Below are 278,336 nucleotides of genomic sequence, written 5' to 3'. Positions count from 1 at the left end.
TCAGCCAAAATCCATCTTGTTCCATCTTCTCCCACCACTGGCCACTGGACTTCCTCTCACTAACATGTTTGGTAGTGTGTGGAAACGCCAAGCGGATGCTTCACATTTACACATCCGCTGAAATATCTGTCTAATTGTTCCATCTGTGCTCTTATTCATGACGGTGCAGAGACCCTACAAGCAATGTGGACAAGGCGCATTCCGCAAGACAGCGCCATCTAGGCAGTAGCGGACCTGTGCTGCCCATATAGGCATAGTTCACCCTGATCATTTTTAATTTACTGTAATTTTCTGTTTTAGAAGCCTACTCTTACTGTACACATAATTAGGCTATGCACTGTTGCAAAATTATTAATTTTTGTAAAAACACGCTATTTAAAGAGGACAAGTACAAGAGGACATGTTGTACATTAGAGTGTCTAGTTTGAGAAACAGACACCTCACAAGTCCTCAACTGGCAGCTTCATTAAATAGTACCCGCAATACACCAGCCTCAATGTCAACAGTGAAGAGGCGACTCCGGGATACTGGCCTTCTTTTGCCCACGTTAATCTTTTATTTTTATAGGCCAGTCTGAGATATGGCTTTTTCTTTGGAACTCTGCCTAGAAATCCAGCATCCTGGAGTCGCCTCTTCACCGTTGATGTTGAGACTGGTGTTTTGTGAGTACTATTTAATGAAGCTGCCAGTTGAGGACTTGTGAGGCATCTGTTTCTCAAACTAGGCACTCTAATGTACTTGTCCTCTTGCTCAGTTGTGCACCGGGCATCCCACTCTTTCTATTCTGGTTCGAGACAGTTTGCACTGTTCTGTGAAGGGAGCAGTACACAGTGTTGTACGAGATCAGTTTCTTGGCAATTTCTCGCATGGAATAGCCTTCATTTCTCAGAACAATAATAGACTGACGAGTTTCGGAAGAAAGACCTTTATTTCTGTCCATTTTGAGCCTGTAATCGAACCCACAAATGCTGATGCTTCATATATTCAACTAGTCTAAGGAAGGCCAGTTTTATTGCTTCTTTAATCAGACCAACATTTTTCAGCTGTGTTAGCATAATTGCAAAATAGTTTTCTAATGATCAACTAGCCTTTTAAAATGATACACTTGGATTAGCTAACAAAACGTACCATTGGAACATAGGAGTGATGGTTGCTGAAAATGGGCCTCTGTACTAGAGGTCGACCGATTTTCCAACGACGATATCGATTATTAGAGGACCAAAAAAAGCCGATACCGATTAATTCAGACAATTTTTTTGTTGTTGTTGTTTTGTTTGTTTGTTGTTTTTTTGTAATAATGACAATTTCAACAATACTGAATGAACACTTATTTTAACTTAATATAATACATCAAAATCTATTTGGCCTCAAATAAATAATGAAACATGTTCAATTTGGTTTAAATAATGCAAAAACGAAGTGTTGGAGAAGAAAGTAAAAGTTCAATATGTGCTGGTGGTTCCTTTTAACATGAATCATCAATATTCCCAGGTAAGAAGTTTTAGGTTGCAGTTATTATAGGAATATTTCTCTCTATACCATTTGTATTTTATATACCTTTGACTATTGGATGTTCTTATAGACACTTTAGTATTGCCAGTGGAACAGTATAGCTTCCGTCCCTCTCATCGCCCCTACCTGGGCTCGAACAAGGTACACATCAACAACTGCCACCCTCGAAGCAGCGTTACCCATGCAGAGCAAGGGGAACAACTACTCCAAGTCTCCCGTTAACTAGCTTGCCATTTCACATCGGTTACACCAGCCTAATCTCGGGAGTTGATAGGCTTGAAGTCATAAATGGCTCAATGCTTGAAGCATTGCGAAGAGCTGCTGGCATAACGCACAAAAGTGCTGTTTGAATGAATGCGTACGAGCCTGCCTGGTGCCTACCATCGCTCAGTCAGACTGCTCTATCAAATCATAGACTTAATTATAACATAATAACACACAGAAATATGAGCCTTAGGTCATTAATATGGTAGAATCCGTAAACTATCATCTTAAAAACAAAACGTTTATTCTTTCAGTGAAATGCAGAACCGTTCCGTATTTTATCTAACGGGTGGCATCCATAAGTCTAAATATTTCTGTTACATTGCACAACCTTCAATGTTATGTCATAATGACGTAAAATTCTGGCAAATTAGTTCGCAGCGAGCCAGGCGGCCCAAACTGTTGCATATACCCTGACTCTGCGTGCAATGAACGCAAGAGAAGTGACACAATTTCACCTGGTTAATATTGCCTGCTAACCTGGATTTCTTTTAGCTAAATATGCAGGTTTAAAAATATATACTTCTGTGTATTGATTTTAAGAAAGGCATTGATGTTTAATGGTTAGGTACAGTCGTGCAATGATTGTGCTTTTTTTCGCAAATGTGCTTTTGTTAAATCATCCCCCGTTTGGCGAAGTTGGCTGTCTTTGTTAGGAAGAAATAGTCTTCACACAGTTCGCAACGAGCCAGGTGGCCCAAAATGCTGCATATACCCCGACTCTGTTGCAAGAGAAGTGACACCTTTTCCCTAGTTAAAATAAATTCATGTTAGCAGGCAATATTAACTAAATATGCAGGTTTAAAAATATATACTTGTGTATTGATTTTAAGAAAGACATTGATGTTTATGGTTAGGTACACGTTGGAGCAACGCCAGTCCTTTTTCACGAATGCGCACAGCATAGATTATATACGCAGGACACGCTAGATAAACTAGTAATATCATCAACCATGTGTAGTTAATTAGTGATTATGATTGAGTGATTTATTGTTTTTTACAAGATAAGTTTAATGCTAGCTAGCAACTTACCTTGGCTTCTTACTGCATTCGCATAACAGGCAGGCTCCTCGTGGAGTGCAATGTAAAGCAGGTGGTTAGAGCGTTGGGCTAGTTAACTGTAAGTTTGCAAGATTGAATCCCCGAGCTGACAAGGTAAAAATCTGTCGTTCTGCCCCTGAACAAGGCAGTTAACCCACCGTTCCTAGGCCGTCATTGAAAATAAGAATGTGTTCTTAAACTTGCCAAGTTAAATTTAAGGTGTAAAAAAAAAAAAAAAAAACAATCGGCCAAATCAGTGTCCAGAAATACAGATTGTTATAAAAACTTGAAATCGGCCCTAATTAATCGGTCGACCTCTACTCTGTACGCCTGTGTAGATATTCCATTAAAAAGCAGCCGTTTCCAGCTACAATAGTCATTTACAACATTAACAATGTCTACACTGTATTTCTGATCAATTTGATGTTCTTTTAATGGACAAAACATGTGCTTTTCTTTCAAAAACAAGGACATATCTAAGTGACCGCAAACTTTTAAACAGTAGTGTATATCACAAAAGGGAATTAGAGAATACAAGTATTCACATGCTTCCTTCTTTTTATGTCTTTATAGAATGTTTATTCATGTAATGTGCACAATATTTCTAATCACATTTGAGACTGTACAAAATATGCTATATGTATCAGAAGAGCTTTGTCAATATTAATATTTGCTCCAAATCCTATGTATAGCAGCCTCATTTAAGTTACGAGGCTGAAGAAATTTGGCTTGTCACCCAAAACCCTGACAAACTTTTACAGATGCACAATCGAGAGCATCCTATTGGGCTATATCACAGCCTGGTACGGCAACTGCACCGCCCTCAACCGCAAGAATCTCCAGAGGGTGGTGCGGTCAGCAGAACGCATCACCGGGGGCAAACTACCTGCCCTCAATGACACTTACAGCACCGATGTCACAGGAAAGCCAAAAAGATAATCAAGCCACATCAGTAGCATCTAAAGCCATGACATAATTTTCTGGAATTCTCCAAGCTGTTTAAAGGCAGTCAACTTAGCGTACGTAAACTTCTGACCCACTGGAATTGTGATACAGTGAACTATAAGTGAAATAATTTGTCTGTAAACAATTGTTGGAAAAATATTACTTGTGTCATGCACAAAGTAGATGTCCTAACCGACTTGCCAAAACTATAGTTTGTTAACAAGAAATTTGTAGTGTTTGAAAAACGAGTTTTAATGACTCCAACATAAGTGTCTGTAAACGTCCGACCTCAACTGTATCTTACATTACACATATCACATGTATATACTGTATTTTATACCATCTATTGCACCTTGCCTTTGCCGCTCGGCCATTGCTCATCCATATACTTAAATGTACATATTCTCTTTCACCCCTTTAGATTTGTGTGTATTAGGTAGTTGTTGGAGAATTGTTAGATTACTTGTTAGAAATTACTGCACTGTCAGAATTAGAAGCACAAGCATTTCCCTACACTCGCATTAACATCTGCTAACCGTGTGTAAGTGACCAATACAATTTGATTTGATTTGAATGCATGCAATGGAGGGCAGTAGTGAGTGGAGATTTGCATGCCCAGGGGGTGGGGGCAGGGTTGCGTTAGTTGCGTTCCGGCTGTGGCACTCACTGAGTGGGGAAGGGCCCGTGGTGTGACCCACAGGTCACCCAGTGCTGCTGAGTCCACACAGGATCCCCTTTGTTCTCCAGTCTGCAGTGCTTGGGATGTCACAGCCCCTAATCCTGCCCCTGCCCCACTCGCTCCCCAGGCCAGCATTGTTCACTTACTCCAACTGAGTTCACACGTACGCACGCACGCACGCACGCACACACACACACACTCCCACAGTCGTGGTGTGATCATAACAACATACATATCCTGAGGATGCATTTATTGTAGCTGTGGATTTTAACAAAGCTAATCTGAAAACAAGGCTCCCTAAATTTTATCAGCATACTGAATGTGCGACACAGCTGGCAGCATTCTGGATCATTGCTACTCTAACTTCCGTGATGAATATAAAGCCCTCCCCCGCCCTCCTTTTGGCAAATCTGACCACGACACCATTTTGTTGCTCCCAGCCTATGGACAGAAACTAAAACAGGAAATGCCCGTGCTCAGGTTTGTTCAACGCTGGTCCGTCCAATCTGATTCCACGCTTCAAGATTGCTTCGATCACATGGACTGTGATATGTTCCGGGTAGCCTCAGACAACAACACTAATGTATACACTGATTCGGTGAGTGAGTTTATTAGCAAGTGCATCAGTGATGTTGTACCCACTGTGACTATTAAAACCTTCCCCAACCAGAAACCGTGGATTGATGCAGCATTCGCGCAAAACTGAAAGCACGAACCACTGCTTTCAATCATGGCAAGGCGACCAGAAACATGACTGAATACAAACAATGTAGCTATTGCCTCTGCAAGGCAACCAAACAAGCTAAGCGTCAGTATAGAGACAAAGGAGAGTTCAACGGCTCAGAAGAGAGTAATAGGATACGGCATGTGTCAAAATTGATTGATTGCTGACCTTATGACCTGATGACCTGTACAGAATATGTGCCCCCGCCCCGCCCCCCCTGTTCGTGTGGTCATGTGTTAGAGGGTGTTTGAACTTTTGGGGCCCATGCCCCCCTCCACCCCCCCAGTTTTATCTCCCTTATGGTTGTTATCTATGAAGCAGGAATGTCTGGGGCTATAGATAGCGCTGGGGCCTCAGCATTATAAATGTCCAGAACAAGGCTTGCGAAACCCAGAACCGTAAACCCTATTTTTTAAACATGGATTTTGCGATCAGTGGCAAAGCTGTGATGACTGTAGCCTCGGAGGCAGGACCGCGTCTGAAACATCGAGAAAGGGCAAAGTATACAGCCGCAATATACGATGCACCAAAAAAGCGGTTTTTAAACGTGTATAGAACCCAGATACCGCCCGCAACGGCGCTGAAAGATGAAGTGTTGATGTCTAACGGACAGCATTGGGGGCATCTGTTTGATTACTTGGCCTGTAGCAGTGAAACTCTATACGTTAGCCGAAGGAGAAGAATATACCGACCAGAAATTAGGCGTGACTTATGATGTTGAAGACTGGACGGTTTTTCGACAGGTTTTGTGTCCCGAACTGAGCCGTATCACCAAGGGTTACAGCTTGTTCACAGGCTACGAGACCCGTTGGGAAGGTACCCCTGACACCTCAGGAAGAGTATTTCACAGAGTTAAATTACAACGTATAAATGGACGGCCTTGCGGGTGCGTGGAATTTTACTCAGCACCGAGAAATCCGCAAACCAAAACATCAGGGCTGGCGGTTTGGTCGGGAATTTTAGGTTGCGAATGCTTATACCCTTTAAAAGCTGGCCTTTAATGGAATTGAAAATGTTGGAGTTGTTGGACGCTCTGTTTGTACAGAGCCAAAAGCGCCAGAGCATTGTACGGATAAAGAAGTGCATAATATATACGAATCCTGAGGATTACGACTCAAAGCAACCCCAAGAAGATACAACGTCAGAGAGGCAGCCCCCAAAGAAAGCGAGGTAAGCTGTGTTGTTAACCCCGCCCAGATACCCCGAGGGTTGGTTCAAGAATAAAAAGGCTGGTTCTTAAAACCTACAGTTCTTAACCTACGCATTGACCATGGATATTCCTAACGCATACCCGAACTCCGAAACGGCCTGGGCTCCCGACACTAAGGATTGTATGCCTCGCAGCCCTCCATTCTACTCCCCCTGGCAAGACCTCGACACCCCTACCTGTACACAACCTGAGGACGTGTTTGATGGGGTGGTCAGTACTATTTTTGTTGACACAATCAAGGCCTCAGTAGCCACGCTTTTAGACGTGGTGATTGGAGAATATATACGAGAAAAATGCATCAGTTGTGAGATTAATCACCCCAGCCAGCAGGCACCCCTGCCTATACGATCCCCCAAGATACTACTTCTTCAACAATTTTGAGGCGCTGGTGAAAAGACTTTGGTCCTGCAGGTTTATACCATCGCTGGTCAGAGCCCTGGAGGCTATGGGCCTTGTGCCGTCTATCCCCAGAGTTTACGGGTAACAGAGGCATTCCTACACAACTGAAGGAGGCAATCCACATACACCAGAAACTCAAAGAAATCCGACACACCCTGGTGGGGATAACAAATACAGGGAGGCTGTGGTGTCGGATGTGTGGCTTTCTGGCTCAATAAACCCCAAGAGCCCGAGTGACATTTTTGTTATTTAGATGTAGAGCAATGGGTAACTATATGTATACGATGTTAGATAGAATAAATACATTTTTTATTTTGAGAGAACTTACAAGTGTTATGCATCAAATTATTGAAAATAAAGTGAACAATGTCTCGTTCTACAAAACCCCAATTCTGGGACTAATGTAGAGCGTGTTTTGAAAATGGACCAAATCATGAATCATGTACATGAATCATGCCATGCTGGCGAGGTTCTACAATGGACACAAATGGTAACCCGGCTTGGTGGTGATTCTGAAGAACTAGAAACAACCTTGTCTAAGATTTTACTTTATTTGTTTGAAACACCATTTAATTGTACCATGTATCATATTTGTTGTTTATATACTTTTATAGCTGATGTGTGTGTTGTAAAAATTCAGCGAAACAAACCTGTTAATCTAAACCAAATATACAGGTTTTACATGATTCGATCATTGAGAAAGGGGGGCATGTATCCTGCAACGAATTAGGGATTGTCTGTATACGTAATACCTAATGTTTTCATGAAAATAAAAATCCCAAAAATGAAAATGAAATGTTGTTGTTATTTGAAAGTGGCTCATTAACATTATTGTACCTCAGAGAGGCAAGAAGGATGGCAGAGCAGATTTGGAAAAACATTTATTATAATCCCTCTAACCCGGGTCTTATGGTGGTAAGGAGCGTTTACAGAGCTTTTCACAGGTCACAGGTTAAGCGATGCTAAAGTCACTGAGTGGCTATCCGAACAAGATGCCCACACTCTACATAAACCCGTGAAAAACATTTTCCTAGAAATAGAGTTTTTCTACACACCCATTGTCCCAATTTCAGGCGGATCTATGTGACATGGAGGCCCTTGCAGATAAAAATGAAGGAAACTCATGCTAACGGTCATAGATATTTTCTCTAAAATAGCTTTTGTCCGGGTCTTAAAGAATAAGAGCGGCGCTGAGGTGACCAGGGCATTTGCCTCTATCTTGAAGGAAGGAGGCGCCCCCAAGAAAGTGCAGACCGATGGCGGAAAATAATTTTTTAATAAGACCTTTCAGAAACTAATGAAAAAGCACAATATAGTACATTTTGCCCGGTCTACATATTAAAAGATTATGACGGGGAACTTATAACGGGATCTTTTTATGAGCAGGAATTACAGAAGGTAACGGTTGGTAAAGACAAGGTGTTTCACGTAGAGGAGATTCTTGATCAAAAGAGAGAGAAAGGTCAAAAATGGGTGCTGGTCCGCTGGAAAAACTGGCCGCTAAAATTCAACAGCTGGGTATTAGAGAAGGATGTAGTGGAGGCATCAGGGGTTAATTTAAACCCCCATGCATGATAAAATACATCCTCATTCGGGTGTACACCGGAGGGCATAATGGAACACAGCGGCTTCTACCTGACTCTCCCCAGTAATGCGTCAGCACACATATATCGTAATAATCAGAGTTCTAATTATACAACCAATTTTCCAAAGCCTATAGAGTTATCAGAGGCCTGGGAAGTAGGTCTCAGCGAGATTACATACCCCCATAGCTGGTATAATATCAAAGATAAGGACCGTGATTTTTATTGCAAAAAGTTATCGGAACCGGCAAAACTTATTAAGGTTAAAAAAGGGTTCTAATAGAACAGTCGACAGAATCGTCTCCGAGTTGAATGAACGCCTATCGCAGAACAGTATGGAAATATTCCTGATGTACAACCCTATACATAAACTGGTACAAATCTCAGGAGATGCTTCCGGGGGGATAAAGACCGGTGGTAATTTAGCATACATGTTGGGGATGGGTCCCAATAAATGGACGTATGTGAAAGATAAATTATTCCCATTCCCCGCGGATATACATGCAGGATTTTACAACATGTTTGTGTATACCGACATCATATCCTATCAAAGGGTCGGAGACAGCTGTGTGCCACTCCTGAGAACGGTTCATATAGACGGAAAGGATGGGGACATAGTCACTGTCACCTACGCCAAGCCACACTACGTACCTGTAAGCAAGAGATATATTGAAAACATTCTTGTTGAGCTTAAAACGGATCAGAACGAAAACATTGAATTTACTTATGGTAAAACAATTGTAAAAATCCACTTTAGACCCACCAAAACCTCTCTACATTTATAATATTAGCATCATATATTTTATATACATAATACATCTAAATTAAAATTATGGAACACCGACATCTCGACCCTAACCGGTATGTCTCATACTATGTTGATCAAGTGGGTAATGGGTTACCCGGCTATTATGGTTCCCCCACCATGTATGGTTCGGGGATAGGAGGTATATTTCGTAACCTCTTTAGGATGGTTTTACCGTTTATGAAGAGAGGCTTCAGCATAGCCAAACCGCATTGAAAATCAGCAGCAAAAAATATAGTAAGTGAGGTTGTAGCCAATGCTATGACCAGAAGGGTGTTACCAGATGTCGAGAGTCAAGAAGGCTCAGGGTTGATGATGTTGTCTCAAAGACCGAAAAAGAGACCGCCGGGTATAAGGCGAAGGCTTGCGCTTAAAAAACGGAGGTTAACTGTTAAAAGAAACTCAGTTAGTCAAAGACGGGGTAAAGTGAGGAGGTCTGGACCAAAAACGGTAAAAAGAATACTCTGAAGTATTTTCTAAAAGAACAAGCACCATGGCTCTTTTACACCGCATGTCCTCTGAAGCTATAAAGACAGAGCTCGATCTTTTCACGGCCCCCTTAACCCAACATTCAGTAGAGAGGTCCAGTTATGTGGCGATAGCCCCACTCTCTGCCATTACAGAGAACGGCCCCATAGAGTTTTTCATACCAGGCAACGGTGACAACTATCTGGACCTCAACAACACCTTGGTGCATTTGCGTCTAAAAGTGACCAAAAGAGATGGTACTGATATTGCAAACGATGCCAAAGTGAGTCTCATTAATTACCCAGTGGCCACCATCTTCTCCCAAGTGGATGTGACTTTGGGGGAACGGCTAATCAGTCAAAGCAGTGCCACATACCCCTACCGTGCCATCATGGAATGCTTACTCAACTACTCTGAAGACACTCTCAAGACCCAATTCAGCGCAGGGCTTTTTAGCAAGGATACTGCAGGAGGCTCTATGGAATCGACAGACCCATCCACCGGTGCAAATAAAGGACTGGAGGCACGGGCTCGCTACTGTGCAGAATCTCGAGAGTTTCATCTGCTAGGCCCTATACACTCTGACATTTTCTTTCAAGAACGTTTACTCTTAAATGCGGTTGATTTAAGACTAAAATGAACCAGGGCCAAGGATGAGTTTTGCCTAATGTCTGCAACGGACGGAGACTTTAGTTTAAAAGTGTTGGAGGCCACGCTTTTTATTTAAAAAAGTGTCTGTATCTCCGGCAGTTCGTCTGGGTCACTCACAGGCTTTGCTGAAAGGAAATGCCCTTTACCCTCTCCAAAGAATTACCATGAAAACCTTTAGCATACCTGTGGGCAGCAGAATCTGCAGTCAAGAAAACCTATTTCTAGGCCCTTTACTGCGATACGTGGTTATAGGTTTGGTTGATCACGCCTCCAATACGGGCAGCTTAAATAAAAACCCATTTAATTTTCAACACTTCAATGCAGAGTATGTAGCTCTGTGTCAGGACGGACGTCAGGTCCCTGCTAAGGCTTTCCAACCGCAATTTAATAACAACATATCTGTGCGAGAATTTTACAATCTATTCCTGGCTACCGGGAGGCATCTAAAAGATCTCTCTTTACCTATTGACAGAAATGATTTTGCAGAGGGTTACACAATGTATGCTTTCAATTTATCCCCTGATGATGACACCTCAGGAAATCTTTCGGTGGTGTCCCAAGGTAACCTCAGGCTGGAAATGCATTTCCGTACACCTTTAGCCTGTACCGTTAGCATGATTGTTTATGCCTGCTCTGATTCAATCTTGGAGGTGAATAGCCGAAGACAGGTTTTAGTAGATTATTATTAAGGATCGTTGAGCAAAGACATGAATACCCAAGAGTTGGAAGGGCTCATGAGCCGACTGATTGGAAAACAATTTTGCGGAGTGTTGGCTTGTGATGAATTACCTATGGAGAAATGGAAGGTGCGGCCTGCAATGTTTATTGTCAATACCCATCCTAAACACATGCCGGGTGAACATTGGCTAGCTGTGACATTAGAAGAGGAAAAATCTCAACTTTTTTTGTTTCCTATGGCTTTCCCCCCGGTTTTTCACATTTCCCCAAATCTATTAAAGAATTTCTGACCAAAAACTGCTCAAAGATATACTACAACATCAAACAGGTGCAAGATAACCTTTCCACTACATGCGGTCAACACTGTGTATTCTACCTATGCCAAAGAGCCCGGGGAGTTTCTTTTGAAGATGTTATGTCTCTTTATAAGGATGATTTAAGAAGTAATGATAACGTTGTAGCTTGTTTTGTTAGAAAATATCAAAAGTGTTCAAATGTGTATCCTTTAAGAACGTGTAATCAAGGCGTATGCTCACGCCAAATGTTTCAAGAATGCTACAAATGTTAAATTACTTTTTTTCAAATAAAATGTATTGAATTTAATCATAGTCATTCAAAAGTCATTCAAAAGTCTAACCACCCAGAGAGATCGGGATTAGGGAAAGGTCCGGAGGCGTTCAGGGGGGTAAATGGGTTATCGTCATTCATTTCATAAGGATGCGAGGGTTTTGGGGCATCTTTAGGGGTGCTGTATCTCGTTGAAGGTTTGTGTTTTAAAGAGTGAATCCGTTGACGAATCTTATAGTTGGGTACACCCGAGAGGGGAATGTTGAGGATGGCCAGGGCTTTAAGAAACTGAAGCCACCCTGGAGGTCTTCTGTCATCAGCAACCTTGTGGGCAGATGTGGTACTTTTAAGCAAGTCAAGCATATGTGAACCCTTGACAACCGAACCCTGAAGGATAAACTCTCCTTTGTCGTTCCAAGTAGCTGCCCCATTTGAGTCTTTTATCTTGTTCATAATGTAGCTAACATTTTTCCTGTTACGTGCCGGAACATGGGTTAACAAGTCATGCATAACTTTATCTTCAACAGGCATTTGATCTTCAGACGGTAAGCTCACAGGTACAGGCATTACAGGGGCGTGGCTCTCGCTAGGCTCGTCATCTTTTAAATGGCCTGTCTCTCTCTCCCCTTGTTTCACCAAGGACAAATACCTTTGCAAGAGGTTTGTGTATTTTTGGACCTTATCATAGGGGTTCAATCCTTTTTGATTCAAAATATCCTTCATGGCCGTATCCAAATCATTTTCCGCTGTTTGTCTGATATTTTCAGGGGCCCCTGCACTTGTTTTTTTAAGTCTATCCAAATCTTGTTGTGGCACCAGATACATTTTATTGGCCATCACCCTATGTGTTCAACCACCACGTCTGGCAGCAATAAGGCTGGTGATGAAGGGCACAGCTATACTTAGTAAAGGTAGAATAAAACCGCCAGACTGTTGTATGCTATGTCGTTTCTTTTGAAGACTGACCCTTTTATTGGCAAAGAGCTTGATCGAGGTCTTTTGTCTCTTTCATTTTTTCAATTGTGTCAGGGTGAGTGGAATGCTTCCTTTGAGAAGATTCAAAGCAATCTCACATAGGGATAATATGAGATCTGAAGAACAGTGACCCAAGATGGCCTTCCGTTCATTAGATGTAGCCCCAACTAGGCTTCTCAAGAGGGGCAAGTTTCTTTTTAAACGCAGAGACATAGCGGTTACTTTTTAGGAATGTACGCAGCCGGCCACTCCCACGGGAACAGACCTGTTCGTAGCCTCAGGTGTTCTGGAGTATTTGCTTTTAAATCCACGATTAATTAAGAAAATGCGCTTTGGTAGCATCCTTGTAGCTGTAATTTGTAGTTTGTCTCTAGGATGTTTGAACAAAACCATGTAATTGGCGTTCAAACTGATGGTGCGGCTATTTTTACCTTGGTGAAACACATTCTGCACCAAGTAAAGCACGGACAGGTTTCTATGATGAGTATATTGGGTAAACACTCGGGCAATTTCGGGATGTTCGCTACCTGCAAATAGCATATCGTCCAGCAGATTGTTTTTATGAGGAGGTAAAAGTTCATCATCAGACAGGGAATCAGGTATTCCTTCAACAAACTTGATTTTTATTGTCTTCAACAATTCATCATACAGAGGTTGATAACAAGAATAACTTCACACAACATTATCAGGCTTTTGAGATAACACATGTTCAGAATTCTCTAAAATACTTTTTACAAAACAAGTTTTACCACTATTCGAAGGCCCTGCGATTAAGGCCGAAAATGATAGTTGCAACCGGGGGTCAAAACCTTCTACAGCAGTCATTATATCTTAAGCTTTAAGAAACCCTGTAGCTTGTAGCATAAGTCAGTAGCCAAAGGGACAATGTGGTCCAGTCAGGCAAAAGCCGTCTCTTGTCATAGACAACCCTGAATCTTTTAGTAAGTGGGGCCTTCCTCAGATGGAAGCCCTTTATTATACCCAACAATCTTTTTGTAGGAGCTCAACATCTCCAAGTCACTATTCCAGTCATTTAGGAACCCCTCGACCAAGCGTGTGATTGATTCCTAGTTTTACACGCTGGGCATTTTCATAGTTTTGAGTCACGCCTGACACACTGCGGCATGTAGCATAAGTCAGTAGCCATAGGGCAATGTGGTCCCGTCAGGCAAAAGCAGTCTCTTGTCATAGACAACCCTGAATCTTTTAGTGAGTGGGGCATTCCTCAGATGGAAGCCCTTTTTATCCCTAACAATCTGTTTGTAGGAGCTCAAAATCTCCAAGTCACTAATCCTGTCATTTAGGAACCCCTCGACCAAGCGTGTGATTGATTCCAAGTTTACACGCTGGGCATTTTCATAGTTTTGAGTCACGCCTTTGGCTTTCAACACCACGTGATTTTTTTGAGTCCTAAAAGCATAGCTTTTGGGACCACAGGAGGACCATTCTGTGATATGGTCACCCTCTGCGAGTTCACTCGTTAAGCCACCCAGATAGTTGCTGAGTGGGGGGCTCCAATCCCCCGGTTTGCTTACATAGACCACAGAGTCTGTGTCGTGGTAAAGAACTCCGCCTCTGAAGCTGCTCCATGAGCTTGTACAGTTCAAGTCGGCCATAGGCCGTGGTAAAGGCTGCAAGAAACACATGTACATTACCAGGGGGTAGAACCCACTTCTTGTTACGTCGCCATTTCACCAAGGCAATGTCTTGACTCAAGAATGAAAAATGTGAAATTTCATATTGGTCCGAAAAAACAAATTCCAAAAATTCTTCAGGGTCTTTAATAATCGACGTTGTTAGCATATTACACCTCTGCGCTAATTTGCCCCAAAGCGAATTTAAGTACAATTTCGACACATTTCGTTTGGTTTTGTTGACCTCTATTCTGTCTGGGTCAAGAAGGATGCCTTCTCTGTCGTGATAGTCTTGAATGTACCTGTCTTTACTCCTCTTGATCTGTGACCGATGCAGGATAGCCTGAAGCCATTTGCTTACATCTCAAGAAGGTCTTGATGTACTCTTTAAAAAGAGTGTCTGATTTCTTTGGAAAGTTCCATACTTCAAAGATTTTGGCCACACGATACCCCATCTCTAAAGCCTTAGAGAATTCAGCTGTGACCCATACACCTGTCAGTGCTCTTTCTTGATCTGTGTGATCACATGGGGTTTGTTGTATGTTTTCACTGCAGGTGCGACAAAGTGGAAAGAAAAGTTTTCCTTGAGGGCCCCTGTAAGGCAACACAGGTATAAACAAACCCCTTGGAGGGTAGACTGTTGCTTTGATCAGACCAAAATAGTTTTGAGGTAAGTCAAAATCACGATGAATAATTTCAGGATGACCTATAGGATAGCATGAGGAACTCATTACATGCGGATAAAGGGATGTAAAATCCACATAGCCTATTGTCTCGTCGGGTTGCGCTACATACCTCAATGTCAAAGCATTGGTACGGCCGCCATACAAAGGCATGTCTTGGCTCCCGAGGTTCTGGGATGTCAAAGCTGGAAAGGAATGCTTGAACATGAGGATCAGACTTTTTGAGGGCTGTCCATTCGTGCTCCCACAAAACAACCACTTTTAGACCGTAAGTAGCCTGTAACAAATCAACTTTGTCTTGAAACTCTTGGTACATTTCCCCAAAAGTCTTTTGGGTTAGGACACATATGTTCTGGGGCACAAAGCAAGATTTGCAACCATGGAAGAAACAACCGTTGTACTCATACACGGTCTCAACCCCGTCAATCTTGGTGTAGCCATCTACATGGTAAGAGCCAAACGCCTTCTCCCCTCGATTCAAAGCATGTTGAATAAAAATGTCTTTATCCTGGGCCATATACTCTAGCCATTGAATGGACCCACTAGAGTAGGCCTTGAACTGGCGTCGGTAGTTGTCAGGCGAGGGATCGCTATAGAGGATGTCGGCATATAGTGTGTACGGTATGTTTTCATGCATGCCGATGCAATCGTTGTACAACTCCAGGGGTCAATACCTGCATCTTTGATTACCTCTTCTCTGAATCTGAGGCATCCTTCACGAAGTATAACCACATCATTGTCACAGTATGATTCCATCTCTTTATGGAAATCAAAGGTGCCATGTCTTACTGTCTCATACCAAGTCATGAATCTCTCTCGCTCTTTGGGAGACATTTGATCACACCCATACATTTCTGGGCTGGGATATGATCCTATATAGTGTAGATTCTCCTCAGATGTGAAGAAGTGGGGAACCAGCCTTTCACAGAGTTTTCAAAACCCAAGGCCTCTGGCATTTGAGCCAATCTCATGGGTAAGAAGCTTAAACTGTCAATGTATCTCTGGTTGAAGGCGGGATCTACAAAACACAGGATTTTACTTCCTTGCGCTAGGACCCTCGGCGCTATGCCTTGCTGTATCAAGGGGTTCAGAAGAAGGTAAGAATCGTAGGCTCTAGCATTGTGCGCTATAAACGTGAAGTTTCGGTACTGTGGTTTTCTAAAATGTTTTAGAAAGAGTAGTGCACAATTGGATCCTTCTGCAGACCACTTTTCCCCGTGAATGTCATGGTAGATACAAAAATAGGCAAATGATCCCCCGATTGTTGATTTGTCTCAAAATCATAGAACACATATTTCTCTGAAGGTTCATCTTCAGCCAAGGGCTGAATATAACACTCGTGTGGCACTTCTTGAACCACTTCAGCATTTCTGCTTTTCAGACCCCCTTTACAGATTGGACACTGTAGGATTCCACAAACATGTGGTTTAGGGCTATCTATTTTAAGGCTGTAATTGCAATGACATTTTGGGCATTTCTTGTTAATGGCACAAATGCTTACAGATTTACAGGCCTTAGGGTGCCATGTTTCAATTTTGTGTTTATCGTAACAGTAGGTCGAACGACATGTGCGATGGCAATCCTCACATGGTGTCAAGTTTAGGGTCTGCATAGGGCACTCTGCTCTGCATCCTGACATACAGAACAGTTATATCGGCACGAGTGCCCCCTTTCGGCTGTAGCCGGTATGGCAGGATCTACACACATAGGTTGCCCCTAGGAACGCTGTGATGTTTGTAACGGCATAGTAATGTTCATTTTGCACATAAAAGTACAGAATCTGGGGTGCGGTTGGGGGTGTTTTGGAACTTCAAGAGAGCTGCATTAGCTCTACTGTGGTACAAAACCACAATCTTGATATTCAGAAGGTTTTCAAATTTGACAATGTCTGAGAATGCCACGCCTTCATGGATCCCGAGACCCACCGCCGTTTGGATCTCTCTAGCCTTTTGCAATGCCGTCAGATCAGTACATCCAGGGTTAAGTAAATGCGCTAGGCCTATTGCAAAACATAGCTTATTATCGGGATTGTGAACGTTTATGAGGTAGGCCCTTTTATTGCTTATGATTTCTGACTGCATTAGGCTATCAAGCTTCCTTCTCTGCCCACCGCCCCCCTGTGGTTGACGTATTATTTGCACTACAAGCTCTAGGGTTCGATCGGCTATGATGGCTAAATTTGACTGAACAAGGCGTTCTACCAGCGCTGTAAATTGTTCAAGATCTGCTTCGCCATTGGGTAAAATAAGAGATACTGAATTATGCAGGCTATCTCCACATATTTCCAACTGTAAGACATCACGAGGTTCGCCATCTTGCTGTTTCTAACAGGTCATTCAGAGTGTCCATTATCATCATGTAAAATACAGCATAGTCAAGATTCTGATTCACACATAGGAAATTGAAAAACTGTTGAATCTCTGTATTGTTGAATTTATTCCTGTACACAACCCTGACACGTCTATCCTGAACATCTGCAGCCAGATTTATTAGATAATTGTCCAATTCCCCAAAAACATCTTGTGGCGTTTCAGACTCTACGGACCTAGGCGTTACGGGTTGTTCTATCGCTGTCGGGGTTGTCGGGGCCGAAATTGTCTGACTCGCATTCATACGATTAATTAAGGTTATGAGGGCTTCGGGAATCTGGGATAACATGTTTTCCTCAACCCCCCCTGACTGGTTCATACGATTAATCATTTCTAAGAGTTCGGCTGGAATCTGTGTTAATATGCTTTCATCTAACGTTCCTGAATCGTTCATACGTCTTATAACTTCTAGGAGTTCGTCTGGAATCTGGGATAAGAGGCTTTCAACTGTCTCCCTGTGTTGCGTTAGTTCTGCCATTTTTGGATAATTAAGAGTGTTCGTTTTTTTCTTTCTGTAATGGTTGGTGTTACATGTATGATTTTAGCGTCTGTATTTGCGTTTTTTAATGGGGTTGCTGTTTAACATGCGTGGAATTGTTCTATGCCAGAATAACATATCGTCTCTGTACTGTCTCTCAATTAAAACCCCAGTCGTTTGTATAGCAAAACATTCCTCGATTTCAAAGCCCTGGAAAATAATGTGAAAAACCTTTCTTGTTCGGCTGCAGGTATTGAGGCCGTAGTATTGACTGGGTCTATAAGGTTGGCCGCATCACAGAATAGCTGGTCATCAACATCTGACATGTCATTAAAAACAGGTCTCTTGGGTGTTTCATTCGAATGCTCGGGGCGCCGGAATCCCCCAGCTCTAGATTTATGTGGTCGTCTGTGCCGTTTTTCGCGGTGCGGAGTCTGAATGAAAATAATACATACATAATTACGTTATTAGATATAAAAATATATATGTTAGCTACATACAAATGTCAAATACCTTTCCGTTATAATAATATATATTAACAGTACATAGTTAAAATACCTCTGCTTTTTTGGCGCTTGTTGTGACGAATCGCCGAAACCGGGGTGTGTGACTTTTTCCCTCTAGCGTTCCCAGATTCTGCTGGGTCTGTCTCCGGGCAGTCTGAAAAAACATTATTTGTCCTTGTTTTAACATAGGCTATCAACAGATCTATAACTAATAAAAAGGCTGATAACTAATAACAAAACTGTATAATGGTCCCATACCTTGTCCCTGGAGCGCCGGCTCGTGAAGCAGCAAGTTCCCGGCCCAACAGTAGTTTTCGGGTGGGCTTGATTCTGAGCAGTGTACTTGGGCCACAGTGAACGGTAGAATTGCATCAAAGTCCTGCGTGTCAGCTGTCCATAACGCATCCTTTATCATAAAGGGCTGTATGTCGGCTGTAAATACATAAAATAGTTTTAAAAAATAGTTCAACCTATTTTTAAAATGTTTATATATAAATATTTCTTGAGTATGTGTTTAATTATAAGGACTTACAACGAAAAAAGGCCGTTGGTGATTGTCTGCCAGACTTTTGCTCCTGCAAGAACCCCATCATGTTCCAGATCAGGTAAATCGCGTAAAAGCTGCGTAAATGTCGGGGATCCTAGATTCCATTAGACAATGTTAACAGTTATACGCTATATCTACACTTAAAAAAAAAATGTTTTAACCTATATTGGGCTTTTGGCCTGAAATACCCAAATAACTAGGGTTTAATATTCCAATAATATTCAAACAAATCTTAAAATATGTTTTTTTCCATTTACTCACCTCCAGAAATATCCATTATGCGAGATTCCCTTATTCCGAATATTATTATTATTATTTTAATCTGTCCGTGCAGCTCAATATTCGGGCCTTTATGTTTGCGCTAAAGCAATGCTGACAACGTTAAAAAATAGTTCTGTCCCTAACTATCTAAAAGTTCGGAATGAGTTTTTTGAGAGATGTATGCTACACGCCAACCCATGTATGTCTGGTTTAGAGAACACAGGCTGTGAATTCAAACAACAGGAGGGGATGTCGTGACATTCTGTCTGCAAACGGGGTGTGTGGGGGCCGCAGATTAGAGATATCTATGTTTAACCCCCGCTGTTCGGCTGATATCTCGACATGCCTTATGCATGATAGTGCACACCTTGGTTTCAAACGGTTCTCTACAGATAAGAGTTCTGGGACCCCCCAACCTTAGGATTTATGTTACACACACAACCAACCACCCACACACACACACACACACACACACACACACACGCCTGTTGCTCCGCCTCAAGACCCCTCCCCACACACACACAAACACTCTGATTCTATTTTACTTCGCGACAGAGTTGGAAGACGTTGTTAAATAGGTTTTTCCCATAGTTAAAGGGTGAGATACCGTTTTTAAACATTCCTTTTATTGAATTCCAAAATATTTCGTACAACCTTTAAGACATGTTTGAATTAAGTAACCCATTTGAATAATATTTAAACATGCAGCACACGTGTTTTATGTAAAAATAAAAAAAACCTTGGATGCAGGTCTTTGTACATTATTACAAACTTTAATAAAACGTAATGTTCATAACATACCCAATGTAGGAATAGACTATAAAATAATACATGTTTTTTTTCAGATCTTACAGTTGTCTGCGCCAGACCCTAGCTTGAGAGAAAAGAGCGCTACCCCTTAGTTAAATGGGGGGGGTATACATTTTCAAAAATTAACACCTACATTTTAACACACGTTATAATTCAACATTTATTTTAACTATTTCTTACAGATATATGGGGTCCTGTTAGCCCTGAACATTATCCGTTTCCAATTCCCCATCACAAAGTATTTTCCGCGCGCTCCGTCGAAGCTCTGTCCACTTTCCTGCCAGGGAAAGATCCGCCTTCGAACTTGTTGTTCCGGTGTATGTCTCAACGATAACCTATGTTGTTCCGGGGTATGTCTCAACGATAACCTAGGCCATCGCCGTAATTGTTCACGATTTTCGAAAAGACTGTCCAGCTTATTCATCAGGGTTCGGAAAATGTGGTAATCGCGCCATTTAAAACTGAACATTATTTGAAAAAATGTTACATCCTTGCATGCTTTGGAGGATACATATGGACTGACCGTTTTCGTAGCATTTGACCTGTCAAATTATTCACATGCTAAAATTGTCACTCTGGAGTCCGGGGTATAACCCATGGATGTGACTCTCAGGGCCATTAGATCCTGACGTCCACAGACTTGTTCTTCCAACGCATATCCTGGCAGCCTTGAAGCACTCAGGGCACGTTCCATTTGACACAAAGCTAGCCTTATTTTAAGCCATTCTCGCATCCTTAGCACTAGAGAAAAAGGCTCGGGTTCTGCACGATAAAAGGGTTGGGACACGCTGTCTGTGAATATCTTAACCGTAGATTCCTCCGGGTTGAATATGTACGAAATATGGCCCTCGCTTGTACACAGAAATCCGTTAAAACATTCGGGAGCCTCTACCAAAATATCCTCCAAGCTTTTGGCGTTGGGTTCGTGACATGAGCTACAGAGCACTCCGAGAATTCCCCTTGTAGACATATTTTTAGATGCTTAATATTCAGGTCTTAAAAAATGGCTTGTTCTGGACATTTATAATGCTGAGGCCCCAGCGCTATCTATAGCCCCAGACATTCCTGCTTCATAGATAACAACCATAAGGGAGATAAAACTGGGGGGTGGAGGGGGGGCATGGGCCCCAAAAGTTCAAACACCCTCTAACACATGACCACACGAACAGGTGGGGGGGGCGGGGGCACATATTCTGTACAGGTCATCAGGTCAGCAATCAATCAATTTTGACACATGCCGTATCCTATTACTCTCTCTCAGACAAGATACATATGTGGCAGGGTCTACAGTCAATCACAGATTACAAAAAGAAAACCAGTCCCGTCACAGACACCGACGTCTTGCTCACAGACAAACTAAACAACTTCTTTGCTCGCTTTGAGGACAATACAGTGCCACTGACACGGCCTGCTACCAAAACCTGTGGGCTCTCCTTCACTGTAGCCAACATCAGTAAAACATTTAAACGATGGGCCAGCAAGGCTGCTGGCCCAGACGGCATCCCTAGAGCATGCGCAGACCAGCTGGCTGGTGTGTTTACGGACATATTCAATCAATCCCTATCCCAGTCTGCTGTTCCCACATGCTTCAAGAGGGCCACCATTGTTCCTGTTCCCAAGAAAGTTAAGGTAACTGAGCTTAACAACTATCGCCTCGTAGCACTCACTTCTGTCATCGTGAAGTGCTTTGAGAGACTAGTCAAGGATCATATCACCTCCACCCTACCTGACACCCTAGACTCACTCCAATTTGCTTACCGCCCCAATAGGTCCACAGATGACGCAATCGAAATCACACTGCCCTAACCCATCTGGACAAGAGGAATAGCTATGCAAGAATGCTGTTCATCGATTACAGCTCAGCATTTAACACCATAGTACCTTCCAAACTCATCATTAAGCTGTGCAACTGGGTCCTGGACTTTCTGACGGGCCGCACCCAGGTGGTGAGGGTAGGAAACAACATCTCCACCCCGCTGATCCTCAACACTGGGTCCCCTCAAGGGTGCGTTCTCAGCCCTCTCCTGTACTCCCTGTTCACCCATGACTGCGTGACCATGCACGCCTCCAACTCAATCATCAAGTTTGCAGACGACACTATAGCGGTAGGCTTGATTACTGTTACGGATACAGTTATCCTGTGTGTGTGTGTATCCTGTGTGTGTTTCTTTTCTCTCCTTCTCCCCTCACAGGTGAAAACCATCACTCCCCAATCAGTCAACAATCAATCATCAATCAGAAGACACACCTCCTCCTATTTCCTACCCTATCACAGTTCCTTCCCCATGGTTTAAAAACCCCATCATTTGTTTGCTCTAGCTCAATCTCTAGCAATCTCTCTGTAAATGCCATGTCTGTAGGTCTCTGTGTTTCACTCTCGCTTTGTGTCTTAACCTCTCTTTTGTTTAAGCACCTCATAGCACTTTGTCATCACCTGTGAGTATTGTTTTTGGTTATGGTGTTTGTTTGTTGCTGGTGGGAAAAGGGGAAACCAAGACAAGTCGCCCATGGGCATACACTACCCGTAGGTGAACTTTGTTAAATACACTAGTTAGAACTGGGCGGACCACCCACTGTATTTTTGGTTAGTTAGTTAGCTGTTGTTAAAGTAGGCTAGTCTAGCTTAGGGGTGTTTTTGAATACTTATTGTTTCTTTCCTTGGGTCCAGCTCAGCCCCTTTTCCTGCTCCCCCCATTACCGTGTGTTTATAAATAAACCTAGAGTTTGACGGTAGATTTCTGTTGTCGTGGTTATTTCGTGCACACTTTTACTTTGTCACCATAATAATTTGCATGAGTTATGTTACGGGTCTCATTACCATCCCCCCTAGACTGTCGGGCCAAAAGGGATTCGTAACAATTACCAACAACAACGAGATGGCCTACATGGAGGAGGTGAGGGCCCTCAGAGTGTGGTGTCAGGAAAATAACCTCACACTCAACGTCAACAAAACAAAGGAGATGATCTTGGACTTCAGGAAACAGCAGAGGAAGCACCCCCCTATCCACATCAATGGGACAGTAGTGGAGAAGGTGGAAAGTTTTTAGTTCCTCGGTGTACACATCACGGACAAACTGAAATGGTCCAAACACACAGACAGCGTGGTGAAGAAGGCGCAACAGCTCTTCATCCTCAGGAGGCTGAAGAACTTTGGCTTGTCACCGAAAACACACAAACTTTTACAGATGCACAATCGAGAGCGTCCTGTCGGGCTGTATCACCGCCTGGTACGGCAACTGCTGTAAGGCTCTCCAGAAGGTAGTGAGGCCTGCACAACGCATGCCCTCCAGGACACCTACGCCACCCGATGTCACAGGAAGGCCAAAGATATCAAGGACAACAACCACCCGAGCCACTGCCTGTTCACCCTGCTATCATCCAGAAGGCGAGGTCAGTACAGATGCGTCAAAGCTGGAGAGACTGAAAAATAGCTTCTATCTCAAGGTCATCAGACTGTTAAACAGCCATCACTAACATTGAGTGGCTGCTGCCAACGTACTGACTCAAATCTCTAGCCACATTAATAATTTAAAAAATGGATGTAATAAATATATCACTAGTCACTTTAAATAATGCCACTTTATATAATGTTTACATACCCTACATTACTCATCTCATATGTATATACTGTAGTCTATACCATCTACTGCATCTTACCTATTCCGCACGGCCATCGCTCGTCCATATATTTTTATGTACATATTCTTATTCATTCCTTTACACTTGTGTGAATAAGGTAGTTGTTGTGAAATTGTTAGATTACTTGTTAGATGTAACTGCACGGTCAGAACTAGAAGCACAAGCATTTCTCTACACTTGCATTAACATCTGCTAACCATGTGTATGTGACCAATAAATATGATTTGATTTGGACACACACACACACAAACAGGCATATACACACAGATGAGGGTCATTTCTCTCTCTCTCTCTCCAATTTCATTTAATTACATTTCAATATAAGGGGCCTTATTGGCATGGGAAACATATGTTATATTTAAAGTAAAAAAGGGTAAATAAACATAAATAGGGGTTGTATTTAAAATTGTGTTTTTTCTTCACTGGTTGCCCTATTCTTGTGGCAACGGGTCACAAATCTTGCTTCTGTGATTGCACACTGTGGTATTTCACCCAATAGATATGAGAGTTTATCAAAATTGTATTTGTTTTCAAGTTCTTTGTGGGTCTGTGTAATCTGAGGGAAATAATTATGTGTCTCTAATATAGCCATACATTTGGCAGGAGGTTAGGAAGTGCAGCTCAGTTTCCACCTCATTTTGTGGGCACATAGTCTTTCTCTTGAGAGCCAGGTCTGCCCATGGCAGCCTTTCTCAATAGCAAGACTTTGCTCACTGAGTCTGTACATAGTCAAAGCTTTACTTAATTTTGGGTCAGTCACAGTGGTCAGGTATTCTGCCAGTGTTTCTCTGTTTAGGGCCAAATAGCATTCTAGTTTGCTCAGTTTTTCATTCTTTCCATGTAGTCCTTGGACTCAGGTGGCAGCTGCACGTTGATATTTCCTTGGGGATTCATATCCATATTGGGGCGGCAGGGTAGCCTAGTGGTTAGAGTGTTGGACTAGTTACCGAAAGGTTGCAAGTTCAAACCCCCCGTGCTGACAAGGTACCAATCTGTCGTTCTGCCCCTGAACAGGCAGTTAACCCACTGTTCCTAGGCAGTCATTGAAAATAAGAATTTGTTCTTAACTGACTTGCCTAGTTAAATAAAGGAAAAATAAAAAAAATCTGTGCTGAACCAAGCAGAAAGTAGAGGAAGATGGCTCAAGCGATGATAATCTGTATCACTGTCGATTGCTGGATCCTGAACCGATGGGCCAAATCCTTCTGCTTCAGACCCAGCGACAGATGAGTAATAAACAAGAAGAACTAGTCGATTGATGGCAGGGTCTGAACCTAAAGAAAACAGTTTTAGTACAATAAAGTCCTTACATAGCACAAAAAGTACATCATGTTGAACAGTTACAGTAAGATCAAATAATATTCTCTATTAAGTACTGCATTTAATGAAGTTGTCTTCAAGTAATACTTGTTTCAGATGGATTGGTGCTTGTGACTCTTATAAACTTGGTCTCTGCTGCCCGCTCAATCAAGTGCCAGAAGGCCATCAGGTGGGTGTAGTTTGCAAATCTAAAGACAGACCCAGAGTATTTGAATACCAAAAAACCTCATCACTATTTTTGCCCATTTTCTCTAAGCATTAAGTAGCACTAGACATGACCTAGTTGCTATTGTAGCCGGTTTTTCTCATTAGTGCAATTCGTACTGGATTTCACAGCAGCTATCATCACAGCAGTGAATTTGTTTTAAATTGTCCTTATTTAACCTGGGAAGTGGACTAAGAACCAAATCTTATTTGCAGCAATGACCTGGGGGTTAACTGAAAACTAATGTAAAGACAATATACATTCAATGTGCCTACTTATGCTAAGATATGCTAGCCAAGTTTTAAATAACAATTAACATGTTCTTAAAGGGAACATGGACTTTGGAATAATAATAATTAATAATAAACAATAGTAATGCAGGATAAGAAATCATTAATGTACCTTGTGTAAAAACGTATATCCTCGTCAGAACCAGCAAATCGCTGTAGACCAAAGCCGTGTTGTGCCGTCAGTTTCTCCATCTTGGCTCGAAGCTCCTCAATTTCTCTTATGTGCTCATGGTTTGCCATTAGGGCCATGTTCGGGGACTGCACAGTAATCATATGTCTGGACCAGATCAAGAGACGGCACAGTCCACAGGCAGCGCACCTTGTTCTTCATCCCCCTCAGTCCGGGCAGGAGGTTTCAGTCTTCTTTCCCAAACACCAGGTCTCTTTTGAATGTGCCAGTTCCACTCGAAGACTGTAGGAACAACACCTCTTTTTAGGTATTGTCGCCCCACAATTTTTCCCTCAACAAAGTCACTCTTGACGAAATGTGTACTACACAACTTTGCGCATTTGGTGACAGTAAAGTAGTCACGACGTTCTGCCACCAACCACCGCTTCCTGAGCTCTACATCGACTTGGAAACTACGGAAGCTCACAACACCATTACATTTTGAAGAACCTGAACACAGAGGCACTGAACAATGTTCATTAGCACGTCCTTCGCGGGGCTGTAATTTGAACGTAGGCATTGCAAACTATTTCAGTCAGAAATGCATCGACGACTGTTAGCTAGCTAATATGCTAATGCTAAAAACAATAGCGTAAATCGCTCCGGAAGTCAGCAACCCGGTAGGAAGTAAAATAGAATGTGGGAGGCGCTATAATGCATAGAGCCTATTAGGATCTGGCTAAAAATACTTCAATCAGTTAAAGAACCCATTGCCTTTCATGGCTGTGAGGTCTGGGGTCCGCTCACCAACCAAACATTCACAAAATGGGACAAACACCAAATTCAAATAAAATCCAAGTTTATTTGTCATCTGTGCAGAATACAACAGGTGTAGACCTTACAGTAAAATGCCCTAACCAACTGTGCGATTTTTAAGTTTAAATAAAAAGGTATTAGGTGAACAATTGATAAGTAAAGAAATAAAAAAACAACAGTAAAAAGACAGTGAAAAATAACCGTAGTGAGGCTATATACAGGGCTAATTGAGGTAGGTGGTGGGTGGCAGGAAACAATGCAGATAGTCCAGGTAGCCAGAGTGAGGTGTTTTCTTCCTACAAGTCACACTGTACCTTTAAGGGCATGTTGGGAATGTCACCACATGGATCGGTCACTTATGTGTCATCGTTGTATGCTGGATCTGTGAGTGACAAGGAGATATTCAAGTAGTCTGGAATTATTTCCTTACTCACCCCTGACATCGGCGTTATGGTGGAAAAGGGCTTTCTAGTAGATTATATTGTTCCGTGCAAGGTCTATCAGCCAGCCTTTCTGTCAAGACACACACAGATACCAGCGCATGAGGTTAGGGAGACCCAATCCATTGCCAGGCTGAGAGTGCATGTTGAATGAATGATCCACAGAGTAAAGGAGCATAAGCTGTTTGACACAGTCATCCCCCTGATCATCTCAGGCAGCATCAACCAATTATTTGCAGTGGCGTGCCTGTTGGTCAACTATCTGGGGTCAGAGCATAGGCCAAGCCAGTGTAAATGTACATGTGTTTGTTTGCTAGCAGCAAAATAATCATTTGTTTATCTATGACATGTATCAATCATTTGTATTGTAGTGAATATCAGTTTGTGTGGAGCTTGTATTGGCTTTAATTAGGCAGAGTTTAGGGGTGAGGGAAAGAAATCATTTAAACACAGAATAGCCAGAATGCAAGATTGAATAAAATATTAGAGGTGTAATTGATTAACTGAACTGTTGAACATTTGCTGAAATACATTTACATCTATTCTACTGTAGTTTTCTTCACACGAACATCAAAACGTATTTTTCATGATACCACTAAACTTGGCACACATTCAGGTGCGAGATAGACACTTCTGAAAGTGGTGGTAAAAAGAAAAGTGATCAACCTTCTCTCATAGTTTTTGAAACCTGTAGATCTTTATATATCCTTTCAACTAGGATGTCCTCATGTGCATAGATGACAGTCACACCAGCTACAACCTGTGAGAAGGATTTGACCTTGCACCTGCCAGTAGTAAGCATGAGATCTCTTCAACTTCAGCTCTCCATTCTGTATCTTCAGGTAAGGGCAGTCAACATAACTTGGTACATTTGGGCACTTGACCTCTAAGAGTCCAAAGTGCGGTCTCACACTGGGATCAAATATGATGCCATCTGGAGAGGATCCTAACCACGGAGCATCTGGGTGCACTACGAAGCCACACGGAAAGAGGTTAACATTCTTCGGGGTGCAGTACTCCTGTACAGCCCCTGGATCCATGGCTAGCCCCCTCTTCAGCTAGGCGGTCAGCTGAGGTCTCTCCCCGGACATGGCAAACCTCTCGAAAATGAGAGGATGTTATTCTCATTTTCCTGAGCTGATGCCATTCTGGGCTGCTGCTCTGCTTCCTATTAGCAACCTCGACTTTGTGTGACATCTCGTAGGTTGTCTCTAATGCCTTGGCGTGGAACTGCTCCTGATGGCTAAGGACGTAAGCACACTGGGAAGACTGAAGCCTGTAGCCATCTAATGGAAGTATTGGTGGAGCAGGGGCATCGTCAATCTTCACAATTTCACTGGTCTTTGGCTGTGGAAGTATAGGACAGCACACTGCCAGCTTGCGCTGGCCCAAAGGCGAACTCAACCAGGGGCACGTCAGCTGACAATTCCATTGTTGTCACAAGAGGGGCAGTAAGAGGAGTAAAGTTGGCATACGTTTCTGAGATGCAGAGAAAGTCCATGTCAGGCATGTATCCATTGAGTGCTTTGTAGAGAGAACTTCTGCAAAACATTATAAAACCTTAACATCTGGTTGGAGAGGTTACTATGACAAAGACTCATGTAACTTCTCCAGAAACCACAAGCCCGAAGGTTAAAATTAAATGGATTAAAATATACAGATTCATAGATTATTATATATTTCCCCCCAGTCTTTGTTCCAAACATTTGTCATCGTAAAGACGCCACTGTTTAGGCTTATCATCTGGATACAAAAAAATCACAAGAAAATTAGAAATAGAAGTAAGGTATTGTTTGCTTGCTAGGCACAGGTAATGGTTTGATGCTTAGGATTGAGTTCAGTGGAGCACACCATAGCAACACTTTATAAAACAGAAAATGAAAATGAGCATTTCTTATTGGACTAGTCCCTCCATATTTTAGTCAATGTTCTGACATTTAGTGCAGAATGAACACTATAAAATATATTTTAAAATACATATTTAAACATATACACTGTGTACAAAACATAAGTCTATCCATGAAAGACTGACCAGTTGAATCAAATCAAATCAAAATCTAATTGTAGTTGTCACATGTGCCGAATACAACAGGTGTAGGTAGACCTTTCTGTGAAATGCTTACTTTCAAGCCCTTAAAAAAAAAAAAAAAAAAAAAATATTTACTAAAGAAACTAAAGTGAAGAAAAAAAATCTAAATGTAACACAAGGAAATTACATAAAAATAGCATGCCTATATATAGGGGGTACCGAGTCAACGTGCGGAGGTACAGGTTAGTCGAGGTCATTTGTAAAGTGACTATGCGTACATTTACATTACATTTAAGTCATTTAGCAGACGCTCTTATCCAGAGCGACTTACAAATTGGTGCTTTCACCTTATGACATCCAGTGGAACAGCCACTTTACAATAGTGCATCTAGGTCTTTTAAGGGGGGGGGGAGAAGGAGTAGATAGTGCGTAGATAGTAAACAGAGTAGCAACAGTATAAAAACAAAGGTGGGGTCAATGTAAATAGTCCGGGTAGGCATTTGATTAAATGTGCAGCAGTCTTATGGCTTGGGGGTAGAAGCTATTAAGGAGCCCTTTGGACCTAGACTTGGCACCCCGGTACCGCTTGCCGTGCGGTAGCAGAGAGTCTTTGACAATGACTTGGGTGACGAGTCTTTGACAATGTTTTGGGCCTTCCTCTGACACCGCCTAGTATATAGGTCCTGGATGTCAGGAAGCTTGGTCCCAGTGATTTTGAGGATCTTGGGACCCATGCCAAATCTTTTAAGTCTCCTGAGGGGGAATAGGTTTTGTCATGCCCGCTTCAGAACTGTCTCGGTGTGTTAGTACTATGATAGTTCGTTGGTGATGTGGACACCAAGGAAATTTAAACTCTCGACCCGCTCCACTACAGCCCGTCAATGTTAATGGGGCCTACCACTGTTGTGTCATCAGCAAACTTAATGATGGCGTTGGAGTCGTGCTTTGCCATGCGGTCGTGGGTGAACAGGGAGTACAGGATGGGACTAAGCACACACCCCTGAGGGGCCCCAGTGTTGAGGATCAGCGTGGCAGATTTGTTGTTGCCTACCCTTACCACCTGGGGGCGGCCCGTCAGGAAGCCCAGAATCCAGATGCAGAGGGAGGTGTTTAGTCCCAGGGTCCTTAGCTTAGTGATGAGCTTCGTGGCTACTATGGTGTTGAACGCTGAGCTGTAGTAAATGAACGGCATTCTCAAAATAGGTGTTCCTTTTGTCCAAGTGGGAAAGGGCAGTGTGGGGTGCGATTGAGATTGCATCATCTGTGGATCTGTTGGGGCGGTATGTGAATTGGAGTGGGTCTAGGGTATCCGGGAGGATGCTGTTGATGCGAGCCATGACCAGACTTTCAAAGCACTTCATGGCTACCGACGTGACTGCTACGGGTTACCTTCACTTCGTTGGGCACAGGGACTATGGTTGTCTGCTTAAAACATGGAGTTATTACAGACTCAGTCAGGGAGAAGTTGAAAATATCAGTGACGACACTTGCCAGTTGGTCCGCGCATGATTTGAGTACACATCCTGGTAATCCATCTGTCCCTGCGGCTTTGTGAATGTTGACCTGTTTAAAGGTCTTTCTCACATCGGTGACAGAGAGCATTATCACACAGTCATCCAGAACAGCTGGTGCTCTCATGCAAGCTTCAGTGTTGCTTGCCTCGAAGTGAGCATGAAAGGCATTTAGCTCGTCTGGTAGGCTCGCGTCATTGGGCAACTCGCGTATGGGTTTTCTTTTCTAGTCCGTAATAGTTTTCAAGCCCTGCCACATCCAACGAGTGTCACAGCCGGTGTAGTAAGATTCAATCTTAATCCTGTATTGACACTTTGCTTGTTTGATGGTTTGTCTGAGGGCATAGCGGGATTTCTTATAGGCGTCCGGATTAGTGTCGTGGTCCTTGAAAGCGGAAGCTCTAGCCTTTAGCTCGATGCAGATGTTGCCTGTAATCCATGGCTTCTGGTTGGGATAAGAACGTATGGTCAGTGTGGGGATGACATCGTTGATGCACTTATTTATGAAGCCGATGACTGGGGTGGTATACTCCTCAAAGCCATTGGATGAATCCTGGAACATATTCCTGTCTGTGCTAGCAAAACAGTCCTGTAGCATAGCATCCGCGTCATCTGAGCACTTCCGTATTGAGCGAGTCACTGGTACTTCCTGCTTTAGTTTTTACTTGTAAGCAGGAATCAGGAGGATAGAATTATGGTCAGATTTGCCAATGGAGGACAGGGAGAGCTTTGTATGCATCTCTGTGTGTGGAGTAAAGGTGGTCTGGAGGAAAGATCCTCTTGTTGCACGTGTGACATGCTGGTAAAACTGATTTAAGTTGGCCTGCATTAAGTCCCCGGCCACTAGGAGCTCCACTTCTGGGGGAGCATTCATTTGTTTGCCTTAGAGTTGGTTGAGAGCATCTCTCTTGGTAGATAGTGTGGTCTACAGCTTGTCATAAGGTACTCTCCCTCATGCGAGCAATATCTCAAGACTTCTTTAATACTAGACATCACGCACCAGCTGTTATTGACAGAAAGACACACAGCCCCAACCCTTGTCTTACCAGACATAGTTTCTCTGTTCTGCCGGTGCATTGAAAATCCCTCCAGCTCTATATTATCCGTTTCGTTGTTCAGCCACAACTCGGTGAAACATAAGCTATTACAGTTCTTTAATGTTCTGATGGTAGGATAATTGTAATCGTAGGTCATCAATTTTATTTTCCAATGATTGCATGTTAACAAGTAGAATTGATGGCAGTGGGAGTTTAGTCGCTCGTCACGGATTCTCAAAAGGCAGCCCAATCTGCGTAGCTCTTTTCCTCCGTCTTTTCTTCATGCAAATATATCTGGGCCTGTTCCCGGGAGAGCAGTATTTCTTTCTCATCTGAAATGTTAAAGGAAAAAGCTTATTCCAGTTCGTGGAGAGTAAACCTAGTTCTGATGTCCATAAGTTATTTTCGGTCATAAGAGATGGTAGAAGCAACATTATATACAAAATAAGTTTAAAAAAAAAAGATAAACAATGCAAAAAAACGAACAAAATATCACAATTGGTTACGGATTGTAAAATGCATACAATTACAGTGGATGTAATAAATGTCACTATAATAATGTTTACATACAGTTGAAGTCGGAAGTTTGGATACACCTTAGCCAAATACATTTAAACTCAGTTTTTCACAATTCCTGACATTTAATCCTAGGAAAAATTAATTGTCTTATGTCAGTTAGGATCACCACTTTATTTTAAGAATGTGAAATGTCAGAATAATTGAAGAGTATTATTTATTTCAGCTTTTATTTCTTTCATCACATTCCCAGTGGTTTAGAAGTTTACATACACTCAATTAGTATTTGGTAGCATTGCCTTTAATTGTTTAACTTGGGTCAAACGTTTTGGATAGCCTTCCACAAGCTTCCCACAATAAGTTGGGTGAATTTTGGCCAGAGCTGGTGTAACTGAGTTAGGTTTTGCAGGCCTCCTTGCTCGCACACGAGTTTTCAGTTCTGCCCACAAATTGTCTATAGGATTGAGATCAGGGCTTTGTGATGGCCACTCCAATACCTTGACTTTGTTGTCCTTAAGCCATTTTGCCACAACTTTGGAAGTATGCTTGGGGTTATTGTCCATTTGGAAGACCCATTTGCAACCAAGCTTTAACTTCCTGACTGATGTCTTGAGATGTTGCTTCAATATATCCACATAATTTTCCTCCCTCATGATGCCATCTATTTTGTGAAGTGCACCAGTCCCTTCTGCAGCAAAGCACCTGCACAACATGATGCTGCCACCCCCGTGCTTCACGGTTGGGATGGTGTTCTGTCTTGCAAGCCTCCCCCTTTTTCCTCCAAACATAACGATGGTCATTATGGCCAAACAGTTCTATTTTTGTTTCATCAGACCAGAGGACATTTCTCCAAAAAGCACGATCTTTGTCCCCATGTGCAGTTGCAAACCATAGTCTGGCTTTTTTATGGCCATTTTGTAGCAGTGGCTTCTTCCTTGCTGAGCGGCCTTTCAGGTTATGTCGATATAGGACTCGTTTTACTGTGGATATATATATTTGTGTACCTGTTTCCTCCAGCATCTTCACAAGGTCCTTTGCTGCTGTTCTGGGATTGATTTGCAGTTTTCGCACCAAAGTACATTCTTCTCTAGGAGACTGAACACATCTCCTACCTGAGTGGTATGATGGCTGCGTGGTCCCCTGGTGGTTATACTTGCGTATTATTGTTTATACAGATGAACTGAATTGAGGCTGTTCTGAGAGCAAAAGCGGTTACAACTCAATATTATAAAGATATACCAAATATTTTGCACACTCAGTGTATAAAAACGAATGAGCATTGAGTAGTGAATTTAGTGTGATTTATTTGAAGGTGCTTATGTGGTAGGTGTGAGCAATTGTGACTGTTAACTCTTTCCTCTTCTTTTATCGTCAGCCATTCTCTATGCATACATTCTCCTGGACCAGCGGAAAACACACCCACCCCAACAACACCACCTACAAACCCAGAGGCTACTACTACCGATGTGTCCACCTTCGCATCTTCCACTGCTGATACTTACACCTCTACTCCAGTGACCGACACAACATCTAACCCCACAGAGGCCAACCCCACATCCACCCAGGCCAACGAGGGAGCCCCAGAGCCAGTATCGTCAACTGGCCAGACAGTGAGTGCAACGCACACAGACACACACACAAACACACACCTTATCTATTCATTAACAGAACAGAGGAAGGGGGAACCCAATATTGAACCATGAAAAGTGATACCACACTGGTTTATTGGCCATCATGTTTGTGTGTAACCAAATTAATTCAAATGCTACTATTCAAACTATACTCTATTAGGCTGGAGCAGCAGTCTCAACTGCCAAATCAGAGGACAAAGTAGGTAAATAGATACAAAATTACGTGAAAGCGAAATAAAGTACAAATAAAACAGACAAACAAGGAGACATACATCTGTCAATGAAAATGCCTGCTCCAGGCTACTCTGGCAACTGCAATCGTTTTTAAAATATTTTTTATAAACAAGTCCAAGTAGTCCTCCCTCTTTCAGCCGTTTACTTCCATTTGGTTCTTATTTAATATGACCTGGTTGTACTGTAGGTACAGTGCATTTGGAAAGTATTCAGACCCCTTGACTTTTTCCACATTTTGTTATGTTACAGCCTTCTACTGACATTGATTAAATCGTTTTCTCCCTCAATCTACACACAATGCCCCATAATGACAAACAAATACAGTTTTTTAGAAATATTTATTAAAAAACTGAAATATCACATTTACATAAGTATTCAGACCCTTTTCTAAATACTTTGTTGAAGCGCCTTAGGCAGTGATTACAGCCTCGAGTCTTCCTGGGTATGACGCTACAAGCTTGGCACCTGTATTTTGGGAGTTTCTCCCATTCTTCTCTGCAGATCCTCAAGCTTTGTTCAGTTGGATGGGGAGCTTCGCTGCACAGCTATTTTCAGGTCTCTCCAGAGATGTTGGATTGGGTTCAAGTCTGGGCTCTGGCTGGGCCACTCAAGGACATTCAGAGACTTGTCCCAAAGCCACTCCTGTGTTGTCTTGGCTGTCTGCTTAGGGTTGTTGTCTTGTTGGAAGGTAAACCTTTGCCCCAGTCTGAAGTTCTGAGTGCTCTGGAGCAGGTTTTCATCAAGAATCTCTCTGTTCTAGTCTCCTAGTACCTGCTTCTGAAAAACATCCCCACAGCATGATGCTGCCACTACCATGCTTCACCATAGGGATGGTGCCAGGTTTCCTCCAGACATGAAGCTTGGCATTCGGGCCAAATAGTTCAATCTTGTTTTCATCAGACCAGAGATAGTGTCGTATGTTTTCCCCCCAACACCACGTTCCATCAATTTGTGTAGCAGACCCTCATGCCAAATTGAGTCAAAAGCTTTTTTAAATCAACAAAGCATGACAAGACATTGCCTTTGTTTTGGTTTGTTTCTTTGTCAATTAAGGTGTGCAGGGTCAATACATGGTCTGTCATAAGAACAAGGCCTCCCTGCTAAAAAGGGTTGGAACCCAGTGTAAATCAATGATGCCTCTAGCCTCTCTTGTGGCGCAATGGTCTAAGTCACCACATTGCAATTTCCAGTGCTTGAGGCGTCACTACAGACGCGGGTTTGATCCCAGGCTGTGTCACAGCTGGCCACAATTAGCCCAGCATTTTCCTGATAGGCGAGGGTTTGGCTGGCTGTGATTTCCTTGTCACGTGTCGCTCTAGCGACTAAAGCTGGACAGTCTTTCCTCCGACACATTGGTGCGGCTGGCTTCTCGGTTAAGTGAGCAGTGATCACTGTATAGTTAAAGTATTCTACCTATGAACAACATAGTTATCTACACTTCATTTTTGTCAATGGAATAGGCCATGCAGCTACAGGTGAACTTTTGTTTGATTGTTTCTTTGTTTATTACAGTTAGGGTTATGTTTAGGCATTGACCCCAAATTCTTAAGGTTAGGCATTAAGGGTTAAGGTTTGGGATAGGCTGAAAACCGAAATATCAAAAACAACTTTCCATCACTGGATTAGAACATGCAACCTTTGGAATCGGAGGCAGCTGCTTGCGCCCATCCACCACGCCCCAGCAAAACCGAAACCTACTTGAACGTAACAGCGCTCACTGTTGCTCCTAGTGGCCGGTTTCCACATCTCGTTCACACATGGATGTGCGTCTAATATTGACTTCTATCACGGCTGACCTGCTTGTTTACAACTACTTCTGGTACAAAGTCAAGGATACTTTCCTTTGGAAATAATTGGCATATGCATCAAATACCAAAGTATTTGATGCAAGAATTGTGAACACCATGTACGCCTCACAAAAGACCTCATCCAACATCAAGGGGCCCCATGTCCAGTTTGACATTGCACAGGAAGTCAGCAGGACCATTGGAGGGCAGACAGACCTCATGCAGCGATTTGATTAAGACTGTGAGCAGAAGTCAGTCTGGAAAGCCCTCAATCTCAAGTAGATCTGAGGACATCAACCATATAGAAAGTGTGCTTCTTAATCAGAAGGTGTTTGCTTTGACCGCTGGCAGGTTCTACCCAAGCTTCCAGAACTTGCAAATAAACCTGTTGCACAAATTGGACTATGAGGACCTAGTGTTGTGGATCACACACAAACTGAAAATACACAGTGAAAAGAACAAATTGTCAGTTAGAGAAGTAATGTAAGAGAGGAAATAAGACAGTACTGTAACCAATGACAATGTAGACTCACAAAAGGTGAGGGGGGGGGACCAACACTTTTTCTACTTTGAAAGTTGTGTAAAGTATATAGTAGTATACTTTGTTACTTATTTCATCCAAATAAGGCAACTACAAATTACAATAAAGTCATACAATCCACTGAGCATTAATGTTTCCAAATCTGGAATATTTATTGAGGAGAAAAGTGAAAGATACAAAATGCTATGGGTGACAGGTCACATCTTGGCCCAAACATATTTAAGCTAAATGATTTCTTTACAGTGTGTGTATGGTATATATTCTACTATTCCACAGCTCAATGGTAAAAGGGCCTGTTTCCACAAAAATAATATCCTAGACTACATACCATATGTCTTTTGAAGTGTTAAGCAGACGCGACAATACCTACAGTATTAATCAACATGTAAAAGTCCTCATGTATACACAGTCATGTTTGCAAAAGCCCCAAGTTGTCCCAACACTGAATCATAATCATGACCACTCAAGTGTTCATCATCCCCAAAAACCTCTATGGTGATAGAGGGTAGGGCTATTGTATGCCTCATGTCAGTAATAGGCAGAGCAGAAAACATTTCCTAAATTCAGAAAAGAAAGGGAATTGCACTCAGAATATTGTCTATTTTGTCAGGGTTACCGCCATTGGCTGATGCGCAATAAACAGAGACACTCCCATGAACACCTGTGTGCGCCATCTCAAGTGCAAGGTCATGTAATTTCTCTCTCGGGCATTTCCTGTGCTCTTCACTGATCAGCCTATATCTGGGTTGTTATGGTTGTCCTACATGCCTCTCCAAAAGACTTGAATTGCCCTCACATACGTCCTTGCAGTTGCATGAGGTAGCACAATTGTCACCCCAGTCATGTTTGGGTGATTATTGGTTGCATGACCTTATCAAAGAGCTGTAACAATTTCACCCGCTTGCAGCTGGTACTGTTTGACACATACAGTCTCATCTTATCGGAAACTCCAATAAGTTGTCTTCCATGGTATAGGATAAGTGAATGTGAGCTTGTGCCGTCCCTCCCCGCTCTTACATGTGCCTGCATGTAGGACTCAAGGTCTTGAGGTGGTCCAGAGTTGACGACATGACACCCTTAAAGTCTACCCCCATTCCCAGTGCTGAAGTATCCATCACAACTCAGATTAGATTACTCATCTTTCAAGGCTGCGATGACGTGCTCAGGTGTCTGTGCTCTGAGTGGTACGTCGAAAGCCTTTTTCCATTGTGTCCTCTGCTCCTCCTGGATGCATATTTCTCCACAAGGAAATGCTGAAAAACTTGGCTAAACAACAAAGAACAGTCTTCTTCACGGCCAGACTGATGTTGTTCCTGTCAGGATTTTTCACCACCTCAACACATTGCTGCATGCCCAGGTGCTTCATTGTGCTCTTTCTTGTAGCCTTGGAAGCTGTAGCTGTGACGGCCAATACAGGGACTGGAAGGAGTGGCCGCAGCTGTCCAACCACTCCACACCACTTCCAAAAGCAGCCTCCTACCCCTGTGCCTTACTACTGCCTTTATAGGAAATGGGATAAAAACATGAAATTATCCATTAGTTGTCATAATAAAAGGACTAAATAATACTGGTTCAATGACAACATTGTCATGTTGAAGGTAGAGCGTGGCCTTTATTAATTTAAAGGAGTGTCATTTTAAGAGGTCCAAAATCATTTTTAAAAAGAGATATATATACTAGAACGCACAGAAACACAACTGATCAAAGAATTGGCATGTTTCAGGCATCACTCATTTTACAAGTCAAATAATCAAATCACATTTTATTTGTCACATGCACTGAATACAGCAGGTCTACAGTGAAATGTTTACTTACAAGCCCTTAACCAACAATGCAGTTAAGAAAATAAAAATAAATTAAGCATAAGAAATAAAAGTAACAAATAATTAAAGAGCAGCAGTAAAATAACAATAGCAAGGCTTTATACAGGGGTACCAGTTAGTCAAGTTAATTGAGGCCATATGTACATGTAGGTGACTATGCATAGATAATAACAGAGTAGCAGCAGTGTAAAAGGGGGGGAAATTGTGGTCGGAGGCAGAGCAGTTGCCATACCAGGCAGTGATGCAACCAGCCATGCTCTCGATGGTGCATCTGTAGAACCTTTTGAGGATCTGAGGACCCATGCCAAATCTCTTCAGTTTCCTGAGGGGGAATAGGTTTTGTCGTGCCCTCTTCACGACTGACTTGGTATGCTTGGACCATGTTAGTTTGTTGGTGATGTGGACACCAAGGAACATGAAACTCTCAACCTGCTCCACTACAGCCCTATCGATGAGAATGGGGGCATGCTCGGTCCTCCTTTTCCTGTAGTCCACAGTCATCTCCTTTTATCTTGATCACGTTGAGGGAGAGAATAAGGGCAGTGTGGAGTGCAATAGAGATTGCATCATTTGTGGATCTGTTAGGGCAGTATTGCAAATTGAGTGGGTCTAGCGTTTCTGGGATAATGGTGTTGTGAGCCATGACCAGCCTTTCAAAGCACTTCATGGCTAAAGACGTGAGTTCTACGGGTCGGTAGTCAGTCAGGTTACCTTAGTGTTCTTGGGCACAGGGACTATGGTATTTTTCCACATTCTGTTGTTACAAAGTGGGATTCAATGGATTTAATTGTCATTTGTCAACGATCCACACAAAATACTCATGTCAAAGTGGAAGAAAAATTATAACATAAATCTTGATTAGATAAGTATTCAATCCCTGACTCAATACATGTTAGAATCACCTTTGGCAGCGACTACAGCTGTGAGTCTTTCTGGGTAAGTCTCTAAGAGCTTTCCACACCTGGATTGTGTAACATTTGCCCATTATTCTTTTCAAAATTCTTCAATCTCTGTCAAATTGGTTCTTGATCATTGCTGGACAACCCTTTTCAGGTCTTGCCATAGATTTTCAAGCAGATTTAAGTCAAAACTAAAACTTGGCCACTCAGGAACATTCACTGTCTTCTTGGTAAGCAACTCCATTATAGATTTGGCCTAGTGCTTTAGGTTATTCTCTTGGTGAATTTATCTCCCAGTGTCTGGTGGAAAGCAGACTGAACCCAGTTTTCCTCTAGGATTTTGCCTGTGCTTAGCGCCATTTAGTTTATTTTTTATCCTTAACAACTCCCCAGTCCATAATGATTACAAGCATACCCATAACATGATGCAGCCAGCACTAAAATATGTTGAGTGGTACTCAATAATGTGTTGTATTGGATTCGCCTCAAACATAACACTTGGTATTCAGGACAAAAAGTGAATTGCTTTGCCACATTTCTTGCAATTACTTGTTGCAAACAGGATGCATTTTTTTGAATATTTTTATTCTGTACAGGCTTCCTTTTCACTCTGTCCGTTAGGTTAGTATTGTGAAGTAACTACAATATAGATCCATTCTCAGTGTTCTCCCATCACAGCCATTAAACTCTAACTGTTTAAAAGCCACAATTGGCCTCATGGTGAAATCCCTAAGCAGTTTCCTTCCTTTACGGTAACTGAGTTAGGAAGGACGCCTCTATCTTTGTGGTGACTGGGTGTATTGATACACCATCCAAAGTGTAATGAATAACTTCATCATGCTCAAAGGGATATTCAATGTATGTTTTTCTTCTAATTATTTTTATCCATCTACCAATAGGTGCCCTTCTTTGTGACGCATTGGAAAACTTCCCTGGTCTTTGTGGTTAAATCTGTGTTTGAAATTCACTGCTCGACTGAGGGACCTTACAGATAATTGCATGTGTGGGGGTACAGAGAGGAGGTAATCATTCAAAAATAATGTTAAACACTGTTATTGCACACAGAGTAAGTTCATGCAACTTCTGTGTCTTAAGCACATTTGTACTCCTGAACTTCTTTAAGCTTGCCATAACATAGGGGTTGAATACTTATTGACTCAAGACATTTCAACTTTTCATTTTTAATAAATTTCTAAAAACATAATTTCACTTTGACATTATGGGGTATTGTGAACTAACACTGGCACTTGCCTCTTTCCGCCCTTACTACTGTGGCTCTGACTTAGCTGATAGCTACTTTATTGAAGAAAAATATACTTACTATATTTCATACTTCGCACCTTGCTATCTTAAGATGACTGCACCAGAGGAGGCTGGTGGGATGAGCTATAGGAGGACGGGATCATTGATTCCACTCGAGCCATTACAATGAAGCGGAGCCAAACACATTGTTTCCATTAATACCATTCCAGCCATTACAACGAGCCCATCCTCCTATAGCTCCCCCACCAGCCTCCTCTGCAATGCACTAACTGTAAGTCGCTCTGAGTAAGAGAGTCTGCTAAATTACTAAAATGTCAAATGGAAATGTAACCCAGTGACACAAAATCTCAATTGAATCTATTTTAAATCCAGGCTGTAACAACAAAATGTGGAAAAACGAAAAGGGGTGTGAATACTTTCTGAAGGCACTGTATACGGAAACTCCAGGGCAGACAGCCAGGATGACAGCCGGGATGGTGGACTGTGCACTGGAACATCCCAATACGAATCACAAATGCAGTGAGCCAGCGGAAGGTCATGTTGGATTGAAGCAGTCGTATTGGACTAGCAACGAATCAAAGCTTACTTCTTAATAATAAAGGAGGTGACTTAAGTGTCCAATCCTGGAGGCACACGTTATACCGCAAGTTATAACTGGTCTATAAATCAGCTACCAAAAACTAAAGATCATCATAAATATTCAGTTGATATTTCCGCCTTTTGTATCTCTGTGTTTAAAGGTCTATATTTCCAAGATGAATTAAGATATCCTAATGCTTTTTATTTGTGTATATAGTGCAGACAATTGACTACTTATATTCCACATTTGAGCAATTTCAGAGCTTGCAATATTTGATTACATAAGACTGTGGCCCACTCTCCTTCAAGCCAGGCATTATTTTGCAGTTTAGAAGGTGTGTAATTTAGAGCCGATTACAATAGCCACAACATTAAAAAAATACATGTTTAACTGTATGTATCTCTGTCAGGCAGCACCATACAGCACTGAATGAGAGCACATTTTACTTGAAAAAGGTGTCTATTAATCAGCTAACAAAAAGTAAAGCTTACATTCATCATAAATATTCAGTTGATATTTCTACCGGTTGTATCTCTGTGTTTACAGGTCTATATTTCCAAGATGAATTAAGATATCCTAATGCTGTTTGTGCATGTAGGGCAGACAACACACTACTTGTACTGACATTTTTGCAATATCAGGAAAAACATAAGCACCCCCCCCAAATTATTATGTGAGAAACGGCATGGAATGTGTTTACAAATCCGAGCACCGAGAAAGTGATGTGCACATGTGTGTGTATAGAATGTATATTGTATAGAATGTATATTGTGTAGAGTAAAGTGAATATTAGCAACTGAGTGTATACAGTTGAAGTCGGAAATTTACAAACACTTATGTTGGAGTCATTAAAACTAGTTTTTCAACCACTCAACAAATTTCTTGTTAACAAATTATAGTTTTGGCAAGTCGGTTAGGACATATACTTGTGTGCATGACACAAGTACCTTTTCCAACAATTGGCTTTAGAAGCTTCCGATAGGCTAATTGACATCATTTGAGTCAATTGGAGGTGTACCTGTGGATCTATTTCAAGGCCTACCTTCAAACTCAGTGCTTCTTTGCTTGACATCATGCGAAAATCAAAAGAAATCAGCCAAGACCTCAGAAAACAAATTGTAGACCTCCACAAGTTTGGTTCATCCTTGGGAGCAATTTCCAAACACCTGAAGGTCCCACATTCATCTGTACAAACAATAGTACGCAAGTATAAACAACATGGGACCACGCAGCGTCATACCCCTCAGGAAGGAGATGAACGTACTTTGGTGTGAAAAGTGCAAATCAATCCCAGAACAACAGCTACCTTGTGAAGATGCTGGAGGAAACAGGTACAAAAGTATATATATCCACAGTAAAACGAGTCCTATATCGACATAACCTGAAAGGCCGCTCAGCAAGGAAGCCACTGCTCCAAAACCGCCATAAAAAAAAGCCAGACTATGGTTTTCAACTGCACATGGAGACAAATATCGTACTTTTTGGAGAAATGTCCTCTCGTCTGATGAAACAAAAATAGAACTGTTTGGCCATAATGACCATCGTTATGTTTGGAGGAAAAAGGGGGAGGCTTGCAAGACAGAAGAACACCATCCCAACCGTGAAGCACGGGGGTGGCAGCATCATGTTGTGGGGGTGCTTTGCTGCAGCAGGGACTGGCACTTCACAAAATAGATGGCAGCATGAGGCAGGAAAATTATGTGGATAGATTGAAGAAACATCTCAAGACATCAGTCAGGAAGTTAAAGCTTGGTCACAAATGGGTCTTCCAAATGGACAATTACCCCAAGCATACTTCCAAAGTTGTGGCAAAATGGCTTTAAGGACAACAAAGTCAAGGTATTGGAGTGGCCATCACAAAGCCCTGACCTCAATTCCATAGAAAATTTGTGGGCAGAACTGAAAAGGCGTGTGCGAGCAAGGAGGCCTACCAACCTGACTCAGTTGCACCAGCTCTGTCAGGAGGAATGGGCCAAAATTCCCCCAACTTATTGTGGGAAGCTTGTGGAAGGCTACCTGAAATGGTTGACCCAAGTTAAACAATTTAAAGGCAATGCTACCAAATAATAATTCGGTGTATGTAAACTTCTGACCCACTAGGAATGTGATGAAAGAAATAAAAGCTGAAATAAATCACTCGCCTAATATTCTGACATTTCACATTCTTAACATTTTGTGGTGATCCTAACTGACCTAAGACAGGGAATATTTAGGATTCAATGTCGGGAATTGTGAAAAACTGAGTTTAAATGTATTTGGCTAAGGCGTATAAAAACTTCTGACTTCAACTGTGTGTGTGTGCGCGTGTCCTTCAAGGCCTATATCAGTGTGAGGGGGCTCCTTGTGAGATCAAATGTGGAGCCCTATATGTCACATGGCATCTAATGCCCAGATTGAGGAAGCGAGAAAGGAACAACATCCCTCTCTCTTTGCCTCTTTCTCGTCCACTCTGCCGCTAAGCGAGCAGCCCATAAAAAAATGAATGAACAGCTGCTTTCTAAACACGATGGCGATTTTTGTCCTATGCTAATTCGATTTAGACTCTGGGGTATTAATCCAACACAGCACCCTGTTCAACTAAAGCATCTAAGCTGCACTCACCAGCCTTGAGAAAAGGAAAATGAGTGGAAGCAGAAGAGACAGAGGTTGGGACAAGGGAGAGGGAGCACCGGAGAGGGAGCACCGGAGAGGGAGCACCAGAGAGGGAGCACCAGAGAGGGAGCACCGAGATAAATAAATCCTGCCTCACTTTGGAAAGTAGAAGGAAGATCTGTTCAAGCCATGCTTCTCCCAGTACTTGATTATGGTGATATAATCTACATGCATGCGGCAGCCTCCCCTTTAAAACCTTTAGATTCAGTCTATCATTCAGCACTGCGTTTTATCACTGGGGACGATGTTCGTGCACATTACTGCATTTTGTATAGTTATGTTGGCTGGGAGTTAAAAATCCTACAATGTGATTTTCTGGATTTTCTTTCTTCTCATTTTGTCTGTCATAGTTGAAGTGTATCTATGATAAATTATAGGCCTCTCATCTTTTTAAGTGGGAGAACTTGCACAATTGGTGGCTGACTAAATACTTTTTTTTTTTCTCTCTCTCTTTAATACCCACATTAACAAGATCAGTGACATAAGGATTAGTCTCCAGCCAGAGGTCACTGAGGAGAGAAATGGGGTGACTGACCTAGATGTAGAGGCAGGCTGAGGGAGAGAGAAGAGAAAGAGAGACAGAGTTCAGAGGGAGAGACAGAGAGTAGAGAGAGCGGTAGAAAGAGAGCACGAAGAAAGGCAGCAGGCATTAGCCCCACGCAAAACTACAACTATCCACTGTGTTTGGGCCAAGCTACTGCTACTGAGAAGATTTAGACTTGGACTCACACACAATCTCCCATGGGAGTATGTTAGTGGGGAGTTCACCCCCCAGCGGATCAGGACTGACCTCATGGCCCGTATTCACAAATAGTCTCAGAGTAGGAGTTCTGGTCTAGGATCAGTTTTTTGCTTTATAATATCACAATGAATAAGATTGTATGGACAGGTGGGACCTAGTCCTTGATCAGCAAACCTACTGTGAGACATTTTATCAATACAGGCCTTGGGCATTTAGACATTTAGGGGGGCAGGTGCACAAGACATCCAAATTAATTATTGCCATTCATTTTGCTGAAAAATGCAATCTGATTAGACATCCACATCTCCATAATGGAAAGCGGTAACCCCCCCACCAACCCCATCTCTTAGCTTAGCTCTAGCAAACCAAGTGACGGGCTGCCGTTGTGTTGTTTTCTGCATTAAGGAATGGGCCCTTAATACTCTGAATTGTTTAAAGTCATGGTTAACTGGGCAACAAAATCCATTTATATAGATCATTTGGACATGAAATGTAAAACATGCTTAATGGAGAAGATTAATCTACATTGGTTTCTGTTTAAAAATGCTAGCATTTGTTAGCAGAGACTAGTTGAACAAAGTGTTCCCTTTAGGAGAACTGTCCCTTTAGGAGTTCATAGTTGGCACAGGTGGAGAAGATTACTATTTTAATCAAAGCCATTTACTGTACAGGTGTGTTTGAATATTAGATAGACAATTACACCATTTTGAGTCCTTGTTTTGAACAGATCAGGGTCGTAGACACCAAACGGACGAATACAGACCAAATGGGTTAGGGATTAGCCGAATTTGTCTAATAACAAACTCTAGTTTTTGTAGCAAAAAAAACATATTTATTATTTACACTAATAAATATGACCCTGGGTTCAAATACTATTTAAAATCATTACAAATACTTTAGCTGTGCTTTATTAAGCTCTCCTGTTGCAATGGAACAAATGAAGTCACAAACGTGCTCTGCAAACCCTGCAAGCCTGGCACCCCAGGCAGGCTTAAGCAATACCTCAAAGTATTTGAAAGAGTTTCAAATAGTATAGGAACCCAGGTCAAATACTGTTTGAAGTCATTCCTAGTTATGTTTAAGCCTTTTACAACTGTACATACAAACATTGACCTCGTTCTACCCCAGATGGTGCTAGACAGTCATCCATCTCTAAAGTCACAAATATGGTGACGTTTGTTTAAATAGAATCATTTACAGAACGGAAGGTCAAGTGATAGTCTTTCATGTCTCAGTGGTGACCTTGAAGTGAATGACGAAACTCCGGCTTAGGGTCTTAGAGACCTCGTTGTTGTGCATTAAAAAATATATAAAAAAATATTTTCACCGTCGGCATGGCGACTGCGCACGCACACACCCACTCTTCCCAACGTCCCCGGGAGAACCGCTATGGTTGAACCTCAACTCAATATCTGTATCCTGGCAGTGCAGCCTATGTGTTGTAGCTGAATCCATGGTGCCAAGGGCTACTGTATACATATATACAGAGCAAGGCTCAAAAGTCAACTATCAGACCAGGCACAGGCTTTTTAGGCTCGTTGCATAGGATCCAGGCGCTGTGTAGATCTATGTAGTCCATATATTAGCCGTATGACCAGGGTGCCAGGCTTTACGTAGCCTATATGTCCATGACATGTAGCTTCACAGGCGTGAATGAGAGGAGGAGGCCAGCTCGTAGAAGAGCACGTAGGCATCACTGCTGCGGACCTGGCTGGATGACATGGGGCTCACCCTGTAGGGAGGACACAGAGAACAAGTGTGTGTTAGAGCATCGTTATAGACACAGAGATAAAGAAATATAGATAGATACAGACACAAAACAGAGCCATTAAAAACAGAGCCATTGACTCCGAGTAGTAAAATGTACACCTTAGTGATAGTACGATAATGTTAGGTGGTTATATAGGATGGAGGGTGCATCATGGCGTCATTACATACCTGGAGTCATTGTAGCTGTACCACTCCCCCAGGGCTGGGTTCCTGCAGTAGGCTGTGTAGTGGCCACCCAGTGTGTTCCCAGAGTGGTTGGACACCGCATAGAGATTATACACTGCATTCACTACACACACACACACATACACACACACACACACACACACACGTTATGTCATTGACATCAGGGGCCTTCATTCAGTTTCAACAGACACCCTATCATTATTGAAAGACAATGCCTGTTTTAAGCCTGATTTACAAAGAGGATGGCAAATCTATAGACTATAAAGCAAGTCAGTTGAACTGTGTGTGTGTGGATGTGTGTACTGTGTGTGCCCTGAGTTCAATGAAGCCAGTTGATCTAGTCAGTCGAGCCAGTGCTTATATTAGTCCACTCAATAATCAGGAAATGGCACTAAAAGCAATTCTAATAATATTAAAGTAGCTGGAGACAGAGTGCTAGCCTATTTACAGATCTTGTTGCGTGTGTGTGGGTACTACTTACTGCTGTTCTCGGAGGCAAATTCCCTCATGTCCAGCTCTTTGAGGGGGAAGTTGACATAGGTAGAGAGTTTACTGGTTCGGATGCGGTTCTCTGAGAAGCGCTTGAGGTCTGGGAGACAGGCTCCGTCAAGGACAAGCACATGTACAGCTCGAGCACAGTAGCATAGATACAGTAGCTATTGATAGCATGGTAGAATAGACAGCTATTGATAGCATAGCAGCATATATAGATATTGAAGTAGCGTTGAGCTATACCTGGCTTCCGTAGCTCAGCCGGCTACTGGGTTAACCCCAGAACCATAGACATTCATTACACTGTTTGAAACATAACATTACAATGATTTTGCCTGCAAAGTTCCTAGAATTAGTTAATTAGAAACAATTAATTCTAGCTCTGGTTATACTGTGTTATTACTAACTCTTTTACATTCTATGAAGTTGTACTACTACAAGATTGAGAGTAATTTAAATTGTTGGGGGAACCAATGTTGGAGAGGCCAATATGATGTAGTAGAAAGGATACGAAGCACAAGGATCTGGGGGAACTTCTGGATGGTGAACTTCTTCGTGCATTTCCTTCTGGCTTTACACCTGCAGCATGTCTAGAGGAGAGGAAGAGAGGGTTTGGTCATTACATGTAGAAACTCACAGTCTGACTCACTCACACACACACACTCACTCACACACACACACCCACCCACCCACACCAAGCACAGTAGTCCCTTACCGGTTTTTCATCTCCATCCAGTACATCTTCTTTGGTGAAGAATCGCATGCAGTCTGTCAGACTCACCTCCCCTGAACCTTTCTGCAGACACAAACACCCTCAGTCAGACACAGCTTTCACTGTTTCTTTGTGTGTGTGTGTGTATGTACGCGTCTGTGCCCATGCCTGCTTGCATGTCTGAGTGTGTACACTGACCTTAGCGATGGGTAGTGACAAGTCCCAGAATGGATCGAACACTGTGGAGCAGTAACCACACTCACTGCAGGTCAGAGAGCTCTTCAGCTGGCCAACAAACAGATCTACACAGAGAAACAGATACACGATTATACACATAGGACATTACACACACACACACACACACACGTAATACACACTTTTTCTCAGTCACTCACCGACCACTTTGCTGTCCTCTCTCTCTAGGTATTTGTTCCACATTTTCTTCCCTTTCTCATTGTCACTGTGGAGGAGACAAACACAGATTCCAGGTGAGTTTACAGTCAAACAAGTTGTCCTCTAGAACAGACACACACTCACTCTAACATATATCCTGGGTCAGTTTACGTTAAACAAGCTGTCCTGTAGAACAGACACATTCCTCTCTAATACAGATCCCAGGTCAGTTTACGGTCAAACAACCTGTCCTCTAGAACATACTAGCACATAACGGTCTGAGAACCATATGTTTCTTAGAGCTAGGTTAGAGTGCGGTTGTCCTATGGTTATTTTGCATACAACCTTCCCACAACTTTCTGGGAATGGTGCAGGATAGTTGCTTGGCTTTTGGAAGATCCTCAGAACATTAAGGGAACTTGAAAACCCAGTATTTTTGTGTTATTTCATTACTTTAACAGAATGTTTCCCATAAGTTCAAACATGGCTACATTTCATTTACATTTTCATAATGTTATTGAAAAACAAATACATTCTGTTCTGTGTCACACAAAAAAAACAATCCTCTTCTTGTTAAGTGTATTCAGGTGATATTAATGACTTTGTGTGTTTCGTTTGAAATAGGGTCCGTTTGAATGGACTACAATGAACAGCATTGTACTTGTAAAAAAAAACACGGCATGCTAGCTCCATCCTGGTGGCGTAGTGGACTAATTCCATGGATAAAGAACAGAAAATCATAGGTTAATGCCTAAGCAAATTCATTTCCATGTGTCCTATCAGTGCTTGGAGCTCAAAACCGTTAACCCAAATGAAGCTAGCAGTGTTATTAAAAGTCTGACACATGTTCTCAGAATGTTATTTAATTACCTTCTATCATTTCCATTCTCAGAACGTTAAGAAAACCTTCCAGGAAAACTTTCAGGGAATCATAGTAAAACATTATCAGAACCTGAAACCTAAAAATGGATGTTCCCAGAACAGGTAAAATGTTCACTTAAATGTTTTTTTTTTTCTTAATTTTTTTTTTAAAGATTCCCCTGTCAGGAAGCCACTGTACCAATGGGAAACCAAACACATACATTCCCAAAACTTCCAAGGAACCAAATGTGCTAGTTGGGTCCTCTAACACAGATCCCAAGTGAGTTTACAATCAAACAAGCTGTCCTCTCCAACAGACACACTCCTCTTTAATACAGATACCAGGTTGGTTTAAACTGGGGCACCCAGTCTTGGTAAAAAAAAAAGCACTTAAAGACATGCTCTGGTACTTTGCTGACTAGTAAGTATGTTAACAGAATTACTGACTTACTTCAATCAGCCACGAAGTACCTAGTTTGAAAGCAACTGTTTTCTGGAGGCTGTCCTATGCCATTTACCCCCACGTGGGCCAGCCCCCTAGCAAGTCTAGTTACAGCCTCTCGCCATTTGAGTGAGAGCTAGCAAGATGCACACAGTAGAGAGCAATGACGTGGTGCACATATCCACACATTTGTGAAGTAGTGTACAATTTTCAGGGACCACTTTTGGCTTGTGCACTACTTTCAGAACTACTGGCTAAAAACTATTCAAAAGTACAAGAGAATATCTTTAACCAATAAAACATGACTCATTACAAAGGCAGTTAACTGCCTGAATGTCATGAGGCATGTCTAGGCATGTCTAATCCGAGGAGAGCAGGTCAGGTTCATTATCTACTGGGCACATACTGTTTGAATCAACATTGTTTCCATGAAATGCCGTAGAACCAACTTGGAATAGACGTTGAATTAATGTCTGGGCCCAGTGGGTAGGCACCAAACAGAAGAAAATGGATTGAAAAGGTAAGGGACTACCAGGCTTGTCCACTAAGAAACGCTGATTTTCCTTTTCCTTTTCAAAATGGTTAAAACTACTGAACATGTCCCTGGGTTGGTGCTACAGGAGGTGAAACTTACGAGAGGTGGTCAATGTCCTCGGCCGGGAGCCTGGGCCGCACTGTGACCCGGTTGACCTCGTTGTGGAGGCCGTCCAATAGGAAACGCAGGAACTCCTGAGCGTCCTGCTGACTAGAGGAGAGAGAGAGAGACATTTCAAAAGCTTCCTTTTTTTTCAACCACAAAATAAGAAATGAAAATGAAAGATATTAACAGACATTAATGCCTTACTGGGAAAGGGAGAGAGAGCGAGATGCCGTTTTTAAATAGCTAACACTAATTTATGAACTTGCGCTCTCGCGGCACACGTATGACCATAGAAATATAATTACTAGAACAGACTACAGCCCTTTTCTGAATTAACCTACTTGTATCCCACAAATTTGGGCGCGTATCTCTGGATCTGGGTCTTGAAGTCTGAGGGACTGATGGCCTCGCTGCTGACTGACGTCCATAGGGTCTGAGTGAGTTTGGCAAACTCTGTGTGTGAGAGAGAGAGAGACGGGGAGACCAAGCGAGAGAGAGACAGGGGAAAGAAAATGAGACCACTTTTAGAGCCCTTGTACTGTGAAGCAGAGGTCACTTTGCAGGGGAGAGGAGCCATGTGAAGAATAACAATCAGGTAGAAGACAGACGTTAGCTACTGATCAAATGTTAATAATTTCCAAACCGTGTGTGTGTGTGTGTGTGTGTGTGCTTGCGCAGAATAGCTCCTATAAATTTCAAGTGAATTTATGACACAATCTGTCCAAGTATTAAGCATAGAGGTTATGTTACACATTAGAGGTCAGTATTATAGTGTCCCCAGGTGGTTCTGGAAATATTCTTAGGATGATAATTATGCTGCATAATCATAGTTAGTGCTTCTTTACACAATGTTGTCCTAAGGGAAATAACAGATTATTATTATGTTTTATTACCAAATAGTCCACACTGGCCCACTTCCAACCTTCTCAGAATTTGACAGCTGGTAACGTCCCAATGTTATTCTAACAATGCACTTTACACTCAGGCTTAAGTAAAGTGCTCCATGTTGGATCAGTAGTGTGCCTTACCCTCCATGAGAGCGGCCTTGGTCCTGCAGTTGTTGTTGAGGTCGGTGCGGTGCGTGTTCCTCAGACAGTAGTCCCTCAGGTCAGGGGTGTTGCTCAGACACTGCAGGATTGAGTTCATGAAACACTACACCAGGACAGAGAGAGAGAGGAGAGACGACATCAGATCCACTACAAACCAGACCAGACATAAAGAAAGTGTAAAAACAGACTTGTGTTTGTGATTGAAGTAATGGTTTACTCACTGTGTTGCCGAGGTTTCTCAGTCCCACCAGGCCTTGAGGACTCTTGGAGTTCTTTTGAGGCAGAGAAAAGAGAGACGCAGGTTAGAGCAGAAATCTTTCTTCACTCAGTCACACTATGGTACATACAAGAACATGGGACCAAACACGAGGTGGTATTACTATTTACCCCCGCGGAGTATTTGACTCTGTTGTGAAAACACGGACATTAGAAACTGGGTAGTTCGAGCCCTGAATGGTGATTGGCTGAAAGCCGTGGTACATGACAAAACATTCATTTTTACTGCTCTAATTACATTGGTAACCAGTTTATAATAGCAATAAGGGACCTCTGGGGTTTGTGGTATTTTGCCAATATACCACGTCTAAGGGCTGTATCCAGGCACTCCGCTTTGCGCTGTGCATAAGAACAGCCCTTAGTCATGGTATATTGGCCATATACACCACACCCCCTCGGGCCTTATTGCTTAATTATACACAGTGCGTGAACTATATGGCCTTTGATGACAGTAGTGTACACTGACATGTTGGATGTTCACTGGAGTGGTGTAACGTTGTCTGAAGGGTATTACTACAGTAACACTACGGTGTAACGTTGTCTGAAGGGTATTACTACAGTAACACTACGGTGTAACGTTGTCTGAAGGGTATTACTACAGTAACACTACGGTGTAACGTTGTCTGAAGGGTATTACTACAGTAACACTACGGTGTAACGTTGTCTGAAGGGTATTACTACAGTAACACTACGGTGTAACGTTGTCTGAAGGGTATTACTACAGTAACACTACGGTGTAACGTTGTCTGAAGGGTATTACTACAGTAACACTACGGTGTAAGCACATAGAGCTGGGATGAGAATAGTCGGCATACTGAACATATGACAGCGTCTGGCGGCGTATACCGCATTCCGCATGTGTGCGAGAGACTCACGGGTTGTCACCCTGATCACATAAGACATAGTATCACTGGAGGAATCTGCCACTGCTCTGCTAATCGTCGCCATTCCACAAAGTAACACCGCCACCTATCGCATGGTGATGTCACAGACCCTTTTTTATTTGTATTTATTTTATTTAACTAGGCAAGTCAGTTAAGAACAAATTCTTATTTACAATGATGGCCTAGGAACAGTGGGGTCCCTGCCTTGTTCAGGGACAGATTTTTACCTTGTCAGCTCAGGGATTCGATCTAGCAACCTTTCGGTTACTGGCCCAACGCTCTAACCACTAGGCTAGGCTACCTGCCGCCCTTGAGGTGATAACTTTATAGCAGCCCACGTGATAGAATTCACTGGGACTTGTGCTACACATGGGTAAGAGAGTGAGTAGCCCTACAATTGCTATGTTGGTTGTGTTGGAATGGATCTCAATTATTTAACATTTACTGTACGGAGAGATCCACTGTACACATGATTGGGTAATTCAGCAATTAACTGTCCCTATTCAATCCATTCATATGAATACTGGGTTAAGCATAAGCCTAAATTCTACACTGTATAGACTATAGACTTAGCTTGTGTCAATGTCAATACGGTCACCACACATACACTACATGGCCTAAAGTATGTGGACACCCATTCAAATGAGTGGATTTGGCTATTTCAGCACACAGCCATGCGATCTCCATAGACAAACATTGGCTGTAGAACGGCCCGTATTGAGGAGCTCCGTGACTTTCAACGTGGCACCGTCATGTATGCCACCTTTCCAACAAGTCAGTTCGTCAAATTTCTGCCCTTCTAAAGCTGCCTCGGTCAACTGTAAGTGTTGTTTGTGAAGTGGAAACGTCTAAGAGCAACAACGGCTCAGGCCACACTGCCGAGTGCTGAAGCATGTAGCTCATAAAAATCGTCTGTCCTCGGTTGCAACACTCACTGCCGAGTTCAAAGCTGCCTCTGAAAGCAATGTCAGCACAAGAACTGTTCGTTGGGAGCTTCATGAAATGGGTTTCCATGGTCGAGCAGCCGCACACAAGCCTAAGATCACCATGCGCAATGCCAAGCGTCAGCTGGAGTGGTGTAAAGCTCACGGCCATTGGACTCTGGAGCAGTGGAAACACATTATCTGGAGTGATGAATCACGCTTCACCTGCTGGCAGTCCGACAGATGAATCTGGGTTTTTGGCAGATGTCAGGAGAACGCTATCTGGCCAAATACATAGTGCCAACTGTAAAGTTTGGTGGAAGAGGAATAATGGTCTGGAGCTGTTTATCATGGTTTGAGCTAGGCCCCTGAGTTCCAGTGAAGGGAAATCTTAAAGCTACAGCATACAATGACATTCTAGATGATTCTGTGCTTCCAGCTTTGTAGCAAAAGTTTGGAGAAAGGCCTTTCCTGTTTCAGCACGACAATGCCCCTGTGCACAAAGTCTAACTTTACGGGAACCCACTAGACAGACCAGGTCTTCCTTGAATACTGGGTTATGAATACTGGGTTAAGCCATAAGCATATAGTTGCTTTACTGTATAAACTATAGACTTTTAATATAATTGTACATTAATCAATCAAATGTATTCATGAATCCCTTTCTACATCAACAGGTCATAAAGTGCTATACAGAAACATAACATTTGAATAATTTAGCTGATGCTCTTATCCGAGCAACTTACAGTTAGTGCATTCATCTTAAGATAGCTACACACACACACACACCATAATGTGTTAACGCAATCTTCCCTGAATACTGGGTTACACCAGTTCTGGGTTAAGCAGGTTTAATGGATAATGTTGCTTTTCTGAGCTAACTGCTACATGTGTCCCCGTAATACACATTGCTGTAATAGAGGGACATTTCTGGGAATTGGAAATTCTTGGAAGTTACATATTAATATGAAATATTCCTCTAGTGTTCTAGCTAGGCTAGTCCAGATTGAAGTGGAGGGTTTGGTGAAAGTGCATCGGTACATCTGCTCACGAATGAAACACCTACGGGAGGCAGCACCCGCCGGATGCCACAGCTGACAGGACTGGGGTGGCATCATACGTGCATGTGGGTACAGTATAAACACAAACAGTCAGGCACACACAGGCCTAAAAGGAACATGCACACACACAGACGCCATAGACACACACACTGTGAATGAAGTAGAAACAGCAGTCAGATGCATGTGAGTCAGTGACTATCTCCTGTCCCACCCCAAACCACTCCACATACTGTACAGTATGTAGCACCACAATGTCACTTCTCACACCCATACAGGTACCAAATTCCTCATACTTCTTTCTCAGAGTTCACTTTCCACTAGTAGAGCAGTGCAGGCACTGACTAAAGGCCACATTCATTGAGCTGGAGTGTGAGTACTGAGTACAGACAGTGCTGCTTTACATGGCCCTTCAGAGAGCGTGTCTGGGCCCACTCCTCATCGTTAGCGCTGAGACGGACCATATGGCTTGAGCCGCATGCACAGGTCAGTTTCTCACACCCTGGGTAGAAATAGCACCAGAGCCAGGGACACTGTTACAGTGATTACTGAGGAGAGACCTGTAGAGAATGGGCTCTATTGGCATGTGGCTCACTCAGAACATGGAGGGGGGGGGGGTCCAACAATAAAGGGCCCTGATTGGCTAGCGTCCCATCTGTTCTGAGGAGGCAGATATTCCATTGGTTGGCACAGGTTGAAAGTCTAAGAGTGGTGAGAACGCTGTGTTCTCCAACCTTGCTTTGCAGGACTAGTCACAGCCAAACAACTTGTGACTGGGTGCACACACGCATGCGCACACACACAAAACCCGCTTCATAGCTCTCTCATACCCACATAAAGTTGGCATATGGTGCACCACCCAGCAGCCACAACACAGTAGGCGGACTGTACTGCCCATACCAATAAGACTAAAAACTGTGGTGGATAAAGAATTGATAACGTATTTGAACCATTGATAATGTTGTCAAAGCAGCAATAATGTTGCATTACGGTTATGCGTTGGTTGTCACTGTGACGGTGCTGACTGAGGAACATTCTGCTCTCTAGATGTCCCCCGTAAAGGACATCCATATCTTTAGGCCCTCAGCCCATTCTGAGGACCCATGCACCCAGTCACCCACAGCTTACTGTGCAGTACAGATAAGACGAGACGTTCTTGGAGACACAGGCTGACATTCCTTATCTATTGGTGTTCGTTCAACGTCGTAAAACAACGTCACGCCCCTAATTGTTAGTGTGACACAGGCCAAATGGTGTTAACAGTGTTCTCGATACCCTAACGTGTGTTGAGGTTATGTAACAATAGGCAAAATCAGGTTATCTTCACCCACAAGTGCTGATGGGACTTTCCTCTATCAACCAGGGAACACGGTGAGGTAAGACAGTGTTCTTGGTCAAGTGTATACTGCGGTACATTTGACTTTGAAGGGCTAAGCCGCAGTCACTGATGGCAATGATTATGAATGGTGGTTTGTTTGGTGTTTCATTGCGAGGTTTTGTGTTGAACTTGACTGATAGACAGGGTGCTATCGGGCACTGTGAGCCTTTGGTTTGTCCACTAGGGGTCATCCTGTCATTTCCTCAGGGTTATTCTTGTAAGGATTAATGAGCCAGTATTCATAAAGGGTCTCGGAGTAGGTATGCTGATCTAGGATCAGTTCCCCCATGTCCATGTAATCATATTCTGTATGATCTTAAAAGCAAAACTAATCCTAAATCAAAATCGTACCTCGATGCTTGATACATACGGCCCCTGTCTATGTTGTATGTTATACAGGCCTTTAGGCCATTATCCATATATATATATATATATATATATATATATATATATATATAAAAAAAAACATTATTTCAAGAACGACTAAAGTACTGTGTAGTGTTAACGTAGTCTGTGCCACATCAGATTATCTTTTTTCTTTAGGCCTAATTCTTCTCCTTTCAGTAGACTATAGTGCATGTTGCATTGGAGCTTCAGAAGGGAAAGGCACAAATTTGTCCCAGTCACTAATTCTCTGTACTGTACAGTGTAGCCTACATTCAGGGCCAAAAAAGAACAGCTGGAACGGAAGAAAGCAGGCCTATATTATGTGCATTTACGGCCAGCGGTGCACAAACTCCTACTCAGTTTAGAGCCGTGGTTCCCAACCTTTTGCTGTTACTTCCCAGAGTAACCCAGGGGGTCCTGGTTGAGAAACGCTTGTGTACAGGATGCTCCGAGCTCTGTAAGAACTGCTAAACTGCAGATTATATAACCAAATAAACTGCACGAGGTTACAGTAAATTGACAGGCAGGCAGCTGTTTCGAGCACTGTTTTCAGATGCCCGATGACTTGAACATAATGTGAAACTATTCCTATTGGATTGAAACGATTGCATTTGTTGACAATGCAACAACCTTGAGCCTATATTGGCCTGTGTAGGATGACAACATTCCACCACACAAAAGTGTAATTCTATTATTTTATATTATCACGGGTGTCGAAATAACATGGAACTTTTTTTGGAGAGGATGTAGGCTTGCCTATTCGACCTACAGGTGCCGAATTTAAGTTAGCCTTGCTTCACTTTTGCTTTGGCAAATCAATAACTAAGCCACGGACCCGTCATGATTCCAAGTTCCAACGTGGAAAGTGTAGTTTAAAGGGCTCAAGCTCTAAAAGCAATTTCATAACACATTTAATCTGTTGCTGACAGGGTAAAGTGACATTGTTATGCAAGTACGTAGACTATAGCTGCCAACATGATCCTTTCCTGAGGTTTATGTTGTTGATGGAAATGTCGCCTGTAACTAAAACAAATCTATCCGATGATAAATGTAAATATGAAATAGGCCCATAAACCTAATATCAAAAATGTTCTGACAATATATTCGCTCAGTCACAATTTGGACACCGGCTACCTGAATATGCCTTTGCTTGCATACCGATTAGGCGCACTCACCTTGGCTTGATTAATAAGAAGACCCACAAATGTGGACACCAACATTGAGCGCGACATTGGAGGACTCTTCCTGCGCAGGTCAGTCTTTAGGAAGGGGAATGCGGTGACCGGCGGCTCCTCCGGCACGGTGACGGTGTACGAATGTCGCATACTAGGCATGATGGCGGTGTAGGCTACGGTCTATACAGCAGACGATACAATCAATTAGAGGTGGCGATGCTGAAAAGTTGTCTACCGCGGGTGCAACAGTAGCTGGTCCCGGTGTAACGTGCTTGCACTTGGTAAGGAAAATGTTCCTCTCATCGAGGACAAGGCGTTCAATTCGAATCCTTCGAAACACTTTAATGATCAAATAAAACAGGCGTTGATGATAAATTGTCGCGATTTGCAGTCCGTCAGAAGTGAGACAACCCGATAGATCAGGTAGTCAAGCCTATATTACTAGCCTTTATTTATAAATAAACAGTAACATATAGGCCCCAACCGGCACTTCGCCTACCAGAATACCATTAGACCCCAAACTCAATCTGGAATATCACTGCCTGCAGACTGAGGCCGATTCGGTTGTATAAGGTTCCACCTCTCTCAGTGTGGGTTGAATAAACTAGAGTCGGTGTGCAGTGCCCTTTCGTTTTACTACACAGCACACGCCCCCTCGGACTCAATAGACGTCACGAAGTATCTCATGCTTGTCGAGACGTCAAACGGCAGAGGACGAGACGTTCTCCCCATTCACAGAGGAGGATGAGGACTGAGAGGAGGGTGGTGGAAATGCATGATATATCCGCTGGCGATATCTCTATATAGATCAATTTATCCATCCATATATTTTTATACTTTGCCTTACAGCATTGGCTTCTTCCACCTTGACATGTGAATTTAGCTTGACAATATAATGCATAATATCAGTGCAATGTCATAAGTAAAACCTATAACATGGTATGGACAAGCATTATGTCATGCGTATGGCATTATGTCAATCAAAAGTCAATAACGTCCAATGTTTGTTGCTTGCACATTTAGCAAACTAAAGCAACAGTTGGTCCTAGCTCAAGCATTGCCATGCGTTTCTCTAGAATATTGTGAATGAATGACAAAACTGAGTCGCATTCACTAAGGATCAAACAGCGCGAAACATGGAGGGATCTGACCAATAAGAAACGTTGTTTTCATTTTCCGTTATAGAACGTGTTGCTACGGTGTACAGTAATGAATACGACCCTGGGGTACAGCAATGTAAGACATTACCCAATCAAACCTTTCCCTGGAACAGAGCTTCTTTTTTTAATGAAAGCAGATATTTGGCATACCAGGGTTGTGCTCATTAGGGCACACAGCCGAAAAGGGTTTTGCAACCGTGAACGAAAATTAGCTTTCCAGTCCAGGTATTCCCTTCCCCGTTTTCTGCCATTTGGGGTCCAATGAACTCGACCCTACTCCTAATTGGCCCATCATCACTCTACAGTCACATTCAATCTGTACGCAGAATACCAGCTAGAGGGGGTGTTAAGAAAAAGTAATACATCCACTCTCAAAACAAACAGGAAACCCAACAACCACAAACACAGCACCATAATCTTACGAAAGCAAAGTGTCGCTTTTCGCCGAATCATTACGTAAAGCAGCGTGGAACTGACCCGTTCCCTGAGAATCAGCGCATTCCTCTTATGAAACGCCACTCACGTAAGGTTGGGAGTTATGGTCTAAAATCACATCTAGATTTTTTCAGTTATGTGCAATTCACGATATACATCTCGATTTAAGTGTTCTCTAAATAAGCTTTTTGTACAATTAAAGGTAAAACACACTGCATTGCAAATAGTCAGCAATAATATAATAAATTCAGGGATTGTGAAATTATACCTAGGCTAAATATGTGCCTTCCACAACCATAAGACCCACTAATGATTTAATTATTTTATAAAAAATAGATTAATCTGTCTTTTTTGAAATAATCACTGATCTGGCATTCAAGTCTGTCTATTAAAATGCCCTTTTTGTAAAAAATAAATTTTAAAAAATGAACAGAACCATGCATAATGCACACTGGGGGAAATGGCCAAAATATCACAACATGGTATTTAAAAATTGTTTGACAGTATTTTATGTTTTTGAAAAATAAAACTCCTACAGTTGCTTTGTGAGTAATGCATGACCCTAGGGTGGCAACACATACATTCTAAGTCATTTCAATGGGTCTTTCTCCATTCTGATTGTTTTATACTGTTTAATTCAACCCCAAATAATTTCCTGCATTTTCATAACATTTCTAAATTTCCTGCACTCATTTTAGATAATTTCCACACTGTCACATAGGGCTGCAAAATATAGATGCCTTATTTGTAACCCAAATGTTGCAATTGCGATTTGACGTGCGATTTACATGAAAAAAAATGTGTGTGAACTGTTGGAATCATGGAAATATGTTTATTCTAATTCTATAGTTATAATATAAATAATTGTGGGCACTTTGAATACAGTGCTGTTTGACATGACAACGAATTAAAATGTCAGGAAGGAGTTATTGTGACAGGGTAGGAACCAAAGTGTTGGTCAGTGTTTCCTAGGGGACCCTATAATCTGCGGCTACATTAAATGTTTCTTCATGCAGCCAGAATACACTGCTCAAAAAAAGGGAACACTAAAATAACACATCGTTGATCTGAATGAATGAAATATTCTTATTAAATACTTTTTTCTTTACATAGTTGAATGTGCTGACAACAAAATCACACAAAAATTATCAATGGAAATCAAATTTATCAACCAAAGGAGGTCTGGGTTTGGAGTCCCACTCAAAATTAAAGTGGAAAACTACACTACAGGTTGATCCAACTTTGATGTAATGTCCTTAAAACAAGTCAAGTCAAAATGAGGCTCAGTAGTGTGTGTGGCCTCCACGTGCCTGTATGACCTCCCTACAACGCCTGGGCATGCTCCTGATGAGGTGGCGGATCGTCTCCTGAGGGATCTCCTCCCAGACCTGGACTAAAGCATCCGCCAACTCCTGGACAGTCTGTGGTGCAACGTGGCGTTGGTGGATGGAGCGAGACATGATGTCCCAGATGTGCTCAATTGGATTCAGGTCTGGGGAACGGGCGGGCCAGTCCATAGCATCAATGCCTTCCTCTTGCAGGAACTGCTGACACACTCCAGCCACATGAGGTCTAGCATTGTCTTGCATTAGGAGGAACCCAGGGCCAACCGCACCAGCATATGGTCTCACAAGGGGTCTGAGGATCTCATCTCGGTACCTAATGGCAGTCAGGCTACCTCTGGCGAGGACATGGAGGGCTGTGCGGCCCCCCAAAGAAATACCATCCCACACCATGACTGACCCACCGCCAAACCGGTCATGCTGGAGGATGTTTCAGGCAGCAGAACGTTCTCCACAGCATCTCCAGACTCTATCATGTCTGTCACATGTGCTCAGTGTGAACCTGCTTTCATCTGTGAAGAGCACAGGGCGCCAGTGGCGAATTTGCGAATCTTGGTGTTCTCTGGCAAATGCCAAATGTCCTGTACGGTGTTGGACTGTAAGCACAACCCCCACCTGTGGACATCGGGCCCTCATACCACCCTCATGGAGTCTGTTTCTGACCGTTTGAGCAGACACATGCACATTTGTGGCCTGCTGGAGGTAATTTTGCAGGGTTCTGGCAGTGCTCCTCCTGCTCCTCCTTGCACAAAGGCGGAGGTAGCGGTCCTGCTGCTGGGTTGTTGCCCTCCTCCACGTCTCCTGATGTCCTGGCCTGTCTCCTGGTAGCGCCTCCATGCTCTGGACACTACGCTGACACACACAGCAAACCTTCTTGCCACAGCTCGCATTGATGTGCCATCCTGGATGAGCTGCACTACCTGAGCCACTTGTGTGGGTTGTAGACTCCGTCTCATGCTACCACTAGAGTGAAAACACCGCCAGCATTCAAAAGTGACCAAAACATCAGCCAGGAAGCATAGGAACTGAGAAGTGGTCTGTGGTCCCCACCTGCAGAACCACTCCTTTATTGGGGGTGTCTTGCTAATTGCCTATAATTTCCACCTGTTGTCTTCCATTTGCACAACAGCATGTGAAATGTATTGTCAATCAGTGTTGCTTCCTAAGTGGACAGTTTGATTTCACAGAAGTGTGATTGACTTGGAGTTACATTGTGTTGTTTAAGTGTTCCCTTTATTTTTTTGAGCAGTGTATTTATGCTTGGGGGGATGAAATTTAAAGTATGCTAATATTTTTTACACATTTTTTAGGTGGTTTGACACTTTATTCAGAAGGTAATGAAATTATATGGGGAGACAGGCAAATGGGAGAAACCGTGGGAAGGTCGGAAGCACGGATTGATCCCTATTCTCCGGTGGAAAGTTGTAGCAGGTAGCCTAGTGGTTAGAGCATTGGGCCAGTAACCAAAAGGTTGCTAGATCGAATCCCCGAGCTCACAAGGTAAAAATCTGTCATTCTGCCCCTGAACAAGGCAGTTAACCCACTGTTCCTCGGCCGTCATTGTAAATAAGACCTACACCAAGTGTCAAACTCTTTCCACAGAGGGCCGAGTGTCTGTGGGTTTTCGCTCCCCCTTGTACTTGATTGATGAATTAAGGTCAATAATTAGTAAAGAACTCCCCTCGCCGGTTGTGTAAGTCTTAATTGAAAGGGAAAGCCTAAAACCTGCAGACACTAGGGCATCCATGGAATGAGTTTGACACACCTGCACTACACCAATGCTCTGCACAGGAAATACTCATATTAATGGCAGTCGGTAACCAAATCATAGATTGCAGTCTCCTTGTCCATAGACTGCTTTCAAGGCAAGGACACACATTTTGGTGAACTGTCTTTAAAATATGGCTTGTGGCCTCTCGGCTGGCGTGGCGGTCTAGGGCAGTGCTAGCTGTGCCACCAGAGACTCTGGGTTTGAGCCCAGGCTCTGTCGCAGCCGGCCGCGACCGGGAGATCCATGGGGCGAAGCACAATTGGCCTAGCGTCGTCCGGGTTAGGCAGGGTTTGGCCGGTAGGAATATCCTTGTCTCATCGCAGTGCACGCTAACCAGGTCGCCAGGTGCACAGTGTTTCCTCCGACACATTGGTGCGGCTGGCTTCCGGGTTGGATGCGCGCTGTGTTAAGAAGCAGTGCGACTTGGTTGGGTTGTGTTTCGGAGGACGCATGGCTTTCGACCTTCGTCTCTCCCGAGCACGTATGGGAGTTGTAGCGATGAGACAAGATAGTAACTACTAACAATTAGATACCACGAAATTGGGGAGAAAAGGGGGTAAAAACTTTTTTTTTAAAGGGCTGGAATAAAATCCTGCTTGCTCTTCAGAATGGTTGTCCACCCCTGATCTGTTTCCCAACTGCTGGGTGTTTGAAAATGTTCTTGTTATAACAATTAATTGATCAAAATCACCCAACCTTGAAGAAAAATCTAATGAATATCAATATTTAGGTGGTTAATGCCAACGAGTTGAAGATTCTTGCCATCATCTGACTCTACATAGACAAAATATGATGAGTTTAGGAGTTGTGAGCCCCGCTACCATCTCTGTCTAGCATGTGCACAATACTAAAATGTCAAAATATATATTTGAGGTCTGGAGCATTTAATATGCAGGACGTAATATGTAGGACTTATTCAAAACTGCCCGTGAATGGCTGCAGAAATACATAGCCTGATATAATTCATTTTCAAAGAGTAGTCATATCAGATTTCAAATATGTGATTACAGTGGCAGAATTGGGAAGAAGCAGAATACAATAATGTCAGTGTGGGGAATAACATTAGTGTTCTTGCTGACAAGCACATTAATTACCCTTTATTTTAGCCCATTGTTAAGAATAAGAATTGTTCCATTGATCAGACTAAATAAAGTACATTGCTAATAAAATCTCATAACCAAATTATGTTTATTTTCATTATCTCCCCTCTAGAATCAAACGTCCACTTTTGGGTTCACAATAACTTTGACAAAATTATGTTCATAGTTACAAATCAGGTCACCCTAGCAAACTTCCCAGCTACAACATACTGTATGTAGCTGCCTTTTAGCTGTCACAGCCTGCCAATCGTCAAACGAGGGGACTGCAAGTGTGGATTAAATCAACTTTTGTACATGCTGTCAAAAGGCTGCATTCTGCAATAGGACCCGGAGTAACAGCAACCTAATTGTGTTGACACCATTGTACATAAAACAGTGCTACCGTGCTGCGGAGAACGTTCTCTCCATTCAGCTCCACTCTGATCTTGAGGGGTGTTTTTTTTAAATGCGCATTCCAACCCCCTAGATCCTGTATTTAACCTCTTGAACCTCTGGGGGCAGTATTTCATTTTTGGATGAAAAACGTTCCCGTTTTAAACAAGATATTTTGTCACGAAAAGATGCTCAACTATGCATATAATTTCTTTGGAAAGAAAACACTCTGACGTTTCCAAAACTGCAAAGATATTGTCTGTGAGTGCCACAGAACTAATGCTACAGGCGAAACCAAGATTACATTTCATACAGGAAGTGAGCCAGATTTTTGAGGCGCTGTGTTCCAATGTCTCCTTATATGGCTGTGAATGCGCAAGGAATGAGCCTACACTTTCTGTCTTTTCCCCAAGGTGTTTGCAGCATTGTGACGTATTTGTAGGCATATCATTGGAAAATTGACCATAAGAGACTACATTTACCAGGTGTCCGCTCGGTGTCCTCCGTCGAAACTATTGCGTAATCTCCATGTGCGTGCATTGTTCCATTTAGAACAGAGGAGAAACCAAACTGCCACGAGTGACTTATCATCGAATAGATATGTGAAAAACACCTTGAGGATTGATTCTAAACAACGTTTGCCATGTTTCTGTCGATATTATGGAGTTAATTTGGAAAAAAGTTTGCGTTGTAATGACCTAATTTTCATTTTTTTTTCTTAGCCAAACTTGATGAACAAAATGGAGCGATTTCTACTACACAAATAATATTTTTGGAAAAATTTAACATTTGCTATCTAACTGAGAGTCTCCTCATTGAAAACATCCGAAGTTCTTCAAAGGTAAATGATTTTATTTGAATGCTTTTCTTGTTTTTGTGAAAATGTTGCCTGCTGAATGCTAGGCTTAATGCTATGCTAGCTATCAATACTCTTACACAAATGCTTGTGTAGCTATGGTTGAAAAGCATTTTTGAAAATCTGAGATGACAGTGTTGTTAACAAAAGGCTAAGCTTGTGAGCCAATATATTTATTTAATTTCATTTGCGAGTTTCATGAATAGTTAACGTTGCGTTATGGTAATGAGCTTGAGGCTATAATTACGCTCCCGGATATGGGATTGCTCGTCGCAACAGGTTAACAAGACCAATCATATGCTTCAATGTGCCGCGGTTCACAGTGCTGTGACAAGACAAGACAATGATCGAGGTTCTGCTCTTGATGTAAAATTGAAGTCGCAGATGCTACAATGTCAAAACAATATGGAGCACAGTTGAAAAGTTAACACACTACACAATGGACTCATTAGAAAAATAAAAGCAGTCATTTGCGTTGCGTGATATATAAGAGGTGTGGCGTGCGAGGGTCAATAGCGTGTGTCTCACGGCCAATGAGTGAGAGTTAGCAGCTCTGTAATAATTTGAGCCAATTTGGATCTATTTTGTAGCTAACAAGGTAGACCAGTTGACTTGTTATAAACACGCCCTTCTGTCCGTCTGCAACAGTTTGAACAGAATGCTAGCCTGTCCACTTGGTTCAGATGTTGAAATGTCGAGTGGCCATCCGTATTTCTCCGAATGAGAACGACTTGCCAATTCGTTATATAGTTGCGTTTTATGCTTTAACACAGACTAGACAAATAATAACAGTATTTGGCTAAAATGCCGCACTCAATAAACTGAGCATTCATTTTCAGGAATCAATGTTCATTGATACTCCCGTTTTTGTAGGTTCTGGTCTGCGCGCAATTTGAGTCTCAGTGTGTTTCTGAATTCATGACTGATTTTGTTGGGCCCTTACCTGAAATGCAATTAGTGAGTTTAAACCGCTTGTCAGAAAGGAAGAAGAAGATCTCTCATCTTGGTTGTTGTGAGTGGCAGGAGGAGGGGCTTGGTGTGTGTGTGTTAATGGAAAGGTGCACCCGGACAGAGACCTGTATATAATGGGGAGATGCTCATGTCTCCACCCTAACAATGGGAGTCGTTGTCCAAACTGCGGGAAGGCAGGATACAAGTATAGGTCCAAAATAAGCCCATAGAAACACATTGGGTTTATTTTGGACAGAGTTAGGCGAGAGTAAAATCTCTCGCTTCGCCTCTTCCTCTGACACAGCACAGAAGTAGCGAAGGAGAAGAGACCAAAAATACAACATGAGAATAAGCGTACATAAACGCTCGTAAATGTAAAAATAAAATGTAAAAAATGATTAATGCAATACAGGCATCAAATATCGCACAATAAAACATTAAAATTAATTCGATAGCATTCTTGAGGGCAGGGTCATGATATGACATATAGCACCTGCTCCAGATATGTATGTAATAGGGGTTAGATATTGAAATATCAGATATTATATCAGATATTATCATCATCAATAACGTACTGTCTGAACTCAACAGCCTGGCACAGTATGGAAGCAGATATTTTAACACTGTTGAGTGTATCTTACACTTGTCTTTGAGTGACAGTGATTGAATGTGAAAAGGCTGCACAGCCCTTAGCCATGGTTTATTGGCCATATACACCTTCTTGGGCCTCATTGCTTAAATAGAACACACCGCCTAAGGGCTGTTCTTAGCATGACGCAACGTGGAGTGCCTGAACAAAGCCCCTAGCAGTGGTATATTGGCCATATATCAATACAGGTGTGCCAAGCTTGTAGCGTCATACCCAAAAAGACTCAAGGCTGTAATCATTGCCAAAGGTGCTTCAACAAAGTACTGAGTAAAGGGTCTGATAACTTATGTAAATGTAATCTATATTTTTTATTCATTTGCAAAAATGTCTAAAGGCCTGTTTTTGCTTTGTCATTATGGGGTATTGTGTGTAGATTGATGGTAGGGGGGGGGGGGGGGGGGCAATTTAATCCATAAAAAAAAAGGCTATAACCTAACAAAATCTGGAAATATATATTTTCCAAATGCACTGTATGCCAAACATTTACTCCACTATCACCCTATCAGTGAGGTATCTGTGTACATCAGAGATGTGTAAAACAGAATAGGTTTTAATAGTGGGAACCAGTTATCGAGATTTATCGGACAGACAGCGCATCTCAGTATGGAGCGCAGTTCACAATGCATGCATCATCTGGTAACTTTTTTCCTTGTGACAGGTACATTTGCTGCACCATAGTCTATGCTACAGTAACATCAAATTGCATCCAAAATAGATAATCCTGTTCAAGATAAGTATATAGATGTCCTAGCCTACCCCTTTCAGGTACAGTGGGGTAAAAAAGTATTTAGTCAGCCACCAATTGTGCAAGTTCTCCCACTTAAAAATATGAGAGAGGCCTGTAATTTTCATCATAGGTACACTTCAACTATGACAGACAAAATGAGAAGAAAAAAATCCAGAAAATCACATTGTAGGATTTTTTATGAATTTATGGTGGAAAATAAGTATTTGGTCACCTACAAACAAGCAAGATTTCTGGCTCTCACAGACCTGTAACTTCTTCTTTAAGAGGCTCCTCTGTCCTCCACTCATTACCTGTATTAATGGCACCTGTTTGAACTTGTTATCAGTATAAAAGACACCTGTCCACAACCTCAAACAGTCACACTCCAAACTCCACTATGGCCAAGACCAAAGAGCTGTCAAAGGACACCAGAAACAAAATTGTAGACCTGCACCAGACTGGGAAGACTGAATCTGCAATAGGTAAGCAGCTTGGTTTGAAGAAATCGACTGTGGGAGCAATTATTAGGAAATGGAAGACATACAAGACCACTGATAATCTCCCTCAAACAGGAGCTCCACGCAAGATCTCACCCCGTGGGTTCAAAATGATCACAAGAACGGTGAGCAAAAATCCCAGAACCACACGGGGGGGACCTAGTGAATGACCTGCAGAGAGCTGGGACCAAAATAACGAAGCCTACAATCAGTAACACACTTCGCCGCCAGGGACTCAAATCCTCCAGTGCCAGACGTGTACCCCTGCTTAAGCCAGTACATGTCCAGGCCCTTCTGAAGTTTGCTAGAGAGCATTTGGATGATCCAGTAGAAGATTGGGAGAATGTCATATGGTCAGATGAAACCAAAATATAACTTTTTGGTAAAAACTCAACTCGTCGTTTTTGGAGGACAAAGAATGCTGAGTTGCATCCAAAGAACACCATACCTACTGTGAAGCATGGGGGTGGAAACATCATGCTTTGGGGCTGTTTTTATGCAAAGGGACCAGGACGACTGATCCGTGTAAAGGAAAGAATGAATGGGGCCAAGTATCGTGATATTTTGAGTGAAAACCTCCTTCCATCAGCAAGGGCATTGAAGATGAAACGTGGCTGGATCTTTCAGCATGACAATGATCCAAACACACCGCCCGGGCAAGAAGGAGTGGCTTCGTAAGAACATTGGAGTGGTCCTGGAGTGGCCTAGCCAGTCTCCAGATCTCAACCCCATAGAAAATCTTTGGAGGGAGTTGAAAGTCCGTGTTGCCCAGCAACAGCCCCAAAACATCACTGCTCTAGAGGAGATCTGCATGGAGGAATGGGCCAAAATACCAGCAACATTGTGTGAAAACCTTGTGAAGACTTACAGAAAATATTTGACCTCTGTCATTGCCAACAAAGGGTATATAACAACGTATTGAGATAAACTTTTGTTATTGACCAAATACTTATTTTCCACCATCATTTGCAAATAAATTAATAAAAAAATTCTACAATGCGATTTTCTGGATTTTCTTTCTCATTTTGTCTGTCGTAGTTGATGAAAATTACAGGCCTCTCTCATCTTTTTAAGTGGGAGAACTTGCACAATTGGTGGCTGACTAAACACTTTTTTGCCCCACTGTAAATACATATTGTCATGACGTTGGCCTGGGGGAAGGTTTATGACAGTCATAAATACCTCTTTCCCCCTTTTTCCTCTCTCTACCCTACTGATTTTACATTTGCAAATTCTTGGTTAACATAGAGATTCTGGGAACATCAGAAGGTGGGGGGGGTTCGGTTTTCATCCGAGACATTCTCATCAATGATAAGATGACAAACTTTACAGTGGAAAGTCTACACATCAGAGTTATCGGATTCACATGGAATTGTTGTTCAATTTAAAATGTTTGAATAAGAAATTATTCGTGATGGGATGAAATGTGATTTTAGCTTCTAAAATGTGAGATTTGGGTTTTCATAAGATAGGGCTCTGCTCAATCAGTGGCCCGCCCCATGTGAAGGGACATGGGCTATAAAACATTTCAAACACGCCTTCCTCTCCCTTCCTATATAAAGACCTTAACGACAATATAACCTCCTGTTCCGAGGGCGTGAGGACGACGGTCCGATGTCAGAATGGTTCAGATAATAACTACAGAACGAAGCCAACATCAGCGTGAGCGTTGGTTGCGAATGGTATGATCTTTGAACTCTTATTCACTACAGAAGTGATACCTCCAAGCCGTTGAGTTAGCAACAGCCGCTGCAAACGGGGGTTAGGAAGGAACAGAGAGTATCCCGTCTACCACACAACGACATTACTACAACGTATTCAATTTACCAGCAGAGACATTCTTCAAAAGAACAAAGGACTCGGTTGGGCAACACGTTCTTCCATCTACCACCAACCTACCGAAGCGCAGCTCAGAGTAAATATTTATTGCATTTTCCTTTTCCAAATGGGCGGTAATTTAGAATACATAAGATACTGTATTTACGATAGCACAGCTTCGCCCTTTGTTCCTCATTCTTCCCGCTCTTTCACTCAAACCCTGCCGTTTTCTTTTGTGTAACCAGCTGTCATACCTTTTCCTTTATGACGTAATTTGTAATCAAGTTATGATTAAATATGTGTAAATCTGTGTGATTAGTTAGGTATTTAGTAAATAAATAATTAAACCCAATTTTGTTTTGCTGATTCAACTTGTGAGCCAGAGTTCGTGCAGATAACCAAGAATTTACAACTTTCAGATGAGACTGAATTAAGATGATGATTAATATTGACTGCTATTGATGTAAAGTATTACTCGGTCTTTAAGAGTTTATTCGGAAGATAACAGCTCTATGAATATTATTTAGTGGTGCCCGACTCTCTAGTTAATTACATTTACATGATTAGCTCAATCGGGTAATATTAATTACGGAGAAATTATTTTATAGAATAGCATGTCATATCACTTAATCCGGCATAGCCAAAGACACGACAATATATATATATATATATATATTCACACAGAATACTCACCATGTGGTCATGCTGGAGAGCGGTGCAAACCCATCACCTGGTGATATTTGTTGGGGTGTGGCTTAAGTCACAATTATTCTACAGTATTTTAATGTGTGTGTTTCGGTAGGTATCTCCAATGGTGGGGCAGCATTTCTTTTTTAGAAATATGTCAAAATAAAAAAATACTAATTAGATCAGTACAGTGGCTTGCAAAAATATTCACCCCCTTGGCATTTTTCCTCTTTTGTTGCCTTACAACCTGGAATTAAAATATTGGGGGGGGGGTTGGTATAATTTGATTTACACAACATGCCTACCACTTTGAAGATGCAAAATTGTTTTTTTAAAATTGTGAAACAAACAAGAAATAGAAAACTTGAGCATGCATAACTATTCACCCTCCTACAGTCAACACTTTGTAGAGCCATCTTTTGCAGCAATTTCAGCTGCAAGTCTCTTGGGGTATGTCTCTATAAGCTTGGCACATCTAGCCATTGGGAGTTTTGCCCATTCTTCAAGGCAAAACTGCTCCAGCTCCTTCAAGTTGGATGGGTTCCTCTGGTGTACAGCAATCTTCAAGTCATATCACAGATTCTCAATTGTATTGAGGTCTGGGCTTTGACTAGGCCATTACAAGACATTTAAATATTTCCCTTTAAACCACTTGAGTGTTGCTTTAGGTGTATGCTTAGCGTCATTGTCTTGCTGGACGGTGAACCTCCGTCCCAGTTTCAAATCTCTGGAAGAATGAAACAGGCCTCCCTCAATAATTTTCCTGTATTGAGCGCCATCCATCACTCCTTCAATTCTGACCAGTTTCCCAGTCCCTGACGCTGAAAAACATGGATGGTGTTCTCGGGGTGATGAGAGATGTTGGGTTTGCACCAGACATAGCATTTTCCTTGATGGCCAAAAAGCTCAATTTTAGCCGTATCTGACCAGAGTACCTTCTTCCATATATTTGGGGAGTCTCCCACATGCCTTTTGGCGAACACCAAACATGTTTGCTTATTTTCTTCTTTAAGCAATGGCTTTTTTTCTGGCCACTCTTCCATAAAGCCCAGCTCTGTGGAGTGTATGGCTTAAAATTGTCCTATGGACAGATACTCCAATCTCTGCTGTGGAGCTTCGCAGCTCCTTCAGGGTTATCTTTGGTCTCTTTGTTGCCTCTGATTAATGCCCTCCTTGCCTGGTCCATGAGTTTTGGTGGGTGGCCCTCTCTTGTCAGGTTTGTTGTGGTGCCATATTCTTTCTATTTTTTAATAAGTGACTTAATGGTGTTCCTTGGGATGTTCAAAGTTTCTGATATTTTTTTATAACCCAACCCTGATCTGTACTTCTCCACAACTTTGTCCCCGACCTGTTTGGAGAGCTCCTTGGTCTTCATGGTGCCAATTGCTTAGTGGTGTTGCGGACACTGGGGCCTTTCAGAACAGGTGTATATATACTGAGATCACGTGACACTTAAAGTCCACCTGTGTGCAATCTAACTAATTATGTGAATTCTGAAGGTAATTGGTTGCACCAGATCTTATTTAGGTGCTTCATAGCAAAGACGGTGAATACATATGCACGCACCACTTTTCCGTTTGTTTTATTTTTAAAGTTATTTTCAGATGATAATTTGAACCAGCCGTGTAGTGCTAGGGCAAAAACTACAATGTGCACCCCTTTGGGTCTCCAGGAACAGGATTAAGAAACACTGAGTTAATATATTAATAAGAAAGAGAGTTCCAAACCTCTCTGCCAATATCAGCTAGTTTTCAGTTTTCCACTCAGACCACTCCCAGACAGTCCTAGCAAAATTCTTGCTTGAGAAATTGCTCTTTGCTAAGAAGCCATTTGTTCATTTTAATAAAAATAAAAAATCACAGTAAGTTACTTAATTGTTACGCAGAAATGGTTTGATAGTCAGATAAGTCAGATAAAAATGGCTGCACAGGACCTGCATAGGACCTTTAAATTTTGTTTTTTTTGCCTTCGATTGAATTTGAGCATATCGTGATGTAAATAAAAGTTTGGAGACTCTGTTGTTTGTTTGGGGGTAGGACTGCAATTTGCAGCACTTCTGTAGAACCACCCATATAGTGCACTACTTTTGACCAGATCCCTATGGGCCCTGGTAAAAAGTAGTGCATTTTATAGGACAGGGATCATCAACTAGATTCAGCTGCGGGTCAATTTTTGTTTTGAGTGGTTGGTCGGGGGGCTGGACCATAATAAATAACAAAATTTAGAAGCCCAAACAGATCATATTTGACTAAAACAATAATTTCAAACCTTGCTTACATTTGTAAACAATCACATTCAGAAAGTATTCATACCCCTTGAATTATTTCACATTTTGTTGTGTTTCAGCCTGAATTCAACATTTTATAAATTTAAGTTTTTCTCACTTATCTACAAACAAAACCCCATAATGAGAAAGTGAAAACATGTTTTTAGAAATTTTAGCTAATGTATTGAACAGAAATCTCTCATTTACATAAGTATTCACATCCCTGAATCAATACTTTGTAGAAGCATCTTTGGCATCGATTACAGGTGTATTTCTGGGTAAATCTCTAGGAGCTTTCTACACCTGGATTGTGCATAATTTGCGCATCATTCTTGTCAGAATTCCTCTAGCTCTGTCAAATTGGTTTTTGATCATTGCTAGACAACCATTTTCAGGTCTAGCCATAGATTTTCAAGCAGATTTAAGTCAAAACTGTAACTCGGCCACTCAGGAATATTCAGTGTCTTCTTGGTAAGCAACTCCAATGTAGATTTAGCCTTGTGTTTTAGGTTATTGTCCTGCTGATGAATTCATCTCCCAGTGTCTGGTGGAAAGCAGACTGAACCATGTTTTCCTCTAGGATTTTGCCTGTCCATAACTTCAGTCCATTTCTTTTTTATCCTGAAAAACTCCCCAGTCCTTAACGATCATTTCCAAGTAAACACTACACTCCTAGAAACAAAGGTTTAGATTTGTTCTTAACGGGCTACAAACGCTTGTCACTGTAGTTGTACCCTGTAAGATACATCCTTTGTACCTGTTTTATAGGAACATAATTGCACCCCAGTTCATACCTCAGATAGTACCTTTCTTACATATAGTCCACAAGTACAAAAGCATGCCTTTAGATAAAGTACATTTAGCCTTTATAGAGTGCCATCACAGTGACAGAGCCACTTGTTCCTTGTAAGTGGCAGAAATGTACCTCTACAGTAGACCACTTAAAACCTGGTACAACACTTCCACTCAAAAGGTGGCCAAAAATAACTAACTGAAAGCAACGCCCCCACTAAGCCACGCCGCCATTATAATTTCCCAGTGTGCCTTGCCTTTGAGTAAATTGTAGAGTTACCACCCATGACATGGTTGCTCAATTAGTTTGTTTTCAACTGAATTATACAACTCTTTATGACAATAAATTACATCTCATAATGCCTTATTTTGAGGCATAAAATCACCCTAATACAGTGATCATGAAACTCATGGTTTACAGGCCACATCAGGCCTACAAGTAGGTTTGCAAAATTCCTGTAACTTTACAGAGTTCCTCCTTATTCCCTCCCATTTCCAGGAATTTTCCAACCAAGATCTCTAGAAAAGTTGCAACCCTATCTAGGATATTCAACAGTTGGAATTTTTATTAGCCCGCATTCAGAATGAATGCCAGAATTAGGAACATTATGAGGAGACTACCGAAGCCATTTAAACTAGAAGAACCATTTCAGTAACAGGTGCACAAAATCCAACTAAGTGAATGGATTAGTTTAGAAAAATGTATGTTATTTATCTTTGTGTAGCATAAGATTAATCAATCAATGCACATGCAAAAACACAGATATTTAAAACAATTCTAAAAATCAACTTGCAGTATAGCATGCTGGGAAATATGATCATGATTATAGTACAAATCTTCCTTTTAGGATAGCACCACAGTGACAAAGCCGTTAGTTAATTTCAAGTGGCAAAAGTTCATTGTATTTTATGGTGGGTATTGAGAGTATTAAGGGTTCACAAAATATAAGTTTGTACCCTGGAAAACAGAAATATACCTTCACCGTAGAATGTCATGACTGTACCTTTTACATTCAAAATATTGGGTACAAAAATGTTCCATTATACTAGATTATCCACACATGTAACCTAAAAGAAAAGGTACCGAACAGTACCATGTGAGATCATTATGTGTACCTCGGAAGGTACATTGTGTATTTGGATGTATCTTTTTGTACGTCAGGGAACAATTTGTACCCTAACTGTACCCTTATTTCTAAGAGTCAGGTAAACACAAATGGTTCCTTGTAAGAAGAAAAGACAGACCGCGAGAGGACTGAGGTGTCTGGGCAGTTCCTTGTATACGTGCTAGAACCCACATGGACCTCCCCAGTCTCTGGTCTCTCTGGGTTCTGTCAGAGGTGGACATTTACATCAAAGAGCAGGTAAATGGTCACGCACACACACGGACACAGGAACAATGAATGTGCTGGTTAGACTAGAAGCCTTCATCCTAGGAGGACTCATCGGCCCTGACATCAATCTATATAGCTAGCGTGACACAGAAAAGTACAGAGGACAGCAGCAATTGTAGCCTTGATTTGATAGCGTCTTTGTAAACCTTACAGCTCTGTACAGACCATTAGGGAGACAGGTAAAGTTAACAGTTTATTGCTGGGAGGCCCAGAGCCATTAAGTGTGCGCTGGGCAGAATCCAATGCCACGTAACTCCATCATGTACTTTGATGATGAATCAGGTATGATTGGATGGTAGATGACATCTGTCGTAAGTGAGATGTCCTTGATCTCACACACACACACACGCACACACACGCACACACATACCTGGTTGTTATTCAAGGCACACAATTGAACACGCCGGTTCTCTCCCTCCCGATGTCACCTCACCTCACCAATATACTATACCAGGACAGTTTAAGCTTGACCGCATTCCACAATCACTGTGTCACTCCAGGAAAGAGCTGTCTGGGTAAGGAAAGCTAAAAGACTCAAATGGCAGAGTTCCATTCAAGATCAATTTAACAAGGATATTTTAGAGCCAGCAGTGGGAACTGAATAGATTTCTGTTAAACGTTAGCATGGAAACTATTTATTTAGGGGACAATTACATTACCTACAGAATCCTGGGTCGTATTCATTAGGGCAAACAATTGAAAACGTTTTAGAATGTAAACTAAAATAAGCCTATCTCATTGGACAAGTCCAAGGAGTGCCCACAGTTCATTTCAGTCTGTTTCTCCTATTTGGTGCCTAATCAACATGCCCATGGTCTCAGTACTTCTCAGTGAAAGAAAAGGAAGAGGAGCGGTATCTCTGGAAACAGTAACGCTAGGATGTGTCTTATTATTAATAAAGGTTTCCAAAAATGGCTGTAAAATCAGAAACATTACAGAAATGCATTAAAAACAATTCAATTGACCACACAAACACTGCCGGTCAAAAGTTTTAGAACACCTACTCACTCAAGGGTTTTTCTTTATTTTTTCTATTTTCTACATTGTAGAATAATAGTGAAGACATCAAAACTATGAAATAGCAGATATAGCATTATATTTGAGATTCTTCAAATAGTCACCCTTCGCCTTGATGACAGCTTTGCACACTCTTGGCATTCTCTCAACCAGCTTCACCTGGAATGCTTTTCCAATAGTCTTGAAGGGGTTCCCACATATGCTGAGCACTTGGTGGCTGCTTTTCCTTCACTCTGCAGTCCGATTCATCCCAAACCATCTCAATTTGGTTGAGGTCGGGGATTGTGGAGGCCAAGCCATCTGATGCAGCACTCAATCACTCTCCTTCTTGGTAAAATAGCCCTTACACCGCCTGGAGGTGTGTTGGGTCATTATCCTGTTGAAAAACAAATGATAGTCCCACTAAGCGCAAACCAGACGGGATGGCGTGTTGCTGCAGAATGCTGTGGTAGCCATGCTGGTTAAGTGTTCCTTGAATTCTAAATAAATCACCAACAGTGTCACCAGCAAAGCACCCCTACATCATAACACCTCCTTCATGCTTTACAGTGGGAAATCCACATGCAGAGATCATCCATTCACCCACACCGCATCTCACAAAGACATGGCGGTTAGAACCAAAAATCTCTGATTTGGACTCCAGACCAAATGACAAATTTCCACTGGTCTAATGTCCATTGCTCGTGTTTCTTGGCCCAAGCATGTCTCTTCTTATTATTGGTGTCCTTTAGCAGTGGTTTCTTTGCAGCAATTCGACCACGAAGGCCTGATTCACAGTCTCCTCTGAACAGTTGATGTTGAGATGTGTCTGTTACTTCATCTCCATGAAGCATTTATTTGGGCTGCAATTTCTGAGGTTGGTAACTCTAATGAACTTATCCTCTGCAACAGAGGTGACTCTGGGTCTTCCATTCCTGTGGCGGTCATCATGAGAGCCAGTTTCATCATAGCGCTTGATGGTTTTTGCAACTTCCACGTTGACTGACCTTCATGTCTTAAAGTAATGATGGACTATTGTTTCTCTTTGCTTATTTGAGATGTTCTTGCCATAATATGGTATTTTACCAAAGAGGGCTATCTTCTGTATACCCCCCAACATTGTCACAACACAACTGATTGGCTCAAACACATTAAGAAGGAAAGAAATTCCACAATTTTACTTTTAAGAAGGCACAGTTGTTCATTGAAATACATTCCAGGAAGCTGGAATGAAGCTGGTTAAGAGAATGCCAAGAGTGTGCAAAGCTGTCATCAAGGCAAAAGGTGGCTACTTTGAAGAAGTAAAATATATTTAGATTTATTTAACACTTTTTACTACATGATTCCATGTGTTATTTCATATATTTGATGTCTTCACTATTATTCTACAATGTAGAAAATAGTAAAATAAAGAGAAATCCTGAAATGAGTAGGTGTTCTAAAACTTTTGACCGGTAGTGCACGTGTTATGCAGGCCATAAAACTGAAATGAAAACTTACACACAATAATATTGACACAAACAAACCTACATATACATTAGAATACATTCACAGAATTGAAAAGACATTCTCACCCACAGGAACACACTCTGAAATATGACACCCACTCGCTCTCTGCTCACATCTGAGAGAAAGAACACCAAAGTCATTACTAATATTCCTGATATTACTCAATACATCACATGGTCTGCATCTCAAATGGCACCCCTAGTGCACTTATTTTGTCCAGAGCCCTGGTGAATAGTGCGCTATATAGGGAATAGGGTGTCATTCAGGACATAACCATAATGCCATGGAAGCCTCTGCGGGAAAAGTCCTTCTAGGGAAACCTCCCATACTATTGCTAGATGAGGCATCATCACCCTGGCAAACAAACAAGACAGCACACCAGTAGATCAGGCTACATGACTCACACTCGCCACTCAGAAGATATGGATAGTCATAAGTCTACTCCCATCTAGGATGATGATACTGAGAAACAAACTGTCATAACAAACAACATACACTCAATAACCAATGATGTAGACACACCTTATTTTGTGGTTTGGCTTCTTCCAACTCTTACATCAGTAGTTTTTTTTGTATTTAGGGTTTATCTTTCAATAAAAGATGGATGACAAGCTATGAAGGAAAGAAATATTGCAATATTGTCAAAACAATAAAAATATATCATCAAAGATAATATCCCGATGTAACTATAGATTTTTCCCCCTCATCACTACTATGAATAAGGCCAGTCCTCCATTCCATTTTTTTTATTTTTTATTATTTGAAACCAAATAAACTGATTTAAGACATAAAGGTCACAACTCATTTCACTGAAACATTGAAAAGGCTGTATAAAACCCTGAATAAATACAATCTATGATGACTAATAAGTGGGTTTGGTTATGGCAGAGGCTGAATGCCTACATATGGATCTCAGTCTTGTTGTCATTCTCATAGTAGTGGCACCGCCCCAGGTCACACTGGGAGTATAATTGCTGACAGTGCGGTGAATAAAAATGCAATTGACTGTTATTATTTTCAGGAGATTTTTAAATGTGTGTCTGAACAGTCATCAAAACCTGCTGTTTCTTAGAATGCAGGGTTGAATCCTAACTTGAGAGACATGCGCACATGCACATAACTCAAAGTATTAAGTTTGTGTCAATGAAAGTTTTGTGTGAAGGTTTCAAGTTGTTCAGTGCTCTCTAGTCTCTACCACTTTGGTACTATATTGTCAAAGATAGTATTCCTTTGCCCTCTCTGTTGGACATAGGCAAGGATGCCATCAAGTGGTCTACAGTGAGTATTGAACAAATACCTAAAATATTTCACCTCAATGTCCTTGTGTGCTTTTACCACCAGCCCTGTGTCTTGAGAGCCCAGGTCGTGTCTACACTTGACACTTACATGCGACTTCTGCTATCAGAATACGAAGACCACATTGAAAAGACAGGTCTAGATACACAAAAGTCACTGTGGTCTGATTGTGTTCAGATCTGGCTGACCACTTCAGAAGGTGGTCAGGGATGCACTGTGTGCGGATTCCTCCTCAGTCTGGACGCAATCAGGTTACCGAAAGCGCATACAGTGGGCGATGTCATCAGGGCTCCTCCCACAAGTCTCCAGAAAACTTGTGTTTTGGGACCGAGAGGCACCTTTATTTAACTAAGCAAGTCAGTTAAGAACAAATTCTTATTTTCAATGACGGCCTAGGAACAGTGGGTTAACTGCCTTGTTCAGGTGCAGAATGGCAGATTTTGACCTTGTCAGCTCAGGGATTCGATCTTGCAACCTTCACGGTTACTAGTCCAACACTCTAATCACTAGGCTATCTTTTCATTCTAACGTTAGAAGAAATACATTCCTAGTGTGTGAGGAATGTGTTTGCTGGCCTCAAATTCTAGCCAGCTGGCTAATATTTCGGAGAAAAAAATGTTTGATTGGCTCGAGTTATGCTAACCAGTTTGCATTCACTTTAGCATTGCTTGCTAGCTACAGAGGTTAGCTGGCTAGTTTGCTACTGTCATCAGTTGCTGTTGTGTTATTATCATATTTAGCCTGGCATTTGAATAAAGCGCAGGAATAGGGAATCCGGACACACTGTGGACACATTTAAATATAGGTGTAGACGCATGACGTGTTCGGAATTCCTTGAACATAACTATGATCAGAATACTAAATCTGCATGCACTGTCAAGTTAAGACACGGCCCCAGAGACCTGGCAAGCAAAGCTAGTAACCTATGGAACCAATGCCACCATGGAACATCCAAGTCATATAGCTGAAACATGAATGGCACAGTCTCTCTGTGCATTCATCTTTATCTGCAGCTGATGTGCACCTTTAAATGTAAACTCAGATAAATCACATTGCCACGAGCAGCACAGCAGATATTGAGATGAGTGAGATGCAAGACTTTTCAGTCACACACAGTATCTGTGCATGTACAAAGGTTTACTTCACGCTGTCACAGAACCAAAACAGCTGAAGATGAGCCTTGTGCTTCCACACTCGTAGTTGTTGTGGAAATTGACCCACTATTGCTGTTTACTTTTGGAATATACAGTTGAAGTCGGAAGTTTACGTACACTTAGGTTGGAGTCATTAAAACTCGTTTTTCAACCACTCCACAAATGTCTTGTTATTAACAAACTATAGTTTTGGCAAGTCAGTTAGGACATCTACTTTGTGCAGGACACAAGTAATTTTTCCAACAATTGTTTACAGACAGATTATTTCACTTATAATTCAGTGTATCACAATTCCAGTGGGTCACAGCGTGGTAGCCACTGCTCCAAAACTGCCATAAAAAAGCCAGACTACGGTTTGCAACTGCGTATGGTGACAAAGATCATACTTTTTGGAGAAATGTCCTCTGGTCTGATGAAATGAAAATATAACTGTTTGGCCATAATGACCATCATTATGTTTGGGGGAAAAAGGGGGAGGCTTGCAAGCCCAAGAATATCATCCCAACCGTGAAGCACAGGGGTGGCAGCATCATGTTGTGGGGGTGCTTTGCTGCAGGAGGGACTGGTGCACTTCACAAAATAGATGGTATCATGAGGGAGGAAAATGATGTGGATATATTGAAGCAATATCTCAAGACATCAGTCAGGAAGTTAAAAATGGACAATGACCCCAAGCATACTTCCAAAGTTGTGGTAAATAGCTTAAGGACAACAAAGTCAAGGTATTGGAGTGGCCATCACAAAGTCCTGACCTCAATCCCATAGACAATTTGTGGGCAGAACTGAAAAAGCGTGTGTGAGCAAGGAGGCCTACAAACCTGACTCAATTACACCAGCTCTGTCAGGAGGAATGGGCCAAAATTCACATAACTTATTGTTGGAAGCTTGTGGAAGGCTACCAAAAACATTTGACCCAAGTGAAACAATTTAAAGGCAATGCTACCAAATACTAATTGAGTGTATGTAAACTTCTGACCCACTGGGAATGTGATGAAAGAAATAAGATATTAAATAAATCCCTCTACTATTATTCTGAAATGTCACATTCTTCAAATAAAGTGGTGATCCTAACTGACCTAAGACAGGGAATTTTTAGGATTAAATGTCATTGTGAAAAAAAAGTACTTGTGAAAAAGTAATTGTGAAAAACTGAGTTGAAATGTATTTGGCTAAGGTGTATGTAAACTTCCGACTTCAACTGTACGTCATATTGCTGAGTCTACCTTTGAAGGCACTATGAATCAACTACAGATCAGCTCAGCCTCTCACAGTACATAACATTTTATTTTTACGAATAATGGTATCAGTATGTTTCACTCACTCTCCTTCACCCACCATTCAACTATGTATAGAACTATGCATAGAGTATGTACAGTACTTCCGTCCCACTAACTCACCTCAGAGACCCAGTAGGGAAAGCTATAGTAATCAGCTCTGGCTGGACTCCGTCCTCTGATGGCAGGGCAGGGCTGCTGGTCAGACAGCCCCATGGAGGCCAGGTCCTGGGTGAGGATCGACTGGCTGACCAAGCGATGCCGGCGGGACAAGGGCGAGGTGGACACCATAAGGTACGCCGGACGAGTCGGCGAGAGACCCCTACTACCCCCATTTGTGTTAATACGCTCCCCAACCGGCCGCCATTTGTTGGTGGCACACAGGGCTCGGCTGAAGCTTTCACTGCGTCGACTTGCCTGGGGGACCTCGATCCTGGGGAGGGGTAGCTGGGCTCTCCCCCTCTCTGGCCCTCTGTGGTTGTGGCTGGGGCTGGTGAGGCCCAGGTTCCTGGAGGTGGAGATGGCGCACATGGAAGATGGGAACGGGAGATGGAGAAGCTCTGATCCCCTACGGGGGTAGCTCATGGTGGGCTCATAAGTGCTGTAGTAGCCCAGGGGGTTGGAGCTGGGGCTGTACCTGGGGGTGGAGGACACTCGAGACATGCTGGAGCAGAGAGGTCAGCCACAGGGAATGATAGAGCAGGGATGGATACCAAGACTGGAAGAGAGCAAGGAAGGAAGAGCATCAGGTACTGGTCTGAGGTAAAAAGGAGTTGGACCGCCCCTTAAGATACAGTCAATAGAGCTGTCAGCTTCCATCTAAAATCAGATCTGCTGTTTTGAACAGATGTGTATTGGATACAGGTGGAAGACACACACTTTATGTGCTACACACAAAACACACACAGATGAGGCCGAATCTCACTGACACACACATAGGCCCCCACTAAAGGAGAATGGAAAACATGACACAAAAACACACACATACAGATCATGTGCACACACTCATATGCACACACACACACTGATACATTACAGATCACACACACACACACACACACACACACACACACACACACACTATGAAAGTCCCAGTGTCACCCCTCTGGTTATGATATTCAAGACAACCAATGCGATGTTATGAGAACCTTGTTATGTCGGTAGGCACAAATGTGCACATTTGATTGGCTACATAAATAACGTTACAAGGCTGACAAGGAAATCCACTGGCTGCCAATGTGCATGTTACTAATGCATTAATCAAATAAACTCAAACAAACACCTGTTGCTGTAGTCATGTCGTTGCTATAAACAATCTGAAAGACAAGAAAGAAAGCCTCAATTGGAGGGGGTAAAAAGTACCATGGCAACAGTAGTTGTCTTGTTCACCAATGTCCTTTTACATGGAAACAGATTTAAATCCAGTCGGTAACCAACGTTCGATTTACACTAAGCCAGTTAACGTTACATCATCGCAATGAGCTATTAACGTACAGTAGTCTATATAGAAGTATGTTATCTCTCACCTTCGAAGGCACTTTTATGGAGTGTCCAAAACATGCATCTTCTGTGTCGATGTCAAACCAACATTTATTTTGCCCTTAACTATATCTGCACATTATTTATTCTATGTTCCACTTTCAATCAAGATAGGGATAAAGTTGCAATGTCCTTGCGCGCAGTGTACGGAGCATGAATGCATGTAACAGGTAGGTGAGGTCTATTTCTTCTTCTTCTTCTTCTTCAAATTTGTATTGGCCGATCGCAACCAACTTAAGGTGCTTAGAGTGCCACCTAATGGTATTGGTGTGGCCCTATTAATCTACTCCTTTTATCTAGCCCTGTGTTTCTGCATACTTTTCTGTGCCCGGTTTCCCGAATTTAGGTTTACGAGTGTTTTGGCACAGGGTTGTGACAACTAAGGGTGACACTGTGTCCCGGTGTTGTTGCCATTCATGTTCTCCCTATTGAGTAGACTGTATCACGGTAACATCTAGATGGATACCAATATTCGTTATTTATTGTGCAGTCTGCTATCCCTATCGCTGGCGACACTATGCTATTACAGCTGCCCTGTGGCAAGCACCCTATTTTCCAAAAACACCGCTGCTCTCGTATCAGCTTTCTCCATTCAAATCTTAGTTTAGCATTATAATTATTCCACAAAAATGACGAAGGATCAGCCGCTAGAAAGATATCACCTATGGCTGCAAATATTATAATGCTTACATCTACTATAATAATGCACTAAATCAAGATTTGGCACATCATTGCCCACTTTTTAGGCTACACATGAAATATATTGAGACAAATTACAGACAGTAACCTATACAAGTAGTAAAATACTCAGTTGGTTGAACATGAAATGTATTTCAATATGATTGAAAAAGGCCTATTGCCTACTGTATTTATGATTTAATCCAGTCATCTCGGGTTTTTAATTTGAAGCATTTTTTACATGTCTCTTGTTTGTTTCAATTGTGTTTGTAGTCAACTTTGTTCTGAAGTTATCTGTGTTAACAGAGAGGAGCATAAACCATGTGATTCTTTGTTTATTGGAGATCTTCTGTGTATAACTGACATGGGAGGGCAAAAAAAGCATCTAAAGACCCAGTTAGCTGTTCTACCAGTGGTCTGAGGCAGCCAGAGATGGGCAATATTTCTGATACTTGTATTTGAAATACGTATTTGAATTACTTCTGGATATTTTGTAGTTTGACACTGGTTTGAACTACACTTCATCTTGTATTTTGCATTTTCAAAATACTGTAATATGAATTTTCAAAATACTAAATACTTTTCTATACCATTTTTTGTTTGTTGAGCCAGAGCATACCAAATATGCTCAATGGGTGACATGTCTGGTGAGTATACAGGCCATGGAGGAACTGACATTTTCCACTTCCAGGAATTGTGTACATATCCTTGTGACATGGGGCCATGTATTATCATGCTGAACCATGAATGGCACAGTCTCTCTGTGCATTCAAATTGCCATCTATAAAAGGCAATTGTGTTCGTTGTCCGTAGCTTATGCTTGCCCATATCATAACCCAAACGCCACCATGGGGCGCTCTGTCAGCATAACGCCATACACATGGTCTGTGGTTGTGAGGCCGGTTGAACATACTACCAAATTCTCTAAAACGACGTTGGAGGCGGCTTATGGTAGAGAAATTAACATTTAATTATCTGGCAAACTCTGGTGGACATCCCTGCATTCAGCATGCCAATTGCACGCTCCCTCAAAACTTAAGACATCTGTGGCATTGTGTTGTGTGACAAAACTGCACATTTTAGAGTGGCCTTTTATTGTCCCCAGCACAAGGTGCACCTGTGTAATGACCATGCTGTTTAATCAGCTTCTTGATATTCCACACCTGGAAAGTGGATGGATTATCTTGGCAAAGGAGAATTGCTAAAAGGGATATAAACAAATTTTTGCAACCAATTTGAGAGAAATTAGCTTTTGGTGCCTATGGAAGATTTCTGAGATCTTTTATTTCAGCTCATAAAACATGGGACCAAGATTTTACATGTTGCGTTTATATTTTTGTTCAGTGTAAAAATGAACAATTGCAAAGCATGCTGAATATTACTCTGATGAGCTCTGCCCCGAAACAAGGACAATAACCCTTTGTGCTTTGCTGTTTATTTTTGGTATGTTCATTTTCACATATACACATTCGTATTTTGGTCATTTAGCAGATTTAACCTTTACTGAGAATGTTGTTGATGTTCGGGCTCGCTACATGCAAATGTATTTTTGTATTTTAAAATACAAAAGGCGTGTATTGATCTTGATCTTTATGGTATTTTGTGCTTGTATTTTGTAATTGTGTTTTCAAATTTTTGCCCATCCCTAAGGGCAGGCATTAGATTAGGTTTACCAGCGTTTTCAAGTACAACATTAATAAAGGTGGTTTTGGGAAACAGCTCGGGGATTTAACGAAGCTCCTACAAAGGTTCTAACGATGAATTTAGCCTTAAATTAAGATGCTTTTGGGAAACCCGGGATCTGGAGTGTGAATTCATTGCGCTTTGTGGCACAAAAGGGAAGGGGAAAAGGACGGGGAAAAGGGAGGAAGAATTGCCTACCAACGAACGCTACAGCCATTAAAACCTCACCACTATTCAACTACTTGGTCCTATCTGATCCTACTACACATCCAGCCACACTATCGTTCAACACACCTTGTAAGCCCTCTGCAACTGCCACCACAACATCTTTTTTCTGTGATTTCTGCGGTACAGTTGATAACAATGGCTATAAACGCTAAGAAGCCAACCGTACTAAAAATGCATGTTATTTCAGCCTGATCTCATAGATCATAGATTTTGTTGCGATTCTGCCATGGGCCGGATAGAACATTTGGAAATTGTATAAAACAAATCCATGCAATTCTACTAATTTTGCCATGGGGCAGAGATAGATTTTTGCTGTTCTAAAGCAAGTTTCCTGCAGTTCTACACATTTTGCCATGGGGAAGACAGAACATTTTGCAATGTTATAGCAAATGTTGTGCAATTCTAATCATTTTGCCATGGGGCAGAAATAAATGTTTGCAGTTGTAAAGTTACATTTCCTGCCATTCTACCCAATTTTCCATGGGGTGGAGAGACATTTTTCAGTTATAAAGTTAATTTCCTTCAATTCTACACATTTTGCCATGACTATTGCCATGTTAATTACATCTGAGTGAGAATGACTAACAAATTCACTGGGGGCCGCCTGGAGGTCAGGTTGCCCGGTCCGTATTCGGCCACAATTACTACAAGCTTAGATAACTGGCTAGACTAACTTACCAGTCTAAATATTGTTAGCTGACATGACTAATTTAGGAACTGTCAGTGACTGACAACACAAGAGAAAAACTGCTGAAGCACAACCAAATTTTGAACTTGCACCTTGTGTATTATACTATTTTAACTACCAAAAGTAAGTTGAGACCCCAACTGAGTTCCTAAAAATATATATAATAGTAATCATTTGTGGTCTTCACTGCCTCAGCATTATACACCTTCTGTACTACTCTGATCCTGGCAACATCAACCTACCTTTCTCTCTCACCGGACACTTCTGATCTCCAGTAAAAAAAAAAAAGTTAAATGTCTTTTAGGCCCGCCCATCACATGGTCGTTTGGGTGACGAGATACCCATGTCCTGCACACGCTCACCTGTAGAATTTTGTGCCCACCTGTACAAAGTCAAATTACCGGTAGGCATATTAACATTTGTAGCACTTTCACAAATGTTTACCATATAATTAATTGAGTTTCTGTATATTTGTTCAAATGTTTTTTTCCAACTGTGTTTTAACCCCTTTTTCTCCCCAATTTCGATCTTGTCTCATTGCTGCAACTCCCCAACAGGCTCGGTAGGCAAAGGTCAAGTCATGTGTTCTCCGAAACATGACCCTCTGAACCACCATTCAACTGAAGGCCAAGGTCAGCCTGCAGGTGCCCGGCCCGCCACAAGGAATTGCTAGAGCGCGATGAGCCAAGTAAAGCCCCCCCAGCCAAACCCTACCCTCACCCGGACGACGCTTGGCCAATTGTGCGCCGCCCTATGGGACTCCCGATCATGGCCAGTTGTGATACAGCCCGGGATCGAACCCGGGTCTGTAGTGACGCCTCTAGCACCGCGTTACAGTGACTTAGAACCACTCAGGAGGCCCCGAGGCCCTGAGTTTATGGTTTTATAAAATCATTGAAGCATTAATGCATGTAGGTGCAACTTTTTAAGAAACATTGACATAACAGAGACACAATGGTAATTATGAGAACCATTCAGTTTATTCTGGAAATGTTATTGCTTCTCTAAAATAGGATGGTTGCCTTTCTTGTCTTGCTGCCTTTTTTGGGTTACTTAATTATCCAAACTAAGGCCATTTGAAATTCATACAATATCACATAAAAAAGCCTGTATTAACAATATGTACATTTGTACATAATGAAAATGTTATGAAATCCTCCGATATTTTCTAAAATAAAATTGTTATTGCTAGCTATATGGAGTGGGGTGAGCTTCCTTCTGTGTCATTCATTGTACAAAAACATTACCTGTTCACGTGCTGAGAACAGCATAGGTAGGCACATCTGGTATATGTCCATTACATTTATGGGGGGTCAATTAAGGAAGACATCCTCTTCCGCAAACCACTGGAAACCAGGACAACAGGAGAGGATATGTACAGCTTTGTGACATCAAATGTACTTTGGTGGTCAAGATGTGTTTGTATCTGTACTGATGGCGCAAAAGCCATGACAGGGAAACATAGTGGAGTGGTAACGCAAGTGCAAGCAGTTGCTCCCGACGCCACTTGGGTACACTACAGCATCCACCGAGAGGCTCTTGGTGCCAAGGGAATGCCTGACAGCTTGAAAGACGTTTCAGACACTACAGTGAAAATGGTTAATTTTGTTAAAGTAAGGCCCCTGAACTCTCATGTATTTTCTGCACTATGCAATGATATGGGCAGCAACCATTTAACGCGTTTACAACATACAGAAGTGCGCTGGTTATCAAGGGGCAAAGTATTGACATGTTGTCACGAGAATTTTCAATCCCAATGATGATAACTAAACAATTATTTAAGCTTTGACCAATCCCAGAGGTTTGTAAGACCCTGGGTTTAATAATAATTAGGCAAAGATTCAGCTTCTGCAAATGGTTCATAAGGTTTATTCAGAGACCGTTCTAAAGTCCACCAAAATGTGAGCAGTCTTTATAACCCCGCCATATACACACACACATACACACACAGATAAGAGGGACCTTGGAAGGAGCCTCTTTCCTGTTGTCCTTTGTTCTCTCAACTCTCACACCACTACACAGCAACACAATGGTCCAGTCACACATATTATGGAATTATGACTACTAACATATTTCATACAATTATATGATTTCAGGGTGGAATCATTAGTCATTACTTTAAACATATAAATTCCCTTATTACACTTTTTTTTTTAATTTTCACTTGTCTGACTGTAACGCCTGTTGGTGGAAGAAGTGAATGACCAAGGTGCAGCGTGGTACGTGTTCATGCTTTTATTAGAACTGAACACTGAAATAACAAAAAGAATGAACGAAAACCGAAACAGTCCTGTGAGATGCAAAAAACAAAGAAATTCAAAACATAGACAATTAACATAGAATGCCCACCCTAGTGACACTGACAGCTTGCATGAAGACGAGTTTCTTACACGACTGGTCTATCTGGGTGATGTTTTTTCTCGCCTGAATGATCTGAATCTAGGATTACAGGGACTCTCCACAACTATACTCAATGTGTGGGTTAAAATTGAAGCTATGATTAAGAAGTTGGAGCTCTTCTCTGTTTACATTAACAAGGACATAACACGGGTCTTTTCATCATTGTATAATTCTTTGTGTGAACTCAAGCTTACGGATAATGTCAAATGTGATATAGCGAAGCACCTGAGTGAGTTGGGTACACAATTAGGCAGGTACTTTCCCGAAACGGATGACACAAACAACTGGATTCGTTATCCCTTTCATACCCTGCCTCCAGTCCACCTACCAATATCTGAACAAGTGAGCCTCATCGAAATTGCAACAAGCGGTTCTGTGAAGATTTAATTTAATCAGAAGCCACTTCCAGATTTCTGGACCGGGCTGCGCTCAGAGTATCCTGCCTTAAGCAAATCGCGCTGTTTAAAGACTGATGCCCTTTGCAACCACGTACATATGTGAGAGTGGATTCTCGACCCTCACTAGCATGAAAACTAAATACAGGCACAGACTGTGTGTGGAAAATTATTTAAGACTGAGACTCTCTCCAATACAACCCAACATTGCAGAGTTATGTGCATCCTTTCAAGCACACCCTTCTCATTAACCTGTGGCGAGTTATTCACAATTTTCAATGAACAAATACGGTTTAATAATTTATGTAAGATGGCTAAATAAAGAGCAAAATTATTGATTTTTAATATATTATTATTTGTGCCATGGTCCCATGGAGCTCTTTGTCACTTCCCATGAGCCGGGTTGTAACAACAATTATTATTATTATGTTTAATAAATGTATCGTATAGTGTGTGTGTGGCAGGCTTACAATGATGGCAAAAAAACAACATTTGAGAGTGTGCTGGCCTTGGCGCTAGAAGGGGTATGTAGGTGGAGGTTGAGACTCTTTTGGAGGGCTTTTTCCATTGTGATCCAGTGCCCCAGTCTTGTGAGTTGTTGTTGTTTTTGTTTAGTGCAACGGGTGGGAAGTGCCTCTCTGCTCTGTGATTGGTTGCTGTGGCAGTCTCTGTGACAGTGAGTAGGAAGTGTAGATGTCTGCTCTCCTCTGGTTGGCTGTTTTTTTCGTGTTATACTGCTCTCCTCTTCTCTTTTTATCTGTCTCTCTCTCTCCCTCCTCTCTCTCTGACTGTCCGCCCAGGGTTAGGAGAAGAGGGAATTGTGTGTGTGAGTGAGGAGCACGGAGACCACAGTGCTAAGAGCCAGAGGGAAAACAAGGGGTCGAAGGTCAACGCTGGAGCTGACAGCTGCATGGAGGGAATAAAAAAATAGAATGTCTTATGAAGGTTAGAATAGAAGGTCAGATGAGAAAGAAGGTTGAATCTGTTTGAAATTCACTGCTCGACTGAGGGACCTTACAGATAATTGTATGTGTCACAGATGGTTGGTGGCACAGGACGGGCTTGTGGTATTGGCTGGAGTGGAATGAGTGGAATGGTATCAAATACATGGTTTCCATTTCATTTGCTCCGTTCCAGCCATTGTTATGAGTCGTTCTACCCTCAGCAGCCTCCACTGGGATGTGTGAGGTTGTCATTCAAAAATCATGTTAAATACTATTATTGCACACAGAGCGAGTCCATACAACTTATTATGTGACTTGTTAAGCACATTTTTACTCCGGAACTTATTTAACCTTGCCATAACAAGGAGTTGAATATTTATTGACTCAAGACATTTCAGCTTTTCATTTTGACATTATGGGGTGTTGTGTGACACAAACTCTCAATTTAATACATTTTTAATTCAGGCTCTAACAACAACATTTGGAAAAAGTCAAGGGGTCTGCATACTTTCTGAAGGCACTGTAAGTACCTTCAAAATTAAGACAGAGTATGTGCCCACTGTACAGTGCGTGGGATCAATGCATTTTCAATTCAGTCTATTGAAATGGAATTGACCCAATCTCTCGTACATTGTACTTCCTTTTTTCTTTGCCAAATTCCCATATTATGCAGAAATCCTGATTTGAGGATGACATTTTTCTTGCTTATTCCCTTCTGATTCCGATAATCTTCCAACCGGGATTTCTGTAAAACCTGGGAATTTTGGGAAAGTTAACGGAATTTTGCAACCCTGGTTACTGTTAAAGGAATTTTTCTTCATTGAACCTATTGAGATGGGAAACATGTTTGTTATGAAGTTGCTCTTTATGACAGAATGGTACAATTAGGTGAAAAATGTATTTTTAACAAAATTCCACTACCTTAAAGGCAGTATTCGTAGAATGACCCATATTATTTACTAGCACTCTATAGAGAGGATGATGTGTGTCTACCTCGACAGCTCTTTCCGTCGCTCTGCAGCATACCAGTCACACAGCTACACATAGCTCCCATTCCTTTACTGGTGCAGATCTGCTCACAGCCTCCGTTACCCAGCTCACACCAGTCCGGCTCTAATATGCACACATAAACACAAAATTATTCATCACACACATACTGGTATTTACACAAACATAATGCATGCATATGTTGCAGTTGGGCATCAGACACAGACAATACACACACTCATACATTAAGGTGACATGTCTGTATCACATACACGCACGCACGCACGCACACACACATACTAGGGCAACACTGATGTGTACCTCGCCTTCTGATGGGTCCTACAGTGAGGATCTGCTCCTTGTGATCGCTATAGTCGGAGTACATTCTCCTGTTGTGGGGACAGTTCTACACACACACACACACACACACACACACACACACACACACACACGCACACGCGCACACGCACACACACAAAGACGTGATAAGGTGGAATAACGTAGCCATTGTAAGCTTAGCCATTGTATTAACACTTTGGGACAGTTTCCTGGACAGATTAAAGTGGTTCCTGATGTAATATCGACCTGTGTTCAGTGGTCACCACCATGTTCAGTGTGCAGTGTTCAGGATCTCCTCACCACTTTGCAGGCATTGGTCTCGTGGTCACACAGTGACACGTCACAGTGGAGGTGGACCTCACTGTAGTCCCCGATGAACTTGAAGACGGTGACGTGGAAGCGACAGGTGAGGGACACCCCGTTCTCAGCCATGCCGATGGTATTGTCCTTGACGTTGGGACAACTTTGGAACAGAGAAGGAGAAGTTAGTGTGGTCCTTTCCTTTGTTGTCTTACAATATCCTACAGCCAGGATTTCTGGAAAACCTAGGAACTTTGGGTGTCACGACTTCTGCCGAAGCGTTCATAGTGGAGGTGGACGCGTCTGAGGCTGGGATAGGAGCTGTGCTCTCTCAGCGCTCGGGTACGCCACCGAAGCTCCACCCCTGTGCCTTCTTCTCGAAGAAGCTCAGCCCGGCGGAGCGACACTATGATGTGGGGACCGGGAGCTGTTGGCTGTCGTCAAGGCCTTGAAGGCGTGGAGACATTGGCTTGAGGGGGCTAGACACCATTTTCTCATCTGGACTGACCACCACAATCTGGAGTACATCCGGGCGGCGAGGAGACTGAACCCTCGCCAGGCAAGTTGGGCCATGTTTTTCACCCGTCTTGTGTTTACCCTTTCTTACAGACCAGGCTCCCAGAACTTGAAGGCAGACGCATTGTCCCGGCTGTATGACACAGAGGAGCGGCCCATGGATCCCACTCCATTACTCCCCACCTCTTGCCTGGTGGCGCCGGTAGTGTGTGAGCTGTACGTGGACATTGAGCGGGCGTCACGTGCAAAGCCCGCTCCCCTCTAGTGTCCAGCTGGGCATCTGTACGTTCCGTCTGCTGTCTGCGGCCGGCTGATCTATTGGGCTCACACGTCACCCTCCTCTGGTCATCCTGGGATCGGTCGGACTGTGCGCTGTCTTAGTGGGAAGTACTGGTGGCCCACTATGGCTAAGGATGTGAGGGTTTATGTTTCCTCCTGCTCGGTGTGCGCCCAGTGTAAGGCTCCTAGGCACCTGCCCAGAGGTAAGTTTCAACCCTTACCCGTTCCACAATGGCCGTGGCCGCACCTGTCGGTAGATTTCCTAACCGATCTTCCTCCATCACAGGGAAACACCACGATCCTGGTCATTGTGGATCGTTTTTCTGTCGTTTCCTTCCTTTGCCTGGTCTCCCTACAGCCCTACAGACTGCGGAGGCCCTGTTTACACATCTTCTGGCACTACGGGGTGCCTGAGTTTATAGTGTCTGATCGGGGTCCCCAGTTCACGTCGAGGGTCTGGAGGGCGTTCATGGAACATCTGGGGGTCTCGGTCAGCCTTACCTCAGGTTTTCACCCCGAGAGTAACGGGCAGGTGGAGAGAGTTAACCAGGATGTGGGTAGGTTTATTGCCAGGACCGGCCGGGGGAGTGGGCAGCGTTCGTGCCCTGGGCAGAGATGGCCCAGAACTCGCTCCACCACTCCTCCACTGGCCTCTCTCCCTTCCAGTGTGTATTGGGGTATCAGCCGGTTCTGGCTCCTTGGCATCAGAGTCAGACCGAGGCTCCTGCGGTGGATGACTGGTTCCGTCGCGCAGAGGAAACATGGGACACCGCCCAGGTCCACGTTCAGCGTGCCGTGCTGTGCCAGAAAGTTGGCGCAGATTGTCACCGCAGTGAGGCCCCGGTGTTCGCACCGTGGAACCGGGTCTGGCTCTCAACCTGAAACCTGCCCCTTCGCCTGCCCTGTCGGAAGCTGAGTCCGCGGTTTGTGGGGCCATTTAAAGTCCTGAGGAGAATAAACGAGGTTTGTTACAGGTTACAGCTTCCCCCCGATTACCGCATTAACACCACATTCCATGTGTCTCTCCTCAGGCCAGTGGTGGCTGGCCCGCTCCAGGAGTCTGAGGTGCAGAAGGTTCCTCCGCCCCCTCTGGACATTGAAGGGGCCCCGGCGTACTCCCTTCGTTCCATACTGGATTCGAGACGTCAGGCGAGGGGCCTTCAGTACCTCGTGGACTGGGAGGGGTATGGTCTGGAGGAGAGATGCTGGGTTCCGGTGGAGGACGTGTTGGATCCTTCTATGCTGCAAGAGTTCCATCGTCTCCATCCGGACCGCCCTGCGCCTCGCCCTCCGGGTCGTCTCCGAGGTCAGTGTCGACGTGCTGCTGGAGCCGTGCGTCAAGGGGGGGTACTGTCACGACTTCTGCCGAAGTTGGTCTCTCTCCTTGTTCGGGCGGTGTTCGGCGGTCGACGTCACCGACCTTCTAGCCATCGCTGATCCATTTTTCATTTTCCATTGGTTTTGTCTCATCTTCCATCACACCTGGTTTCAATCCCATCAATTACATGTTGTGTATTTAACCCTTTGTTTCCCCTCATGTTTTTGTCGGTGATTGTTTTTTGTATGTTTTGTGCAAGTCATGTTCTGGTGTGCGACGGGTTTTGTACCCTTTTATATTATTTTTTGTATATATTGGTTTTCTGAGTTTTTTTTGCATTTATTAAACTGCTCCGTTTATACCAAGTTCACTCTCCTGCGCCTGACCTCCCTGCCACCAGCACGCACCCATTACATTGGGAAAGTTGCGAGAATTTTCCGAGCCTAATAATGTATAGGGTGCTGTTTTGGCCGTAGGTGTTGAGCCTACCCTCTCTCTATGAGGACGTAGCGGAGGTGGTCGTTGCTATAGCGGGACGGCGTGGCCCAGCACATATTGACGATGAGGATGAGCTGGTCCTCGTCGGCCCCCTCCACAAACACCCCCACGAAGATGACGTCCCGTGTGCTCAGCACCACCTCACCCTCGCGGTACGGCTGGCGGTACGAGGAGTTCTTGTACAGCGCCATCTTAGTGATGAAGTTGCCTTCCTGGGTGGGGAGGGTGAGGTTGATAACACTGGAGAGAGGGAGAGAGAGAAAGCGAGAGGGAAGTTGGGAGAGAGAGAGAGAGAAGGTGGGGAGGAGATGGGGAGAGGGAAGTCAGGGAATGGAAAGCATTGGTCGTGTGCAATCTCTTGTCTCCTTGTCCAATGTGATATGGCACATACTGTATATCTATCGTCCACATAAATGTATAGATATAAAACCAAAATAGGTAAGTATTCTAGATTTCCTGCTAATTCCCTTCTGATTCTGGGAATCTTACAATTGGGATTTCTGGAAAGCCTGGGAATTTTGGGAAAGTTTGCAATCCTAGTGTTGAGAAAAAGAAGGTCCTCTAACCTGAGCATGGGCTTGAGCACGGTCTCCAAGGATATCTTGATGTCTAGCTCGTAGGCGCAGGTAAACTCCACGTTGATTGTCTTGTCCCTGGTGATGATGTTGCCTGTGTTGTTCACACTCTCGATCCACACCGTGTTCTTATACATGATGTGTGTGCCGTTGGACTGGTAGAAAATAAAATGTTCACATTTTGAAGATAGAAATTCCAGACAATAACCGTCATTACAGTAGGTATAGTATGACTATTGATCTGGGAAGAGATTTCACTAGTAACATGGAGCCCTACTGGCAATTTGGATACACTGCAAAAAGTTAAATCTAAGCAAGCCTAAATACACTGTATACACTATACAAAAGTATGTGGACACCCATTCAAATTAGTGGATTCAGTTATTTCAGCCACACCAGTTGCTGACAGGTGTATAAAATCGAGCACACATCCATGCAATCTCCATAGACAAACATTTGTCGTAGAATGCCCTTAATGAGGAGCTCAGTGATTTTCAACAGAATGGGACCGCCGAGTGCTGAAGCAAGTAGCGTGTAAAAATTGCCTGTCATCGATTGCAACACTCAGTACCGCGTTCCAAACTACCTCTGGAAGAAATGTCAGCACAAGAACTGTTCATCGAGAGCTTCATGAAATGGGTTTCCATGGCCAAGCAGCCGTACACAAGCCTAAGATTACCATGAGCAATGACAAGCGTCTTCTGGAGTGGTGTAAATCTTACCGCCATTGGACTCTGGGGTGATGAATCACGCTTCACCATCTGCCAGTCCCGACGGACAAATCTGGGTTTGGCGGATTCCAGGAGAACGCTGCTTGCCCCAATGCATAGTGCCAAGTGTAAAGTTTGGCGGAGGAGGAATAATGGTCTGGGGCTGTTTTTCATGGTTCGGGCTAAGCCCATTAGTTCCAGTGAAGGTAAATCTTAATGCTACAGCATACAATGACATTCTAGATGAGTCTGTGCTTCCAACTTTGTGGCAACAGTTTGTGGAAGGCGCTTTCCTGTTTCAGCATGACAATGCCCCCGTGCACAAAGCGAGGCCCAAACAGAAATGGTTCGTCGAGATCGGTGTGGAAGAACTTGACTGGCCTGCACAGAGCCCTGACCTCAACCCCATCGAACACCTTTGGGATGAATTGGAATGCCGGCTGCGAGCCATGCCTAATCGCCCAACATAAGTGACCGACCTCACTAATGCTCATGGCTGAATGGAAGCAAGTTCACGCAGCAATGTTCCAACATCTAGTGGAAAGCCTTCCCAGAAGAGTGGAGGCTGTTATAACAGCAAAGGGGGGACCAACTCCATATGAATGATTTTGGAATGAGATGTTCAGCAAGCAGGTGTCCACATATTGTTGGTCAAGTAGAGTATCTTCTATTGAGTGACAAAATATATATATATATATATATATATTTTTTTTTTTTTTTTACCAAGTATGTTTTCTAATATCATTAGCAGATCATTTTGCCTATTTTAAACTAAAGGCTTAATACAAGTAATTTATCTCATTTCAATGTGTTTTTCACAATATTTTACCTTTATCATCAGTATTAAGGTAAAGTATTTTGAAATAAGATACATTACCTGTATTAAGCCTTTTTTAGGTTAAAATAAGCAAACCTATCTGTCAATGACATTAGCTCATTCAGCTTTGCATGATTTTTTGTTGTTGAAAAAAAACAACACATTTTAAGAGATTTATCACTCAATATAAGATATTTAGGCTTATTTAGATTTCACTTTTTGCAGTGTAGGAGGACAGATCTACCCTATTGGCTATACAGATTATAACAGATTCTCACCAGGAAAATTGAGCTCTATTAGCCCTGAGTCACAAGCCTAAAACGTATTCGCCACCTGTAGGTGGATGTAGCCCTCTAATCCAGGATCAGATATTTTTTCATCCCGCTAATGATTACAGTTCTGATTAAAGGTAGACTAATCCGACTGTAGATCTGTGGCTACCTGTCTGATAGAACCACACTGTTCCTTTGTGTTGTTTATGTGGAAGGAGACCACTGATACAGGGACAGATATGTTATTACCCCTAATGATAAAGGTTAGAATTGAAAAATGATCCACTGACCCTCAATCTGTGGTTAATTACCTGTACAATGGAGCCGCAATGGCCCTTGGTGTTGTTGATGTGAAAGGAGATGAAGTCCTCTCCCTCAATGCCGGGGCAGTACTGGTCGTTGATCCTCACGTCCTCACGCTCGAAGCCCAGCTGGAAGAGCTTACACTTGGAGATGGACACCTCCATCTGGGCGTGTTTACATGTCACCTCCGCCTGGATTATGTCATCCTCGCCTGGCGGGAAAACACAGGGTTTGAGAATCATAAGAATACAGTAGCTACCCAGTATTCAGTTTCTAGACTTGGGCTTAAGTCTTGTTCAAACGGTTTACTCCCATTTCATGCCTAGTGAACACAACCCAGGTATTTATTGTAAGAGATTTGATCAAAATGAGACAGAGTAGGATAAATAAATAACTGAGATAAAAAAAAAAATACATTTCTACATTTGTCTCTATTCTTGTCTAGCCCAACAATCAATCCCCCCCTCCCACCCTCGCTCACCCCCTTCTCTCGACTCCCCCACTCTGCCCCCTCGCACTCACCACCAGCGTTGTTGGGCAGCTCAGGGCAGCCACACAGGTCTCCCCCGTTCTCCTGCTCACACGTGTTGTTGGTGCAGATCTCTCCTGCACAAGGGTCGTAGACCCATTCTGCTAAAGACAGATCCAGGAACAATGTTAGCTGTCACACCACTAACACTCACCCATGAGAACACAACTGAACTGACTGTCATTATTGAATAGCCTGATGCTCAGTTTAGAGAAACATAAATCAAATTTCCCTGAAATTTCCCCCGCGGACACCAACACATGCTCAAAGTTTTGGATCCACACCCAAGTAATTCATTGACACCACAGCTACACCTCAGTTACCTGTGTATCATCTGCGTAACAATGAAAGCCATAACCATTGCATAACGTGTTTTGTGTTTTACATCGCCCTCTGGTAGCATGTGTAGTAAGAACAATAACGGACCTACCCCTGCAGAACTCTGTATGTTACCTTAAAGTAGGGGTATTCAAATCGTACCCTACAAGTTCCAGAGTACTGCTGGTTTTCTGTCCTACCTGATATTTTAATTGCCCACACCTCCCAGCTAACAAAAAAAATGTTCCCACAACTTTGGAGAATGTTCCCTTTAGAGTCTCATTAGGTCATTACCTAATATTTTCATATGAGTATTCCAGTGATGTGCAAGAACTGTTTCCCAGAGACCATTCCCTTAATGTCAAATGGAACTTGCCCAGAACATGGTTACCATGTTCTCAGAATATTCTATATTAATGTTGTGGACACTTTTCATTGGGACGTTGTAAGAACATTCATGTGTCTAGTTTTCTGAGGATTAGGAGAATATTCCATCAACGTCACAACCAAACACACATAGAACATGGTTGTTCTCGGAATATAAGATATGAATGTTCTAGACACGTTTCGTGGGAACGTTGAAAGAACATTCCTGTGTTCAAATGACATAGTTTAAAACAGTACGTTCTGTCAAGGTCCTCTGGAGGTTTTTGTCTAGTTCCCAGCTTGTTCAGAGGGACGTCCCTAAATACCTGTTTAGGACTTCGCCTGATGGTCCCAAAGAAACAAAAAATAAACATGTTTCTTTACCCACCACCTCCTTTTACTTTTCCGAGCCAATCAAAGCCCAAATCGGTGAACCACTGATCCATTCATAGCTCTTTGTCTGTTGGCAAGGTCAGGGACACCCACACATAAAGTGTTTTTAACATACAACGTTTTGAACTTACATATTTGCAGGGCCAGATTAAGACAAGGGCTTACCGGGGCTGAAGCCCCTTGGCCCAGGTTCAAGAGGAAACAAAAAAATATCTAATTATAATAAAGGAAATATATACTGTATATATTATATATGTAGGGTATACTTAAGTGATAATCCCAGAGAAGCCGGTGGTTGGAGGATATTTTCGGCACAGTTGTTACCGTGCCAATATATCCTCCAAACACAGGATTCGAGGGCATTATCACTTTTATACAACCGGTTACCAACATGTTTAAATAATGATTGACATATTTTTATTAAAAACGTTATTCCCAAAATATAGTCCTGAAACAAATCTAGGGTTGCTACCCAAGCCAGCTGGTTGTTCGTTCTATAGGTTCGGTTGCCAGAGACCCAGTCATTCAGTCATTTTGTTCTGTATCTATGGACCCAATCGTTCATTCTAAATGTTGCTTGGTAGCTAGCCAACTAGCCAACTACGGCTAACTTACAGTTACGTCAAACAGTGCAGACAGAATAACAACAGTAGCTGCATTTGTTTAAGCTGTTTTCTAGTGATATTTATTCGGACAATGAGCTAATGAGGCACGATTTAGCCTGGCATAGAAAATGTGCTCTCTCATTAGGACACTGTTGTACAGAGGAGTTCGCCTCTGCACAACACAATAACTTCAAACTGAAGCTGGAAAGGTTCAGGTTCATTACTATGGGACAGTTGAAGATCACATTTGAATATTGAAACAATGTTGCAAATGTCAGAGACAGACAGCAAGGTTTATAGAAATGTTCGCTGTTGAAAACCAAATGCTAGTCTAAAAGAAATGTGACATAATGACTAGATGCTTTTTACAGTGGAGATCAAATTTATAACTTCCCTGCCTGAGCTGATGAAACAGTGGATTGCGCAGACAGATGGAACAGAGTAAATAGGCATTTTAACGTCATAGATTTAGCCGATGGTATCTTGTGGAATAGACACCGGCTGGAATGCGCTTTTTAACCAATCAGCATTCAGGATTAGACCCGCCCGTTCTATAAACTTATATATAGTAACAATCAAAAGTTTGGCCACGCCTACCCATTCAAGGGTTTTCTTTATTTTTTACTTCTTTCTACATTGTAGAATAATAATGAAGATATCAGAACTATGAAATAACACATGGAATCCCGTAGTAACCAAAAAAGTGTGAAACAAATCAAAATATATTTTATATTTGAGATTCTTCAAAGTAGCCACCCTTTGCCTTGATGACAGCTTTACACACTCTTGGCATTCTCTCAACCAGCTTCATGAGGCAGTCACCTGGAATGCATTTCAATTAACACGTGTGCCTTCTTAAAAGTACATTTGTGGAATTTCTTTCCTTCTTAATGCGTTTGAGCCAATCAGTTGTGTTGTGACAATGTAGGGGGGTATACAGAAGATAGCCCTATTTTGTAAAATACCATATTATGGCAAGAACAGCTCAAATAAGCAAAGAGAAACGACAGTCCATCATTACTTTAAGACATGAAGGTCAGTTAATGCGGAACATTTCAAGAACTTTGAAAGTTTCTTCAAGTGCAGTTGAAAAAACCATCAAGCGCTGTTGATGAAACTGGCTCTCATGAGGACCGCCACAGAAAAGGAAGACCCAGAGTTACCTCTGCTGCAGTTAACTCTAAGTTCATTAGAGTTAACTGCATCTCAGATTGCAGCGCAAATAAATGTTTCACAGAGTTCGAGTAACAGACACATCTCATCATCAACTGTTCAGAGGAGACTGCATAAATCAGGCCTTCATGGTCGAATTGCTGCAAAGAAACAACTAAAGGACACCAATAAGAAGAAGCGGCTTGCTTGGGCCAAGAAACATGAGCAATGAACATTAGATAGGTGGAAATCTGACCTTTGGTCTGATGAGTCCAAATTTGAGATTTTTGGTTCCAACTGATGTGTCTCTGTAAGACATGGAGTAGGTGAACGGAGGATCTTTGCATGTGTGGCTCCCACTGTGAAGCATGGAGGAGGAGGTTGGATGGTGTGGGGGTGCTTTGCTGGTGACACTGTCTGTGATGTATTTAGAATTCAAGGCACACTTAACCAGCATGGCTACCACAGCATTTTGCAGTGATACGCCATCCCATCTGGTTTGAGCTTAGTGGGACTATCATTTGTTTTTCAACAGGACAATGACCTAACACACCTCAAGGCTGTGTAAGGGCTATTTGACCAAGAAGGAGAGATGGAGTGCTGCATCAGATGACCTGGCCTCCATAATCACCTGACCTCAACCAAATTAAGATGGTTTGGGATGAGTTGGACCGCAGAGTGAAGAAAAAGCAGCCAACAAGTGCTCAGCATATCATGAAGCTGTTTGAGAGAATGCCAAGAGTGTGCAAAGCTGTCATCAAGGCAAATGGTGGCTACTTTGAAGAATCTAAAATATAATGCTATATGTGCTATTTCATAGTTTTGATGTCTTTACTATTATTCTACAATGTAGAAAATAGAAAAAATAAAGAAAAACCCTTGAGTGAGTAGGTGTTCGAAAACTTTTGACCGGCAGTGTATGTGTGGTCAATTGAATTGTTTTAATGCATTTCTGTAATGTTTCAGATTTTACAGCCATTTTTGGAAACCTTTATTAATGGGTTATTATTGGTTACTACATGATTACATATGTGTTATTTCATAGTTTTGATGTCTTCACTATTATTCTACAATGTAGAACATTTTACATATAAAGAAAAACCCTTGAATGAGTAGGTGTGTCCACGGTGTAAACATCATAATAAATAAATGTGACTGGTCAATTGTGTGAGTTATCCAACCACAGGAGCCCACTCTCAATGTTTAAAATACACCAGAGAGCATCATTTTGCCACAGAGGATCAATAGTTTATCAAAATATAACTGCACAGGCACATACAGGTATCTGCCAAAATAGAGGGAACACCAACATAAAGTGTCTTAAAAGGCTGCAAGAACAGCTTCAATGAGCCTTGGCAGAGATTCTACAAGTGGTCTTAAACCTTGCCAGGAAAATGCACCCAACACCATAACATACTTTTTATCCCTTGTTTACTCAAGTGTTTCCTTTATTTTGGTAGTTACCGGTATGTCTACAATTAGGAAGGCAGCCGTTTGGGCAGCATGTGCACTAAATATACAGCTTCTTGCGTTGTGGCCATAAACATTTAATCCATAGAAGGGTTTTATAACCTCTTACCTTGGCAATTTGACTGTTAAACTCATGGGTACACTAGCAATGGATGCCAGTCCTCCTGATTTGAATGGGAACTGTCATCTATGGATGCCAGTCCTCCTGACTTGAATGGGAGCTTGGACTGACTATGGTTGGTTGAGGCTGTCGGTATGCCTCTTTTGCAGATTTCAAAATACAATCGCGGGAAAAACGTACCGTTTGGAAAGCAAATGCCTACTGCTGGAAATACTCATCTCTGTACAACCAATAGATTTTATTTTTCTCAACACCCAATTTTTTGCTAATAGCAGAACAGTTTTTTCAAAGTAGCTCATCTTGAGATGGGCTATTGCCACGACGAGCGCATCGGCCATCCCCGTGAGAGCCTACTGTTGCATATATATATATTCTTTAACATGTTTTATCAATATTCACCCTTGTACCTCCCCTTGTAACCCCTTTCCAGAAACCCATTCTCTCCTGCCAGTGGCGCCATGCCCCCATGACCGTCCCCATGCCTGTGCCCTTACAACAATTCTCCTGGGCAATCCACTTGGTGGTGAGCATGCCTAGGGAGCGGCAGGCCTCGGCGTAGGCAGCCAGCGAGCCGCACACCTGGGCCTTGTGGTGGTTGTAGCAACCGTCCAGGTAGCAGGACTGGTAGAAGGGCCTGGGGTCCAGCAGGCCGTGGCAGGGCTGGAAGAAGCCCTTCATCTGGGTGAGCTTCTGGCACCCCTCCTCGCCTTGGAGGCCCAGCACAGCTGTGTTCTCACACGACTGGGCCAGCGCCATGTACTGGGTCTCATCACAGCTGGAGTGAGGGAGGGTGAAGAGATGGGAGGTAGAGGTAGAGTTGGGCAGATCCATCCATGCTTTTGAATGCACCAATGATAAAATATGTTTCAACTAGCACCACTACATTCTCCATAAATCCTAGGACATTCTGGATGTTGCTAAATAACCAGCAAACACATTTTTTAATGGCTTGGAGGAAGCAACAACACCATAGGGTGTTTTTTTTAAATATATATTTTTTAATAGAACTGTCAATTTAACCACTAACTGTCCATCTCTCCCATGTCCCCCCCCCTTCCCCATGGCCCCTCTCCCTCTCACCTGTTCTGCATGCCATTGGTCTTCCAGCTCTGGGCCAGCTCCAGGGCGCTGATGGCCGGCTTCCCACGGGAGGTGATGTAGTCGTCAGTAGGGTCTCCATTGAAGTTGCCGCAAAGGCCGCACACCTCACAAATAATAATACATGCTATTTTATAGCTCTCCTAGTTATTTTCTAAAACGCAAAGATGCTTTACAATAACCAGGTAATGTTCTTCATAATGCTTACATAATGTTCTCCAACCATAAGGGAAAACAACAACAAACCTTGTTTTGCAACCGCTGGCCCATAGTGATGCTGAGCGTGTTGAAGCGGTTGTAGCGCACCTGGATGTCCTGGGGCGTGTCGATGACCAGGAAGCCCTCCGATGTGGAGACGCGCGTCATCAGGCCCGTGACAAAAGGCACCGACACAGGAGTGCCGTTCACCTGTTTGGGGGGAGGACAGGCTGTGAGATTAATGCACTCGTGGTTAGACTTTTTAAGTACACACACACACACACAAATAATTGTATGATAGATGTAACTATACACATGACTCACCATCCAACCTCAAACTAATAAAAAACACCCACATTGTACATGTATTCTCTCCAAAATAAACCGATAGCGATGCAAAAATAAAATGCACCTGTTGACATCACCCCCACCCCAAATCATCTTCCTGCGGCCCTCATCCATCCAACCATCTAACCACCCTTTAAATCTACCCTCAATCCCTCCCCATCACCTTCACGGTGCTCCCGGAGATCAGGATATTCTCCTCGTTAATATAGAGGTATGCATGGGAGATGGTGGTGAGGTTGGGTGTGCTCCACTTGTCGAAGTTTGCGATGAGCTGAAAGGAGAGGTCAGGTAGCTTGTGGCAGTTGGTGGACAGCACGAAGGAGCAGGAGGCAGGCAGGCGGAGGGACGCCCCGTCAAAGGTCCTGAAGACACCGCCACCGGACGCCACGCAATGCTGCGAGCGCTGGGTGAAGCAGCCGCGCACGTCATGGCGCAGGGCGCACTCCTCCTCGGCCTTGCAGCGGCGCGGGTCACACTGGATGAGATTACGGCTGATGCACTGGCAGCGCTTGGTGCAATCACTGTTCCAGAACAGCTGTTTGGGCTGGAGGAGGGATAGCAAGCGGAAGGGGAAAGGAAACAAACTTAATGAACTCATTTCACAATTCTACAGATTCTTCAGGGGGTGCTATAGCACCCTCAGCACCCGTACTTGCTGCGAATATGTTTCCTGGGAGGTTTTTATTAACACTCTGAGAATGGAAATTATAGGTTATTTGGAGGTTTTTGAATAACTTCCTTAAAACTTACACTGAATGTTTCAATAAGACTTTTAACAACACCGCTAGCTTATTTTGGGTAAACGTTTTTTTACTCCAAGCAGAGACAGGAGACATGGAAATTCATTTCCTTTCACATTAATTATGCAAACACATGTATTCAGTGAGATTCAACCCTATAATCTTAAATTCTCTATCCATTGAATTTGTCCACTGTGCCACCAGGATGGAGCTAGCATGCCATGTTTTTTTACGAATACAAAGCTGCTAATTTTAGTCTATTAAAACAGACCCCATTTCAAAGGATACAGCTCTCATTAAGATCAGGTGTGACCAATTAGTGGACCCCTGAAAACTTAACAAGATAGAGAGCGTTTTGTTTATGCTGAGAACGAAATGTATATGTTTTAATAACGCTCTTACAACGTTTTCTGAACGTTACTAAAGTTCTTGTGGTTTTTATGGAAAGTTTACATTCTCGGAACAATTTGAGAACATGACTTTAAATAGAACCATGTAGAAACCTGTAGGACACTTTATGCTGAAGTACTGAAATTCCCACAGAATAATGTTTTGTTCACGTTCTTGGAAGAATTTATAATTATTTTTTATTTTACCCCCTTTTCTCCCCAATTTCGTGGTATCCAATTGTTAGTAGTTACTATCTTGTCTCATCGCTACAACTCCCGTACGGGCTCGGGAGAGACGAAGGTCGAAAGCCATGCGTCCTCCGAAACACAACCCAACCAAGCCGCACTGCTTCTTAACACAGTGCGTATCCAACCCGGAAGCCAGTGCACCTGGCAACCTGGTTAGCGTGCACTGCACCCGGACCGCCACAGGAGTCGCTAGTGCACGATGAGACAAGGATATCCTTACCGGCCAAACCCTCCCTAACCTGGACGACGCTATACCAATTGTGGGTCGCCCCACGGACCTCCCGGTCGCAGCCGGCTGCGACAGAGCCTGGGCGCGAACCCAGAGTCTCTGGTGGCACAGCCCTAGACCACTGCGCAACCCGGGAGGTCCTTGGAAGATTTTGAGAACATTCCCAACGTCAAACTATTCCCAATGTCAAAATGTGACCATGTTTGAACTTTTAGGAAACGTTCTGTTAATGTAATGAAAGTTTTTCTGTCAAGTTCCTTAAATGTGCTGAGAATGTTTCAAAGCCATTGGCACCATCAGACCAACTCCTTGAATGGCCTACTCCATGAAGTTTACACTTGTGTCTAAAAAACATTATTTACCTCAAAACATATTATTTTTACCATTAAGTGTGTGAACCTTACTGTATTTATATGCAGGGTTTTGTTTTTCAATAGAAAAAGTAAAAAATTAGCTGGAGTGCGTCTTTAACTTCTTCGAGATAGGGGGCGCTCTTAATTTTTGGATAAAAAACGTTCCCGTTTTAAACAAGATATTTTGTCACGAAAAGATGCTTGACTATGCATGCAATTGACAGCTTTGGAAAGAAAAAACTCTGACGTTTCCAAAACTGCAAAGATATTATCTGTGGGTGCCCCAGAACTAATGCTACAGGCGAAACCAATATGAAATTTCATACCGGAAATGGTCCAGATTTTGAATGCCCTGTGTTCCAATGTCTCCTTATATGGCTGTGAATGCGCCAGGAATGAGCCTGCACTTTCTGTCGTTTCCCCACGGTGTCTGCAGCATTGTGACGTATTTGTAGGCATATCATTGGCAGATTGACCATAAGAGACTACATTTACCAGGTGTCCGCCCGGTGTCCTCCATCGAAATTATTGCGTAATCTCCAGCTCCATGCGCGTTCCATTTTCTTCAGAGGAGAAAGTCAACTGCCACGAATGATTTATCATCGATAGATATGTGAAAAACACCTTGAGGATTGATTCTAAACAACGTTTGCCATGTTTCTGTCGATATTATGGAGTTAATTTGGAAAAAAGTTTGCGTTGTAATGACTTAATTTTCTGGGTTTTTCTTACCCAAACGTGATGAACAAAACGGAGCGATTTGTCCTACACAAATAATCTTTTTGGAAAAACTGAACATTTGCTATCTAACTGAGAGTCTCCTCATTGAAAACATCTGAAGTTCTTCAAAGGTAAATGATTTTATTTGAATGGTTTTCTTGTTTTTGTGAAAATGTTGCATGCTGAATGCTAGGCTTAATTCTATGCTAGCTATCAATACTCTTACACAAATGCTTGTTTAGCTATGGTTCAAAAGCATATTTTGAAAATCTGAGATGACAGTGTTGTTAACAAAAGGCTAAGCTTGAGAGCTAATATATTTATTTCATTTCATTTGCGATTTTCATGAATAGTTAACGTTGCGTTATGCTAATGAGCTTGCGGCTATAATTACACTACTGGATACAGGTTTTTTTCGTAGCCAAACGTGATGAACAAAACGGAGCGATTTCTCCTACACAAATAATCTTTTTGGAAAAACTGAACATTTGCTATCTAACTGAGAGTCTCCTCATTGAAAACATCTGAAGTTCTTCAAAGGTAAATGATTTTATTTGAATGCTTTTCTTGTTTTTGTGAAAATGTTGCATGCTGAATGCTAGGCTTAATGCTATGCTAGCTGTCAATACTCTTACACAAATGCTTGTTTAGCTATGGTTCAAAAGCATATTTTGAAAATCTGAGATGACAGTGTTGTTAACAAAAGGCTAAGCTTGAGAGCAAATATATTTATTTCATTTCATTTGCGATTTTCATGAATAGTTAACGTTGCGTTATGGTAATGAGCTTGAGGCTATAAATAGGATCCCGGATACGGGATTGCTCGTCGCAACAGGTTAAGTACTTTCTGTGTACTTTCTGTGTACTACTCACAAGCCATAATTTAACTCTTAAGCTAACTAGCTTGCCACGTGTATACGAATGTCTGTGGAGAGAGACTACTGTCTGTGTGACTGACTCACCTCATAGTACTTGCCGTCGTTGTAGCAGCCACAGTTCTGGGGCCGGACGCAACCCTTGCCATTGAGGACGTATCCCTGGTCACACTGGCAGCCCTCCACACAGTCTTGGGTGCACTCCCTCTGGCCGCGGGCTGGGGCGCACTGCGGTTGGCACACTGACATGCAGCTAGAGTAGTGGCTGTTGGCTGGGCACGTCAGCACTGGGGAAGGAGAAAAATAAATATGTCTTTATATGGGTAAAGGAAATGTGAGTTGTGTCCAAAATGGCACCCTACTCCTTATGTAGTGCGCTAGGGAATATGATGCCTTTGATTGAGACACAGACATGACGATTACATGATTAATTTACCTGGCATTGGTTCTCTGGACAGATTACAGTTTGGGTGCAAAGTGGAGGATAGATGCAGAATACATAAGAACAAATGTTAAAATATCAGTTGGTTATTCATTTGACAGCGTACTGTATGTCATTGTGTAGGACGGTAACATAAAGCTGCTGCTTTGAGATTCATCTCTCCTTTACTCATATGACTGAGAACTCTATGTAACCTTGGTGAAAGTATCCGTTGTTATTGTTGGGCACTAACTTCTAAACTCCTGAGGGTATGGACATCTATTGAGTGAGAAAGGGGAGTGCAGAAAGTTTACATTTTGTAAGAACGTGCTATTGTAAAGTCTCATGTATCCTATGGAGAGGAGGAGGGCAATGGTTCTGGTTTCAGTCAACAGATAAGGTAGGACAGGCGTGAGTTGGGGAGGAGTGAGGAATTTTGGCTGAGGTCAGATGAGTCCAGGTCAGATGAAGTGAGAAAGAACAGGCACCACTAAAGTCCTGTCTAGCAAACAGAGATGTATTGGTTGTCCCAGATGTGCAAGGAGGAGACTCAGCATAGGAGGAAGGTATAAATATATGTGCTTGTGTAAACATGCTTTGTCTTTGCAGCTGTTTGACCCAGTGGGTGAATAAACTTGGTTTGAACTTTGACCAGTTGTCCGTTAGTTTTTCACTCTGTTTGTCAGAACCTAATAATATCTAATAGGCTATTACTACTGAGGAGTAGTCCCATGTAAGATAAGCCTCCACCTGGGCTGGAAAGAATTAAACTCAACTCAATCTACTTGATTCATGCCTCAATTATTCTTGTGCTCACCACAGGGTGTGTCAATCCTCCAGCCTAACACACGCAACCCCTGGGTCTGGCATGTGCTGGTGTAGATCTGCAGCCAGTTGCAAATGGTCCCCGAGGCACCCCGGTCCAGGCATGTGTCCTGCAGGCAGTTCTGGTAGAAGAACGCCGGCGCCACCTTGCTGTGGCAGCGCGCAAACACACCGCCGCGGTCCACGATCAACCCGCACAGACGCACTGCCTCGGGCTCCACAAACAAGTGCAGCCCATCGCCCAGGTGGAATCGGATTCCCGTGTAACCCCCGCCATCAACATTGATTCCTCCTCCCTCACCATCTTGGGCCACGCCTTCCATGTAGGCGTCCACGACGAGTAAAGGGGCATCGGTGGCACCAAAGCCTCCCTCGACCAACCCACAACGTGGGCACGAGTCGCCGCAGCCCACCTGGCAGAATGTGTCTTGCTCAGCCCAGGCCATGCCCCAGTTGCTGGTGGTGAGTACGGGAGAGGAAAGTGGCATGCCCTGGCACAGGCCGCAGGTGGTGTTGTAGAGGCGTCGAGGCAGCGTGAGCAGGAGCAGGGTGTTCCAGTCGAAGGCAACCTTCAGGCCAAAGTCCGTCTCCAACACCAGCTGCATGCCGAAAGTGAAGATGTGGACCTTCCCCGGCCCCAGCTTCAAAGGCAGGTACAGACGTTCCTTATTCACCTGGGAGAGAGCATTGGAGAGTGAGTCATGACTGTTTGTGTGTGTGTGTGTGTGTGTGTGTGTGTGTGTGTGTGTGTGTGTGTGTGTGCGTGCGTGCGTGCGTGCGTGGGGGAGTGTTGTGTGTGTTATAACTAGCAAGTGTGAGTGTATAGGATTGAGTGTGTGTATTGTGGTTCTCCTCAGATCTTTGGGATGGTTTGTGAACCTTTTCCAAATGTCGCTCAGGTCAGCCGTTACCCTGAGCCCAATCCAGTCTGATAAAAGATGCCAATGGAAATAAGATCCGCCCTGAGCCAATCAAAGAGGAATTCACTCTTCACTCCGCCATTCTATCGGCTTGATTAACAAATAACTCTCCCTCACATGTCTGTGTGAGATTCACAACACATCAGTCACACTGGAAGGATAAATATGCATTGAAATGAAAAGTGTCAAGACATTGTAAGAACACATTTCTCCTGTCTTTTTTCAGTTGGATTCTCTGAAAAGCATTGGTAAGATTCTTGGCCTGTTACTTACCACATGTTTTTCTTCCTAATAAAGTCTAACAAGACTGACTGTGCCCCAGGCTTTTCACCCTACTGAGTGGAACCGAGCCAAGTCAAACCAAATTTTACTGAGCTGGCCTAGTTACGCATCCACCATAGTTTCTGGAATCGTGCTAAAAAAGGACAATGGGAAATGAAAATATCTGAGCCAATACAGTTTAATGCAGGACGTAAAGGTAGTGTGAAAAGTGTACAATACACTCACCGTGATGGTGTGTTTATAGCTCCGAGACACCTCAATCTCATAGCCGTAGACTTCCAAGATGAACCCCCTCACCCAGATGGCTTGCCCCGTGTCCCTCTCCTCGTTCCGGGCTGACAGCTTGAAGCGAGGGAGGTCGGCGCTGGTGCTCGTCTTGGGTCGGGTGGCGGTGCTCTGGTCCATATCCTCCTCTCCCGCCACTCCGCTGTTGCACCTCGTTGTAGCCAGGATCAAGGTACAGCTACTCTGCAGCTCGAAGGGCACACCCCCGAATGGCAGGAAGTGGCTGTAACCAGCGGCAATGCACAGCGCTTCGGTGTGCGGCTGGCAGAAGTAGAGGCCCTCAAGGTCCTCCTGGCAGTACTCACCCTCCTGGCACGGTGTCAGCGTGCAGTAGACGCGGTTGTCCGAGCCATTGCAGTAGCAGCGCTCCTGGCACTCCCAGTCATTCCAGAAGATCTGGTTGGTGGCCAGCTGCCGGCCCCCAGAGCTGATGCAGCCGCAGTCGCTGCGCGCCACACACTGGCCGTTGTGGAGTGCAAAGCCCTCCCTGCACTGGCAGCCCTCCTGACAGGGCAATGGGCACAGCTCGGCGAGCTCGTCCAGGCCGGCGCAGGTCAGCGGGCAAGCGCTGGTGCACTCATCGTAGTAACTGTTCTCCGGACAGGGCAAGGCTGCGGGAAGGAGAGAGATGAGAGTGGGGTAAAAGACAAATAGAGAGAGATAGAGGGATCGTAACAGAAAGTAAAAGAGTGAGAAAAAAGGAGAGGGACATAGAGAGAGGTCGGGACAGAGATAGAAACAGAAACAAGAGAAAGGGCTATTCAGAATTAGCAGAGCCAAGGTTTGGTTAATAAAGGAAAAATACACAATCAGTCCATCACTCAACATCACTCCAAGGTGGTGGCGAGGGATTAACTCACGGCAATTGGTAGCATTCCTCCAGGCAGCAAGGCCCACCTGGGCATCCTGACAGGCCGAGGCATACGCCTGCAGCGAAGAGCAGAGCACCGAGCGGTTTCCCTCCCGCATGCACATGTTGTACAGGCAGTTCCGGAAGAACGGCGAGGGGTTGACGGCACCGTGGCACGCCAGGAAGGAGCTGTTCCCCGGGTCGTTGATGTTGCCACACATCCACGGGCTCTGGTAGAGCCGCAGGTCCGTGCACATGCGGTACAGGTCGTCGCAATCGCCATTGCACGTCAGGTCGTCAGCGATGGCCCGCCAGCCCTCAGTGAAGAGTTCGAGGGATTCGGCCAGCCGGCCGTTAGGCAGACGGAGATCGTCGCTGGCGTTTCCGTTGAAGAGGCCGCACAGGCCGCAGGTGGCGTTGTAAAAGAGGGGAGAGAGAGAGATGTTGAGGAGGCCCTGACGGGTGTAGCGGACTAGGACCAATCCGCTGAACTCCACCACGGTAGCGTTGCCAGGGGCGCGGTAGATCATTAGTGTCTCCAGTGGGTGGACATAAGGCAGGAGTACCAGCTCACCGTTCAGCTGGGATTTAGACACAGCATAACATTATGTCATAGTAGCAGCAACATTCAGTCACTGTAATGTACAGTAGTGCAGTGATATATCTGTTACGTAGTTACCCATTTTCAATCAGTAAGGCTGGTCCGAATGGATCTTTTCATTCATCTAGTAAACTCATAATTCACATCGCTTCCTAACTCACTCATCAGCATAGCAGGTATTTATATGACAAGGGTTATAATGATACCTTGTCAGCATGGCAAGTATTTATAGTATAATGTCTTAACGTTAGCTCGTTAGCATAGCGTCACGTCGCTTCCTCCTTTTCTATTAGCAAGCGTGTGGAATACCATTCACCTATTAACTTCAGCCTATGAGCACGGCACACTAAGGCAATTCCACCACTGTTGCTGATTAACCTACTCACTCGTGCAATAATCACTATCTTTCTTTCAACCAATGGGCATGAATCTAGGGGAGTATTTATATGTCAACTCAAACCTTGTTTTGCAGCAACAGTCGTCCAATGACCTATGTCCCCACAACCACCAGCATAATAACCTTAAGACCCGTTATTGGAACTCCTTTCCCGCGGCAACCTGTCATCAGCATCTTGCTCTGGGGAGCATTCCTTGGAGACAAATCCTACACCAAACTATTCAATACAATTCCTTACTATATTATCTCTGTTGTCATTCAGTTAAGCCTGTATTCAATTGAACTACATATTCCAGCTAAATTACTTTGAGAAATGTATTCATCTCATGATGACAGACTTTCAGGGCCAGTTTCCCAGACTCATATTTAGCCTACTCCTGGTGTAGAAATATAATGCTAAATGAAGTTTCTCCACTGAAAGTGATTCTTAGTCCAGAAGTAAAGTTGCCTTGGGTCCAGTGGAGGCTGCGGAGGGGGGACTGCTCATGATAATGGCTGTAACGGAGCGGAGGGGGGACTGCTCATGATAATGGCTGTAACGGAGCGGAGGGGGGACTGCTCATGGTAATGGCTGTAACGGAGCGGAGGGGGGACTGCTCATGATAATGGCTGTAACGGAGCGGAGGGGGGACTGCTCATGGTAATGGCTGTAACGGAGCGAATGGAATGGCATACAATAAAACAGAAACCATGTGTTTGATACTATTCCACTTATTCTACTACATCCATTACCATGAGCTCGTCCTCCCCAATAAGGTGCCACCAACCTCCTGTGCCTGGGTCTGGAAATCCTACCCACAATGTAGCACAATATCAATGCTCAGATAATCTTTACACATACTTTTGTATGTTTATTTGTCTGGAGACTCATGCATTTTCTCTCAATCGGACTGAGGTAGCACCAAAATAGCCTGGTCCCCATACGGTATATTTGGAATGACAATAAACAAACACAGAGAAAAGTTGGCTAAAGAACAAACAGACTGGAGCACCAGGCTATAATACTGACCTTCACTGTGTCAAAGTCAGATCCACCCATCTGGGCCTCCAGGTTGGCCACCCTGACCACCACGGGCCGCATCCAGTATGGACCCTTGTTTACCAGCCGCCGGCCCATCTTTACTTCCACAGCAGACACGTTGGCCGGCATTGGCCCACACGACCTCAGCAGGTAGTAGGAGCTGTCGTCCGGGAAGGGCATGGAGGTCCCGTCGAAAGAGGCCGTCACAACATTCTGACCCAGAGAACACACCCCCTCCCTGCGGGGGTAACACCCCAACAGGCCGAACTCTGTCGCACACACCTCGCCTTCTCTACATGAATCGTTGAAGCAGGAGACTTCGCCGTTGGGCCCACAGACGCAGCGCAGGGTGCACTCTCCACCCTCGCTGGCAGGGCCCGCCCAGAAAGTGTCGTTGAGAGGGTAGTAGAGGCCCTCACGCTCGCAGCCGCAGTCCTGGTACCGGACGCAACGGTTGCCACTCAGCACGTATCCCGGGTCGCACTGGCAGCCCTCTGTGCAAGGGTGGGTGCAGTACAGGTGGGAGGTGAGGTCCGAGCATGAGGCGGCGCAGGCACTGGTGCACACCTGGTAGTGGCTGGACTCAGGGCATTTCAGGGCTGGCAGCCAATCAAAGGAGAAATAGGATGTTACTGTATTTAACAAATCATATTAACCTAAGATTGTTATGCTGTTATGTGCTACATGATTACATGATTACATAAGTTACATTATGATATTAACCACATCTAAGGGACAGATCGACATTTACTGGGGGGAGTGGTGGTCAAAAATAGGGGAGGGTTGTCAAACTGCTGCAACTGACAGTTGAACTTGAGGTGAGGAAGACCGTTTCAGGCCTACCAGAGTAACTAATATCTAACAATATAGTGTTTATCTTTATACAAAATACAAGGATAAAACATTTACAAATGACCCTCCTGCTGTACGTCTATATCTGTGTAGTAGACGCAGTAACCATCTGACATAAAGAAATTATCTGACATGCTCAAATCTCTGACAGCTAAACCGTGAGGTGGACAATTATTGTTTTAGTACAGTAGCCTAAAACCCCTTCAAAAAATAGACTATAAAGTGTTGTATATGCTACACATCGGAACACAAGGAATAGTGTATTTGTAATTTGTTATAGGCTGTTATTAAGGACACGTAAATGTGTCTCATTTGGCCTACATCCCTCGTTTATTGATGGTGCTGGCTGCGCCAGGTTGAATTTGAATGCATATGGATGCCCATTAAATTTCTCAAATGTTCGGTAAATTAAAATCTTCCCTATTATGTTGTCCAGTGCCAAATTACCCTAAAGGAAACTCTGAAATGGCATTATGTTTTTATGAAGATTTTAGAATATTCGCATGAAAATCTGTCGCCAATTGGATGGAAACCTACCTATAGACATGCTGAAAACTCTGGCAAGTTTGCTAGTCCAGTGTCACTTTGATTATTGTAACGAATGTCGTCGAGAGAAGGAGAAGAGCACCAAGGTGCAGCGTGGTAAGTACAATTCTGCAAGGTGCAATACACAAAACAGAAAACAACTACCCACAAAACCCATGTGGGCAAGAGCTACTTAAGTATGGTTCTTCAATCAGAGACAATGACAGACAGCTGTCCCTGACTGAGAACCATACCCGGTCAAAAACAACGACATACAAAAACATAGAAAAAAGAACATAGAATGCCCACCCTAGTCACACCCTGACCTAAACAAAATAGAGAATAAAAAGCCTCTCTATGGCCAGGGCGTGACAATTATGCCTGCACATCATGGTCACACCAGCAGCCCCAAACATCTAAAGAATAAGCTACTAGCCAAACAAAGTTGTAAGAATTGTACTTAAAATCATCCCTCATACTCATCTGAAGGTTGAGCATTTATTCATCTCTATCTCTATATCTATGTAATTATATATTAATTGTGTAAAAAATAAGTCCCACAATCAAAAGTTTGGACATACCTACCCATTCAAGTGTTTTTCTTTCTTTGTACTATTTTCTACATAATATGTGGAATTTCTTTCCTTCTTAATACGTTTGAGCCAATCAGTTGTGTTTTGACAAGGAATTGATGGAATACAGAAGATAGCCCTATTTGTTAAAAGGCCAAGTCCAAATTATGGCAAGAACAGCTCAAATAAGCAAAGAGAAACGACAGTCCATCATTACTTTAAGACATGGAGGTCAATCAAAACAGAACAAAACCATCGAGCGCGGTTGATGAAACTGGCTCTCATGAGGACTGCCACAGAAAAGACCCAGAGTTACCTCTGCTGCAGAGGATAAGATCATTAGAGTTACCAGCCTCAGATATCGGCAATTAACTGCACCTCAGATAACAGCCCAAATAAATGCTTCACAGAGTTCAAGTAACAGACACATCTCAACATCAACTGTTCAGAGGAGACTGTGTGAATCAGCCGTTCATGGTCGAATTGCTGCAAAGAAACCACTACTAAAGGACACCAACAATAAGAAGAGACTTGTTTGGGAAAGAAACACGAGCAATGAACATTAGACCGGTGAAAAACTGTCCTTTGGTCTGATGAGTACAAATCCTTTGGGTTCCAACTGTCGTGTCTTTGTGAGACGCAGAGTAGGTGAACAGAAGATCTCTGCATGTGTGGTTCCCACTGTGAAGCATAGTGGAGGAGGTACTTCGCTGGTGACACTGTCAGTGATTTATTTAGAATTCAAGGCACGCTTAACCAACTTGGCTACCACAGCATTTTGCATCTGGTTTGCGCTTAGTGGGACTATCATTTGTTTTTCAACAGGACAATGACCCAACACACCTCCAGGCTGTGTAAGGGTTATTTGACCAAGAAGGAGAGATATGGAGTGCTCCATCAGATGACCTGGCCTCCATAATCACCCACAGAGTGAAGGAAAAGCAGACAACAAGTGCTCAGCATATGTGGGATCTCCTTCAAGACTGTTGGAAAAGCATTCCAGGTGACTACATCATAAAGTTGCTCAAGAGAATGCCAAGAGTGTGCAAAGCTGTCATCAAGGAAAAGGTTGGCTACTTTGAAGAATGATTTGTTTAACACATTTTGGTTACCACATGATTCCATATGTGTTATTTCACTATTTCACTCTTCACTATTATTCTACAATATATAAAATAGCCAAAATAAAGAAAACTCTTGAATGAGTAGGTGTGGCCTAAAACGTTTGACTGAACTGTACGTATGTCAGATCTCCCCAAGGAGACGTCCTGTAGTGGACCATCTACCACCGGCCTAAGGAGAGACACATGAAACGAGGGTTTAATACAATAGTAAGACGGGAGCTGTAACCTATAACACACCTCGTTAATTCTCCTCAGGACTTTAAATGGCCCCACAAACCGCGGACCCAGCTTCCGGCAGGGCAGGCGGAGAGGCAGGTTTCGGGTCGAGAGCCAGACCCGGTCCCCCGGTGCGAACACGGGGGCCTCACTACGGTGGCGGCCAGCTCTCACCTTCTGTCGCCCACCTGCCCGTTTAAGGGATTCCTGGACGGCTCTCCAGGTCTCCTTTGAGCGCTGCACCCAATCCTCCACCGCAGGAGCCTTGGTCTGACTCTGATGCCACGGTACCAGGACCGGCTGATAGCCCAACACGCACTGAAACGGCGACAGGTCCGTGGAGGAGTGGTGAAGTGAATTCTGGGCCATCTCGCCCCATGGGACGAACCTCGCCCACTCTTCAGGCCGGTCCTGGCAATACGACCTCAGAAACCTGCCCACATCCTGGTTCACCCTCTCCACCTGCCCATTGCTATCGGTGTGAAAACCAGAGGTCATGCTGATCGAACCCCCAGACGCTCCATGAACGCCTTCCAAACCCGGGAAGTGAACTGGGGACCCCGATCAGAAACTATATCCTCAGGCACCCCGTAGTGCCGGAAGACGTGTGTAAACAGGGCCTTCGCAGTCTGCAGGGCCGTAGGGAGACTGGGCAAAGGGAGGAGACGGCAGGACTTAGAGAACCAATCCACAACGACCAGGATCGTAGTGTTCCCCTGTGATGGAGGAAGATCGGTAAGAAAGTCCAGACAGGTGTGACCAAGGCCGCTGTGGAAAGGAGAGGGGCTGTAACTTGTCTAGGAGCCTCTCAAACCCCAGATGACCAGAGGAGGGTAGTGTGTGGGCCCACCTGATCAATCTATCACGAACACCAAGCGGGACGTACCTCCGACCCGCTGGACACTGAGGTGGAGGAGGTCCTAACCGAGACGCCGCTCGATGTCCGCTCGATTGATGGGACGCTCCTCGGTATCATAGAGAGGGGACAGTGCGTCGGCCTTCGCGTTACGGGAACTTGGTCAGTAAGAGATAATGAAGCGAAATCTGATAAAAAACATCACCCACCTTGCCTGACGAGGATTCAGTCTCCTCGCCGCCCGGATGTACTCTAGATTACGGTGGTCAGTCCAGATGAGAAAAGAGTGTTTCACCCCCTAAAGCCAATGTCTCCACACCTTCAGAGCTTTTACCACAGCCAGCAACTCCCGATCCCCCACATCATAGTTTCGCTCCGCCGGACTGAGCTTCCTCGAAAAGAAAGCGCAGGGGCAAAGCTTCGTGGGCGTGCCCGAGCGCTGTGACAGCCACCTGCCCAAATCCCCAGATAAACCTCCGGTAGTAATTGGCAAACCCTAAAAAAAACACTGCTCCTCCTTTACCGTGGTCGGAGTCGGCCAATTACGCACGGCCGCAATGCGGTCACACTCCATCACCACCCCTGATGTAGAAATGCGATACCCCAGGAAAGAGATGGCTTGTTTGGAGAACACACATTTCTCGGCCTTGACGTACAGGTCATGCTCCAACAGTCGCCCAAGTACCTTGCGCACCAGAGACACATGCTCGGCGCGTGTGGCGAAAAAGATCAGTATGTCATTGATGTAAACCACTACACCCTGCCCGTGCAGATGCCTGAGAATCTCGTCAACAAAGGATTGGAAAATGGCTGGAGCATTTTTCAACCCATACGGCATGACGAGGTACTCATGGTCCTAAATGTGGTTTTCCACTCATCTCCATCCCGGATTCGCACCAAGTTATACGTGCTCCTAAGATCCAGTTTTGTGAAGAGGCGTGCTCTGTGGAATGACTCCACCACCATGGCGATGAGAGGTAGCTGAACCTCACTGTGATGGAATTTAGACCTATATAGTCAATGCATGGACGCAGACCTCCCTCCTTCTTCTTCACAAAAAAAAACTAGAGGAGACAGTGATGTGATGTGGAGGGCCGAATGTACCCCTGTACCAGAGATTCGGTGACATATGTCTCCATAGCCACCGTCTCCTCCTGGGAAGTGCGGTGTTCACCTGGAAGTTTATCGCACAATCCTCCAGTCGATGTAGCGGTAATATGGTCCCACTCTTTTTACAGAAGGCGATTGCCAAATCGGCATATCCGGGGGTGCGCACGGTAGAGACCTGGTCTGGACTCTCCACCGTCGTTTCACCGATGGAAACTCCCACACACCTACCTGAGCAGTCCTCTGACCACTCCGTTTCCACAAAATTTTAGGATTGTGATAAGCCAACCAGGGAATACCCAGCACCACTGGAAATGCAGGAGAATTGATTAGGAAGAGACTAATCCGCTCCTCATGACCGCCCCGCGTCACCATGTCCAGTGGAACCGTGGCCTCCCTGATCAACCCTGACCCTAACGGACTATCTAGGGCGTGCACGGGGAAGGCTTAGTCTATCTGCACCAAGGGAATCCCTAACTTCCGCGTGAAACCGCGGTACATACAACTCCCCGCTGCGACTGAATCGACTAGCGCCTTATGCTGGGAATGAGGGGAAAACTCAGGAAAGGAAATCAACACATACATTTGACCAACAGGGGGCTCTGGGTGAGCCGGGTGCTGACTCACCTGAGGTGTTCAGGTGCCCTCTCAACTCCCAGATGTTCCTCCAGCACCGGTCAGCAGTCTGTCCTCTCCGACAACAACTGGTGCAGGAGGTGGCTCCTCCTCCGGTGGCCCTTGCAGCAGCACCCCCCTCCATGGGTGTCGGAGCAGGAGTGCTGGGGGGTGGAACGAACAGACCCTGATCAAGACGCCCGCGAGCAGCCAGCAAGTTGTCCAGCCTGATGGACATGTCTATTAGCTGGTCCAGAGTGAGAGTGGTGTCACGACAGGCTAGCTCCCTGCGGACGTCCTCCTGCAGGCTACTCCTGCAGGCTACACCTATAATGGTCCATCAGGGCCCTGTCATTTCACCCCGTGCCGGCAGCCAGGGTCCGGAACTCCAGCGCGAAATCCTGTGCACTCCTCATCTCCTGCCTTAAGTGAAACAGCCGTTCACCCGCAGCTCTGCCTTCTGATGGGTGATCAAACACCCATGGGTGAACTCTGGGTAATGGCCCCTCGCCGAGTCCGGGCCCTCCCAGAACGCGTTGGCCCACTCCAGGGCTTTACCCGAAAGGCAGGAGATGAGGACATTGACACTCTCTTCTCCCGAGGGGGTCGGGTGAACGGTCACCAGGTAAAGCTCCAGCTGGAGCAGGAACCCCAGCAGCCGTCCCATCGTAGTCCCTTGGGAGAGCTAGCCGAATCCTGCTGGGTCCGGACGCCGCCGGAGAAGGTGTTGTTGCAGGCTGGCGGGTGGCTGAAGATGAGGTAGGGAGGCTGCTCCTTTCCCATCTCTCCATTCTCACTAACACCTGATCCATAGCTGTCCCCAAACGGTGTAATACCGCCATGTGCTGCTGAACACGCTCCTCCATGGACAGGGTGGGCGCGTCCGCTCCTGCTGACTCCATGATTTAGGGTGCAGGATTCTGTCAGATCTCCCCAAGGGGATGTGGGTGTGGAGAAACAAGTAGCCACGAAACCCCACTCAGACACAGTCCAGGGAAAAACCACCTGTTAAACATGAACTGATGAAAACGAAACCCAAACTCACTGATAGTCAAACGAAAACAGTCCCGCACAAAACCCCAAGGGAAATGTCGAGATAAGTACCCCCCCTAATTAACCAAAATGAAACCAGGTGAAACACAAAACAGACATAACCAAAAGAAAAGGAAACCGGACCGGTGGAAGCTAGTAGACCGGCGACGACGACCGCCGAGCACCGCCCGAACAGGGAGAGAGGAGCCACCTTTGGTGGAAGTCGTGACAGTATTTATTTTACTGACAAATTCAATCAATCAATCAATCCAAACTGTGCAGCGGCCAATTGATGAATGGAAAGAGACATCTATTACAAAATACCAAAAAGTTTAATGACATTCGGAGATTGTCAAGCCAAGCCTTTGATACTAGGAAAGCCTACAAGGTAGGGAGGGATATATTTTCTGTTTGTCAAGATTGACATGGTCTATTTATTGTGGTGTTAAAAACGCAAACCATGATATTAAAGTGCCCAAAGTCGTTATGCTTTGTTTATTGGTTGTGTGGTGCATTGGCACAGAACCCTGTTCTGGAAAATTAATTGGATATATTTTATCAAATTAAATATGGCATCAACATGTTGAAAATCTGATTTCACCCTAGCTGATCAGTGTGTGCAGCCGACTCTGATCGTGGTGTAATGAAACAGGCAGGGAGAGTGAGCTCGTCTGTGGTGGTCGGCCAACACTCAACCTTCTGGCCCGTAGCCCTGCGTGGCATCGACTGTGCCACAAAAGTATGCTGAAGTGGCAAAGTTGATATCCACTTTTATAAACACAGTTATGTTATTTGTGGTCATAAACATTATTTTCAGTTAATTATATGGGGGGAGGGTGTTCAATTTATTTTACGGTAAAAGGGGAGTCATGTGAAAATATTTTAAACTTTGGGGAGGGGTGTGCATTTTTTTTTATGACACCGAGTTGGACCAGCCCCTCCCACCCAGTAAATTGAGATACATCACTAACAGAAACAGTAGGTAACATATTTATTTTAAGGATAGGTAGCTATAAAAATGTCCAAACAAAACCATTTCCACCCGACATATAGATGATATACATCGGGACAGAAGAGCACCCACCACAGAAGGTGTGTGACCTCCAGGTTCGTATGGTAACCCCCAGGGCTTGGCAGGCTAAGGCGTAGGCCTGAATGGCCTGACAGAGGGTGGTAATGTTGTCCTTGTTGTTGCACATGTCGTAGACACAACTATAGACAAAGGCCGTTGGGTCCACCACTGCCCTGCAGTCCCTGAAAGGCCCGTCCGTCTTGTTGATGATTCCACAGTAGTCCGGGCGGAAGTAGAACGCCTCGGTCAATGGTTCACAGACACTGCAGTTCTGGGCACAGCCGTCTGTGCAGCGCCAGTCAGCATCCTCCGCCCGCCAGCTGCCACCCAGCGCCACTACGCTCTCGGCTAGCGAGCCGTCGGGCAGCACAGGGTCGTCGGCAGGGTCGTCGTTATAGTTACCGCACAGGCCGCATGTGTTGTTGAAGTAGGAGCTGGGCAGGGAAATGGAGGCGTAGTGCTGCCCATCGTAGGTCACCAGGAGGCCGAAGTCGGTCTCCAGGGCGACGGCCATGCCCGACCAGTACACCCTGACTGCACCTAGCTGGAGTTGGACTGGCAGTGTCTTCATCAGTCCATCCACCTTGAAAAGGAGAGGTAGGACATTCAGGGCAGATTATGCAGGACAGTACCACATAAACACCATATTAGATTAGATAGCCCAGCTAACAATTCTAGAGAAAGATTACTTTTTTGTAATGTTCCCCAGATGTTTGAGTGTCCAATTTTCTGTTAGTTAGGGGAACATTCTATGTATGTTAGCAAAAACCTCCTGACAACCTATTTAGCATGTTTTGGCAAACATTCCCTAAATGTCAAACATAACTTACACAGAACATGGTTGCCATGTGCTCAGAACATAATATATGCATTTTCTAGACATGTTTCATGGGAATATTTCAAGAAAATGTCTTTGTATTAGTTGTCAGGACTTCACCTGATAATCCCAAAGAAACGTTCACCCCCCAAAAAATTCACATTACACATTTCGCCTTGTTACTGTTGCTGAGCCCATCAAGGCCCTGATTGGTGAACCACTGATCCATTCACAGCTCTTTGTCTGTTGACAATGTTCGGGACACAGTGCTTTCAACTCTCTTTGAAAAACATGATTATACTGTGCATGTTCAATTATACAGTCATTATTATTCAGCATGTCCTCACCTCGGAATTTGAACTCACAACCTCTTGGTTCACGGCATTCTGATATTTATGCCATGCCACCATGTCTGTGTCAGTTACAGTTAATCTGAATATTCTCTCATCATTTAGTTGATGTACTTATTTCAGCAATGTTAGGGCTTTCTATATAGTGATCTATTGTTGGTGGGGTATTTTACCTGGTTTTAATGTTACTCCCCAACACTATGATCAATAAAATAGTTTTTCTTGAGTGCACTTTAAGAGATTTACTTCAAAGTGCATTTCAAGCAGACGATGGAGAGATGCTCATGTAACGGAGTGAAGAACATGCCTTAACCTCAATCCACAGCTAGCTTGAAATAATTTGTGCTCAAGGGGTAATCCTACAGGTTCCCATCTTTCATTGAGAAACACATTTTTATTAGATCAATTACAGGTGCTGCAAATGTTACCAAATAATGACATTAACATACTATGTACTGCTAATAATGTGAGTGTGACTCCCCTAGCAGGTCACAAACCCAAGTGGGTCAAATATGTAAGTTGAAAGCACTGTGTGCGTGTTCCGAAAATGGTCAACAGATATAGAACAGTGAATGGATCAGGGCCTTGATGGGCTCGGCCACAGTAACAAAGGGTGCTGTGTAATAATTAAACAATTGGGACCATCAAGCGACGTCCTGACAGCTGATACACAGGAATGTTCATGAAAGGTGTCTAAAACAACATCTTATATTCTGAGAACATGTCAACCATGTTCTTTGTATGTTTGGTGGGACGTTGATGGAATATTCCAATGAAAACTGTAGGTAACATCCTAATGAATCTCTTGGAGAGCGGAACACAGGATCTGATGGTCTTACCTGTCAAACTACATGATCAGACCACTGTTATGCACCTAGCCTCCCAAAGGCACAACATCTGACCTATAACCATCTGACCCATGGCAAACTGACAAGACTGTGTTAGCCCGCTGAGCTAAAGCCTAGACATCCCTACATATTTGTCCTCGTTGGAGGTGCTACTCTGCTCACCTGTATTGTGCCCTGGCTGCCCTTAGGCAGGATGACTCTGTGGTCGTACACCTCCACAGTGACATCTCTCAGCCAGGACACAGAGGCCACGCCGCGGTTCTCATTCTTGGCCTCCACGCTGAAGAAGGGCAGGCCAGCCACCTCCCAGCAGGGCCGAGCTAACAGGTAGGAGCAGGTGCCCTGGAAGTGGTAGAGGAAGCCATCAAAGGTGTGGTAGTGAGGGTCGCCGAAAACCACACAGGTGCTGGTGCGCGTAGACTGGCAGTAGAAGGCACCCTCCTTCTGCTCACAAGTTTCCAGCTGGCTGCACGGTGCCTCCCGGCAGAGCACCTCGTTGTCCATGTCCAGGCAGCGGCACCGCTGGGAGCACTGGTCGGACAGCCAGAAGATCTCACCGCGCCGATAGAACCGCCCTAGGAGAAGATATGGACATTCATGACTATGGGTCTCCCCAGCCATGATGTTTTTTTAATAAGGGGACTCATGCTGTGAGGAGAGTGATTCAAGTTTACAGAAACTGTCTACACGGACTTGACTAGTACCTAGACATTTGAACCTAGACATTTGACCAGTGTGTCAAGTCTTTGTTATGTTATGATTTGATTTGATGTTATACTTTTTGCCCACCATTGTAACTGCAGCCATTGGCAGGGTCTATCAGGGCAGTGTCTACGCGGAAGACCCACCGGCCAGGCAGGTTTACATTGGTCGTCCTCTCGATTTCAACCACGGCATTGGAACGGGACCCAGGTAGGTTGAGGAAGTTACCGATTTCTCCTCCATTAAAACCTGACTGGAGAGGGGAGAGATTGGGAAAAGGCAAGTGAGGAGGTTATCACTTTCATAGAGGTGGGAGGCATCAAGATTGGTCTGCTGTATTTTAGCTATATCTGGGAGGTTGTGATTGGTCTGACATGTTTTAAGGGTGGTATATGGGGCACCATGATTGGGCTGATGTGTTTTAGGGGTGGTTTATGGGGCATCATGATTGAACTGATGTGTTTTAGAGGTGGTAAGTGGGGCGTTGAGATTGAGGGGATTCGATTAAGCTATGACCGTCACGTGACCGGGTGAGGAAGGTGCGCCCTGCACAAATCGAATGGTAATCTGTGCTGCTCTGTTATATTGTCAACAATGCAGAATGGTGCATTGTACAACATCTATTTCCCATAAAATATAGATTCAAATTTTCAAACTAGTTATCATTGGGAAGTCAGATAAAGCATTTTAAAAAAATCAAAAGCAATCAATTTTGCTTGTGAAAACACAGAATCTTACTCATTACTCCACGCACTTAACGGGGCACCTGGCTCACACAGAGGGAGGCAGTCCAGGTTCCAAATCAAATGCAATCAACACTAACCTGGTTCATCCGGGGCATGCCAGAGGCAGTAATTGAATCCCCTCATTGATTTGATGTGTGTCAGGGGTGGTATATGTAGGTTATCATGATCGGACTACCTGTGCTGTGCTACCACCTAAACCAGTCAGAGGGTCTCCTCCACTGGCTGTGCCTGTGCTCCAGTTGATCTCTCCATAGTTGAACATGGAAAAGCATGACAGACCGTCCGATATCAACACAACCTGAAATGTGTTCACCTATAGAGAGGTGAGAATGTGCAAGCACATGGTAAGTTCAATAGTGAGACGAAACAAAAATTCACCACCTGGCAGAATTGACCTTTTTAACCTAAACAAACAACCCCTATTAGACTAAACAAATACTTACCCAGAAGTTCAAAGAGATTTCAACTTGAGACGACTACATATGAAAAGTTACTCTCAGTTCTGCACAAGCATCACACAGAGACACATGATTAAAAACATTTATTGTAGGATAAATGGTACTACCAGTGGCCATCGTCCGCATGCATGCAGGTGTTTTGTGTGTGGAGCATATAGCAGCCTGGGATTCGTGATTGTGGTTATTTTACCGGGGTGGTCTGACTGCCTCCGTAGAAGGTGACCTGGTGCCAGGTTGTGATGAAGATCCAGGTGGCTGTGAAGGTGGGCATGTTCTTAAAGTACTTGCGGATTTCTTGTGTGGCCCGCTCCAGTAGCTCTGGGTCTGTGCTCTCCCGGTAGTACACGTCTCCGCGGATGCCGTTGTGCACGTCTGCCCATAGTGGGGCAATGAAGGATCTGCTGTCACTCAGGGGGAAGGCCTCGGGGGTGAACTGGCTCACCTGTACTTCGAAGGAGATCACACCGTTGTTGTTGACCTGCAGAGATCGAGAGAGAAAGGGAGGCACGGTCCCAATTGATTTGTTGATGAACAGATTGATGATCAAAATAACAATTATTGGTTAGATGGATGATATGGTGGATCAACATTTCTCTCTTATGAGTTGGGGATATTTACTGCTATTGAAGGAAAGAAGGGGTAAATGGGAGCTTACATAGATGGAGCGGTAGGGGTTCTTGAAAAAAATGAATGGCATGAGTATAATTATTTCAGTGGAACTCCCATCATCCATCTTGGGTGTCTCCAGATCTCGGTAGGTAGGCCCATAGGGGTACATGATCTCCTGAGAAAGAGCTGAATGAAGGGGAAAACAACTGCCGTAACAGATCGAGCAAAGAATGGGGAAGAACTGTTCATAAACATATAGACTACTCATGTAATCTGATACATTTTGGTGATTTCAATCAAGATAAGAATAAACCAGAAAGAAAGGGAAAATAACGTATGTCTTCTAAACATACACAACTTTCACTCTTTCGTAATGGTCTATAACACAATGATCCTCGAGCAATTTGCTCTGATCTTATATCTCTAGATAAGATACAGAATCAGAATCGGAGCCACGTCCCTCACCTTCTCTCTGAGAAAAGAAGCTGAAGAGGTGGAAGAGAATGACTGGAGTGCCTGGACTGATCATTCTAGATGGAGGAAATAGACAGAGAAGGGATTGAAGTAAGGCCACCGAGGACAATGAGAGTGAGAATAATTATTTGAGGGCAAGGCATTTAATGAGAGGGATTCAGAAAGGTGTTGTTGATTCAGTTCTGATTGTTCCAAAGCCATCGACCCACAAAACCTCATGAACCACATCACCAGCAACTTGAACCATATCTCTTCTAGGAGGCTGATACCAAAGTGACTCACAGAGACAACTCCTCATAAAAAAAAGCGTTTAACAATAGCACTGGGGAGCGAGAGACAACTGGCCAGCCGGTCGACGATGACACGTAACTTCTTTAAGATCAGTCTCCCAGGTCTCCCGTGGGGGTACCCCCGCCCTTCTCTCTGCCATAGTGGCCCATTAGAGGAGCCTTGAAAAGGCCCCATTATGGGTTCAGGAACAATGTGTCAGGATCACATTTACCTTGCGGTCCCGTGTGAGTGGACCAAGCTACGAACCCTGCGGGCCAACCCAAGCCGCGCTAGCGTCTCCTTGTCTGAGGAAGGAAGCTAGGCCTGGGACCTCATTACCATGTCTGTTTAGGAGCCATGCCTTGTTGGCTAAAGAGAGGGCAGCGTAAACAGTGGAGCAGTAATGGCTTTAATTGAGCTATCTTGAATTGCCAGGGTCCTTACTTTAGCCCTCGTGGGTCGCGTTGGTGCCTGGCTTGGCAGGCTTTCTACTGTCAAATTATACTGAAATAATTATAAATTGCAACAATTTCAAAGATTTTACTGAGTTACATTCTCTGTCAAAACCTATTAATACAACAGTAGCTAAGATGGGGAGAAGTCTGTCCATAATAAAGCACTGCTCTGCCTTCTTAACAACACTATCAACAAGGCAGGTCCTTCAGGCCCTAGTTTTGTTGCACCTGGACTACTGTTCAGTCGTGTGGTAAGGTGCCACAATGAGGGACTTGGGAAAATTACAAGTTGCTCAGAACAGGGCTGGCCCTTAAATGTACACCCACAGCTAACACTAATAATATGCAATCAGAAGTGTTGACAAACTGAATGTACCGAGTTGTCTGTTTTAACTACTAGCACACAGCTCGGACAACCATGCATACCCCACAAATCAAATCAAATTTTATTTGTCACATACAAACACATTTCAAGTCTGTATGTCGGCAGCAGCCTCTATGTGTTAATGATGGCTGTTTAACAGTCTGATGGCCTTGAGATAGAAGCTGTTTTTCAGTCTCTTGGTCCCAGATTTGATGCACCTGTCCTGACCTCGTCTTCTGGATGGTAGAAGGGCGAACAGGCAGTGGCTCGGGTGGTTGATGTCCTTGATGATCTTTTTGGCCTTCCTGTGACATTGGGTGCTGTGGGTGTCCCGGAGAGGTGGGTCGTTTGCCCCTGGTAATGCGTTGGGCAGACCGCACCACCCTCTGGAGAGCCTTGCGGTTGCGGGCGGTGCAGTTGCCATATCAGGCGGCGATACAGCCCTACAAGATGCTTCAATTCTGCATCTGTAAAATTTGTGAGGATTTTAGGTAACAAACCAAATATCTTTAGCATCCTGGAGGTTGAAGAGGCACCGTTTGTGCATTCTTTATCAGACTGTCTGTGTGGATGGACCATTTCAGTTTGTCCATGATGTGTACGCCGAGGAACTTCAAGCTTTCCCCCTTCTCCACTGCTGTCCCATCGATGTGGATAGGGGGGTGTTCCCACTGCTGTTTCCTGAAGTCCACGATCATCTCCTTCTCCGAGTGACCTCACATCCTCTCGTCGTTGTTGGTAATCAAGCTCACTACCGTTGTGTCATCTGCAAACTTGATGATTGAGTTGGAGACGTGCATGGCCACCAGTCATGAGTGAACAGGGAGTACAGGAGGGGGCTGAACACGCACTCTTGTGGGGCCCCAGTGTTGAGGATCAGCGAAGGGGAGTTGTTGTTTCCTACCTTCACCACCTGGGGGTGGCCCGTCAGGAAGTGCACAGGGCAGTTGAGACCCAGGGCCTCAAGCTTAATGATGAGCTTGGAGAGTACTTTGGTGTTGAATGCTGAGCTATAGCCAATGAACTGCATTCTTACATAGGTATTCTTCTTGTCCAGATGGGATAGGAGAGTGTGCAGTGTTATGGCAATTGCATCGTCTGTGTACCTATTGGGGCGGTAAGCAAATTGAACTGGGTCTAGGGTGACAGGTAAGGTGGAGGTGATATGATCCTTGACTAGCTTACTCACGTCGAACATGGAGATGGAGAACCCACAGTCCTTGGTAGCGGGCCACGTCAATGGCACTCAATTATTCTCAAAGCGTGCGAAGAATGTGGAAAGTTTGTCTGGAAGCAAGACAACGGTGTCCGTGTCCGTGGCATGGCTGGTTTTCTTTTTATAGTCCGTGATTGTCTGTAGACCCTGCCACATACGTCCTGTGTCTGAGCCAATGGATTGCGACTCCACTTTGTCTCTATACTGACATTTTGCTTGTTTGTTTGCCTCGGAGGGAATAACTACACTTTGTATTCAGCCATAATCTCAAATCACCTTTCCATGGTTAATTGAGGTGGTTCATACTTTCAGTTTCGCGTGAATGCTACCGTCTATCCACGGTTTCTGGATAGGGTAGGTCACAATGGGTACTACATCTCCTATATACTTCCTTATAAACTCAGTCACCGTATCCGTGTATGTGTCTAGATTATTTTTGCAAGCTACCCGGAACATATCCCAGTCTACGTGAACCCAACAATCCTGGAGCGTGGATTCCGATTGGTCAGACCAACATTGATTAGGTCTACGCACGTGTACTTCCTGTTTATGTTTCTGCCTATAGGAAGGGAGGCGCAAGATGGAGTCGTGGTCATATTTGCTGGGGGAGGGCCTTGTAAGCATTCTGGAATATTTGAATAGAAATGGTCGAGAGTCTTAGCAGCGCAAGTAGTACAGTCAATATATTTATAGAACTTCGGCAGCCTAGTCCTTAAATTTGCTTTATTAAAATCCCCAGCTACAATAAATGCCTCAGGATACGTGGTTTCCAGTTTGCATAAAGTCCACAAAATCTCCCATAATGACAAAGCGAAAACATTTTTCATGTTTTTGCATGTTTATTGGAAATGATATACAGATATAAATATATTTGATTTGATAAATTATATATATAGCCCTTCTTACATCAGCTGATATATCAAAGTGCTGTACCAAGCCTAAAATCAGCAAGCACGGTGGCTAGGAAAAACTCCCAAGAAAGGCCAACACCTAGGAAGAAACCTAGAGAGGAACCAGGCTATGAGGGGTGGCCAGTCCTCTTCTGGCTGTGCCGGGTGGAGATTATAACAGAACATGGCAAAGATGTTCAAATGTTCATAAATAACCAGCATGGTCAAATAATAATAATCACAGTAGTTGTCGTGGGTGCAACAAGTCAGCACCTCAGGAGTAAATGTAAGTTGGCTTTTCATAGCAGATCATTGAGAGTATCTCTACCGCTCCTGCTGAGAGTTGAAAACAGCAGGTCTGGGACATAGGTATTCATACCCGAGTCAATCATTTGTAGTAGCACCTTTGGCGGCGATTACAGCTTTGAGTCGTCTTGAATGTGTCTGTATCAGCTGTATCAGGATGTTCTCCCATTTTTCTTTGCAGATTTTCTTTAACTCGGTTAAGTTAGATGTGGAGCGGTGGTAAACAGCAATCTTCAAGTCTTTCCACAGGTTTTCAATGGGATTCCAGTCTGGGCTACTCAAAGACTTTCACATTCTTGTTCTGAAGCCATTCCAGAATTGCTTTGGCTGTATGCTTGGGGTCATTGTGCTGTTGGAATGTAAATATTCACCCCCAGTTTAAGGTGGTTTACACGCTGAAGCAGGTTCTCATCAAGGATTTGCCTGTATTTGGCTCTATTCATTGTTCCCTCTATCCTTAGTTTCCCAGTCCCTGCTACTGAAAAGCATCCCCATAGCATGATGCTGCCACCACTATGCTTCACGGTAGGAATGGTATTAGATGTGTGATGAGCTGTGCCTGGTTTGTGTACCTCAAGAGACTGGTGTATGACTGGTGGTGTTTCTATACTGCATGTGCAGTAGCAGAGTTTGCCAAACAAAAGATCATCCGATTGATACATATCATCATGGTATCACATGGCCATATCTCTGTGATAAGGTGCGTCTCTTGAGAGGTGTAGGAGTCAGGCGCAGGAGAGCAGGGATTTCTGAGAAGCGTGTTTAATATAGATATATGTATACATAGTCCACCAATACAAAATTGGCCCAGATGAATATCCAAACTACGCTCTCGAAGGAACGGCAACCCGTGTCAATGCACAGAGGAACAACCACAGTTCCGACACTACATACACATACGTAAATGCGAAAACAATAAACAGCATAGAATACCGAACGCAAATACCCACAAGCTTAATCCTGCAGGAATTAAGGCAGGTAACAGGTGCCCTATACACACACAGAAATAAACGCAATTGAAACCAGGTGTGAAAAGGAACACAGACAAAACAACCAGAAAAGGAAAAAGGGATCGGTAGCGGCTAGTAAACCGGCGACGCCAAGCGCCGCCGAACAGGGAGAGGAGTTACCTTCGGTAGAAGTCGTGACAATCTCCATATTACAGAGCATGTTTACGGAAGACAGGGGGGACCACCTTTGCTAATTAGCTATCTAGCATGCTCCGAACACCTGTGTGTAATGGAAGAAGGCTGCCAGAAACGTGTTGGCACTGAAAAATACTGTCGGCTACAACTGTGACTGCCAGTTAAAACAGTGTACAGTAAGTGTGTATTTTGCAGTTGTGAAATGATTTTGATGTGATATGAAAGTAGAGGGCTTTATGTTTCTAGAACCGTAATGCAATTGAGAATCGATTCACGTTTAGATATTTGGCTGTTTTGTTTGCCAGAGCCAGTCTACATATGAAAATAGCATATAAGGTCCTTGGACCGGAGTAACGTTAGGCTCCATAAGAGCACATCTTGGGCTAAGGTATTCACATGCATTATGTCGTCAGAAAGTTGCAAGAAATACATATCACTGAGACATTCTTCAATATTCTTTATTCTTTACATGTAGGGTTTGGATTGAACAAATCTGTGCACCCATGTTAATTTATGCAAATATGAAAATGTTTATATTTCCAAAAGTATAGACAGAATCAAATATCCTTTGACAAGTAGTCTAAGTTGAGCTGGTCTGAACATATCCATGTTGGTTTGGTGTTGATAGCTCAAGAAGGATAGGTGTAGAATTTTGAATTGTTTTACCATTTGAGATAGGAGTAGAATTTTGAATTGTTTTACCATTTGAGATAGGAGTAGAATTTTGAATTGTTTTACCATTTGAGATAGGAGTAGAATTTTGAATTGTTTTACCATTTGAGTAGGAGTAGAATTTTGAATTGTTTTACCATTTGAGATAGGAGTAGAATTTTGAATTGTTTTACCATTTGAGTCTATGGGCTTGTCTTTGTCGTTGAATTGGGAGCTCATTTAAATATTGCTATTGTTCAAAAAGTATAAATGCTATCAAAATATTTTCTCAAGCAATCCGAGTTGGGGTAGTCTATTTTTTAAAATTGGTTTTGTGTTTACAGCATAAACCGTTTAAGCGTGATGTATGTAAACACCTTTGATCTGTACGGGGGTGGTGTGTGTCTGTGAGACTTGGGGGAAATAGCCATTGCAATTTGGGGTACAAAAGGCCTATTGTGACTTTGATCAGTTTTGCGGATTGGTGAGGAGGGGTGGTGGGCCATGGTATAACCAGTTTGATGGGTGGGTTGTAGTCTGTTCAGAAAACCTTAAACCTTTAAGTTTAAAATGTTGTTTTAGTGTAAGCCAGAGATGTGAATTTAAAATGATGCCAATAATTGTTATTTTATTTGTAAACAGAGAAAACACTCCTTATATTCAAAATTACAAGAAATGTGTTTCACAGGAGAGACTAGGGTCCTTCAGCGAGAGTGAATTTCAGGTTGATAGCTTTCTGAAATACTACATTTCTTGTGATGTTTGTATTGTATAAAAAAACATTCATAATAATATCATTTATTTCTACGTCTGTGTGTGTGTGTGTGTGTGTGTGTGTGTGGACATGGACATGTTTAACTATACCTGTGACCTATTGGGGACATTTTGTTAGTCCCCACAAGGTAAAATGCTATATCTAGGGGGGCTTAGGGTTAGTATAAGTATAATTAGTGTTAGAATTAGGTTTAGCGTTAGAAGTTAGTGTAACATTATCCTCAACGTGATCTCTGAGGAATGTGATGTGAATTAATTATCTCTTCCAAATCTACACGGCCATCTCTTTAATGCGTGTACAGTATTCAGCCTGATGATAAATTGTGTTCAGGTGTGCCAAGGTTAGTGGACCCTGGTGAGAGGAGGCCATTGTTCAGTCATCGCCCTGTCGTCATGCTTTGTCAACACAGAGATTACCACAACCCCTATTTTCACTCCTTCAGTTCCCCCACACGTTATCTGACAGGCATTTACTCCATAATGTTTCAACAGAACAATTGAGATAAAGCCTGGGGACTGCACTGAGGGTTGTAACAAAAAAGGGCTCTTATAGTGGTGTAAACACAACCCCTCTGGGGTCACAATCCAGTGCCCTAAACTTCTGACTGTATCAGGAGGAATCTACTCTAGTTACAACAAATAGAACAGAAAACAACTGTAGAAAATCATCCAATTCATGCCAATTACATCTAGCAGAACATTCAAATAATGCAGCATTATTGCCATGCATCTTCAAGACATAAATAGATTAAGGACTGTTGGCTAATGCTCCTGAGATACGAAATGACAGACTGATAAACTTCTAAATCGCAACATTAGCACATACATGTTGTCAAGTCAAAAACTATAGTGCCGGATGCTCAGCAGTAGGCATTATTAGAACATGCAACATCAAATCCTAATTCAATATTAACTAATGACACAGAGATGACATTATTCTAAGACCAAATGCCAAGGATGGCACTGTCATCTTCCCTATGCGACATCACCATACACATGTTCATAAAGCAGTATGAAGTCCTATTTGCTCTCATGTCCTGCTTTCCTAAGAGCTGAACTGGGTGAGGCTATAAACTGTCATGAAACCTTAAATACAACATGGCTACCAGTAACAGGGATAATCCACCATGTTAGGAATTTATGTATTATCTTTAAAAAAAACTATGAAATTCCAAGGATAAACGAGTTTGAACACACACCTGTCCTGGAGTCAGATTCAGATGCAGCTCACCTGTCCATCAATCAGTGATGCACGTGTTGGAGGGAAAGGGAGAGAGGAGAGAGACAGAGAGAGAGAGAGAGCTAGAGGACGAGGTAGATAGATGGACCACTCACCTGTCTTCAGAACACGGACATTTAACCCCTCACTACTCTCACCAGGCTTCCTCCAGTACACAGATGTGTTTCATCCAACTGGGAACCATCCACAGAGTTTAAAAGAAGTGAAGAGAGGCCTGGAAAAAGACGGAGGGGTGGCAGTTGTTATGGTGATAATGGGAGGGGAGGAGGGGGGTAGACGTCCAAACAGAGGGGCGCTTCTCGTTCACTTCCAGCAGGATTACCGGTACTGTTAAAATGGGAGTCCCAGAAAACAGCCAAAATCCTTGCCTAGGGCATGCAATGGATATCAAAAGGAGCAGGAAGAAAGAGATTCCTTGTATGAGAGGGGCGGCAAGTGTGTAAGAAAGCTGCCAAAGCTCTGGAAGGAACTTTACTAAAAGAGGCAGGTGCAAATTTGACCAGGGATAGTGTTCAACTTAATCTGAGATCAAAGTAGTAGGTGGGGAGGGGGACTTTGAGTGGGCAGAGAGGGAAAGTGAGGGAGAGCAAATGAGATATCCTGGAAATGAGGGCAGAAAGACTACACAAGCAAAGGCAAATGATTGAAACCAATAACCAATATTCCCCTCCAATCATGGAAGACAAAACAGTTACAACAAAGAGGATTTCGGACATAGATGCCAGCCCCTTGGATTGGGCCCTGATTCCTCCCCTCAGCCCTGTCCGTGTCTCTGTATGGCTAATCCACCTGAGAAGCTCAGACCCAGCCAATGTTTATTTTTTATTTCACCTTTATTTAACCAGGTAGGCCAGTTGAGAACAAGTTTTCATTTACAACTGCGACCTGGCCAAGATAAAGCAAAGCAGTGTGACAAAAACAACAACTGTTACACATGGGATAAACAAATATACAGTCAATAAAACAATAGAAAAGTCTATATACAGTGTGTACAAATGTAGTAAGATTAGAGAGGCAAGGCAATAAATAGGCCACAGTGGCAAAATAATTACAATGTAGCATTAACACTGGAGTGATAGATGTGCAGATGATGATGTGCAAATAGAGATACTGGGGTAAAAAACAGCAACAAAAAAAGAACAATATGGGGATGAGGTAGTTGGGTGGGAAATTTACAGATGGGCTGTGTACAGGTACAGTGATCGGTAAGCTGCTCTGGCAGCTGATGCTTATAGTTAGTGAGGGAGATATAAGTCTCCAGCTTCAGTGACCTTTGCAATTCGTTCCAGTCATTGGCAGCAGAGAATTGGAAGGAAAGGCAGCCAAAGTAGGTGTTGGCTTTGGGGATGACCAGTGAAATATACCTGCTGGAGCACGTGCTATGGTGGGTGTTGCTATGGTGACCAATCTTTACCTAGCAAAGACTTATAGATGACCTGGAGCCAATGGGTTTGGCGACTGATATGTAGCGAGGGCCAGCCAACGAGAGCATACAGGTCACAGTGGTGGGTAGTATATGGGGCTTTAGAAACAAAACGGATGGCACTGTGATGGACTACATCCAATTTGTTGAGTAGAGTGTTGGAGGTTATTTTGTAAATGACATCGCCTAAGTCAAGGATCGGTAGGATAGTCAGTTTTATGAGGGTTGTTTGGCAGCATGAGTGAAGGATGCTTTGTTGCGAAAAAGGAAGCTGATTCTAGATTTAATTTGGGATTGGAGATGCTTAATGTGAGTCTGGAAGGAGAGTTTACAGTCTAACCAGACACCTAGGTATTTGTAGTTGTCCACATATTTCTAAGTCAGAAGTGATGCCAGTCGGGCGGGTAGGTGTGGGCAGCGATCGGTTGAAGAGCATGCATTTCGTTTTACTGGCATTTAAGAGCAGTTGGAGGCCACGGAAGGAGTGTTGTATGGCATTAAAGCTTGTTTGGAGGTTTGTTAACACAGTGTCTAAAGGGCCAGAAGTATACAGAATGATGTCGTCTGCGTAGAGGTGGATCAGAGAATCACCAGCAGCAAGAGTGACATCATTGATATATACAGAGAAAAGACCCACATAGAGACTTCCAGAGGTCCGGACAACAGGCCCTCTGAATTGACACACTGAACTCGATCTGATATTCAATCAATCCCTATACCAGTCTGCTGTTCCCACATGCTTCAAGAGGGCCACCATTGTTCCTGTTCCCAAGAAAGCTAAGGTAACTGAGCTAAACGACTACCGCCCCGTAGCACTCACTTCCGTCATCATGAAGTGCTTTGAGAGACTAGTCAAGGACCATATCACCTCCACCCTACCTGACACCCTAGACCCACTCCAATTTGCTTACCGCCCAAATAGGTCCACAGACGATGCAATCTCAACCACACTGCACACTGCCCTAACCCACCTGGACAAGAGGAATACCTATGTGAGAATGCTGTTCATCGACTACAGCTCGGCATTCAACACCATAGTACCCTCCAAGCTCGTCATCAAGCTCGAGACCCTGGGTCTCGACCCCGCCCTGTGCAACTGGGTACTGGACTTCCTGACGGGCCGCCCCCAGGTGGTGAGGGTAGGCAACAACATCTCCTCCCCGCTGATCCTCAACACGGGGGCCCCACAAGGTGCGTTCTGAGCCCTCTCCTGTACTCCCTGTTCACCCACGACTGCGTGGCCACGCACGCCTCCAACTCAATCATCAAGTTTGCGGACGACACAACAGTGGTAGGCTTGATTACCAACAACGACGAGACAGCCTACAGGGAGGAGGTGAGGGCCCTCGGAGTGTGGTGTCAGGAAAATAACCTCACACTCAACGTCAACAAAACTAAGGAGATGATTGTGGACTTCAGGAAACAGCAGAGGGAACACCCCCCTATCCACATCGATGGAACAGTAGTGGAGAGGGTAGCAAGTTTTAAGTTCCTCGGCATACACATCACAGACAAACTGAATTGGTCCACTCACACTGACAGCGTCGTGAAGAAGGCGCAGCAGCGCCTCTTCAACCTCAGGAGGCTGAAGAAATTCGGCTTGTCACCAAAAGCACTCACAAACTTCTACAGATGCACAATCGAGAGCATCCTGGCGGGCTGTATCACCGCCTGGTACGGCAACTGCTCCGCCCTCAACCGTAAGGCTCTCCAGAGGGTAGTGAGGTCTGCACAACGCATCACCGGGGGAAAACTACCTGCCCTCCAGGACACCTACACCACCCGATGTTACAGGAAGTCCATAAAGATCATCAAGGACATCAACCACCCGAACCACTGCCTGTTCACCCCGCTATCATCCAGAAGGCGAGGTCAGTACAGGTGCATCAAAGCTGGGACCGAGAGATTGAAAAACAGCTTCTATCTCAAGGCCATCAGACTGTTAAACAGCCACCACTAATATTGAGTGGCTGCTGCCAACACACTGTCATTGACACTGACCCAACTCCAGCCACTTTAATAATGGGAAATGATGTAAATATATCACTAGCCACTTTAAACAATGCTACCTTATATAATGTTACTTACCCTACATTATTCATCTCATATGCATACGTATATACTGTACTCTACATCATCGACTGCATCCTTATGTAATACATGTATCACTAGCCACTTTAACTATGCCACTTTGTTTACTTTGTCTACATACTCATCTCATATGTATATACTGTACTCGATACCATCTACTGTATGCTGCTCTGTACCATCACTCATTCATATATCCTTATGTACATATTCCTTATCCCCTTACACTGGGTATAAGACAGTAGTTTTGGAATTGTTAGTTAGATTACTTGTTGGTTATCACTGCATTGTCGGAACTAGAAGCACAAGCATTTCGCTACACTCGCATTAACATCTGCTAACCATGTGTATGTGACAAATAAAATTTGATTTGATTTGAAGTAGTTGATGAACCAAGCGAGGCAGTTATCTGAGGAACCAAAGTTATTGAGTCTGCCGATAACAATGCGGTGATTGACAGAGTCAAAAGCCTTGGCCAGGTCAATGAAGACGGCTGCACAGTACTGTCTTTTATCGATGGTGGTTATGATATCATTTAGGACCTTGAGCGTGGCTGAAGTGCACCTATGACCAGCTCGGAAACCAGATTCCATAGCGGAGAAGGTACGGTGGGATTCGAAGTGGTCGGTGATCTGTTTGTTAACTTGGCTTTTGAAGACCTTAGAAAAGGCAGGGCAGGATGGATATAGGTCTGTAACAGTTTGGGTCTAGAGTGTCTCCCCCTTTGAAGAGGGGGATTACCGCGGCAGCTTTCCAATCTTTAGGGATCTCAGACGATACGAAAGAGAGGTTGAACAGGCTAGTAATAGGGGTTGCAACAATTTCGGCTGAAATGTTTTGAAAGAGAGGGTCCTGATTGTCTAGCCCAGTTGATTTGTCGGGGTCCAGATTTTGCAGCTCTTTCAGAACATCTGCTAAGTGCGGGGGATTGGGCAAGTTGCTGTGGGGTTGCAGAGCTGTTGGCCGGGGTAGGGGTAGCCAGATGGAAAGCATGGCCAGCCATAGAAAAATGCTTATTGAAATTCGATTATCGTAGATTTATCGGTGGTGACAGTGTTTCCTAGCCTCAGTGCAGTGGGCAGCTGGGAGGAGGTGCTCTTATTCTTCATTCTTCATTTACAGTGTCCCAAAAATGTTTGGAATTAGTGCTACAGGATGTAAATTTCTGTTTGAAAAAGCTAGCCTTTGCTTTCCAAACTGACTGTGTATATTGGTTCCTGACTGCCCTGAAAAGTTGCATATCGAGGGGGCTATTCGATGCTAATGCAGTATGCCACAGGATGTTTTTGTGCTTGTCAAGGGCAGTCAAGTCAAGAGTGAACCAGGAGCTGTGTCTGTTCTTAGTTCTACATTTTTTGAATGGGGCATGCTTATTTAAGATGGTGAGGAAAGCACTTTTAAAGAACAACCAGGCATCTTCTATTGACAGGATGAGGTCGTTTATTTATCTTTATCTTATTAGTATTTTAGGGAGCGTTTGACAATGATGAGGGGTGGTCATATGAGGTTAGGTTCCTTGATAATTTGTGTGGGATTTAGTTCATCTAGCTTAGATTGTAGGATGGCCGGGGTGTTAAGCATACCCCAGTTTAGGTCACCTAACAGTACGAATGCTGAAGATAGATGGGGGGGCAATCAATTCACATATGGTGTCCAGGGCACAGCTGGGGGCTGAGGGGGGTCTATAACAAGCGGCAACTGTGAGAAACTTATTTCTGGAAAGGTGGATTTTTAAAAGTAGAGGCTCGAACTGTTTGGGCACAGACCTGGATAGTAAGACAGAACTCTGCAGGCTATCTCTGCAGTAGATTGCAAAAAGAGAGAGAAAAACCACACACAGGCTTAAACCCTGCTTTTTCAAGACCTTGGGTAGTTTTACTTACAGAATTAACATGAGTCACTTTGGACACACTGTGTTCTCTTTAATTAGGAATGGCCTCATTTACATGGGCACACAGCGTACGTCATTTCCATAGATCCTGGAGATTAGGTTTGAAAGAAATGGCAGGTAGATCCGTTCTGATAGGGTCTGGGAAGGAGAGGGGACTCAGTTGGGTCTTTGTTGCAAGGGGGACAGTGGAGGTAACTGGAGCGAGGGGGAGCAGGGCGTGTCAAAGGCTGCAGGACTGAGGGCTGACCTGGGGCTCCCATTGACCAGTGTAGGGGCTCTTTGTGGTGGATTATTTTACTCCTCCCATGCGTTGTTGTGTAAATGCATATACTCTTTACCAACCTGTGAAAAGAGAGCAACACACCAAAAGGGGACCAAAAAAAAACATGTTCCCAGTGGGGCTGCCGGGACCGAGATCCTCCTGTGCTAACGGCCGGTGTTTTGGGAAATGTCGAGGATGGGGACAATAGGCCGGATTTTCTCACTTGAACTCCCACTCTCGCATGGACACACACACACACTTTAGCCAACATGATAGTTTACTTTATTTAACTAAGCAAGTCAGTTAAGAACAAAATCTTATTTACAATGACGGCCTACCAAAAGGCCTCCTGCGGGGACGGGGGCCTGGGATTAAAAATGTTAAAATTAATACATTTTAAGGACAAGACACACATCACAACAAGAGAGACAACACTTCCATAAAGAGACCTAAGACAACAACATAGCAAGGCAGCAACACATGACAACACAACATCGATAGTGAGAGGATAAAGGTCTTTCACTCCCTCTCCCTCCATTTAGCTCACTGGGAATGGGGACAGTGTTGTATAATCGGTTGTTACATAGTGAGCTCAGCTGAGGTGACGTTGCATATTTGCCCCATGTAAGGTAGCACACATCTATGCCTCAATGAAGAACAGATATTTCTAGGAACAGTCTTGCTGACAAGGAGGTTTACTTCTAAATGGTCTGATTGTAGTTTCAATTGTTAAAAGTAGAGAAATTAGAAAAAGCAGTGATTGAAACGGACTGATCAGTTACATCAATAAGTCATAAAAGCATTACATCAACAGTTTCTGTGGGACCACCGAGTGACAGGTGAGGGTATTTTGTAGGAATAAAGTCTGGCGCATTGAACATCAAAAGTTCTGGAGAGCCCATCAAGCTTGACCTTCCAAAAAATGGTCCTTAGACTGGGTTCTAGGTGAGCTCAGTGCGAGAGACATTCAATCCCCAGAGTGGGCCACTCCATATCAACCCTCTAACCTCCCCCCTATGCCCAACAGTTAGCCTTGCCTTGCCCTCCTCTCCTCTTCTTTCCTCCACAATGTAGAAACTCCTTGTGGTAACCCAAACCTCACATTCCCAAACGACTCCTACTCCTGGGCACACAATGGGCTCCGTTCAGCCCTCACTGCCCTTGCTTCTGCTCCATAATGCAATGGGGGAGATCAGGATACAGCCTCCCCGGGTCAGGTCTTGGGTACGGGACAAGTGTGCGAAGAGGTAACGCAACAGCTCAACCCCCACCACCTCCCAACTTTGGCGTGACCCTGCATTAACGGGACAGCCCTGTTGTCACAGCCTGGTAACCCCAAGCCAGCCCAGTGTTCCCTCTGTAGAGGAACTTGACCTTGCGGCCCTGCTGCTCCAGTCAGAGAAGGCCCAGGGGACCTCAGCCCCATCTGTTGCGTAGTGACAGAGCCTCTGCTGGGACTGGAGGTTGGGATTGGGAGCCGGCGGGCTGGGTGCTTTAAGCAAACACCCAGAATTGGCGGAGTGTGACACTGATGGCATCAGCCAAATGTGTCTTGTGTGGTTCACACACTGCCTGGAAGATGGGGAGTGAGGAGAGGAGGAGCTTTCGGCACCTCCAGGCTTAGTAACACCAATTAAGCCTGATTACCTTGCAGCCAAGTTGTTGCAGTGATCTGGGCGGTTGTGAGACTGGATTGGCTTGGCTCCAGTTGGCAGACTTGTGCTCCATGGTGGTGACTTTAGTACGTACATTACCACTCAAAAGTTTGGGGTCACTTAGAAATGCCCTTGTTTTTGAAAGAAAAGCTATTTTTGTGTCTATTAAAATAACAAAATTGATCAGAAATACAGTGTAGACATTGTTAATTTTTTAAATTTACCTTTATTTTACTAGGCAAGTCAGTTAAGAACAAATTCTTATTTTCAATGACGGCCTAGGAACAGTGGGTTAACTGCCTGTGTTTGCTAATCAAAGTTAATCATTTTAAAAGGATAATTGCTCATTAGAAAACACTTTTGCAATTATGTTAGCACAGCTGAAAACTGTTGTTCTGATTAAAGAAGCAATACAACTGTCTTTCTTTAGACTAGTTGAGTAACTGGAGCATCAGCATTTGTGGGTTCGATTCCAGGCTCAAAATGGCCAGAAACAAAGACCGTTCTTCTGAAACTTGTCAGTCTATTCTTGTTCTGGGAAATGAAGGCTATTCCATGCGAGAAATTGCCAAGAAACTGATGATCTTGTACAACGCTGTGTACTACTCCCTTCACAGAAAAGCGCAAACTGGCCGTAACCAGAATAGAGTGGGAGGCCCCGGTGCACAACTGAGCAAGAAGACAAGTACATTAGAGTGTCTAGTTTGAGAAACAGATGTCTCACAAGTCCTCAACTGGCAGCTTCATTAAATAGTACCCGCAAAACACCAGTCTCACCGTCAACAGTGAAGAGGCGACTCCGGGATGCTGGCCTTCTAGGCAGAGTTGCAAAGAAAAAGCCATATTTCAGACTGGCCAATAAAAAGAAAAGATGGGCAAAAGAACACACACTGGACAGAGGAACTCTGCCTAGAAGGCCAGCATCCCGGTGCCGCCTCTTCACCGTTGATGTTGAGACTGGTGTTTTGAGGGTACTATTTAATGAAGCTGCCAGAATCCTTTCCAGATCCTTGACATCATTCGTCTGCGCTTATGGACTGCCCTCTTCAAGCCAGTTCCGGAGACCGACATGGCCATTGCGTGGCCATATATCTTTATTTTCATGTCATCCAACAATAACATATGTCCATAAATGATCTCTGTGTGTACAGTAAGTTTGATTTTAAGCAAAGATAAAAAGGGACAGCATTTTCTTGAAACTGGAGGCATTGAAGCTTTCAGAAAAAAAATCTGAATCACTTTGATAATTATCAATCTGATCATCTTCCAAAAAACACAACATAAAAACATAGGAGATACACTATGTACTATAACATACACTCTTATCGTAGGTCCCTCAAGATTAAGTTACAAGTCCATGCAATCCTCCATAGTAAATGACGGCAGACTATTTTTACAAATCCAACCACGATCCCAGCCCACATACACTATATTGCATACTTTACCATTACCAACCATGCGAACACAACATTAACGGATCAAGAAGCACCTGTGATGTGCCTAAAATAATTCCCAAAAGGTCGAGATCCATCTACTTTACTAAACAAAGCCTAGCGCTGACAGACTGAGGGCCACGCTCATTTAGCTTTTGCACCGGTGCAAACTTTGCATAATACTTAAAGTAAAAAGATCAAAGAGGAATTCAGATTAAAAAGGGATATATACATTGGTAGAGTGATTGGTAAATAAACCCAGTTTCATCGTCACCTTGGTTTACTGATTTCTCCCATGTATAAGAAGAGTAGCTAACCTCTGACGCCAAAGCAGAGTGAAATTGACTTTGGACTGGGCAACAACAAAATATGATTACCATAGGGCATTTCTCATATCTTTCCACCAATTGGAGGTCTCTGAATCTGAAGACGCCTATTAGACAATATGAACCAATGGGAGAGGACAAATTCTGGGGCCACATTGTTGACCCAGGGTGTACTAAAACAATGGACACTGGTTCCAGTAAGAGGTGTTGGGTGTGTGAGACGGATGTGAGTTATGGATGATGGGGAGAGAGGAAGATGGAGAGAGAGAGAGCAAGAGGTGAGGAAGGCCACTGCCCGTTGGGTGAACCCATTGTAATCCAAGCACAGAGGAAGTGACTGTGACACAGCAGCCGGTATGTGGTTACTCAGTGAGGCTGGCCTGGGGTTCACCGCCTCTCCCTCCAACACCCACTCCCCCTCGGCAGGGGAGAGAGCTGCTCCCTTCATGTGGAATCAGACAGCAGGAAGACCTACAGCAACCCGAGTGCACCTCCTTCTCCAGATCCCCCTCTCTCTCCACCTTTAATAGCAACTGCCCACCAACCCAACCCCTTCTATTTGGCATCGTCTTGTCTCTTTCCGCCAGATCTCCTGAGTGAGTTGGGGTCAGTGATGTTCAGTGATGTTCCGTGTGGTCTCTATGTGTCACAAGCTCTATCATCCTCAAAGCTCAATGAAGCGTCTCTCTCAGCGCACCACCCCCTGTGATTCTGACTCAGGGGTTATCTGAAGCACATGATTTAAGAATTGGGTGAGAGAGGGAGGCTATGCTAATTGTGCTAACATTACTTAAAAACTAATATTTCTGATAAAATACTATTCTGGGCTCTATTTTGACAAACCAAATACAATGGAATATCTCAGTGGTGTGACATGCCACCAGCGTCTGACAATAGCGATGCTTCGCACCAAGCCAAAATTGGAACACGCACACTAAGTCATATGTGTGTGTGTATATATATTAATATAGATATATTTATATACAGTAAGGTGCTTTACCAAGAAACATCAAAAAAATTAAATAAAAGACGGCGTAGGCAGTTGGTGTCCAGAAGCTGGTCAGTCTATAAATAAGTCCTGAGTCACACACACACACACACACACACACTTCTTAGGAGTCCAAGGAGGTGGACGAGATTGTGCGGCTCTTAGTCTTGGGCACCACCAGGATCTCATCCCCGTCTTGGATCATGTACGAGTGGAGTGCCCGACTGCCGTACTTCATCTCCTCAGGTTCCAGCGCGGAGCCTAGCTCGCGGGCGATGTAGTACAGCCGCATGCCGTTGGCTGGCAGGTCCACCAGGGCCCTGAGCTCCTTCTTGAGCTCCCCGACTGTCTGCTCCAACCGCAAGCTTAGAGTCTCCGTCCGCTCGCCCCAGCGCACCTCCAGCATGGCCATGCAGCGCGGACGCAAGTCCACTTCGGCCAGCGGGGCAAGCCGTCCGTACTTGGACACCAGGACATGGTACCTGTGGAGACCAGACAGAATGGACCGGATGTTAGGATTTGTCATTTGGTAGAGAGAATGGTGGCGATTGGTCAGTTTTGGCAGGCGCTCTTATGCATACATTATGGCAGGGATTCCGAATTATTTTTGGCCCGTGACCCAATTTTTATTAAAAAATATATTTGACCCCACCATGTGAAAAAAGTGATGTAATAAATGGCCAATGCTTACTTTAAAAGAATTGGGGCTATGACACCCTATCAGAGGCTTTTGTAGGCCACCGGATCAATCCCCCGCCCACATTCGGAAAGTATTCAGGCCCCTTCACTTTTTCCACATTTTGTTACATTACCGCCTTATTCTAAAATGGATGAATTTAAAAAATCCTCATCAATCTACACACAATACCCCACAATGACAAAGCAACAACAAAAAAGGTAAAGACAATTTTGCTAAGAAAAATTCTATAAAATAAAAATACCATATTTACAGAATTATTCAGACCCTTTGCTCGCAATTGAGCTCAGGTGCATCCTGTTTCCTTTGATCATCCTTGAGATGTTTCTACAACTTGATTGGAAACCACCTGAGGTAAATTCAATTGATTGGACACAATTTGTAAAAGGCACACACACATCTATATAAGGTCCCACAGTTGACAGTGCATGTCAGAGCAAAAACCAAGCCACGAGGTCGAAAGGAATTGTCCATAGAGCTCCGAGACAGGATTGTGTCGAGGCACAGATCTGAGGAAGGGTACCAAAACATTTATGCAGCATTGAAGGTCCCCAAGAACACAATGGCCTCCATCATTCTTAAATGGAAGAAGTTTGGAACAACCAAGACTCTTCCGAGAGCAATCAAGGGAGAAGAGCCTTGGTCAGGTAGGTGACCAAGAACCTGATGGAGCACCAGAGTTCCTCTGTGGAGATGGTAGAAACTTCCAGAAGAACGACCATCTCTGCAGCACTCCACCAATCAGGCTTTTATGGAAGAGCGGCCAGATGGAAGCCACTACTCAGTAAAAAAGGCACATGACAGCCCACTTGAAGTTTGCCAAAAGGCACCTAAAGGACTCTGACCATGAGAAACAAGATTTTCCGATCTGATGAAACCAAGATTGAACTCTTTGGCCTGAATGCCAAGCGTTACATCTGGAGGAAACCTGGCACCATCCCTATGGTGAAGCACAGTGGTGGCCATCATGCTGTGGGGATGTTTTTCAGCAGTAGGACTGGGAGTATTGCGTGTAGATTGATGTGGGGATTTATTTATTTTTATTTTTTATAATAAACATAAAATGTGTAAAAAGTCAATGGGTCTGACTACTTTCCAAATACGCTGTATGCATAACTTTATGAGCTGGATTGCCTGTCTTTGCAATTTGTTTATTTTCGTTTGCGCTCATTAGCATATGTAGCTAGCAGCCTCCATGTAAATTCGCTATTACTTATGCAAATATTGTTAGCATTCTGGTAATAGACATCCAATTATGTTTCTGGCTGGGTTTTTCGGCGCCCCCTTGTGTACTAAGCTGGTAATACCGTAAATCCCAAGGTGAGAGAAGGACAGTATGACGACATGACAATCTGGATGCCGCCCTACTGTGTACCCATATCTATACCCACACATGCAGTCAGAGCCGGCCCTAGATTGTTGGGGGCCGTAAGCAAAATATATTCGAGTTTCAGAGTTAATTTCCTGCAAATCTATACATTTTGCCATTGGGCAGAGAAAAGACTAGGCAATTTTATAACTAACTTACTCATTTTGCGATGGGACGGAGGGAAAAATGTAAATTTTACAGCTAATTTACTGAAATTTTACCCATTTTGCCATTCGGTGGAGAGAAATGTTTGCAGTTTTTAATATGATATCTTATGGAGAGTGACTAACAAAATCAATGGGGCCCACCGATTGTTAATTAGACCATAATTACTACAAGTTTACAAATAAAAGTCAGCTAAGGGCTAATTGAGTGACTGTCAGTGACTGACATACCAAGGGAAAAACTGCTGATGCACAACCTCACCCCGACTGTTCTCCACACACTTTTTTAAAAGTATTTGGAAATTGATCTGTGGTCCTATAAAAAGGGAGGCTGCGGGCCACATGGTGGTTTGGCAGTTTGGTATTTTATTAGGATCCCCATTATCTGTTGCAAAAGCAGCACTTACTCTTCCTGGGGTCCACACAAAACCTATCTTATTATCCTTGGACTAACCGCTATCCAAGAAAACAGCTTTCTCTGACACTGTGGGGGTAAGTTGGGACAAATGTGTGTGAGTGAATGAGTGTGTGTGTGTGTGTGTGTATATTTGAGAAGAGTGGTATGTGCTCGTTCGGGAAACACAGCGAGCTCTCTACCGCTCTCTCAGCCGTGAGAAAGCGCTCACCCACCTTGAGGGAACGCTGAGTTAGCGATAAGGAACGATTAAATAAAATCCCAGAGGAAAGCCTATTTTCAAAGCTACTGTAACAGTTGGGCCAATCAAACCAATTTCCCCTTCCCTCGCTGAAAACCCCGCCTGGCTAGGGTTTCAGTGTGGGTGTGTGTAGCCAGAGTTTCAGCATAACGCAGCAAGCGCCACCGCCATGGGAATTCTCCTCTAACTCCTCAGTCAATGCAGAAAGTGCCATTCTGTGAGAAACCCATTTTTCATTCACTCAAAGGTCTCATTTAATGTGGAAACTTGTATATTGTACCCCTGTAAATTATATTGAGAGTGAGGTATGGTAATGCTAAATGCAATTTATAATGGTCCTAGCTTAATGTGGTGCCTGAAGAAAGCGGTGGCATTAATTTAATACCTGTGTTTCTATACACAGCTAAATGTATTGGGTCCAGGGGAGGCTGGTGGGAGGACGGGCTCATTGTAATGGCTGGAATGGAATAAACAAAATGGACTCAAACAAGGTTTCCATATGTTTGACGCCGTTCCATTAATACCATCCATTACAATGAGCCCATCCTCCTATAACTCCTCCCACCAGCCTCCTCTGTGTGCGGCTAATACCTTACCTTGTAACTGCCCTAGATCTCTGGTGTTTCATGCTTCTCTCTCTGTTCTTTAATCCATCTCAGCTGCCTAGTCACTTCCCCGGTAATCCCCTCAATTCCTCTTCTCTGTCTCTTACTAATTCCCCCACGCCGCATCTCACCCTTCTCTTCACACCATAAGCCTCTTCATCTCTCCCTTCTACCCTTCTCTGTAGGCCCTGCTTTCTTTCTCTCTCCTTATCCCAAGCCCAATCCTCTCCCTCTCCCTTCTATCCTTACCCACCCCTCTCATAGCCCCTCCTCTCTCATAGCACCTCCGCCAAAAGGGGATAGCTCGGCCGCCTAAGTCCTTCCCAGTGCTCACTGACCGCATCCAACACACTCTCACACACGTCCACATGTGTACCCACACATACACAAAGAAACAGGCTTAGACCCAAGACCCTTTCTCTCTCTCCTTGCTTTTAAAATGCAAAGAGAAAAAGAAAACCAAAAGAGAATGGTTTGTGGCTTTGAGACACTTCCATTGCAGTACCCTTATTAATCTGAGACACTGTGTCGGTTTGGAGTCAAGTTTTGGGCTACATCAGCTCCGGTTACACATGGAAATGAGTCAACCTCTCGATCCCCCCCAGAAAGAAAAAAAAAAAAAGAGGGTGAACGAGCGAAGGAGGTAAAAAATAAAAATCTACCTGTATCGGTTTTCCGATCTGAGTATTCCAAGGCACAAAGAAGTCATTGACTGGGCAGAGACTGGCGCCATTGTCTCGCAAATGTTACTTTCCCCCAGTCAGGGAACACGCTCTTCCCCCAGTCAGGGAACACGCTCTTCCCCCAGTCAGGGAACACGCTCTTCCCCCGCAAATCCCTCCCTTGCATTCTCCTAAGGTTAAGTGGAATGTGGCTGGCAAAAAGCACGGGCCAATCAGTTTTCTAGCATGGGCCCAAACCCCCCCCCCTGAAATTCCCATCACGGGAAGTCCTGAGATGACAATAGAACACTGGGGGGAGTTAACATAAGCAGAAAGAGGTAGGAGGTAGCTGAGAGGTAGTGAATCAAAGTGATTCCCGTCCATTGTTAAGGTACAGTAGGTGTCTCAGAGGAGGGCTCTTGCTATTATGAACCAGAGATACGTTTTTCTTCTGATAAGAACAACCTCATGTAAAACTTATGTATGCGCCTGTTTTACAGTTCCTCTGACAAAGATCCACTTCAACAAACTAGTGTGTGTCAACAGTACCTATGAGGCAGCGTCTCTTCAGGAAAGTCCAGGTAGTGTCTGATGAAGAACCTCTCAGCGTCTTCTCTCTCCCCTTCCGTCACCACACTACCGTTTAACACAGACACAGATGGCAACCTGCAAAAAGGACAAAGAATATGTATGAGTGTGTGTGACGTGTGTCAAATCAAACAGGTGTGTAATTCAATTGTGTGTGTGTGTGTGTGCCTCTTCAAAAGGTATCTTGAATAATCCCACAGCACTTGCCCTCCCCGACCCGATTTAAAAAACAAATAGATAAAATCACATCCTACCGTTTGTATTTGCACCTTTCTTGAACTAACACAAACACTTGTATTTTCTTACTAGCAGTGACTTTGCTGATAGCCGCTTTATTGAGGAAAGGTTTTACGTACTATGACTGTGCAATGTGGTTGTCTTACCTAGCTACCTTAAGATTAATGTCACTTTGGATAAGAGCGTCTGCTAAATGACTAAAATGTGTGTGTGTACTCACTGTGCCACGGTGAGGCTGCGTCTCTCTTTGTTTGTGTAGGGCTGCAGTAAGGGAAGCCCCATCAGCCTCACCTCCTCCAGCTTAGGGAAGAAATTCAGCCTTTCTATGTCCTCCCATCGGTTCAGCCCTTTAACACACACACACACACAAAATATCAGAACTCATTCTCTATGGAATCCCAGGATACAGTATTGAATATGGTGTACGGAAGTAGTACAATACATCTACTTTCACATCAGAAGGCTCATAGAGTGCTCTTTTCTGAGGTGTGTGTACATTTTTTTTTTTTAAGACTTGAAATGCCAAATGTACATTTAAAATACATTGGAATGTAAAAGAACTTGAGCCCTTCTAACTCGACCTACTGATTTTTAAAGGGTTCCCTGTCCGGCAGAGGGGAAAGAGAGAGGTACAGAAGCAGAGGAGTAGTAAGAACCGGAGAAAAGGGAAAAAATAGTGAATGGAAAGAGTATAATTGGGTAGAGGAAAGAGGGATATTTGTCTGTATGCTCATGCTGTGTGTGTGCGAATCATCATGCTGTGTACGAGTATGTTTGCGTAGGTGTATCTTCATGCTATGCATGTGTGCATGTGATCATGCTGTATGAGCATGCTTGTGAATGTGTGTGCATGTGTGACCCTCCCTTCGGATACCTGAGTTGTTGAGGTTGATGCTGCGCAGGTTAGGAAACAGGCGCTGTAGTGTGTCCTGAGGTGTGTCCTCCTCCACAGAGCCCAGTTTGTTGTTGGACAACACCAGGTTTTGCAGGCCTGGGTACATGGGCCCAAACTTACGCACCTCGTCCCACTCCTGTAGCTGGTTGTCTGTGATCTGAAGCAGGCGCAGGGAGGGGCAGGGAACCGGGGATTCGGCCACTTGGTCGTACTCATTCAGACAAAGGAAGAGCTCCTCTAACCTACAGGGGGCGATGGGTATAAGCGTCAAAAAGAGGTAGCTATGTGTAAATGGAATCGAAATACAAAGTATGAGATATGAGTAGGGTGAAGTTGCCCCTAGATGCTGATCTTTGGTAGATTTCACATTTTCCACAATAATGGTTAAGGTTAGGATTGGGGGAAGGGAAGCTGATCCCCAGAGTTACGAGATACATGGAACTACAGTATCCAGGACATACCTGAACATGCCCTGAACACGATACACGGAAATATAATACATGCCTTAAACCCCAAATGGACTACGCACCACTTGTTTTGGAATACAGCTATGGGACAGGGCTTGGGAAATGTAACCCCTCAAATTCATAGACATGTATATGGCGTTGAAATACATGTTAAATATGGATACAAGTAAATATAATACATGCCTGGACAAGCCTGAACTTGAGAAGGTCAAAGGTATAATGGCAAAAACACACAAAACACCTAGACAAATACAAATAGCTAAATACTGAAATACAAAACACACACATTCATGTATTCACATGTGCCATGTGATTCGCAGTCCAGTGTCTGTCATGACTTACTCAGGGGTCTGGCGTGTGAGTGTGTGTACCGTGTCCCAAGTGACACGCGTGTTGATGAGAACCAGGCGGCGGACCCGGAAGAACACCTCAGCCAGGCCCGGCTCCAGCTCAATCCCACTCAGAGGGTTCATACTCAGGTTAAGGAAGTCCAGGTTGGGGATGTTAGACACAATCGTGCAGATCTCGCAACCCAAAAAAAACAGATTGGAGCTATCACACTTACTGACTGACAGTACTGGCAACCCAATTGTAGATAGTATACACGATGCTGCATATCTGGCAACCCAAAGACAGACTGCCGCAATTGGAACTGACTGACAGATGAAGGTCTTGTCCGTTGAATTTGTTTGTAGAATGATGTTTTTGGGCAATTGTTTTGTGTGACGTGGTAGGTAGCCGCTCGTGGATACAATCCGTTTCTTTTACCATTGTTACATGCTTATTTAATGCTAGCCAGGAGATACTGGACATTACAAAATAACCAGCTATTGGACTTTAAAAAAAACTTTCTGGATAAAACAACACTCTAGATGTGTAGAAAATAAGGCAAAACTCTCTGTAGTGCCAGCCTTCCTGCTAATAGCTAGCTGCTGATAAAGGAATGGTGCATTACATGACAGCAGGGCTGAGGAGGATGAGGAGAACTACAGTACCCACCTCCCCCCAGTCTTGTAGCTGGTTGTGGGACAGGTCCAGCTCCACCACATGGGCACAAAAGGTGGCCACCTCAGCTTCGTCCCCAGCTTTACTGATGCCACAGCCGTCCAGGACCAGCACACTCGGCAGATTCAGACGATCTGGAGAGAGACAACAATCTTTCTAGTGAATAATTGTTCTTTATTGAATGACATGTACAATACATGATGGACAAAAGCCTGGTATCACTTCTTGTTATTACTCATTTACATCACTACATAGGCAGTGTCCTTGGGGATAAGCTAACGCATGAGAGAATGACTCATGTGTGTGAATACCATATATAAGGGATACAAGTAGGCCTACATGCAGTATTCCTGGGTAACTAGAAGATGAAAACTTGCGTAATTACCTTATATAATGCATTTGAGTAGGCCTACATATAGTTCTTACCTCTTAACTATGTTTTTCTGATAAAAAAGTTAAGTAGGTTGTAGTGTGTCCCTTGACTCTTCTGCTTTGAGGAATAACAACTTTTTCAGACATGTTCATCAGACTATAAATTATCTTCCATTCACTAAAACAGTTTAGAGCGAGACAAATGCAAGAGAGAAAAGATACATAAGCCACCTAAACACAAAGTTATTACTTAATTACTGCCTTCAAATGGTCGTTGGAACTGGGAAACATCCCAGTTATGAAGTCATAAATTTGACATGATTGTGTCGGAATAATGACTCATCCAATGATATTAAATCTAAGTAGATGAGCTGGCTAACGTTGCTAATGATAAAGTTAATTAGCTTGATTAACGTTGACAACAGAGTCAAACTAGCTACATTATCCATATTGACAATGTCAAAAATGTATTTGCTTCATCACCTTTTGATTGAAAAGCTGAAAGGCCAGTGACAATACGTCACAACTCAGGTAAAATTATCTCCAACATTCCCACTCGGAAATCCAACTTGGGAGGGCGGTCAAGTGGCTGTTGTCCAATTGGAACCTCGTATTTCCCACTTCTGATGAGCATTTGAAGTAGAGGTCGACCGATTATGATTTTTCAACGCCGATACCGATTGGAGGAACAAAAAAAGCAGATACGGATTAATCGGACGATTTTTTTAACATTTATTTGTAATAATGACAATTACAACAATACAGAATGAACACTTATTTTAACTTAAAATAAATCAATAAAATCAATTTAGCCTCAAATAAATAATGAAACATGTTCAATTTGGTTTACATAATGCAAAAACAAAGTGTTTGTAACGGCTTTCTAGGTGTGGTGAAGGAGAGTCGGACCAAAACGCAGCGTGTAGATTGCGATCCATGTTTAATGAAAACGTAAAACTCGAATCAATACAAATGCACTACAAAACAACAAACTTAACGTAATGAAACCCGAAACAGCCTATACTAGTGTAAACTAACATAGAGACAGGAACAAGGACACTAAGGACAATCACCCACGACAAACTCAAAGAATATAGCTGCCTAAATATGGTTCCCAATCAGAGACAACGATAAACACCTGCCTCTGATTGAGAACCACTCCAGACAGCCATAGACTTTGCTAGATAACCCCACTAGCTACAATCCCAATACATACACACCAAAACCCCCAGACAAAACACACCACAATACAAAAACCCCATGCCACACCCTGGCCTGACCCAATACATAAAGATAAACACAAAATACTTAGACCAGGGTGTGACAGAACCCCCCCCTAAGGTGGAGACTCCCAAACGCACCTCAAAACAATAGGGAGGGTCTGGGTGGGCGTCTGTCCATGGTGGCGGCTCCGGCGCGGGACGTGGACCCCACTCAGTCAATGTCTTAGTCCCCTTTCCTCGCGTCCCTGGATAGTCCACCCTTGCCGCCGACCATGGCCTAGTAGTCCTCACCCAGAACCCCACTGGACTGAGGAGCAGATCGGGACTGAAGGACAGCTCGGGACTGAGGGGAAGCTCGGGAGTGAGAGAAAGCTCGGGAGTGCGAGAAAGCTCGGGAGTGCGAGAAAGCTCGGGAGTGAGAGGAAGCTCAGGCAGGTAGATAGATCTACCAGATCCTGGCTGGCTGGTGGTCTCAGCAGATCCTGGCTGACTGGCAGATCCTGGCCGACTGGCGGATCCTGGCCGACTGGCGGATCCTGGCCGACTGGCGGATCCTGGCCGACTGGCAGATCGTGGCCGACTGGCAGATCTGGAAGAGTCTGGTTGACTGGCAGATCTGGAAGAGTCTGGCTGACTGGCAGATCTGGAAGAGTCTGGAAGAGTCTGGCTGACTGGCAGATCTGGAAGAGTCTGGCTGACTGGCAGATCTGGAAGAGTCTGGCTGACTGGCAGATCTGGAAGAGTCTGGCTGACTGGCAGATCTGGAAGAGTCTGGCTGACTGGCAGATCTGGAAGATCCTGGCTGACTGGCAGATCTGGAAGATCCTGGCTGACTGGCGGATCCTGGCTGACTGGCGGATCCTGGCTGACTGGCGGATCCTGGCTGACTGGTGCTACTGGCAGATCCTGGCCGACTGGCACTTCTGGCGGATCCTGGCCGACTGGCACTTCTGGCGGATCCTGGCAGACTGGTGGATCCTGGCTGACTGGTGGATCTAACTGATCCTGACAGACTGGCGACGCTGGGCAGACTGGCGGCGCTGGGCAGACTGGCGGCACTGGGAAGACTGGCGGCACTGGCGGCTCCTTGCAGACTGGCGGCTCCTTGCAGACTGACAGCTCCTTGCAGACTGGCAGCTCCTTGCAGACTGGCAGCTCTGGCTGCTTCATGTAGACTGACAGCTCTGGCTGCTCCTTGCAGACTGGTAGCTCCATGCAGACTGGCAGCTCCTTGCAGACTGGAAGCTCTGGCTGCTCCATGCAGACTGACAGCTCTGGCTGCTTCATGCAGACTGGCAGCTCTGGCTGCTCCATGTAGACTGACAGCTCTGGCTGCTCCATGCAGACTGACAGCTCTGGCTGCTTCATGCAAACTGGCAGCTCTGGCTGCTCCATGTAGACTGACAGCTCTGGCTTCTCCATGCAGGCTGGCAGCTCTGGCTGCGCTGAACAGGCGGGAGACTCCGGCAGCGCTGTAGAGGAGAAAGGCTCTGGCTGCGCTAAACAGGCGGGAGTTCCGGCAGCGCAGGAGAGGAGAAAGGCTCCGACAGCGCAGGAGAGGCGAGGCGCACTCTAGGCCTGATGCGTGGTGCTGGCACTGGTGGTACTGAACCGAGAACACGCACAGGAAGCCTGGTGCGGGGAGCTGCTACCGGAGGGCTGGAGTGTGGAGGTGGCACAGGATGGGCTAGACCGTGAAGGCGTACTGGAGATCTTGAGAGCAGTGCTGGCACAGGACGTGCAAGGCTAGGGATGTACACAGGAGGCCTGGTGCGTGAGGCTGGCACCAACTTCACCAGCCGACTAACACGCACCTCAGGACGAGTATGGAGCGCTAACCCAGGTGCCATCAAATCCCCAACACGTTCCGTCGGGCGAATACCATGCAAAAAGCACCAACACAGCAACTCCCTCATTTCTCTCTCCTCCAATTTCCCCACTAACTCCTTCACAGTCTCTGTTTCGCTCACCTCCAACACCGGCTCTGGTTCTGGTCTCCTCCTTGGCTCCTCACGATAAACAGGGAGAGTTGGCTAGGGCTGACTCCTGACTCTGCCACACTCTCCCTGAACCCCCCCCCAATACATTTTTGGGGCTGATTCTCAGGCTTCCGTCCGCACCGCCGAGTTTGCTTCGCCAACTCCATTCTCCGATAACCTTCCGCGCACTGCTCCATCGAATCCCAGGCGGGCTCCCGCACATTCCCTGGGTCGACCGCCCACCGGTCTATCTCCTCCCAAGAAGTATAGTCCATACTTTCCTCCTTTTTGGGCTGCTCCTGTTGCCTCTTCTCCTGCTGCACCTTTGGGCGGCTACACTCCCCTGGTTTAGCCCAGGGTCCTCTCCCGTCGAGGATTTCCTCCCATGTCCAGAAATCCTTATTCCGTATCTCCTCTTTGGGCTGCTCCTGCCTGTTGACACGCTGCTTGGTCTGTTGGTGGTGGGTGATTCTGTAACGGCTTTCTAGGTGTGGTGAAGGAGAGTCGGACCAAAACGCAGTGTGTAGATTGCGATCCATGTTTAATGAAAACGTAAAACTTGAATCAATACAAATGCACTACAAAACAACAAACTTAACGTAATGAAAACCGAAACAGCCTATACTAGTGTAAAGTAACATAGAGACAGGAACAAGGACACTAAGGACAATCACCCACGACAAACTCAAAGAATATGGCTGCCTAAATATGGTTCCCAATCAGAGACAACGATAAACACCTGCCTCTGATTGAGAACCACTCCAGACAGCCATAGACTTTGCTAGATAACCCCACTAGCTACAATCCCAATACATACACACCAAAACCCCCAGACAAAACACACCACAATACAAAAACCCCATGCCACACCCTGGCCTGACCCAATACATAAATATAAACACAAAATACTTAGACCAGGGCGTGACAGTGTTGGAGAAGAAAGTAAAAGTGCAATATGTGCCATGTAAGAAAGCTAACGTTTAAGTTCCTTGCTCAGAACATGAGAACATATGAAAGCTGGTGGTTCCTTTTAACATGAGTCTTCAATATTCCCAGGTAAGAAGTTTTAGGTTGTAGTTATTATAGGAATTATAGGACTATTTCTCTCTATACCATTTGTATTTCATTAACCTTTGACTATTGGATGTTCTTATAGGCACTTTAGTATTGCCAGTGTAAAAGTATAGCTTCCGTCCCTCTCCTCGCTCCTACCTGGGCTCGAACCAGAAACACAATGACAACAGCCACCCTCGAAGCAGCGTTACCCATGCAGAGCAAGGGGAATAACCAGTCCAAGTCTCAGAGCGAGTGACGTTTGAAACGCTATTAGCGCGCACCCCCCTAACTAGCTAGCCATTTCACATCGGTTACACCAGACTAATCTCGGGAGTTGATATGCTTGATGTCATAAACAGCGCAATGCTTGACGCACAACGAAGAGCTGCTGGCAAAACGCACTAAAGTGATATTTGAATGAATGCTTACGAGCCTGCTGCTGCCTACCACCGCTCAGTCAGACTGCTCTATCAAATCAGTCTTAGTTATAACATAATAACACACACAAATACGAGCCTAGGTCATTAATATGGTCAAATCCGGAAACTATCATCCCAAAAATAAGACGTTTATTCTTTCAGTGAAATACGGAACCGTTCCGTATTTGATCTAACGGGTAGCATCCATTAGTCAAAATATTCCTGTTACATTGCACAACCTTCAATGTTATGTCATAATTACGTAAAATTCTGGCAAATTAGGCGGCCCAAACTGTTGCATATACACTGACTCTGCGTGCAATGAACGCAAGAGAAGTGACACAATTTCACCTGGTTAATATTGCCTTCTAACCTGGATTTCTTTTCGCTAAATATGCAGGTTTAAAAATATATACTTCTGTGTATTGATTTTAAGAAAGGCATTGATGTTCATGGTTAGGTACACATTGGAGCAACGATACGCACCGCATCGATTATATGCAACGCAGGACACGCTAGATAAACTAGTAATATCATCAACCATGTGTAGTTAACTAGTGATTATGATTGATAGATTGATTGTTTTTTATAAGATAAGTTTAATGCTAGCTAGCAACTTATCTTGGCTTACTTCATTCGCGTAACAGGCAGTCTCCTCGTGGAGTGCAATGAGAGGCAGGTGGTTAGAGTGTTGGGACTAGTTAACTGTAAGGTTGCAAGATTGAATCCCCGAGCTGACAAGGTGAAAATCTGTCATTCTGCCCCTGAACGAGGCAGTTAACCCACAATTCCTAGGCAGTCATTGAAAATAAGAATGTGTTCTTAACTGACTTGCCTAGTTAAATAAAGATTAAATAAAGGTGTAAAAAAACTAAATCTGCCAAATCGGTGTCCAAAAATACAGATTTCCGATCGGCCATTCCAATTAAATTGGTCGACCTCTAATTTGAAGGCATCATAAGATATAGCGCCTTGACCGCTCACCTTTAATGGGCGACCCCTGTGGACTGGAAAGCACTACAACACCCATGCCGTTCCCACGGCAGTATGGGAAATTCTCTGGGTTGTACTTCTCACTGACCACTTGGACGAAGGTGCGCAGCTCCTCTTCAGAGGACTCCATGGCCCCAGCTGTCTGATGAGAGAGAGAGTGAGAGAAATGAGTGGAAGACATACTTCAAATCAAATACTATTTGTCACATGCTCCGAATACAACAGGTGTATAAAAACAGGGAAAATAAATAAAACAAGTGGTCAGATGAAGCACATGCTAAGCTACAGGACTGTTTCGCTAACACAGACTGGAATATATTCTGGGATTCTTCCGATGGCATTGAGGAGTATACCACATCAGTCACTGGCTTCATCAATAAGTGCATCGATGACATCGTCCCTACAGTGACTGTACGTACATACCCCAACTAGAAGCCATGGATTACAGGCAACATCCGCACTGAGCTAAAGGGTAGAGCTGCCACATTCAAGGAGCGGTACTCTAACCCGGAAGGTTATTAGAAATCCCGCTATGCCCTCCGACCAACCATCAAACAGGCAAAGCGTCAATACAGGACTAAGATTGAGTCCTACTATACCGGCTCTGACACTCGTTGGATTATGGCAGGGCTTGCAAACTATTACAGACTACAAAGGGAAGCATGGCCGCAAGCTGCCCAGTGACACGAGCCTACCAGACGAGCTAAATTGCTTTGAGGCAAGCAACAATGAAACATGCATGAGAGCATCAGCAGTTCTGAACGACTATGTGATCACGCTCTCCATAGCCGATGTGAGTAAGACCTTTAAACACGTCAACATTCACAAGGCCGCTGGGCCAGACGGATTACCAGCATGTGTACTCCAAGCATGCGCTGATCAACTGGCAAATGTCTTGACTGACATTTTCAACCTGTCCCTGACTGAGTCTGTAATATCAGATCACCATAGTCCCTGTGCCTAAGGTAACCTGCCGAAATGACTATCGACCCATATCACTCACGTCTGTAGCCATGAAGTGCTTTGAAAGGCTGGTCATGGCTCACATCAGCACCATTATCCCAGAAACCACTACAGATGGCAGTGCGTACAGCCCAGTACATCACTGGAGCCAAGCTTTCTGCCATCCAGGACCTTTATACCAGGCAGTGTCAGAGGAAGGCCTCCAGCCACCCTAGTCATAGTCTGTTCTCTCTACTACCGCACATCAAGTGATTTCAGAGCACCAAGTCTAGGTCCAAAAGATCTCAATTAAGTAACCATTTAATAGAATTACCTATTTCAATGAAGTAACAAAGATTCACTCTACTCTAATGTTCTTCAACATATCCTGTTCGACTCTCGTTTGATTTCACTTAACCTGCATAAAGTTTGCCCAACAGTCTATTTGGTGTGGCAAAAGAAAAGCCCATGCACTCTCTCCAACTCCAACTGTCATGGAGTGCTACTGGGTGCGTAGGCTTTAGTGACAGCCCAGCACTATTTCAATTTCAAATAAACAACGAATCATGATCTTCAGTCTGACTCTGAACCACAATTAGTTGAATCGGGGCCTGGTGTGTTTCTTCTGGGCTGGAACAAAAGTGCACATACTCAGTGGCTCTCCAGGTCTGGAGATAGAGAGCTCTCACCCCTGCTGTAAGGACACAGAGGTCTGATTCTTACAGTGCTTCCTAAATTATCAGACTGATCGGTTTCACTATCTGATTGGGTTAAGTTATATCTGTCTGCAAACTGATTCTCTAGCCTGGACCCATCTGAACTCACAATACCCTTTTCACACTACATTGTATCATGTTGACCAGGTCTGGGCGATATATCAAGTTTTATCGTTATATTCACGTTTATATTTTAGCGTGATATGGAAAATGCCTGTATCGCAAGAATCAATGTTCTGTTATAATGTTGTAAGGTTTTACAAATGCAGCATCTCACTGTCTCTTCTCTGTCAGCCCAATGTCAAATCATGTCCAAATTGCATGACAACACATGCACAGAGGTTATCCACCAATCACAACCCTAGACAGCCTTTCACAAATTGTAACCACGGCGGAGAGGTGTAGCGGCGTTAAGAGTTCCACCAAAATGGAAAGTGAGGAAGCCAGCTCAGCCTCTCGTGAGGATGAAATCATCCCCAAAAATGGCAGCAATATTTTTTCAGTAATATGTAAGTGGTTCGGGTTTCAGAGGTCTGATGTTCAGCAAACGAATGTCCTGTGCAAAATGTGTCGAAAGACAATTGTTAGGAAAAGCAGCAGCACAACCAACCTGTTCCATCACTTGCAACTGAAACACGCGGTGGAATGAGAGGAACGCGTGAGACTATGCAATGCCGATTCCAGTCGCCCGATTCCCAAAACGTCTGCTAAAAGACAAACTACCATAGTTGCATCCATTTCAAACGTAATCCCGAATGACAAGAAAGGTCTGAGGTGGAAGGAGATAACAGATGCAGTGACCTATTACATAACGAAAGATATGGTCCCAATCTTTACAGTAGAAAAGCCAGGCTTTAAAAAGATGCGAGGTACAGTTGACCACATATCAGTTGCCAAGCCACAAGTACTTCACGGAAGTAGCCCTGCCTCGATTATACACTGCTACCTGAGAAAGAGTCGCAGAGAAGCTGGCTAGTGTTTCTTATTTTTCCACCACAGCAGATCTATGGTCGAGCAGAGTGTCAGAGCCATACCTAAGTTTGACAGTTCACTACGTAAATGAAGACTGGAAATTGCAAAATGTCTGCCTCCAGACATCTTACTTCACCAATGATCATACGGGTGAAGTAATAGTCCAGGGTCTCAAAGACTCTCTGGCATCGTGGAAGATGAGTGAAGACCGACAGGTGTGCATGACCACTGACAGCGGGAGCAACATGATAAAAGCATTGCGCTTGAAGAACTGGGCCTGCCTGCAGTGCTTTGGGCACAGGCTTCACCTCGCCATCGGATAATTAAAGTGCATTCAAAAAAGTTATGCTCAGGCCAGCTGTAGGCTAAGGTGTTAGTAGTTGTGTCATTCTGCCAATCCAATAGCAAATAACCACAGGCTGTTTTAATTATAAAAAAGGAACTAAATAAATACGTTTTCAATCAAAATGATTATATAAATTAAAATCCGTGTATACTGGGTGTGTTATCGTGTATGCGTATTAGAGGTCGACCGATTACGATTAATTAGGGCCGATTTCAAGTTTTCATAACAATCGGAAATCTGTATTTTTGGACACCGATTTGGCCGATTCTAAAAAAAAAAAAAAAAAAAAACTTTTATTTCATCTTTATTTAATTAGTCAGTTAAGAACACATTTTTATTTTCAATGATGACCTAGGAATGGTGGGTTAACTGCCTTCTTCAGGGGCAGAACGAAATAGTTTTACATTGTCAGCTCGGGGATTCAATCTTGCAACCTTACAGTTAACTAGTCCAACGCTCTAACCACCTGATTACATTGCACTCCATGAGGAGACTGCCTGTTACGCGAATGCAGTAAGAAGCCAAGGTAAGTTGCTAGCTAGCATTAAACTTATCTTGTAAAAAACAATCAATCATAATCACTAGTTAACTACACATGGTTGATGATATTACTATTTTATCTGGCGTGTCCTGCGCTGCATATAATCGATGTGGTGCGTATTCGCGAAAAAGGACTGTAGTTGCTCCAATATGTAGCTAACCATAAACATCAATGTCTTTCTTAAAAATCAATATACAAGTATATATTTTTAAACCTGAATATGTTAATATTGCCTGCTAACATGACTCGTTGCGAACTGTGAAGACTATTTCTTCCTAACAAAGACAGCCAACTTCACCAAACGGGGGATGATTTAACAAAAGCGCATTTGCGAAAAAAGCACAATCGTTGCACGACTGTACCTAACCATAAACATCAATGCCTTTCTTAAAATCAATACACAGAAGTATATATTTTTAAACCTGCATATTTAGCTAAAAGAAATCCAGGTTAGCAGGCAATATTAACCAGGTGAAATTGTGTCACTTCTCTTGCGTTCATTGATATGCAACAGTTTGGGCCACCTAATTTGCCAGAATTTTACGTAATTATGACATAACATTGAAGGTTGTGCAATGTAACAGGAATATTTAGACTTAGGGATGCCAGCCGTGAGATACAATACGGAATGGAACTTCACTGAAAGAATAAAAGTCTTGTTTTCAAAATTTTGAAAAGTCTAACAAAACAGCTCCCACAACATTTCTATTATCAATTTCTGTCAGCCAATCATCAGTCATTTGTGTAAGTGCCGTACATTTTGAATGCCCCTCCCTATAAGCGTGGTGAAAATCTGTTAAAAGGGTTAACTGTGAAATTGAATTGTATCTAAGGTTTGGTAACAGGCTGATTGGCTGGCTATTTGAGTCAGTAAAGGGTGCTTTGCTATTCTTGGGTAGCGGAATTACTTTTGCTTCCCAGGCCTGAGGGCCTGTAATCCTCAGTAATTTTCAATTTTGTAGGCCTAGATTGAAGAGATGGCAAATAAGGAATGCCAATAGCGTATGCTGTCATCCTCAGTAATTTTCCATCCAAGTTATCAGAGCAAGGTGGCTTGTAATTGTTGATAGACAAACAAACCATCTATACTGACAAATCATGGGTTTCACTACACAGGCAACAAAACAATACAGTGCTCAGTATCCTTCACTCCCGCAATAAGGAAAGGGAAGTAGCTAGATAGTGTAGCCAATATCAGGCCAGGGTGAAGCCTAAAGCACATTTATTGTAGTGATTTTTACTAATAATGAAGAGCAACCAGATGCAGCACTTGACACATTTGTGAAATTGCTTATTCCAGTTACTAATAAGCATGCAACCATTAAGAAAATGACAGTTGTCAAAAACTGTCGTCCCTGACACAACCATGAGATGGAGCATGAAAATGTACAATTACGTTACATTTTCGTAAAAAACAATTACTCATAAAACAGAATGAATCTGAACACTCACAATTCCCAACTTCGGCAGACAAATGTCTAGTTCTTGATTAAGTTTCTATAACCCTTACCAAACCTGAACCATTTTACATTTTTAACTTAAATGGGGAAGGGATGTGCAAAGGATCCCGGATAGCACGGACCGGGCGCGCAGGGAGCAGCACGAGCAGCGACGACATCATTACGTCATCCCAAAACATGGCAGACATTGGATTAATATAAAAAATGTATATCGTCGGCTGTGAGCGATGAACATTTTTTGGGATCTCTGCTACAATTATTTGAATTATTCAATTCATGTTTTGTGTACAAAGGTGATGACTTAAGAGTCTTAGAGAAGTCCGATTTCAAAAATGTCTGTGGCCGTCAATGGAAATTGTCTTTCTGGTTCGGGCGTCAGTTAAACTGCAGTACTGAAGCATAACTGTATGTCGAAAACGTGATTCTATACCGGAACCGTGGGCCACACAAGCAAAGGCTATGTTCGAGAGCATCAAAATCGCAATGTATCATGGGTAAATTGTCACCGACTAACCTACAAATAATAATGATATTTATGATGAAAGGTGATTTGTAAATAATAATAATAATCATTTTAATTTGTAAAGCACTTTCATACACCCAAGGCGCTGAAGAAAATAAAACATTTTATAAAAATAATAAAAACTATCCAAAACACAGAACATCTTAAGCAGACAACAATCAAAGCTGTCGTCAGATCTGATAAACAGGAGAACAGAATTGACATAGGCCCTTGAAAGCTTTACTGAACAGCTCAGTCTTTAGCTGTGCCTTAATAAGGATTAAACAAGACCAGAGACTCTGCAGCCTGACCAGGGTTGCCATGTTCGCACTTTTCTTGAAAAATGTGGCTACTTTCAGAACGATGTCGCAGGTGAAAATGTATTGGTCGCAGGTGGCAGGTTTTTGGACTACTTCTAAATTGCACCGAAGCCACCATGGCATTTCGTTTAGATATATATTTCATTGTGATCTGCTGCTGACTATCAGGCAGTGAGTAGGCTGTTACTGAGTTAGTGAGTGAGTGAATGTTGGGGAGGGTTGAGGGGTGTGTTGCATTGAGAACACTGTAGGTAGACTATTTAGATTGGTCATTATGCAGACACCCTCTTTCCATAAAACATATTAACGCGCTATAACTGCTAGAACTAATACAAAGGGGACAAAGCATTTGATAAGGACTTAAGGCGCTCTAGAGCTCTTTAGATGAATTTGCTCGGAGGTGGTTTAAAGTAAACTTCACTCTAATGTTGACTTTTCTTATGGATAACAATATCATTCAAAGGGATTTTACTCATGCTCAGTTCCTGGGTCCGGAGCGCTGCGAGGGTGGACATTTGAAATGGAAGTTACGGAACTGCCTCTCATGCTTCTGTTATGGGGAAAAAGTCCACAATGACAATTACATTAAATGTGGAGAATGATAGGCTATATTTGATGGGAAATGATCTGGCAAGTTTAATGAGGGCAAATTATATTTTCTCCTGTGGCATATTCTTAAACTAGCAAGAATTATTATTTTAATGGTAAAACAAATTTAGCTTCTTAGCCTACCTCGTTAAAAATGACATCATAAAACCCTGAATTCTCATGATTACTTTATGAAAAAGGGGTTTCATGGGTGTAAATGTGGCAACTCTCTTGCTGGAACAAAAAAAACTGTGCTAGTTTTCAGGCCTTGTGGGCAGGTTCAGATTGGGCTTTACACTTTAGCTTGACATGGCAACCCTGGCCTTGACAGTGACTGAAAGTGTGTTCCACAGCCAAGGAGCCGCACAACCTAAATCCCTGTCACACATAGTTTTTAGACTGCTGTTGGGCTGCTGAAGGTAGATGGAGTGGCAAAGGGTGCGTGTGGGGTGCCCATGGGGTAGGAGGAGTTCAGACATTTACTTGGTTCCAGAGTTGTGGATAGCTTGGTAACTGTGAACCAGGATTTTAAAGTCAATGTGTAAGTATAATTGATAATAATAGATCAGTCAGTTGGCAGTCGCTTTGATCCGAACACGGCCATAAACTAGATAAATGGAAAGGGCTCATCATCAAGACTGACTGAACAGAATCTGTTCGTATCCACTCGACTCTCGCTGTGCAACAAACGTCATCAATTTGTAAATTTGGGCACCAGGTGTGTCCATATTATAGCCTCTTCAGGGTAGAAGGCAATCTACGACATAACAAGTATTATATGGATGGGCAATGCAACGTCATTGTTACATTGTTATAAACAATGGCATAACGTATCCGTTTTTGTATTCTGAACTGGTTGGTTGTTTTTTGATCCTGCGCGACCACCAATTTGTTTAAATAGAGAATTTGGTTCCCAAAACAGTAGCTACTTGGACGGGTAAAGAAATGCTCTTGTACTTAAGGCATATATTGCACCTCAATCAATGGTGCATAACAATAATAATCAGACAACTGGACCACTTCTCTTTCGAAAAGGCATTGAGAAAACATTCCTTACCTTTCTCTGTCGTTTCCTTCGAATGGTTGTTATTGTTATTCAGACCGCTGTGAAGCAGGCTAGAAGAAATAAGTACTTCCGGGTCACGGATTTTTTTTTTTATTCCTTCAAAATAAAAGTCACGTCCGGTATACTTTGTAAATGAATAATTAGTGCGAAACTTTGCTAAATTATCTATATATTTTATGCTAGTTATCATATAATGATTTAAATAATTTCTATAAGATATACTTTTGTGTACTCGTGTCATTTTTCCTCCAGAGACACAGCAATTCATTTTTGTCATCCCTAGTGAACGTCAGTTCTTGTTCCGTATCTCTGAGGCCATATGAGCCACTGTCCTGTTGTCCCTTTGAGAGGACACTCTGGCGTTTTCAATAATGTCACGTGTTGGGGTGTGACCTTGACATAAGAGCTTATCAAGAAATGTCCTCTGTTGTGGACACCCTGATATCCCAACTATGTTTTTCACCTACTTTTCACCCATTGACCTTAATGGCAATTACAATAAAATATAAAATATATATATATATAAACATAAATATAAAATCTTGGTAACCCCAAATGTTTTTTTACATTGGACATACATATTGCACCATTCAAAATTATCTGTACGTTGTGTCGCAGTAAAAGGTGAGTCCATTATAGTTTCCAAATCCACAGATACTTTTGTACGGTGCAATGTGTATGTCCAATATGAAAAACGGATTGAATTTAAGCCGTTAGGCTACTATTTAAGGGCCGCAGAATGAGCAGTGGCGCTCCTTGGGTTGTACACTCTGTGAATTTGGAAACTAGAGGTGTTCCTAAGTAGAATGGACCCCCCCCCCTTTTACTGTAAAACAATGTCAAGGAAATTGAGTACTACGGTGCATTATATCCAACATGAAAAATGTACTGAATGGCCAATATGAATCGGCTAAATAACAATGCAATTTAAAAGTGTTTTGACTATTATAATAATAATATTATTAATATTACTTTATTACTACTATTACTACTACTATTATTATTAATAGTAGTAGCATTATTAATAATGTTTTGTTATTTGTATTACTGTTGGTAACGGAATTCCTTTTTTAATATTGTTAAACAAAATTCTAAGTCTGCTAATGGCTGAGGTCCTGCTTAGCCCCTGCTTAGGTCAGTGGTTCCCAAACTGTGGGGCGCCCGAGGTGTAGGCATTTTTTTTTAAGAAACTCAGTCCAGCTTTACACTTAGTCTGGAAAGTTGTAATAGTAGAAATTGGGTAGTGCATCATTAGTTCCTAGTGTACTGTTAGTTATTGCATACCTTAGAGAGCTATTTATAACTTGTCAGAAATGTCTAGATCAACTAGCCAATAAGCAAAACATTTTTATATCAACTAGCCCGTCAGCTAACATTATTTTATAAAAACATGTTAGCTGACGGGCTAGTGGATCTGATAGTGTTTGTTGAATGACAACAAACACTTAATTGAAGAATCCCTACTGTTAATCAATCACTGACAAAGGGGCGTAGACTTTGGCTACCGACTTCGGCTTGCACTAACAACCAAAAAATAACTTGTCGAATTCCAAAATTAACAAAAACGTCACAAAATGTCGTCAGTATAATATATGCACAAACTGTCCCGAACTGTTTCGTCTGGGAAGCATTTGGACACCTTTACAAGGACGACATGTCCTGAACAGAATCAGCCTAGGTTTGTTGTATTGTGAAAAAAATTAGCTGCGGAACAGGCACTTGAACGCACTCATGACTCCATTCTATGCGCATTAAAGTTATAATCGGTTTGTCTGAAGTGCCTTTTGAAAGCCTAACACGTTGAGATCGGAATTTATAACTTAGTTAGGCATGTTGGCAATGGAATAAGTATTCAAATGATGCCCACCTGACCCAGATTGCGATTTATAATGGAACGTTTTTTCGATTGCGTAAACAACTACAGTAATTACGTAGGGCTGTGTGCCAAACAAAAAACAACAACAAGTGTATCAATTCCTCAATGGCAAAGCTAGGAGAGTTTAAAAAAAAACCTTTATAGTAGAAGGGTCTTTCCTTGAGTCATAAAAGTGCATTGGCATTACTTAGGAAATGTACACCGTTTGGAGAAGTGTGTGGCCACTTGGAGACACAAGTTAGACCTCACTCAAACCCTTGTAATCCTTATTTCTTATCTTAATTAGTATAATTACTTTGTTACTGAATGTATCCAGAGTATTTTTTTATTCTGTTTTTTAAACTGCACATAAAATCAACAGTGGAAATGTTTGGATTCAGTCTTTTCAGGGGAACTGTTGTGTCCTCACCTTTGGTCTGATCATTTCCCCATAATCTCCAAAGTGTTCTCTTTCAAATGCTGCCATGGTCAGGCATATGCTTTTTATAGTTCTTCTGTTAGAAACATTTAAATTTGTCCCTGTACATATAGGCCAATTTCCACAAGTGTAAGGGCTAAACAAATGTCCCCCAGGAAGAAGATACTATATCAATAGGTGCTAAAGGTAGTTAGCTTCTGTGAATGGGCTATGTCCTAATTAGCTAGTTAGCTAATTTACAAAAAGTTTTCATTACATTTCATATTCATATATTGTAAATGATGATAAACTACTACATGCATTTTGATTGTTGACATTTAGTGCTGTTTGCTGCAATACTTTTTGTTGACATGTTGAAATGAATCCCATACATCATTTCCGTTGATTTTAAATGTTAAATGAAAGGTCAAAATATCATACGTTGCAATTCTTCTTGTAGTTGGTGTGAATGTCATGTATTATCATCAAGTTCCTCTGCAGTCGATATGAGAAGAACTGAGTAGTTTTCTTAGTTATAACTAGAATGACACATCAAAGGCTTTTCTTCAATGAAGTGCCTTATGTCCTAATATAAATAACAATAACAACCTCCTATTTCTCAACACAGATCTAAAGAACCAGTGAAAAGCGTTCAGGGTGAAGGCAGTGGACGCCATGCCTGGCAGTGACTGGACATCGTGATTGTAGGAGGGGGCATGGTGGGCTGGTCCATCGTCTACTGGCTGAAGCAGAAGATGATTCTGGACAGGGTGCTGGTGGCGGAGAGGGATCCCACTGTGAGTGGCCTAGGCTATGTCATGTGACCTCACTCATGCCCTCTAAATACATCTGAAACTCCTGTCTACCAGCGCTTTAGATACGTTTGTGACTATGCCAATGTCACAGCATTGTGGAACATACAAGCCATGTACACACTACTGAGCCAAGCAAAACCAGGCCAACTGAGCTGAATATTGATTATGTTGATTTTGGTGATGCTGTGTTTTAGGTATGCCACAAACACAATGACTACTGCAGAAGGTGACAAGGTGGATTTCAGAAGAATCAAATATGCTAATGCACTTTTCACTAAACATTAACTCTCCAATTAATAAGTTTCAAGTTTTAATGTTACATGCACAAGTACAGTGAAATGCATTTCTTGCAAACTCAAATCCCAACAATGCAATAATCAATAATAATGTAATGCTAGAAATAAAAAAACACGAGAAATAAGAACAAATATGAAGAACACAATAAGTAAGTAAGCATAGTATATACATGGTCAGTTCCAATACCATATTTACAATGTTCAGAGATAGTGGAGTGATGGAAGTACAGTGAATTTGGAAAGTATTCAGACCCCTTGGCTTTTTCCAGATATTGTTGCGTTACAGAATTATTCTAAATTAGATTATTTATTTATTTTTTGCAAATGTCTGAAAATGTATTAAAAATGATTATTTATGAGTATTTAGACCCTTTACTTAGTACTTTGTTGAAGCACCTTTAGCAGCGATTACAACCTTGAGTCTTCTTGGGTATGACGCTACAAGCTTAGCACACCTGTATTTGGGGAGTTTCTCCCATTATTTTCTGCAGACCCTCTCAAGCTCTGTCAGGTTGGATGGGGAGCGTCGCGGCACAACTATTTTCAGGTCTGTCCAGAGATGTTCGATCGGGTTCAAGCTCTTGCTGGGCCACTCAAGGATATTCAGAGTCCTGCCACAAAGCCACACCTGCATTTTCTTAGCTATGTACATAGGGTTGTTGTCCTGTTGGAAGGTGAAGGTCCTGAGATCCTGAGCACTCTGGGGCAGATTTTCATCAAGGATCTCTCTGTACTTTGCTCCGTTCATCTTTCCCTCAATCCTGACTATTCTCCATGTCCCTGCTGCTGAAAAACATCCCCACAGCATGATGGTGCTACTACTATACTTCACCGTAGGGATGGTTCCAGGTTTTCTCCAAACTCCAAGCGGGCTGTCGTGTGCCTATTACTGAGAAGTCGCTTCTGTTTGGTCACTCTACCATAAAAGCCTGATTGGTGGAGTGCTGCAGAGATAGATGACCTTCTGGAAGGTTCTTCCATCTCCACAGAGGAACTCTGGAGCTCTGTCAGAGTGACCATCTGGTTCTTGGTCACTCCCCTGATCAAGGCCTTTCTCCCCCGATTGCTCCGTTTGGCCAGGCCGCCAGCTATAGGAAGAGTCTTGTTGGTTCCAAACGTCTTCCATTTAAGAATGATGGAGGCAACTGTTCTTGGGACCTTCAATGCTGCAGACATTTTTTTGGACACTTCCCCAGATCTGTGCCTGGACACAATCCTGTCTCAGAGCTCTACGGACAAACTTGATGATTGAGTTGGAGGCGTGCATGGCCACACAGTCATGGGTGAACAGGGAGTACAGGAAGGGGCTGAGCACGCACCCCTGTGGGGCCCCAGTGTTGAGGATCAGCGAAGTGGAGGTGTTGTTTCCTACCTTCATCACCTGGGGGTGGCCCGTTAGGAAGTCCACGACCCAATTGCAGGGCGGGGTTGAGACCCAGGGCCTCAAGCTTAATGATGAGCTTGGAGGGTACTATGGTGTTGAATGCTGAGCTATCGTCAATGAATAGCATTCTTACTCTTGTCCAGATGGGATAGGGCAGTGTGATGGTGATTGCATCATCTGTGGACCTTTTGGGGTGGTAAGAAAATTGAAGTGGGTCTAGGGTGACAGGTAAGGTGAATGTGATATGATCCTTGCCTAGTTCATGATGACAGAAGTGAGTGCTACGGGGCGATAGTCATTAAGTTCAGTTACCTTTGCCTTCTTGGGTGGAACAATGGTGGCCATCTTGAAGCATGTGGGGACAGTAGACTGGGATAGGGTGATATTGAATATGTCCGTAAATACACCAGATAGCTGGCCTGAGCATGCTCTGAGGACGCGGCTAGGGATGCCGTCTAGGCCGGCAGCCTTGTGAGGGTTAATACATTTAAATGTCTTACTCATGCCGGCCACAGAGAAGGAGAGCCCACAGTCCTTGGTAGCGGGCTGTGTCAGTGGCACTGTATTATCCTCAAAGCGGGCAAAGAAGGTGTGTAGTTTGTCTGGAAGCAAGACGTCGGTGTCCGTGGCTGGTTTTCTTTTTGTAGTCCATGATTGTCTGTACCCTGCCACATACAGGGTGTCTGAGCCGATGGATTGCGACTCCACTTTGTCTCTATACTGACATTTTCCTTGTTTGTTTGCCTCGGAGGGAATAACTACACTCTTCGTATTCGGCCATATTCTCAAATCACCTTTCCATGGTTAAATGCAGAGGTTCGCACTTTCAGTTTACTGACATTTCACTTGTTTGATTGCCTGTTTACACTGTTTGTATTCAGCCATATTCCCTGTCACCTTGCCATGGTTCGTACTTTCAGTTTTGCTCGAATGCCGCCATCTATCCACGGTGTCTTATAAACTCACTCACCGAATCAGAGTATATGTCGGTATTATTCTCTGAGGCTACCGGGAACATGTCCCAGTCCACGTGATCAAAACAATCTTGAAGCGTGGATTCCGATTGGTCAGACTAGCGTTGAATAGCCCTTAGCACGGGTACATCCTGTTTGAGTTTATGCTTTTAGGAAGGAGCAAAATGAAGTCGTGGTCAGATTTAACGAAAAGGAGGGCGGGGGAGGGCCTTGTATAAATCGGAAGTTCTAGTAGCAGTGAACCACCGTTTTAAACCAGCACGAGTGCTACAGGCAATATGCTGATCGAATTTAGGTAGCCTTGTCCTCAAATTTGCTTTGTTAAAATCGCCAGCTACAATAAATGCAGCCTCAGGATATATGGTTTCCAGTTTGCATAAAGTCCAGTGAAGTTCCTTGAGGGTTGTCGTGGTATCGCCTTGAGGGGGATATACACGGCTGTGACAATAACCGAGGAGAATTTCCTTGGGAGGTAATACGGTTGGCATTTGATTGTGGGGAATTCTAGGTCAGGTGAACAAAAATCGGAAGTCTGACCAGAAAACCACTCTGTCTGCCCCTTCTCTGGCGCCATTGTTTGGGGTCAGCCTCTGGAAACAGTTCAAATGCCCTGGGTGGTTTGGAACAAAAGATCCGCTTTGGCAAAGTTGTATTACTGGTCGTAGTGCTGGTAAGTTGACGTCGCTCTGATATCCAATAGTTCTTCCCGGCTGTATGTAATAGCCCAGAAAATCTTAAGTGTTAACAATGTAAGAAATAATACATAAAAAACAAAATAGTGCAAGGACTAGAAGTGAGGCAGGCCTCTCTGTCTGTTAGACACTAAAAAAAGTGTCAATAAATAAGTTATTAACATTCTGCTGATTTATGAAGGTTCTCTCATGAATCAAAGGTTGCTGTTGGATGTGAGTTATTTAAATAGGTTGCTGAACCTGAAAAGCTTGTGTATGTCAGAACCAAGATGGTTTGGAGTAGTCCAACCTGAGACCACCGCATCAAGTCTTCCTCTTCTGTTTCCATGCTGGAGACCACGGCTTGATTAAAACCTGTTACAATGGTGCCAACATTTTGTGGCTGATCTTTCAGCGGGTGAGTGGTGAATGTGTCAAAAACCTAATGGGCCATTTGTTGTATTTGTTTGTTGTTGCCTGTTTTATGTTATTTTGGCATTAATGCGTGTCTCATATGAGTTTGTAAACAATGTAAAAAAGCAACAAAAAAAACATTGAGTTAATAAAGCTGCATACAAACATGGTCTCTTTTTGGCTTTCTTGTGTAAGGCAGCTCCAAAACGCAGGTGTTTCAGCCTAGCTCAGTGCTTTCTGTGGCGGTGGGGCAGCCAGCGGAAAATACAGCCCGTAGGGGTTGGTAATGCTCTCTATTTGCGCCGTGATTGGCTTAGTGTTCTGTCATTCATGGGGACACTACATCACCACAAAATCTACGGGTAGTGCTTGAAAATTCAAGCCCCTTAAATGCTGCCATATTTACATTAGAATTGCCCATCCAAGAAGGCTCAAGGTCACTGTCCACAGATAAAATGTCAAATCACATATGTACCGTAGCTTTGACTGGACTGATCGTGTCAACGAAAAAATCATACTTTCAAAATCTTAGCTAGTAAACTAGCAGTCAAAATCATGAATCAAGTTGACAATCTACTGGCAAATCATTTTCAATCCTTGTCATATGAAGATAAATTATGAAGAGATATCATAGATAAAATGTATCGGTGCTCATCGGCCAATGGACATAACATTATACAACAAGTTGGAAATTGCAAATTCAACAATGAGTGGTTTGGAAGGAATCAGTGGCTAACTGCAAGCATTGCAAAGGAATCACTAGCTTGCTATTCAGTGAAGTGGGTGTGTGGTCCAAGTCTGGGTTTAAGGGTCTCTTTTCCAAGCTTTAAAGGATAAACACTCAAAATTGTCCATTCTGTCAATCCAGCATGACTTCTGCCGCGTTCGATACAACTGGAAACTCGGAACTGGTTAATCTCAGAATTCGGTGAGTTCAAGACAGTGGTCCTAAAACTCTGAATTAAATGGCTAAATTATACATATTATGACCATCTTAAAACAATGCCTTATGTTAGCTTAGTAATTATTGCGATCTAAGTGCTTAGACCTACAAGGGTCAAAACTGTAAATAGGCCACACAGGAACATTTAATGTCATCTTGGTAAGCCACTCCAGTGTAGATTTGGCTTTGAATGATTGACCTGCTGAAATGGGAATTCATATCCCAGTGTCTGTTGGAAAGCAGACTGAACCAGGTTTTCCTCTAGGATTTTGCCTGTGCTTAGTTGTATTCCATTTATTTTTATCCTAAAAAAAACTCCCTAGTCCTTGCCGATGACAAGCATACCCATACCATGATGCAGCCACCAACATGCTTGAAAATATGAAGAGTTGTACTCAGTAATGTTTTGTGTTGGATTTGCCCCAAACATAATGCTTTGTATTCAGGACAAAAAGTTAATTCCTTTGCTTAAAGCACATCAGAAGGTTATAAACAACTTCTCTGACAGAAAACAGCCTATGTGACATCGATATTAGTTTATGTCATAAACTCAGTGTCGTCCAAAACTGAGTTTTTTAAGTCAGTTCATCACTTGAGGGTTGGGTTTTGATTTAGACTATGCTCACTTGCCAACTAACACGGGATACACAGCTGGGGTGTTTGCACTCTATCCAATCCTACCACATAACACACAAACAGCAGACAGTTGCCCAACAGTGCAGCGGATCAGATTTTTTTATTTTTACATAAGACAACACACCACGCATTTTTTACTTGTGAAATACTGGACCAAACACATTAGCTAGATGTAAAATTGATGTAAAACTAAAACCTCCTCTGCAAAAATGAAAAAATGTATTACAGATTTCTTGAGTTATCTTATTTTGAGGAAGTGATACTGGCTTTGTTCGTATGGTGTCTCATGGGGGACAAACATTACATCAACAACTGCCACATCAAAATCCTGACACCCACAATTATTGAACACAGAATGAGTCCATGCAACTGATTTGTTAAGCACATATTTACTCCTGAACTTATTTAGGCTTGCCATAACAAAGGGGTTAAATACTTGACTCAAGGCATTTCAGCTTTTAATTTTAAAATTAATTTGTTAACATTTCTCAAAACGAAATGACATTTTTGCTTTATGGGGTATTGTGTGTAGATCAGTGACACAAATACTTAATTTAATTCATAACATTCAGGCTGTATCATTTTTTTTGCGGAAAAGTTAAAGGATGTGAATACTTTCTGAAGGTGCTGTATATGGTTCTTATCATGACACAAGGCGAGACCCAGATGCAGACACAGGAGGCAGATGGTTGGAGTATTATAATTTTAACTTAATCCAAAAAGGGGTAGGCAAGAGAATGGTCGTGTACAGGTAAAAGGTGAAAACTAGTTCAGAGTCCAATAGGTACCGAAGGGCAGGCAAATTCAAGGTCAGGGCAGGCAGGATGATCAGGCAGGTGGGTAAGTAGTCCAGAGTCAGGCAGTGGTCAAAACTGGGAAGACTAGCAAAAGAGAATAGAAAAGGGGTACGGGGGAAAAACACGCTGGTTGACTTGACTAAACATACAAGACGAACTGGAACAGAGAGACAGGAAACACAGGGATAAATACACTGAGAAAAATAAGCAATGTGTAATCATACATTAAAAACAAACTCATTGTATTGTGATGGACATTTTATGGTGTGTATGTGATTGTATGTTTAGCACAATGATGCTCTTGTAATAACCTGTCTTGGTTGGGTTCACGCAAGTTACTGGTTGAGTGCACAGAGGAAACCACACTTTCACTCATAAGCAATTTGGTAGTACGCCCAGAACATTGCTCGGCAAACTAGAAGGAGTGATACACTATGTCAGTTTCAAGGTAAGAATCCTTCATGTTGTATCAGTCAGTCAGTCCCATACAGAAACCATCTATGCTTATAACTTGTTTGTGTAGCAGTATAAAATAACTGAATGGGAACATCCTCTTCAGAGTTTTCATCAAGCTTGTATTGCGTTTGTGAACCTCTCCTTGCGTTAATAAAGATTGCTTCATTTACTTTGAGTTTGAGTCCTTAGTGGTGAATTTCCACGACAGTATTTAATAACTTGGCCTGGGTGTATAAGTTTGGTGTGTGGTCACGTAAAAATGAAAGGAATTTCCATATTGGCTGCATAGCAGAAACAACACATTTGTAGTTTCCTCCTTTTCAGAGCTTCCCATCAGAGACTGAAAGAGTTAGATTCTGCAGCACTCTCTCAAACACACAGATGAGCTTCGAGATGAACTACTCAGAGATTGTACTGATTCTCACTGGAGCCATTTGCACTTCTGCAGAAAGTAAGTTTGATTGATGTTTTATGCTGTACTAGTGTAAATGCCTTTGTTCATGTTTGATATACACTACCGGTCAAATGTTTGATATACACATACTTCATTCAAGGGTTTTGACTATTTTGACTATTTTCTACATTTTCTACATTGTAAAATAATAGTGAAGACATCAACTATGAAATAACACATATGGAATCATTTAGTAACCAAAAAAAGTGTTAAACAAATCAAAATAAATGTTATATTTGAGATTCTTCAAATAGCGCCCTTTGCCTTGATGACAGCTTTGCACACTCTTGGCATTCTCTCAACCAGCTTCATAAGGTTGTCACCTGGAATGCATTTCAATTAACAGGTGTTTCTTCTTAAAAGTTAATTTGTGAAATGTCTTTCCTTCTTAATGCATTTGAGCCAATCAGTTGTGTATTATGGCAAGAACAGCTCAAATAAGCAAAGAGAAACGACAGTCCATCATTACTTTAAGAGATGAAGGTCAGTCAATACCGGACATTTCGAGAACTTGGAAAGTTTCTTCAAGTGAAGTCGCAAAAACCATCAGGTGCTATGATAAAACTTGCTTTCACGAGGACTGCCACAGGAATGGAAGCTCCAGAGTTACCTCTGCGGCAGAGGATAAGTTCATTAGAGTTACCAGCCTCAGAAATTGCAGCCCAAATAAACACTTCACAGAGTTTTATTTTACCTTTATTTAACTAGGCAAGTCAGTTAAGAACAAATTATTATTTTCAATGATGGCCTAGGAACAGTGGGTTAGCTGCCTTGTTCAGGGGCAGAACGACAGATTTTTACCTTGTCAGCTCAGGGATTTAATCTTGCAACATTGCGGTTATTAGTCCAACGCTTCAACCACTAGGCTACCTGCCGCCCCAGACACATCTCAATATCAACTGTTCAGAGGAGACTGTGAACCAGGCCTTCATGGTCAAATTGCTGCAAAGAAACCACTACTAAAGGACACCAATACGAATAGGAGACTTGCTTAAGCCAAGAAACATGAGCAATGGACATTAGACTGTTGGAAATGCGTCCTTTGGTCTGGAGTCCAAATTGGAGATTTTTGGTTCTAACCGTCCGTGTCTTTGTGAGACGCAGTCTGGGTGAACGGATGATCTCCGCATGTGTATTTCCCACAGTTCTAATGCTTCCGTAATGACAGACGCTGGGAGACGAGAAGCAAGAACAGGGTGTGGATTTAATAATAAATAGACTTGAAACAAAACAATAACAGCTTCTGGACAGAAAAACACAACAACATCAATGCTGACTCTGGAATGAAAGTGACAGATATAAAGGAGGTATATCCAGGTGAGTCCAGGTGAGTCCGATAATTAAGCGCAGGTGCGCGTAACGATGGTGGCAGGTGTGTGTAATGATGAGTGAACTGATGACCTCGAGCACCGGAGAGGGGGTGCGGGAGCAGACATGACAGTACCCCCCCACTAGGGGCGCCACCTGGCGTCCTACCTGGGCGAGCCTGACGGTCTGGCCGAGGCGTGGGAGCCTGATGAGCCAGCTGAGGTATCCCCGATTGCGTCGGTAGCGGCACCCGGCATAACGACCGTGGTAGGTGTGCGTAATGATGAGTGAACTGATGACCTCAAGCACCGGAGAGGGAGCAGACGTGACAACCGTAAAGCATGGAGGAGGAGGTGTTATGGCGTGGGGGTGCTTTGCTGGTGACACTGTCTGTGATTTATTTAGAATTCAAGGCACACTTAACAAGCATGGCCACCACAGCATTCTGCAGCGATACGCCATCCCATCTGGTTTGGGCTTAGTGGGACTATAATTTGTTTTTCAATGACCCAACACATTAAATCAAATGAAATTGTATTGGTCACATACACATGGTTAGCAGATGTTAATTCAAGTGTAGCAAAATGCTTGTGCTTCTAGTTCCGACAGTGCAGTAATATCTAACAAGTAATCTAAGGATTCCACAACAACTACCTAATACACACAAATCTAAGTAAAGGGATGGAATAAGAATATGACATATAAATATATGGATGAGTGAACACACCTCAAGGCTGTGTACGGGCTATTTTACCAAGAAGGAGAGTGATGCATCAGATGACCTGGCCTCCACTATCCCCTGACCTCAACCAAATTGAGATGGTTTGGGATGACTCGGACCGCAGAGTGAATAAAAAGCAGCCAACAAGTACTCAGCATATGTGGGACCTCCTTCAAGACTGTTGGAAAAGTATTCCAGGTGAAGCTGGTTGACAGAACGCCAAGAGTGTGCAAAGCTTTCATTAAGGCAAATGGTAGCTATTTGAAGGATCTCAAATGTAAAATATATTTGGATTTGTATAACACTTTTTTGGATACTACATCATTCCATATGTGTTATTTCATAGTTTTGATGTCTTTACTATTATTCTACAATGTAGAAAATTGTTTTAAAAAATGTAGAAAAACATTTGAATGAGTATGTGTTCTAAAACTTTTGACTGGTAGTGTAGATATTACCATCCTGGAAAAATGATATAAACCTCAGTTGATTAATTTGAAGTAATGTGTTTTCCCCCCATTTCAGTTCATCATGAAATTCACTTTATCTACGGATGCTTTGAGTCAAGTGATCCTGCGGTGGGACTTGAGATTGATGGAGATGAAGTCTTCTATGGCGACTTCAATAAAAACAGTAATACGTGTCTAATAGCAGATGTAGTGTTTACATTACCTAAATCCATATCTATTACACCAGAGGACAAAGAAAGGGCTTGTGAATATGCTACCATTAGCAGAGTTTGGTGCAAAAACTGCATCGCATGGGGCAAACAGTCTGAACCGAAAATACCAAAAATCAAAGGTAAGTGAAGATTGATGGAAATGTCTCACATAAATTGATAAATAATCAGTGATTCAATATGATTTGTGCGTCTCCAAAATCAATCTTTGTCAGAGTGGTCTGTCGAGCGGAGTTAATGTCATATACTATGCATGCCAGTCTCTCTTGGCTAAGGGTTGAGGAGAGACTGACTGCATCACTTCTTTTTATAAGAAACATTAATGAGTTGAAAATCCCAAACTTACACACAGCCCTGACACACACTTAACAAACCACACATGCCACCAGGGGTCCCTGAATCCAGAACAAATTCAAGAAAGCGTACAGTTCCATCTCATATTGCTCAAATGAACAGCAAACCTGGTTTAAAAAAAACAGATAAAGCAACACCTCACAGCACAACACCTCTCCCATATTTGACATAGATAGTTTGTGTGTACATTATGTGTTGATATGTAGGCTACGTGTGCCTTTTTACAATTGATGTAGTTCTGTCCTTGTCTATTAATATTCTTTATTATGTCATGTTTCATGTTTTGTGTGGACCCCAGGAAGAGTAGCTGCTGCTTTCGCAACAGCTAATGGGGCTCCTAATAAAATACCAAATACCACATATGCTATCTTTTGAGTAGGTCTATGTACAGTATCTGCCTTAATCCCAAATTAATGGGGCAATAGGCAGTGACATTTCGAAAGTCTGACAAACTTCAATTTTTGAGTGAATACAGTTTCAGGCTTTTGTTGCCCTCTAGATGCCCCTGAGAGCACCATCTACCCCAGGGATGAGGTGGAACTGGGGGTGGAGAACACCCTCATCTGCTTTGTGAATGATTTCTTTCCCCCACCTGTCAAAGTCAATTGGACCAAGAATGGAATGGAGGTGACTGAGGGATTGTCTCTCAGTCGTTACTATCCTAATAAAGATGGAACGTTCCACCAGTTCTCCAGCCTGAGTTTCACCCCACAAAAGGAAGACGTCTACATCTGCGCTGTGGCGCACACGGCCCTGAAGGACCCCAAAACCAGGGGTAAGAGAGGACATAATATTTTTGTACATGGTTCTATACTGAACAAAAATATAAACGCAACATGCAACAATTTCAACGAGTTACAGTTCATATAAGGAAATGAGTCAATTGAAATAAATTCATTAGGCCCTAATCTATGGATTTCACATGACTGGGAAGGCAGCGCAGCCATGAGTGGGCCTGGGAGGCCATTGGCCCACCCACTGGGGAGCTAGGCCCAGCCAATCAGATGAGTCCGGGTGGCTGGTCTTAGACGATCCCGCCAGGGAAGAAGCCGGATGTTGAGGTCCTGGGTTGGCGTGGTTACATGTGATCTGCAGTTGTGAGACCGGTTGGACATACATCAAATTCTCAAAAATTACGTTGGAGGTGGCTTATGGCAGAGAAATTAACATTACATTATCTGGCAACAGCTCTGGTGGACATTCTTGAAGTCAGCATGCCAACTGCATGTTCCCTCAGAACTTGAGGCATCTATGGCATTGTGTTGTGTGACAAAACTGCACATTTTAGAGTGGTCTTTTATTGTCCCCAGCACAAGGTGCACCTGTGTAATGATCATGCTGTTTAATCAGCTTCTTGATATGCCACACCAGTCAGGTGGATGGATTATCTTGGCAAAGCGAAATGCTCACTAATAGGGATGTAATGAAATTTGTGGACAAAAGTTGAGAGAAATAAGGTTTTGTGTATATGGAAAATGACTGGGGTCTTTTATTTCAGCTCATGAAACATGGGATCATATTTTTGTTCAGTATATTTACTTTGATATTAAACCTTAAGTAGGAACTCAAACAACTCTGAAAATGAGACCTGAAACAAACCATTCCAAGGCAGTGTGTGATGAGTGGTTGTGTATTGTGCTGATTCTGGTGACATCTTGTCTTCCAGAATATAAGGTCAGTGGGTCCAGTGTTGGTCCTGGTCCTGCTGTATTCTGTGGAGTGGGCCTCACTCTTGGGCTGCTGGGGGTGGCTACTGGAATGTTCTTCATCTACAAAGGAAAGAGAGCCACTTAGTCTCAGGAATAAAGATGGGAAGTGAGGCACTGGACTAGAGCGATCTAGCCATTACGATTTGAGCCATTAAGTGTCATAATCATCACATTAAATTCTGCGCAATATTGGTAAATCAGTCAAAACTGTACGCCATTACTCACTGTTGATTTCTGTCTATTCGAAAAAGTGTAGAAGGTGAATTTTATTTTTTAGAAGTGTTTTTTTTTTTTACAATAAAAAATACATAAATTGGGAGATACTGTAAGGTTCTGCTTTTCTTTGTAAACCTTGTGTTCTGGAATGTAGCTCTGCCTTTCATTCTTGTTCATTGATTTCTCCTGTGTTTATTTCTCACCTGGTCTCATCAGCTCCCTATTTAGTTCAGTTCTTTCTGTTTGTATGGTTGTGATGTATTGTTTGTTTTTGACTGCCTAACTGTGTTTGACCATTGCCTGCATGTGACCACGATTCCTGCATTATGCGAAGGCGTAATAACCTCTTTGGGCTAGGTGGGACACTAGCGCCCCAACTCGACAACATCCGGTGAAATTGCACAGCGCGAATGTCAAAATACAAAAATCATAATATTAAACATTCATGAAAATGCAAGAGTCTTACATCGTTTAAAAGCTTAACTTCTTGTTAATCCAACCCCGTTGTCATATTTCAAAAAGGCTTTATGTTGAAAGCATACAATGCGATTATCTCAGGACAGCGCCCCGCATACACCAGCATTAAAAACATTTTCTAAACAAGCAGAGGTGTCACAAAAATCAGAAATAGCGATAAAATAAATCACTTACCTTTGAAGATCTTCCTCTGTTTGCAATCCCAAGGGTCCCAGCTACACAAAAAAATGGTTGTTTTGTTTGATAAAGTCCTTTATATCCCCAAAAAGTCAGTTTAGTTGGCGTGTTTGAGTCAGTAATCCACCTGTTCCACTCGTTCAACATGCAGACAAAGGAATTCCAAAAGTTACTGGTAAAATTCATCCAAACATGTCAAACAACATTTCTAATCAATCCTCAGGTATCCTAATATGTAAACAAATGATCAAATTTAAGACAGAATGTAGTATGTTCAAAACCAGAGATAAATAATGAAGTGCGCACCCTCATCCACGAGCGCCACAAGACTACAGTCCAAATAAGAGCCACCTTGAAAAACTACAACTACTTTGTCATTTTTCAAAAAACAAGCCGGAAACCCTTTTCTAAAGACTGTTGACATCTAGTGGAAGCCATAGGAACTGCAATCTGGGAGGAATTCCTTTGAATATCCCTTAGACAAGCATTGGAATGGCCTGTGACCTAAAAACAATAAAATAGGATGGATTCTCCTTGGGGTTTCACCTGCCATATCAGTACTGTTATACTCACAGACATTACTTTAACAGTTTTAGAAACTTCAGAGTGTTTTCCATCCAATGTTACCAATGCTATGCATTTCCTAGCTTCTGGGCCTGAGCAACAGGCAGTTTACTTTGGGCACGTCAGTCATCCGAACTACCGAATACTGCCCCCTAGACTTAAACATCTGCCGCGTTCTGCGCGTGAATCTACACCTTTTTCTCCCGGAGTATTCATTACAGATAGAGTACCTGTCAAAAGTTTGGACACACCTACTCATTCAAGGGTTTTTTCTTGTAGTAACAAAAAAAGTGTTTATATACTGTATATATATATATATATATATATATATATATATATATATATATATACAGCGTGGAGAACAAGTATTTGATACACTGCCGATTTTGCAGGTTTTCCTACTTACAAAGCATGTAGAGGTCTGTAATTTATATAATAGGTACACTTCAACTGTGAGAGATGGAATCTAAAACAAAAATCCAGAATATCACATTGTATGATTTTTAAGTAATTAATTAGCATTTTATTGCATGACATAAGTATTTGATCACCTACCAACCAGTAAGAATTCTGTCTCTCACAGACCTGTTAGTTTTTCTTTAAGAAGCCCTCCTGTTCTCAACTCATTACCTGTATTAACTGCACTTGTTTGAACTCATTACCTGTATAAAAGACACCTGTCCACACACTCAATCAAACAGACTCCAACATCTCCACGATGGCCTAGACCAGAGAGCTGTGTAAGGACATCAGGGATAAAATTGGAGACCTGCACAAGGCTGGGATGGGCTACAGGACAGTAGGCAAGCAGCTTGGTGAGAAGGCAACAACTGTTGGCGCAATTATTAGAAAATGGAAGAAGTTCAAGATCACCCTGGGTCTGGGGCTCCATGCAAGATCTCACCTCGTGGGGCATCAATGATCATAAAGAAGGTGAGGAATCAGCCCAGAACTACACGGCAGGACCTGGTCAATGACCTGAAGAGAGCTGGGACCACAGTGTCAAAGAAAACCATTGGTAACACACTATGCCGTCATAGATTAAAATCCTGCAGCTCATGCAAGGTCCCCCTGCTCCAGCCAGCACATGTCTGAAGTTTGCCAATGACCATCTGAATGATCCAGAGGAGGAATGGGAGAAGGTCATGTGGTCTGATGAGACAAAAATAGAGCTTTTTGGTCTAAACTCCACTCGCCGTGTTTGGAGGAAGAAGAAGGATGAGTACAACCCCAAGAAGAGAAGAGAAGGTCTGTATGGAGGAGTGGGCCAAAATCCCTGCTGCAGTGTGTGCAAACCTGGTCAAGAACTACAGGAAACGTATGATCTCTGTAATTGCAAACAAAGGTTCCTGTACCAAATGTTATGTTCTGCTTTTCTGATGTATCAAATACTTATGTCATGCAATAAAATGCAAATTAATTACTTAAAAATCATACAATGTGATTTTCTGTATTTTTTATTTTAGATTCCGTCTCTCACAGTTGAAGTGAACCTATTATAAAAATGACAGACCTCTACATGATTTGTAAGTAGGGAAACCTGCAAAATCGGCAGTGTATCAAATACTTGTTCTCCCCACTGTATGTATATATATGTATATAATATTTGAGATTCTCTAAGTAGCCACCCTTAGCCTTGATGACATCTTTGCACACTCTTGGCCAGCTTCACCTGGAATGCTTTTCCAACTGTCTTGAAGGAGTTCCCACAGATGCTGAGCACTTGTTGGCTGCTTTTCCTTCACTCTGCGGTCCAACTCATCCCAAACCATCTCAATTGGGTTAAGGTCGGGTGATGGTGGAGGCCAGGTCATCTGATGCAGCACTCCCATCACTCTCCTTCTTGGTCAAATCACCCTCACACAGCCTGGAGGTGTGTTGAGTCATTGTCCTGTTGAAAAACAAATGATAGTCCCACTAAGCCCAAACCAGATGTGGTAGCCATGCTGGTTAAGTGTGCCTTCTAAATAAATCACTGACAGTGTCACACGCAAAGCACCCCCACACCATCACACCTCCTCCTCCATGCTTCACGGTGGGAACCACACATGTGGAGATCATCCGTTCACCTATTCTGCTTCTCACAGAGGCACGTCGGTTAGAACCAAAAATCTCACATTTGGACTCATCAGACCAGATTTCCAACGGTCTAATATCCATTGCTCATGTTTCTTGGCCCAAGCAAGTCTTGTCTTCTTATTGGTGTCCTTTAGTAGTGGTTTCTTTGCAGCAATTCAACCATGAAGGCCTGATTCACACAGTCTCCCCTGAACAGTTGATGTTGAGATGTGTCTGTTACTTGAACTCTGAAGCATTTATTTGGGCTGCAATTTCTGAGGAAGGTAACTAATGAACGTATCCTCTGCTGCAGAGGTAACTGGGTCTTCTTTTCCTGTGGCGGTTCCAATGAGAGCCAGTTTCATCATAGCGCTTGATGGTTTTTCTGACTGCACTTGAAGAAACTTTCAAAGTTCTTGAAATGTTCTGTATTGACTGACCTTCAAGTCTTAAATTAATGATAGAGCTATGTTCTGTATACCCCCCCTACCTTGTCACAACACAACTTATTGGCTTAAACGCATTAAGAAGGAAAGAAATTCCACAAATTAACAATGCACACCTGCTAATTGAAATGCATTCCAGGTGACTACCTCATGAAACTGGTTGAGAGAATGCCAAGAGTGTGCAAAGCTGTTATCAAGGCGAAGGCTGGCTACTTTGAAGAATCTGTTTGTTTAATAGTTTTTTGGTTACTACATGATTTCATATGTGTAATTTCATAGTTTTGATGTCTTCACTATTATTCTACAATGTAGACAATAGTAAATATAAAGAAAAACCCTTGAATGAGTAGGTGTGTCCAAACGTTTGACTAGTACAGTACATTCCTAAGCTTATTCAAATGTAAATGTTTTGACTTACAAAAAAACATTTGACCACTGCTATATTTTTCTCTGGAATTAATTTCATTATGTGTCGGGCTTTTTGTGTGAGCGAGGTTTGAAAGTACTGAACTTTCAACAGTCCGTTACATTACACAGCAGTGTGTCCTGGATGAGGGTGTTAATAACAAAACTGCAGTCCCACAGTTAAGAACAAATGTCTATGTTTTGTTTCTGTCTTAATTCGAAGCAAGGTCATTGATGGAGAATGGTTGCAAGTGCTGTCCTCCATGTATGAATATAATAATAATCGCCCTAGATTACATTTGTTCGGATTAGATTTGGCCTCATGGATACTTTCTGGATTTCAATTGGTGGCTTCCTTTCTGACAAATCTATTTTGTGAATTTAACAGTAACAAACAGGAACCTCTTTTTGTGGTGTGTAGTGAGTTAAAAGTATGTTCCTGAATTAAGTGTTGTACATTAGGGGATTTTTAGCAACATTTTTAGCTTCCCGAAATCTCATGAAACTATCACCTCCACCTTCACATGACTGGTGCCTCCCCTTACAGATGCTTCCCCTTGTAGTTTTCCAAAGCTCAGAGGGGAACTAACTCTGACAACATGTTTATGTTGATTTTCTCCCCCATCCACAGATTTGCCATAGTAAATACTAGAGTAAGTTTAAATGTTTTATTTTCATGTAACCTTTATTTAACTAGGCAAGTCAGTTTAAGAACAAACTCTTATTTACAATGACGGCCTACCGGGGAAGTTAACTCCGTTTGAAACAGGACTAAGTAATACCTTACTTTATATTGTTCTTATTGCCATTTAATCACAGGGACATTGCACTCCAATGTTTCCAGACATCCACAATTAGTCTAATGTCAAAATGACATGATTTATCTAAAGCGACTTACAGTCATTTACTTTAGGTATAAAGGTGCTAAAAAAGCTTGTCATATGCCAGAAATTCAAAATGAATGGGAAAGATAAGCACTGCCAGTCTAGAGATTACATTGCCTATTTTTTCCTTCCTTTTGGATTTAGGCAAAGGACACGTTTTGATTTTGGAGTGATGTCCCTTTAAGCACATATTTACATTGTTCTTATAACAGAAGCCTAACCCTAATTTTGTCCACTATCTCTGAATCAACATACAGTATGTACTAAAAGTGGCCATGGGGATTCACCTAAAGGGAAGGGTTTAGGAAGTGAAAGAGTATGGTTCTTGAAATGAATGCAGTAAAGAGGTCTATATAGGTCTGCTAATACAGTATTTGAGTGTTTAACAGCATTTGTCATTTGAGTCTGATAATTATCTGTACAAAACGGTTCATCTGATAATTCTTGAGGAATATAAAAATACTTGCTTGGTATATGTTTTCCAGTTTCTTGAAATACTTTGGAAACGCAACTCACTTTTATGTGAAAACTGAAATGGTCTAGCCATTCCTTTTCCATTTTAGTAGATGCTCTTATCCAAAGGAACATACAGTAGTGAGTGCCAATATTGATATACTTTTTCATACTTGTCCCCTATGGGAATCGAATCCACAACCTTAGAATTGCATGACGCTGCTCCACCAACTGAGCCACATCATCACAAACCACTTTATGTCTCAATGTACTCAATTACTGTATTGTGCATAGTTTTTCTTCATGGTGATGGAAAGTCTACAGGTACAACCCTAGAGGACCAGCCTATGTACAACACAGTAATGTACATTTACATTAAGTGGTTTGTAAGGATGGTCAATTAATACTGCACAAAAGTGGTTGTTATTGAATCAATTTTTTTTTTTACATTTGATGTGGATGTTTTATGTATTTGCCCATATTATGGCACCTTTTGATGTACACTACAGTTCAATAGTTTGGGGTCACTTAGAAATGTCTTTGTTTTTGAAAGAAAATCACATTTTTTGTCCATTAAAATAACATCAAATTGATCAGAAATACAGTGTAGACATTGTTAATGTTGTAAATTATTATTGTAGCTGGAAACGGCTGATTTTTAATGGAATATCTACATACAGTGGTTTCTCCTTTAAAAGTTACATCATACAGCTGCATTTTAACCTAACTCCTAAAACTTACCTTAACCCTTAGCCTAGCCAATGTTAGTTACCAAGCTAACATTGGCGTTATAGTCACCTAGCTACCTTGCGAACGTTAGCAAAAACAAATAGGAATTTGTAACATATAATACGTTCAGCAAATTGTTAACATACTTGTATTTTTTTTAAACTGCATTGTTGGTTAGGGGCTCGTAAGTAAGCATTTCACTGTTGTATTAATTACAATTCGTAACATATTGTATGAATTGTAATTCGTAACATATCAAAGGAATTGTAAATCCATAACATATCATATACAAAATGGATAAAGAACAGCCAAAACTTAATAGTAACATATCATACTAATTTGAATGTCTGGATTTACATTTACTATGTTACGTCTACCCCTGAGTCCAGGTTGGCAACGGTCCTGCTGAGTTCAAAACTGAAGTTTCCCAGCTGTCTAATAGGGTGGTTCTTGAAACATAGCTTTAGTTTCCTCAGTGTTGTTCCACAGTTGAAAAGTTCTAACTCTGAGACTTGAACATGTATGTGCTGAATTGCTTGTCCATCCACCTGCTGCTCCTCTTCTCCTCTCTGTCTGAAGTGGGTGAGTTCAAACAATCATAATCCAAATTAGATTTGATTGCTTGTCAACAGTAAAATAAAGTGGACATTGCAATTGGCTGAACATTAACGCATTAACAGAAATCCCATGCAGCCTTGTTTACAAATTCGAACACTGGAATGTGAGATTTAGGCCTAATCTACACCTCGATTAGGATGATAGAAATCCTCATTATTTCGTTTAATAATTTTTCACTTTGAGTGTAATTTTTTCGTTAGCCTTCACTTTCCCGTTCTGAACTTCTAACGCGAGTGAGGTGGTGTGGCTTCTTGACAATGATCGCAAGAGTAGCTGCTCAACGATTTGGTTATGACTCCAAGGCAGTTTCATCTCCAACACCGCCAAAACATATCGTACTCCAACACCGCCAAAACATATCGTAACGACGATATCGCGCGAGCATGCTTTTGCGGCACAGTCGATAGCGCGCCGGACCTCGGGCTCGAAGGTCGATGGTTCGAGACCTGCTCCCTGCTGTTTCATTACAATATGTTATGCATGTGTCTGCGATCGGCGGTTAAGGCTTGATCTGATTGAATCTAGGCATTCAATCAGATCCCATGTTCTTGCAATGAAACAACACATTTGTATGGCTAGTTATAAGGTAGTAATTTACACACTATAAGACAAGGATGGGCAATAATTATGTCTCGAGAGCCACGTAGGGATTTTGAAATTCAATGGAGGGCTGCACAAATTATTTTTTGACCAATTTCTTCAGGGGGGCATTTAATGGCTGGCGGCCAGATATATCCTAATAATTATATTTCTGAAGTGTGCATAACTTCAAATCCGTCTATTAAAAAATAATTTTACATGTCCTTTTTCTGTTATTATAGTTGATTCCTCAGATGAAGATTTTGCACACGATGATGCATGGTGTCGGTTTAGCTCCAGAGATTTACATAATATGGAGTATATTTTAGAGCATCATTTTAACAAGATCATGGTGGCTCAGTACAACAGCACCACAGAGAGGTGGACAGGATACACAGCATGGGGAGTGATATCTGCAGAAAAGTGGAATGAGGACCCAGATGAGATCCCCAGGAGGAGATCAGATATGGATGTGTTATGCAAGCCATATGCTAATCGGATCTACAACACAACAGAGATGTTTATGGGTGATTATAACAATTCACTAACAACTGGAAGTTATCCTTCACTTGATTTGTTTTATGACTATAGCATATGCTCTGCAGTACTTGATAACATGTCACATTTTCTTCAGTTACATGATTGCGTTTCAACAAAACATAGACCATGGAGTAATACTGTAGGTCAGTTGTAATAATCTAGTAAAGTACAGTAGTTCAAAGCCATCTTCTTCTAAATAAAGGAGGAATTGTTGGAACCATAAACAACTGGAAATCTTACTGACTGTGGATTTAACTGCTTGAGCTGAGAAGGGACAGTCTAAGGGGACTTTTCTGACTAGCATCCCATTGACAGCCCGACTAGCCAAAATCTTAAACCTACCCTTTACCAACCAAACCCTTAACCTAATTTAGACCAATTTGGAAATTCAACATTGGAGTGCTGGTCAGGCACATTTCCCACCATTTTAGGCTACAGATCTCTGTAGCAAGCACTCAACATTTCTGCTTGAAACCTTATTTTTCCAGTTATAACGTATCATCATTGATTCATTGACCTCCTTCTCTAGTTGAGCCCAATGTCACACTGAGGCTAGAGGGAACATCCAGTGACTCCAGCCTTGTGTGTAGTGTCCACTTCTTCTACCCCAAACACATCAGAGTGACGTGGCTGAGGAATGGGGAGGAAGTGACCTCAGATGTGACTTCCACTGACGTACTGGCCAATGGACTCTGGAGCTACCAGATACAGTCCTATTTGAAGTACACACCCACAACTGGAGAGAGGATCACCTGTATGGTGGAGCACATCAGCCAGACTGAGCCCAAACTTCATTACTGGGGTAAGGGTATGGGTGGAGTAAGGGTGTGTGGGTGGATTAAGTGAATAAGTGAGAATGACTTCACCCGACTCCCCAACAGGGCTGCAGAACAGTGGCTATTTCATCTTAGGGCTCACTAATATGAACATGGGGACAAGGAAAGACAACTCTTAACTAATCAGCTGAAGAGTAGAACAGTCACAAGTCATCTCTGAAATGTTCACCAGTTTGTGTCGTATAGCCCAATGTCTCTGTTGAATAGGGAGATTAAAATACTATTTTCTTTTGCGTGTGGTTTGGAGACCATAATCTTTGTTAAACGTATAATTGCAGACCCCTCCTTGCCTAAGTCTGAGAAGAATAAGATAGTGATCGGTGTCTGTGGGCTGCTGCTGGGGGTGGTCTTTGTAGTAGCTGGACTGATCTACTGGAAGAAATCTACTGGTGAGGAACCACAAGACTCATTAAAAATTACTGAAAAGCCACGGATAATGCTACTCACTGTATATTTATGGTTGTACTGCTATCTGCATGTACTACTGTTATAGACTCAGTGCTCGTTGATGGTTTATTCTCATGCCTCTTAATTCAGTATCTCTGTTTTACTTTCAACAGGACGGCTGTTGGATCTTATTGGTGAACTTGATTATGGGACTTGTGATTGAGGCCGTGTGGACGAAGGCTTGCTGATCAAATCCCTGTCGTTAACTGATGGTAGCTGATATAGTTTGCTTTTTAGCTGCTGTTGCCTCTAGCAGCTGCCCCCCCCCCCCCTATTCAAAATGCCAACATTGCACCAACCATGGCCTGCTTGCCAACAGTTAACCAACTACACTCTGGAAAAAAAGGCTAATTTGTGGAGGGGAAGGGGTTCTACCTAGAACCCTTCTCATCCAAAAGAACCCTTTTTGAAAGCCCACTGGGAACAGACGTCAGTTCAATGTCTAGTTAGTTGTCAACTAACGTGAATTCAACGTGAAATCAATAAAACGTCACCATGTCATTGCATTTTTTTCACAGTTCAGTGAAAAAAATATGAAATGCCCTTAAGTTGATGACTTTGCAAATTCAATCAGTTTTCCACATTGATTCACATATAATTATTGGGGTTGAAATGAAGTAGAAACAACGTTGACCAGTATTTGCCCAGTGGGAGGTTCTACATGGATCCTTTTTCATCAGAATTTAACATCAGAAATCATTTCTGTTTAGCAAAAATGTAGATATTATAGTTTAATTTTAAGACATTAGCTTGCCTAGGAATTTGTGGAGGAGTAGCCTTCACTGTCATTTGTGCAAATGTACTCAAGGATCCTATTCATCATCGAATCTAAATCCAGTTCATGTATCTTTATCCACCAGCCCAACTTTACTTGTGTGTTTTAATGTAGACTGAGTTGTCCCTTTAATTCTCCCTTTAATGTCCCGTTGATTGCTCACACCCGTGGCCTCCTGCCTCAAGGGCTCAGTTTGTTCAAATGGAGGACTCTGTTGAGTGTGTGGAAGGTACTATGGAGATGTCTGCAAGTTGTTCATAAAAAATAAGCTATAAGCAAGATCACCATCTCTGTCTCTCCGATGTGAGAGGGCATCGGTCTACCTTCTCACAAAATTGATATTATTGTTATTGTTAATTGTTATTATGTACTGAACATTTTATATAAAATGCCAGGCTACACATGCCTGAATTGCTTACCCATATGGAAAAATATTCTAAGAATCTTATGAGGTCCTTTGTATGTTGAAGAAAATATGAATAATATTTTTATATATGTCAGTCTATACTCGTAGAAAAAATAGTTATTTGGGTTTCTATATAGAACCTTTTGGTTCTTTGGATGAGATTAAAGAACGCTTTACTAAATAAGGTTCTATATATACTCAGGGCCAGTTTATGAGATACACCCAACGTTGCTCAATTAGTATCAAGGGACCTAACATGTGCCAGAAAAACATTTCGCACACCATTACACCACCGCCACCAGCCTGTACAGTTGACACCAGGCAGGATGGGTCTATGGACTCATGCTGATTATGCCAAATCCTGACTCTGCCATCAGAATATAATAGAATAGAGTAGGCAGTTAGAGTTCCAATTATGACTATATACACTGAGTGTACAAAACATTAAGTACACCTTCCTAATATGGAGTTTCAGCCCCCCTTTCCCTCAGAACACAATTTGTCAGGCAAGGACTCTAAAAGATGTCAAAAGCATTCCACAGGGATGCTGGCCCATGTTGACTCCAATGCTTCCCACAGTTGTGTCAAGTTGGTTGGATGTCCTTTGGGTGGTGGACCATTCTTGATCCACACAGGAAACTTTTAAGTTTAAAATACCCAGAGGCGTTGCAGTTCCTGACCCAAACCGGTAAGCCTGGCACCTACTACCATACCCAGTTCAAAGGCACTTCAATATTTTGTCTTGCCCATTCACCCTCTGAATGGCACACATACACAATCCATGTCTCAATTGTCTCAAGGCTTAAAAATCCTTCTTTAAGTTAACCTGTCACCTCCCTTTCATCTACACTGATTGAAATGGATTTAACGTGACATCAGTAAGGGATCATAGCTTTCACCTGGATTCACCTGGTCAGTCTATGTCATGGAAAGAGCAGGTGTTGTTAATATTTGTATACTCAATGAATGTCTGCATAGCATTTTGTCTTCATTTTGGCAGATTACCACATACTTATTTCTGAAGATGATCCTTTTACTGCAGTGGGATAAATCAGGGTCATACTGAGGGATACTCGGTCTTAAACAAATTTACTTTGAAACAAAAGTTATGGGGTCACTTATAACACACAGTTATGGGCTTAGAAAGAAGAAGTCACCGGTACCATGTCAGATATAGAGTTGAAATGTATTCAAGTTTAAGTTTGTATCCCAACATTACACTTTATATACATCACAGAAGACTAACATGTGACACAACTGTTTGACATTGAAACACCAGATTTGAGATTTTTTTTTCAAAGTAATAATCTTTATTATTTATGAAATTATGAAAAATATTAATAACATTTCACCCATGAGACCAAAGAAGGCGATTTTGGTCATTGACTGCAGGAAAGGCCTACCTCATGTTTTTTGCACTTTTTTCCCCTTCTTTGGAACCACAGGCAACAATCCAGCCTAAAACCCCAAACAGCAAGCAATGCAGGTATAGAAGCACGGTGGCTAGGAAAAACTCCCTAGAAAGGCCAGAACCTAGGAAGAAACCTAGAGAGGAACCAGGCTATGAGGGGTGGCCAGTCCTCTTCTGGCTGGGCCGGGTGGAGATTATAACAAAACATGGCCAAGATGTTCAAATGTTCATAGATGACCAGCAGGGTCAAATAATAATAATCACAGTGGTTTTCGAGGGTGCAACAGGTCAGCACCTCAGAAGTAAATGTCAGTTGGCTTTGAAACTGTAGCAGCAGCATGACCAGGTGGACTGGGGACAGCAAGGAGTCATCAGGCCAGGTAGTCCTGAGGCATGGTCTTAGGGCTCAGGTCCTCCGAGAGAGAGAAAGAAAGAAAGAAAGAAGGAAATTAAGGAAGAGAGAGAGAAAAAGAGAGAGCATACTTAAATTCACACAGGACACTGGATAAGACAGGAGAAATACTCCAGATATAACAGGCTGACCCTAGCCCCCCGACACAAACTATTGCAGCATAAATACTGGAGGCTGAGACAGTAGGGGTTGGGAGACACTGTGGATTTCCAACTTATTGTGTAATGTTTTTGTCCAATGACCGATGAGCTCCGATACATTTTATCTATAATTTCTCTTCATATGACAAGGATTAAAAGCATTTGCTAGTAGATTGTCAAATTGATTCATGATGATAACTGCTAGCTAATATTTTGAAAGTATGTCCAAACAAAGCTACTGTAGATAATATGATTTGAAGTCCTTTTATCTGTGGCCAATGACCTTGAGCCTTCTTGGATGGGCACTTCTAATGTAATTCTATGGCAGAACTCAAGGGGCTTGAATTTTCTAGCTCTACCCTTGGACTTGGCGATGACATAGTGTCCCCATGAGTGACAGAACACTGAGCGAATCACGGTGCAACGCTCCGTATTTTCTGCTGGCTTGCCCAACCACCACAGAAAGCACTGAGCTAGGCTGAAACACCTGCATTTTGGAGCTGCCTTACTCAAGAAAACAAAAAAGAGACCATGTTTGTATGCGGCTTTATTAACTCAATGATATATATTGAAAAGCATTAAACATTTATGGCAATTTAGCTAGCTAGCTTGCAGTTGCTAGCTAATTTGTCCTATTTAGCTAGCTAGCTTGCTGTTGCTAGCTAATTTGTCCTGGGATATAAACATTGAGTTGTTATTTTACCTGAAATGCATAAGGTCCTCGACTCTGACAATTAATCCACACATAAAACGGTCAACCAAATCGTTTCTAGTCATCTCTCCTCCTTCCAGGCTTCTTTTTCCTCTTTGGACTTTATATGGCAATTGGCAACTAACTTTCATAATAAGGTGCATTACCACAACCGACCTCAGTTCATCTTTCAATCACCCACATGGGTATATGTTCCTAAAGACCAATGAGAAGATGGCACGTGGGTATATGCTCCTAAAAACCAATGAGGAGATGGGAGAGGCAGGACTTGCAGCGCGTTCTGCATCACAAATAGAATCAGCTTCTATTTTAGCGCCTGGCAACGCAGACGCTCGTTGGCGCGTGCGAGCAGTGTGGGTACAATGATTGAATAACATGTATGTGTAAATTTATTTTGCAATGCTCATGCATGCGACGCATCCAGTTTGGGCATGGTGTTAGGATTATTTATGGAGCAGACGAACATGCCCAGGTAGCCTACTTTTGAAGTAATTTGTTTGACAATCAGATGAAAGCATCATGAATGTTTGTCTTCATGCCACTATGAAAATTAATTTATTTTTACGATTAAATTAGGTCTTTGTTATTAGGCCCATAAACCCTTTTTATGCATGGTATGCGCAAGAGCAACCAATAGACACCCCCGAATGTCATGGTGTAATTCACCGTCTGCTGTAACTAATGGACAAAGTCGTATTGTATTGTAAAAAAGTCAATCCGAATTGACGTGGGCCATCATTCAAACTAAGAGATGCCTCCCTGGCCACAGATAACAATCAGTTCTGGGCCACACCACCATTCATCTGCCAGTGTAGCCTATCCCCTACAGCGTCATTGCGCAAAAGGATGTGAAGCATAATCTGGATATGTGTGCAACAAAAATTCAACATTCACCTTCTGCTACCATTTCAATGGAATGCTGTATTTGCCTTGCAGCATTGGGTTGCAGAAGCAGTTGCAGCACATTCTGTGTGGTGCATACCTTTGATTTATCGAATATATGCCTCAAATTGTGTGTGCTGAAGGCTTGACAGAAATGGTAGCAGAAAGTGAATGTTGAACTTTTGTTGCACACATATCTAGATGATGCTGCGTGTCATGTTGCGCAAATAGGCTCTAGGTGTGATCGAGGCGTCAAGCCATTAGACAATTTGATGCTTCAAACAATGCAACTAGTTTAACAGCAAAGTAGCTGAATTTGCATTTGTTTAAGCTGTTTTGGTACATCCATAACAATGAGCTAATGATGCGCATTTCGCCTGGCATAGAAAATGTGCTCTCTCGTTAGGACACAGTTCAGAGGAGCTAGCCATCTACACAGCTAACGCAATCACTTCAAACTGAAGCTTGTAAGACAGCAACTACCTGCATGTCATGTCAATTGAACTGTTTTTCAATTGACATTTCTTTGTATACATTATACCCATAAAATTATGTTGATTCCTGATTTCGACTGGCTGAGAATATATGTCTGTTCATTCGATCGGTTAGGTTGCCAGAGACTGACCCAGTCATGAAGTCTTTTTGTTCTATACTGAACAAAAATATAAGCGCAATATGCAACAATTTAAAATATTTTACTTAGGTACAGTTCATATAAGGAAATCAGTCGATTGAAATAAATTCATTCGGCCCTAATCTAGGGATTTCACATGACTAGGAATACAGATATGCATCTGTTGGTCACAGATACTTTTTTTTTTTTTTAATGTAGGGGCTTTTAGAATGTTGTCCCACTTCTCTTCAATGGCTGTGAGAAGTTGCTGAATATTGGCGGGAACTGGAACACGCTATCATACACGTCGATCCAGAGCATCCTAAACATGCTCAATGGGTGACATGTCTGGTGAGTTTGCAGGCCATAACTGGGACATTTTCAGCTTCCAGGAATTGTGTAAAAGTGGGTGAATTATCTTGACAAGGGAGAAATTCTTACTAACAGGGATGTAAACAAATTTGTGCTCAACATTTGAGAGAAATAAGCTTTTTGTGGTATGGAACATTCCTGGGATCTTTTATTTCAGCTCATGAAACATAGGACCAATACTTTACATGTTGTGTTCATATTTTTGTTCAGTGTATATATCCATAACAATTATGCTGATTCATGATTTCGACTGACTGAGAAAAGATGTCGTCGGGTCTAGACCCGTTAATTGTCAATTGGACAGTAGAGATCAAGATTCACTATTGAAACAATGCTGCAAATGTTGAGAGACAGACAGCAACGTTTGTACAAACCCCCCTTGTTTCAAACCAAATGTTAGGCTAGAGGCAAGGGGAAATAATGTCTAGATGCTTTTTACATTGGAGATCAAGTTCATTCATTGGCTGGCTGGGCTGATGGGACAATGGATGAGCAAGGATTTCTCAGATGCAATAGAAAACAATATGACTACTTTTTCGTCATAGGCTTACCCGTGCGAAACAGTTTTTTTTAGTATGGCTTGGAATGTATTTTAACCAATCACAATGCTTATTTTGACCAAGCAGTTGTAGATATCTATTTTAAGATACCTTACTGGAATGATGGAAAATCACCCTCAAAATGAACCTTTCCTTCAAACGAGGAGAAACTATTTTACCAGGTGCCATCCTGCTGCACAGTTGTGATATGTACACTGGGTGAAGTATCACTGTGCAGGTGCATGTGGACATTGCATTTAAGTGGAACTGACAGCGTTTGAACTACTTTGCGGATATGAAACAGACAATCATAATATCAGTCAAAAATATCAAATTCCCAGTTGATGCTGCATAAACAACTTCATAAGAGGTTTTAAAAATAGATTCTTCTTGACTCAACATTCCATGGCGTACACTAAGGCGTTGTTGGAAGAATAGATGGATGCATTCCAATGCATGATTAATACATTATCACAAATACATTTCTTGGTAGTCCCAAAACTATTGCTAAGGCTGTAAATCACTTCTGGCCTGGTACATTGTTTGCTGCTGCCATTCGGGATGCACTGTTTCAGTTTCAATTACACAATATTTTGGACATAAACGGACGAATGTAACAAAGGCTGGGAATGTCAATACATTCAAACTAGCAAGGGCAATGCTAGCTAGCTGTAGTTTATTTACTTTTCTGCTCTTTTGCACACCAATATCTCTACCTGCACATGACCGTCTGATCATTTATCACTCCAGTGTTAATCTGCAAAATTGTAATTATTCGCCTACCTCCTCATGCCTTTTGCACACAATGTATATAGACTCTCTTTTTTTTCTACTGTGTTATTGACTTGTTAATTGTTTACTCCATGTGTAACTCTGTGTTGTCTGTTCGCACTGCTATGCTTTATCTTGGCCAGGTCGCAGTTGCAAATAAGAACTTGTTTTCAACTGGTTAAATAAAGGTGAAAAAAAAAATGTTTTCAGTACTAGATCAATTTTCTGATCCTTTGACGGGGTGGACAACATGTCAGTTCATGCTACAAGAGCTCTGATAGGCTGGAGGACCTCCTCTGGAAATGTTAATAATTACCGTGTAAGTCTATAGAAGGGGTGAGGACCATGAGCCTCCAAGGCTTTGTATCGAAGTCAATGTACCCAGAGTACGGAAGCCAGCTAAATAGTGTGTTTTAATAAATTATTTGGTGATAACTTTTAAAACTTTTTTAAAGGATAACTTTTTTAATGTTTTACATTTGAAATCTTTATGAAATTCACTGAGGAGGATGGTCCTCCCCTTCCTTCTTCTAAACAACACAATTTTTTACAACTTTGGTAAAGTCTACAAAATGCAGTCCACTCTGTGATTCGAGTTTAAGAAACAGAAAATTGTATGGAGATAAAATGTTTAATCAATGAGAAAATTAGCAGGCTTCCTGTCATCACCATATTTGGTGTTGAGTGGAAACGTTAACCGGATGCTTCACATTTATACATCCGGTGAAATATCTGTGACAGTACAGTGGTAGATTGAAAGGTATATTCGCTAGTTTATCACATTACTGTGTGATGCGATGACCTACTTGATTATATTAACTTGCTAGGTTAGTACAGAAATTTGCATCCTGTAGTACAAACTCAAAAAAGTTCTGGGACACTGTAAAGTCCATGGAGAATAATAGCACCTCCTCCCAGCTGCCCACTGCACTGAGGCTAGGAAACACTGTCACTACTGATAAATCCAAAATAATTGAGAATTTCAATAAGCATTTTCCACGGCTGGCCGTGCTTTCCACCTGGCTATCCCTACCCCTGTCAACAGCCCTGCGCTCCCCACAGCAACTCGCCCAAACCTCCCCCACTTCTCCTTCACCCAAATCCAGATAGCTGATGTTCTGAAAGAGCTGCAAAATCTGGACCCCTACAAATCAGCGTAACTAGACAATCTGGACCCTCTCTTTCTAAAATGATCTACCAAAATGGTTGCAACCCCTATTACTAGCCTGTTCAACCTCTTTCATATCGTCTGAGATTCCCATAGATTGGAAAGTTGCCGCTGTCATCCACCTCTTCAAAGGAGGAGACACTCTAGACCAAACTGCTACAGACCTATATCTATTCTACCCTGCCTTTCTAAGGTTTTTGAAAGCCAAATTAACAAACAGATTACCGACCATTTTGAATCTCACCGTACCTTCTACGCTATGCAATCTGGTGTCAGAGCTGGTCATGGGTGCACCTCAGCCACACTCAAGGTCCTAAACGATATCGTAACCACCATCGATAAGAGACATTACTGTGCAGCCGTTTTCATCGACCTGGCTAAGGCTTTTGACACTGCCAATCAACGCATTCTTATTGGCAGACTCAACAGCCTTGGTTTCTCAAATGATTGCCTCGCTTGGTTCACCAACTACGTCTCCAATAAAGTTCAGTATGTCAAATCGGAGGGCCTGTTGTCCAGACCTCTGGTAGTCTCTATGGGGGTGCCACAGGGTTAAATTCTCGGGCCGACTGTATTCATCAATGATGTCGCTCTCACTGCTGGTGATTCTTTGATACACCTCTACGCAGACGACACCATTCTGTATACCCTTCGTTGGACACTGTGTTAACTAACCTCCAGATGAGCTTCAATGCCATACAACTCTCCTTCCGTGGACTCCAACTGCTCTTAAATGCAAGTAAAACTAAATGCATGCTCTTCAACCAATTGCTGTCCACACCTGCCCGCCCGACTAGCATCACTACTCTGGACGGACAACTACAAATACCTAGGTGTCTGTTAGACTGTAAACTCTCCTTACAGACTCATATTAAACATCTCCAATCCAAAATTAAATCTAGAGTCGGCTTCCTATTTCGCAACAAAGCATCCTTCACTGATGCTGCCAAACATACCCTCGTAAAACTGACCATCCTACCGATCCTCGACTTCGGTGATGTCATTTACAAAATAGCTTCCAACACTCTACTCAGCATATTGGATGCAGTCTATCACAGTGCCATCCGTTTTGTCACCATAGCTCCATATACTACCCACCACTGTGACCTGTATGCTCTCGTTAGCTGGCCCTCGCTTCATACTCGTCGCCAAACCCACTGGCTTCAGCTCATCTACAAGTCTCTGCAAGGTAAATCCCCGCCTTATCTCAGCTCACTGGTCAACATAGCAGCACCCACCCGTAGCACGCGCTCCAGCAGGTATATCTCACTGGTCACCCCCAAAGCCAATTTTTCCTTTGGCTGCCTCTCCTTCCAGTTCTCTGCTGCCAATGACTGGAACGAACTGCAAAAATCTCTGAAGCTGGAGACTCTTACTAGCTGAAGATGGAGACTCTCACTAGCTTTAAGCACCAGCTGTCAGAGCTGCTCACAGATCACTGCACCTGTACATAGCTCATCTGTAAATAGCCCATCCAATCTACCTCATCCCCATACTGTATTTATTTATTTATCTTGCTCCTTTGCACCCCAGTATCTCAACTTGCACATTCATCTTGTGCACATCCTCCCATTCCAGTGTTTAATTGCTATATTGTAATTAATTTGCCACCATTATTGCCTTATCTCTCTTATCATACCTCATTTGCACATGCTGTATATAGATTTTTCTACTGTATTATTGATTGTATGTTTGTTTATTCCATGTGTAATATATTTTGGACTGTGATAAAACATTCCAAAAAATGCACGCCCTCCCACCCTACTTCTCTCTATCACGCACGCACGCACACACACACACGCACATACACACACACGCACACACACATACACACACACACGCCCACCCACCCTATTTCTCTCTATCACGCACGCACACGCACGCACACGCGCATGTACACACAGATGTACACACACACGCACGCACACACACACACGTTTAAATGAGTTCAAGCACACAGTAGAAATAGAGCAGCAAGCAGCAATGCCAGGGTTCAAGCTGTGGGCCTTCTGTGCCACCATCAGGAGAAATTGGACATCTCCTATAAGACATGTCTATGTCCTGGAAAGTTGGCTGTTGTATACAACATTTTCGAGCCTTGCAGCTGTAATTACTGCAAAAGGTGGCTCTACAAAGTACAATACAAATATCTGTGTCTGATTTATATGCATTTATGTACCAGCCCATTTGAATGTTTATGTTGCTTGACATATTAGCCTGACAAATGTAGACCTTGATCCATAGATTTTCAGTGCATTCGGAAAGTATTCAGACCCCTTGACTTTTTCCAGAGGTTGTTATATTACAGCCTTATTCTAAAATGATGAAAACATTTTTTCCCCTCATCAATCTACACACAATACCCCATAACGACAAAGCAAAAACGGGTTACAAAATTTGTGCAAATTTCTTCTAGATAAAAAACTGAAATCACATTTATATAAGTATTCAGACCCTTTCCTCATTGTTGAAGCATCCTTTGGCAGTAATTACACACTAGAGTCTTCTTGGGTATGACGCTACAAGCTTGACGCACTGTGTTCTTGGGGACCTTCAATGCTGCAGACATTTTTTGGTGCCCTTTCCCAGATCTGTGCTTCCACAAATCCTGTATCGGATGGACAATTCCTTCGACCTCATGGCTTGGTTATTGCTCTGACATGCACTGTCAACTGTGAGACCTTATATAGACAGGTGAGTGCCTCGCTCGCTCGCACGCACGCACGCACGCACGCACACACACACATCAATTGTGATTCTAAGAGCAGCTAGGTAATACATGTAAATTGTTACAACTGAAATGCACTTACTGATGGGGTTTCACATGTCTCCAAAGACACCAGGATGGTCATTAAACCTCAGATAGAACGTATCCTCCAGCTGTGATGAACACAGACACACACAGATTAGACCTAGAGAAAGGAGCCCATTATCAGGTTGGCTTCATAAAGTATTCCTGGAATTATTCCACATTTTGTTGTGTTACAGCCTGAAATCAAAATTAAATAATTTTATTTTTTCACCCATCTCGACATAATACCCCATAATGACAAAGTGAAAACATTTTTTTTTTTTTTTTTGCAAATGTATTGAAAACGTAATACAGAAATATCTCATTTAAATAGGTATTCACACCCCTGAGTCAATACTTTGTGGAAGCATCTTTGACAGCATTTACAGCTGTGAGTCTTGCTGGGTAAGTCAAAGAGGTTTCCAAATCTGGATTGTGCAACATTATCCTGTTATAGGTTAGTATTGTGGAGTAACTACAATGTTGATCCATCTTCAGTTTTCTCCTGTCAAAGCCATTAAACTCTGTAACTGTTTAAAGGTCACAATTGGCCTCATGGTGAAATCCCTGAGCGGTTTCCTTAGTCTCCAGCAACTGAGTTAGGAAGGACGCCTGTATCTTTGTAGTGACTGGGTGTATTGATACACCATCCAAATTGTAATTAATAACTTCACCATGCTCAAAGGGATATTCCATGCCTGCTTTATTTTTATACCTATCTACCAATAGATGTCCTTCTTTGCTAGGCATTGGAAAACCCCCCTGGTCTTTGTGGTTGAATCTGTGTTTGGAACTAACTGCTCGACTGAGGGACCTTACAATAATCTATGTGTGGGGTACAGAGATGAGTTAATCATTCAACAATCTAATTGTAGACCTCCACAAGTCTGGTTCATCCTTGGGAGTAATTTCCAAATGCCTGAAGGTACCACGTTCATCTGTACAAACAATAGTACGCAAGTATAAACACCATAGGACCACGCAGCCGTCATACCACTCAGGAAGGAGACGTGTTCAGTCTCCTAGAGATGAACGTACTTTGGTGCGAAAAGTGCAAATCAATCCAAGAACAACAGCAAAGGACCTTGTGAAGATGCTGGAGCAAACAGGTACAAAAGTATCTATATCCACAATAAAACGAGTCCTATATCAACATAACCTGAAAGGCCGCTCAGCAAGGAAGAAGCCACTGCTCCAAAACCACCATAACAAAGCCAGACTACGGTTTGCAACTGCACATGGGGACAAACATTGTCATTTTTGGAGAAATGTCCTCTGGTCTGATGAAACAAAAAAAGAACTGTTTGGCCATAATGACCATCGTTATGTTTGGAGGAAAAAGGTGGAGGCTTTTAAGCCGAAAAACACCATCCCAAGCGTGAAGCACGGGGGTGGCAGCATCATGTTGTAGGGGTGCTTTGCTGCAGTAGGGACTGGTGCACTTCACAAAATAGATGGCATCATGAGCTGAGAAAATTATGTGGATATATTGACGCAACATCTCAAAACATCAGTCAGGAAGTTAAAGCTTGGTCGCAAATGAGTCTTCCAAATGGGCAATGACCCAAAGCATACGTCCAAAGTTGTGGAAAAATGGCTTAAGGACAACAAAGTCAAGATATTGGAGTGGCCATCGCAAAGCCCTCACCTCAATCTTATAGAAAAGTTGTGGGCAGAACTGAGTGCGAGCAAGGAGGCCTACAAAACCTGACTCAGTTACACCAGCTCTGTCAGGAGAAATGGGCCAAAATTCACCCAACTTATTGTGGGAAACTTGAGGAAGGCTACCCGAAACGTTTGACCCAGGTTAAACAATTTAAAGGCAATGCTACCAAATACTAATTAAGTGTATGTAAACTTCTGATCCACTGGGAATGTGATGAAAGAAATAAAAGCTGAAATAATTCTCTCTACTATTATTCTGACATTTCAGATTCTTAAAATAAAGTGGTGATCTTAACTGACCTAAAACAGGGAATTTTTACTAGGATTAAATGTCAGGAATTGCGAAAAACTGAGTTTAAATGTATTTGGCTAAGATGTATGTAAACCTCTGACTTCAACTGTATATGGGGGATACAATCTTCCCAGCTCTGCAGATTTTGCTGCAAGGAGGCAGAATCCTTCGATCATTTATTTTGGTACTGTCCATATGTAGCTCGTTTTTGGTCACAGGTCCAGGACTGGCTGAAGAATTGCAACATTTACCGACAACTAACGCTGCAGATAGCCATACCGGGTGATTTGAAGTCACTTTACAAATGAACTCAAATAACCTGTACCCCCTCACATTGACTCGATACCAGTACACCCTGCATATAGCCTCGTGATTGTTATGTAATTTTCTTGTAATTTTTTTTTTAATCTACTTGTTTATTTAGTAAATATTTTCATAACTATTTCTTGAACTTTATTGTTGGTTAGGGACTTATAAGTAAGCATTTCACCAGTTGTATTTGGCGTAACTGACAAATCAAATTTGATCCTAGCCCAGGCCAATGACCTGAGAGGACGGGAAACTACCACTCAACACACCCTGTAACTCTTCTGAAGTCAATTCTCGTACCTACCTCCAAGTACATCTCTGCAGCTGCCACCACAGCATCTATTTTCTGTGATTTCTGCGGTACAGTTGATAGCCATCGTGATGAACGCTAAGAAGCCAACCATACTCAAACATATTTCTCATTGGCCTATATTTCTTCACTGCCTCAGCATAGAGCAGACATCTTCTGCACTACTCTGACCCTGGCAACCTCAACCTGCTCTCGCACAGGACACCTCCAATGACCAGCAACATGAGCACCCCTATCGTTGACACACATTTTCCCACTAAAACTACACATTCCTCTTTCCCATGTCCTCCAGCACACTTCCCACATCTTGGATTCTCCCTCCAACACACTGCTGCAACATGCCTATAAACATGACACCTAAAACACAGCAGTCTTTTTGGCACTAAAGCTCTAACAGCATAATTCATATTTAACATTACTTTGTCAGGTAAAGACTCTGAATAAAAGCTGTTTCACCACACTCCCCACCAGGTCTGCGTCACACCAAAAAGTGGGCGCCACAAACACAAGGAATCTTCAACCTAAATTGCTCTACCTCCACACTTACAGCTACCGCAGAAATCACTCTCTTCAATGGTGCCCTGTACCTAAGCGCAAAGTAAGATACAGGTCTTCCACAAGTTGCCTCGCACGAAGCGCCTGCTTCATCTGATATGAAGAAACACAAACCAACATCAAGCTCCACCGACTCAACAGCACCCACCATGGGCCTCAGGATGTCGTCATGGTATCTCTGTGCATTCAAACATCGATCAAAAAAACTTGTGTTCATTGTCCGTAGCGATTGCCTGCTAATTCCATAATCCCGCTAACAACATGGGGGCACTCTGTTCACAATGTTGACATCATCAAACCGCTGGCCCACACATGAGGTCTGCCATCTACCCGGTAGTTGAAACCAGGATTAATCCGTGAAGAGCACACTTCTCCAGTGTGCCAGTGGCCATCAAAGGTGAGCATTTGCTCAGTAAAGTCGGTTACGACGCCGAAATGCAGTCAGGTCAAATTCTCTAAAACGACGTTGGAGGCGGTAGAGAAATTCACATTAAATTATCTTGCAACAGCTCTGGTGGACATTCCAATAGCACACTTCCTCAAAACTTGAGACAACTGTGGCATTGTGTTGTGTGAAACTGCACGTTTAGAGTGGCCTTTTTTTGTCCCCAGTTCAAGGTGCACCTGTGTAATGATCATACTGTTTAATCAGCTTCCTCATATGCCACACCTGTCAGGTGGATGGATAGTCTTGACAAAGGAGAAATGCTCACTAACAGTAATAAACACATTTGTGCACAACATTGAAAAATAAGGTTTTTGTGCATATGAAAAATGTCTGCGATCTTTTATTTTAGCTCATGAAACATGGGACCAACACTTTACATGTGTTTATATTTTTTTCAGTATAGCCATCTCTGTGATATCCAAGCCAACGCTGCATGCATTTAACATAGCACAACCTTCAAGTATCAGACTACGTTACATAGAATTCAACACAACTATTATGTGGTGTTCTAATAGAAAAGACGCAATTATCACAATTTTCCAACCAAAACATTTACATAGAGGAAATGTGAAATAACACTCAAAATAAGAGGCCACTTGACCAAAATTAAGTTCTATGAACTTTTTTTTGTTGTGTGGAGGGAGGCAGGTGCAGTGTTCTCCGTTTATACAAAATAAAGGGAGGGAGGGTAAACTCTTCCTTGGTTGGCCTGCCCTTGTCTTAAGTCCAGACACAAGTGAATGTGATGTCCAGTCATAGTGCCCAGCCTGCTCTCCATCACTGGAGGGCCTCTGTGTTCCCTGGCTGAGGGCCTGTCTCAGGGAGCTCCAGCTTTTCACACTTAGTCAGTTTCAGGGTTAAGTGCTGGGAGATCTCATTGGGGTCGGTGTACAGAGCAGCAGGGACGTTCTGGAAGACAAGGAGGGAGATTTTGCAAATGACTAACCCTCTACAATAGCGGTATGATAGTATCAGCTGCACAGTGACATGCATGAAGTAGCATGAATGATTTGGACAATATGTTTTAAACAAAATCATACATACTTTTTAGCAAAGGGTGGAAATGCTGACCACTTGTGGTTAAAAGTGACCTGAGATTGGAAGTTTGGGAGTTCAAACCCTGGCTCAGTCATACCAAAGGCCTTATAGTTGAATGCTCTTTCCTTGAGTCATAGAATTGCATTGAAATTACTTAGAATATGTGCAATTTGGAGGTGTGGCCACTTGGAGACAAAAGTTAGACCTCTCGCTCAAACCACTGTAATAGTATTTTCAGATTTCGTTATTGACAAATGCTTTAAAAAGTTCAGCAAATGTAAAAACGCCCATCAACAGGTTAATGTTTGGATTCAATCCCCTGTCAGGTGAACTGTTGTGTCCTCACCTTCGGTGTGATAATTTCCCCATAACCTTCAAAGTGTTTTTGTTCAAATGCAACACTGGTCACACATGTTTTTTCCACGAGTGTAAGGGGGTTTAAGGATCTGAGGCATCAGTGCTCCAAGCTTTCAGGGAGAAGACTATACTAAACATGTACTCTCCAAACAGAAAATACAATTCTCACCTGCAATTCTGAAATGTTGCTTTCTCGAGTACTATACTCTCTGATCATGTAATTCTTTCCAGCCTGTAAAGATAACCAGGGTAAGTGATGACTCATTTCATAAGTAGGCCTAGCCTTTTCAGAGTTGAACTTCTTAACAGTGAATATTGTCCATTTCCTGCTAAAGATATCCACAGAAAATGACTCTCATGCACATCCACTCTGGTGGTTAATCGATTGTCATTTCTCAGGACAGCCCAGTCACACTTGCCTCGTGGTAGAGCCGCGTGTCGTTTATACGGATCAGAACTCCATCCACTCGCAGGAAGAACCTCAGAAGCAGGAAGAAACTGGTGGGCATCACTCTCTGTATCACACAAGTGGGTAACAAGAGCATAAGTCATTCTTCAAAACCTCATCAGCCTCTCAGAGGCAAGCATTTCAGAAAATGCATTTAACATAAGTAGTTGAATAGGAAAATTGCCTTTTAATTTTTTTTATTCCTGGTCTTACAGCCCCCGCTTGTCACGGAGACGGACATATGGACATACGGACATATGTTATCATAAAGTATCAGTTCCTGTCTGAAAGTACCACTCACTATTTTGACGCTGATCATGGACACTCCGTGGTCGTGCAGCTCGTCCTCAAACAAAAGCACGTCGTCGAAGAACATGATCTGCTCTCGCGCCTTCAGCTTCTCCATGTCAATGCGCTCCGACGTTTCTGTCGCCTGATGGAATAGCAGGTGTGTATTCATTAGTGCACACCATAGCAAAAAATATATATTTTGCCACGAATAGAAAAGTTTCTCATTAGACACATTCAGGTAGGCCCCTCCCCATTTCAGCCCATTTCATTCCTAGTGAATGCCCCCCAGACAAGAGACATCTTGAGACCAAAAAGCTTTAGAATATTAAGCCTATGCGAAAAAACTATTGCGTTCCAGGCTAACTACATTGCAGTCATTGCATTTCATCAACCGATGATTGTGTGACACATCAGTGACGGCACAGTCGGGCGTCAGGCTGCCATATCATATGGCGCGGTTAGATGACATGTTAATCACCTATCCAAGCAATGTGAGATCTGGCAGGCATCTGCAATAAAGTCTGTCTTAAACACAGCCAATGACTTACGAGAATATCTTCCACTTAGTCATGCATCGATGTCAATATGAGTCTAAGTTTAATTTGGACTTAGAAGTTAAGGTGTGTCCCTTATTTTGTAATGTTTGTGTTGTATCCACAGTGTGAACCCGAAAAGCCTCTCACCGTCATCTGCAGGTCCTCTCCTAACAAGGTGCCTCTGTAGTCTGTGGTGTATGTCCAGTCGTAGCGTTTAACTACCTCTTTGGAGTGTTCAGAATCAGCCCTGGGAATACAGACACATCCACTCACTGAGATCATTCCCCATAATAGGACTGATTAGGACTAAACCATTTCAAATGCCACTGTTTTTTCTACTTCAACTGCATTTTCGACAGTGAAGGTGGCTAGTGTATTATCACAGAGGTCTTATGATATGGGTTGTACCTGCTCTCTTGCCATTCCTGTGCACAGGCCACTTTCACAGAGTCATGCATGTTGTTGACCCTCTTGAGGGCATCGATGGCATTGAACTCAATGCCATAACCGTCTGTGTGCTGGATGCGTAGGATGTTGTCCCCAAACAGCATCTCTGGGAGCGAGGGCATGTGCATCTCCTCCCCTAACCTGGGACGAAACTGTCAAGCTTGAAACCTGAACAACTAACCTCAATGCTGCTTAGTTGGTAAATTGACGAGATTTGAATGACTAAAAGTAAGTCTAAGTCGATAAACAAGCTCCCCAATGTAGACTAAACCTTAAGAATATTAAACAGAGAATTAAAAAGACAAAGTATTTGACACAAAATACTTGGAATAGCTTACCGTTCAATGTCCTTAGATTTCATAATGTGGGTTTTTGCAGCAGTTACTTTCCATGGTCCGAATGTGAAGTCTTGCTTACTGCTCTTAAACCCATGGGTCATCATGGCTGACAAATTGGCAAACATCAACTGTAAATACAGACACCAAACCCATCAGAGAGAAGTAAAGGACGCCCCGATAGCCTAGACAGCCAATAGTGGCCGCTAGATCTGCACTGTCTAGGATTCATGTGTATTCCTGGTATTACACTAGCGTCCCCGTGGACCGGCTGGTAAATAAAACATCCGTCATTGGGGCTTCTAAGACATCATTTTCCTTAACTAGCTTTAAACGGTGAGCTGTTGGGTAAAAAAATGGTACAAATGTGTTATGTCCTAATAAAACACATTTTACACCACTATTTTCAGATTCGGACAACTTATGCCCCACACGGATTTCCTTACGCTGTAGGTCATGTCTACGGAGTCTTGCCCCGCTACTGAACACACAAGTGTAAATTAGTGTTTGTAACAAAAGATGAAGGAGAGCCTGTCTTGTCAGAGATGGCATTTGTTTTGTACAAATGCTAAATATGACATTTTCATTCAAGACAGGATAAATATATTGTTTCAGGTGATAAACATGTTTTGTTTAGTTACTTTTTCATCAACTTGTTTAACTTTATAGCAAGTCAAGCTACCTTGCAAGGCAGAGCAGCTAACTAGCTAAAAGCTAGATTGATGATACCACTGTAGCAACCTCCACCTAATAATTATCATAAAAAACAAACGTCATTACTATCACAAACTAACGGGAGGCAACAGCCATAATATAGTTGGCTTAACAGGCAATGTAACATTACTATTAAAATAGTACTCACAGGAATAGGTAATTATTTACAAATTGCTAGCTAACCCATAAAGCCATCACCGAATCCCATATATTTTCATCTTCTGTGGTTTGGTAACTTCCTGTTCTTCAATGAACTCTGGCTGGACTGAAGACGACGTCAAGTTAGAAAAATGTCAAACAGGCTGACTACACCGTTCGTGTCGCGTGCACGAGCGTTGCAAAATACATTTAGAAATCTATATATAGGCTAACGTCACGCTGCTTAGCGAGCACTACTTCCTCCTGATTCGACTCACACAGAGGCTTGAACCACAGTTTTATAACTAATCCAAGATAGGCTCGTCTGTTGTTTCCAATGTGAACAAATTAATCATAGTGGGCAGAACAAGCAAGGAGGTGGGCAGAGTCAAGCACGAGCTAGTGAGATCCTATTGGCGTGTTCTATCATTTATTTGCATATTTCCATTATGGAACGCCTACTCTGAAGTGTGCAATACCTCTATTAGCCCGTTTACTCTTCCTAAACAATGTACTTTTTGGAATCTTTGGCAAAGGGTCAAATCTACAAACGCAGTCCACTTGTTTGTTATAGATTCTCGTTTTGGAAACAGAAAATGTGCAGAATGCCTGCCAAAATCCATCTCGCTCCATTTTCAGTGAGCTTCCTCTCATCACCATATTTGGTAGTGAGTGGAAACTCCAACTGGAGGCTTCACATTTATACATCAGGTGAAATATCTGGCTCATTGTTCTATTGTTGCTTGAACCCAGGGCCAGAATATGCGAGCGGAGCGTGCCCAATTTGACTGGAGCGTGAGCGAAAATCCCAAAGGGGCGTCAGCCTGCTCCAATTTCGCTCCAATAGTGCTCACTTCATAAGCTTAGGGCATGCCCACCCCAGCATGCATTTGTAGTATACTTGTGTGCTGCTATAGCCCCTTACTTTAGCTACTGTCATGGAGTTCGCTAGATATTTTCATACAGAAACTGATAAAACATACAGGTGCTACATCAAGGTGACTTACAAAGATGAGGACCAAGAGCAAGTGAGGGAGTGCGATGATGTAGTGTCCACAACTAAAGAATCATTTTGGGATCGGAAAAGAAACTTATCCCAAAAGCATGATGGCGTATTTACTACCGGCACATGCTAAAAGAAAAGAACGAGGTGGGTAGATAAGTGCGTCATTGGAGCAAAGTATTCCTAAACTAAAAATCGGATCTCTTAAAACGATTTGTTCATTTTCGTTATATTATCTATACAATAGGCCATAATAGATTTTTGCACAATAGGCCTGGCATATTCCCACATTCAAGGAGCTTTCCGTTTTGATTGGGTTATTTTGCCTTAAAACCTTTAGACCTACCTATAGAAAAAAAGTAACTCTGCATCTCTGCACAGCCTGGCAAGAGTAGCCCAAGGGGGTGTTTAGCATCCCCAGTGGCTCTGCAAGTGTGGAGAGGATATTCACTGCTGCTGGCCGGCTCTCCAGGCACCATCGCATGAGCCTGAAGCCCCAGACCGGCCAAACTATTGTTTCTAAAAATGAACCCAAAGGGACTTAGTCATTTTAAATTGAATTTGTATTTAATTCTAAGCAAGTCGTAGCCTATATGTGCAATGTATATGATTAAACGCCAAGCACTTTGTTCCTACCAGCCTATTGTGTCGCACTCGCAAATGCTTCACAATGTATTTCTTTGTAGGCTATAGCCTTGAAAAAATATAGCCTAAATAATGAGGCTCCCTGTCTGGCTCCTGACCTATTTAGAGTGTTCATATACTGTTTAATATGACATGTAGCTTATTTGAAATTATGTTCACTTCTTACATTCCCCTTTCCATGTTTATTCAAATACTATTCATTGAAATCCATATAGGGGTCCAGGTAGTCACAAAAGTGGCTGTTGGTTAAATTGTGATTTTTAATGAAAGGAGTTTAGGAGAAAAAAAAAAACTGAGCACCGAGAGGTTTTTAGCTGAGTGGTAGGAAAGGACACAAAGCGCACATCTCAGATGAGTAGGATTTCCAACTGCTCACATGCTCTGCCCAAGGCCTCTGCTTTGCTAGCAGTTCCTAATGGTTCTCAATACCCCATGAAAGTCGGTCATTAATAGTTACCACAACCACAAGTCAGACTTTGTGGGACTATCGCCCCGTAGCACTCACTTCCGTTATCATGTAGTGCTTTGAGAGACTAGTCAAGGATCATATCACCTCCACCCTACCGGACACCCTAGACCAACTTCAATTTGCTTACCGCCCCAATAGGTCCACACGCTGCCCTAACCCATCTGGACAAGAGGAATACCTATGTAAGAATGCTGTTCATCGATTACAGCTAAGAATTTAACACCATAGTACCCTTCAAACTCGTCTTTAAGCTCGAGACCCTGGCTCTCAACTACGCCCTGTGCAACTGGGTCCTGGACTTTCTGATGGGTCACCCCCAGGTGGTGAGGGTAGAAAACAACATCTCCACCCTGCTGATCCTCAACACTGGGGCCCCACAAGGGTGTGTTCTCAGCCCTCTCCTGTACTCCCGGTTCACCCATGTCTGTGTGGCCATGCAGGCCTCCAACTCATCATCAAGTTTGCAGAAGACACTACAGTGGTGGGCTTGATTACCAACAACGACGAGACAGCCTACAGGGAGGAGGTGAGGGCCCTCGGAGTGTGGTGTCAGGAAAATAACCTCACACTCAACAAAACTAAGGAGATGATTGTGGACTTCATGAAACAGCAGAGGGATCACCCCCCTATCCACATCGATGGGACAGTAGTGGAGAAGGTGGAAAGTTAAGTTCCTCGGCATACACATCACGGACAAACTGAAATGGTCCACCCACACAGACAGCGTGGTGAAGAAGGCGCAACAGCGCCTCTTCAACCTCAGGAGGCTGAAGAAATTTGGCTTGTCACACAAAACACTCAAACTTTTACAATGCATAATCGAGAGCATCCTGCCAGGCTGTATCACCGCCTGGTACGGCAACTGCTCCGCTCACAACCGTAAGGCTCTCCAGAGGGTAGTGAGGTCTGCACAACCCATCACTGAGGGCAAACTACCTGCCCTCCAGGACACCTACACCACCCGATGTCACAGGAAGGCCATAAAGATCAAAGGACAACAACCACCCGAGCCACTGCCTGTTCACCCCGCTATCATCCAGAAGGTGAGGTCAGTACAGGTGCATCAAAGCTGGGACCGAGAGACTGAAAAACAGCTTCTATCTCAAGGCCATCAGACTGTTAAACAGCCATCACTAACATTGAGTGGCTGCTGCCAACATACTGACTCAAATCTCTAGCCACATAATAATTAAAAATTGGATGTAATAAATGTATCACTAGTTACTTTAAACAATGCCATTTTATATAATGTTTACATACCCTACATCGCTCATCCATATGTACATATTCTTATTCATTCCTTACACTTGTGTGTATTAGGTAGTTGTTGTGAAATTGTTAGATTACTTGTTAGATATTACTGCATGGTCGGAACTAGAAGCACAAGCATTGTGCTACACTCACACACATACACCATGTGTATGAGACCAATAAAATTTGATTTGATAAACCCAGCCTATTTCTACAATTTCTTACCCTTAACCACACTGCTAACCTTTACTTTTTGGTCCCAATTTAAGGTTAGGAAAACAAAAATGACCATAAACATCCCACCTACTTCTTTTTCAAGTCCTATACTTAAAAAATAAATATTATTACAAAATTCCCTATAAAAAAAATGGATGCTGTGGAATCAGTGAGGGTAACCAGAAGTAGTCTTGTGATAATAATTTGTTTCTGCTGGTCAGAGGGAGAAGGCGCTCCACATTAGATCGAATGGGGGCAAGAAATGTGAATTGTTTTGCACTCAAGAAAAGGGTGCCATTGAAAGGAGCGATTGATGGGGTAGCAGTAAATGTCAAAGTTGACCAACTGAAGGGGAAGATTCCTAGTGTTTGTGATATTTTTCCCTTGGTGCGATGCACACAGGGTGGCGCAACAGAAGAGTCATTGTCTGTTCTTTTGAGTTTTGATGTTGAGTCTTTGCCCAAACAGGAGTGATGTTAGGAAATATAAGTTATCCTGTACGAGCTTTTGTGCCAAATACATTACATTGTTACAGGTGTCAAGCTTATGTGCATGTGGCAGCAGTGTGTAAGAGGGAGGTTCCTGTGTGTGAGAAGTGTTCAGAAGGGCATGAGACAAAGGACTGTGTAGCATTAGGGAAAGTAGTGGTATGTGTTAATTAAAGGGGTGCCCATTGCGCTGGGGATCAGAAGTGAGAGGCAGGTTGAGGTTTCCAGGGTTAGAGTAGCGCAGAAGTTGTCATATGCTGAGGCAGTGAAGAAAGTAGAGGAAGATGTGTTAAGGGGGAGGGATCCTGAGAAGAGTGGTGTGAGTAGTAGATCTGTACCAGTACAGAGCAATAGGTCAACAAGTAATATGTTTCAGTAAGATTGGATTTTTAGCAATGGTTATCAACTGTACTGCAGGGATGGAAGTAAGTCGCAGAATTTGTAGTTTGTGGTGGCAGCTACAGAGAGGGATTTGGGTGTGTGAGACTTCAGAAGCATTACAGGGTGTGTTAAGTGGTGGTGTCCCATCCCTTCAGGTTGTTGGCCTGAAGTAGGACTAAATAGATTTAGTGGACTAGGGTAGTGTTCTTTTTTTTTTATTATTATTTGAGTGTTGTGTTAGATGGTAGGGTATTTGTTTATTTATGTAACTCTGTGTTGTTTGTGTCGCACTGCTTTGCTTTCTTGGCCAGGTCGCAGTTGTAAATGAGAACTTGTTCTCAATTGGCCTACTTGGTTAAATAAAAAAAATAAAGGGAGTTTTACAGTCTAGTAGATGGAGGTAATGCAACATTTATTGAATAACAATTGCCATTAAACCTCATCAAAGAAGAACAGCTACGACCGGAAGTTATTTTTGAGCAGGTTATAAATTACGCAGCAGGTTAAGATAATTAAACAAGCAGGTTTGAAGAATTGGGTTAAGAAAACCCGCCCATCCATACTACTCTGGACGGCTCTGACTTAGAATACGTGGATAAAGACAAATACCTAGGTGTCTGGCTAGACTGTAAACTCTCCTTCCAGACTCACAATAAGCATCTCCAATCAAAAATGAAATCTAGAATTGGCTTTCTATTTCGCAAACAAAGCTTCCTTCACTCATGCTGCCAAACATACCCTCGTAAAACTGACCATCCTACCGATCCTTGACTTCGGCGATGTCATCTATAAAATAGCCTCCAACACTCTACTCAGAAAACTGGATGTAGTCACAGTGCCATCCGTTTTGCCACCAAAGCCCCATACACTACTCACCACTGCGACCTGTACGCTCTCATTGGCTGACCCTCGCTTCATACTCTTCGCCAAGCCCACTGGCTACAGGTTATCTACAAGTCTCTGCTAGATAAAGCCCCGCCCTATCTCAGCTCGCTGGTCACCATAGCAGCACCCACTCGTAGCACGCGCTCCAGCAGGTATATCTCACTGGTCACCCCCAAAGCCAATTCCTCCTTTGGTCACCTTTCCTTCCAGTTCTCTGCTGCCACTGACTGGAACGAACTGCAAAAATCACTGAAGCTGGAGATTCCCATCTCCCTCACTAGCGTTAAGAACCAGCTGTCAGGGCAGCTCACAGATCACTGCACCTGTTCATAGCCCATCTATCTACCTCATCCCCATACTGTATTTATTTATTTTGCTCCTTTTGCACCACAGTATCTCTACTTGCACATCCACCATTCCATAATTGCCATATTGTAATTACTTCGCCACCATGGCCTATTTATTGCCTTAACTCCCTTATTTGACCTAATTTGCACTAACTGTATATAGACTTTGTTTTCTACTGTATTATTGACTGTATGTTTTGTTCATTCCATGTGTAACTCTGTGTTGTTGTATGTGTCGAACTGCTATGCTTTATCTTGGCCAGGTCGCAGTTGCAAATGATAACTTGTTCTCAACTAGCTTTCCTGGTTAAATAAAGGTGAAAAAAAACAGGAAGTAGGCGGGGCTCATCATAGCGGCGAACGTCTAACTTCTAGCTATTGCAAAATTCAACGCTATATAAAAGAAGCAGCAGGTAGCTGACAAACGGGCACGGATGTTTATTCAAAAGGAGTAGAAAACAACCATGCAATAACTTGATCAAGCATCCCACAAACGTATTTATCTAGCTGGCTAACACTAGCTGCGCCTCCGGATTGTTTTGTGACAAGCTGGCTGGCTCACCATCACCATATAAGCTTGTTATCTTAACCTCAGTACTAATGGATAGCCATCCCAAATGAATAACCTACTAAAAAGATAGATAATTGAAATTAAAATCAGATATTACATTAAGAAGATAGCTAAAAGTACACAACTTACTCCAGTATTTTGATCGTCAGATAACGTCCATGAAAGAGAGCTTCACAGAAATGCTTCCGACGTACTTTTCATTCTTGTATTATATGGTTCCGCATCATTTAGCCATATACTAGCTGCTTTGTAAGACAGGTCCCAAAAATGAATTGAACAGAAATAAAATGCTTAAGAAAATATTATCTTAGAAATGTTTTCATATTTATTTATTTTTTATTTGAAGTGTATGGCAGTTTTACTTTTTATATGTTGTGGTGATATTCTGTGCTGTCACCCAGACATAAGAGAGAGAAGATGACTGGTATCAATGACATAATCAGAGGCATTACAGTCAAGTGTTCCAAAATGGTAGTTGTGAGAATGTCCTAAGTAATTGATCCCATCCTAGGATTTGGTACAGTGGATGGTACTGTCTATGGCCCGATTGGTACAGTACAGCTTGCTCGCTTTTATTTTATTTATTTATTTAACTCGGCAAGTCAGTTAAGAACAAATTCTTGTATACAATGACAGCCTACACTGGCAAAACCCGGACGATGCTGGGCCAATTGTGCACTGCTCTATGGGCCTCCCAATCACAGCCGGTTGTGATTCAGCCTGGATTGGAACGAGGGTGTCTGTCGTGACACCTCAAGTACTGAGATGCAGTGTCTTTAGACAGCTGCGCCATACGGGAGCCCCTTGTCTATGTATGTATGGCAGTGGAGAGAGGGATTGAATTATGGTCTCCCAGTTTTGAGTAGACATGGGGCTGCTCAGTCCCAGGGGATACACTGAGGCCAGTTTCTTGGGACGTTCCCAAGAGGAGAAAGGTAAAGAACTAGAAAACAGTACATGTGACATTCATAAACTGAACAAAATGCATTTGTTTGGGAAACAAAAAAAAACACAAAAAAACAAAACAAAAAAAAAAGCCTGACCCATAACCTACGTTATATGTTTACGACTCGTACTGTAGTTGGAAATGTGCGATAACAGTGAAGGTTTTATTAAATTTGTACTGTTTTCTAACTCATTCTAATCAAATCAGTGTATTAGTCACATGCTTACTTAACCCTAACCAGCAATGCAGTTTAAATATAAGAGTATTTAAAGAGCAGCTGTAAAATAACAATAACCAGACTATATACAGGGGTACCGGTACAGAGTGAATGTGTGGGGGCACCAGTTAGTCGAGGTAATTGAGGTAATATTTACATGTAGGTAGAGTTATTAAAGAGACTATGCATAGATAATAACAGAGAGTAGCAGCGGTGTAAAATAGGTGGTGGAGAGGGGGGTGGGCAATGCAAATCATCTAGGTAGCAATTGGATTAGATGTTCAGGAGTCTTATGGCTTGGGGGTAGAAGCTGTTTAGAAGCCTCTGGACCTAGACTTGGCACTCCAGTATCACTTGTCGTGTTGTAGCAGAGAAGAGTCTATGACTAGGGTGGCTGGAGTCTTTGACAATTTTTAGGGCCTTCCTCTGACACCGCCTGGAATAGAGGTCCTGGGTGGCAGGAAGCTTGGCCCAGTGATGTACTTGGCCGTACGCACTACAGTTGCCATACCAGGCAGTGATGCTCTTGATGGTGCAGCTGTAGAACCTTTTGAGGATCTGAGGACCCATGCCAAACCTTTTGAGTCTCCTGAGGGGGAATGGGTTTTGTCCAGGATCTAGTTGTTGAGGGAGGTGTTTAGTCTCAGGGTCCTGAGCTTATTAATGAGATTTGAGTGCACTATGGTGTTGAGCTGTAGTCAATGAATAGTAGTCTCACATAGGTGTTTCTTTTGTCCAGGTGGGAAAAGGCAGTGTGGAGTGCAATCTGTGGATCTGTTGGGGCGGTATGCAAATTGGAGTGGGTCTAGGGTTTTTGGGATAATGTGTTGATGTGAGCCATGACCAGCCTTTAAAAGCACTTCATGTCTACAAACGCGAGTTCTACGGGTCGGTAGTCATTTAGGTAGGTTACCTTAGTGTTGTTGGGCACAGGGACTATGGTGGTCAGCTTAAAACATGTTGCCATTATAGACTCGGATTGGGAGAGGTTGAAAATGTCAGTGAAGACACTTTCCAGTTGGTCAGTGCATGCTCGCAGCACATGTCCTGGTAATCCGCCTGGCCCTGCGGCCTTGTGAATGTTGACCTGTTTAAAGGTCTTACTCACATCGGCTGCGGAGAGCGTGATCACACAGTCGTTCGGAAAACCTGGTGCTCTCATGCATGTTTCAGTGTTATTTACCTCGAAGCGAGCATAGAAGGCATTTAGCTCGTCTGGTAGCCTCGTGTCACTGGGCAGCTCTCGGCTGTGCTTCCCTTTGTAGTCTGTAATAGTTTGCAAGCCCTGTCACATCCGACGAGCGTCAGAGCTGGTGTAGTACGATTCGATCTTAGTCCTGTATTGACGCTTGCCTGTTTGATGGTTCGTCGGAGGGCATAGCGGGATTTCTTATAAGCTTCCGGGTTATAGTCCTGCTCCTTGAAAGCGGCAATTCTAAATCAAATCAAATCAAATTTAGCCTTTAGATCAGTGCAGATGTTGCCTGTAATCCATGGCTTTTGTTTGGGGTATATACATACGGTCACTGTGGGGACGACATCTTCAATGCACTTATTGATGAAGCCAGTGACTGATGTGGTGTACTCCTCAATGCCATCGGAATAATCCTGGAACATATTCCAGTCTTTGCTAGCAAAACAATCCTGTAGTTTAGCATCTGCTTCATCTGACCACTTTTTTATTGACCGTGTCACTAGTGCTTCCTGCTTTAGTTTTTGCTTGTAAGCAGGAATCAGGAGGATAGAATTATGGTCAGATTTGCCAAATGGAGGGCGAGGGAGGGCTTTGTACGTGTCTCTGTGTGTGGAGTAAAGGTGGTCTAGAGTTTTTTCCCTCTGGTTACATATTTAACATGCTGATTGAAATGAGGTAAAACTGATTTAAGTTTCCCTGCTTTAAAGTCCCCGGCTACTAGGAGCGCCGCCTCTAGATGAGCATTTTCCTGTTTGCTTATGGCGAATACAGCTCATTGAGTGTGGTCTTAGTTCCATTATCGAATGAAAACTCTTTGGGCAGATAGCGTGGTCTACAGCTTATCATGTCATACTCTACCTCAGGTGAGCAAAACCTCGAGCTGTTGTTTACAAATATACATAGTCCACCCCCCTTGTCTTACCAGACGCCACTGTTCTATCCTGCCGATAATGTTGTCGTTCAGCTACGACTCCATGAAGCATAAGATATTTCAGTTTTAAATGTCCCATTGGAAGTTTAATCTTCCTCGTATGACGTCGATTTTATTTTCCAATGATGGCATGTTAGCTAATAGAACCGAAGGCAGTGGGGTTTATCCTATAAATTCTCAGAAGCCCGAATTTCGTCCTCTTTTTCTCCGTCTTCTCTTCCAGCAAATGACGGGGATTTGGCCCTGTTCCCGGGAAAGCAGTATGTCCTTCACGTCGGACTCATTAAAGGAAAAAAAGCTTCTGCCAGTTTGTGCTGAGTTATCGCTATTCTGATGTCCAGAAGTTATTTTCGGTCATAAGAGACGGTAGCAGCAACATTATGTACAAAATCATTTAAAAAATAAGTTACAAATAACGCCAAAAAAAAACTGTTGGTTAGGAGCACGTAAAACATCAACCATCTTCTCCGGCTACACGTCTAGTGTTTGATACTTCATAAATCATGTTATCACTATTTCCTGCATGAGAGACAGAAAAGCTGAATACTCACTGAAATTAGTACACTTGATGATCCTAATAAGGACCACTACAATCAACACCACTACAATAACGACCGCAATCAATATCCCACTCACTGGGAAACCTGCAACATAATCAGGAAAAGTGTGTAATATAAATCAAATCATGAGAGAAAAGTCATTGACATGCAGTATTCACAGAACATAATCATGCCAGAATAGAAATTAGATCAGTATTGGAAAATAGACTTCTCTTAATATGGTGATGATGGAAAAGTACATCATTTTTACATTTACAATTTGGTCATTTAACAGACAATCTTATCCAGAGTGACTTAAAGTCAGTGCATTCAACTATATAGATTAAACAACCACTGTTACAGTCAATATCCAGGTTTCCTTCCAACCAGGGCCATAAGCAGGGTTTGAGTTTTACTGAGATCCATAAGGAGGGGTTGAGTGGGGGGGTTCCCCCTCCCCAGGATTTTGTTTAAGTGAAGCTCATGTACAACATTTCTTTGCAATTCCAAAACTTTACAATGCTATTTGGAGAACAGCAAACACAAGCCAAAATGACCTCAGCCATTATCACCTTGGATGCTGTAGGTTCATTCACCTCCATCAGGCTTAAATTGTTTACTTGCTAGTTAAGTTGGTAAATAAGGCTAAACTGTAACATTAGCTAGAAAAACACATTTTTAGGGCACTTTATTAGAACAGCAATAAATGCAGGATGATTATTTCACAAGCCTTAGCCATTTCTGTCCTTTGCTTTGTCATTATGTTATTGATATTTCCGTTGTAAGCCACATAATAAGATAGTCGTGAAGCTAGCTAACTACTACTGCTATCTATCAGTCAATAACAGTTAACTAGATTTCCTCTTGACATAAAACTTTTAGCTACAAACCCCATGATATAAAATAGAAGAGAATGGTGAGATTGTTGTTGTGTAGAGGATTTGCTTTGACATTATTCAGGGTTTCAGATAGCTGCTAATAGCCGGCTTTTGACCAATAAAAAAATGAGAAAAGGCGGTAAATAAAATAGTCTCTGACCATTGTCCGGGAGAAGAAGAAAAGTGTGATTTTTTGGGGGCTATTCATTGATGGAAATACCAGACTGTGAAAATAAATTTGACTGGTCATGCTTAACAGTCTATGGGTTAATTTGCATAATGTTGTGGAATAAATTGGAGCATGCACAGTATATTCGTTATGCATCTTATTTATGACACACATACAGAGCATAACAAAAATCTGTCAGACAGTGTGGGAGCTGCTGTTACAGCATCTCAATCTGAAAATGCATAGGCAACGGAAGGCAGGCTTCATCATCATGTCACACACCACTTTGCAATGAGCTGGAGGCAACATGCATTTTGAAAACATAAAACTACTCAATAGTTTGAAACTTGAACCGTTTACTACATATTATGAGGCATGTCTTACCTTGCTTCATGAGGCATGTCTTACCTAGGCAAAATCAGACCATATCTGTGGAGTCAATTATTTTATATAAACTTTCTTCATTGTCCAGTAGCCAAAGGCACAATCCTAGTCATATTAGCAACCTATACTAGTTATTGCATAGAAGAGCTCCCCTCTTTCACATTTTCTAATGGATATTTTCATCTCTGTCACATAAAACCCGCTGGCATGTGCAGTTCGCTTTTAACAACAGTGTTTGACCAACCGCTAATTGCATTATGGAACATACATTCACACGTAGCCTACCACCTTGTGCGCATTGCTGTGCTTATAATGTGAATAAATAATCGTTTATCAACATTTTAAGCTAAATGTTCTGTTGTGTTCCATCAGACTCATTGCTTGAAAAAATAATAAGCATTGTAGCCTAGGCCTACTGGTTGTATGAATTTGGGATTTTATCGTCCCACAACTGTCCCAGAGTCTGTTTGGAATAAGCTATTTCTTTCTTGACAAGTTTAACCCAACGATAGAATGTCACAAGTGTTTCCCTAAAAGCTGCATTGGTTTAAACATCTTATATTGGACAGAAAGTGAATAGCTTAATCAATTGATAGTGAAGTAATGAGATTACTTCCCAAGCAAAGTAAAAATGTTGTCTTCTCAGCTATAGAAGGTTGTAGCTAAGCCTATGAATTTGAAAGAAACAAAACAATGTTATCCCCATATGCATCAGAGTCACATCTTTCCCGGGTATTTTACAGCTTGTTTGTAGCATTAAGCATCTCGGACCAATGCGCTGTTATAAATCACTTTATATAAATCTGATCTGTTCAATTTTTTTCAAAATCTTAAGCTAACAAGGGGTAGGCCTGTGGTTTTTGCCATTTTCTTTAATAAAAGGCAGGCCTATGGCATACCCTCTCATCAGCCTGATCTCAGAGCATTTCGTATTATTCTGAACATAAATCCGAGACACTCCATTTAGTATGATATATTACATTTAGTATGGTTACTAAGACAGATGGTCGCAAAATCAAAAGTAGGGTGGTTGGTGGGGGTGGATGGGTAGGCATTAAACGCAAATGTCTAGCAACCCAAAGGCTGAGGGTTCCCATCTTATCACATGCAGTTTTAGCAAATTGGCAACTTTTCAACTACTTACTATTTTTAACTACTTAGAAAGTTACTTAGCATGTTAGCTGACCCTTCCCCTAAACCTAACCTTAACCCTGTTTGCAAACCCTTCCCCCAACCTTAACCCTTTAAAGTAACTCATAAACTTAACCCTAACCCCTAACCCTAACTCCTAGCCTAGCTAACGTTAGCCATCTAGCTAGAATTCGTAAAATATCATACCTTTACACATTTGTAACATATAACACATTTATTACATTCTTAACATATTGTACATTTTGCAAATTCCTAACATATAATACGAATTGTAATTTGTAACATACATTAATACATCACATATTAATACATACCATACAAAACGTAACATATCATACTTAACAGCCCTTCACCGACACAGAGGTAGGCTATTTAACTATAATTTTCTAGGGGTATTTATGTCCGCTGCGTTATGCTAATTCGTTTGAGGCTATGATTACGCTCCCGGATCCGGGATTGCTAGTCGCAAAAGGTTAAATAGTGAATCGTGGGTGGGGGAATTGGCCGACAAATCTATGGTTATAGCAGCTTTAGCCCAATTTCCAACAATATGTTTCAGGGCAAGAAACACATTGTTTTTATTCAAATCTATTTTAGTAGAAGCAAGCTATCAAAATTGACCTCAGGTCCTCTTTCTCATCCTTCTCAAACTGAACAGTCCGCCTGCAAGTTCTAGAATTTTTTGGACTAGGCCTAATAAAAAATACTTTTCTGATTGGTTAGGCAGCACACAAAAACTTTTGATCAGCAAGATCAGAGCAGGCCGGAGCTTAGGGTTGTAATATCCATTGCAGTGTGTAATACAGCCTAGTTTAATTTACACCATCCCAACAGAATATTAACTTTTAAAAGTGTGATTTTCACTGTACAGTTACTTTAAATAAACCACACATTAAAAGGGCATTTTTTATCACCCTAACAGATCCACAGATGACACAATTGCCATTGCACTGCACACTGCCCTATTCCACCTGGCAAGAGGAATACCTATGTAAGAATGTTGTTCATCGACAACAGCTCAGCTTTCAACAATATTATGCCCTCCAACCTCATCACTAAGCTCAGGGCCCTGGTTCTGAACACCTCCCTGTGCAACTGGGTCCTAGACTTCCTAATGGGCCGATCCCAGGTGGTTAAGGTAGGCAACAACACCAACGATCCTCAACACATGTGCCCCACAGGGGTGCGTGCTCAGCCCCCTTCTGTACTCCCTATTTACTCATGACTGTGTGGCTACCAATGTCTCCAACTTAATCAATAACTTTGCTAATGATACAACAGTGGTAGGCCTGATTACCAACAACGACAAGACAACCTACAGGGAAGAGGTGAGAGTTTTGGTAGATTGGTGACAGGAAAATAACCTCTCCTTCAATGTACACAAAATGAAGGAGCTGATCGTGGACTACGGGAGACAGCAGAGAGAGCACGCCCCAATCCACATCAATGGGGCTGCAGTGGAGAGGGTCTGAAATGCACATCACACATCACTGAGACATACACATCACTGAGGACCTGCAATTGGGTCCTGTACTTTCTGACGGGCCGACCCCAGGTGGTAAAGGTAGGAAACAACATCTCCACTTCACTAACCCTCAACACTGGGGCCCCAGAAGGGTGTGTGTTCAGTCCCCTCTTGTACTCACTGTTCACCCATGACTGCGTGGCCATGCACACCTCTAACTCAATCATCAAGTTTGCAGACGACACAACAGTAGTGGGCTTGATCATCTACAATGACGAGACAGCCTACAGGGAGGAGGTGAGGGCACTCGGAGTGTGGTGTCAGGAAAACAACCTCTCCCTCAACATCAACAAAACAAAGGAGGTGATCGTCAGGGAACAGCAGAGGGAGCACCCCCCTATCCACATCGAAGGGACTGCAGTGGAGAAGGTGGAACATTTTAAGTTCCTTGGCGTACACATCACAGACAAACTGAAATGGTCCACCCACACAGACAGTGTGGTGAAGAAGGTGCAACATCCTGACAAACTTTTACAGATGCACAATTGAGATCATCCTGTCGGGCTGTATCACAGCCTGGTACGGCAACTGCTCCTCCCACAACCGTAAGGCTCTCCAGAGGCCAATATGATTTGATTTGATTTGAAATGTTCACTTCACACTGACATCGTGGTGAAGAAGATGCAACAGCCCCTCTTCAACCTAGTGAGGCTAAAGAAATTTGGCTTGGACCCCAAGACCCTAACGGATGTCTACATATTCACCATTGAGAGCATTCTGTTGGGCTGTATCAACACCTGGTATGGCAATTACACAACCCGCAATCACAGGGCTCTCCAGAGGGTGGTGCGGTCAGCCCAACGCATCATCAGGGGCACTGTCTGCCCTCCAGGACATCTAAGGCAATCAGTGCCACAGGAAGGCCAAGAAGATAATCAAGTACCTCAGCCACTCCAGTCAAGGCATGTTGATAAATCAAACACTGATAAACTCCTGTATCTGTTAGGCGAAATACCACCTTGTGCAATCACAGCAGCAAGATTTGTAGCCCATTTCCATGAGATAAGGGCAACCAGCAGAGCACGAACAGCATCGTACATACCACTAATATTTAACTGTTTATTTATCTTCCCCTACTATTCATACAACAACTATTTGCACATTACTAAAACACTGTATATAGCTGATAATTGAACACTTGAAAGGTTCTTTATTTATTTGAATCTTTTTTGAGTGCAATATTTACTGTTAAATTCTAATAGATTTTTGTGGATATTGTTTTGTGTCTTCTCACTTGCCTGTTTATTTCACTTGCTTTGGCAATGTAAACACGTTTCCCATGCAAATAAAGCCCATTTGAATTGAATTAAACAGCTTCTATCTCCAGGTGCTCAAACTGGCCGGCCTTTGACCAAGTACTCTGCCTTGGACCGTAGACAATGTCACTAGCCGGCTTTCACCCTTTATTCTACTCTGCACCTTATAGACTGCTGAACTATGTACATACAATCATTGAACACTGGTCACTTTAATAATGTTTACATACTGTTTTACCCACTTGAATGTACAGTACCAGTCCAAAGTTGAGACACACCTACATATTCAAGGGTTTTTCTTTATTTGACTATTTTCTACATTGTAGAATAATAGTGAAGACATCAAAACTATCAAATAACACAAATGGAAACGTGTAGTAACCTAAAAGTGTTAAACATATACAAATATATTTTAGATTCTTCAAAGTAGCCATCCTTTGCCTTGATGACAGCTTTGTACACTCTTGGCATTCTCTCATACAGCTTCACCTGAAATGCTTTTCCAACTGTCTTGAAGGAGTTCCCTCATATGCTGGGCAATTGTTGGCTATGTTTCCTTTAACTCTGCGGTCCAACTCATCCCAAACCATCTCAATTGGGTTGAGGTCGGGTGATTGTGGAGGCCTGGTCATCTGATACAACACTCCATCACTCTCCTTCTTGGTCAAATAGCCTGTACACAGCCTGGAGATGTGTTGGGCCATTGTCCTGTTGAAAAACAATGATAGTCCAACTAAGTGCAAACCAGATGGGATGGCTTATCGCTGCAGAATGCTGTGGTAGCCATGCTGGTTAAGTGTGCCATGAATTTTAAATACATTACAGACAGTGTAACCAGCAAAGCACCATCACACCTCCATTCTTCACGGTGAGAACCACACGTAGGGAGATAATCCGTTCACCTACTCTGCACCTCACAAACACACAGCGGTTGGAACCAAAAATCTCAAGTTTGGACTCATCAGACCAAAGGACAGATTTCCACCAGTCTAATGTTCATTGCTCTTGTTTCTTGGCCCCAGCAAGTCTCTTCTACATATTGGTGTCCTTTAGTAGTGGTTTCTTTAAATCAATTCGACCATGAAGGCCTGATTCACGCAGTCTCCTCTGAACAGTTACAGTGTAACGATTTGCACTAAGAGTCGGGAAGCAAGTTCAGGAAGTGAGTGTTTTAATAAATAAAACGCAACTAAATACAAAACAAGAAACAAAAACAACATACAGAAATGACACTGGAAAAGAAACAATGACACCTGGGAAGGAACCAAAGGGAGTTACATATATAGAGAAGAGAAGGAGAAGGTAATCAAGGAGGTGATGGAGTCCAGGTGAGTGTCATGTGTTCGGCCCCAGACGGTGCATTCGGCTCCAGCCGCAGGACGCCAATCACAGGGACGATCTCGGGGATTAGGAGCGGACCGGTTACCTCCGTTGAGGGGCAGAAACCTGACGAACCGGCTGAGGCGGGAGAACCTGATGAGCTGGCTGAGACCTCCCGGTAGCCTTGGTCGAGGCACGGGAACCTGTTCACCTAGCTGAGGCATGGCAGCCTGTTGAGCCAGCTGAAGCATGGGAGCCTATCTGAGGTATGGAAACCGGTCGAGCCAGCTGAGGCAGGGGAACACATCGAACCCACCAAGGCATTGGAATCTGACAAACCGGCTGAGGCCTCCCAGGTAGCTCCGGTTCTCCCAAACAAACAAAAAACACTCCCTGATGCTTCCCTTTGGTGAGGAGTCATTTTGTAACGATGTGCGCTGAGAGTCGGGAAGCAAGTTCAGGGAGAGAGTAATTTAATTAAAAAACGCAACTACATACAAACAAGAAACACAAACACCTCGCCTTTTCCCCCCGTCATCAGCCAGCCTTAGCTCGGACAACACCTGCCAGTCTGCACAGCGCGATATCAACCCAGAGCATATCGGACTGCTTCTCTCTACCATATCACCGGATTCCTGCCGCTCTGGATCATTACACCGGATCATTACTCCAGATCATCGCAACTAGCTAGCTGCAAACAAGTGGCTACTGTTAGCGAATGCCTCTGTCCCTAAGCAATCACCAGCTAGCCTTGAGCTACCCTCGAGCTAGGCCCATATACCAGCTAATTCTAGAGCTACAATACCTCCTTTGCCAATTGGCCTGGACCCTTTATTGTCGACAATGAGACCCGCCGATCCATCACGACTGGACTGCCGACGTGATCCCTGATGTGGTCTCAACAGGCTATTCTGTTACGATGTCGCCGAAGAACCAGCTACTAGCCCCGGCCTGCTAGCTTTTCAGAACGCTGTGTCCCCTTCTTGCCTAGCGTAGTAGTGACTACCGAACAGCACCCTGAGTCACCTATTGCTGCTCTTTTGACCCTATGATCACTCGGCTACACAGCTGATGACCCCTGGACTATTTCAATAACACGGTACCTAATTTTGTTTACCGATCGGCTTCAGCCTCGAACTCAGGTCCTGTATGTACCTAACTGATCCGCTCTGCCCATTCTATCGCCATTTACCCGTTGCTGTCTTAGCTCTCCTGACCTGTGAATGCCTCTCTCTAATGTCAATATGCCTTGTCTACTGCTGTCTTGGCTAGTTTTTACTGTTTTATTTCACTGTACAAACTTCAGTCCCGCTCAAAATGACTTAGATAGCTCTTTCGTCCCACCCCACATACATGTGGAGACCTCACCTGGCTTAACTTGTCCCTCCAGAGACGAAACCTCTCTCATCGTCACTCAACACACAGGTTTACCTCCACTGTGGGATATACAGTGGGATATTAGTTATGTTTCACTTCCCAAGGCTTCCACTAGATGTCAACAGCATTTAGAACCTGTTTTGAGGATTCTACTCTAAAAGAGGGGCTCATAAGGGCTCTTTGCGTGAGTGGTCTGGCAGAGTGCCACAGCCTCAGTCTGGCGCACTCATGTGAAAGGTAGCTACGTTCCACTTCATTTGTACAGACAAAGGAATTGTCCGGTTGGAACATTAATGAAGTTTTATGTTAAAATCATCCTAAAGATTGATTCCATACTTAGTTTGGCATGTTTCTACGGGCTGTAACGGAACTTTTTAAACTTTTCATCCGACGTTCGTCGCGACCTGAACGCGCTTTTGGATTTGTTTATCAAACGCCCTAACAAAAGACGATATTTGGACATAACTGATGGACATTATCGAACAAATCAAACATTTATGATGGAACTGGGATTCCTGGGAGTGCATTCTGATGAAGATCATCAAAGGTAAGTGAATATTTAAAATGCTATTTCTGAGTAATGTTGACTACCCAATATGGCGGGTATCTTTTTGGCTGCTTTGTTGTCTAAAGGCTGTACTCGGATTATTGCATGGTTTGCTTTCACCGTAAAGTTTTTTAAAAATCTGACACAGCGGTTGCATTAAGGAGAAGTGTATTTAAAGTTCCATGTATAATAGTCGTATCTTTATCGATGTTTATTATGAGTATTTCTGTAAATTGATGTGGCTCTCTGCACAATCACCGTATGTTTTAGAACTACTGAACGTAACGTGCCAATGTTAACTCAGTTATTTTGATATAAATATGAGTGTCATCTGATGAAGATCATCAAAGGTTAGTGATTAATTTTGTCTCCATTTCTGCTTTTTGTGACTCCTCTCCTTGGCTGGAAAAATAGCTGTTTTTCTGTGGCTTGGTGGTGGCCTAACATAATCGTTTGTGGTGCTTTCGCTGTAAATCCTTTTTGAAATCAGACACTGTGGATGGATTAACAAGAATTGTATCTTTAAAATGGTGTAAAATACTTGTATGCTTGAGGAATTTTAATTATGAGATTTTTGTTGTTTTGAATTTGGCGCCCTGCACTTTCACTGGCTGTTGCTAGTGGAACCCCAGTCCTGAACAGGTTTTTAACACCCCGGCCGTCCTACAATCTAAGATAGGATGCCCTCAATCTCACACAAATTATCATGGAACCCACCAGGTACAACCCTAAATCCGTAAACACGGGCACCCTCATAGACATCCTGACCAACCTGCCCTCTAAATACACCTCTGCTGTCTTCAACCTGGATTTTAGCAATCACTGCCTCATTGCCTTTGTCCGTAATGGGTCCACGGTCAAACGACCACCCCTCATCACTGTCAAACGCTCCCTAAAACACTTCAGCAAGCAGGGCTTTCTAATCGACCTGGCCCGGGTATCCTGGAAGGATATTGACTTAATTCCGTCAGTAGAGGATGCCTGGTTATTCTTTAAAAGTGCTTCCCTCACCATCTTAAATAAGCATGCCACATTTAAAAATTGTAGAACTAAGAACAGATATAGCCCTTGGTTCACTACAGACCTGACTGCCCTTGACCAGCACAAAAACATCCTGTGGCGTACTGCATTAGCATCGAATAGCCCCCGCGATATGCAAATTTTCAGGGAAGTTAGGAACCAATATACATAGGTAGTTAGGAAAGCTACGGCAAGCTTTTTCAAACAGAAATTTGCATCCTGTAGCACAAACTCCAAAAGGTTCTGGGACACTGTAAAGTCCAGAGAGAATAAGAGCACCTCCTCACAACTGCCCACTGCACTGAGGCTAGGTAACACGGTCACCACCGATAAATCCATGATTATCGAAAACTTCAACAAGCATTTCTCAATGGCTGGCCATGCCTACCCAAATCCAGATAGCAGATGTTCTGAAAGAGCTGCAAAACCTGGACCCGTACAAATCAGCTGGGCTTGACAATCTGGACCCTCTATTTCTGAAACTATCCGCCGCCATTGTCGCAACCCCTATCACCAGCCTGTTCAACCTCTCTTTCATATCGTCTGAGATCCCCAAGGATTGGAAAGCTGCCACAGTCATCCCCCTCTTAAAAGGGGGAGACACCCTGGACCCAAACTGTTACAGACCTATATACATCCTGCCCTGCCTATCTAAGGTCTTCGAAAGCCAAGTCAAGAAACAGGTCACTGACCATCTCGAATCCCACCGTACCTTCTCCGCTGTGCAATCTGGTTTCCGAGCCGGTCACGGGTGCACCTCAGCCACGCTCAAGGTACTAAACGATATCATAACCGCCATCGATAAAAGACAGTACTGTGCAGCCGTCTTCATCGACCTTGCCAAGGCTTTCAACTCTGTCAATCACCATATTCTTATCGGCAGACTCAGTAGCCTCGGTTTTTCTGATGACTGCCTTGCCTGGTTCACCAACTACAGAGTTCAGTGTGTCAAATCGGAGGGCATGCTGTCCGGTCCTCTGGCAGTCTCTATGGGGGTGCCACAGGGTTCAATTCTCGGGCCGACTCTTTTCTCTGTATATATCAATGATGTTGTTCTTGCTGTGGGCGATTCCCTGATCCACCTCTACGCAGACGACACCATTCTGTATACTTCTGGCCCTTCCTTGGACACTGTGCTTTCTAACCTCCAAACGAGCTTCAATGCCATACAACACTCCTTCCGTGGCCTCCAACTGCTCTTAAACGCTAGTAAAACCAAATGCATGCTTTTCAACCAATCGCTGCCTGTACCAGCACGCCCGACTAGCATCACCACCCTGGATGGTTCTGACCTAGAATATGTGGACATCTATAAGTACCTAGGTGTCTGGCTAGACTGTAAACTCTCCTTCCAGACTCATATCAAACATCTCCAATCTAAAATCAAATCTAGAGTCGGCTTTCTATTCCGCGACAAAGCCTCCTTCACTCACGCCGCCAAACTTACCCTAGTAAAACTGACTATCCTACTGATCCTCGACTTTGGCGATGTCATCTACAAAATAGCTTACAACACTCTACTCAGCAAACTGGATGCAGTTTATCACAGTGCCATCCGTTTTGTTACTAAAGCACCTTATACCACCCACCACTGCGACCTGCATGCTCTAGTCGGCTGGCCCTCGCTACATATTCGTCGCCAGACCCACTGGCTCCAGGTCATCTACAAGTCCATGCTAGGTAAAGCTCCGCCTTATCTCAGTTCACTGGTCACGATGGCAACACCCACCCGTAGCACGCGCTCCAGCAGGTGTATCTCACTGATCATCCCTAAAGCCAACACCTCATTTGGCCGCCTTTCGTTCCAGTTCTCTGCTGCCTGTGACTGGAACGAATTGCAAAAATTGCTGAAGTTGGAGACTTTTATCTCCCTCACCAATTTCAAACATCTGCTATCTGAGCAGCTAACCGATCGCTGCAGCTGTACATAGTCTATCGGTAAATAGCCCACCCAATTTTACCTACCTCATCCCCATACTGTTTTTATTGATTTACTTTTCTGCTCTTTTGCACACCAATATCTCTACCTGTACATGACCATCTGATCATTTATCACTCCAGTGTTAATCTGCAAAATTGTAATTATTCGCCTACCTCCTCATGCCTTTTGCACACAATGTATATAGACTTTCTTTTTTTTCTAATGTGTTATTGTCTTGTTAATTGTTTACTCCATGTGTAACTCCGTGTTGTCTGTTCACACTGCTATGCTTTATCTTGGCCAGGTCGCAGTTGCAAATGAGAACTTGTTCTCAACTAGCCTACCAGGTTAAATAAAGGTGAAAAAAAAAAAAAAAAAAACATTTGTCAGGAAGTTAAAGCTTGGTCGGAAATGGGTCTTCCAAATGGATAATGACCCCAAGCATACTTCCAAAGTTGTGGCAAAATGGCTGAAGGACAACAAAGTCAAGGTATTGGAGTGGTGATCACAAAGGCCTGACCTAATTCCTATCTAAAAGTTTTGTGCAGAACTGAAAAAGCTTGTGCGAGCAAGGAGGACTTACAAACCTGACTCAGTTACACCAGCTCTGTCAGGAGGAATGGGCCAAAATTCACCCAACTTATTGTAGGATGCTTGTGTTTGACCCAATTCAACAATTTAAAGGCAACGCTACCAAATACTGTGTAAACTTCTTACCCACTGGGAATGTGATGAAAGAAATAAAAGCTGAAATAGATCATTCTCTCTACTATTATTCTGACATTTCACATTCTTAAAATAAAGTGGTGATCCTAACTGACCTAAGACTAGGATTAAATGGCAGGAATTGTGAAAAACTGAGTTTCAATGTATTTGGCTAAGGTGTATACAAACTTCCGACTTCAACTGTAGATACATTTGTATTACTGTTACCAGGGATTACTGTTACCAACTTTCACTAGAGATGGGAGGGGACACTCCACATTCTGAAATTGCATTTTTGTCTCCCCTAGTTTTATCCTTGGAATGTGGTACAAAACGAGCCAAAACTGTACTTTAGGACCATGCGGACGCCTCAGAGTGGTAGGTAGGCTGTTTGGAGTGTTTATCCGATCGGATAAAAAAATATAAAAAAATAATACAAAATTATGTCCCCCCCACTTCTAAAACCATAGTTGCACCCCTGTCTGTTACTGTGCTATTTGAGATGTTAATAGCATTTTGCTGTACCCGTTATAACATCTGCTAAACTGTGTATGCGAACAATAAACTTTGATTTGATTTGCTTGCGTGCTGATTGACACCTTACTACCTAGAAACACATTGGTGGCTCAGCTCAGCTTTAGTTTGTGTTGTGTTCTGTTTTGTTGCATGGCAAAGTTATGGAAATTATAATGTCATATTAGGGGTGGCAGGTAGCCTAGTGGTTAGAGTGTTGGGTCAGTCACCGAAAGGTTGCTGGATTAAATCCCTGAGCTGACAAGGTGAAAATCTGTCATTAAAATCTAGAAGTGATTCAAGAAGTGAATGGGGGACAAATGGTGTTATGTTAAAGGTTAACAACAACACTGTTGATTTAGCTATGAACTTTTGGTAATACTTAAGTAGATTCCTCCATCATAACAACACCTTAACATTGGCATAATTATGGTTGTCAGTGGCACCATAACTGTCATGCTAGAGGGTCATGTCAGGATGAGCCTGCAGAAAGGGTACCACATGAGGGAGGAGGATGTCTTCCCTGTAACGCACAGCGTTGTGATTGCCTGCAATGACAACAAGCTCAGTCCGATGATGTTGTGACACACCACCCCAGACCATGAAGGACCCTCCACATCCAAATCGATCCACTCCAGAGTACAGGCCTCGGTGTAACGCTCATTCTTTCGTCGATAAACGCGAATCCGACCATCACCCCCGGTGAGACAAAACCGCTACTCATCAGTGAAGAGCACTTTTTTCCAATCCTGTCTGGTCCAGCGACGGTGGGTTTGTGCCCATAGGCGACGTTGTTGCCGGTGATGTCTGTTGAGGACCTGCCTTACAACAGGCCTACAAGCCCTCAGTCCAGCCTCTCTCAGCCTATTGTGGACAGTCTGAGCATAGATGGAGGGATTGTGCGTTCCTGGTGTTACTCGGGCAGTTGTTGTTGCCAACCTGTACCTGTCCCGCAGGGGTGATGTTCGGATGTACCGATCCTGTGCAGGTGTTGTTACACGTGGTCTGCCACCACGAGGATGATCAGCTTTCCGTCCTGTCTCCCTGTATCGCTGTCTTAGGCGTCTCACATTGCAATTTATTGCACTGGCCACATCTGCGGTCCTCATGCCTCCTTGCAGCATGCCTAAGGAACGTTCACGCAGAGGAGCAGGGACCCTGGGCATCATTCTTTTGGTGTTTTTTAGAGTCAGTAGAAAGGCCTCTTTAGTGTCCTAAGTTTTCATAACTGTGACCTTAATTGCTTACTGTCTGTAAGCTGTTAGTGTCTTAATGACAGGTTCCACGGGTGCATGTTCATTAATTGTTTATGGTTCATTGAACAAGCATGGGAAACAGTGTTTAAACCCTTTACAATGAAGATCTGTGAAGTTATTCGGATTTTTACGAATTACCTTTGAAAGACAGGGTCCTGAAAAAGGGACGTTTCTTTTTTTGCTGTGTTTATAATCTAACAGGCTCTTTATCAGTCTCCATACCTTGTATTCCAATTCATCCAACAATATGCATGCCCACTATGGTATGGGCAGCTATTTGACAACTCATCTGGTTTAGAAATCAAACTCCGGTTATCTTAATGCAGAGCACATTTTACAACTGTTTTTAGAGAAGATTCTATTGCAAGGTATGCTATACTGTATGTGTATGCTATGCCATATGTACTGGCAAATATGCATACACAGCTGTTGTTTTAAAACCTCAATTCTAGCATACATACATGGCACACACACATCTTTCGATCTAGATGTTTTTAAGTGGGTTTTTCTGTAAAGTATATGATTGAATGTTTCTTCAAGCCTGCAGCTAGTTACCTGAAATGAGACATACAGTATAATCATGCCAAAACATGACTCTAAAATGTAATTAATTGACAGATAGCTAATAAGACATGAATGTACATTTACAGTAGCTGGCTAGGCTAGTCAAACTGTAACATTAGCTAGCTTTCAATAAATTGGCTAAATAGTCAACAGTATTACCTCTTCATACGATCAAGACAATTCATATTGTATGTTGCATATTTCAAGTGCACTTGAAGAAATATATTTATCTAATTTCAGTCTTTGGTAGCTAGCTATATCTGTTCCTCCAGCCTGGTCTCGTAGACTAGACGTAACATAGTACATATAAATCTGTAACATACAAATGAGTATGATATGTTACGTTTGGTATGGTTACATAAGACATAATGTTACTTAACCTCTTCGAGATAGGGGGCGCTCTTTTAATTTTTGGATAAAAAACATTCCCGTTTTAAACAAGATATTTTGTCACGAAAAGATGCTCGACTATGCATGGAATTGACAGCCTTGAAAGACAAAACTCTGACGTTTCCAAAACTGCAAAGATATTATCTGTGAGTGCCCCAGAACTAATGCTACAGGCGAAACCAAGATGAAGTTTCATACAGGAAATGCCCCAGATTTTGAAGGCGCTGTGTTCCAATGTCTCCTTATATGGCTGTGAATGCGCCAGGAATGAGCATGCGCTCTCTGTCGTTTCCCCCCATTGTCTGCAGCATTGTGACGTGTTTGTAGGCATATCATTGGAAGATTGACCATAAGAGACTACATTTACCTGGTGTCCCGCCCGGTGTCCTGTGTCGAAATTATAGCGTAATCTGTAGGTCCATGCGCGTTCCATTTCTTCAGAAGAGAACTGCCACGATGGATTTTATCGTCGATAGATATGTGAAAAACACCTTGAGGATTGATTCTAAACATCGGTTTGCCATGTTTCTCTCGATATTATGGAGTTAATTTGGAAAAAAGTTCGCGTTTTAATGACTTATTATTATTATTTTTTCCTTACCCAAACGTGATGAACAAAACGGAGCGATTAGTCGACACAAATAATATTTTTTGTAAAAACGGAACATTTGCTATCTAACAGAGTCTCCTCATTGAAAACATCTGAAGTTCTTCAAAGGTAAATTATTTTATTTGAATTATTTTCTGGTTTTTGTGAAAAATGTTGCATGCTGAAAGAGAGGCATAATACTATGCTAGGCTAGCAATACTGTTACACAAATGCTTGTTTAGCTATGGTTCAAAAGCATATTTAGAAAATCTGAGATGACAGTGTTGTTAACAAAAGGCTAAGCTTGAGAGCAAATAGATTAATTTCATTTCATTTGCGATTTTCATGAATAGTTAACGTTGTGTTATGCTAATGAGCTTGCGGATAGATTTACACAATCCTGGATACAGGTTTTTATTCGTAGCTAAATGTGACGCAGAAAACGGAGCGATTTGTCCTAAACAAATAATCTTTCAGGAAAAACTGAACATTTGCTATCTGAGTCTCCTCATTGAAAACATCCGAAGTTCTTCAAAGGTAAATGATTTCATTTGAATGCTTTTCTGGTTTTTGTGGAAAATGTTGCATGGTGAAAGAGAGGCATAATCCTATGCTAGGCTAGCAATACTGTTACACAAATGCTTGTTTTGCAATGGTTGAGAAGCATATTTTGAAAATCTGAGATGACAGTGTTGTTAACAAAAGGCTAAGCTTGAGAGCAAATAGATTAATTTCATTTCATTTGCGATTTTCATGAATAGTTAACGTTGCGTTATGGTAATGAGCTTGAGGCTGTAGTCACGATACTGGATCCGGGATGGCTCGACGCAAGAAGTTAAATACAACATACACTATTACTCTCAAAGACATGGGGCTGACTTAGGACAAGTTTAGCCTTTTTTTTATCTCATCACAATGAATAAGATTATATGGACAGGAGTGACCTAATCTTACTGAATCCTTGAACAGCACTCCTACTCTGAGATATTTGATACCTATACCTCCCCTGGTGTATTGGGTGATATCATATCACTGATATGATTCACTCTACACCCAAATGAAGACAACTAGAAGTGTCCTCAGAAATAACTTGCGGTTCAAACACATACATTGATGATCACTTCACCCAGATCTGACGTGTGTGTGTGCGTACATGTGTGTGTGTGTGCGCACATGTGTGTGTGTGTGTGTGTGAGAGAGAGAGATAGAGAGAGTGGGGGAGAGAGAGATAGAGAAAGTAAGAGAAAGAGAGAGAATCAAACCATCCAATGTGTAATCTCACATGTGAATGTTATGCCTAGGCATCTGATGTAGGCTATGTTGAAATTGGCAGGCAACAATGAGGGATTGTGTTCCTCAAGTGAGTATATTACCATAGAAACATGTAGAGTGAAGTAGCACCTCATGAAGTGAAGGCTTAACAATATTCGTTCACCAACAGTTTTTGCAGACACAAGCCATTTTACTGTCTAATGCAATATGTTATGTTAAATGGCTAACAAGCAATAGCATGTCCTTCATTGGTCCACTGTGAAGTATTTTCCCAACCCCTGGATACCACACACACACCTGGCTGGAGCACAGATTCTTGACTAGAATTATGATGCGTTCGTGTTAGCATCAACACTAAATCTGGAATCTTTACTTATGCACTTCTAAGCATGCGTGAGCAGCACAAAGTGATATTGTCTGTCTGCATTCTCAAGGGAGAATGCTATATTTAGCTGAACCTGTCACTTTTATATCATACAGTGTACATGATGTGTATTTTTGTTTTCTGAAAACCGATTCAACAAAATGCTTACACACAGGGTAGACACAGTAGCCTAATTATGCACAGAAAATCTTTGGATATAACCTTTTTTTTGTTGTTGCATAGGACCTGTATGACATAGAATTCCTGCACTGCAATTACAGTCAATATTTATTGCATTAAGTGAGAAGTTAAAGTGAACCTTTGCCCACTCAGACTCACCAAACTGCACTGTCTAAGGGCGTTGTGTGGTGATTGCTCCTGAAATAACACCACAGAAGAAGAGAAATGAAAGAGGGAGTGGAATCATATATTATCATAACACCCCAGGGTAGAGAAGTTAGTGGAGGAACATGGGGGCTGAAGTTACTCATGATGAACATCATACAGAGAATGGAAAGATCCTATGGAAAATGAGGATTTCACTTCTACTGTACCGTGGTACTGTTCTGCCTAAACAAAGTATGAAATGTTAGATACAGTATGATATAAGTATTATGAAGGCAAAAAAAATATGTTGTTTATGATTATCCATTATCATGTTTTTCTTATCAGCAAAATAACCCTGCATTATGTAGGCTTACAAAAGTATAATTCAATTAATTGGACATGATTTGGAAAGGCACACAACTGTATATATATGGTCCCAAAGTTGATCACGCATGTTAGAGCAAAAACCAAGCCATGAGGTCGAAGCAATTGTCCGTAGAGCTCCGAGACAGGATGGTGTCGAGCCACAGATCTGGGGAAGGGTGCCAAAAAATGTCTGCAGCATTGAAGGTCCACAAGAACACAGTGGCCTCCATCGTTCTTAAATGGAAGAATTTTGGAACCACCAAGACTCTTCCTAGAGCAGGCTGCCCGGCCAAACTGAGCAATCGGGGGGAGAAGGGCCTTGGTCAGGGAGGTGACTAAGAACGCGATGGTCACTCTGACAGATCTCCAGAGTTCCTCTGTAGAGATGGGAGAACCTTCCAAAATGATGACCATCTCTGCAGCACTCCACCAATCAGGCCTTTATGGAAGAGCGGCCAAATGGAAGTCACTCCTTAGTAAAAGGCACATGACAGTATGCTTGGAGTTTGCCAAAATGCACCTAAAGGACACTCAGACCATGAGAAACAAGATTATCTGGTCTGATGAAACCAAGATTGAACTCTTTGGCCTGAATGCCAAGCATCACGTCTGGAGGAAACCTGGCACCATCCCGACGGTGAAGCATGGTGGTGGCAGCATCATGCTGTGGGGATGTTTTTCAGCAGCAGCGACTGGGAGACTAGTCAGGATCCAGGGAAAAATGAACGGAGCAAAGTACAGAGATTCTTGATGAAAACCTGCTCCAGAGTGCTCAGGTCCTCTGACTGGGGCGAATGTTCCCCTTACAACATGACAATGACGCTCATCACACAGCCAAGACAACACAGGAGTGGCTTCGAGACAAGTCTCTGAATGTCCTTGAGTGGCCAAGCCAGAGCCCGTACTTGAACCTGATTGAACATCTCTGGAGAACCCTGAAAATAGCTGTGCACCGATGCTCCCCATCCAACCTGGCAGAGCTTGAGAAGATCTGCAGAGAAGAATGAGATAAACTCAAATACAAGTGTTTCAAGCTTGTAGTGACATACCCAAGAAGACTTGAGGCTGTAATCGCTGCCAAAGGTGCTTCAACAAAAAAAACGAGTAAAGAGTCTGAATACTTATATAAATGTCATATTTCAGTTTTTTACTTTTAAGAAATTAGCAAAACATGTCTAAAAACCTGTAAATGCTTTGTCATTATTAGGTATTGTGTGTTGATTGATGAGGGGGAAAACAATCAGTATGTAATATTATGAGGATCATGAGGGAAAATCCATTCTACAATAGATATTTTCTATTTATATGTGATATTCCCATCAATGCTTTTAATTACTTATAACCTCAAAATGTTCTTACACTTTTGTAATGTTTTGTTTTGTGATCATAGGGCAGAGCAAGGATAAGGTCAGAGATCGTTCCTGCACTGCTAGCAGCTGATTGGAGAATGAATGTGCGTAAGCTACTGTATCCGTTTGAATCACTTTCATTAGGGAACTTTTATTTTGATGGCGAACTGAAAATTCCACTATTGTGGCTAGCTTCACACAGGCACTGCCATACAGGAGTAGAAGAGGCACGGGAGAGAAGCGCACGAACGGAGACGGGGATTGTTCCTAAATATCAACCAAAAACTCTGAGAAGTGAACTTTACGTTTCTATATAGGATTTTTGTTTTCCATTCTCTCGCAATGGAATGTCTAAATGTAAGTATCGATCTAGGCTATTTTGTAAAAATTATGAAGTGCAAGCATTTAAAATGTTGAACTTTATTTATGATGTTTTAGGCTACTTTGTTAGATGTATTTCATAATGAAAATAACGGGAGACAAGTTGAAATAATGGATATAGTAGGCCTAAATAATTAGGATAAAACAACATTCAGGCATCCAGGCACAGTTTAGTCCAAGAAAATTGGCGTTCCAAAGTCAGTGCGTTTTTGCTCTGCAAAACAAAAGCTGACCTGTGACTCCATGCAAAATTGCACCACAAATGTAGATCCATTTAGAAACAATGATGAGACATTGTAGTTATTGGCTGGGTTAGCCTGCTAATCATGGAGGTGGGAGAGCAGCTGCAGGCTCAGACTGGCATTATGTGATTATATTCATATCAAACGTGCATAGAACTGTTGAGAGATGTGTTTAACCACTCATATGTATTTATTTTACATTCTGTTTTTGTACTGTTTTAGTCAACTGTGTTTTCAGCTGTATGTAATTTTCAGTCCAACATAAATTTGCTTGATAATTATTGGAAAGATAGGATGAGAAGTGACAAATTTTGATAGGGGAAAATACCTTGTGTGAGCTTTAGTATAATAAGCACAGGCGCATGCAAATCACTCATGAAAATCCAGGCTTACTCCAATGACTGGTTTGTGCGATAATGCAGATATAATGTATAACTGTGTTATAATGCAGCGTAAGACTTGCCATAAGCATGCATCACACCTTATAATGTCTCATCATTTCATAATGATTCAGACTCAATTATTCTGACTCAGTTAAAATTTTATTTGTTGTTATTCGCAACAAGCAACCTGGTCTCAGAAAAAGACGTGGAATATGGTACTTCTTCCAAGATGTATAAGAAGGTACATCATCCAATTCGTATGTATATTGTATAACCGAATAAGACGTAAGACACTATATGTCCTGTAATTCTGATATTGTACGACCACTATTCCATTTATAATATGACGTAATGTACATCACACTAAATGGGGTGTCACAAATTTACATACAGAATAATACGAATTGCCCTGAGACCCCACTATACTCACTGAATTGTACTATGTGAATCATTTTGGAATATGAGATCTTCAAAAACCATCCAAAATAGGCAACTTATTCTATTGGGATTTAGGCAAAGGGAGATAAATATATTCAGTAGGGTTGATTTCTTGCAACAACAAAAAAATCTGGTATGGATAGCACCAGTTGGTACGCTACAAAACTCATCCTTGCTGAACTGCGTGGGCTCGAAGGTTGTCTGTTTGTGGGAGGACCCTAGACTTTCGAGTTTTCGAGAAACAGCAATTATCTGTGTATAATTTGAAGACTTGCTACCGTGTGCTTGTGACTGAGTAGACAGATACTAACTCTCCCTAGTCATTTGACCTGCATAGTTTGAAGATCCATACTGTCAGAGATGACTTGGACAATGATTGATAATTACATTAAAAGTGTATATATTGACAGAGCTTGGATTGTTTTAGCTAAAGTACATTGTTTGTTGTGTTTCCGCCCTAGAACATTCTATTGAAATATTGAAAAGAGATGGGGTGACACTCAATTTAAATATTCCCTCTTTAATCTCTTGTTTCCATTTATAGTATACTCTGAGAAATGATGTGTTTGTAAGTGAACAATGGTTCTTGGCAAATGTAACTGCCACCGATATATTTCAGTTATAACCACTACTCAAATCCCTCTTTTGTCTTTGGTTTTGGTTATGTGACCAGATAATTTAAATAACTCAGGTCAGCGGGCATAATGCATTATAACTTGTTGTAAGTATGTATGAGCCCGTATCATGTTTAATTACGCAGTCATAACATGCCATGCCTTACTCAATATGGCTGATTATTCAGGATTATCGTGAAATAATGCTAAGACATCATAAGGGCTCATATATGCTTACGTCAATAATGCATAATGCATAATTATTAATGCACCATAATTCATTATATCATTTGTCTTTAAGTAAAGTGTTCGAGGCCAATATCAAGAAAAGGAAACATCACCCAATAGAGTGGTCTACCGATTTTCCTCTGTAAAAGTCAGATAGTTTAGGCCACACTTCATGTATAACATACCCTTGGTTTCCTCGGCTTAGCTATAGTACGTGAAACTCACCCGAGGATGTTGCTTTCATTTCACTAAACGACCTTCATGTCTAGCAAACCTTATTGTACGAGGAAGTCTTCTGGCCTCTGATTCCCTGACACTGAAACATCATCTGTGTCCAAAATGGCACCCTATTTCCTATATAGTGCGCTACTTTTGACCAGGGCTCTGGTCAAAGTAGTGCACTATATAGGGAATATGATGCCATTTGGGACTTAGCCATCCCCTAACAGCCAAGAGGAAATAGATGTGCTGATGGAAACTGAAGACCCCATAGGACCTGGGTGGAGAGGCACAGACAGAGCACAGGAGGCTTGTGTGCTTATAAACAAAGCATGAGGGATTCTGTTCCTAAGCATATTCCTTAGAGTTGAATAATGCACTCTATGAGACGGTCTGTTTATCCGCTCCGCAATGATATGACGGTACAATGTCTCATGTCACTATGTTATTTGTATGGAATGATAAATTGACATATTAGTATTTCATTTTTTATATATCTTTTAGGGTATAGGTTATTAATGTCGATTACATCGTATTTTACGTGACCCAAATGATCATTACAAGTTGATAAGCAGGTATATGTGATAACCTATCTACTGTTATACTATACCTGTCACGCCCTGATCTGTTTCACTTGTCCTTGTGCTTGTCTCCATCCGGAACGATGGACGGTTACGGGAACGTAAGACTCACTCACTCAAGGATCCCACCTTGCATCTGGTGAACTCTGGAATTCCCAGAGAGGATCCGAGGTTAGCCAAGTTCCTCCAAGATCCTCCGAAGATAGCCGAGTTGCCTCTTCCCGAGCCGATGAAGCTCGGCAGGGCTAGGCTGCCTCCAGTCGAACGCGTACACAGACTGAACACCCAGAGTTGTCTGTATTGCGGTACTGTCGGACATTATGTGTCTACCTGTCTCTTCAAGAGACCCAGCTCATTCGTTGGAGTGAGTACTCTGGTGGGTCTTAAAGAGAAATGTTATTCTCCCCTTACTTGCCCCCCTCTTCATGCCACCCTACGGTGGGGCGACCAGTCCAAGTCTCTCCAGGTACTCATCGACTCGGGGGCCAGTGTGAGAGTCATGGACATTACCCTGGCGTCCGAGCTGGGCATCCCCACTCAACCCCTCTTCATTTCCATGGGTGTTAGAGCGCTCTATAGGCCGGGTCACCCACCAGACCACCCCTGTCAACCTACGAGTGTTGGGGAACCACAGTGAGATGATCCAATTCCTGCTGGTTGAGTCTCCGCAGGTTCCCGTGGTATTGGGATTCTCTTGGCTCCAGCGATACAATCCCTCCATTGACTGTGCAACTGGTGCCATCATGTGCTGGAGCCCATCCTGCCACACTAATAACTTGAAGTCAGCTCTGCCTGCCCCGGGACGTCCTGGGTGCTTGGAAATTTCCCCAGGCCACTTCTCTACCGCAGCACTGACCGGTATCCAAGAAGGTCAAGCCTGAGGCGCTGGCACGCCGCTATAGTGCCGCGGCTACTGGCCCAGAAGCCGATACCTTTCCCCCCCCACTCCAAGATCATTAGCCCCTCTGCTGTTCGTCCTCTGTTGCCCCGTACCCTCTGTATTTTCCCTACCTTTTCTGTGTCCAGAGTTAAAATCACGACTAACTGCCCCTAGTCTCCTGTTTCCAGGCCCATCCCTCTCCCTTGTCTCATCGACAGCAGCTCGCCCTACATGGTGAGACGCCTCCTGAAGGTTCAACCTCGGGGCAGGGGACTCCAGTACCTGGTTGACTGGGGGGGTTATGGCCCGGAGGAGAGGTGCTGGGTCTTCGCTAAGGACGTCCTGGACCCAGGCCTCATCTCTGAGTTCCAGTGCCGGCACCCCACTCAACCAGGTATGCGCCCAGGTAGGACCCTAGGGGGGGTTACTGTCATGCCCTGATCGGGTTCACCTGTCCTTGTGCTTGTCTCCACCCCCCTCCGGGTGTTTCCCAACTTACCCGTTATCCCCTGTGTATTTATACATGTGTTTTCTGTTTGACTGTTGCCAGTTCGTCTTGTTTGTTCAAGCCTACCAGTATTTTGTCTCAGCTCCTGTTTTTCCCTAGTCTCTCTTTTTCTCGTCCTCCTGGTTTTTGATCTTTGCCTGTCCTGACCCTGGACCCGCCCACCTGACCACTGCCTGACCCTGAGCCTGCCTGCCGTCCTGTACCGTGGCCTCTGCTCTGGATTATTGACCCCTGCCTGCCTTGACCTGTCGTTTGCCTGCCCCTGTGGTTACAATAAACATTGTTACTTCACACAGTCTGCACTTGGGTTTTACCTTGATTCCTGATAATACCAATACTGTGTTCTAGCCCTTGTCATTCTGATGTCTTTTCTATTTTTTTTCTATTTTAAGTCAATTCTGAGCACCATTTGTGTGCCACTTTCATTTGTATCAAAGTGTTTGGAAATTATACCTCATTACATGGAGTAGAATATTTGGTCCACTTGACTCATAGCCATACTTCTTGCCCAACTCTCCTTCATGCAGATCATACATATTCAAACTTTCAATATCGGACCATCAAATCATCTTATCAGAGCTAGATAGCAACCTAAAAGTTTATCAGCTGTCTTTATAGATTACTACAGTAAGTTACAGCTGCCCTAGGCAGATACAGTTACGGCCAAATATATTGGCACCCTTGCACTGTACTTAAATAATTCCCTATTTCTTCTCAAATAAGCTGAAATAAAATGTTTAAAAAAATAGTCTCTACACCTTGTTATTGGATTTTCAACATTGCAGAACCAATTGAATTTGTGTACACTTAAATGTACAATTGTAACTTAGAACATAAAGACAAATGGCATGGCCCGACTTATTGGTACCTGGGAGCTAGCTACTTGGATGCCTTGTTCAGGGGTAGAACGACAGATTTTTACCTTGTCAGCTCGGGGATTCGATCCAGCCAACTTTCAGTTACTGGCCCAATGCTCTAACCACTAGGCTACCTGCCACTCCTGAGGAAGGTTGCGGTGAGGAAGACCCCATTGCTGACGAAGACACAAGAAAGCCTGATTGAACTTCTCATAAACCCACCTAAACAAGCCTAAATCCTGGGGGAAATGTTCTGTGGACCAATGAAACAAAATTACAACTCTTTGGCAATACATATCAGTGCTGTGTTTAGTGACGACCAAATGAAGCGTTCAATGAAAAGAACACCCTCCCTCCAATCAAAGATGGGGGAGGGTTGATAATGCTGTGGGGTTGCCCATAAGATGCGTCTCAATTGAAGGTTGTGGGTATTCCAACAGGACAATGACCCCAAACACATATAAAAAAGCACCCAGGAATGGTTCAAGACTAGATGCTGGATTGCTCTGGAGTGACCAGCGAAGAGTCCAGATCTGAATTACATCCAAAACCTTTGGCGCGATCTGAAAACAGCAGTTGGTGGAGGGCAACCCTTAAAACATTGAAGAATCAGATCATTTTGCTGCTAAAAAGTTGCCCAAATTGCCAGTAGAAAGGTCCAGCAAGCGCATTGATGGTTATAAAAAGCATTTGTCTGCAGTTATCTTGGCCGTTGGCTGTGCAACCAAGTACACGTTCCCGGGGAGTCAATAATTTGTGATAGCTCCCTTTTTTTTTCAATTTTCCCCTAAAATGACATACCCAAATCTAACTGCCTGTAGCTCAGGCCCTGAAACAAGGATATGCATATTCTTGGTACCATTTGAAGGAAACACTGAAGTTTTTTGTAAACGTGAATTGAATGTAGGATAATATAACACAATAGATCTGGTAGAAGAAAATACAAAGAAAAAAACAACAGTTTTTTTCTACCATCTTTGAAATGCAACAGAAAGGTCCCAAATCTAGCCATCACTCTGAGCAAACTACATGCCATTTAGTGTGAAGTCACCCAGGTACATTTGGGCAAATCGTGAAGGAGACATTTACATTCACATTACATTTTTCTGCAAGAATATCGTAAAATCTGTATTCTTGGACTTTGATTTAGCTTTTCCAGTATTAGTAGCCATATTATAAGTTCAACATTTGCAAAACGCCCCGTTTTCATAACTTCATAACTCTCCATATTCTTATAATTTTTATCCAAAAGGAAAAGGCTTGATGTCGCACAAGGTTAGCAGCAACATTTTGCAACAGTTACCCCCGTAAAGCCCAGCTCATTGGCTATCTAGCTAGCTTTGTTTGACCCTGATTGGTGCTTATTCGACAAAGGCAATCAAGTGAAGACCGCCCACATCATTGGCGTGCCATGAAGGCGTCGCTCTCTAACCAAATTTGGTGTCCTATAGGATATACTATACTCCTAATGTTATAGTGATGTCTGGTTATGTTCTAGGATCTCTGAGGAATAAATACAAACGTGATTTGAATGGTTGAAACAACGTTTATGGTTAGATTTTCAAGGCTTCCTTTCTTTGCAAATTGAATGAGTGGAAATACAAAATGGATTGTGCATGCTATATGGACCTTTTTACGATATGAAAAAGTAATTTATCTAACAAAATGACACTTCATGTTATCTCTGGGACCCTTTGGATGATAAATCAAAGCAAGATGTCAGAATGTAAGGACACATTTCACCTTCAGAGGCGAATTTATCAAACCTATCGCTGTGAAATCTGTTACAATCTGTTACTCTATTCAGAATTACACGTTGCCATCCATTGTATCGCTTAACAGCAACAAGTTGTCTAAAGCAGAGACAGACTGGCACCCAGGCTGGCTTTCAAATGCTACAACAGTCAATCAGTGAATGGGATGAGAACAGCTGATATTGGCCTTGTTGTTTAAATGAGAAAAAACATTGAATTAGAATTTCAGTTAACTGAATTAACTGAATTGAAGTGGAACTGACCCAAACCGTGTTGTTTGTCCCTCTCAGGACGGGTGTCCCAAGACCCACGAGGAGGACATCATGGACATCCCCTTGGATGACCCCGAGGCCAACAAGGCTGCTGCCAAGATCCAGGCCAGCTTCCGTGGTCACATGACTCGCAAGAAAATGAAGGAAGACAAACCCAGGGAGGAGGTGAAAGCTTGAGCAGAATTAGGTTGGCAAAATGCTGGTAACTTTTCCAGAATTCCAAGAATATTCTGGCAACCCTGGGAATTCTGGGAAAGTTACCAGAATTTTGTAACCAGAAATCAGAAATTCTGAATCAGAAATAAAAACTGTAATTGCCATCAACAATGTTGACAGAAATTTGTATGGGTGTAGTACAAGTTGTGGAAAGACAGCACAAGAGCTGTAAGAGAGAGGGATAAGGTTAAGAACTTTGGTCTTAGGAGGGAAACTGAGGGTGTATTATGATTTAGGATACTAGGTGTATGTCACGCGTATGTCACACGTCACTACTTCACAAGAGAGAAAAGGAAAGGGGGATACCTAGTCAGTTGTACAAGCGAATGCATTCAACTGAAATGTGTCTTCCACATTTAACCCAACTCCTCTGAATCAGGCACTTATATTTCTAATCAAAATGCATTTTTTGGCAGAAATGCCTTCTGGAACGTGTGAACGTTCATGTGCCTTAATAACAAACTTGTATGCCATCTGTAAATACAAATCAAATTGTTAAATTACGAGATTGTTTAGCCACGGAAAAATACAGGAACCTTCCCGCTAGCCATGATTGGCTGAAATAATGGATGAGCTGGAAATGCCGAGAGATGAGTTTGGATTGGTCTGCCATGTAGCACGCTATAACATGAGCTGGTCAGTATGTCTAGATAATCCTTTCTAACGCTTCAAAAGTGTTGGTCTCCACTTTCTGGAGGACTGAGTTTTGAAAACATCGGAATGGCCGGTGGAAGCAGAGTATGATAGCTAAGGAGTTGGAGAAAATTCAGCGGTTTGATTGCAAATATGCAGAGGGAGTTGAAAAGAGAACGCACAGAAGACCGTTGTATAAAACACCTATCCGCACCAGGTGGTAGGCATTCCGTAGGTCCAGCTTGGAGAACACGGTGACCCCCTGGAGCAGCTCGAAGGCCGAAGAGATGAGAGGTAGTGTGGGGGTTTGTCCTTCTTTTCCACAAAGAACCCGTCACTGGGGTAGAAGGAAGGGGACGAGTGGAAGACTGCCTTCAACATGGCCAGTGGTCACTAAGAGTATCTGGTCATGCCATTTGGTTTTACCAACACCCCTGCTGTGTCCCAGGCTCTGGTTAATGATGTTCTCCATGACATGTTGAACCGGTTCGTCTTCGTTAACCTCGATGACATCCTCGTCTTCTCCCACTCCATCCAAGAACACGTGCTCCACGTCTGACAGGTTCTCCAATGTCTCCTGGAGAACCAGCTTTTTGTAAAAGCAGAGAAGTGCATATTCCATCACTCCATCATCCCTTTCTGGGTTACAACATAGCTGCAAGGAGTGTACAGCTGAATCCCGGGAAGGTGAGAGTGGTGGTGGATTGGCCCCAGCCTACATCCAGAGTACAGCTGCAACGTGCCTGGGATTCGTCAACTTTTATCACCGCTTTATCCGGGGTTACAGCACCCTGGCTTCCCCCCTGTCTGCACTCACCTCTCCCAAGGTTCGGTTCTCATGGTCCCCGGCTGCTGACCGGGCGTTACAGGATTTCAAACACCACAGCTCCCATCTTGGTTCATCCTGACCCGTTCCGCCAGTTTGTGGTGGAGGACGATGCTTCGGATTTCAGAGTGGGGGCTGTCCTGTCCCAGCGATCTAACCTGGACCTCAAGTTACATCCCTGTGCCTTCTTCTCCCACTGCCTCAACACCACGGAGAGGAACTATGATGTGGGGAATCGTGAGCTTCTCGTGGTGAAGATGGCATTGGAGGAGTGAAGGCACTGGCTGGATGGGGCGAAACATCCGTTCATTGTGTGGACGAACCTGGAATATCTCCACGCCTCAATTCCAGGCAAGCTAAGTGGGCCCTGCTGTTCACCCAGTTCAACTTCACCCTCTCATACCAGCTGGGATCCCAGAATGTCAAGCCGGATGCGCTGTCACGCCGCTATAGCCCCACGGGTACAACCCCGGGAACCCGAGACCATCCTTCCCACCTCGTACCTGGCAACGGCAGGAGAATAGGGAAGCAGGTTTGTGAGGCGCAGTGTTCCCAGCCGCACCCCGGGTCTCCCCCTGTCTGATGGCAACACCGCCATCCTGACTGTAGGGGATTGTTTTTCCAAAGCTGTCATCTGCCAAAGAGACGACCCAGCTCATGGTTCAGCACGTCTTCCGGATCCATGGACTCCAACTGAACTGGGGTCCTCAGACCTCTTCCCGTTTCTGGCAGGTGTTCTGCACTCATTGGGTCGTCGGCCAGCCTGTCCTCCGGGTTCCACCCCCAGTCCAATGGCCAGTTGGAGCAAGCCAACCAAGACCTGGAGATGACTCTGCGCTGCCTGGTCTCCGCCAACCCCACCACCTGGAGCCAGCAACTAGTGTGGGTCGAATATGCCCGCAACACCCTTCCTTGCTCTGCCACGGGTCTGTTGCCCTTTGAGTGTTCCCTGGGGTATCAGCACCCGCTCTTCCCTAAGCAAGATTAAGTGGTCGGTACACCTTCGGCCCAGATGTTGTCTGCCTCTGTAGCCGTACCTGGAAGAGAGCCCGGTCGGTCCTTCTTAGGTATCATTTTTTCCCCCCTGGCTCCTGTCTGTTCTAGTTCCTGTTTTCTAGTTTTTCCCGGTTTTCGTCCATTCTGCCTGCCCTGAACCTGCCTGTCGTTCTGTACCTTGCCACACCACACTGAATTGACCCCTGCCTGCTCTGACCCTGAGACTGCCAGCCGTTCTGGTCTTTTTGTGCCCTATCTGGATTACTGACCTCTACCTGCCCTTGACCTGTCGTTTGCCTGCCATTGTACTAGTAATAACCTTTTGTTACTCCGACACTGTCTGCATCTGGGTCTTACATGAAACGTGATGCATATCATGGCATCATAAGTAATACATAAATATGATTATCATAAGGTGCCAGATTACATTTAAACCAATTCTTTTTTGCATATCTAAGCATACCTGGGGCGGCAGGTAGCCAAGTGGTTAGAGCGTTGGGTGAGGAACTGAAAGGTTGCGAGATCAAATCCCTGAGCCGACAAGGTAAAATTCTGTCATTCTGCCCCTGAACAAGGCAGTTAACCCATTGTTCCTAGGCCATCATTGAAAATAAGCATTTGTTCTTAACTGACTTGCCTAGTTAAATAAAGGTATAAAATAAATACCCCTTAAACTGTCTGCATCCTCCTGACTGGTGGTTATTTTTTCTATTAAAGGAAATATGCTTCTCTGCTAAAATTTGATGGAAAGTAATGTGAGTCTTATTTAGTAATGGTTTGCTTTTCTAAAGTCTAGCAACCTTGCCAGCTAAGATAGTTAGACACGCTACTCTAACTTGATTGAGAACCTGAAATTGCTTGGTAGCTAGTTTGGGAAACTATCTAGCTGGCTAGTTAAAGCCAACTTCATGAAATTGCTAGGTGGCTAGTATTACAGAAACAGCAAAACATTTTAATTGTATTTATTCATCAAGAAGGAATCAATAGGCTACATAGCTTGATCAAATTATTTTACAAATATGCCTACTGCGAGTCCTGCTCAACACTGGCAGCTCAAATAAAATCAAACGCTGTGTGTGTCACTACACTCTCCTCCTCACTGATGATACTGTCTGCACGCACTAACTAGTGTCTAACATCCTGCCTAATTTATCTTTGCTATGTGGTGCACCTTGGAAGGAACCACTTCCTTAGGGAGAATGGGGGGTACTCTTTGCCTGGTCAGGTCAGTGTGCCTCCTCCTCTAAATACATATGACAGATCTTTCTATAAATAATTATGATAAAACGTGGACTTAAAAATAAAGTTTAATAATTCATTTAACATCAGAAAAATTACAAAACAGGGAAAATCTGAGGGGGCATGTGCCCTTGTTCCCACTATGAGCATGACACATCTACTGTGTGTGTTCCACAAGGAATCAGTAACCCAGCCAGCCTCCTATCACCAATCCCCGGATGGGGAAAAAAAGCTTTCCAAGCGATGCAGACTTAATTGTGTGTTGCTAGGCAATAATTCAGATGGCATCCAGTTAATGTCATGAGAGTGCAAGATCTCCACTGAGTAATGAACGCTCACACCAGTCACATACTGTATATTTGAAGACAATGAGGAGTTTTGCACATACAGTATTTTCTATCATTTAAGTTATAGCATCATGTCTGACAGTTTTTCAGAATATTATTTACTTCAAAACATTTGATAAGACACCATGATGGTTAGCTATAATAGAGTATATTTAGTATATCATTTTCTTTGGTGTCATAATGTCCTCTCATAACTTTTAGAAATACAGATTTAAAGGTGCGCGTCTAGGATTGACCTCTGTCATTCATGTTCAAAAAAGCTTCATTTTTTTCTTTGTATCTAGCTTTCTGTCTTTCTGTTTCTGTTTCTGTTTCTTTCTCATCATCCAGTGAACCTGTCTTTTAGATCGCCATCATTATGCTAATGAGTTTGACCCATTCATATCCTGCCATTACACCCTGTGATGCCGTGTGTGTGTGTGTGTGTGTGTGTGTGTGTGTGTGTGTGTGTGTGTGTGTGTGCTTTTCAGAAGCGACAGGAGCAGAAGTAGAGGAGAGAGAGAGGTTCCTGTACTGTGAGGTAGCGGATCCTGGCAGAAACACGCACGCTACTGCAATATCAAGACCTGTTATCATGAAGAGAAAAAATGTCACCGTACCACACAAATAGAACTAACTAGATGTAGGTTTGGTGTACCTGATCAGTGAACTCTCTCCTTCTCACTAACACACATACACTCACACACACTCTCTTGTTCACAAACACACTCCCCTTCCTCCACTAGTATCAGGGTAAATGTCTGTGACCCAAAATAATATTTCACGCCATGATTTTTTGTTTTTGTAAACAAAACAAGTGCACTCAAGTGAAAAGTATGTTTTGATGGATGACGTGGGACTTTGCTCCTTCCAGAGCAAGTGTAATGGCAAGGTGGACAGTTGATTTGGGAAATGTATATTTGTGCTCACTTAACTGGCTATATAATCATATACATTTTACAATATAAAAGTAACTTTCTTTGTGTGTGTTTTATGTCACTCTAATAAAGTGACATTGATTGAAGTAGAATTGATAGAACTGCTCAGGATGTGACATATTGATTTATGTTAATGTTTCGTTATTTATGGGGGTATGACCCAATGGCACCATTTTCTTTGTACTTTTTTCTTTGACTTTGTTTCTTTGGTTGTCCCTGATATATATATATATATAAAGTAAAGTATCTACATGGTTAAATAAAAACGAACAAGTGTGAAAGTCTGTATGGTGTTTGGCTGGTTTGATAGCTGTGAAAACCAAATAAATAGAGGAATAATGATTGAAGCAAGTTTGTTACCTTCTTCTTGCCGTAGGCCCTTAACAGCTTGATTTCCTTTCCTTGAGTTGTGGCTAATCAATCTTTTAAATCTAGCAAATTTGTCTCCCATGTAGAACTGATGCTGGTTAAAAAATATGTACAGTGAAATGCACTCGCTATGTTCAGTCTTGCAGAATAACACATCAGAACACCTTTACACTGCATGTTGGGATTCATCCGTTTGGAAAGCTTTTAGGAGGATATAGCTCCTACTGCAACAAAGGAATATACGCCCGCCCACCCTTTATTTTCTCCTGCCTCTCTTTATCTCTATTTTCTCCTGTCTCTCTCGCTCACACACACACATATAGACGCCCCTCCCCCAAACACACACATACTGTATGTACATCACAGGAGGTTGGTGGCACCTTTAATTGGGGAAGACGGGCTCATGGTAATGGCTGGTGCAGAATAGGTGGAACTGTATCAAATACATCAAACACACATCCTCCCATCAGCAACCTACGCTGATGTACATGAGAACAGCAGCACCATGCACCTTCCCTAAGCTAATGCACACTGTGTGTAACTTTATACCGGCAGCTCTCATGTTTTAATTACTATGCACAAATCACAATGGTAAAGGGAGGACAAGGGAAACTGGAGCGTGTGGTAATTATCTTGTCCTGTTTTCTCTCCTGACAGTAGCTACCTCCGTTATATTTAATGCCAGCTAAAAGGGCAAAGGCTGAAGCACGCTACCGATACAGGATTCATACGTTAGCCACATCAGCAACTGTTAAGTGAGACAGATCATTTCGGTGCTATTGATTGGGGTGGTGGTGGTGGTTGCTATGTAGATGTTAGAGTTGGTGGTTGATAGTTGTCAAAAAAAGCCAAGTTGCTGTGTATTTTATTGCTATTTCTTTTGGGGTTGCCATCTCAGTCAAGGAGTGCTTGGCTGTACAAATTGTGACCTAGCTTTGCAACCGTTTCTTTGCTCATTCTCGAGGATAAGAACAGTTTGCTGGTGATTGCCTCAACTGTTTCCTTTTCTGAACTGAAACCCCCTCCATGAAATAGACACTGTAGTGTATAGCCACAGACTAAGCAGCCCCACATATTCATTCAAATATCCTCATTACTAACTATAGCACATGTAGCCAGTTTTCCCATTTGAATTTGAACCCTCAACCCTCAGGCACCGAGATAGCAAAGACACAACAGCCCCAGCCGTATGGCATATGGAGCCACAGATCAGATATTTTTATGTTGCTCTTCTTGAAGTTGAACCCTCCTGTGTAGACTTGCACTCGGGTCGCTCTGAGCCCAACGGCCGCCCACGTAGGCTCCCACTCACACTGCCATGGAGTGGGAATCAGCTCTGGGATGCTAATGCAGACTCGACTCACCGAGGTGAGAGTTATGAAGGATTCATTTTTCAGAGGGTTTCCAATAGCAACCCACCACAGCAGCCACTGTTATTTTACTCCTCCTCTGGTCTTGTCGGTTTGAAACACGGCACTAGGAGTTGTGGAGAATGAGTGAGTATAGCTCATGTTTAGTGAATTAACACACAGTTTAAAGAGAGTCATCGTAGCATAATTTCTGAGGTGTGGTCGGGCATATGAAGGTTGAGGTGAGCATTGAGAGGAGCAGGGGGGAATGAGTGGATCAACACAATGGCACCCTTACCATAGAGCCTTAAAATGTTTGACAGTAGCATTGAACAGTACAATGGTTCCCAATGGATGTGTGTATTAAGCATAATGAAAAAGTAAAGACATTTGTCAAAGTAGATAAAGTGGGGTTCGAGCTAGGCCAGATGGTATCTCTGGGATAGTTTATAATGGTGTCCCCTCTCAGGTCTCACTCACCCACTACCACAAATGGGAAGAGCCTGTCAATGGCTACAGTAGGCAGGGCACTTGAAGCATGTTAAAACACAGACAAGCATTGACACAGCCAAACACACTCCTGTGCAGAGTATCTGCAGGAGTTAGCATGGGGGTGGGGTGTAATGGAATTGAATTGTACCACTCCAGGTTGGGAGACAGCACATAATGGAAATGGAACCGTTTACAATAGAGTACTCATTAAAAAGCACCACAACTTACAAAATCCAAATCTAAGCCCCTTATAGGCGAGGCTACTAAGTGCACACAAAGTACTGTGTCATATTCACTGGGAACTAAACAAGAAATGCTCATTGACATTTTCTGTTATAAAATGCTTTGCTATGGTGTGCATTAATGAATACCATCCTGCTGATTCGTGTACACAAATTTGCTGAGCCGGATATGTTGTTTTCTTCGTTTTCTACGTTTCTACAATGAAAATGTTTGGTTTTGTCACTTTTCGCCACTATTCGTTGAACTAGTCGTGGCCACGTGAGCTTGCTATGGTGTAAAGCAAACAGCAGGGGGTGTCATCAGAGCATAAGAACTGTGATAAGTGCCAGAGAGGATCGATGAAGACAAACAAATAGAGTAGCCCAGAGGTCTTATACCCATGGATCTGTGAAATGTAAATTAATTGATATATCTCAATATAAGACTATGCTGGTATCAATGAGACTTCATTGATGGGGAGGGGGTATTTTGTTTACATTCAGTTAAAGATACTGGGTTTCCTAGTGGCACTGCATCATCTCAGTGCTAGAGACGCTGGTTCGATTCCAGGCTGTATCACAGCCGGGTGTGATTGGGAGTCCCATAGGGTGGTGCACAATTAGCCCAGTGTTGTTAGGGTTGGCCGGGGTAGGCTGTCATTGTAAATAAGAATTTGTTCTTAACTTACTTGCCTGGTTAAATATATATATACATTTTTAAATAGATCAGGGGTGTCAAACTCAATTAGTGCAAGGGCCATAATGAAAATAACACAACACATTTGCGAGCCAGACATAGCCTATTATGTTTGTTTTTACACAAAAAGGTACATACAACTGCAACCCAAACTGCCCATTGTTTTAATTGAAAAAATATTAACCTTTATAATATCCACTTAAAAGTACGGTGCATTCAGAAATGATTCAGACCCCATCCCTACTTCCACATTGTGTTACGTTACAGCCTTTTTCTGAAATGAATTAAATAAAAGAACGTCCTCATCAATTTACACACAATACCCTATAACAACAAAGCAAAAACAGGTCTTTTTAATTTTTTGGGCAAATGTAATAAAAAACAACAACATAAAGACCTTATTTACATACGTATTCAGACCTTTTGCTATGAGACAAAAAAATTGAGCCAGGTGCATCCTGTTTCCATTGATCATCCTTGAGATGATTCAACAACTTGGAGTCCACCTGTGCTAAATTCAGTTGATTGGACATCATTTGGAAAGGCACAAACCTGTCTATATAAGGTCCCACAGTTGATCACGCATGTCAGAGCAAAAACCAAGCCTTGAAGTTGAAGAAATTGTCCGTAGAGCTCCGAGAACAGATTGTGTCGAGGCACAGATCTGGGGAAGGGTACCACATTTTTTTACAGCATGGAAGGTCCCCAAGAACACAGTGGCCTCCATCATTCTTATCTGGAAGTAGTTTGGAACCACAAAGACTCTTCCTAGATCTGGCTGCCTGGCCAAACTGGGGGAGAAGGGCCTTGGTCAGCGAGGTGACTCAGAACCTGATGGTCACTCTGACAGAGTTCCAGAGTTCCTCTGTGGAGAATGGAGAACCTTCCAGAAGGACGACCATTCTCTGCAGCACTCCACCAATCAGGCCTTTATGGTAGAGTAGCCAGACGGAAGCCACTCAGTAAAAGGCACCTTAAGGACTCTCAGATCATGAGAAGCAAAGATTCTCTGGACGGATGAAATCAAGAATGAACTCTTTGGCCTGAATGCCAAGCATCACGTGTGGAGGAAACCTGGCACCATCCCTACGGTGAATCATGTTGGTGGCAGCATCATGCTGTGGGATGTTTTTCAGCAGCAGGGACTGGGAGACTAGTCAGGATCCAGGGAAAAGATGAACGGAGATCCTTGATGAAAACCTGCTCCAGAGTGCTCAGGACCTCAGACTGGGGTGAAGGTTCACCTTCCAACAGGACAACGACCCTAAGCACACAGCCAAGACAAAGCAGGAGTGGCTTTGGGACAAGTCTCTGAATGTCCTTGAGTGGCCAAGACAGATCCTGGACTTGAACCTGATCGAACATCTCTGGAGAGACCTGAAAATAGCTGTGAATCGATGCTCCCCATCCAACCTGACAGAGCTTGAGAGGATGTGTAGAGAAGAACGGGAGAAATTCCACAAATACATGTGTGCCAAGCTTGTAGTGTCATACCCAAGAAGACACGAGGCTGTAATCACAGCCAAAGGTGCTCCAACAAAGTACTGAATTACTTATGTAGATGTGAAATTTCAATTTGCAAAAATGTCTAAACCTGTTTTTGCTTTGTCATTATGGGGTATTGTGTGTAGATTGATGATGGTAAAAAAAAACAATGTGATCAATTTTAAAATAAAGCTGTAACGTTACAATATGTGGGAAAAGTAAAGGAGTCTGAAGACCTTCCGAATGCATTGTACATAGGATGCTGTATATAACATTGTTACTGTGGCGACCCGTCATTCAGGGCAGAGCAATTTAATACATGTATGTATATATACAGTATGTTTTTTCTAAACACAGTAAATGTGGCTGAATGAACTGTTTCACTGCCAGTCAAGGCTTCGCTGATAGCCAGGTGGTAAGATGTTGGTGCTGCTGCTGGAAGTAAGGAACAGCTTTATGTAGTCCCCAAACAGGTTGTGGGCACCGTTTGTCACCGGAATTAGTGTATTGTTTAGTGTTGTGTTGTGTATTGCTTTTGTTGGCATGCATCCCACTTTTTCTTTTTTTGCCCCACCAGACAAGTATTTAATAACTCCAAATAACAAAAACGTAGCTTGGTTGTTGTAACATGTAAAACATGTTTTTCATTTTTTTGCACTAGCATGGATCACCAGTACGGTTGAATGCAGCGTTGCTATATGGCAGTGGAGGCTGTTGGATGGTGTTATAGGAGTTAATGGAATAAATGAAGTCAAACATTTGATTTCCATATGTTGGATGCAGTGGTGTAAAGCGCTTAAGTAAAAATACTACTTAAGGAGTTTTTTGGGGTATCTGTATTTTACTTAACTATTTATATTTTTGACAACTTTTACTTTTACTGCACTACAATCCTAAAGAAAATAATGTACATTTTTACTGCTTACATTTTCTCTGAGACCCAAAAGTACTTGTTACATTTTGAATGCCTAGCAGCACAGGACAATTGTCTAATTCACACACTTATCAAGGGAACATCCCTGGTCATCCCTACTGCCTCTGGTCTGTCAGACACACTAAAAACATATTTCATTTGTAAATTATATCTGAGTGTTGTACTGCGCACCTGGCTATCCGTAAATTTAAAGAAAAGAAAATCGTGTTTTCTGGTTTGTTTAATATAAGGAATGTTAAATGATGTATACTTTTACTTTTGATACTTACATTTAAAACCAAATACTTTTAGACTTTTACTCAAGTACTATTTTACTAGGTGACTTTCACTTTTACTTGAGTAATTTTCTCTTAACCCTAGAATGCACATGCCGGCCAAATGTTTTTTTTGCTGTATTGACAGGAATTCCTTAAATAATGTGTCTTTAACCTCTTAATGTTCTAACATCCTAGTTTAGTTTTAAAATGTCTTATTTTTTAAAGTAAAAATAGTTTTTGAATCACTACCCCAAGTTTTCATGTGCAGAAGACACATTTCAGTTGAATGCAGTCAGTTGTTCAACTGACTAGGTATCCCCCTTTCCCTAATTGTAACCCTAACCACTAAGCTTAAAATAGCTTTTGTCCACACGGGGATGTGGCAAATTTTCCTTGTTTTCTCTCCTTGTAGGGACTTTTGGGGATTCTAGGTCCCCACAAGGATAGAAGAACCAACCAACCCCCACACAAACACACACACACACACACACACACACACACACACACACACACACACACACACACACACACACACACACACACACACACACACACACACACACATCACTCTGTCTTGCCTGCTGGTGTGTTGCTTTGTTGTGCAGTGCACCCAGTCCTAGTGGAGTCCTGCCTTGGAGGAATGGCTGTGCGCTCTCTGGGGGACGTGGCCAGAGTGGACAAATCATGCTAATTGTCTGGGACAGAAACGGAGTGCTAAACCCAAGATGAAGACAGAGAGAGAGGCTCTCTCAAAAGCCATAGCCGCTCCTCAACTTTTGCTATTCTGGTGTCTCCTTGTTTTGTCCCAGTCAGGTAAGGGAAACTTTCCCCTGTTTTTGGGAAACACAAGGCAAGGCAATGTGGGTGGGAGGTATTTAGAATGGAGTGGACAAGGAAATGGTTTCTGTCAGAGATTTGTTTGTCTGATAGGTTGGACACATACATTTTGTGTTTTTTCTACTTGCAAGAACATGTTCAATTATGCCTACTTTGTCCATGTCAAACAAGCAAATAAACGTTTCCTTATTATATATTAGCTTACACTGAGTGTACATAACATTCATTTGGTTTCTTTGGGTCTCTACTGAGTTAGGTAAATCAGCTTTTTGTTTTTTTGCACTTTATCTGTAGAACAATCTTCAAAATGTTCTTAAATGTTCTTAAATGTGATGTTTTGGTGCCTCTGGGTGAATTCAGAAAGCTGATTGAGGACCTTATTACTGATTGTGTTTTATTTTACATTTTTATGAACGTGTTTTTCTTTCTGCTTGCATTATGTATTTATATTTTGATGTGTGTATTTTCTGTCATTTATGAAATGTAGGGTTCATCTGTAAAAGAGACAGTAAGGTCTCAGTATGAATCCATGATAAATTAAAGATTAAACAAATACAAAATAGGCACCCTTGCTTTTTCCATGACAGAGACTGACCAGGTGAATCCAGGTGAAAGCTACAATCCCTTATCGATGTCACTTGTGAAATCCACTTCACTGCTCTTTTCACAGTCATTGTAAAATAAGAATTTGTTCTTAACTGACTTGCAAATAAAAGGTTAAATAAAACATTTACAAAAAAAATAAAATAAATATATATATATAAATTCCCCGACAGACTGACCAATTGAATTGAATCCAGGTGAAAGCTATGATCCCTTACTGATGTCACCTGTTAAATCCACTTCAATCAGTGTAGATGAAGGGGAGGAGACAGGTTAAAGAAGGAATTTTAAGCCTTGAGACAATTGAGACATGGATTGTGTATGTGTGCCATTCAGAATGGGCAAGGCAAAAGATTGAAGTGCTTTTGAATGGGGTATGCAGCACAGGATGCTGCTGAAGGGAGAATGGCATCAAATACCTGGAAACCATGTGTTTGATGCATGTTACATTTACATAGACATTCTTATCCAGAGCAAATTACAGTAGAGTGCATACATTTTCATATTTGTTTGTAGTGGTCCCCAATGAGAATTGAACCCACAACCCCGGTATTGCAAGTGCCATACTCTACCAACTGAATCACACAGACCCATTCCACTAATTCCACCCCAGTCGTTACCATGAGCCCGTTCTCCACAATTAAGGTGCCACCAATCTCCTGTGGTATGCATGTAGGTGCCAGGCACACAGGTTTGAGTGTGTCAAGAACTGCAAAGCTTCTGGGTTTTTCACGCTCAACAGTTTCCCCATGTGTATCAAGAATGGTCTACCACCCAAAGGACATCCAGCCAACTTGACATAAATGTGGGAAGCATTGGAGTCAACATGGGCCAGCATCCATGTGGAATGCTTTTGACACCTTGTGGAGTCCATGCCCCCCTGAGGGCAAAATGGGGTGGAACACAATAATAGGAAGGTGTTCATAATGTTTGTACACTCTGTGTATTTTCATTCAATCTGAAAGCACAATGCCACACAGTACAGTAATCCTCAATTACTAGAAAACCATTTTGTAGTCAAGTTGATGACACTCAAAAAACAACACATAATCTGTGGATTTAAAAATTGATGAAGATATATTATTTGTCAGAAAGAAGTGACAATAGGACCCAGAAAAAGTCCTGGAGTAAAATGTACTTTCAATGGACATTCTCCCCTGAGAATGATTTTTTTTTGTCCAGGATGGCTTAATCTGGGTTTGGGAAACCGGCCCACAAGGTTTAGACTTTAACGAGTTTAAGTGTTTGTATTTGACCTCTGTAGAGCCCATGTGGGCACTACACTACTCAAATGTCTTCCGGTTGGTTTAGCAGGTTAGCCAAAGTCCTTCACCAGTGTGAGTGGTGATGTCATGGAGCCAAACTTCTCTGTGAGAATGGCACAATCAGAGGATCCTCCAAGCAGAGAGGATCATGGTGAAAGGGCAGATGTTGGTTGGTGAAGGACCTGAGCTCAGGGTATTGAGGTACGACCTAGAAACATAAAGGGGAAGATATACGAAGAATCTATACTTTTGTAAATATCTCATTCTAACTTTACATGAGATATATAAAAAAGGTGTGAAGACACAAGCATAGAAAGAGGTGCGATTGTGTTGTCATCAGCAGAATCACTGGGGTCCTCTGTCTCCGGGCTCAGCCAATCGGGGATCTCATGTTTGCTCTGAGGGCTCTTTTCATGGACTGCCAGGGAGGAAGTTGGTCCAAACAATCGCCACTTTTGTCAGCTCATCCCAGCGGTCCCAGAGAACTGTGAGCTGTTACCACGGCGATGCAGTGCTGCCACGCAGGCTCGCTTCAGCACACTCTGCCCCAATGGAGGAGGGGGCCCAGTGCCCACAGTCGAGTCATCAGCAGCCTACCGCCCACAACAACAGCCAGCAGAGCTAGATACAGTCATTTGGCTCTCACTTTATTAGCCCACTCTGAACACATACTGTAGGCTATTTCCCTCACAGAGATGAAACCTCTGGTCAATGAACTCAGAAAGTATTGCTGCAAAATCTGTTGGCCATAACTTAGACTGTTTGAAACATGTTGTTGAAATAGCTAAGGGGCTGAGAGGAGGAAGCTTAGCATATGCCCGGACAATGACCTGTTAACGATGAATGGAAAGAAGCATGCCACTCAATCAAAGACCGCCTAGTTACGGCTGGGATGGTGGTACTGGTGTGGAGATTGTGGACAGTCCAATATTCTTCAGAACACTAACATTCACAGAGTAATGGAATAGGAAAGGCAGTACGTTTCCATTAAGAAGTGGGCCAAGTCTCCTTGGGTACACAATCTGGGTAAAGCTTGTTGTTGGATGGTTTGCTACTAGGCCTATTTGAAAGGCACTTGTAGCAACCTGAAGTGGCATTGCAGCTAGAGCCCTACCTGTGCCCTACTGCGGTGTAATGTGTCAGTTAATCTGTCTCACATGCGTGTAAATTACATTTGTGTAATTTGACTCTAATCTGATAAGATAAAGAATACAAATATGATTACAAATATGCAAAATATAATATGTATGGTGGTGCTTACACATGTTCCAGGAGACTATAACCTGAATAAATTGACTAGATACAATAAGGTGGATCTTATATATCCAGTCTGTTCCATCTCCTCTATGACTAGGAAGTGTCGAGGGGGTCAACATCACCAGCCCTGGCTCCCTGATCCGGGGGACGTTGGGCGGGGAGGCACTCCTCTCCGTCCGCTACAGCAGCTCCAGCCCCGATGCGCCTGTCATCAAGTGGCAGCTGAAGAGGGACGACAAGCCTGTCACTGTGGTCCAGTCCATTGGCACCGAGATCATTGGGAACCTGAGGCCAGAGTACCGGGACCGCATCCTGGTGTTTGAGAATGGCACCCTCCTGCTCCACAACCTCAAGCTCTCGGACGAGGGCACCTACGAAGTGGAGATTTCAATCACGGATGACACATTCACTGGAGAAGGGAGTATCGACCTAACTGTGGATGGTAGGTGGTTCATAGTGTAAGTAAGTAAGCCTTGGAAAAGTAAGCCTTGTCCATGCCAGAATGGACCATAGGGTAGTAGCCTATGTCCTTATTCTGTAGCTTGAGGCAGTTTGATATACAAGTACACTCACTGGACAGGATGTTAGTCTATTGCAGGACCTTATCCCTAATCCATCTCTTTAATGCTGAGTGTCAAGCAGAGGCATTGAGTACCATTTTTGGAGTCTTTGGTATGACTCTACCAATTTCAGGGTGGATACTAAGGTCACTAAGTTGGTTGGTGAATAGTCCTCTGTGACATGACTTGCATTAAAGAGGCACTGCTTGCAGGGACTTCTGGCATTGTCTGTGACAAAACCAAAAGCTTTTTGACATTTTTGTTTATATTTCTCATTCATAAGACTGGGCTGAATTGCATGAATTTGTATGAATAGGCTGAATTGTCAAGGAAAGTGCAAGGGACAGTAGCCCAAACAGTGTTGAACCTATGAAGTCATTGTCGCATGGGTCACCTGAGAAGTTGTATATGTACATTAGCTGACTCGTGACACATTTTTTCACCATTATATCAGCATAACTTTTGACCCTGAACGAACAAGAGATCCTAATCTTTTCATTGGGGTATTTCAGAAACGTGTGACTACTATGCTTCTTCTCCATAGAGCCCATATCCAGGCCTTATGTCCACATGGAGGCCTCCTCAGTGCTGGAGCTCAGCGAGCACTTTACCCTCAACTGCTCCCACGACAATGGAACCAATGCCAAGTACAGCTGGCAGAAAGGCGGTAAACCGCTGACCAATGAGACGCGCCTGCAGTTGTCACCTGACCAGAAGCTCTTGACAATTGTGCGGGTGCTGATGGTGGATGATGACATCTACGGCTGCATGGTGGAGAACCCTATTGGCAGCATGAAGAGCCTGCCCATTAAACTCACTATCTACAGTAGGCTTAACAGTGGAACTATAGGCTTGAACCTGCAATTTAAAGCCACAATCTGCAAACTGGTTTTCTGTCAAATGGCAGCCCCACCACTTGCTTTGCTATAAAGTTGAGGGATGAGGATGGAGAAATTTAGCTAACTCCTGTAATACTCTCGCACTCTCTAACCCATGATATAGGCTTCTTTAGTAAGTACTTACTAAGTAAAATTGAAGTTATTTTCATAATTTCATCTCAGAGCGCTTTCTTAGGCGTACAAGTCAGTGGTTCAAGCCTAGGGCATTAAACAAATACTTCACTGAAAAGCAAGTTCTTGTACTTTAGGGAAGGGGTGAATAAAGGCAAATGCAAATCATGATAGCTTCTGTAAAATGAAATAAACCCAAAGCCCTCACTCTAGAGGGGGAAAAAAACATTATTGTAATGTACCATTAGCAAACAGAATGCGTGGGAGGGAAGTCGATCACTGGCTATACATGCAGTACATGACTACATCCCAGAGACATGAGTGTGTACGTGGGAGGACGGGGGAGAAAGTACATACTGTAATTCTGCTTGAACATACTGTTAAGTAGCTCTCCTGTGACATTTATTTTCCTGTGTGGTTACCACCCAAATAGAACCGTATTCCCTATATAGTGCATTACTGTTGACCAGAGCCCTATGGGCCCTGGTCAAAAGTAGTGCACTGAATAGGGAAACAGGTGCCAGTTGGGACACAACCTGTGTCACTGCTATCCTCCTGACCCTCCTGTGTTCCCCCCACAGGGAGGAGTTCCCTCTACATCATTCTCTCCACCGGGGGTATTTTTCTTCTCATCACCTTGGTTACAGTATGCGCCTGCTGGGGGCCTTCCAAGAAGTAAGAACTAGCTTATTGATGGTTGTCTCACTCGCTACATGTTTCTGGATGCTTCTCTGTCTGTACATCAAATCAAAGTTTATTTGTCACGTGCGCCGACAGTGAAATGCTTACTTACAGGCTCTAACCAATAGTGCGTAAAATGTATTAGGTGAACAATAGGTAGGTAAAGAAATAAAACAACAGTAAAAAGACAGGCTACATACAGTAGCGAGGCTGTAGAAGTAGCGAGGCTACATACAGACATTGGTTAGTCAGGCTGATTGAGGTAGTATGTACATGTAGATATGGTTAAAGTGACTATGCATTTATGATGAGCAGAGAGTAGCAGTAGCGTAAAAGAGGGTTTGCGGGTGGTGCGTGGGACACAATGCAAATAGTCCGGGTAGCCATTTGATTACCTATTCAGGAGTCTTATGGCTTGGGGGTAAAAACTGTTGAGAAGCATTTTTGTCCTAGACTTGGCACTCTGGTACCGCTTGCCATGCGGTAGTAGAGAGAACAGTCTATGACTGAGGTGGCTGGGGTCTTTGACAATTTTTAGGGCCTTCCTCTGACACCGCCTGGTGTAGAGGTCTTGGATGGCAGGCAGCTTAGCCCCAGTGATGTACTGGGCCGTATGCACTACCCTCTGTAGTGCCTTGCAGTCAGATGCCGAGCAATTGCCGTACCAGGCAGTGATGCAATGCTCTCGATGTTGCAGCTGTAGAACATTTTGAGGATCTCGGGACCCATGCCAAATCTTTTAAGTTTCCTGAGGGGGAATAGCTTTTGTCGTGCCGACTTCACAACTGTCTTGGTGTGTTTGACCATTCTAGTTTGTTGTTGATGTGGACACCAAGGAACTTGAGGCTCTCAACTTGCTCCACTACAGCCCCGTCGATGAGAATGGGGGCATGCTCGGTCCTCCTTTTCCTGTAGTCCACAATCATCTCCTTAGTCTTGGTTACGTTGAGGGATAGGTTGTTATTCTGGCACCACCCGGCCCGGTCTCTGACCTCCTCCCTATAGGCTGTCTCGTCATTGTCGGTGATCAGGCCTACCACTGTTGTGTGGTCTGCAAACTTACTGATGGTGTTGGAGTCGTGCCTGGCCATGCAGTCATAGGTGAACAGAGAGTACAGGAGGGGACTGAGCACGCACCCCTGGGGAGCTCCAGTGTTGAGGATCAGCGTGGCAGATGTGTTGCAAAAAATTAAATAGCTAAATTATCCTTGGTATGAACATCTTAAAACGATTCCATATGTTAGCTTAGACCCCCACCCCCACCACCCCCTATCCCCTGGCTTAGACAGGGCTTAGACTCTAAAGGATTTAACAGTTGTATACTGTATCATTTTAGCACACAGTTTAATCTCACATATATTGTACGTTTCTTATGCAGAGAACGTCAGAAACGTCAAATGAAGCCCAGAGGTTTGGCAGGCCTGCCAAGGCATTTAATAGAACACCCTGATTATTCCCAAATCAATCAAATGAAGCCCAAAGGTTTGGCAGGCCTGCCAAGGCATTTAATAGAACACCCTGATTATTCCCAAATCAATCATGCAGGTAAGAAAACGAATAATAACTTTTATTTATTTATTCAGAATAATAAAATAAAAAATGTGTGTTGCACCAAAGGTGTTCATCCAATGTCTTTTTCATCCTATTCAGTTCGAGTTTTACCAAAAATTATGACTGAACATGAATGCAAGAATCCAGTGGCACTCTACATCCTCAAAAAGGTAACTCTCGAAATAACATCTGTCACCATCACTCTCTTGACTCAAAACATAACTAAATAAACCCTCGTCTGAATAAATGTTAATTTATTAAATCGATAAAATGGACAGAGATACTGTGGGGGTTTGTACATTTTTATTTCTCAACCCTCATTCAGCTGTTAGGATGACTACAATATCTCAATGTAGAATACAATACAGCCACTACACCTTAGGTATTGTTTGGACCTGTTTAGAGAGCATTGTGTGTGTATATTGACTTGGTTCCCCTCTTTGTAGGATTCCCCTCAGGAAGACCATGACTCACCTGGCAACATAGGCCTGGGCCTCCCCTCTGCACCACCTAGAAGCCCTCCCAGCTACAGCAGCTCCCTGCCCCCCTCCTCACACTCCCCTGACCCCCCTGCCCGCTCTTCTCGCAGGTACCCTCGCACCCCAGTCAGCTCCCCCCCTTCACATCACAACAACAAGTTGCAGAGCAAAACCTCCACCCCCTCCCCGCCCCGCACTAGAAGCTCCAGGCGCATGTTCCGCAACCCAGGGGGCATACTACCTGCCCCTCAGTTGGAAGAGCCCACCCCCATACTGGAGATCAATGGCACCACTCAGCCCTGATTGTCTATATGCAAGTCCTGGAGAGATGCAGTGTGTGCAGGCTTTTGTTTCAGCCCAGCACTTACACATCTGGCCTAAATTTAAGACCATGATTCATTTAAACATAGGCACCAAAGGGAACAAACTGGACATTCATTTTCTTTTTTCGTTGCAAAATGATTTAAAACCGTTTATTTTCAGTGCCCTAATGAATATGACCCTGGTGTGTTGAAGCTGGGCCAGGAAAAAACGCTTCCACACACCATGGCCCCTGTGGTCCATGCCTTGGAGCTGCAGAGAGATGTGTATATTTCTGTATGTTCACATGGTGACTGTATGTATGTAAATATGTTTTTATGACGTGATAGTGCAGTAATGTTTGTCTCAGAACCCAACACAGCACTTTAATATTCTCTCCTCAATGGATTTGTAAATACACTGTCATCCTCCACAACTGTATGGGTCAGTTTAGTTTTCAAGTTCTGACATGTTAGCCAATTTGTTTATTTACATTTACATTTAAGTCATTTAGCAGACGCTCTTATCCAGAGCGACTTACAAATTGGTGCATTCACCTTATGACATCCAGTGGAACAGCCACTTTACAATAGTGCATCTAAATCTTTTAAGGGGGGGTGAGAGGGATTACTTTATCCTATCCTAGGTATTCCTTAAAGAGGTGGGGTTTCAGGTGTCTCCGGAAGGTGGTGATTGACTCCGCTGTCCTGGCGTCGTGAGGGAGTTTGTTCCACCATTGGGGGGCCAGAGCAGCGAACAGTTTTGACTGGGCTGAGCGGGAACTGTACTTCCTCAGTGGTAGGGAGGCGAGCAGGCCAGAGGTGGATGAACGCAGTGCCCTTGTTTGGGTGTAGGGCCTGATCAGAGCCTGGAGGTACTGAGGTGCCGTTCCCCTCACAGCTCCGTAGGCAAGCACCATGGTCTTGTAGCGGATGCGAGCTTCAACTGGAAGCCAGTGGAGAGAGCGGAGGAGCGGGGTGACGTGAGAGAACTTGGGAAGGTTTATGTTACATTTCATGATGTCCCGTTCTTAAGACCTAAACTGTACAATGTATAAAACCTCTCTTTAAAAAGGTACCCATTTCTTTTAGTACATTTTGTATGATGTGGATGTTTGTAATTGAACTACTAATCGTCTGTGTTCTTGGTATCATAGTTGAATAATCATTCAATATTTGTTTTCCTTTGTCTAGATTCATAGAATTTGTTAAGAAAACAAAGGATGCACTGTACACATCAGTAGAGATGTTCAATAAAAGGCATGAGGAAGAAATATTTGTCGTCATTTCTAAATTTGTTTCACTTAAAGTTCAACTTTAGGGAAAGTTTGAATGTTTCAGACACTTTGTCCTTAATTGTTGGTTTGTACTTTTTTTTTTTTTTACATTGATCCATACAGCTTACATAGGGTTTCTTCAGACAGTCATCGTGGTCGACATCAATGCAATCTCTTCATCTCTGTTCACAGGGAATGTTTGTGCCCTGCAATAAAACAGAGGGGACACAGTACAGTACAAGCTTTATGTAACTTGTTCCTTTTTGTCTAATGCTCATCATTCTGTTCTCGAACACACAGAGAGAATCTGTTTGCTGATTCACAGTTTCACCAAGAGGACAAAAGCCTGTTCAGTGACGACTATGGCTTTGTGGTTGAGGCGTGGAGAAGAAAGAAAGCAATTCATCTCCCAACATAAACATGAATGAATAAATTGGAGATTGGAGACATTACACAGTTTCTCCACAGAACAGAGATGCCTGGATAACAATTAGGTGTTGTTACCATGTTTTCTCACTAGAAAACGATGTCACTCGCTCCACTTGGACTTTTCAGTTTCTCCACAGAACAGAGATGCCTGGATAACAATTAGGTGTTGTTACCATGTTTTCTCACTACAAAACAATGTCACTCGCTCCACTTGGACTTTTCAGTGGGTCTAAATCAAACAGCCTATTTCCATAGATGTAAATTAGCCATTTATCTGCAAAAGTATTTCAAGCAGGTCTAAGTGCATGTGTAGCCGACCAGTGTAGAGAGAGTGACAACAGCCCTATGGTCATGACCTGTACTGCAAAAAACGTGACAAATAAAGAACCTGTGACCTTGGAGATCTATTATTGGAGCTCGAAGCTGCAAAGCAAGATGGCTACCTACCTGGCCTATCATGCCTGGAGACATCCAGAGGGGTGGGCCCTATCGTAGAGAAGCTCCCATATGGCCTGCAGGAAACGTGGACATCATATGGGTCAAACGGCAGGCTATAAAACAATGTCACCTTCCATTCTGGGTGTTCGCCAACCTCATCCGTAGAGAAGCCAAAGTCAGGGCAGACCCCAGCTTCAACCTCTTCTCCTCCCATTCGGCACCTGTCAGAAGAGACGAGCAAGACAGACATGGGAAGACAATATCTGTCCACAAAATACAAGTATCTTCAACAGAGAACACGGGGGATCAGAAGAAACCAGCCGTTAAATCTGCAAAGTAGATTACGTAGGCCACCAAGCCTCATCCGTTAAAGAAGTGTGGAGGTTTCAGAGAGAAGTCCCTGGAAGACCGCAAACAGTTCCTCAAAGAGAACTGTGTGTGTTTTCAGTGCTGCTCTTCCACAAATCATCTCGCCAAGAACTGTAAGGTAACGGTGAAATGCAACGAATGTGAAAGCGGCCGGCACCTCTCAGCACTCCATCCTGGTCTAGCTCCATGGAAGTTAAGCTCATCCCCTTCCTCTTTAGAGCATAGCAGGGAGGAAGAGGAACCAGCCAATCAGGAGGTCACATCTAAGTGCACCGCGGTATGTGGAAAAGGAATGAGCGCGAGAGCATGCTCCAAGATATGCCTCGTAAATGTGTTCCAGAAGGATGCCGTGAATAATCAAAAAGGATGTGTGCTATACTGGATGAACAAAGCAAGATCAGAGTTCAACATCTTCAAGGTCAAAGGTAGTTCATCACCATACACACTCAAGATGTGCGTGGTACTAACAGAGACAGCTGACAGGACGGCCCGTGGTTATGTTGTGGAGTCAGTCGACGAGAAGATGAGGCTCCGCCTTCCCACGCTCATCGAATGTAACCAAGTCCCTAACAACCACTCAGCTCGCCACCACAGTCACCTGAGACACATCGCAGACGAGATCCCACCTCTGGATTCCGATGCCGACATTCTGCCTAAGAGGAGAAGTGTTGTCTTGAGAGTACATAAAGTGAGGAACGAAATCAATGGTCCAGACGATGCTCCATTTGCCCAGAAGCTAGACCTAGATTGGGTTGTTGTCGGGGATGTGTGTCTCAGAGGTGCCCGCAAACCATCTCAGGTGAGTTTGTTCAAGACATCCATCTTGGAAAATTGTCATCCAACCTACTTCAGCCCATGCAACAGTCAGGTTAGGGTGAAAGAGAAGCTCAGTTACGGCGCACCGCAGAAGATCCTTGACGAGCCAAACCTTCAACACAACTCACTGACACTTACCGGAGAGAACCTGGGTCAGCCAATCTTCTGTCGCACAGCTAGCATTCACAAACTTGCACCTTCGATTGACGACTCAAGATTCCTTCAGATCACGGACAACGAGGTCTGCCAAGACCACTCCAACAGCTGGGTCGCACCCTTTCCCTTTCAGAAACCCAGATGATGGTTGCCAAACAATATGGAGTATGCTTACAGTCGTCTCACCTCACTCCGTCGTACTCTAGCAAAGCAGGCTCAGATGAAGGAGCAATTCGTAGAGTTCATGCAGAAAACGCTCATCAACGACCATGCAGAGGTAGCTCCACCAGGAAGGTCAAGAATGCTGGTACCTCCATTTGGAGTCTATCACCCTATAAAGCCAGACCAGAGCCGTGTGGTGTTCAACTCAAGTGCACCATTCAAAGGAGTCTCCCTCAATTATGTACTCCCCTGATCTCAACGACAGCCTGCTGGGGTACTCATGAGGTTCAGGAAAGAACCTGTGGCCATCACTGCTGATATCCAGCACATGTTCCACTGCTTCGGGATGATGGAGGATCACAGATACTTCCTTTGCTTCCTGTGGTATCGCAACAATTGTGGACTACAGAATGCGTGTCCATGTCTTCGACAATAGCCCGTCCCCTGTTGTCGCCATATACAGTTGAAGTTGGAAGTTTATGTACACTTATGTTGGAGTCATTAAAACTCATTTTTCAACAACTCCACAAATTTCTTGTTAACGAACTATAGTTTTGGCAAGTCGGTTAGGATATCTACTTTGTGCATGACACAAGTAATATTTCCAACAATTGTTTACAGACAGATTATTTCACTGTATCACAATTCCAGTGGGTCAGAAGTTTACATACAAAGTTGACTGTGCCTTTAAACAGCTTGGAAAATTCCAGAAAATGATGTCATGGCTTTAGAAGCTTCTGATAGGCTAATTGACATAATTTGAGTCAATTGAAGGTGTAGCTGTGGATGTATTTCAAGGCCCACCTTCAAACTCAGTGCCTCTTTGCTTTAAATCATGGGAAAATCTAAAGAAATCAGCCAAGACCTCAGAAAAAAAATTGTAGATCTCCACAAGTCTGGTTCATCCTTGGGAGTAATTTCCAAATGCCTGAAGGTACCACGTTCATCTGTACAAACATTAGTATGCAAGTATAAACACCATGGGACCACGCAGCCACCAAACCGCTCAGGAAGGAGACGTGTTGTGTCTCCTAGAGATGAACGTACTTTGGTGCGGAAAGTGCAAATCAATCCCAGAACAACAGCAAAGGACCTTGTGAAGATGCTGGAGGAAACAGGTACAAAAGTATCTATATCCACAGTGAAATGAGTCCTATATTGACATAACCTGAAAGGCTGCTCAGCAAGGAAGAAGCCACTGCTCCAAAACCGCCATAAAAAAAGCCAGACTACGGTTTGCAACTGCACATGGTCACAAAGATCGTACTTTTTGGAGAAATGTCCTCTGGTCTGATGAAACAAAAATAGAACTGTTTGGCCATAATGACCATCGTTATGTTTGGAGGAAAAGGGGGAGACTTGCAAGCCAAAGATCACCAACCCAACCGTGAAGCACAGGGTTGGCAGCATCATGTTGTGGGGGTGCTTTGCTGCAAGAGGGACTGGTAAACTTCACAAAATAGATGGCATCATGAGGTAGGAAAATTATATGGATATATTGAAGCAACATCTCAAGACATCAGTCAGGAAGTTAAAGCTTGGTCGCAAATGGGTCTTCCAAATGGACAATTACCCCAAGCATACTTCCAAAGTTGTGGCAAAATTGCTGAAGGACAACAAAGTCAAGGTATTGGAGTGGCCATTACAAAGGCCTGACATCAATCCTTTAGAAAATTTGTGGGCAGAACTGAAAAAGCGTGTGCGAGCAAGGAGGCCTACAAACCTGACTCAGTTACACCAGCTCTGTCAGGAGGAATGGGCCAAAATTCACCCAACTTATTGTGCAAAGCTTGTGGAAGGCTACCCGAAACATTTGACCCAGGTTGAACAATTTAAAGGCAATGCTACCGAATCCTAATTGAGTGTGTAAACTTCTGACCCACTGGGAATGTGATGAAAGAAATAAAAGCTGAAATAAATCCCTCTACTATTATTCTGACATGTCACATTCTTAAAAGAAAGTGGTGATCCTAACTGCCCTAAGACAGGGAATTTTTACTAGGATTAAATGTAAGGAATTGTGAAAAACTGAGTTTCAATGTATTTGGCTAAGGTGTATGTAAACTTCCGTCTTCAACTGTATACGGCCTAAGGAGTACTGCCGAGGAAGAAGAGGATGGCCTCGATTTGAGAAGGTTCGTCGATGACACACTGAAGTCATTCGCTACCGAAATAGAGTCCATCAGTGTCCTAGGTCGAGCACAGGAAATGCTTGCGTTATCCAACCTCAGGCTACACAAAATTGCCTCCAACAGTCCTGTGCTGATGGATGCGTTTCCCACGGATGACAGGGCAAAGGACATTAAGGATCTAAACCTCTTCACTGTTGATCTCCCCCTACAGCACAGTCTGGGAGTGTCTTAGAACATCACAGCAGACACATTCACATTCCAAGCCATAGACAAGAAGCCATTCACACGCTCTCTACGGTGAATAGCCGACATGATCCACTTAGCCTCCTAGCCCTGTCACCATAAAAGGCAGGCTATTCCTGAGAGCTCTCTACGCTTGCATAAGATTGGGATTCACCCCTTCCCGCAGACATGGAAGAGAAATGGAACAAATGGAGAGATTCCCTTCAAGACTTAACACCTACATGTCTTCCTCTACCTCTAATAATCAGCTCAAGGAACTTTGTCTTCAAATCCAAATCAAATTAGATTTGTTACATACACATGGTTAGCAGATGTTAATGTGAGTGTAGCGAAATGCTTGTGCTTCTGTTTCCAACAGTGCAGTAATATCTAACAAGTAATCTAAAGTTCCCCAACAACTACCTAATACACACAAATCTGAAAGGGGTGAATGAGAATATGTACATATAAATATATGGATGAACGATGGCCGAGCGGCATAGGCAAGGTGCAATAGATGGATAAAATACCGTATATACATGTGATTTGAGTCATGTATGATATGTAAACATTATTAAAGTGGCATTATTCAAAGTGGCATTGCTTAAAGTGACTAGTGATACCTTTGGCCAGTGATTGGGTCTCCATGTAGGCAGCAGCCTCTCTGAGTTAATGATTGCTGTTTAGCAGTCTGATGGCCTTGATAGAAGCTGTTCTTCAGTCTCTCGGTCCCAGTTTAATACACATGTACTGACCACGCCTTCTGGTTGGTATTAATGTGAACAGGTAGTGGCTCGGGTGTTTGTTGTCTTTGATGATCTATTTTGCCTTCCTGTGACATCGGTGCTATAGTTGTCATGAAGGGCAGATGCACCAGTGAAAGCTATCGCAGCTGTAGCTAACCTGAAGGTCACCACTCAAGATGGAAAAAGTGAAGTCAGCTTTGTCTTTGGCAAGGCAAAGCTGGCTCCTCAGCCAGAACTCACTATCCCCAGACTGGAACTATGTGCAGTCGTGCTGGCAGTCGAGATCGCAGAGTTGATAGTTGAGGAGGTGGATCTGAAGTTTGACAGCATCACATACTATTCGGACAGCAAAGTGGTGCTTACTACTTCCACTACCAAACAAGGTGGCCCTACGTCTATGTGAGCAACAGAGTTCAGCATATCCGGCAATACACGTCCCCAGACCAATGGCGGTACATGCCCACAGATCTGAACCCAGCTGACCATGGATCTAGATCCGTAACAGTAGCTCTCCTCAGCAACACAACATGGCTATCAGGACCAGCCTTTCTACAGAATCCAGCCCTGCACTCCTCCTAACCTCTAAAGTCTTTTGACCTTATCACTCTGCTTCTGAGATACGGCCATAGGTGACAACTAATGTCACTCAAGTCTCCAAGAACTTGCTGAGCTCCAAACGCTTTGAGCGTTTCTCCAAGTGGAACAGTCTCATAAGGACAATAACACTCTTAATCCACATAGCTCAACCTTCTCTCAGCCTGCACAAGAGAACAGCTTCCACGGATGGCACATCTGTCTGAAGATCCCTACTGAAGAGGAGCTGGAAAAAGCCAAAATCCTTGTGATAAAGAGTATCCAAGACAAATGTTATGCAGAGCAATTTAGGTGCATAGCAGCAGAACGCAGTCTTCCTATTGACAGCAGTCTACGAAGGCTGCATCCTATCGTAGACAATGACAGACTGCTCAGAGTTGGAAGCCGAATCGAGCAAACTATGTCAACCGCATCATCGTTCCAGGTCGTCACCACCTGGCAACCTTGCTTGTGCATCACCACAATGAAGCTGTGAAACATTTCAGAGGGTGCCATCCGAACAGATGGACTCTGGTTGTTTGGAGCTAAGAGATGTATCAGCGGTGCACTCATCAAGTGTGTCACATGCAAGAAGCTCCGCGGGAAGACGGAACACCAGCAGATGCTAGAACTGCCAGCTGAGCGGCTACAGGTAGGACCATTTTCGGCCCATGGGAAGTGGTCTCACGCAGCACCAGAGGAGGACATGCCAATATCAAAAGGTGAGTGGTGATGTTCCCGTGTATGTGCACAAGAGCTGTACACATAAGTAATTGAATCATTAAGTGCTTCAAGCTTCATAAAACGCCCTGAGAAGATACTTCTCAACTAGAGGCAAACCAGATACGTTCAGATTGCGATACAAACTTTGTTGGTGCTTGCCGAGACCTGAGTATGGATGGATCAAACTCCAGTTCAGAGAGTGTTGAGAGGTACAGTTGAAGTCAGAAGTTTACATACACCTTAGCCAAATACATTTAAACTCAGTTTCACAATTCCTGACATTTAATCCAAGTTAAAATGCCCTGTCTTAGGTCAGTTAGGATCACCACTTTATTTTAAGAATGTGAAATGTCAGAATAATAGTAGAGAGAATTATTTATTATTTCAGCTTTTATTTCTTTCATCACATTCCCAGTGGGTCAGAAGTTTACATACACTCAATTAGTATTTGGTAGCATTGCCTTTAAATTGTTGAACTTGGGTCAAACATTTCCGGTAGCCTTCCACAAGCTTCTCACAATAAGTTGGATGAATTTTGGCCCATTCTTCCTGACAGAGCTGATGTAAACGAGTCAGGTTTGTAGACCTTGCTCGCACACAGTTTATAGTTCTGCCCAGAAATGTTATATGGGATTGAGGTCAGGGCTTTGTGATGGCCATTCCAATACCTTGACTTTGTTGTCCTTAAGCCATTTTGCCACAACTTTGGAAGTATGCTTGGGGTAATTGTCCATTTGGAAGACCCATTTGTGACCAAGCTTTAACTTCCTGACTGATGTCTTGAGATGTTGCTTCAATATATCCACATAATTTTCCTTTCTCATGACGCCATCTATTTTGTGAAGTGCACCAATCCCTCCTGGAGCAAAGCACCCCCACAACATGATGCTGCCACCCCTGTGCTTCACAGTTGGGATGATGTTTTTCAGCTTGCAAGCCTCCCCCTTTTTCCTCCAAACATGACGATGGTCATTATGGCCAAACAGTTCTATTTTTGTTTCATCAGACCAGAGGACATTTCTCCAAAAAGTACAAACTTTGTCCCCATGTGCAGTTGCAAACCTTAGTCTGGTATTTTTTTAAGGTAGTTTTGGAGCAGTGACTTGAGTTGATTTTAACAGGGACAGTGCACATTAATCAACCACAGTCCCTGGGCAGGTTATTAAAAACAATTACAATATAGACAATAGCAACATAGGACAAGCAAGACATAGCATACAGACAGAGCAACATTGTACAAAAAGCAGCAAGACAAAATTCATAAAAGCAACAAAGTGTTTCCACACCTCACTTCTTCCGTGTTGAGCGGCCTTTCAGGTTATGTCGATTATAGGACTCATTTTACTGTGGATATAGATAATTTTGTACCAGTTTCCTCCAGCATCTTCACAATGATCCTTTGCTGTTGTTCTGGGATTGATTTGCACCAAAGAACATTCATCTCTAGGAGACAGAAAGCGTCTCCTTTCTGAGCGGTATGATGGCTGCGTGGTCCCATGGTGTTTATACTTGCGTACTATTGTTCGTACAGATGAACGTGGTACCTTCGGGCATTTGGAAATTACTCCCAAGGATGAACCAGATGTAACGGCCGTTGTTGGTGGAAGAAGGTGAGGACCAATGCGCAGCATGGTATGTGTTCATGATGTTAATATTTAATGAATCAAACTGAACACTGAAATACAAACCAACACCCTGAACGAAACAGTTCTGTCTGGTGCAGACTACTAACACTCAACAGAAAAGAATCACCCACAACTCAAGGGCGAAAACAGGCTACCTAAGTATGGTTCTCAATCAGGGACAACGATTGACAGCTGCCTCTGATTGAGAACCATACCAGGCCAAACACAGAAATCCCAAATCATAGAAAAAAGAACATAGACTGTCCACCCCAACTCACGCCCTGACCATACTAAAACAAAGACAAAACAAAGGAACTAAGGTCAGAACGTGACACCAGACTTGTGGAGGTCTACAATTGTTTGCTGATTTCTTTTGATTTTCCCATGATGTCAAGCAAAGAGGCACTGAGTTTGACGGTAGGCCTTGAAATACATCCACAGGTACACCTTCAATTGACTCAAATGATGTCAATTAGCCTGTCACAAGCTTGTCAGGATTTGGCCAGGATTGTTCCGGTTTTGGCCACTAGATGCCCCCATTGTGCTTTTTTGACCCTTTTGTTTTCCCCTGTTTCCAGATTATTATTTGCACCTGTTCCTCGTTTCCCTTGAATGTATTTAAACCCTTAGTTTTCCTCAGTTCTTTGCTCTGTGTTTGAATGTTAGCACCTAACCCCAGCGATGCTGTGAACATTTGGTACTCTCTTGTGGTACTCTCTTGTGGTACTCTCTTGTGGTACTCTCTTGTGGTACTCTCTTGTGGTACTCTCTTTTTGTTACTCGTTAATTTATTTTTGATTATCTTTTGAGGCTTTTCCCCTGCTGTACCTACCACCTTGTGGATTTACCTTTTCACTTGGAGGATTACCTTTTTCTCTTGGAATTACTTTTAACGTTGTGGATTTATATTTTTGCCTGAAGTACTTTCCTTTTTACTTTATTAAAACACTGTCTCAAGTACTGCTTTGTCTGCCTCATCTTCTGACTATAGTTTGTTATGAAATGTGTGGAGTTGTTGAAAACATGTTTTAATGACTCCAACCTAAGTGTATGTATACTTCCAACTTCAACTGTATCTCCAATAACATAAATGTACCTGGGTGTTCAACCCCCCTCACTCATCCCATATGGGTGGTGCATGGGAGCGGATGATTGGCGTTGCACATCGTATCCGCGACTGCATGCTCCTCCAAGGTGAATCTTCAACCCTTACACACAAAGTCCTGTCAACACTGATGGCTGAGTTCACTGCTGTGAAAAATGCCAGGCCTCTCATCCCAGTATCTTCACACCCAGAATCACCCCTCATCCTCACTCCAGCTGTGCTCTTGACCCAGAAGACTGGTGTCCCCACTCCTCCACCAGACAAGTTCGGGGAAGTAGAACTCCACAAGCAAGAGTGGAAGCAGGTACAAAGTCTAGGGGACACCTTTTGGAACAGGTGGCGGCGGGTGTATCTCTGCATGCTGCAGAGCCGACTCAAGTGGTTGGACAAGAGGACAGATCTTAAAGAAGGGGATGTTGTCTTAATGAAGAACAGTCAGGCTAAAAGAAAGGAATGGCCTATAGCCATCGTTGTGAAGACCCTTCCCAGTCGGGATGAGATGGTGAGGAAAGTCAACGTGCGAGTTGTCAAGGAGGAAACTATATGAAGGTCTTCTCTCGGCCTATTTCCGAAGTGGTTCTCCTCCTTTCTTCGGAAGACCCCAATGGTCAGAGTTAGGTTTATGTGGGATCGTTAAAGACACCGGGCGGGGAGTGTTTTGGACCTGTAGGTTGTTTAGCACCCCCTAGTGGCAGTTTAAGTGCAGCAGTGTAGAATTGACCTGTTTGTGTCATGTGACAGGAAGCAGCTTCAGAATTGAAACGATGTGCGAGTCGGACACAGTAGTTACAATCCTTCAACATCCTTCTTTATAAGCTTTGTATGATGCAATGTCTGTTTATTTGTTAACACAAGATAAATGTATATCACATAATTTTCATGTTTCTGTAAAAGATGAATAATTGAGTTAGCTGTTAACTACTTTGCATTAGCTTCAGTGCTATTTCTCCCTAGGGACACCTAGCTGAGCAATATCAAGCATTCAGTTGTATTCTAGTAAAATGTTATATTTGGCTCTAGATTGAGTACTCTTATTCCTTATTTCATACATTTAGTGCAGTTATTGTTGAAGAGATTCTGTGCTCTATACTACTGTAATGTACTTTTGTCGTCCAAAACGGCACTGCTTCTCACAGAGTTATTTGAATGAGTGTAACTGATAGCTTGATAAGGGCTGCTGTACATTTAGCAAGTCCAGTATAATGGCTTAAAATGTTTGAGGTGGTGTGGAGAACACAATAAAATGAGCCAAATATGCCTTATGTGTGTGTACTTTAAACTTACACAGAAATGTGGTGGAAATGTCCCCGAAAATTCTGTCATTTTGAATTGGCAATAACTTCATTAGTAAGTGGTACAGTATATTAAGCCTAATGGTGGTTAAAAATGTTAAAGGTAGTGTGGAAAATACAATCAAATGGATCATGTATAATTTGTTAAGTTGCTTTTGAAAATACAACCAAAATTGTGCCCAAAATCCTGTCTAAAACACAGATTGTTGTTGATATTTTGATCCCTCGGTTGAGAGGATAACATTTCAGCATGCTCCTAATGATTTCAAAATATTGTGTGATATATGTGGAGTATAATGGTACAGTACATGTACCAAAACAGTGCTTGCATAATAAGTACTTGTAGTCTTAGTATCGTGTCCCATACATCCCATTCAAAAAGGTAGATTTCTATCGGAATGGCTTCATGTCCATGGTTGCATTTTCTGCATTCTAAGAACAGAGAAGTAAGTACAGGGAAGGTTTTTTGTCACATTTCTTCAAATTGATTTAAAACAGAATATCATATTTTATATCATTGTAATTAGTATACTTTAGGGAACACCCATTTGACAGTTTTAAGTGTTTAAATGTAGATAATAGGCAGAATCTACCAAACACCCATTTGTGAAGGTGCTGGAAGCAAAAGGCAGAACTGGAGAAACAGGAAAAAGGACTCTGCACACTTCCAGTCAGATGCAAAGATATTTGAATTATAGCTGAGCATTTGGTCAGTGTACCTTCTTCAGAGTGTTTAAATGTAAAGTACTGATAATGAGGAGAAAAGTATGTTGAATAATCAGTCATTTTAGTACATTTTTTGGAGACATATTGTGACATATTGTGTTGCCAGACCACCTCAAACATTTTAAGCCATAATTGTGCTCTATATACCAATTATTTATGGAGATATGGCCATGTGAATCCTGTCCAAAACGGCCCTATGGAGCTGGTTGGTGGTCATTTTGGAAAACTGAGTATAAATAGGGTGCTGTGCTGCAGGAGTGCAGCGGAGTGACTAATCATTGTCTCGCAAGATCACTTAATTAATGATTCATTCATTCATTAGTAATCTGCATAACAGCCTGAGAGAGAGTATTCAGACCCCTTGACTTTTTCCACATATTGTTACGTTACTACCTTATTCTAACATGTATTCAATTATTTTTTCCCCCTCATCAATCTACACACAATACCCCATAATGACAAAGCAGACACAGGTTTTTAGATATTTTTTGCTAAAAAAAATGGAAATGTGACATTTACATAATTATTCAGAGCCTTTACTCAGAACTTTGTTGAAGCAACTTTGGAAGCGATTACAGCCTGGAGTCTTCTTGGGTATGACGCTACAAGCTTGGCACACCTGTATTTGGGGAGTTTCTCCCATTCTTCTCTGCATATCCTCTCAAGCTCTATCAAGTTGCATGGGGAGAGTCGCTGTACAGCTATTTTCAGGTCTCTCCAGAGATGTTCGTTCAGCTTCAAGTCCGGGCTCTGACTGGGCCACTTAAGGACATTCAGAGACTTGTCCCGAAGCCATTCCTGCACTGTCTTGGCAGTGCGCTTAGGGTCGATGTCCTGTTGGAAGGTGAACCTTCAGCCCAATCTGAGGTCCTGAGCACTCAGGAGCAGGTTTTCATCAATGATCTCTCTGTAATTTGCTCAGTTCATATTTCCCTGGATCCTGACTAGTCTCCCAGTCCCTGCCTCTGAAAAACATCCCCACAGCATGAGGGGTTTCTTCCAGATGTGACGCTTGGCATTCAGGCCAAAGAGTTCAATCTTGGTTTCGTCAGACCAGAGAATTTTGTTTCTCATGGTCTGATAGGCTTTAGGTGCTTTTTGGCAAACTCCAAGTGGGCTGTCATGTAGAAATGACCAAGCCGCCTCCCGGGTGGCGCAGTGGTTAAGGGCGCTGTACTGCAGTGCCAGCTGTGCCACCAGAGACTCTGGGTTCGCGACCAGGCTCTGTCGTGACTGGGAGGTCTGTGTTGCGACGCACAATTGGCCTAGTGTTGTCTGGGTTAGGGAGGGGTTGGCTGGAAGGGATATCCTTGTCTCATCGTGCACCGGTGACTCCTGTGGTGGGCCGGGTGCAGTGCGCGCTAACCAAGGTTGCCAGGTGCACAGTGTTTCCTCTGACACATTGGTGTGGCTGGCTTCTGGGTTGGATGCGTGCTGTGTTAAGAAGCAGTGTGGCTTGGTTGGGTTGTGTATTGGAGGACGCATGACTTTCAACCTTTGTCTCTCCCGAGAATATATATATATTCTTAATATTTTTTTTTAAAGTGACCAAGCCAATCATTTTACTGAGGAGTGACTTTCATCTGGACACTATACCATAAAGGCCTGATTGGTGGAGTGCTGCAGAAATGGTCGTCCTTCTGGAATGTTCTCCCATCTCCACAGAGGCACTCTAGAGCTCTGTCAGAGTAACCATCGGTCACCTCCCTGACCAAGGCCCTTCTCCCCCGATTGCTCAGTTTGGCTGGGCGGCCAGTTCTAGGAAGAGACTTGGTGGTTCCAAACTTCTTCCATTTAAGATTGATGGAGGACACTGTTCTTAGGGACCCTCAATGCTGCAGACATTTTTTTGGTAGTCTTCCCCAGATCTGTGTCTCGACACAATCCTGTCTCGGAGCTCTATGGACAATTCCGACCTCATGGCTTGGTTTTTGCTCTGACATGCACTGTCAACTGTGGGACCTTATATAGACAGGTGTGTGCCTTTCCAAATCATGCCCCATCAATTGAATTTACCACAGGTGGACTCCAATCCAGTTGTAGAAGCGTCTCAAGAATGATCAATGGAAACAGGATGCACCTGAGCTAAATTCCGAGTCTCATAGCAAAGGGTCTAAATACCTATGTAAAAAAGGTATTTCATTTTATTTTTATTACATTTGCAAACACTTCTAAAAAACTGTTTTCCCTTTCTCATTATGGCGTATTGTCTGTAGACTGATGAGGAAAACATTTTATTTAATCCATTTTAGAATAAGGCGGCAACGTATCACAATGTGGAAAAAGTCAAGGGGAGTGAATATTTTCCCAATGCACTGTATAAATGGCATTTTATTGTCTTTTTCCAGACCCTCTCAAACATTTTAAGCCATAATTGGTCTGTAAGTGTAATGCGTCTGTGTGTAGCTGGTGAGATGAGTCAGGCGCAGGACAGCAGATATGAGTAATGAAAGCAATTTTACTTATTAATATAACAATACATGTCGTATAAATACAAGGCCACAAATATGGACCGCAATACAATAAACAATTACTCAAACAAACATGGGGGAACAGAGGGTTAAATAACGAACTAATAGTAATTGGGGAATTGAAACCAGGTGTGTAAGACAAAGACAAAACAAATGGAAAATGAAAAGTGGATCGGCGATGGCTAGAAGGCCGGTGACGTCCGCCGAATGCCGCCCGAACAAGGAGAGGGACCGACTTCGGCGGAAGTCGTGACAGTAAGTACCAATTATTTACAGAGATATGGCCAAATTAATCTTGTCCGATATGCATGCAGTTGTTTGGTGGCCATATTGGAAATGGCCAACCAGGGGGGTAATGGACAAAATCTGTGATTGTACTATAGCCAAAAATACTTATTTAGACATGCCCCAGCTGTGTGTGAAATTTGGTGGTGCTATCAGCAATTTTCTCCTGTAGCCGCTGGACTTGGTGTCACGTAGGTTATATATGATTCAGGAGACAGGCGCAGGAATGCGTAATAGTTTTTTTTATTCAGCCCAAATTACGGCGTGCCATGTAAAAGCACGGGGACGAAGACCAAACACACACGTACACAAAACACAGGGTTGAAACTCAAACAAAAGAGGGAGGAGTAGCTCGAATAAATACACACGCGCACAATGATTAACACCCCAGTAGTAGACCAATTTAGACAGTGAAAACAGCAGAAGGGGGACTCAATCAGTGGACCACAGGTGCAGAGGTGAACACCAGGACCGGGAATTTGTGTGTCTGTATGTGTCCAAGTGTTGTCAATGCTGTCAGGCCCACAACCTAAAGAAAATCCTGGCCTTATTGGGTAGAGAAAGTATACTCTCCACCACTGCTTTTTTACCATATATCAAACACAGAGGCAGGTTGATTACATCTGTTTATTGAATTCTAACAGCCCAAATATATTTTTAATCAACTCACTTCTATGCCTAATGTTTGCTCTGTGCTTCTGAGCCGAGAGGACATTTTGAACGGGCTAGAATGGGCCTGGTTAACTCAAACCACATTGGCTGGTATCTGGTATGACCATTCAGATTGCATTCACAGATTCTGTAGCGGGAACCAAAATAACTCAAGTAGGTGTTTCAGGTACCAAGCTTATGGGCATGTGGCAGCAGTGTGTAGGAGGGAGGTTCGTATGTGAGAAGTGTACAGAAGGTCATGAGACAAAGGAATGTGTAGTATCGGTGAAAGAAGCGGTATGTGTTCATTGTAGGGGTTCCCATGGTGCTGGAGATCAGAAGCGACAGAGGCAGGTTGAGGTTGCCACGGTTAGGAGTTGTACAGGAGGTGTTGCTGAAGCAGTGAAGAAAGTAGAAAAAGAGAGGTCAAGGGGTAGGGATCCTAAGAGGCTCCCGGTGAGTAGCATACTTTTGCCAGTTCAGAGTGATAGGACTACAAATGAATTGTGCTTCAGCGAGGTTGACTTTTTAGTGTTCATTGCCATGGTTATCAACTGTACCGCAGGAATAGAACGTAAGTTACAGAAAATAGGTGTTGTGGTGGCAGCTTCGGAGAAGTACTTGAGATTTTACTGCAGAAGAGTTTACAGGGAGTGTTGAGTGGTAGTGTCCCATCCTCTCAGGCCGTTGTAGGGTGTAGGGCATGATGGGGTTAAAATAGTGGAATTAGGGTGGTGGGCTTTTAATGAGTGTAGCCTTAGATGGCAGGGTAATTTGTTACCTTTTTCATTTTCGTGTCAGGA

The 278,336-nt window shown here is 43.0% G+C and overlaps 6 protein-coding genes and 2 long non-coding RNA genes across 12 annotated transcripts; 3 read left to right on the top strand and 5 right to left on the bottom strand.

Annotated features, from left to right (window-relative positions):
* Positions 1–18,293: 18,293 nt before the first annotated feature.
* Positions 18,294–18,750, bottom strand: LOC135563784 (uncharacterized). The gene is made up of 3 exons (XR_010460498.1): positions 18,704–18,750; positions 18,430–18,603; positions 18,294–18,325 (listed from the first exon to the last, which is right to left on the bottom strand). It is a non-coding gene; the product is annotated as an uncharacterized LOC135563784 (long non-coding RNA).
* Positions 18,751–19,730: 980 nt separating this feature from the next.
* LOC135563783 (uncharacterized) lies at positions 19,731–25,993 on the bottom strand. Its single transcript, XR_010460497.1, has 2 exons — positions 25,356–25,993; positions 19,731–24,702 (listed from the first exon to the last, which is right to left on the bottom strand). It is a non-coding gene; the product is annotated as an uncharacterized LOC135563783 (long non-coding RNA).
* A 14,646-nt stretch (positions 25,994–40,639) lies between these two features.
* LOC115105332 (ubiquitin carboxyl-terminal hydrolase 2-like) lies at positions 40,640–81,240 on the bottom strand. Of its 3 annotated transcripts, none has more exons than XM_029627256.2 (13): positions 81,053–81,240; positions 79,650–80,244; positions 50,620–50,670; positions 50,378–50,501; positions 49,691–49,802; positions 49,344–49,454; positions 47,409–47,473; positions 47,212–47,315; positions 47,017–47,097; positions 46,813–46,891; positions 46,291–46,398; positions 45,792–45,912; positions 40,640–45,585 (listed from the first exon to the last, which is right to left on the bottom strand). In XM_029627256.2, exons 2-13 carry the CDS (start codon positions 80,187–80,189, stop codon positions 45,495–45,497), a joined length of 1,587 nt encoding a protein of 528 aa, XP_029483116.1. In that variant the 5' UTR covers positions 80,190–80,244; positions 81,053–81,240; the 3' UTR covers positions 40,640–45,494. The 3 variants fall into 3 exon arrangements, with proteins under 3 accessions (XP_029483116.1, XP_064863314.1, XP_029483117.1); XM_065007242.1 differs by lacking the exon at positions 81,053–81,240 and adding an exon at positions 80,809–80,842; XM_029627257.2 differs by lacking the exons at positions 79,650–80,244; positions 81,053–81,240 and adding an exon at positions 56,480–57,122.
* Positions 81,241–87,683: 6,443 nt separating this feature from the next.
* On the bottom strand, positions 87,684–162,040 carry LOC115105331 (alpha-tectorin-like). 3 transcript variants are annotated; one of them, XM_065007241.1, is made up of 32 exons: positions 161,934–162,040; positions 154,481–154,631; positions 148,442–148,581; positions 147,785–147,966; positions 146,955–147,217; positions 146,301–146,427; positions 145,800–145,921; positions 132,234–132,246; positions 125,755–125,781; positions 123,298–123,457; positions 122,833–123,120; positions 122,360–122,497; positions 121,526–121,691; positions 120,899–121,311; positions 118,734–119,304; positions 110,739–111,349; positions 108,742–109,312; positions 107,822–108,492; positions 106,387–107,068; positions 105,236–105,435; positions 101,757–102,137; positions 101,294–101,455; positions 101,030–101,154; positions 100,444–100,724; positions 95,518–95,628; positions 95,004–95,206; positions 92,885–93,048; positions 92,310–92,558; positions 89,708–89,870; positions 89,390–89,474; positions 89,075–89,194; positions 87,684–88,043 (listed from the first exon to the last, which is right to left on the bottom strand). In XM_065007241.1, the coding sequence occupies exons 2-32, from the start codon at positions 154,617–154,619 to the stop codon at positions 87,940–87,942; spliced, it is 7,632 nt and encodes a 2,543-aa protein (XP_064863313.1). In that variant the 5' UTR covers positions 154,620–154,631; positions 161,934–162,040; the 3' UTR covers positions 87,684–87,939. The 3 variants fall into 3 exon arrangements, with proteins under 3 accessions (XP_064863313.1, XP_029483111.2, XP_029483113.2); XM_029627251.2 differs by lacking the exons at positions 125,755–125,781; positions 132,234–132,246; positions 145,800–145,921; ... (4 more) ...; positions 154,481–154,631; positions 161,934–162,040 and adding exons at positions 123,717–123,781; positions 131,132–131,279 and having other exon boundaries at positions 123,298–123,437; XM_029627253.2 differs by lacking the exons at positions 125,755–125,781; positions 132,234–132,246; positions 145,800–145,921; ... (4 more) ...; positions 154,481–154,631; positions 161,934–162,040 and having other exon boundaries at positions 87,684–87,991; positions 123,298–123,708.
* A 9,476-nt stretch (positions 162,041–171,516) lies between these two features.
* On the top strand, positions 171,517–177,145 carry LOC115105326 (H-2 class II histocompatibility antigen, A-Q alpha chain-like). Its single transcript, XM_029627249.2, has 5 exons — positions 171,517–171,593; positions 171,926–172,052; positions 174,610–174,885; positions 175,617–175,892; positions 176,784–177,145. Exons 2-5 carry the CDS (start codon positions 171,983–171,985, stop codon positions 176,909–176,911), a joined length of 750 nt encoding a protein of 249 aa, XP_029483109.1. The 5' UTR covers positions 171,517–171,593; positions 171,926–171,982; the 3' UTR covers positions 176,912–177,145.
* Positions 177,146–180,033: 2,888 nt separating this feature from the next.
* LOC115105325 (HLA class II histocompatibility antigen, DQ beta 1 chain-like) lies at positions 180,034–187,311 on the top strand. Its single transcript, XM_029627247.2, has 5 exons — positions 180,034–183,817; positions 184,675–184,959; positions 185,502–185,774; positions 186,087–186,197; positions 186,369–187,311. Exons 1-5 carry the CDS (start codon positions 183,754–183,756, stop codon positions 186,416–186,418), a joined length of 783 nt encoding a protein of 260 aa, XP_029483107.1. The 5' UTR covers positions 180,034–183,753; the 3' UTR covers positions 186,419–187,311.
* A 13,818-nt stretch (positions 187,312–201,129) lies between these two features.
* On the bottom strand, positions 201,130–211,592 carry LOC115105324 (TIP41-like protein). Its single transcript, XM_029627246.2, has 8 exons — positions 211,516–211,592; positions 204,282–204,409; positions 203,905–204,084; positions 203,644–203,743; positions 202,971–203,102; positions 202,641–202,736; positions 202,391–202,453; positions 201,130–201,735 (listed from the first exon to the last, which is right to left on the bottom strand). Exons 2-8 carry the CDS (start codon positions 204,404–204,406, stop codon positions 201,604–201,606), a joined length of 828 nt encoding a protein of 275 aa, XP_029483106.1. The 5' UTR covers positions 204,407–204,409; positions 211,516–211,592; the 3' UTR covers positions 201,130–201,603.
* A 41,755-nt stretch (positions 211,593–253,347) lies between these two features.
* On the top strand, positions 253,348–261,948 carry LOC115105322 (hepatic and glial cell adhesion molecule-like). The gene is made up of 7 exons (XM_029627244.2): positions 253,348–253,606; positions 256,853–257,197; positions 257,860–258,141; positions 258,907–259,000; positions 260,385–260,551; positions 260,657–260,727; positions 261,004–261,948. Exons 1-7 carry the CDS (start codon positions 253,519–253,521, stop codon positions 261,337–261,339), a joined length of 1,383 nt encoding a protein of 460 aa, XP_029483104.2. The 5' UTR covers positions 253,348–253,518; the 3' UTR covers positions 261,340–261,948.
* Positions 261,949–278,336: the final 16,388 nt, after the last annotated feature.

This window comes from Oncorhynchus nerka, linkage group LG22 (genome assembly GCF_034236695.1).
Source record: "Oncorhynchus nerka isolate Pitt River linkage group LG22, Oner_Uvic_2.0, whole genome shotgun sequence".
Lineage (NCBI taxonomy): Eukaryota > Metazoa > Chordata > Actinopteri > Salmoniformes > Salmonidae > Oncorhynchus > Oncorhynchus nerka.
Note: the sequence above shows the minus strand (reverse complement) of the source record. Positions and strands in the feature narration are given on the sequence as shown.

Coding starts and splice junctions, on each gene's coding strand:
- LOC115105332 (XM_029627256.2), bottom strand. CDS start 80,189: ATGTCTCGAGTGTCCTCCACCCCCAGGTACAGCCCCAGCTCCAACCCC. Junction 50,671..79,649: donor TTCCCTACTGGGTCTCTGAG/GTGAGTTAGTGG, acceptor CTGCCTCAAAAG/AACTCCAAGAGTCCTCAAGG. Junction 45,913..46,290: donor ATTTGCCTCCGAGAACAGCA/GTAAGTAGTACC, acceptor GTGTGTGTGTAG/TGAATGCAGTGTATAATCTC.
- LOC115105331 (XM_065007241.1), bottom strand. CDS start 154,619: ATGGAGTCCTCTGAAGAGGAGCTGCGCACCTTCGTCCAAGTGGTCAGT. Junction 123,121..123,297: donor ACCCCTACCGCTCCATCTAT/GTAAGCTCCCAT, acceptor CGATCTCTGCAG/GTCAACAACAACGGTGTGAT. Junction 111,350..118,733: donor GAGGTCACACACCTTCTGTG/GTGGGTGCTCTT, acceptor ATTGGCTGCCAG/CCCTGAAATGCCCTGAGTCC.
- LOC115105326 (XM_029627249.2), top strand. CDS start 171,983: ATGAGCTTCGAGATGAACTACTCAGAGATTGTACTGATTCTCACTGGA. Junction 174,886..175,616: donor GAAAATACCAAAAATCAAAG/GTAAGTGAAGAT, acceptor GTTGCCCTCTAG/ATGCCCCTGAGAGCACCATC. Junction 175,893..176,783: donor GAAGGACCCCAAAACCAGGG/GTAAGAGAGGAC, acceptor CTTGTCTTCCAG/AATATAAGGTCAGTGGGTCC.
- LOC115105325 (XM_029627247.2), top strand. CDS start 183,754: ATGTATGTGCTGAATTGCTTGTCCATCCACCTGCTGCTCCTCTTCTCC. Junction 185,775..186,086: donor GCCCAAACTTCATTACTGGG/GTAAGGGTATGG, acceptor GTATAATTGCAG/ACCCCTCCTTGCCTAAGTCT. Junction 186,198..186,368: donor CTACTGGAAGAAATCTACTG/GTGAGGAACCAC, acceptor TACTTTCAACAG/GACGGCTGTTGGATCTTATT.
- LOC115105324 (XM_029627246.2), bottom strand. CDS start 204,406: ATGTTTGCCAATTTGTCAGCCATGATGACCCATGGGTTTAAGAGCAGT. Junction 202,454..202,640: donor ACACGCGGCTCTACCACGAG/GCAAGTGTGACT, acceptor TTATCTTTACAG/GCTGGAAAGAATTACATGAT. Junction 201,736..202,390: donor GCAACATTTCAGAATTGCAG/GTGAGAATTGTA, acceptor CTTGTCTTCCAG/AACGTCCCTGCTGCTCTGTA.
- LOC115105322 (XM_029627244.2), top strand. CDS start 253,519: ATGAAGACAGAGAGAGAGGCTCTCTCAAAAGCCATAGCCGCTCCTCAA. Junction 253,607..256,852: donor CCTTGTTTTGTCCCAGTCAG/GTAAGGGAAACT, acceptor CTCTATGACTAG/GAAGTGTCGAGGGGGTCAAC. Junction 257,198..257,859: donor TATCGACCTAACTGTGGATG/GTAGGTGGTTCA, acceptor TCTTCTCCATAG/AGCCCATATCCAGGCCTTAT.